This window comes from Clarias gariepinus, chromosome 25, assembly GCF_024256425.1.
Source record: "Clarias gariepinus isolate MV-2021 ecotype Netherlands chromosome 25, CGAR_prim_01v2, whole genome shotgun sequence".
Classification (NCBI taxonomy): Eukaryota; Metazoa; Chordata; class Actinopteri; order Siluriformes; family Clariidae; genus Clarias; species Clarias gariepinus.
In genome coordinates this window covers 23,519,031-23,803,323 of record NC_071124.1, presented here as the reverse complement: position 1 = coordinate 23,803,323, position 284,293 = coordinate 23,519,031, and the positions used below count along the sequence as shown (strand labels likewise).

The following is a 284,293-nucleotide window of genomic DNA, read 5'->3' as shown; positions in this document are numbered from 1 at the left end:
GTCTGACAGATACAGAAGCCATGCTTCCTTTGTCAAGACTGACAGATACAGAAGCCACGCCTCCCTTATTGACTGAAAGACAGAAGCCACGCCTCCCTTATTGACTGAAAGACAGAAGCCACGCCTCCATTATTGACTGAAAGACAGAAGCCACGCCTCCCTTATTGACTGAAAGACAGAAGCCACGCCTCCCTTATTGACTGAAAGACAGAAGCCACGCCTCCCTTATTGACTGAAAGACAGAAGCCACGCCTGCCTTATTGACTGAAAGACAGAAGCCACGCCTGCCTTATTGACTGAAAGACAGAAGCCACGCCTGCCTTATTGACTGAAAGACAGAAGCCACGCCTGCCTTATTGACTGAAAGACAGAAGCCACGCCTGCCTTATTGACTGAAAGACAGAAGCCACGCCTGCCTTATTGACTGAAAGACAGAAGCCACGCCTCCTTCACAGAGACTGAAGATCCTTTAGTAGTGACTGGAAGTTTGGATCATTTCAGTGACTCGGTTCTTTCAATCTCGTTCATCAAAACGAATAAACCTTTTTTTATTATTTAGTTAATTTCATTCTTTTGATCAGAAATTACAAAAATGTTAAATTTTCAATAAACAGACGTCAAGCAGATAAAAGTGAGCAGACAGTTAGTGATTATAAATGCATGTGTGTGTGTGATGTAGGCAATTACCGCTGGACTGCTCGTCTCCGTAGCGTTCGTGTGACGGTGCGTACAGGAACATCAGGGCGAACACATACAGGTTCCACATGCCGTATATTCCGGTGAAGAAGGCACTGTTTATCTGAACCGTGTAATCTCCCCAGTGCCAGTGTCCCTTATTCACCTACACACACACACACACACACACGTTTAGTTCTTGTTTATGAAGTGTTGTCGGTGTATAATGAGAGGATCGGCATGCATCATTATGATCCTGTCTCCGCCCACACACCTGACTGATGATGAAGAAGATGACCGTCATGGCCGCACACGCCAGCGTCACCAGCATCAGAAACTTGAAGCGGAAGATGAGACCCTGAGCGGAGCAGATAATGATAATCAAAAACTACATTTCTAGATATGTTTTACTGAACGCTTTAATCATAAACCAGAAATGACTTCACATACCGTTAAAGCTTCTGGAAGATTTTTTCGATATGCAGTGAAATGCTTATGAATAATTTCTCCAATTTTTTTCTATTTATCATTAATTTTTCTGCACAGTGGTCATAACGGTTTTAAATTATTATATTTATTTACATTTAAATAAAAATAAAGAAGTTAAAAAAAATATATAGTACAAGCCAAATGTTTAATATTAGTAGTTGGTTTTGTAATTTCTACACCTGCTGTGAGAAGATATTGTACAGGGGTTCAACAGAACAAAAGACTGACACATACTGAAGCCCCGCCTCCTTCACTGAGACTGACAGATACAAAAGTCCCTAATTTCCTATTAAGGTTGGTTGATGTGACTATATATTTAATTTTATTTATTTTTTTGGTTTAATGGATACAAAAATATTTAAATTTAATTAAATGTAATTATAGTTAATAAAATCAAATGTATATTTACAATATAAAATTTAGAAAATGGCAACATTTAATCATATTTAACAGTTTGCACCTGGTATCTGAAAAAGTCAAATAAAATAACTTTTTTTTCTTCTTTTAAATCAAAGTTCAGAGTCACATTTTCGGCACTTCCTTGTTATATTATAGTACGTGCACCGTTTGAAAGATAAATTGAAGACATTTGAATTTGTCCCGATAAGCCCAAGTTTAGCTAACAAATTTTTTTTACAAATTATTTCACAACAAATATTAATCTTCTGTTTTATCATGTTTTGCTTTAGCCATGTATGCTAGGTGGCGTTACTGAATGCTGTAGTCGAGGATACAGTGTGTGAAGCTAGCATACTTCGTAATGCAGACGCCCAGCTTTGGTCATGGCAGGCAGGGACGTTCTTTTCCCGCTGCTGTTTCTGAACACCTGGAACACCATGAAACACAGGAACAGGAAGTAGAGGCAGGCGCATATTCCAGCCACGATGATGAACGCCATCTGGAATCGGCTTTGTCAGGGAAAACCGGTAGTTTTTTTTTTTTTTTTTTTTTTTTTTAAATCATCAAGCAAAAACAAAAACTGAGATATTTGGAAAAAAGAAAAATAAAACAATTTATTGAACTTTTTTTTTTACAACCAGCTCTAGAATTATTGGCACCCTTAATCTTCTTTGTCTTTCGGCTGTTCCCTTTCAGGGGTCGCCACAGCGAATCATTAATTATTGGCACCCTTAATAATAATGAAAAAAAATATATATTAAGAATGTTTTTTGTGGTTAATCAAAGAAATCAAATTAAAGTAAATGTAATTCAAAATATAATTAAATTGGTAGTCTCGTACCAAATATTATTTTACGTGACACAGAATCGCTCCAGGTCATCCAGGGTGTCAATAAATCTGGAGTATATAACTATATAATAAAAAAGCCCTTTTATAAGACAACATAAATTCTTCCTGGTGATGAATAATAAATGTGCTGTAAATGCCTAGTAGAGGTGTATAATAAAAGGATACGGCCAGTTTGGTGCCAACATCCGAAGCCCAGATGCTGTAGAAGGGGTTGGTCAGCTGCACTCCTCTGAAAAACCAAAAAAAGAAGAGTTTTAAAATCTCCTAAAATCCCTGAATATCATCTTACATGATAACTGAGGCTCACGCTATGTTGTGCTGCTGAAGGAAAATAAAATTAACAACAGGACGGCAGGATAAAGCAGATAAATGATCATTCAGAATTTGAATACGACTCAAAATCATCATCACATCCTGGAGAGTTTTATTATACAAGAACGTTTAAATCATCTCCTGCAGAATATCTACCAGGTGAATCAGGCTTCCTCAGAGCGTTTGATGTAACAAAAAAAAAAAAGACCTGGCACGAGGTCTCACCTCTCACACATGTCGAAGATGAAGAGGCAGAAGGAGCCGAAGGCAATGGGCCCCACCTGCTTCCAGTATATGGAGATGCGGTTCCTCTCCGTCTGGTCCTCCAGCACAAATCACAGCGCAGATATTTTATTTCAGTCCAACAACACTATTATAGATCAGTAACGGTTCATCTGAGCCACCTATGGAGGATCTACTTGACCGGGAAGCTTCTCCCTTACCATGAGATGTTCTCCACAGAAGATGATCCAGAAGGAGAGCAGCATGGCGTAGAAGATTCCCTGACAGACGTCTCCGAACAGCAGCATCCAGGTCCAGTCAAACCGGGGCGAGAACCACTCCACTGGAATGTTGATGAAGGTCATGGAGATGCCGAGGGCAAAGATCACCCTGTACACAGACAACATGCATCACCTTAGTCTTCAAATAAATAATCATCATCATCATCATCATCAATAATACGATATGTTCAGCGTTTATTTATCACACACACATCACTGCACAGTGAAATTCTTTATTTTTCGCGTATCCCAGCTTTGTTAGTAATCCGGGGTCAGAGTGCAGGGTCAGCCATCACACAGCGGCCCCTGGAGCAGACAGGGTTAAGGGCCACGCTTAAGGGCCCAACAAAAGCAACAAACCGCTTGGGGCTCGAACCGCCAACCTTCCAATCAGTAATGCAGAGCTTTAACATCTACACCTGCCACCGACTCCATATTATAAATAATACGATTAATAATGTGTTATTAATCAAACAATATAAAATAATCCAATAAACAAATCATTTTAATGCCATTTTATTTAACTATTATTTTACTTATCTTAAATAACTTCTTAAATAGTTTATATTTATTGTTTTTTTTATTTAGTTAAAGTAATTAATAGTTAAAATAAAGTTATTAATTTACTGCTAAAGTTGCATTTAAAGTGTATATATTTTACCCATCATTGTTTTAAATACCAAAAAGTTTAATTTCCCTAAATATTTTACATAATCCTGTTATTATTATTATTATTATTATTATTAATTTTTTTACTACTAAAATGTTTTGCAATATATTAACTGTAATTACTGTCAAGCAAATTATTTTATATATTAAATAGATATAAATAGATACACAGAATTAACAGTAAATTAACTGCTTTTGATTGTTATGTCTATATTTTTTTAACTTCAATTTTGTAATGAACCAGTTTTAATATAATTATACGGATTATATTGTTATTGTATTGGTTTATTTTCCCGGCCTTATGAACACAGGTAAACTACAGCTGCTGAAAAGGGGTTGAAAGCAATCAAACATACACACACACACACACACCCGCAGAGGCAGGAGGTGAAGGACAGGGGGAGGGGAGGCAACATTGACTCCTAAAACATAAAACACATTCCAGTGGCTTGAACAATCCCAGCATGCTCTGCTACGGCAACAGAGAGGGACCACGCCGCACTGGTATGCTGGGAATGTTCTAGCCATGTAAGCACACACTGTGTGTGTGTGTGTGTGTGTGTGTGCAAGATAAAAAGAAGTTTATTCATATCCCCAAAACACATGGCTTTTCATAGTCCTGCCACTGAGTGCAGCGGAAAACTCTCTAAAACCCTAAAGACGTAAAAGAACCAAAAAAAAAATAAAATAATGATATTATATATTAATTATTATTTCATTCTTTCTCTACAGCACTTATCCCGTACAGGACCGCGGGAGGCCTGGAGACTTTCCCAGGCATTGGGCGGGGTACACCCTGGACAGGGTGCCAATCCATCGCAGGGCACAAGCACTCACACACATTTACACACACACACACACACACACACACACACACACACACACACACACACTTTCATTCACTACTGGCATTTAGGAACATGGAATAGCCAAATCTGCATGTGGTTGTGCTGTGGGAGAGAACTTACCCCGCAGAGGAAGAACATCCAAACTCACGGCGTTACTTACAACTATGCCACCTTATAGAAGGAAGCTTTGTCTCAGAAACGTTGATTATATGCATGGGACAGGTGCTTGGGCCCGCTCATCGGTGCTTGCAACTATATTTATTATTATTATTACAATATCAAATTGTAAACATTGGGGATGGGAATCACCAGATGCAATTCGGATTACGATTTAACAAAAACATCCTGATTTAATATACATTTTATTAATAATTTGCTTCTACCACTCAGGATGCTGTGCTGTGTGAATAGCTTAAAGCACGCCACCAGCAGGATTATAGAGGAACGGCAACATTTTACCAACTCAAATGAAAACATGAGTAAATTTTTAATCACTACTACATATATTTTTTTACATGTATGCATTTTATCTTAAACAACATTTTGGAGTCAGATGAATTTCTGCATGAAAGAATCTCAATAAAAAATGTGATTAAATTTTTTCCCCATTTGTATAAAGAATAGAGAAAGATTATTGACTTGACAGATAAATTATAATGAATTTGAAGGACTGAATGGTTAATATTGTGAAATATTTCATATCTGATTGCGCTAGTTCATGCAAAGTGAAATCTGGTTAAAATAATAAATATTTATTTATAATAATTATAGTAATATTTATTTATAGTAAAAGATAAGCCAGAGTAAAAGATCAGTGTTTTGCTTAAAATAATAAAAGTGATTATGAAAAGTTAATAAATTATTAACAATCTAAAGGGGGGGGGGGCATGTGCTGCTAGATGCTTAAATTAGGAATGAGATTACATAATCATCTATTTTTATGAAGCTTTATTAACCTCCATTCTTTCCTCCCTGATCCTTTAATTCAGTGCCACTCTCTCGTTTCTGCACTTCCTCATTCCAGAGGTTCATAAATCAATAAAGGCTCAGGATGGAAAGGCACAGCATCGTTTCCACAATAAGGAATCCAGCAGGGAGTCGACGTCACGCTTTCTCAAGCTTCTCCGTGCCTTCCATCCCCAACCCCAGAGGAAAAGCATGGAATCCTGCCTGCTCGAACTTTAACAACAACACGAAAAACCCATCTCACCATGACTGCCTGAGAGCTTCGTGTCTCCCGGGGCGGCCAAGGGCGAGTTGGAACAGCAGACGGACAGACTGATATGAAGGTGTTGGAGCGTAGCGAGGAGGACAAGTGGAGAGGAAGAAGTGCAAACATGAAAGCAAAGCGTACACCGCTCTTAGGGTTAACACCACAAAGGTGACGTGTTTTTTTCTGTTATAGAACAGCTACTGTATTTCTCACCCATTACAATGTTTATTAAATATAATATTTTTATACCAAGCAACACATTATTCTTATTATTCTTAATTATGCTGAACGTCTATGAGACAAGTTCGCTGTACCGTTTTATTTCCACCCAGATCTTCTGAGTGATCGCTGGTGTAGGTCTGTTCTTATAAATATTTCAACAAATAAGAAAAATTAACAAATAAATACAGTTAGAAAAAAATGTCAATTAAATGTCATTAAAATAATTGTTAAAAAAGAAGAATATGTATATAGGTATAGAAAGAAAAGATCCTTACATTTTGGTGCATGGAACTAAAAATAAATAAATATATATAAAAAAGCAAGCCTCAAAGCACCAGGTGCCCAATGCAGGGGTAGGGGTATTAACGATTGGGTATTGAGGATGAGGTAATGACTTAGACACACCAGGATGGGGGAACAGGGGAGAGAATGACAGAGAGAACTATACGTGAGGATAGAGTACTGAGGTAGGGGTGCTGAGTTTGGGTTACTGAAGGTGGGGTATTGAGGATGAGATGGTGAGATGGTAGGGTATTTTGATGGAGGAACTGAGGTCAGGGTGCTAAGGGGGGGTAGCAAGAGTGGTATTGAGATAGAGGTACTGCGGGTGGGTTTTTCAACAGGGGTATGGTGGGTGATATATTGTGATAGAGATACTTGGGGTGGGGTACTGAGTATTAAGTATGGGGTACTGAGTGTGGCATATTGCGAGAGAGGTACTGAGGGTTGGGGTGATGAGGGTGGCGTATTGTGATAAAGTGATTTAGGCTTGGGTACTAAGTTAGTGGTACTGAGAGTGGGTTACCGAAAATGGGGTACTAATTTGAAGGCAATCAGGGTGAGGTGTAATGGAGGTACTGAGAGTGTGGTATTGAGGATGAGGTAATGAGGTACGGAGGGTGAGGTAATGGAGATAGGGTACTGGAGATGGGGTTCTGATATAGAGATATGGAGATATGCGTCTTACTTCTCCAGGAGCACAGGCGGTCTCGTCATCAAGGTAATCCTTCTCCAGTACCAGATCATGATGATGAGGATGCTGGAAGTGAGGAAGGTCTTCATGGCAAACCAGACCTTGGTGAAGCCACCGTTCTGATGGATTCCCTTAAAGAAAAATATAGAAATAGTATAGAATTACTCCCAGTTGTTTAGAAAAGCAGATTAGATAATGCACATAAATACATATAAAAAATGATAAAGTTGATTTGATTTGCAAAATGGTGATGAAAAGATCCATGTGTATGGACACCATATGCAGTAGAAAAGTAACGTAATGCATCGTATCCTCACCACCAGACGGATGTCTTTGATTTCACCAATTCCCACGTTCACCTTCTTGCGCTCGTACACCGGCAGCCAGATGTTAACCAGGTAGTATTTGTGCGACACGGTCCCGACCTCCATGAAGGGAAAAGGGTCACATTCGTAGTGCCGACCCTCGTTCTCTATAATCTGGAGAAGAAATGATCAGGGAATGAGACTGTCCTCTCTGCTAGCGCGTGACTAAAACACGAGACGTGTTGGCTTGAGCGTGAGACTAAATCAGCTCTGTGTGTTTACTTTGGCTGTAGTGAAGTTACAGCTGAGTTTGCGTTGCTCCACAGAGTGCGCCATCTCCGTCCACTCACTCACTGTGTCGTCTCTGTAGGCCAGGCTGACGTCTATGGTGACCAAGGCTCCATCCTCTACTCACACACAAACACACTCTTCAGCAGGATTTTCAGAAATCTTTATATTTTCATTCATACTTCTGCCTAATAATTAAAATAAATATAATATATGAAAAAAAACATATATATTTGCTTGGTGGCCAGTCGCTGCTGTTTGCACAGGAAGTCCCGCCTCCAGTGTTCATCATCATCATCACCTTTTATGTCATTTTAAACAGATATTGGTTAAATTTATCCCGTGTATTGGAATAGAATTTATAAATCCTCCTTTAACTCCTCCTTTCCTTAGCAAGCATTAAATCCATAATGGAAAACATTTTTTATTATGCACATTATGTTATTCTATTTATCCGCCTATAAAGCAGACAAATGACCCCTCAATGAGGGAGTAGCCAAAAGTACAACAACAACATAAAGCAGACTATAAATAAAAAAATTATCAACTTAGGAGAAAAAAATAATAATTTTAACTTTTATTTCAAACTGTATATATAAGCTGTTAGTATTTTTTTTTTAATGTACAAGAGCACCAAAAACTTTTTCCAAGCACTTGTTTTTACTTGCGAGCTGATATATTTAGCGTGGGTAAGAAGAGCGGACGGTATCATTATTTTCCAAGTCACTAGTATTAGACGTTTAGCTTTAAAATTCTTATCATCAAAGAAAGCTACAGTACGCTGCTGTGTTTGAACATTAGCTCAAAGAGCATTCGCTTAAACTACACAGATGTACACAGATGCTCGTTCATTATTATAAAAGTTATAACTACTTTTACTGTCTACATTACTGAGAAAACACAAAGTATAAACTCAAAGCAACTAGTTTAATTCACTTTCCCCGTCTCTGAAAACCTAAAATTAAACCTCGACTTGAGATGTGGAAGTTCTGACACTGGAGACTCCTTTCATAGGCGTAAAAATAAACATCCATCATATCAACCAATGTATACATATTTGTATGTGTTGCAGTTATTTAGAACCTCATATGACAATTACACAAACTCTGAGTTCAGCTTTATCGAGTGTAAGTGTGTAACAAAAAAATATATATATCAGAAATCAAAGATAGATCAGGAAGCTGAAGCTCGACGGCCGAGTGAAAGTGGGAGAGAGCATTATTAGCAAACGGCGTATCTCTCAAACTCTTTTCCCAGTAAACATCAGCCAACACTCTCGCTTGGATACCATCAAACGCAGAAGTTTTTTCTCAGTACGCCGGAGTCATGATCGGACTACCTGTCTGATTCACGTCTGAAACGCTGGCCTCCCAGGATCTCCTTTAATGGCTTTTCCAAACATGTGGAAATGGTTTGGAACGAGGTCAGGCCTGTCCAGGGGATGTGGCAATAACTACCAGCTGAGTTCCTGTAATGTACAAGTGGTGAATGACTGTGTACAGTTCCCACAGACAGATTCGTCTCTCTTTCGATTTTCAAGGATGAGGCGTTCCACCCTCTAAACGTTCTCTGAAACACCTGCAGCGTGCTCCGAGCCACCTTGTACACGTACAGCCCTCTTTAAAACGTTTGCACCGTTCAAGTGTTTTACTGCGACTAAGAGTCTCATCACCGTACTGTACATGAAGTCTTTTGGTTTTTGTTTCATGTTATTAACTTCAAAAGAGGAAAGAATAAAGTGATGCTGGTTGAGAGAGGTGGTGTATATAGCTGATATAATGCGATAGAGAACACAAATGAACCAATTTGTTTTGTAAAAGTTCCACATTGCCGTGCCTTCTTTTAATAAATGCAGATTTGTAACCATTGGCAGATTGCAGTGGTTTAAAAGGAATAAAAGCAATATTCAGGGTGGGCACAGTAGCTCAGCTTCATCTACTCACTCCGTTGTTGAACATTCTTCTTTAACAGCAGGCCTTGAAGCGATTCCAGCCATTAGATTTAAGACATTGTGACTATATAATATTAGTTCACTTCCCCTTCGTTAGCAGAGCCAAATCAGCCCCGACACGCAGCCTAATGAGGAAAAATTCTAATGAGGCCTAAATTCTGATCTCACTACACACATTCGTCTACTAAAACCAACAACACACTAATGACCTTTTACCACGAAAAGTAAAAATATTATATATAAAAACATTTTTTTGTAATGTCCAAGAATCGGAAATATATAGTATACATTCAGAACCCCGTTTTAAAAAAAATAAAGCTTTATTAGCCGGGGGGGGGGAGAAAAACATCTTCACTAGAAACATTTTTACTGTCTAAATCAAGCAAAATAATACATTAAAAAATTAATACAAAAAGTAGAAAGAAAGAAAGAAAAAAATAAATACATAAAAGTAGAGCATTTTTTTGCCATTTATCTTTAATGAATTAATTTCCCATTTTGCCATAGTTTAAACATCTTTGACAGTAGGTATTTTTGACATTACCATAGTTAATTGTACCATACTGGGTCTATTGGTCTACCACGGTACACTATTATTCGGTACAGTTCTACCATGTACTGTAGTATGGCACTATGGAACAGTCAAAAATATGTTATAGACTTTACATTTGGGTACCATAATGGTAATATTTCTATAGTAAACCCCCAATGGTTAATACACCGTATTTCAGTGAGTACTAGGATACTTATTGGTACCACAGTAGTTGTCAAAGTTCAGCAGATGTCTAATATGATACTCCCTACACTATACCACACCAAAGGACCCCACTATGTACTATATCAGCTAATATCTACCATGATATTGTTATAAATGCCATGCCATGGTACAACACACCACCAAACTACTATGCTAAAATTTCATACAGGGTAGCTTTTTGAATTATATTGCTTTCTTCTTTTTGCTCACCATCTTTTTATAGTACATGTATTTTTAACATTTATTTTAGAGTAAAAAAAATCAAATAAAATACAAAAAAACAAAAATCACATTTTTTTAAAAAAATTTACAAATTGGCTTAAAATGGTTCCCATTTTAGATTTTGTGTTTTCTAGTAAATTTCACCAGGATAACATTCGATATGAAATTAGAAACCATTAAAAACCATTTCTAGTGGTCTTGTAACCAGTAGAAATTTTTCCTAGTAGAGGGTAAAATTTCTTACGGGTTAGCATTTAAAATAATATTGCATTTTTCTTTTTGCACACGATTTTTAATAGTGACTTTAATAGCTCATGTATTCTAAATAAAATTTCCCATTTTAAATTGGATTAAATACATTTCCAAATGAAATGCTAAATGAATAAATAAATAAATAAACTAATATGCAACTTGGGTCCCATTTTAGATTTTCTTTTTATTCTATTAAATCCCACCAGGAAAAAAATATTTGAAATCAATAACCATTAAAATTAACTTTCTAAACATTAAAAAGCCCAATCACATTACATTTTTGTAAAGGAAGTCTGGGGGGAGCATACAGCCAGCAGATTAGCATCATGCTAACCACACTTATAAATCAGAGTAATGTTGCCTCAGAAAGCTGTAGGTTGTCAGTGTCTCTGAGAGGTTTGTGCTACATGCGCACCTGATGCACAAACCACTTTATCCAAATGGTGTCACTGAGGCAAACAGTGGATATGAAAATTAATACACGTTTACTCAAAAACTAGCTATATGTTTTTATGTCTGTTTAGCTACGCTAGCCTAGTAGTAATAACTGTTTGTTTTTTTTTTTTCTGTACACTCAATCAAAAATCTGTGTGAAATGGATGTAGCATATTAATCAATATTTAGTACACTAAATAGCCGAGCTAAATCAGTTATATGAATTTTTTTGCAGACTTTAATAGCTAACCAAGTTTGGCTAGTGAAGAAAATTCAAGTGAATGAACTGAGACAAACCGAACGCCAGCTAAGTCCCGCACACGGCACACTTGTTTGCATCAGTGGAAAGCCAAGCAAAGTGAGTTTACATAATTGACTGTTTCCATATTTAGTGAAGACCTAGCACTATGGGTCCAAGCATGTTAGCAAGAAGAAAACGGAGCCGCTTTCAGTTTGGTTTTTAAAGCAGTCGGTGCCGAGAGGAATCATAAATTAAGGTTAACTGAGGTTTAATGTCTGTTTTATATTTTACTTCTTTTTCATGTCTCTTCTAAATGTTTTGATTGTGTTTATATAAAAAAAAAAAAAAAAAATATTATATATATATATATATATATATATATATATATATATATATATATATATATATATATATATACACATATATATATATATACACATATATATATATTGGTAATATCAGTAATATTTTTGGGTTAAAACTCTTCATTAATCTGCCGTATTATCCTGTTAATCCCTCCTTTCACACTCACTCGGGCTGGAGGGCTCACACAGCTCACACGGCTACAGTATCACAGTCAGTGAAATGAAACACCACCAGCATCTCAGTAGGTTTTTTTTTTAAGTAACGCTAAATTCCTTAAACTTATTGAACCGAAACAAAATTTTAACCAAAAAGACCTGATCGATCTTTTTTAACATTTAATATATGAGGATGAAAAAACAAAGACATAAAATAGCAATTTAACCAGAGGGAGGAACCACAGTATTTAGCATTGTTTGTGTAATGTGTGTGTGTGTGCCTGTGAGTGCATGTGTGTAAAGCCCTAGCAGGAAGCCCTAAGCCACCAGCACATCCCAGTCACAGAGGTTCATCCATCATTGTTAAGCCTCTCTCAGCATGTGAGAAACTCAATCTGCTTCAGGAAAATGAAAAAGGAGTCGTAGCAATTTAGGCTTCAATGAAACACCCTGAACAATTACTTTGGTCATACACAACGCGAATTAAAGTTGTCAACAAGGCAAGATCGTAAAGTCACAATATTGTTAAGTTTAAAATACCAGTTTGTTTGGGGGAGGGCTCGTAATACAGTGGTTACCTAATCGGACCATTGGTTTTACCGTCGCGGCGCTCGGCAACAGCATTTGGGGTTGTGCGTTTGCTGGCTTTTACCACTGAGTGGCGCTATATAACTACAGAGTGACCCCTCATGCCTTAGTTCATTCTCTGCAGGATTAATGAGACATGCTCCTTTAGCACGTAGTAGCGGATAAAATAAAATGAAACACTGTAGTTAAACGTATTCATAATCACAGTACTAAAATTACAGTACAAATGTAGAATTTAAATCAAATCTTATTAGGATCAAATTTAAGCAAAAAAAATGTTAACACAGTGAGCCTTTAGATTTTATTACGTGTAATTAGAAAAAAAGGGTGTAGGGTTTTGTGTCATCTTATTTCTTGTGTTCTTTAAATTTGTAGTAGATTTATTAACTGAATTAAATGACCATAAAATTATAACATTGTCTGGACATTCTACTGCGTCAGCTGTCTGTCATTCAGCCCCGCTTGTGTTTTTGCGTTATAATAAAAATGAAAAGCAGTGGGCTGTTATGATCTGTAACGGGTTCGACCCATGTTGCACGGGCGGCACAATAAAGCACGGACACGAGGCGAGGTCTTACGGGAAAAGGGTAATTTATTTAGGTTAAATGGCGAAGGAAAGGGTTGAAGGAGGGAGAATGGAAAGAATGGGATAAAAGTTGTACATGTGCAGTTCCGGGGGCTGTGCCACACTGGCATGCGGGCACACGTCTGACGATAAGTGGCGGTGGGCAGAGTGGCAGAATGGAGCACGCGGATACAGCGCTCCTGCAAACTCCCTCGTGACGGCGCTTCTGTTGATGGCTGGCGCGAGTCCTCGCTGACGTCAAAACTTAACACAAACGTCCTTGCAGCCTTTTCCTCTTCGGCAGCAGGGCTACAAGGCGGGCACGGTGCGGGGGTAAAGGTGCCGCTGGAGCTCGCGCAGCTCTTTCTCGCGCTGTCCTTAGCGCGGGCATCAAAGGGCGGAATTCCAGTGTCCTTGTTTTAAGTATCTGGGGCGCGTCATATCGCCCCACTCACATGCCGTTCTTCTATTCTAGTTTTCACTCTTGGAACTGTGTTCTGTTATTCTGCCCAATAAACAGTCCTGTTTTTATGGACGCCCCTCGTACATACTACAAAATCAAAGGATTAAAAAATTGTTAAAATCCATCTTGTAGGATTACACACAACCCATTTAACCGTCCTATAATCGAGAAATACCGGCAAGACTTCTTCCTGTATATAATCACTGGAACATTCAAAATAATTTTTTTCACTTTTGATTTATTAAAAATAAGCCCCTGGAGTTAAAAAATTAAAAACATGCAAAACCAAACTGTCTGTAATTTAAATGAAAAAAAAAAATTATTACACTTTTTAAACCACCTGCAGTCCAAAACCACAAATGAACCATGTGATTGTGAACATTTACTGTATAAACAGGGGTGCAGTTTTATATGAGAAGAAGGCTCAGAGCATGGAAATGACTTCTGCTGTAAGATATTAATTTTTTTAATCCTTATTATGCTCAATACAGCACATTCCTACTAATCTGTTGCAGTCTTCCAGGTCGTTACACATTATCATATTAAACATTAAACTCAGCGGACTTACCGATCTGGTTGTGCATTTTGAAGGCAATGTCGAACTGCAGAATAACGAGCATGAACTGGAACCAGGGACTCATCTCCTTATTGGGCAGGGGGATATGAACAGAGAACACGACGTTGTTGGCTTCAATCCTCTTGACCATGGCCTCGCTCAAGTCTCGAATCTTGTCGCACTCGTTCGGACCCCAAGGCATGAACCACTTGTGGCCCTGATGGTGCCTTCTCTGGTTGCCCACACACTTGGTAGCCAGGTAGTGGACGGCGGTGGTGGGACTGGGAGCTGGAGATTAAAGGAAAAAGATAGATAAAAGTTTAGGTAAAAGAAAAGATGCTTATTAAAGGTTAAAAAAAAAAAAAAATTTAAAAAAATTAAATGCTTGAATAAAATCCAAGTTAATCCAAATTAACTCATGTTTAAATCCACAATGTTGTATTTAGAGCCCTAAGTTTGATCAAATCTCACATGAACTAGTACTTGTTTTGGGGAAAACAGGGATTAGAACTGATCCCAAACGTATGTGGTGATTAGCATGATAAATCAGACTGGCCTTTCCTGAGGCATTCGGAAGAGTTTGAAATAGCAGCAGGAACGCTTCCTGAATTACCGACGACACCTGAGGTCTATAAAACGACAGGAAGCGGAAAATAATCGGAACCTGTTTATGTGCCGGGGCCTAAGAGGCAAAACGCCAAACTGACTCGGAGGAAACCTTCCAGAACATTCGACAGCTTCCAGAGCGGGACAAGGAGATTTCCTTCGATTTGGGTTTAATCCCAAGACAGCAGCACTCTTCTCATAAAAGACGTGTAATCTAGACAGGAACCAGTAACTGATTAAACAATATGGAGGACAATATTGGGAAGCCTGGGGGAGTCTATCCTAGGTGTACACAAACTACAGGGAATTATTCTGCATGTTTTTGGACTGTAGGTGGAAAATGGAGTACCCAGAGAAACCCCACCAAGCATGCCGAGAACAGGCAAACCCACTCATGCAGGAATGTTATTAAGAATGATCATAATTATCTTTTATCGTGATATGATATTTTGTTCATATCGCTTACACAGTGGTGTGTTTAAAAATAAACAAAAAGTCTCCCCTTTAATCCCACAAAGCCAAACATAATCACCAACAGACAGCTCCATAAAGTTGATGAGGAAAGACTCTACAAATCTCCACTCTGAAGGATCTGAGATAATGGAATGCTCTGGACCGAGTGACCTCACGCAGTGTTGAAGTTGCCCAATAACAAGAGAAGCAGCGAGCCTTTCTAGCCAATTACCCCTGCTGCCACCGGCCATCGAGCACACACAAAGGAATCCGGGCTTCATTAAATCAATCGCAGGCAAACAAGCTAATTTCTCAAGCTCTGCCTGTGCGGTGCACACTCACTCTCAGGGCCTACTTCCTCCTCATACTTGAACTACAAAGACAACAAACTTAAAAGAAAGAAGGCAAGCACGGACAATAACGCATTCCAGAAATACTTCTACTTCCATCCAGGTTCTTATATCCGAGGGGGGGTGAAAGAGAAGCAGGGTGTCTGAGTGTGGTGGAAAACAAACCGAATGACAAAAGGCAGAAGATCTGAGAGAAGGTGAGACGCCTGGAGGGCAACAGGGGAGAAGAGAAAGAGGAGTAGGAGAGGGGGGCAAGAAGAAAAAGAAAAAGAACTGTAGAAGCTTTTGTCCACCAAAGATCTCACACACACACACACTTTGAAGTTTAGGAGGTAAAATCACTGCATGTAAAGAGATGTTAAAGAGATTTGGGAATGAGGTTTCATGCATGCTGTGATTCATTAGTTGTAATGTACTGAAAAGTTGTACAAACTGTACAAAGTCTGGGTATGTGACAAGATTTTTTTATTATGAAAATGATAATGAAGGGGGGAAAAATCTGTAAGGCACAACAACAACTTTTATTATCAATTTCCAAGATCCAAGATCATTAATCGAGTTTGCAGTTTCAGATCCACTTCCTCAAAGCAGCAACAAAGTAACACTGGGACAGAGATCAATCAAAAGAGCGCTGAAGCGCGCGCGCAAAAACATAACATCAAACAAAAAGATAGTAACAGAAATTAGAGCCCGAGAGTCTGCGGAGTTTCCTGAGTACTCACCGATCAGCCCTCCGACCATGAAGGAAAAAGCCTGGAAGAGCAGCAGAACAACTCCCATGATCACCAACTTTTTGGTGCTCATGTTCTCGATGATCGCTCCGGCCATTTCTGCGGCTTCCAACGAGCTAAGAAAGAAAGTCAAGGAAGAGATCAGAGAAGTGACCGCATCCAGGTGGACTGAGATCCGCACTGAGACTCAGAGCCAGTGTTGCCAACTATTTTCAACGGAAAGTAGCTAAAGTCTGCTCGAAAAGTCGCCAAATGTCGCTAGATGACGTCATGCGTATATTTGCATATTGATGACGTAATTACGTCGTATTTGCATTTTGCGTGTTTTCCCTAATCCTTCCTTATGTGTCCAATATAATTATGAACTTAAGCTTTGTAACAGTGAGTAATATAAGTGCATCGGAAGAAAAAAATAAATAAATAAGAAAAAAAAGAAAATGGTCAAATTAAATAGTTTTATTTCAAGCAAAAGAGAAGCAGGTAAGTGATAGGTCCGTTGCAACACCGATCAGGGCAGACACAGGGAGATGAGTAACTGTACCGGGAAAGCAAGACCTCGTGCTTACAGGACAGTATTGGCGACATTTGGAAACTTGCTAAGGTTTGTCCAAAAGTTGCTAGATTTGTCACTAGGCGCTTAAAAAAAAAAAAAAAAAAGTCGTCAAGGCGGGATCACTTAACGGCGGATTTGCGCATGGGCAGTCAAGACTCGTAGGAACGAGCATCTCCTGCAGTAACTGCAGCTGGGGGCGGGGGTCTGTGAGTGCTTTGGGACGGGGGAGGGGCCGGCGGCGGCAGCTGCTGTGGCAAGTTGAGAAGAGTCAGTACAGACACATCAGAGTCTCCAAAAGTCTCCAGTAACACAAGAAAAAGTCGCCAGATTTGTCGCTAGTCGCTTTTTAAAAAAATTGTCGCTAGAGGGATTTGAAAAGTCGCTAAATATAGCGACAAAGTCGCTAAGTTGGCAACACTGCTCAGAGCAGCCGGCCTGGGTTGCCAGATCCAACTGTGATCCCTGTCTCCAAGTCTAAATCCCCCCTACCTATTTACATAATTATACTCTTTACAGCAAAATCACACACTTTGCACATGGGAGGGAACGTGTGCATTTCACACCTTTTATACACGTGAGCTCAGGTGAACAATCCCTGACTCCTCTTATACACACACACACACGCACACACATACACACACTATAAATATGAGCATAAAGTAAATTAATAAGTGTTTTTGTATTGTAAAAAAAAAACATGGGTTGTGTAAACAAAACAAAAAAATCATATGGAAAGATATGAATCGTGTAAAATGTGAAATATAAAACAAATCATCTGAAAATAAATAATGTAATAATGTTAAAAAAACTGATTTGAACGTTATCTAATCATGTGAAATGTAATTAATTGTGTGTTAAACCACAAGAGGGCAAATATTTATTCAACATTTATTCAATATTTATTCAAATATTTATTTATGGGTTTTTTTTGTTTAATGCATCTAAACAATTAAATTATTATTATTTTTTTTAAAAAGCAGAGCAGCATGCAGGATAGAACTATGAGATGTTCTGGTGCTAATACTTACTGTATTAATATTCAAATGTTCTTTCTGCATTTGAATAAAAATTCTATTCTTCAATTCTACAATAGATGTCATCCCTTGATTGGGGAAAAACTTCTGCTATAAATAAATTGTGAGATGTTTTGAGATACATGTCAGCATTTGGCCTACCTTTATATCAAGGACTCACAGAGTCTTTAAGTCTGCACTAAAAAAGAAAAAAAAAGTTGTGTTTGAGAAGGGCAAAATTACTGTATCAGGCATCAAGCAAAGGAAACAACTAACACCGTACAAGCCTGTGCAAACAGCAGTTAGACGATGATTAGGAATTAAAAGCGAGCACCAGCCTGTGAAAGTCGGAGGCTCGGCTCCTTGTTTAATGGTGGTGATGGGGATCCCACGCCGGCCGGACGGGTCCGAGTCCACATACTCTTTAGCTGAAATGTGGATAATATTTGTTGATATATGTTAAATAATAATAACAATAAAAATAATTCACAGTGTATAAAGCTAGGTATTACCGATCTTTGGAGCGTGGTCTTTTCCACTTTGCCGACCCACAGGAAGATCTACAGATAAAAGGATCACAATCAGCTCAAGGATTTAACTACATGATTTCAATTAGGAATGCTAATAAGTAATTATTAATAGATTAAATGGTATTAAGGATTTAACTGATTCAAATGTATTGTGGCGTAGGCGGGGCTTCGGCCGGCGACCATATTGCCCTGCGGAACGGGTTGCTGTGTGTGGCTGTAAATAAAGTACTCCCAGCCATTTGCATTGGGCAGGAAGCAAGCTCACTCATCTTCCTTCCTAGCAGTGAAAAACGCTACATTGGTGTCAGAAGTGGGATGGAGTCAGGGCGGCCGAAGCAGAGCGGCGAAATGGAAATCCATGCACTGGATCTCGGAACGGACTTGTCGCGAGTCCCAGCGCCGAAGTAAGCTCCGGCGTCAGAGCAAGCTACAACTCCGTGCGCTGTCAGCCAGCGAAGTGAGCTGCAGCTGCGCCTTCCCGCCTTCAACAGCGGCGTCAAGCCCTATGCCTTTTTCGCTTAAGTAGAGCTAGCCGCCGACTTCACGGGCTGGTCCCTGGCGGAAACAGCTGTCCGGGTAGCACTCTTGCTGGAGGGCGACGCGCTCCGGGCACTGGAAGACCTCCGGGCCAATCAGCGAAAGGACTAGGCAAAGCTGCGGGAGTCGCTCCACTTCCGGTTCGGCGCTGGTCCCTGTAAGGAGGCAGCATGCGAGGAGTTGGCGATCCGCAAGGGCTACCCGTAATTCGAGCACGACAAGCAGGAAGAGCTAGCTCGTCGCGTAATCCTCCGGGGACTCCGACTGCCGCGGCTCCGCAAACACGTCGGGTTAGCGGCACCAGCCTCCCTCTGAGGCGCTGCGCGAGGCCAAGCGCGCTGAGCCCATAATGGCAGAACATCACGGCGAAAGAGCTGAGCAATCTCCCGGAGCCCGGGCCTGCTCGGTAGGTAAGCCTAGCCGGGGACAGGGCTACCCATCGCAGCTAGGCATCGAACAAGCTTCCGAGGTTTCGCGACGACGCCAAGGCCAGGGGCCACAGGACTACAGCTGCATTGCTCTCAGGCCTGAGGACAGCGTACCCCAGCAGCCGTTAAACTAGTTCCAGGGGGCGCCGAGGGGAAGCCGCCTCCCACAGCCGTCTTTGTTTCCCCAACTGGTGGATTTAATTTCCGTTCGGGACGTGTAGGAAATGGCACTGGAGTCTATGTGGATTGCATTTTAGACGACGTCTTACTACGGGCGCTCGTGGAATCCGGTTCTACTGTTTCCTTTTGCGCGGTGGATTACTAAGACAAAGAGAGCTTGGTTGCACACTGCCTGACCCAGCCTTCAACATTCGCACCGTGTCTGTAAGCTATCTGAAGATACAGTCCTGTCGCACAGTGCGAATAAAAGTAGGTGAAATTACTCATTCTCATGAATTCTTTGTGAGAGACATCAAGGATGATTGTATTTTGGGGTTGGACCTGTTGGAAAAGTGAGCTGCGGTGCTGAATCTAACTGATGGGACTGATGCGTGGTAATTTCGGGGCAGCCAGGTTGCTAGTACCTAAACACACCCGGGGGGGCGGAACTTCCGGAGGTCGCGCCATATAAACATCCGGTACCAGACCAAGGGAGTACAATGGGTAAGCTTCTGCAGCGTAGCAGCACGGGGTTGAATCCAACACAGACTGATACTTTAAAGTTGTTCCTTCACGAGTTTGCGGATATCGTAAAATGCCAGCTGTTGCGACAAGAGACCGTTTTTCTGGGTCACATAATTAGTGCTCAAGGGATTGCTACCGATCCAGCCAAAATTGCTGCGCACCTTCCTCGGATTAGCCTCTTACTAAACAAAAAAGAACCAGCCGTTTCGCTGGGACATTGTGCATGCGCGTGCTTTTGCTCAGTTGCGGGAAGCTTTGATCACGTGTCGCGTTCTTGATTATCCGGATGCGTCGCACACGTTCATCCTTGACATGGACGCGAGGGATGTAGGGCTGGTTGTCGCTTATTTCAGCCGCGCATTGTCTGGGCCTGAGAGAAATTTGCTGCATCACGTGGCGCAAACTGTTAGCGGTTGCCGCGTCTTTAAAACATTTCCAGGCGTACTTATACGGACCCTTCTTGCTGCGGACTAATCACGCTTCGCTAGTTTGGCTGCTCAGTTTTAAAAAGCCCGAGGGGCAGTTAGCGCGTTGGCTTGAGCGGGTACAAGACTACAGCTTCACCATTCAGCACCGAGCCGGGAAACTACATGCTAACGCCGACGCTTTATCCCACCGGCCGTGCAGCAAAGAGCATTGTCGGTACTGCGAGCGGGTTGAAGAGCGCCTGTGCGGTTGCGACGTAGATCAACCTTCGAAACCACTGATCGGCAACATCCCCCCTGCTTAATCCTCCGGAACCCCCCCGGGGTGATCAGCCGACCGAGCCAGCCTCGTTACTGCCTCGTCTATGGCAGCGTCCACAGTTGCTTCGTCTGTGCCACAGCTGGACAGTGATCAGCTCATTGCCAAGCAGGAGAATGACCCGGTTCGAATTTTGAGGCAGCAGGTACTAGGTTGGGTTAAAGCGGCCAGAGACCGGATTATACCGCGGTCGCTCATCTGAGGCTAGAGGTAAAAGCTCTCCACTTGCAGTTTACTCTACCGCCACTGGGAATGGCTGTGCGGCGCTGACGAATGTTTTCAGCTGCTGGTACCGAGGACTTTGCGGGCATGCGTGCTGGGGATGGTGCATGGACATTCCGGTCCTGGACACTTCGGGGTGACTTAAACTCTGCGGCGGCTGCGTGCTCGGTTCTACTGGCCAGGCTGTCATACGGACAGTGAACTCTTTGTCCGCCGATGCGACCTCTGCACGGCAAAGAAGGGCCCCACTCAGCGCTCGCGGCCACCGCTGCAGGACTTTCGGCACCTATGGAGCGTATGGGCATGGACATTCTCGGCCCGTTTCCTGTTTCCGATCACGGTAACCGGTATGTGTAGTCATGGATTACTTCACAAAATGGCCGGAGGTGTTTGCTGTTCCTGATCAGAGCGCTTCTACCACAGCTCGAGTGCTGGTGGATGAGGTATTCATCCGATTCGGTGCCCCGGAGCATCTACACAGCGATTAGGGGCAAAATTTTGAAGCGGAGGTGTGTGCGAGCGCAGGTAAAAAGGACCCGCACCACGCCCCTTCATCCTCAAAGTGACGGCCTCATGGAACGGTTTAATCGGACCCTCACCACACGACTCGCTTACCAGCGATCGGCAACGGGACTAAGACTTTTGTTCCTGGAAGGATAAACTGTTCCGGGTCCGTGAGTTGGCGCGTAAACACTTGGCGGACGCTGGGGGTAAGCAGCAACGGGTCTTTGACACTCACAGCCGGGGCCGGGACTTTGCTGCTGGAGAGCAGGTATGGGTGTATTCCCCCATAAGTAAGAGGGGGCTCTGTCCTTTTGCGCTCCTCCCTTCCCCACAAAAGGACCCTGGCATTCACAACGCCAGTGCCGACCGCCTTCACGCTTTAGAGACTGAGTTCACCATGGTGACCGGGAACAGTCACAGCTTGGGTGGGGGCAGTGTGGCGTAGGCGGGGCTTCAATGCAATCATGCCTTGTGGGAGGGGTTGCTGTGTGTTCAGTGGCGAAGCCACTGCGGTTGACGCAGGAACTCGGCTGCACGCTGGCTCAGACGGCTGATCACCTGAGGCTGAGAGCCTGGAGGACTGCACAGGGAGAAAGCGTCCTCCCGGCGCTAGTTTAGCAGCTGCTGGTGTACGCTGTCCCTCCGGCTTGAAAACGTTGCAGTCCCGAGGTTCCCTCGTCGCGAAACGTCGGAGACTTGCTCGTTGCCTAGCCGCGACGGGTAGCCCTGTCCCCGGCTAGGTTCACGAACCGAGCGCCACTGAGCTGCGGGCGGTCGCTCGGCTTTTCCGCCGTAATGTACCGCCAATATGGGCTCAGCGCGCTCGGCCTCGCGCAGCGGCAGGTCGCCTTGTCGGCTAACGACGCACGGAGCTGTATCTTGCTCCGGCGCTTGCGCAGCGCCGGCCTCCGCCCCAAGATCCAGCGCTGGGATTTTCACCTCGCCGCTCCGCGTTGGTTGCCGTGGTGTGCTCGCTTTAGCGCAGTCGGGAAAGCGCTTCTTTCGGAGTAGTCGCTCCGCTACTCGGCGGCCCGCTTGGATTTTAAGAAGGTCCTCTGGAGTGCGCTCCAACCTGTTACTCTCCATCCCACTTCTGACACCAATGTAGCGTTTTTACGCCGGAAAGAATGCTGGAGAGACGAGTTAGCTTATTTGCTGCCCAATGCAATGGCTGGGAGTACTTTATTAGGCACACAGCAGGTATGGCATGAGCAGCACCTTCACTCAGGAGCTTACATCCAATTAAGCTTCAGCCTGAACCAGAGCACATTTCACACATCACACACCCAACACACACGCAACAGGGCCGAAGCCACTAACCCAAACACCTTTCCCCATCATGGTGAACACACCGACATCCCCGCAAGGCATGCTGGTCGTCAGCCGCCGCCCCACCCACGCCACAATATATATGTATATTTTTATACTGCCTATTTATAATAAAAATCGCTTCATGTAATTTTTCATCATAAACAATATTTATTTTGTGTAAACATTTTGTATTACATGACAAACCCCTGCGAAATAAATGTTCCACAAAATAAACATTATATGAGAATTTGTATTATGTGTATTAATTTTCGTGTATTAATTTGTCACATGCCTAGGGTTAATTATAATAGTAATGATATATTTGATAATAATAATAATTATTTTTTTCATTATGATGTCCTAATATATTTGATAGAGATTTTGTGGGGGGTGCAATCCGTGACAGGGGGGCATTTTAGCGCATAACACAACGTTACTGCGGTTCACCTCCATTGCTAAAATCCCCCCCTCTTGGTCGGCGAATGCGAGTGACGTCACTCCCCACACAATCCCGCCACACAGTATAGACCCGCCCCTGACGCTGATTGACAGGATATGTGAATTTATAATTTAATATGAATTTATTCAATCCGGAAACATTAAACAGTTAACAACTAATTCAGAATAAGACAAGATTCAGTTATTTGTCACATGTACATTACAGCACAGTCAAATGATTGTTTCACATACACTGTAGTTCGGAGACTGGGGTCAGAGTGCGAAGGCAGGCAGGAGACAGCGCCCCCTGGTGAAGACTGCGTTAATGATGTTGATCAAGGGCTGATTGCTCGAGACAGTGGCAGCTTGGCAGCGCTGGGGCTCGAACCACACACCTTCCGATCAGTATCCCAGAGCCTAACAAATCTGAGCCACCGCAGCCCATCATGTAACAGAGTCTTTATGCGCCACAGGTCAAACATATAGTTATAAAACAAGTAGAAAGAGGACCAGAGAACACATACGGCGTTTGGAAACACTCCATGTCTGATTTATTGTTTAATATCCTAAAACATTTTCAGACATAACTTATTGGACTTCATGAGTCACTGCCCTGTGTGTTGCAGAGGATTTGCAGGGACGGATCCTTTAATATAATAAAGAAAGTAAAGGCTTCAGAAATGCTATAAATGGCAACAACAACAAAAAAAAACACAATAAACTTCATTGTTTTTTTTTTAACGTCTTTATTTTGGCACTTGGGCCAGGATGCCAGAATGTAAGAATTATTGGAGATTTTTTGTTCCCCAACCAATAGGTTTGAAAATAAGATACACCCTGCTAAAAAGTATACACACGCACTAAAAATAGTGAAAGTTTATTAAGGGGACATGTTTTTTTAGCATCTTACACCTGAACATATTTAATGTACGTAGTTGATGTTTGATGGTGAGATTAATAATTGCCAGAATTTCTGTTTTAAAGGCAGAATTGAAACACCTTGGATTGGACATGAAGGTTCTGGAGAACTACAATCTCATCGCTAATCCTTAATATTTAATAATATTATTTCATTAATATTTTGTTAACCTGGGAACAAAATGCTGACCTGTCAGCTGACCTGTCCATCACTTTCTCTTATGCCACTTATGGAAGAGGATGTAGAATGTAAGAAATAACAGAAAAGTGCAGAGAAAAATATGCAAAAAATAGGCTGTTTGTGTATCGAGCCTGTGCAAACAGCAGTTAGAGGATGATTAGGAGTTAGAAGCGAGCACGGATTTTCTCCAGGGGATCAGAGTCCCACATCTGACAATCCCAGGCTTGGAACCAGCCTGTGAAAGTCGGAGGCTCGGCTCCTTGTTTAATGGTGGTGATGGGGATCCCACGCCGGCCGGACGGGTCCGAGTCCACATACTCTTTAGCTGAAATGTGGATAATATTTGTTGATATATGTTAAATAATAATAACAATAAACATTATTCACAGTGTATAAAACTAGGTATTACCGATCTTTGGAGCGCCGGTCTTTTCTACTTCGTTAGCGTCTTTGCCGACCCACAGGAAGATCTACAGATAAAAGGATCACAATCAGCTCAAGGATTTAACTACATGCTTTCAATTAGGGATCTTAATAAGTAATCATTAATAGATTAAATAGTATTAAGGATTTAACTGATTCAAATGTATTAATAAAAAATATTTGTTTTGCATAATATTTCTCCATAACTTAGCACAACATTTTACTACATATCCAATCAACAAGGGTGGTTAAAAATTTTGCTAGCTTTTTAATGCACCAAAAAATAATGCTTAAATAAAAAAATATATAACTTTTTATTAATCACTCCCAAACTATTAGTGATGTAAATGATAAATCCTTATTTATTCAGCAACTTTATTAATTAAAAATGAATGGAGGGATAATACTTGTTCATGTTGTTCACCACAAGAGGGCGCACTTGCATTTATGTTTTTTTAGCTGCCTTGTTTCTCTGTTTAAATTATTTGCGCTTCATTAATTTGTAATCTCACATAACTATGTGTTTGGATTTGTGCCGGTAGGAATGTTAAAAAAAAATGTCTTATCGTTAGTTATTATTATCATTAATTTTTCTTATCTGATAGTTGAACGTTTGCAGCTCTATCTTCGCTATGAAATGAAATGCCTTTATGCTTTATCCTGTACACACTGTATTTAATCTACTGCATTATTATTATAAGATTTCATGTGATTTGCTTGTTGTTGTGTCTTCACTTCCATCTTGTTATAATTTGTCTGTTACCTGTCTGTTATTTTGCCTGATTGCTTTTCAGTGGATGGACTTCACTCACCTGATCCCCAGTGTCCAGCAACATGACATCATCAGTGGCCAAATCTGACTGAGTGAAGTCACCGGGAACCTCCTCAACCTGAGCGGAGAAGAAGAAGCGTAAGATCAGCGATAAATTCATTCACACACAGCAGCACGTCTCATTCATTTGTTAATAATATCAATATCTTGTTTATTTATTGATTTATCCATCTAACCTTGAGACAGCCGCTGCTGTTGGAGCAGCCGAACAGGCGAGGGGGCTTGATCACGCTCTTCAGAGTTTTGGAAGTCTGGTATTCCTTCTTCCCTCCCAGAGCGGTCCAGAATCCGGCTACGAGGAGACATCGGGGATTAAAACCAGTTCATACTGCAGCATTTTTAAGGATCAGTTCTTCTTTAAAGGAAAGCTTTTCGAACCTTTTGCAAGCTTAATTCAAACGGATTTGGATTTTTTTTAAATATACAGTGTATATAAATAAATAATGCAGAGCTGATCCTGACCTGGCTCTTTGCCCTCGGCTACGTCAGTGGGTTTCCCTCCCAGGAAGCCGACGACGTGTTTGGCAGCCTGAGCTTCCTCCTCACTGGCTCCGGCGCCGCGCCAGACAAACAGCGAATCAGGAGACTTCAGCACGAACACGTCGTTGGAGTTGAGGTTGGATGCACACGGTTTCACCTAGTGAGAGAGAGAGAGAGAGAGAGAAAGAAATGTATGAACTAAATTTCTAACTCATTAATATTATTTGCATTTGCCTATTATAATCTTATTAATACTATAAATTGCTGAAATATGGACCCAGTTCAAACCCAAGAGACTCCGCCCACTCACCTCCACAGCGCGAGTGGCTTTAGCAGTGCTGGTGCGGATGTGGAAGAGACGCGTGCTTCCCGCCTGCGTCTGTCCCCCTGTACGAGACGTCCCTCCGCTGTGGATGATCATAGGCTTCCCTTTGAACAAGCTCATCAGGTGAGGTGGCTCCTGACCCTGAGTGACGCGCACCTGAACGGCGGGTACAGTAGACATGGCAGAAACATGAGCCGAGTCCATTTCATTTATTCTTCTTAAACAACGATAGAAAACTTTGTGATGCATAGCTACTGTTTTCGGGAAATAATTAAAGACAAGTCGGGTGTCTACCCCGAAATTGTTTACTTTCCTTTAACAGCATCAAAGAGTTTTGTTTATCTTGCAATTTGCCATATTAATTTGACATAAATCTGCTAAAATCAATATCTCAATTCATTCTAGTACTTATCCTTTCTTAGACTTGTCCAGCATTGCCCCCTGGTGTTCAGATCATTAAATGACTGTAATCTCTAGATTTAAATTAGAATGAATGAGGCACACCTGGACCGGAGCTCCGCCCATGGAGTCGTCCAGCTGCACGGTGAGGAACGCTGAGCCGGCCAGCTCGTCCTGAGTGCACTTTAACCCCTGCCTGAGGAACACAGTCACACACTCACGTCAGCAACGCCGTGCATCACACCACTCTGCTGAATGCTCGTCCTCTGATTGGTCAGGAGGTGTACATGGGCGTGGCTCGACTCACCAGGTGTAGATGATGTGCTGCTCCCGGCTGCCCTGTTTATAGGTGTACAGGATGATGTAACAGTCGCCTCCGTAGAAATGACCATGCGAAGCGGGAGCCACGGGGGCGCGAGCTCCGCCCTCCACACGCCAGATCTATATAAACACACACACACAAATCTGGCTTATTAATTCCTTTCATCACACATCAATTTTTATTTTTTTTTAAACATCAAACATTTTTCTTTCTGTCCTTCGTTGTTGTCTAATTTTCTTTTTACTGTTTTCCATACATCATCCTAATAATTTTTTTACTTTTATAACTCTCTTTTCTTTTTTCCCCTCTTTCTTTATTTCTTGTCTTCCAGCTATCCATCGTTTCTTTTTTTACTGCTCTATCCTTCAGATTTTTTTCTTTCTTCTCCCTATCCACGTTGTCTTTATTTTATGTACAACATAATCTTTCTTTCTTTCTTAATACAATGCCTCTATTCTTTATTTTTCCCTGCATTCATTCATTCATTTATTCATTCCTTTTTATATCCCTATATCCTTCCCTTCTTACATCCCTCTATTGTTTCTTTCTTTCTTTAATCTGTTATTAATTCACCCCTTTATTAATCAATTTTAATCATATTTTATCCCATTGTTAATCAATTAATGATTATAAATTAATTAATTAATCTTTCTTTCTTTTATCCCTTTTTTCATTATTATTTTTTTTCATTCTTTCTTCTTTTATCCTTACCTTCCTTCCCTTTTTTCCTTTCTGTAACCCAAATATATTTCTTAACTCCAATCAGAAGCACACTGTACCTGGGTCTTACTCCAGGTGTGAAGATTAAATTCTCTCAGGTTTCCCTGTTAAGCGTCACACAGCTCCAGTACGATATAGAAATGGAGTTAGCTCTAGCGAGTGTTTCGTACCTGGACTTTCCCGGAGCCGTCGTCCACCATCTTGTGCTGCGCAGCCATGGCGTGGTTGGAGTGCAGGGTGGAGGCATCGAAGGGGACCTGCTGCACCTTGGCGATCTTCCCGATGGTGTAGGCTTTGGTCGGGCCCGTGGTCTGGTCCTTATCCTTCCAGTTACTGAAGAACTGCTTGAAGAGAGTTGTCTCGCCCCCTGCAGGCAGCACCTGGACCTGCAGTCACACACACAAACACAACGCTAACGCTGTAATAAAGCTTTAACACAGAATAACAATCACAGTTCAGTGTTTTGTGTTGTGTAGAATGTTTTTGCTCATGAAGGCAGTGTACCTGTGTTTTATTAGAGTAGTTCTTCTCTTTAATAAATTCATCAGCCACTTTCATGGCCGACTTGCGCTCCTGCACGTTCGCGTTCGGACCTAAGAATGAAACGTGTAACAAACTATAAACAAACCAAAAGGTCAACATGCTCATTCATACAGTAAATATAAATTGTAATTTCTGTACTGGAAAAAGAATATGTGCTGTGATTGGATACTAATCATCGCTGGGCGTGGCACAGGGCCTTAACACGAGAATTCGCTGCAAAGCTCATACACACTTGCACATATTCAAGTGAAACCCAGTGCACATTTAAAACTCATTGAGCTGAACAACTTTCGCTATGCATGTCATGGGCTCGACTCAACAAGAGGTCAGTTATTTTGGGTTTTTGCAAAACGCACCCAATGGAATTTGATATACTCCTCTTAGGGAATTTATTTGATCGCCACCAAACCCGGCCCATATGATCTCAAGACAGTGGGGATGCAAAATTGTGAAGGGACTTTTGTCATCTCAACCGGTTCAGCCGTGGCGATGCCTTAAACTTGTGCCGAAATGTGTCTAACAACTTCCTGAGGGAAATCAGACATCATAGTGTGTTGATTTTATTTACAGCATCCTGGGCTTTTTAAAGATCATAACATACCTCAAAAAGCACACAGGTTGTATGGTGTTTGCCTTGTGAAAATGGCAATTTAAATAAATTTAAAATTAAATTAAATCAGTGCAAAAGTGCAGCGATAGCACAGGTGCTTGGGCCCAATCATCGCTGCTTTGCAACTTTATTTGTAATCATAACCTTTATAATATACTTATAATAAGAAATGTTATAAATCCGAGAACACTGACAACTTGAATGGGGAACCAATACATTATTCAAAACCGAAACCCCCTGAACACTCATTCTTTGCTTCCCACCTTTCCATACAAACACGTTGCCGTCTACGCCGTTGTCCAGAATGAAGCAATCGTTAGGATTAAGCATTTCCTGCTTGAACGGACTGGACGCGGCCACAACGGACGTCTTCATGGAGCCAGTGGCATCGGAGATCTGCACAGAGTAAGATTATTGACGTAGGATTATACCAGTGGAACTACTTGCATGGGATTATTCAATTTCAGCAGTATCATTATAATAAGATTGTTAGAGTTAAAATATTAAAGTGGTGTGAAGTAATATTATGACACTGGGATAAATAAATTTTTATTATTAGAGATTATTTGAATAAGATTACCTGGAATTATTCAAGTGGAACTATTCTTGTGGGATTATATGAGTGAGATTATGAGACTGAAATGATCAGAGTAGCTTCACTAAATTAAAATGACTGATGCATTTGAGTGGAGTTAAGCAGAATGATCTCTTCAAGTGAGATTATTAGAGTTTAATTGTTAGAGGGTGATTATGATATTTTAAATCCTAAAGTGAGATTATTATGTTTAAGTCATTAAAATGGAATCATTCAAGTGGGATTACGAGATTTAAAATATTGAAGTGAGATTTTTATATTAAAATTATTAGAATAGGATTATTCACCTGAGATTATGATATGTGAAATATTAAAGTGAGATTATTACATTTATATAGTTGGGATTAAATGGGATAATTAGATTAGAATGACTAATGCAAGAAAATGTGAGTGGGATTATTAGGGCAGGATTATGTAAACAGCATTATTGGAGTGGGATTATTCACTGCTTACAATCGTCAAGTTAAAACTATGGAGAGGAGTGTGTGTTGCTGGTTGGTGTGTATGGTGTGTGAAGGTTGTGTATTACCAGGTACAACGCTGCCTTTTTCTTGTTGGACGTCTCAACCGCCTCGTCATCAGGTGTGGCAGGAGCGATGGCGGTCACAGGGCCGAGAGCCTGGAGAGGAGAGTCACACACACACACACACACACACACACACACACACAGTGTGGCTATTCTGGTAGAAAAGACACTACTGTACCTATTTACTCTTCTTCTGTTAAATATTTGTGTGTGTGTGTGTGTGTGTGTGTGTGTGTGTGTGTATGCTTCTCACTTTAATCAGCTCCTCCGGTTCTATTCCTTCCTCCACTATGCTCAGCTTGGCTCTGCCATTGCGCTCGTTGTCGCGGATATCGATGGCCACCTGAGACGCCTTCACCTTCTCATAGCGGTTACACTCGCTGCCGATCCACTGGTAGATGTTCTGCACGGGAAGTCAGAGGTTAAAAACCAATGAATGAAAATAACAAGGCAGTCAAAGTTTCTTGCACATCCAGGACATCACACTGGGAGGACGTGTAGTGGAGGACGTTACCTGTCCCAGGTCCACGATGAAGCAGTCGCCCTTATTAAAGCTGGACCAGGAGAAGTTTACTTCAGTGGCTCTGATCGCTCTCCGGCCCTTCACATGCAGCACGCGCTTCGCGTCTGCCGCGTTAGTCACCACGTGATGGAAACCAGACGCAACACCACCTTTCTGTATAGACAAAAGAGACAGGGTGAGAAAGAGAGGGACAGTGAGAGGGAGAGAGAAAGACAGTAAGAGAGAGACGGTGTTTAAGAGAAAGAGAGAGTAAGACAGAGAGAGACAGAGAGCAATGGTAAGCACGAGGGAGACAAACAGAGACAGAAACAGAATGACAGTGAGACAGAGAGACAAAAACAGTATGAAAGAGAGAGAGAGAGACAATGAGACAATGAGAGAGAGACAGAAAAACATTGAGAAAGAGACAAAAAAGTGAGAGAGATAGAGACAATGAGACAGTGAGAAGAAGAGAGACAAAGTTAAAGATGTAGTGTCTCTACCTGGAAGGGGCGTGTACCTGTCCAACTCAGGGAAGGACTGACTTTTGTTTCAGTAAAAGAGGCGTGGCCTCTCTATCCTGCTATCTTAGAGAAGGAGGCTTTATATCATCTCTGAATTAGGGACGCAATTCGACAGAAGGATCACGTTTATCCTGACTGGACCGCAGGAGACGATACAAACACCTTCGGCTGCATTCGCTCAGAACAGGGGTTTACCAAAATAAAGACAATGAGAACACACACATGGGGGTGTATTAGTGAGAGCAGGAAATGAAAACCAGAACCGCGTGGTCAATACACACACACCACACACACACACACACACACACACACACACACACACACACTGCGGGAACCAAACTGGTGCGTCGTGCTGGAAAAAATGCACGACCGAAACACTAAATAGCTCAAAACTGTTGTTTCGCATGGTCTCTCCGTGTACATAAATACCACCTCACCATGGACTCACACACACACACACACACACACACCTGCTCAAACAAACAGAAACACTATATACTGCAGAAAAACACTTTCAAAAACAGCTGCAAGACTAAACCTGGAAGTCCAATTTTTTTCAAGAATAAAGAAGATGAAAAGAGATCATGGCTTTTCCATCATCCTGTGAACGCTTTATGATGATATCTACTGACCTGGTTTAACGTGGGAGATTCGGCTTGTGCGTGACAGGTTGCAGAAAAGGTTTGTGATTGGTCACCTCGCATGTCAATCAAACAGGTTATTTCTGTGAAAGTGGGCGGGGCTTTGGCTACTAATTATAATGAAATGTTCCTACAGTACAGTATGCCCTTGATGGGACAATCCGGTTTGTAAGACTTTATAATATTAATATTATTGACCATAAAAGATGGAAACGTGTATGACGAAATGTTGTGTTAATAACGCTGTGATAAAGTTGTCTAGTGAAACCCAGACGTGTTTAGAACATCGCAGCAGGACTGTTAGGGTTTAACATTCCTATCGTAGCGAATCATCGAATCAGATCAATAGGAAATTGAAAACAGCCTCGTTTACGGACGACATGTGAAAAACATCACCTGATACTTAATCCCGGATTTGAAGTATCCCATGAAGACGACCGATTCGTTATTCTGGACCTCGCGGAACTGCACCGGGCCGCCGCCGAGATGGTCGTCCAGCTGCATGGCAAAGATGGCTGCCGCGCCGCTCTCATCCTGCGAGCACTCGTTTCCTGTGAGGAGAAATCCACAGAAAGGAGAAGGAGGGTGATCAGGTGATGACTTTTACATACCGTATATAGATTAATAAAGCATCAGACTGACAATCAATGGAAGACTGTCACCAACATGATTCAACTCCTAAAGACATTTTGTTCATTACTATAATCTTACTTCTGTTTGTCCTAAAACCTTTTTCTCATTCATGAGTCGAACACACGGCTCACTGTTCACACTAACGAGCAGCTCTAGAAAAAAAAACCTGTTACAGATGCTGTTCGGCTCTGGACGTTCGGTCGACTCGCGTGTAACGCGCACCGTAACGCAGTTTATTTCAAAGATTAATTAATGAACTCGTTAGTGAGCTTCTGTCACAATGTTAATACTGGGAATCTGTTAGCGCAATATGTGGTCCGGATTGTTCCTTTAAGACCTCGAAGAGCCGAGTGGAGAGACGGTGCGAGATGCCTGGGCCGCTCCTCCGGGAGAAGAGAACTTGGCCGGATTTGTTTACTGAGTTATAAAAACCACATGGTAACCCTGAGAAAAGACAGGCACGAAGGTTAGGAAACTTTCCACTCCGGGTACTCAGGGTACACACACACACACACACACACACACACGCATGCACAGAGTCTGCACGAAAGCGGTAAAAAAAGCAGCGGAGGCAAATCAGGCCAGTAAAAGAACAAACCAGCGAAAACCAGCCCAAGAACAAAAAGGCAGTTCTGCTTTCTGCGGTGTGGGATTTATAACTGGTGAGTCACAGAAGAAGAACTCTGCTCGCTCGCGGTCATTACGATTCCCACGACACGGACGCCAAATGCTGTGGGACAAGAAGAACTGTGACAGGAACTGTGAGACGTGAACGTATCGAGGTTGAGATTTCAGTTCTGATCGGTCAGAGGGAAGGAGTCTCCAGTGTCAGAGCTATAAACAGATGTAACTCTGAACAGATAAAAGTACGAACTGTCAGTCTTAAAACAATAAAACCTCAGAATCTATGACAGCTTACTCTGGTATTAAAGGAAAAAAAACACTTTGGGATGTTTTTGGGGGAAAAAATAAATAATAGCATGTCTGTTTTGCCTGAACTGATTATTTTCCCGTAACTGCACTGAAATTTTGCAACAACTTGTGCATTCAAGACGCTCTTGTGCTTGGGCAAAGCTTCAGTCCCTGATATAGTGTGTGAAAATGTAAAACCAGATTTCATTTGCATTTAATTTACAAAAAAAAAAAAACATCATCCTTCCTAAGTGGTGCAATTTTTGGTGCAAGTTTTATTACAACGGACTGGTTTTGCAACCTTGTTGTAATCACACACAACCTCACTAAAAGCAGAGTAAACACCTCAAGGTGTGGCAGTGTGTTGTTCTACAGAGCCATCGCCCGATACAGCACCGCCTGCAACGCTTCCTGACGCGCGGATGATGCTAACCACGAAATGCATTAACATAACACCTTAAGTCAGATTCTTTTCCTACACATCTGGAGCAAAGTTGGAGACGCAGTAACAACACCCACCCAGCCACATGTGGATGTAGTAGGATGGCGCGCTTGTGGTGTACAGCAGGACGTAGGCGTCTCCGGTGAAGAAGCTTCCGTACAGGTTCTTGGGAACAGGCTTGAGGTCCATGTTCTCTATACGCCAGATCTGCAGACCAGCCGTCTTCCCGGCATTAGCGAACTCCTTGTGGGCCACCATGATGCCTGAAAAAACAGAAAAAAGAGTTAAATGGCGGACATCCGCTGGAGTCGATCCCGTCAATGTTTCTCAGCGAATCTCATGAAAACCACCTGTATTCAGATGGGGTGTGGATCGAAAGAAGAGCTCCAAGATGTGAGAGGGATGGGTTTAACTGTTAAAGTGTGAACTGGTCGATTTGCGTCCACACTGGAAATTAAATTTGTTTGGAGGAGAAGGATTTTTTTTTTTAAATGAAGGAAGAAGGAACCAAGAAGGGAAGATTTTTAGTCTTTTTTTTTATAATTTACAAAATTTCATTAAAAAAATCACTTTTTGTAAACTGTAACTTATAGAATTATAGAAAGCTTGTTTTTATGTAGTTTAAAAAGACATACAGCTGAAAAGTAACAAACTAATGAACTAATGAATAAATAATATTGTTATTCAGCTTCATTGAGCGTTTCATTAAGACGAGACAGCGGAGAGGAACGTCCCTGAGATGACCTGAATGAGAAACCCTGAGAGGAACATGTCCGCGTCTGGTAGTAAATATGAATCATTATGTCCACTATAAAAAGCTGACTGATTTAAATCATGTTGTTGTGTTGCACATTTATCTCAATAAGCAATCCGTTGCATCACGACTTCCTGTTTCGTTAACCGTAACTTCAGAACCCAAATGTCCAAAACAACTGAAATCTAGCTTTCATAACATTGTGCTGTCTCTCTCGCAATAATCACCAAAACAAACAGCCGCTCTCCAATTTCTGACTTCTACACCTACAGACTCGTCACTCTGAGCCGCCATGAGTTTTACTAACGCACTTAATGAACAACAAAAAAAGCAATGAACCTAGCTTCCAGGCTAAACAGCCCAACATGTGTTCGTTATTTTAGTTATAGAACTCAAAGCCGATTGAGAAGATGTCAGTCGGAGCTCCAGAGTAAACTTCCTCAGGCCCTTCTCATATACATCCCAAAAATAGTGTTCCTAAAAATGCTGTACTGTAATAACACTTTGCTTTAAACACGTTATTACAATGTTATAACAGACCATACTGACTCTTCTTTAAATTTGAAGTTTCTCCAGGAAAGGTTGTACAAAACTAAATGTTGTACCGGAGGAGGGTGAAAAAAAGAAGAAGAAGAAGAGGAAGACCGGGTGGTTTTCATTTTTTAAAACCATATTATTTAACCACGTTGTACTTGGAACCTTTAGTGAATGAGAATCCTTCTGCTGCAGGGTTGATCACCTGAGCATGTGATCACTGTTGGAAATCTTTCTGATGTCCAACTTTTGGACATTTCTTATCACCAGGATTTTATCAAGTATCCCAGTTCAACTGAAATTTCTATCTTTTTTTTAGATTTCATTACAATTCTAAACAAACTTAGCAAATGATTTGCTCCAACCACAAGGAACGCTGTGCTGCCTGCCAAGGTGTGAAAATCTTAGAGAGCGCCACCTGTATAACAGGAGAGGAACAGCAATATTTAACCCCCTCAAACGCAAACATGTAAACATTAAAACAAATTTAAACGAAGAGGATTTTAGAGTCAGTGCGGCGATACATTAATTGCCATACAAAATAATCGTGATACATCACTGAATAAATTTGTTTTCCCCTGTCTGTAATAACACACACATACACACTTACACATAAACCTATGTCAGTTTAGCTAATCTGCATGTCTTTGGACTGTGGGAGAAAACCAGAGCACCTGGAAGAAATCCACCAAACACAAGGAGAACATGCAAACTCCATGCACACAGACCCTGGAGGTGCAGGCGACAGTGCTAACCACGAGGCCACCATGCCAGGTATATATATATATATATATATATATATATATATATATATATATACGCACACACACTCAGAATGATGCATATTTGCAGTGTCTGCTTCTGAAGTGTATTCAGACTATAAATAAATGAAAATGTCCTTTCTAGTAAAACAGTTAATAAAATAATAAATCATGGTTTTATCATGCAGGCTATAAAGCGACAGTGTTATTGTTCCTCATTGCCTTTCTCTTAACTGTTTATTAAAACATACCTTTTTATTAAATACCCTAAACTCTCATACAGAGATTGCACAGAGACCTCCTGGAATGTGGTTTTTACATAATTTTTTATAATAATTATTATTATAGACAGTCTAAGAATAAAATATATATTTTTTTAAATAATAAATATATATTTTTTTTCATTCCTTTGGAAGGTCACTAACAGTTGTGTGAGCATTTCACTGTGCACGGTTATGTTCGTTACAAATTCGAATTTTGAATAAAGTAATCATGAAAGGCAAATCACGTGCGACTCGAATAAATAAAAGTCATACTGGAAACATTTTAGAATTTGTTTGAAGAAGCCGCGCGCGCTCTCTCTGGGTGAGACTCGGGTGTTTACGGAAACTGCACGGAAAAAGCCGAATGTGCGCCGAGAGTAACCACTAGTCCTCATTTACTCGATGATAATTTCCTAGAAAGTACAAACGCGCTACTTTCATATTATAAGAAATAAACATTAAACTGACTTCGGAAAGCAAAAAAAAAACAAAAAAAAAAAAACCGATGCACAGAAGAAAAAATATATATAATAAAAAAGATGCGCGCGTAAAAGCGCACAGAATCGCTGCAGAACTAAACAATCCGGATTCTTTCTAGACATCTTTGATGCTCCACTCTGTCTGTTCTTGCAAAAATCCGAAACACCCACGCAAGTAGTGTATCACACACACACACACACACACCAAAAAGCTGCCTGGACCCGACTAATGTCTCCAAACTCCAGGCAGCAGAAGAACAGCTGATGATTTCATGCGCTACAGCACAGCGCGGCTCTTCAGCATCTCAAAGCTCACTTTCCTTTAACTTTTACTTACCTTGATTAACTTGCAGAAAGACTGAGAGAACCTGAGCTGAGGAGCAGTTTGGGCTTCACTTCACACGGAGTTTTCCGTCCAAACTGACACACACACATACACACACCCACGAAAGCACTAACACACTCCTGACATGGAGATGGAGGCGTGGTCAAGGACTGGAAGGCGTGCTGATGAGAAAGAAGACAAAACTACAGGAGACAACATGCCTTCAGATTAAATACACTCAAGTAAATTGCATGAATATTTACTGCACATTTGCCTTCTCTTGTACCATCTCCAGGCTGTATGTGTGTGTGTGTGTGTGTGTGCATAATTTTTAATGTAATGTGTGCACTAAAAGTACAAAGCCACATCCTAAGCAAACATTTGGACATTAGGGGAAAAAGAATGACTGCCACTCACTGCACAGTAATGATAAAGCCTGCATGCCACAGAGCCTTATGTAATCTATAGCTTAATATAAATAAACTAATGTTAAGGACTAGATAGCTCATAATTAGTAGTAATAGGAGTCTAATCACACCACATTCTTTCTGTAACTACAACACAATGCTTTGGTAAGAGAGGGTTGATTAATTTTCTAGAACTGCTGCTTCATCAGGTTTACTGCATGTGATAAGATAAGATCAAACTTTATTCAACCCCGAGGGAATTATTGTGCCAGTGACTGCTCCGAAAGCAAAGTGTAATAAAACATAATAATTAATGAAATGAAACCAAGTGATAAATAAAGTAAAAATATAAATAGGCAAAGTGGCTTAGTGGTTAAAGTTTAGACTTTATTCGTCACATATACATTAATATACAGTGACAGGGTTAAGGGCCTTGCTTAAGGGCCCAACAGTGGCAAGGGTTAGGGTTAGGGGATGGATGGATGGAAAAATACAATACAATAAAAATATCCACAAAGTAAACATAAGATAAATAAAAGTAGAAAACACCCAGTCCCAATTAAGAGAGCAAAACCAGATTCTGGTGACGAGTCGTATGATACAGCTTATTGATCTTATACATGACATTGGGGGCGGTGGCTTAAGGCTGTGGGTTACTGGGTTTCTGATTGGAACGTCGGGGGTTCAAGCTCCAGCACAGCAAAGTTACCACCTTAACCCTATCTGCTCCAGGAACGCTGTATCCTGCCTGACCCTGTGCACTGACTGCAGCCTTCTAACTAAATATGTGAAAATTAGAATTTTGCTTTGGGATGAATAAAGTACTTATTATTATTATTATTCTCTCAGACACCTCCACCAGAGACTCCAGCTCCACACCAATGACCAGGCCAACTTTCCTAATGAGGTTGTTGAGTCTGTTGGCATCGTCAGTCTTTACTCTGCTGAGGAAGATGGCACTAGTTACCAACATTATTGCACTCTTTCTATCATGTCCCAGCCATCCGGGAACGTTCTCATTAAGTTTTGAAAAGGTTCTGCTGCAACGACCTTGTAGCACAATATTAAAACATAAAGAACCAAATCAAAAGGTTATGAAAATCAAAACTTGATAAGGTTCAAAACTTTCCTTTTTAAAACAGAAAATAAAAACTCACATTTTAATCATGTAGGCTATAAAGTGGTGGTATTGTTCCTCATTCCTTTTAAATAAAAAAAAAAAGTTTAGATGTTGGTGCTTTATAAATTTAAAGAGAGAGAAAGATGGAGATGCTGGTGAGATAAGAACTGTTTATAGCTGCTTTATCGTTAGTTCAAAACCAAAACTTCATGGACGTTCAGCAACACCTACAGCGCAATGCGTCCTTCTTTACTACATGAACAATCGCTGTGATTGATTTACTGTGTTTCACTCTTTAAATGATGAATGTAAAATGAACACACACACATACACACATCCAGATTTTCATTAAAATTCCACATTGTGATCCTGAGGGGGCGGAGCTACACTAAAACATTTTGAAGAAGTTTATTTCAACATAAGGCCACCACGAAAACCACAGTAAAGTTCCGCTAATGTTTAGAGGAAGTCTGACAATTTTCTTTACTTGTTAATCTAAATCCGTGTCACACCAGTCAAACATTAACCACCCGTTGTGTGTTCGTGTAACTGGAGCGTCGTGTACATTTTTCCCTTTTAATCACCAAACTGCTCCTTCAGATCGATCTCTTTGCCACACTTGAGTTGGCGTTTCGTTAAGTGCTGATTCGATGTGACTGCGCAGGAACACTTTGCATGGAAATTTGGCATGGAAATGAGCGCCAGCTCCAGCGAGACGAGAACACTAACCTGATTAGCGTGCTCATAAAGACGGCCTGAAAGCACAACTATAAAACATCTCCCACTTCACACCTGACAAGAGAATTAAAAAACCGGTTTTAACCACCGGAGGCACACCCTGAACCCGAACCTCTCGGGCCACCCGAGCGTCCTCCGCTCCGCGACCAGGAAGCCGACGCTGATTTGTTTAGATGCCTGATCATTAAACGCAGCCGTGTTCACTGGGTTTCTGCCTCCTTTGTTTCATTCCACAGTCATGTGTTTGCAATAATCCTGCTGAAACGAAAGAGGCCTTTAAGTGGCATCAGATGACGGCGGGGGGGCGGGTGGAGGGGGGCGAACACTTCTCTCAAAATTACGGCCTTCACATGCAGAGGCCGAGATCACGGGGAGCAGTGTGTGATCCAGAACTGTGTGTGTGCATGATTTTTGTTTTGTTGCCTACAGAAAAACAACAGTTTAGAACAAGAAGGTCGATCAGAACTTTTCAGCACTAATGAGACACAACAGTGGAAAAAGGAGGAAAACGGTTAAAGAGATGCACATTCTGATCTGATCTCTTGGTTTTTTGGGGGAAGAAAAAAAGGAAACAATCATCATCAAGGGAAGCAGATCATCATCATGTTGCTAAAAAGATGTCCGACTGTTTTAAGAGATCCGACCCTGGAGACTCCTGTTCCAACTTTTTAAAATTAGGTCTTATTTTTGGATTATTTCCAGCATACACTGTACAACTTCCTAGTTAAATACTTAAAAATAAATAAATATATAATACGCATCAGTGGCTTTTGAACTACTAAACAATTAGTTCTTATTTATGCGTCAGCATTCAGGGTTTTAACTGAATTAGCATTAGCATAGAGTTAAATGCTAAACTGTACGCTATAAGCTTTCCATAGCAGCTTGCAAAATTTGCATCCGAACTCAAGTGCAAAACTACACAAGCAGCGGCGGTCTGTGGCTAAATTATTTCTTTACCCTACGTCTAGACTTGGTGCTTTAAACGTAAATGCTAGAAAGTTTTATATATAGATCTGTTAGATAGTTAGCTTAGATGTTAATGTAGCTGAAACTGTTGTTTTGACCCTCAGTCAGGCCACCAGAACATAGTGCGTTACCGCAGACACAGCGTTAATAGCTCAGTGTTTGCTGAAGGTGACGAGCAAACATCTGCGTCACAGCATGCCTCAGTGCACAACCACAATCTGATGATAATTATGAAGAGCAAAATGAGAAGCTTCACTCATGCATGTTTACACTGCACCAACTGATAGTCAACACACACACACACACTGAGAGGCAGCACATCTCGCTGACCGAGCAGCCAGGAGTGAAGCTGGGATTAGCACAGTGCGCTAACGTGTGATTAAATAGCCGAGAGGATGCGCTCAGGCCGCACTGACGCGGTAAAACCACCACCTCAAAACACCTAAAGGTCGTGTAAAACTCCGCAAATAAACTGAACACAACGTTAGCTGGATCAGCAGGTTGGCACAGAGAGCTCGCTTCAGGCTTTAAAATTAAAAATGCTTCACTGTCATGAAAAAGAGAAAAGAAAAAGACTGCAACAACTGCTTCAGTGGGAAGTTCACACTTCATCGGGCGTGAAATGAATCACAAACAGCAGCTGCAGGTCTGTGGGGTGAGATCAGCACCATGAGGTCATTACTACACAGCAGGGGCGCCAAAATTAACTGAACACGGCTCTGGTCTCTCTCTCGCTCTAATCCTATTCATTCTAATTCCAATCCCAGTAAAGGAGGCGTGGCTTCTGTCTTTATCCTAGTGACTCAGTAAAGGAGGCGTGGCCTCCGTCTATATGTCCATCGGTCCTATTAAAAAAGGCGCGGCCTCCGTCTCTATTTTTGTCAATCCCAGTAAAGGAGGCGTGGCTTCCGTCTATATTCCCATCAGTCCCAGTAAAGGAGGCGTGGCCTCTGTCTATATTCCCATCAGTCCCAGTAAAGGAGGCATGGCCTCTGTCTATATTCCCATCAGTCCTAGTAAAAGAGGCGTGGCCTCTGTCTATATTCCCATTAGTCCCAGTAAAGGAGGCGTGGCCTCTGTCTATATTCCCATCAGTCCCAGTAAAGGAGGCGTGGCTTCTGTCCTTATCCTAGTGACTCAGTAAAGGAGGCGTGGCCTCCGTCTATATTTTCATCGGTCCTATTAAAAAAGGCGTGGCCTCCGTCTCTATTTTTGTCAATCCCAGTAAAGGAGGCGTGGCTTCCGTCTATATTCCCATCAGTCCCAGTAAAGGAGGCGTGGCCTCTGTCTATATTTCCATCAGTCCCAGTAAAGGAGGCATGGTAACTACATTTACATTTAGTCATTTGGCAGACGCTCTTATCCAGAGCGACTTACATTTTTATCTCATTACACATCTGAGCAGTTGAAGGTTAAGGGCCGCGCTCAAGGGCCCAACAGTGGCAACTTGATGGTTGTGGGGTTTGGACCTGGGATCTTCCGAACCGTAGCCCAATGCCTTAACCATTGAGCTACCCCTGACCCCTGACTCTGTGAATATAGACAGAGGCATGGCCTCTATCTATATTCCCATCAGTCCTAGTAAAAGAGGCGTGGCCTCTGTCTATATTCCCATTAGTCCCAGTAAAGGAGGCGTGGCCTCTGTCTATATTCCCATCAGTCCCAGTAAAGAAGGCATGGCCTCTGTCTATATTCCCATTAGTCCCAGTAAAGGAGGCGTGGCCTCTGTCTATATTTCCATCAGTCCCAGTAAAGGAAGCGTGGCCTCTGTCTACTGTTCTAGTATTTGAATAATAGGAATGTAAGTTTTGCATCTTTTCCTGGCATCTCAAAGAGGAATGGCACCTATAGTAGTGAAGGAGGTGAAGGGGCGTGGTCTTAATTTCTGATAGTTCCAGTGAAGAAGGCCTCACTCCTGTGGTCCAAAGTATCATCATATTAACCAAATCGATCGAACCCCTCCCCCCCCGTTTACAAGAATAAAAAACAAACTGACAACGTGTGTGTGATATATACATGACGACGGAGGGATGGAGCTCGGTGAACGTGTTTTTTCTCTTCCTCCGAGAGACGCTCACTATAATATAGTTTTCATGACTGCAGCACTGACCCGACATCAGGAACAAAGCGAGGGCCTGAACTACCGGCTCTGTAGATAAGAGCATCAGCTTCAATTCACACATTCACACATCAACCCAGTGTGAGAGGTGATAACATCGCCGGGGCTCATCAGCCAGTCCAGACGGCATTCACAGATAAGATTCAAGGCTAATCGGATTTGAATTGCAAAACTGCACTTTGTCACATTAGACAAAGACAACATTCAAACCCACTTTTAACCTAAAACAGGTTTACGGTAGCTCTAGATCATCAATGCACACAGTTGTGCTGCTCATGTGGATGGCGTGCCAGCTTGAGAAAGCCACTTCCTTTTAGAGCACCATCAGCACCACCACAAACCATCTGGCACACGACTGCATGCTACCTGTCACCAACGCTGTTGTGTTCATAAACACGCTCAAAATGAGCTTTAATAATAACAACACAGCCTGGAGGTGCGAGAGAGACCGTGTGACCATGAAAAAGCCTTTTCATCAGGTTAGATGGCAGTATAAACAGTATGTCTATATTTCTAACGACAGAACGGTTCCAGTGTAATTTATAATAATAATTTTAAAAAAGAGCTTAAAATTTCTCTTGAGAAACAAACTTTTGTGAGACTGTAACTCTCAGTAATCAGGACGATCTTTACTCACATCCTCTTGTCATGTTAGAAAATAGGCAACAGTAACATAAAAGCAGAAGTCTGCTACATGAGACTCTCACAAACATGTATGTGACAATCATTCAGACCTCGAGATGAGGAAACTCCTCAGTTAGACACACTAAGATAATCAACTGGTGTTCATACAGTATGTGAGATAATAACAAGCGTATCAAAAAGAAGAAATTATGAAATACCGTGCTATATTCAACTGGTGCTCTGAGGATGACAAAACTGGTATTTCATGCACAAGATCTGTTACAGTAAAATAAAATAAAACTGGAATAAAAACACTTATTTTACTTATGATATGGTATAATGCTCTTCTGATGAGGTTTATGTTTTTGTAAACAATAGAGGTAGCTCAGTGGTTAAGGCATTGGCTTACAGTTCAGAAGGTCCCAGGTTCAAACCCCCGCACCACCAGGTTGCCACTGTTGGGCCCTTGAGCGAGGCCCTTAACTACTCAGATGTATAATGAGATTAAAATGTAAGTGGCTCTGGATAAGGGCATCTGCCAAATGTCATACATACATACTGTATATTAGGGCTTGGATGTTTGGCAGACACTGTTATCCAGAGCCACTTAGATTTTCATCTCATTATTCTCGAGATAAAAAGTCATTTTAAATCCACTCTACAAAGATGCAAAGATGTTCAACTTTAACAAATACCTTACATTAACTGTTTAGGATTTTGTTCCAAAGTCCCTCCATTTGCACAGGCTCAAAAGTAATGGGACAAGCTGCTTTGGGGGACGCGTGTTAGTTTCATGTGAGATGAAAAATGGTCAGAGTAGGTAGATTCCGAGGGCCAAATTTGCATTTGTTTGTTTCATTTAAACAAATCAAATACGAAAATGCAGCTTGTTTTCAGTTTTATCTTCAGTAAATGAAAAGTAGCTCAGGGTGTGACTTGGCTGTTTAAGAACATTCCAGTTCTTTGCCTTGCATTGCTTTCACTCTTATATTTGTAATTGCGTTAACCTGTCCAGTTACTTTTGAGCCTATAAAAATGTAATAACAAAAAAAAGAAGGCTGTAATTCCTGCACGGTTAATGCAATATTTTTTTCAAACGTTTAATTTAAAGCTAAATGTCTCCACTTTATTTCAGTTGCTTTGTGGTGCTGTGCAAACACACACACAAAATAAAGTGTTTTAAATACTTATGACCTGACCGTGCCATGCTGGATGCTGATGTCATAGTGTCTCATAATCCCAGTGCACAGATGTTATAATGCATTACAGCACATGGCATGATGAATACTTATAAGCACTTATAAACAGACATCAATAATATTAACAACATAAAGATTAAAGCTGAGCATTTGAGAATGGAGCTTGGATGCTATAATGCATTATGACATGTAGTGTAAAGAGTATATTAGAACATAGTTTTTTTATAGTGTAATGTTTTATGAATGTATTATGATGCATTACATCATCTGACTTTATGACCTTATGATCGTGCATAAGGACGCGTGTACATACACTAACATTCTGAATACTTTGAGCATTTATGAAAACTTATGAAAGCTTATAAACAGACATTAATAATATAAACATGATAAAGGCCAAAACTGAGAATTGACAGTTTATTATAATTGAATAGTAAAAAACTTTATATTAAATTCTATGCTAGATCATGTTATAATGCAGAACAACACTAGTGCATGGTTTCTAGTGTATGTAAAGATATACCAGCAAATTGTTTAATGAGCATTTATACCGGCCAGATGTTTTTTTTAAATAATACATTATAACATACAGTAACTCTGCCCTTATGAACATTTTTCATTATAAAGTGGGAAATGTCTTAATAATGCATCATAATTCATGGTTTAAAACCTACACCTGATGGCGTCCCTATAAGCATATTATAATGCATTTTGTATCCTGACATAAGATTTTCTAACCCGTTATGACTCACTCTATAGGCCAGAGACTTATAGCGCACCATGTATGTTAATTACATAACACTTTACAGCATAAATCATTAATTGGTTTAAAAATAGAAGGATTTGGGATTTGAACGCCTTTCAGTGGATTAAAGATGCAAACAAAATAAAGGACAAACACACCAGACACACCTAGTGTTTAACAATGCAGAACATTCAACCAGGACCCATATACACACACACACACACACATCAAATACCCGAGTAATTAAAGTACACTCTCAGATTGCAGGAAGTCGAATGCAGGGCATACTGTATACCTGCAGGAGATTTTCTAACCCACATGATGGAGATAATATTCCAGACGTTAATATTATCTGGGTCTGTATTCTGATTTAAGACAAAGTAATCGTGGCCTACACATGAAGCTTTTTTTCTTTTTCTTTTTGGATTAAAGATGAACCCTGATCACTCCGCCCTGGTAAACACTGCAAAAACACCTGAAGCAGAAATACCAGCCTTGCCAGCAGGGTGTGAACTAGCTCAAACTGAAGCTACATCACTCCAGGTCGACATCAAGTCAGCAGTTATGATGTTAGTTGTTCTCACCGACAATGTTTTCTAACACATTTAATTGTCTCTACCTCCCAAAATATAAATAACTAGCAGTGTAATTCAAACCAATCACACCCTGACCAGGGCAACACTCAGGATTAGGGGCAATTTAAGGGGCGATGCTTCAATTTAAAAAGCAAAAGATGAAGCAGGACATAAAGCAAGGAAATGTGTAAAAGTATGTGATTGCTCAACCGCAGGAGAGGATGATGTAAAGCTAGCAAAGTGAGTAATGTAACCTTTCGCGTTCATGTCAACTTGATACACATTTTTAAAAAAAAGGTCAAATCATTGATTTTTAAAATTCAATCAAGAGCAAATAAACCACGTCAGCATGATGAATTAACTGAAGTTTGATGTGGAATACGATAAGATATTTTAATATTTTTTCTTTTTTCTTCTATTTTTAATATTTTTTATATTGTTGAGTACTTTAGATCTTAATCCAGAGAGTTTATATCACAAATAACTAAGATATCCTTCAGGACACGAGTTCAACTTCAACATCTGATCATGGGTGATAAAAACAAACACTTATTTTAATCAGGTTCTTGGAATATAACGATAATCATCAGTGGAGATTAAGGGCGAAGACATTTCTGTGTGCACTAATCTGTAATTTGATCTGTACAGCAAGAACACATCCATAAACTCCACTAAAACTGGTGCGGAAGAAAAGAAAAAGGATGTTTCGAGGCACATAGATGACCTTTGAAAGCTTTAAACAGAACGTCTGAGCGCTGTGTTCTGATGTAAAAATTCCATGTTTGTGTTTGCGCCACTGAAAGGGGCGACTATTTGAGTTTCTGTTCTTTTGTTTGCCACCTCTTACCGGCAGCGCTGATCCTCGAGCTTGTTACTGCATGAAACCGTTCCTGATGTTTAGAAGATGAAATTGTATGTTGGTTAAAAACGCGAATCAGTAAAGCTAGAGTTCACGCTAGCTCTTCAGTGTGACTTATTCAAGTACTTCTGTTCCATGTTTAAAACATTTCTCCTCATGCTAACGCAGGTCAACTCGAGTTTAAAGACAGAGCAAAGTAAACTTTATCTGGACGAAACTGAAATCATAAAGAACGAATGAGGGAAGTTTCCTGATGCCTTGCATTCCTGCACTCTTTTCCTAAATTGAACAGTGAATGAAAAAGTAAAACACCAAAAACAAACATGTAAATCCTAAAATAGATTAATTTAATGAAGACATATATAAAGACCTTAATAGAAAATACAAAAAAAAAAGCACCAAAACACAGACATACATTATTATATATTTTTTTTAAAACTGAACTTCAAGTGATCAGGATTGTTTTCAATACAAAGTTGAACAAGAGGAAACCAAATCATCAAATGGACGGGGAATAAAACCAGACTTCTGCAGAAATGTCCTGAACTCTGGAAAGATCCACGTCTTTGTTCCCTGTTATGAGACGTTCCCTTTAAAGTCGTCTTCGCCTTGGTCCTTTTAAAAGGAAAGGAAAAGTTTTAAACTTCCTAAGAAACCACTAATACCCGAGTGTCTGATTCTAAAGAACCTTGAAATCATCTGGATTTAGAAGAGATAAGTAAAGCATCAGGTTCTAGCTTGCCTTTGAGTGCGTACTTGCCTGGCTTTGTCCACGAGAGTGCTGCTCCTGCAGGGCCAGAGTCTGATTAACGAACTTCAGCATGCCTGACAGGGAGTCCATTTCTGATTCCTCAGGTTCCTCTGCATCCAGCATGTAGGTGAGTGGGTTGAAGGTCATGTCTGAACTGGAGGAGAGCTCACCGTGGTTCAGGCCCTGCCAGCCGCTGCACGAGGAACTCGGAGGCTTCAGTGCCGCAGTCACGCTGGCCTTGAGACTCTCAGAGAGCTCAAGAGACGCGTCTGAGGAGTCTTCCCTGCTAAAAGTGGAGAAGATGCTGGAGCGAGCGAGAGGGTCGTTGAGGGAAAGGTGATAATTAGGCAGCGTGTCTTTGAGAGGAGGAGAAAGGGGAGGAAACGCGCTGGACTCCTGATGGAGCGTGGAGCTGCGGAGCTCGGAGGCTCTCTCGAGGCTGGAGATCTTCGCCTGGAGACGTGCGATCTCCGAGTCCTGGAACAGAGGGGCAGGGTTTCGTAGTTAGGTAACCTTCTGGACATATTACACACAAAAAAAAACATTAATCTGGTTTGAACAAACCAGATCTGTACTTTGAAGTTTTGCTTGTCAAAATACTAAAATGCCTAATGAGAAATTATTTATTATTTTACTTCAATTTGCTGCTTAAAAAAGGTACTGTATGAAATAGTTATAAACATTGTGTTTACCTAAAAACAAATAATAAACTTTAATTTAACTTAACATAAAAATACTGTGTAACCTGGTAACTGTTAGTCGCGTCTCATCTTTATTTTTTCTTGCTAATCTTCTGATCTACACTCCAGTCCTGTAGGTGGCAGCAATGCACCAACCACATATAATAATAATTGAATAAGCAATAATCTCTTAAAACAGGAGTATATCCAAAAGAGGGGAAGCGGTACATTTTTGAGAAAGTTTTTAAAAAATTTTTTACCAGTTCTAAGGTTAGCTAAATAATAAAAAAAAAGTGTGAATCAATTCAAAATTTAAACCCATCGATTTAATTAATCAAATTACTAATTAAATTGCACAGCGACTACACCAGTGAATAAACAGGAAACATGAATCTTGCCAAACTTGATTCAATTTAATTTTATTTGTACAGTGAATTTAATGATGGTCATTACAGAGTAAAAAAAATAAATAAATTATGGCACTCCTTAGCTACCGGTGATCCCGAGCCCTTTTCTACCAACCTTGACGACGGACCAAATAGCACGGTTAGATAATTGTACAAGGCTCATCTCTGCTACTTGGTCTTGAAAAGTTACTTTATCTAAAACCTGTTTGATCGAAAATAAAAAACCATCTGAAAAACTTGCAACACCAGATGCACAAATCTGGAATGAGGAACTGATCATTAATTAGCTCACAAAAAACGAGTTCCTCCCCAGTCGGGGAACCTGCTCAAGTCCCTCACTGCAACCGCCTGAAGACTTTCGATTAGTGGCCTGCTTTCAGATTAGCGGAGATATTTAAGGGGTTTAAACTGGTGTTCAACCAAAACCTGCAACTCTTAAACTCAGGGAGGGTTCATTAATTAAAGAGGTTTTAATTATGGGGTCGTTGCTTTAGATCAGTCGGGGTTTGGCATGAATGTTTGGCAAAAAATTAAAATTTTTATTTTCTAATTTATTTTAAACCGCACACACGCTGTACTGAAAAAGAACCTTCATTCAAATAAACATATGTTAGTGCTGCACCCATGTTAGCATCTTTGCTTTTAATAGATGGATCAAAGAAACGACAAAAACTGCATCAAGACATCAAGAAAAACAGCTCCAACAAGGTCGTCAAAAAAACAGCCTTTCAGTCAGAGTGCTCCTGTACTTTAAATCTATCATGTCTTGAATTTCTGAGCTTGGTCTCTGCAACAGGGTGAGGCTCTGGGTAATCCAGCGCCAAGTCCTTGTGGTAATGAGACGTTGCTCCTCCTGAATCGAGAGGTGCAAGTAGGTACAGTTCAGGAACCTTTCAAAGATGCCTCCTGTTCTGTATCAGAAACGCATACCAGTTGGAGCAGGAAGAGATGCCACGTATTGCCAAAGAAGTGCTGCAAGTTACAGGTACAGGCATGTGTAAAAGTTAGTGCCACCTCTTCAACAAAAATTATTTAACAAAAATGAAGCCCCCCCCACCATTTCAGTTGGGATAAGGTATGGCCCTTTAACTAGTCCATTCTTAAAGAAGAACTTAAAGAATCATTGTCCTGTAGTACGACCCAATTTCTAGAAGACCAGAGTACTACGAAGAATACTCTAGAATACAGAGGAGTTCATGGGTGACTCAAATGACTGCAAGTTGCCCAGGTCCTGTCATTGCAAAAACAAGTCCAGATCATCATGCCTCCACCACCATGCTTAACCGTGGGTAAGAGGTGTTCCTGCTAAAATGTGGTTTGTTCAGATCTAGTTGTCGTGGCAATCCATCCAAGCAAACGGCACTTGTTCGGTCTTCTTCTAATTGTGCTCAATGGACTTTAACATGCTCCGTGTGGCCAGTAGGGTCTGAGATGTAGCGCTTTCCACTTATGGATAATCTTTCTCACCGCATAAAGTTGAACTGAATGGTTTTATAACCCTTTTCAGATTAATGTGCAGCAACATTTGCTTCTCTATCCTCTTGGCATTGTGTGAACACACCTGTATGCTTTTGCAAACTGCCAAAACTGCTGCTTCCACAGAGGTCTGCACATGTGCTGAGGATCAGATAATCAAGGACTGGTGATCAGCAGCACCTGCTGCAACTTACCCTCTTAAATCCAGTGGAAGCAGTGATGGGAGTTACTCGCTATTGCCCACATGCTTTCGTTTTGGATTCATTTTTGTTAAATAAACAATTGTACAATAGTAAAATTTATACAGTATTATGTTGTTCGTCTGAGGTTGTATTTATCAGATGATCTTTATTATGTTTTAACACAAAAAAAATACAGAATTGAAAAAGATGGCACTAACTTTTACACATGACATACGTATACAAAGTAAACCTCATATCTTGGTAGAAGCCAAGAAATCACTCCCTTTAAATAATGCTTTATTTGTGTCTGTGAACTTAGTATTTAAAGCCTGTGAAGAAGGGATAAAAAAAAAAAAACGTCTTGAAAAGCTCTGCATCAATCTCATCACAACACTCACCCTCACTCCTTTCGCAGCCAAGAATCATGGGCATGGCCCGACCTGAAATCAGCGGGTAGAACAAGTTCTCAGGGTGTAACCTTTGAGACAGCTGGAACAACTAGCTTTAAATATCTGCAGGTGTACAAAGTGACAGTGAGAAGAAGAGACGTGTTGACGCCTCGTGACCACACCTGGTGATTACAGGTAAACTGAACGAGGAAACTCCCCTGCTTGGAGTGTCAATATTAGAAGGGGAGGAGGGGGGGTGTTGGTTAAGGCGAGGCAATCGTCTGAGTCTTAGGTTTGGCTTCACCTGACTCTGGATTAATTTGAAGGAAAAAAAAGAAAAAGCTTGAAACAGCTACTTTCACTTATTACAGTGTTGCAAGATTGTGTTCCTTTTAATTAGGAACGTGCGTTTGTCATTAATGCAATCTGTAAGAAAAAAAACACACCATGGCATGCCATAGAACTGATTAAATCCTGCAGCAAACTAAAACTTACCTCTTTAGCTTCACATCCCTTACATTAACACAGATGGCCTAAGATCTCATGTTATCATTAGAATAAAAACAAACTCATTTCTGACTCACTTCAAAACGAGCACAATTTCTAAAGTCGGTCCAGACAGTGAAACACAGCTCAGTCATTTTGGGTGTAGAATCAGAATCTACAAGTTTTAGCATATCAGTAATGATGAACTTTAACATATTGAGGATTAACCAATATATTGTTTGGCTTAAGAACCAGTTTGTGCCATCAGGGAAGAAGAAAACCTTCCCTTCCTTCACTTTCTTACCCTGACACGCCCATCACTCTGGATTAGGCTCAATCTGGACTCATCGTTTTTATGTTTCTTAGCAAATTTGAAGTGTTTTTAAACTAAGCGTTTAAGTGATTTCCAATTATAAGCAAATTTCTTTTGCAAAGTTGAAGGTTAAAAAAAATAAATAAGTCTAATAAACTTTAAATCTTCTTAATTTTTTTTTTTTTTTTGAGCGAGAGAAATGAGTCGGCCTCACCGGTTTCAATGAATCAGTCCGAGAACACGATGATAGAAAATGTCTGTCCTGTAAAGCTGTCCTGATGGTAAAGGGCCTAATCCTGGAAAATCCTCAACGAGTTCACAGTCCAATACAGCGAAAAACAGCTCAGAGACAAAATGCCGTCCGGGATTCAATTCTTTACATTGTATATAAGGCGTATAAGACTCACTTTTTCGGACTTAAGAACAAATCGGACTTAGAAACGTGCTCCTGGAATGAAACCCGTTTGGAAGTTAGGGACTACCTCTAACTTCGGCAGAAGATTATTATTCAAAGGGCACATTTTTACAGGCATTCACAGGTATTTTGTCTCCTTCTGATCTGTTTTCTAGAAGTTACAGCAAGAGTGCAGATACTTTTTGAGGAAAAACAAATTTCAGATAAAGTTTGGCAAAAGTGGATATATAGAATGAACTCGTCTTCAGTTTGCCTCAAACACACAGTAGTTAAACTAAAAATTGCCATCTGCCTTTACTGGTCTAATGTAAAACTGTCTAAAATCAGAGAGGACTTTAATCCCACATATGACCGATATTCTAGACAAAAATCTCGTCAAAAATATGCAAATACCACTGGAACCATCTCCAGTTAATGCACTCTTTGGTGCTGCCTCAAATGGTTCTCGAATGGATAACATCCAGGCCAGTATGATCTTGTTTGTTAGTTTTTTTTTCCCCATTGCTTTTTGTGATCTGTTTCATAATTGATATCTATTGTTCTTTATTCTACTGACTGACTGGATGCTTTCTTATGGGGTGGGGGAGGGGAATGGTTGAAAAGCCTTTGTTAAGATTTTATATAAAAAAAACCTTTTTAAGGGATAAACAAGGTCACTAAACATACAGTGTCCAATAATGCACATCACCTGAGCTGCAAGTGCGCCCTCGTGTGCTGTACAAGTTATTAGATACCCATGTTTCGGAGAAACATTATGCAAACCAAGCATTATCAGTTATTAAATAATCTGAATCAGTTTTGATTCTTAAGTTCAGTTATTCGATTACTAGATAAACATCTAGCATTTTAAAAGAAGAACATTGGCACATCACAAAGCTAGGCCAAATTTTGTGTGACTCCACCCCCTGACTGACAATAATGCTTGTTTGATACTGCACATTTCTCACCCTGACCTTAATGAGCAGCGCTTCGTTAGCGTGCTGCAAGTGCTGCTGTGTGGACAGGAGCTGCGTGTGGAGTTCGGCGGCATCGGCTCGAGCTTCCTCCAGCTGCTCCTGAGAACTCCGGAGGCTGCTGGAGATCTGATCGGAGACCTTCAGGAGCTGCCCGCGTGTCTGCTGAAGAGCTGTCACCTTTACGGGTTAAAGGAAACCTCATTAACTACTTATTAAACTGATAAGAGTGTGAAAGTGTTTAAATGTGTGGACTAAAAGTTCACGGGTTAACATGTAACCATTAATGAATAAAAAGTATGCTGGAGGATGTCATGAGGTTAGCAGTCCCGCCGTCACCAATTAGTTTCCTGCCTCAGAATGACATTTTCTTTGCTACAAAATACTGCACACTCATTTTAAGCCAAGCTGTTTTTTTATTTTGGTTTCCCCCCAGAGAACTAGGTTAGGTGCACTGCTGTAGCAATGTGTGCTTGCGTGTGTGTACCTCTCGGTTATGCTCTTCTCTCTGTTGCTCCAGTTCCTGCTGCAGTTCAGTGACCGTGGTCTGTAGCTGAGCCTCGCCCTGCACCCGCCGCTTCTCGACCGCACGGAGCTGCTCCTGGAGCTGCTGTATCTCAGACGCCTACACACAAACACGCAAGCACATATACTCACACACGAAGAGTTTGGACCACTGCACGCACAGCAAGAGAGTCGTTAATATTAATCTACTGTACAACCTGATCGAGATAAGCCTTAAACAGCGGAACGTGTAAAAAGAGACAACGAAAAATCAAAGTGAGACACTAAGCATTGAGAGTGGACAAAGTAAAGAGAGACAAAGTGAAAGTGTACCAGGGCATGAAGAGAAAGTGTGGAGAGTAAAAGAGAAAGTGTAAAGAAAGGCAAACAGAAAGTATAGAAAAGAAAAAGAGAAAGTGTAAAGGGTGAAAGAGAAAGTATGGCAAAAGACAAAGAGAAAGTGTAAAGAGAGAAAGAGAAAATGTAAAAAGAGGCAAAATATATAGAGAAAAAGTGAAAGTGTAAAGAATGACATTGAAAAAGCAAAGCTAAGACAGAAAGAGAAAGCGTAAAAGCAAGAGGCAAAGAGAAAGCGTAAAGCGAGTCGAAATAAAGACAAAAACAAGTTTAAAAAGAGATTTAGAACTGCAGTAAGGCAATGCCAGTGTGTCAAAAATTTACAAAGTGGCAAAGACAAGGTAAAGTGAGACAAAAAGAAAGCGTGAACCAAGGTAAAGACAAAACGTAAAGCGAGACCAAGAGAAAGTATACAACGAGAGGCAAAGACAAAGCGAAAACGAGGCACAAAGAGAAGGCTTAAAACAAGATGCAAAGAGAAAGCGTAAAGTGGAAAGAAGTGCAAAAGAGGCAAAGAGAACGCGTAAAACGAGACGCAAAGAGAACGCGTAAAACGAGAGGCAAAGAGAACGCGTAAAACGAGAGGCAAAGAGAAAGCATAAATCGAGAGGCAAAGGGAAAGCATAAAATGAGACAAAGTGTAACAAGACAATGCGTAAAAAAGCGAGAAGCAAAGAGAAAGCGTAAGGCAAGAAGTAAAAAGAAATGATAAAACGAAACAGAAAAAGCGTAAAGAGACACAAAGATAAATCAAAAAGTGAGACAAAGCGTAGAATGACACAATGTGATAGCATAAAAATGAGATGCAAAGAGAAAGTGTAAAATGAGATCTAATGACAAAGCGGAAAGCAAGAAAGACAAAGAGCAAAGCAAGAGGCAAAGAGAAAGCATAAAACGAGACAAAGCGAAAAAAAGCGAAAGGCAAAGAGAAAGCGTGAAAAGCTGAATGAAATCATAAAACAAGACACAAAGAGAAGGCCTAAAAAAGAGAGAGGCAAAGAGAAAGCGTGAAAAAGTGAGAGGCAAAGAGAAAGCGTGAAAAAGTGAGAGGCAAAGAGAAAGCGTAAAAAAGCGAAAGGCAAAGAGAAAGCGTGAAAAGCTAAATGAAATCATAAAACAAGACACAAAGAGAAGGCCTAAAAAAGAGAGAGGCAAAGAGAAAGCGTGAAAAAGTGAGAGGCAAATAGAAAGCGTAAAAAAGCGAAAGGCAAAGAGAAAGCGTAAAAAAGCGAAAGGCAAAGAGAAAGCATGAAAAAGTGAGAGACAAAGAGAAAGCATGAAGGGAGCAGCAAAGAAAAAGAGTAAAGTGAGAAAGTTTAAAGCGAGACAAAGAACAATCATAAAAAGCAAAGGAAAAGCATAAAATGAGAAAGCAAAATAGCGAGAGGCAAAGACAAAGTGTAAAAAAAACAAGACAAAGCGAAAAAAGCGAGACGTGAAGACAAAACATAAAGCCAGAAAAAACTAAAGTGTATTAAGGCAAAGCCAGTGGGTCAACAAATAAAGAGAGGCAAAGAAAAGATGTACAGAGAGAGAAGATGAGAGAGTGCGAGAGCTGTAAAGCCACAGAGAAAGCGTGCAAAAACAACAGATGCTGCATTTACACCACGTAAAAAACTTTCGCAGAACCTCTTAAAACAGTTTTGACTGGTGGAGGAACCAACGGTGATCAGAAACTACAGTTCCAGGAACACTTTTAGGTCCTTCTTTGAAGGTTTGTGAAGGGCACCGAGAGCTTTACACACGGGGTGGGGGGAGGGTAGGATGAGAGAGAGCTGTGGGCCTCATTACATGTCAGTCAGCTTTAATGTTTGTGGTTTATCACACTCACACACAGTTAGTCATTAAACACGACGCCGGCCAAAGGTCTAGATCGAGGTGTGTGAAGGACACACCCATACCCGCACGTACAGAGTTGTTATGGTGTAGGGGTAATATGATTAGACATGTTTATCATCAATTTGTATTATATTTTGAATCAAGTTGCATCAAGTTTTTTTTTTTTAAAACTACAGTATCATTATTAAACTGGTCAACACTGGGAAGGGGGTGTGGTCTCTGTATCCATTAGTCTTACAGAAGGGGGCGTGGTCTCTCACTCTCTTGACCACTTTCAGTATATAAACGTGTTATAGTTCCCACGTCTGTACCTTCTGTCTCTCCTGCTGTGTGACGTCTTCCAGCTGCCGACTCAGCGCGTCACAGCGAGTGTGTGCGTCCTGCAGATCCTGGGCGCTCCTCTGGAGCTGCTCGCGACACACACGCAGCTGCTGTCCGAGCTCCAATACACTCTGATACACACATACACACACAGGAGTTAGAGGTGTAATCTTTAACACAATTCAAGTAATAAAATGTGAAAGTTTTATGGCGTATACGATAACACCACTACAATGACTGCTAAATCTCACACTGACGGAAGTGTTAGTGTTTAAAAAAAAAAAAGATAACACGTATATTAATAAACCTCTTGTGGTTTAAAGCGTCACTACTATCTGAGCTGTTATAGAAAACTAATGTTCCACCCCTGCACACACGCAGCTCCACTGCCACTCTCCATCCTCTGATCCGACACGACAGCTGTGTGACGGGTTTTTTATTCCTCATGATGCTGGTCCTCACCTTTTCCACATCCTCTGTCCCATGGAGCTGCGATTTGACCACGTCCAGCCTCTCGGTCAGAAACGCCACCTAGAGGTGATGCAGAGAGTCAGAGACGATGCCGTTATCCTCAATTCACTCTGTTTTTCAACTTATTTAAAGTGTGTAACGAGCTCGAGACCTGTTTATCTCTCTCTCGAAGTTTTCTCTCGGTCTTCTCCAGGACGCCCTGCAGATGTTCCACCTTCCTGTCCATCTCCAGTTTATGCTCCTTGATGACCACATCCAGCTGTCCGAGCTACGGGTGAAACACACAGGAAAATGGTTTCACTGATTTTATTCAGACGTCAATATATACACACAGTAAATATGAAGGACTGAAATCAGATTTCTTTTAGTGGATGTTTTACCCTGGACACTGAGGAGAAAACGGTCAAACTTTAACTGTAATTTAGGAAATAAAGAAAGACTCACAGTGGTTTTATTGTGATATCTTCTCAGTTGAATAAATCAGTGTTTAAGCCTAATTATTTATATATTTTTTGTTGCTTTTGCACACTGTTTAAACATTCATGCCAGTTTTAATTCTCTCCTATGAAAGTTTGGGAATTTTAAAGCCCCCCCCTGGTAGAACTACGTTACTGCATTACCAATTAAATCTTAAATGTACTTAAATGCTGTCTTAATCTGAGAAATTCAATCACATGATTTAATTAAGCTTTTATGAGCCTGTGAATAATCGTGTGACAGTTTAAGATAAAATAATCACATCAGAAACGTATGTTAATATACAACCCAGAGGTCTGGCGTGAGGTCTGAGCACCAAATTCGGCCCTTACTTTATATTTTTGTCTTGAGTAGCTTTCTATTTAAAAAAAAAAAAAAGTTACTTATTGCAGCTTTAATGCGGAGGAAGAACGACTTCAGTAAAGTCAGTGTGTGCTGCATGTGTTACCAGCTCTGCTCTTTGCTGCAGCTCCCCCTGTCTCTCCTTCAGTGCAGTGTCCATGTCCAACACTTCATGATTCCTCTCCTCCAGCTCACGCTGGCTCTCTCTGTCAACACACACACACACACATTTGCTTGTGGCGCACCACATTTAATTTCAATTTATGCCAGCTACGGAACCATCAGACCTCTTAACACACACACACACACACACACACACACACACACACACACACACACACAAAACTCTCTATGATAGTTTACACTCTTTTCTCTTACTCCTTCTTCTGTACAGCTTTTGGGTCACATGAGATTAGATAAACAAGCAAAGATCTCATACTGGATAGAACTGGATAGAAGTGCGTGTTTAGCTCCATGAACACACAATGTGCAAAAGGCGTGGTGTTAAGCGCACAGTGTATGTGTGTGCAAGCAAAAAAAAATAGAAAAAATATACATTATTTTTTAAATAAGATTTATGGTAAATATCCTAAACCTGTTTAAAGTACTCATGAGTTCTGTGTGTATTTGGGTGATATCCTTATTTATGAGAACCCTAAGCGCTGCACAGATGGTTTCCTGACAGTTTCCTGAATTTATCTTTGTGACAAGACAACACATGGTGTAACGATATATCTATTCTCTCTCCCTTGCAGCCTTTAAAGTAAATAAATTTCATTTCTGACAGCATAGACCCGAAACTGTTCATACGCGGGCCAAAAGTAATAACAGCAGCAATAAAGGGGACGGTTTCCTAGAAAAAAGATGAGTAAGAATTATAATGAAGATTTGACTTTAGAGGGGGTGGGGGGACTCTGTAAAAGGTGTGAAAATATACTCATGAATTAAAACAAGTCCATGATGTAGAGTAAGGTCTCGAGTCACGTACCGTGTGTGTAAAGAGTGTGTGTAAACTGTCAGAAGGAGCAACGCTACAAAACACCCTCGTTCAGGTCTACTAAGGAAGTCTACTGTACTGTGGTGGTGATGAGATTACGAGGTTCAAAAGGGATGCTCCAGAAAGCTGAAGCTGGAATTTATCATCATTTATTTTCATCCGTATGGAGCATGTGTTTGAGACCACGACATGGCTGAGGTTTTTGGGTTTGGCTCAATTCAATACTTTAATGAGGAGTGGGTTCGGGTCAGTTTGGTGCTTTACAGCGTGCTTTACTTGCAGCAACGCTAATCGAGCGACACTAGCTCCCCCTTGTGGAGAATGTTCAGCTTGTTAAACACGTGTGAGTGGATAACAAGGACAAGAAGGGTCCATGATGTGTTCCACATGAAAAAACAATTCTAAAAACATTTTTATTCTTCTATATATATTAGGCAAATACAATTTGCACAATGTACAATTCTAGTTCCTTGTATTTCTGTCACTTTATCCATAAGGTATCTAGAGGTAATTTTTTAAATCTTCTAAAATCTTTAAAATCTACCTTGATTTTGATTACAATCTGCTAATTTATTTCAGGTACGCTGACCTGCGTTAGTCTTAAATATGTTCCATGAAGGTGTAATTGAATCATAAAAATAACTCTGAACCAATAAGGTTACAATATGCAAATACAGGTCTTGCAAACATATTTCCCTCATAAATGGGCGGGGCATGTTGTGTCAGGGACAGGTTTTGAGACCAAGGATGAAAGTATGTTTCATCAGTATGTTGGATCAATTTTTCCCTGAATAAGGTCCTTTTTTTTTTATTATTATTTACAGTAAATAGAGTGGTAACGTGCTTGCAGTAACGTAGTTGTACCAGAGGGGGCTCCAAAACGCACAAATGTTCACAGAACTGCATTAAAACTGGCTTGAGTTTAAAGAGAAAAAAACAGCATGGATTTTTAAACAGTTTTGGTATGTTTTCATGTATAAAATGACTTTATAAGGTCATTTATTATTCAGGAAAAAAAATCATTCAGAAATATTTGACTAAAAAATATTTACAATAAATAAAAATAAAACTTTACAATCAGACAATCAATCAATCTTAAAGGAGACGTGATGCGTGACCCAGTTCGAGCTGGAGTTCTAGAAGACCCTCCCTTCCTCCCCCTAACAAAAAACACACTGGTCGTGTTTGTGTTAACGAGGTTGCACCAGACGAGCCTGGAACCGGCGGCTGGAGGGCGGAGCCTCACCTGAGCTCTGCGGTGAGCTGGTGGATGGTGGCCTTCTGCTGGTCGGCGGTGAGCTGAGTCTTCTGCAGGACGTCCCTCAGCTCCTCCAGGTGGCCGAGCGTATCGGTCAGCTCGCCGCGCACCGTGTTTAACTGCTCCTCCAGCAGATGGGCGCGCTGCAGAGAGTTCCGCCTGTCCATCTCGCTCCGGTGGAGCTGCTCCTCCAGGTCGACCACTAAACACACACACACACATTCAAGACTCTACGGCTCTGTCTGACATCTTAGCGTCTACATTACTAACATTAAGGTAGCGTACCCTTTTCACTCTTCTTATCCAGCATGCCCTTGGTCTCCTGCAGCGTCTCCTCCATCTGACTGAGCTGCGTGGCTTGGGCGCTGCTGTCCCTCCTCAGCTGCAGGAGCTCCTTCTCCATGTCTGTGAGCTCCTCTCTGCATGCGTCCATCTCGGAGCGCAGCTTCCTGTCAGACGCACAGTTAACAAAATGAAACATGATTACAGAGTCAGCAGTCTAATATAATCCTTGTTCCCCTGCCTTTGGCTCGATCTTGGCTTTGGCTGCAAACTGCTGAAGAAACAAAAAGAAGCGCTCGATATTTATAGGGACGCCATGTGAGCGAGTCCTGACTCGGTCATAAGACTCTGGGACACACTGAGTACGGGACACACCGCCGGAGGCTGTACGGTGGCCTGAAAATTAAATATCAGCTACACAGAGATGTTCTTGAGGGGAACATCGTGGTGGTAAAATTTTTTTTTTTTTAAATCACAAGATGTTGGTGAGGAACATTTTGTTTTATGGAGCAATAAGGAACTTTTAATTTCCACACATCTAAACGCATGTGCGTTATTTTTAAGCAAATAAACAGCCGGCTTATACATGACACGTTTTTAAAAAAAGTAATAATTGCCCTTTTTCGGTATAAATTATTTTATAGTACAAAATTTCCAAACTAACTTAAAAAAAAAACATTTGTAATACTTTTGGCCCTACAGTGAATCATATACAAGTGACATGATCTTGTCTTCTGTTGTGTCATCCATCTGACGGAGCTCTCGTGAGACCTATAAATGAAACGACTCCCACGTGAGACTCACGTTATGGAAGCGGAGAGCTCAGCAGCCTGCTTCTCCTTCTTCTGCGCCTCCTGCCTGGCCTCCTCGATCTCCTCCTGCTTTCTCCTGAGCTGGTATAACGAGGTGGTGCGCTCCTTCTCCAGCTCCTGCTCCAGCTGAGAGACCTGCGGTGCGGAAATTAAGTGAAGTGAAATCTGGTGCGGAAAAACTTTGTTTCAGCTTTACGGCTGACTGAGACACTCGAAAATTGCTACTAAAAGTAGTCGCACTTCTCGAAAATTAACTCAAAACCTTCTAAGCAAATTCTAAAATCCAAATTTTAGTTTGAAATATCATACAATCATAACATGATCACTAATAGAGTCGCTGTATTGTAATTTAGTACAGTGAATATACTGAATGCTGCAGATTTCGAGGTGAGCGTTTACAAGAAATACCAAATGAACTGCCTGACCCAAAGGCATCACAACCTTGGAACAATCAGCATTTGATATCAGCGCATCACACAGTGACCTACTTTAGTGTTTTAAACCTACACAGTTAAATTTTCTCAAAAGTAAAAACATTTTTAATCCTTTACACTGCTGTTGTGTACTCAGTAAAAAAGAAAATCCCTTGAGGAACAACCTTCATCAAACTCGGTCACTAAATACCTGAAGTACAACAATGAACGCACTGAGAGATGTTTGTTAGTGTTCGTTTTCCTTAGGTAAGGAAATCTATGTTCTGTCTTAAAAGTATATTCTGACTTAATTTTGTTTAGTATAAATATTCTTCCAAAACTTTCAGTGAAGAGATATTCCCTTGGTGATCCGCCTTTTACCCAACCAGACCAGGGATCAGGGATGAAGCATGTAGATGTCAATCAATACATGAACAAGTGGATTCACAGTCCGATACAGTGGAAAACAGCTCTGTGTGGCATGTCTTTAATAAGCTCCCACAAACAACTTTAGATCTGTCTGAATAAGAATTTCCAAACCAAACTGATTTTGGTCATTTTGAGCATAATTTTTCACATTATCTTCACACTCGAGCTTGTTTTCACTGATTAAAATAACCTCCCAGGTGCAAACTTGAGACAGAGGCTAGACTTAAAGCAAACCCTTCATGACGTGCACGTGATCTCACAGCTTCGAGCTGTTTCCTAACCAAAACACTGCCTTCACTAAAGCCGTCTATGTTTTCACACTAATATAAACTATTATTAGCAGTATAGCTGTCAGGCACAGAAAAAGTATAATGGACACTTCATTTATTTAATTTATTTATTAGGGTCTCTGGTAAGTGCTTTGCTTTAGGAGCTGAGTGTACTCGTATGTACAAACACACAGTCGAATTCGCTTTGTTTTACACTCAGAGAGAGACAGGAGGTCAGGTTAGGGCAAGTGACAGAACTTAACAATGTACGGCTTGTTATCATGGCCCTGCTCTCGGTCATGTCAGGATCTGAAAGCCTTCTCTGTGCACATGATGGCTTTAGACAAAAAGAGAAGGATGCTCCGGTGTGAGTTGGGGTGTGTACCTGGCTCTGCAGGTGACTCTGGCTGTCCTCGAGCTGCGCAATGCGACCGGTGCTGTCCTGCAGCATGGTGTGTTGTCTCTGCATGGAGCGCTGCAGCTGCAGGTTCTCCTCAGTGGAGCTCTCGCACGCCAGCGCTCTGCTCCTCAGCGCCTCCTGAAGAACTGACAACTAACACACACATACCTGGTTAAACCCACACAGCATTACAAATATACAATAGGACCACAAACATACAGACAACACGAGGGGAGGTTCCTTTTATGGAAACTTTTGTATTATATAATAAGAGATCTATTACAGTACTGCGTATTCCAGAAGTTATTTTTATAAATGTTATATAATATTAAGTACAAAAACTTTACATATTTTCTTAACTTTGAATCCTTATCATGTACCGCATTATTCAATTTTTTTAAATATATTTACACACACTTACACACACACGCACACAAATAGTCCCCGACTTACGAACATTCATTCAAGTTACAAGTTTTTCTTAGATATAAACGGACCACGGTTCTATGCACATTCATACTGTAGATGCGAACAAGAAGCAGACGTAGCTCACGTGTATTGTATATTAAAAATAAATAATACACACTGCAGTGCACCAGATACCAATATTTAAAATTATACACAATATTTTCAGAATGAAGGTAAATGTATAAAATGGGATTCCCCTCGTGATTTAAACATGCAGTGACAACACTGTTACATTTGTGCGAGATTTAATTTCCTTAGGCGCGGTTATGGTTTTTAGCCACATGATGGCAGTGTGGGGAAAGGGGACAGATTTGGTCAAGTGGATTGGTATGCTTTACGTTGTATATTCATGTCAAAGGCGTGCAAGACTCACTTCGTCAGACTTAAAAACAAATCCGACTTACGAACGTGCCCCCGATACGGAACTTGTTTGTAAGTCGGGGACTACCCGTACACACACAAACATTTTGTATTGTTAGTTTATATTAGATATTTATTCCATAATAATATGTAACCTCTGAGTTCTTCAGCTCCAGCTGCTTATCGTAATGCTGCTTGACCTTCTCGACCTGCTGCAGGACATCGCTCAGCTCCTCTCTACAGCATGCCAGCTCAGACTCCATGAACTTCACCTGCACAGGAAAATATTTCATGTTTATTTCTGATCCCTGCATCTTTAGGCCTTGCTCTTTAACATAACATTATAAAATGTACAAGGGAGTGTCAGAAAATTAAGAGAATAGCACCAGTTGCACAGCTCCCAATGTACACAGGACAATGTCTTTTGGCACACTGACTTCTGAAGTGCTCCCTGTGACTGTGCTGCCATCTAGTGGCGTGTCTCGAAACTTTTTGATATCACCTCATACTAAACACTACAGTGTCTTGTTTTTAGTTATATTTAGTCACACGCGCACGTACACGCGCACGTACACGCGCACGTACACGCGCATGTACACGCGCACGTACACGCGCACGTACACGCGCACGTACACACACACACCTTGGAAGCAGACTCCAAGGCTTGCTTTTCAAAACAACGTGCTGCTTCTTCACTCCGCTTGTCCTTCTTCTCCATTTCCTGTAAACAAACCCCATGTTTACATTTTTACACTGCACATGATTAGCTGCGAATGCTGATCGTTTCAGGAAGCCGACCTGTGTAAGCTGATCCACAGACGCCTGCAGTAACCCGGCCTGAAGTTCTGTTTCCTGTTTCTCTGACTCGAGCTTAGACGCGGTGCGCTTTAACTCGGCTACTTCGGCCTGACTCTGAGCCAGAGACAACTGCAGCTGCACAAACACACACAAACATTCATCATCATTAGTAAAAGACACATATTACACACTTTTCTCACACACCTCTCACACACACACACTTAAAAACACACTTACCACCTCCATGCTGTCCTCCAGTTCTCTGCATCTGTGCGTTTCTGACATCCTGGAGGTCTCCAGAGCCTGCTGATACTCTCTCTGCTTCTTCTTTAGGAGAGACTGGTAGTGATGGATGCTGCTCTCCTTTTCCTACAGAGAACAAACCATATGATAAAAATCTATTACATAAATATATATACTGTATATATATATATATATATATATATATATATATATATATCTTTTTATGTATAGATATTTAATTTTTTCTATGATGCATATATTAAAATAAATATACATATGTTTAAATATAAATATGTTTACTGTATTATTACTTATAATGATAAATTTATTTTATACTTTAGAACTCCTTTATGTTATGGTTATGCGAGAGAAAACAAACTATTCGCAATAAACAATTACTCAAAAAAAAAAAGGTATAAGCATTACAAAAATAACATTTAATGTTAAAATGTATAATCTTGTGCTGCTTTTATTCCTCTTAATTCAACTTAAAATATCTTTGACACATTTTTTTTGCTTGACATAATAAGAAAATACATCCTGATAATATCACAAACTGAAAAAAAAGTGCGTATGAGTGTGTGTGTGTGTGTGTTTTACCATTATCTCCTGCTCCAGCTGGCTGGTTTTAACAGCAGCCTGTGAATACGCCGCACTTTTCTCCTGAAGCTGTTTCTCCACTACAACCAGACGCGAGCTCTTCTTCTTCAACTGCACAAAAGCAAAGAACACAAGAACACAAATAAGAACACAAGTTTGTTTCACACTTAACACACACACAACTTCATCTAATCGCATGTCATATTATTGTGATAAATCTGGTAAAAAAAAATCTGTATCCTTTTTCTGCTGATCTTCTGCTCCACACTCCAGTCCAGCAGGTGGGGGTATTCGACCAAGCGCCCACAAATGCAGAAAGAAGAAAACAATAATTTTGCTCTGGTATCTGGTATCTTAGCAGAAGATTCAAGCCGTATGTATTTTCTGCATAAGCTGTGGTCTATCTTTGAAGATTGTATTAACTCTAAACTATTTAATGCTCGTTACTTTACCATGATATTTTTTTTTGGATTAGGGTGTATTGCCATATCAGCTTCACAGGCCATTTCATGGCAGATACATATTAAACATTGAACCAATATAATATAAAGTTATAAATATAATGTTAGGAATTTAAAAGATTAAGAAGAACAAGATTTTATACAATGTTCTTTAGATGCACTTTTGCTAGAAATTGTAGCAGTTTTTCTGGTTTCGTCTTGCGAAATAAGTTCTTTAAAGTTTGTTCTGGTAAAAATCATTTTCTCATGGAATTAATCCTAGGGCAAATTAAAAGTATATACTTTACTATGAAATGTGTGAACCGATTTTGTATCGAAAAGCCTAACCATCAATTCAATAAATAGAATCCAAAAGCACTAATTACACAGCTCTATTCTAAAAACAAGAGTTACGGAGATCTGCTGTCCCTTGTAGACTCCTTACTTACAGTACATAATAAATAGACGTCTCCTTACAGATAAACTTCATCCTATTAATAATTATGCATTGTTCTGTTTTTTTTTTTTTATCATAAATAATTGAAGGTACAGTTAATAAAGGGGAACCGTGTGTCTGCTTTCTGCACCTCTCGCTCCAGCGTCGTGGCCTGAGCAGCTCTATCCAGCATTTGGTTGTGAAGCTGTTGGAAGTGTGAAGCTCTCTGAGTGATGGAGGTCTGCAGGGACGAGATCTCCTCCTGCGCTCGGCTCAGTCTCTCCTGCAGGCTCTGTGCGGCGCTTGCCTGCCTGGCCTTCTCCCTCTCCACGCTCTGCAGCGCTGCTAGAAGCTTCCGATAGCGCTCGTCTAGCGCGTTTGTGCAACAGGAACACCGGTTAGATTTTAATGCTCTCTCAGCGGTGTAAATGCACGTTATTAGACAAGGTCGATAATTTCACACTTCACATTTTTCTTTAAGGTTTAGTTCTTTTGGCTTTTTTTATTCACCCAGGAAACATGTAAAGTAACAAAAACACTTGCATGACACCAAGCTTTAGTGTTTAATTCAGCATTTAGCACTTTTATTAAAAGGTAAGAGACAGAAATACGTTTTTTTTAAGACTAAACATCAGTCTATTTCCCAAAATAATATATATGATCTATTACACTGTGTTATCACTCACCTGACTTGTGCTGGAAATTTTCTGTGACTGCAGTCAAAGTCAGTGGGGGTAACAGACAGGGGTTCACACACAGAGCTCCGTGTTGATTCTGAAAAAAAACAACACCAATAAGTCTTTAAACACAAACTCACTCACATTACACTTTTCTGTAATGATGTGTGGATTCCTTTACATACAGAGATAACATCACTGACTAAAGGGTTATAATGTTGTATTCTGTGTGAAGGAGGCGGGGCTTTTGGGTCAGGCTGTGTAAGGAAGATGTGACTTGTGTGTCCGTGTGCGTGACACAGCGTTCATGACCTGTACAATCATGAACACTTCTCACACAGACCTCTCTGAGATGCAGGAGGTCCAGAACGTTCTCCAGACTGCCAAGCTCTGCCCTGGCCTGCTCCAGATCCCTGTGGGTCTGACTGAGCCTCTGTTCCTGACAGGCGGTGAGGAGACGCAGGTCCTCCCTGTCCCTCCTGAGTCCCTCCAGCTCCACCAGCTGCACCTCCTTCTGCTCCAGCTCCCTCTGCAGGCGACTCGCCTGCTCCAATGCCTGCTGGACTCGGCCCTGCAGCTCCTGACGCTCAGTGGAGAGAGCGTCGGCATGGACCCGCGCCTCCTTCAGGTCCTTACTGAGAAAGCGTGGAGCGTGAGTTAGAGCGAGGAATTTAAACAACAGTTTATATGCTTCAGATGGACGTTAGATGTCTCTGACCTCAGGCTGTGACTCGTCTTCTCCTTCTCTCTCTCCAGCTGTGTACACCTTTTCTCCAGCTCCTCTCGTTCTCGGTCGTACTCGATTAGACTCGCCTTCAGCCTGCCCTCGTTCTCCATCACCTGCGTCCCAGTGAGATCAGAGTAGAGATCAATATCGAGACTGATATTATCCCCTAAAAAATTTTTTTAATCCCGCAGTATGCGCGCTACCTTCTTTAATTTTTCAGCCACGTCTTCTCTGTGGTCTTTGAAAGCCACGGTAAGTCTCTCAGCGTTTTGCAGAGCCTGGTTCCTCTGCTGCTCCATCCTTAAATAATAATAATTAAAAAAAAACAAAAAAAAAAACATACAGGTTACCTTAGATGAGCATAAAGTAATGGCACCCGGACACGGTCATAAGTGCATCCCCTACCGCTTCCACTGCCGTGTTTTCTCGCACAGCTCGGACTTCACCGTGTTCAGTTCTTCCTTGAGCTTCGCCACCACTCTGGTGCACTGCAGTGCCGTCTGTTCACTCGCCGCGCGCTTTAGGTCCGCGTCCCTACAAAACACAGTCACAGACACAAACTACGTCCAGTTTATTCTAGACTTTTAGCTGCTTAAAGCAGATTTATCTAGGAAAGAACAGTAACGTTACCGTAACGCTGTGGCTTGAGCTTCCAGCTGTGCCTCCAAGTCCAGGATTCGATCTTTCATGATGGACGCGTTGGACGTCTTCGCTCCTATGGTGGAACCTAGAAGACGCATCTGTGGGGATAAAACGATGAATATTTTATCTTCGTGCAAAACGACAGTGTATTATAACGGCGCTCCGATCGAAATTGGATGATAATATTTACAGATCGGTTGTCGTTCAACTGGCCAATTTACCCAAATCCATACTATTGTGATGACACAAAATACATATGTCAACCTGCTGTCACCAGTCTGGAAATGTTACCAAGTCTTCCTTTAAAAAAAAGGTCTAGTTTGCAATATGGAAAGTTAAGAACAACACAGCGTGAATAATTTGAGTATGAGGAGTTATTTGCAGCTAAATCCATTACGTCAAGATTTCCCTCAATTAAGCCACAAAAGCACTTAAATGGTTATTTTTATAGTTATAAATAGTAAATAACAAACAATACAACACAATAAATAGAACAACTTAAACACATACACACACACACACCTGTGATCAGCAATCGATATAAGTGGATTCTGATTTCTGATTTTTTTTTAGGATCTAAAACAGGGTGGATCTTAAAAAAGGGTGTGTTTTTTTAAACATCTAATAAATGGTGTTTCAACACCCTTTCGAATTCAAATAAGATGTGGAAAAATAAGTTTGGAGAGATTCATTCTCTTCATTCTTATCTATGTAAAATGCTTGTACAGGTTTTCTGTACAGCAGAAATTAATTATCCTGAAAGAGAGAAATTTGCTCTTTTTTTTTCGTTTACATCTTTATTTAACCATCTAACCAAATTATTTCTACTAGCACTTAAAATTTAAATTCTAACTTCCCGTTTAATCTGATCACACCTCTGGAGACACCTCAGGGGAGTTTAACTAGAGTCAGTGTGTGTGTGTATGCGTGTGTGCTACCTTAGACCTGGAGCTGGCGATCTCGAGCTGTGCAGCCTCCAGGTCGCTCATCAGCTGCCTGTTCTCCAGCACCAGAGACGAGTTCTCCTCCCTCACCGAGCCGAGCGTCCTCCTGAGCTGAGCCGCCTCGTCCTCCATGTCCGCTCTACTGGGGTTAGAGCCGCGAGCTCTCGCGCAGGCTTTCCTCTCCACTGGTTTCGGGGTGCTGGACCCAGGATACGACGATGGTCTCACAGAACCGGGATCGGGACGATCGTCGAATGTGCTGTGACCTGGGAGTCCGTCTGATCCATTGATGTTCGTCTGTTCGAGGCTGCTGACGAAGGTGTCATGTTCCGACTGGCTGAGATTGAAGAAAAATCAACTGTTAATGTCATGCGCTAATCCGTCATCGCAAGTCAGCTCATATCATGTAGCTGCACTGCATTCTGGGCCTCTGAGGTTATCTTATTCCTTAAAAGGCTTCTATAATGCCAAAATCATTTTTATGTCATGTTTAAACAAAAAAGGAGGAAAAATCCATGTTTAATATTTTTAAATTGACTTAAACAAGCCAATTAGATTTCCTAATGTGACCTCATAAGAATAGCTCCTCCCCTGGGGTTGGTACTCAGTTCTGCTTATCTATCTAGGGGCGTGGCTCTGTACATGCTCATTTACATAGACACAGAAACGGTGCATTTGGAGAAGGAGCGTAATTAAGTAAGCTTAAGGTATGAAAAAAATTATTATCTGACCTTTGATACGTTTCAGCGTGGTTAGCTTTGGTCTAGGAGACGGATATGGTTCTTTACATAAAGAGATTCTTGTGAATTAGTAAATCTGACTCTTTGATTGTTCTAAGCAATTGTAACTGGACTGGTAGTGTTAAGATGTTCAGGTTAGACTTGGACCAAATTCCTGAAATGTCAGCGGTAAGGCAAGAGCTCAGCTGATGAGAAGGTGAGAACTAAATCCTTTTTTCTTTTAAACCATCTTGTCTAATAAATAGCAGATGGACTCTTGTCAAAACGAACAATGAACATCTACTGTAGCTTCCATCTGTTCTTACCTTAACCGCTCTCCCAGAGCCTGCAGGTTCCTCTCGGTTCTCCTCAACTGAGTCCTCAACAACAGCACATCGTCAACCAGGTCTCGGTCTGAGTTACACATCAGGAACTCTCATAGCGGAGCAGAATAAACCGCCTCGCTCGCGTTCACATTACAACTGAATATCCGGATTATTTAATCCGGTTTCTGATCCTGCGCACCTTTTAATTTAATACTGCAACAATAACAACACACATTACAAATAAACATTACAGATTTTTCACTATAATTATTTTTTTTACAACAAATTGTACTATTGTAGGTTTTAAATAGAAAGATAAACACGTTTATATGAATTTTTATCACTTTAAACACACTTTGTAACTTAACTTTAAACAATCAACAGGTTGTCACTTGTTAGCTAGTTATCTAACCTCAAGTTCCGTTGCTACTTTTTTTCTAATAATTTCCTGCAGTAAAAACTACTTCCATAAACACTTCATGTTACATCTTTATACTAAATATAAAATAACCAGAATAAGAATATTAAAGCTGTTACCATTAACGTCGCCATGTTGCTTCCTTTCACGGCAGAAGAATACAAACAAAACGCCTCCCACTATCGCGGCCTCTGATTGGATGATGGAAAAATGCTGAACGCTGATTCGTCCGTACAGTCGCGCGAACGTTGGCGGGTCGATTATAAAAGTCGCCACGGCGACGTGAATGACAGATGAGTTGGCCAATCACAGGCGAGGCTGCGCTGGCGGGGATTCTGGATGCTAGCCAATCAGGACAGACAAGGCGGTACTGAAAAATGTGCATATATGGTTTCGAGTAGGATAATTAATCAGATTTAAATAACTATTGTTGATTAGATATATGCCTGTAAGGTAAACTTATATATGGTATAAGTATATATATATTGTGTGTGTGTGTGTGTGTATATATATATATATATATATATATATATAAATGAAGTATGTTAACTAAGGAGTTTTGCACCTGAATCTTGTATGTTATGCTTGTTATTCATAAATAAATGGGAAAAAATATTTAACTAGCTTTAACTAATAGGTAAAATCTTAACAAGTACAATTATAAGTAGCAAAAAAAAAAAAAAAAAAACACACACATTTGAAAATAATACATAAAATTAACCACATTTATGGGTTAATGGGCACATGGGTCTTATTTTTATTACAGTGTTTTAATGAATAAATTAATATTAATTATTTTTTATCATTAATAAAATTATTTATATTTTATATGTGTTATGAATTAAAATTCATCTTTATTTTTAATAAATGTAAGATTTTTTTATTTATAATAGATTAATATATTTACAATAAAATATATTTAATATGAATATAAATTTATTATTAACTAAATATATATTTATTTTATATTTTATTAGTATTTTTTAAAAGACACGTTAGATTTAAAAGCATTAATTATAGGCAATATTAAATGTATGACAAAATATATAATATGAATGCATATTATATATATCACATACAGCTTATTAATTTTACAGTAATTAAATATTTAACTAAATCAAATTTTAATAAAAAATTTTTACAATGTTAAAAAACTTATTACAATCAGTTAAAAAATTAATTAATACACTAAATATTTTAAAAAATTCTTAATTTTTTTAAACTCATTTTATGAGGACACACTTGGTAGTTCATGTTATATTGACTCGGAGCAACTACAAACACATTTTAATTTGATGAGTTTATTCTTTGGCTACAGAAGCCTGCTCAAAGCCAGTAAAAAAAAAAAAAAAAAAAAAAATCAAAGCGAAGCTGCATGGATGTAGTACTGGTACACCAAGTAAGAAACATTTCATACACATCATATACTGAAATTAAAGAGGTATCAGTGTTGAGATTGAGAAAAACAATAATTAAAAACCTTGCCTTAGACCAAAAACCTGCGGCGGTACAGTCAGCGCTCAGAGACTAGTGGCTCAATAACACTTTATAAAAAAAAAAAATTTAAGTAAAAAAAAAAAAACCAAAAAAAACGCAGGGCATTCATGATCGAAACAAAATTACAGTCCAAACTGAACAGAACAAGGTCTCAGAATTTTAGCCATTAATGCTTAACGAAAAACAAACCAGGGGCCCCCAGGGGGTCCTCAAAATAACCAAGGACTCCTACTGGGCGTGGCACATTTAATAAAGAAAAACTCCACGTTGATGTTTAAACTGTAATATTTATAATGAGTTTAGTGATGATTGCTGCTGATTGGTTGGTGTGTGTTCGTTAGCAGAGGCTGTGTGTGGCACTGATGTCACTGTGTTTTTATTGCTAGCGCAGGTACAGTGATGTTTAAAGAAGAAAAGAGTACGCACTTCTTACGTCACTCGAGTGAGCGACGTTGCTAATGGTGTAGGAGCGGAGGCGGCGGTGCAAACGCAGGAATCAAACGAATTTCCACAATTTATTAGCAAAAATTTGAAAGCGGATCTGTTCGAACAGAGAGTGAAGACGAGGAGGTGAGTGTGTGCACGCGGGTGAAAAACTGCACCTGCACAGCACACGAATGTGGGGAATGGAGAAAAGATAAAGTCTTATTATGACACAAAGCTCACGTGTTAACTTTAAAGATTGACATGTGGGTCGATCGGGGTGGAGTTTTCCTTTAACACATCTTACAGGGTTTTTATTATATTCCATCTGCCCCCCACCCCCACCCCAAAAGATGCAATAATACACAGCACAAGACCTTAAAACTACAAAAAGGAAATAATAATAATAAAAAAAAGCCTGAGAGTTGTAAAAAAAATATTGCGCTTTTGTTTCCTGAAGTGGACAAACAGATAAAAAAAAAGAAAGAAATATTTTAAAACATCAAGTTGCATAGGACGAAAACAAAATGGCACGAGAAACTAGGAAAAAACAATATTTTTTTACTTGTCAGTGTGCATACTTTACATGGAACGGAAATTCTCTAAAGTTAGGTTTAACTTAGCATCCCGGAAATAAACGACTCTGTATGCAACATGAAGGAAGATTAGTCTGAGGCTGACGTGTAAAACTAAAAAAAAAAAAAAATCTCTGATCGCAGTAACCAAGGCTTTTCCCCGCCATCCCCTCCCCGCCACAAAAAATACAAATAAAAAGATTTAATGCTAATAATGTCAACATCTCAACTTTAACCTGTCCAAACGCAACCTGGACGATAAACGGACGTGCAATCGAAGTTTAGTTTAGAAAAAAAAATAATTTTATTCATGTTTTAAGAAAGAAAGAAGAAACAAGTGCCCTACTGAAGTAAAAAAAAAAAGAAAAACAAAATAATTTTCTTAAAAACGTATAAAAGCTCAAAAAAATACCTCAAATCTGCAGCAGCATACAGCATTGGATTATTTTTGTTTTGTTTTTTTGTTTGATTGATTGTTTTTTTTTTAGGTGACGCCAGCACATCAGGAGCCGAGATGTCTATGGAGACATTTTGGCACTAAAGAACATGTTTAAAGTTTACACACACCCTCCTCGATTTCCGCTACTTTCTCATGCGTTGTTTTCGAAAAATACTTGTTTGTAAAAATTCAGAAAGTCTCCTCAGATCGGTCATGTCTGATTCTAATGTGTTTTTCATTCCTGTTCATCATCTATACTACATTTTCCTGTATGGGGTTGTGGGGGGGCCTGGAGTCTAACCCAGGAGACTTGGAGAACGAGGCAGCGTACACTCTGGAGAGGGTTGCCAATCAATCGCAAGGCACAAAAACACTCACTACGGGCAAGTTGGGAACGCCGATTAGTCCATTCTGCGCGTCTTTGGAATGTGGGAGGAAACCGTGTGGGAATCTAACCCTTGACCCTGGAAGATGCGAGGTCACAGTGTTACCCACATGGCCACCGTGCCACCACAAGTTTTTTTTTTTTTTTTTTCTTTCTTTCCACCCCGTCTCTAAATTTTAACGTAAAAATCCGTTCCTCTTTACTAAGTGGAAGAACTTCGTTTGTTGTATCCGACCTCGTGTTTTTTTTTTAATCCCGTATAGATCACTAAGAAAATGAAACGCTTGAAAGGAAGAAGTAGAGCAGATCCCCGAGGGCGTAGAACAACATACCGCCAGTCCGATTTGTTAAAGCTACCCGAAGTCGAAGCTCATATGAGGCCGAGGCCATTATGCGTAAACTTAAGGTTTATGTGTAACTGTAACTGTTCCTCGAGTTAAACAGGCCACGCCCCCGCGCGAGACGAACACGCGCTATGTGGAACAGTGTCGGAATACTGCACTGATTCTGGGGGAATCTGAAGTGTGATGTGCGCCCCCTGTGTGTGACATCAAACATTTACAAGGCAGGTTTTTTTTTTCTTTCTTTTTCTTCTTTCATATTTTAAAGAAATGTAAAGTTAAAGAGGCACAGTTTAATCATTCTCTCTATCTGTTTTTCTTTCAATCCAACCACCAGAGCGACTAGCAAAAAGAGCTGAAGAGTGTGAAACTGAATGGCACATTATGTGTGTGTGTGTGTGTGTGTGTGTGTGTGTGTTCAGTGAGCTCTGGAGATTATCACACCCTCCCTCTGGACTTACATTCTGCACATAACTAACACTTCTCATCTCTCCATACCAAACAGCACAGTGCTGACATATGTGTGTGTGTGTGTGTGTGTGTGTGTGTGTGTGTGTGTGTGTGTGCGCGCGTGTTTTTCTATTTGTGTGGAAGTTCAGGAGGCGGTGACGCCCTCCCACTCCACCAGGTACTGCACTTTGCCGTCTTCGGTTACGCGACGCGCCAGGACGCGGTACTTCTCACCGCACGCCATACGCCCGGCGGCGCCGAAGTAGCTGCTGATGGAGCTCCTGAGGAGGCTGAGCTGAGCGCTCGAGTCCAGGCCCTGCGTGATGGAGGCGGGAGGGAAGCGGGAGAGCGGCGTCGGAGACGGCATGAGCGCGGCAACCGGAGCGGGCGTAAGCTCGGCCTGCAGCGGGGGAAGAGGGAGAGGAGGAATCTCGGGGTTGGGCGGCTGCAGCGCTCGTCTCGGACGTCCACGCCCTCTTTTCACCGGGGGCGGAGGCACCGCTGTCCTGCTGGAGCTGCTGAGACTGAAAGGGGGAAAAAAAATAATTAAAATGTACAACTAGAATCAGAAACTTTCAGACTGCAAACGCTGCCTAACGAGGGCGTGATTACTTTTAGACAGTGTGCTGATCACACTGTCGTTCGGATCTTCACCCGGAGATGAGAGGGGCGTTACCTGGATACGCTGGTTGAGGTAGTTTCGCTCATAGTGGTGGCACTGACAGAGTCGGCGTCTGAGGTACTCGATGACGGCGCTGACTTTTCGGATTTGATGCTGCTCGGGAAACAAGCGCGACATGACGTGCGTTACGGTGACATCGGAGTTAGAGTTACATCATCTCCAAGATAGAAATACGTTTTTTTGTTTTTTTTTAACTACCTCTTAGACGCTGTCACGCCCAGGGAGTTGTTCTCTGCAGTCGGGAACTTCAGGTGATTCTACGAGAGAGAAAAGGAAAAAAGGTGTGTGTAATGAAATGCCGAAGAAACATCATTTATACTTTTTCAAACTGCATTTCATTTGGACAGAAAAGCAATAAACATTTAGGTAAAATTTTTTTATAATTAATAGATTAATGATAATTACACACACACAAAAAAAAACGTACCTGTTAAGAATGGACATTGTCGCAGAGAATCTTTACAGAATTAAAATAGAATATGGAGAAAAATTTGAATGTACGGTATTGTGTATAAATAAGTTAAATAAAATTTTATTTGTCATATACAGTTACACACAGTACGATGCAACGAAATGCTTATACGACCGCTGATGACCTAAAAAATAAGAAAACTTTCAATATGAATATAAAGTATGAAATTTTACAAATGTAGAAAAAATAACTAAATAAAACAAAAACATTTAGCTGCTTAAAAAAAATCCATTATGTACAAATAATAAAAAAAATTAATTGCAATGAAATTAGGATAGAGAAACCATGTAGTCATGAGCGAGACGATGTGCAAGTTCACAGTTCAAAAGTTCCATGGTGTGCAAAATGTGCGCTAATACGAGTGTGTGATGTGCTTCGTAATGAGCGACGAGATTGTTTTGTGTGAGAAAGCAGTATAGAGTCCTATGTGGCGATCATGTCCTATGATGTCATCGATCATTAGAATCACCACCATCAACGTTCTCAGTTTGTCCCTGATGAGCAAGTCGAGGGCGATAGGTAGGAACCTCCAGGGGAAACCAGACTCTACAGGGGAACACACCCTGGTTTGGGTGATATAGTCAATCTATTGGAGAAATGCAGCCTAGTGAAGGCTTGGGGAAAATAAAAACTGTCGATACGTCATTATCGATACTTACTGCAAGTGGCGATTCAATCCGCATTGAAAAATGTCAGATTTTGTTAAACAAACTTAGCAAATACAGGGGAAACACGGCATACAAATTCAATCCTTGAAGTCCTTGAAGTAACAAAAAAAAAATTATATAAAAAAATCAATCATATTGCAATAAGAAGTTTACCTTAAGGAATTAGGTAAGATGCAGATAATCCGTTCTAGCCACCAAAAAAAAAGAAAAATCACATTGAACGCATGCTGAAGGCAACACTGGTTGTGGGTTTAAAAAAAAAAAAAAAAAAAGCTTTCTCTGACTAAAAAGAAAAAGACATATGCGCAATTTACTCTAAAAATGAGATACAGTATAAATAAAGAATTAACAAAACAAACCCATATCACAATTTCTTCTGCCTCATTTAATTAAAAACTTCCAATAACTCAAATTACAAGCTGGAAACTTCACTCTGATTCGCTGCGGACCAAAAAAAATAAAATGTGGAAAAATGTGTTCTCAACATGAGCAACACGAGCGTGTGTGTGTGTGTGTGTGTGTGTGTGTACACCTGTAGAAATCTGCAGTATATTTCCTGACGAGTCGTTAAATCTCACCTGTGCCAGAAGCTCCTCTGATCGTCTCAGCTTGGCCAGCGTCTCTAACGAGTATGAGCGATGCTTCCTCTTCCCCTTCTTCGCCACTCCGTTGGTGACCGCACTAAACAAAACAAAAAGAGGGTCCTCCTGTTACAGGACACTGTCTTGCTCTAGAGTGGACAGAATATTTTTACAATTCCCCACTGCCGTTAAAACCATTTGACTCTAATGTCTCAAACAAATTTAGATCACCGGCGACGATAGGTTAGGGGGCGTCTAGACATCCGTGTACGATTCCACAAAGATTAAAATCGTCAAAGGGTACTGCAGTGTTAAAGTACAGCACGGACACAATATTTATCTACTCATTATAGCACTTACACTAATAAACAATGTAAAATTATCCAAGATAATTTGTTCTAAGATAATGATAAATCTAATCGGTGTCATCAGAAAGTTGTCTAGTTACTTTCTAGGAATGAAACATTAAATGTCTTTAGTGACTCCGGTGATTTCTAGTGAGCTCACTAAGACGATTATGTTTTGTGTTGAACAGGCCACGCCCACAAAAGACAAACGGTCATATCTGCTAGTATGGAGGCGTGCTGATGAGGACGTGTGCTTACCTGTGGAGATAAGGCGGCTTCATGGACTTCCTGCCTTTAATCTTAATTTCGTGCGAGGCTTGTTCCTGCTCCCAGTCCGACGGCAGCTCAGAGTTCTGGGGGCCCGGAGGGAAGCGGATCCGTAACCCGAACAGGTGTTTCTTCTTCTTGATCTCCTTCCCAGACATGAACCTGAAACCCAAAACCTCAATGTCAACCTGTACATACTACACACACACACACACACACACACACACACAGTACTGTATAAAAAAATCATATATAACATCCGGAAGGGGACTCACATGGTCGGGTTGCTATTAAGTGCTTCCAGGATTCGTTCATACCGCTCTGATCTGGGGGTGTCCGCGAGCTGCAAGGAGGGGGGGGAGATACGAAAAGGGATGCTCAATAGCTTTCATTGGGACAGAGCGTACGTTAGACAAAATGAGATGAGATGAGATGAGACGAGACGAACCTCCCCGAGCTGAAGCCTGTCCCAGTTCTCGTTAATAAAAGCCATAAGCTCGAGTTCGGAGTCAAAATATTTTTTTTTGTGAATAACGCTCAGATTGTAGAGGCTGAGGTGTGCAACGTCTACCCTATAGATACACATGTAATAATAACATTTAAAAAACAAACAAACAGTCATTTATTCATTTATAGCCAGTTTATTTCATTTGTATAATATTAAAGCAAAGTTTACCATCTTAAAGGCAGGCGTTTGAGGTACTCTGGTCCACTACTGCAAACTGAACAAATAAACTGATAAAACCTGCAGAAAAAAAAAAATATATATATTTTTTTTTAATGCATGGTTTAGCGGCTTAAGATTTGCTTGTACAACTAAATAATTAAATAGCAATAAAATAAATAAAAGAATGAATATAAATAAAAGAATAAATATAAAACATAAAAAACATCTTTATTACTGCCAGGTTGATTTTAATTATTTAATTATTGTATTTATTTTATTATACCTTTTGTGATATTTCCTATCTTCCTATACCTTTTGTTTGTTCATTTCATTTTAATTTTCAATTTAACTTTTAATAATTTTTTATTACTACATAAAGCAATTAAGTTTTTGCTTTAATTTCATTAAAATTCAATAATTATACAAATTATATAAGAATATATTTCCTTGATATAATTTAATATAACATTATTTAATTAAATATACTTCATTTTACCAAATGATATTTTTATTAATACAGCGTAACCTTGTATTCCAAAACACTCGTACACCAAAGCAAATCTTCCCATAAGAAATGATGGAAACTCAAATTATTAGTTCCACAGGCCATAAAAATAAATACATAAAAATACAAAATATACAGTACAAATAAAACAAATTAACCTGCACTTTACCTTTAAATAAACTAAAAATAAATCCAGACAAATCAGTGTTTCCGTTTATGCGTGCAGGCACCGTGTGTGTTTGGGACTGTCGTTACCTGTGTGTGTCGTTACCTGTATCACATGCATGATACTCGGTACCCGTAAACCAAGAGTAGCTTATTTTTACAGTCAAAATTTATTAAAAATCTTTGATCGTCTTGCTGAACACTCACAAACCACGTTACTCGCAATCCGAGGTTTCACTGTAAATATAAATATTTTTAAATTAAATGATTAAGCTATTTTGGTAGGTTTAGGTTATTTTTTTTTACATTTATTTTATTTAGCTATTTGGTTTTTTTTATTAAATTAGATAGAATTTTTATAAAATTTAGTTTTTACACAATCTAAAGAATAATTTTAATATTAAAATATTGTATTTTTATGATCATCACCTAATATTTGTTTCTTACTTACTTTTAGTTCACAGTGTACATAAAAGTGCCGAATGTTATCATTAGGATTTTTTTAATGTATTTTTTCATTTATTGCTTTATATTTTTATATGTGAAACGTTATATGCTTTAAAATTTGTGCATCATTTTCCCCTATTATTATATATTTTTACTTTAATAAACAACTTATTTTCAACATTTTAGGTGCATGGAATTTATAAACAAAATGTATTAAATGTATTTGTATTAATTATATTAATTAAATTATTATTATTATTAATAATAATAATAATAATAATAATAAAGAAGAAGGCAGATGTGGTATGAAAATCTTGTCCATTTATGTCTCAGTTATACCTGTCTCCGTTGAGCATGGGCCGCTGTAAGCACTGGATGCATGCTTCATGAAACCACTGCCTACACCGGTTACACTGCAGCATTTTCAGATACCACCTGAGGAAGAGAACACACAGTGATTAGCCAGAACAAAAGAGAGTAATCTCTTTACTCAGACGCAGCTACAGGATCCATATTTTTCAGTAACAGGAGAAGAACTGCATGAAGGTGTGATGGTCAGGTGCGCACATACTTTTGATCATGTACACATATACAGGGTGTCCTAAAGGTCTTTATACATAGGAATAAAAAGGGGATCATCTGGTTAATACATTAATATTAGAATCTCATCATTTTCTCCTGTCATGGTAAACCTATTTTCTCTGCACGTTTGCCCCACATGGGAGTAACATCATAACATTGGGGAAGGAAATTTTGCCCCTGTTCCTGTTCATGAGAACAAACACCGGTCTTGAAACTGTCTTTTATTGTTTTTTTCACCCACCGGATGAGAAAGGAGCTCTGATTGGATCACATTTCACATGCAGTTAAGCAACCAACCAATCATAAGACGACTGAATTCTTGTAACCAATCATAATGCAGAAGGCGGGATTTATAAGGAAAGATAGAAAAACCTGACTTTTAAATAAAAAATAAAAAAAAAGAAGAAGAAGAAGAAGAATACAGGTTTTTAGAACTGGGCATCACAGAGACCAGTTCTCCAGACCTTGTGCGCGTGCGTGCATGTTTGTGTGTGTACAGTGCACTCACTCTCCAGGCCCTCCGCAGTAACAGTAGCACTGCTGGATGTTGGTTTTATGGCCTTGGTCCCACAGCAGCTCCTCCAGGGAATACGGCAGCGACTGCTTCATCTCCTGCAGCGCTTTGGCGTTCGGCCCTTTTTTCAGCGCGCCACCTCTCTAAAATTACAAAACAACAAAATAAACAAAACCATCGCCAGCATAAGACGAACGAAAAGTAGTGCATTGTGTGCAAAAAAAAATTATAAACGGCAAACCTTTGTGGTTGTGGCAAAAACACACTCTCGGCAGAGCCATTTATCGTCAGACGCGATGACGCTCGCGTCGATGACGGGCGCGTGGCACAGCTGGTGGTATCCTGCACGAGGGTTTGTGAACAAAGACAAAATGGTTAAATAAATGTGACTATCACAGCGCTGTTAAATTCTCCACTCTGACTGTCCAACTAATTTTCTAGAACGGTGGCTGTGACGGTAGCATCGCTTCCAAGCGCAGGTTTTATATCATTGGTTCTATGGTAACCGATCATTCGTAGGTGAGCCTTTTTGATGATCCTTCTTAATTGATATTGATTATAGATGAATAAAACTTAGTGGAGAGAGAGAGAGAGAGGGACTGAGAATGACCGTTTATAACTGCCAAAATTTTGAATTTAACATTTTAATTTTAATTTAATTACAACAAATTATAAACACACCCGAATACATCAAGGATATAAAGAGTTGACCGCTTGTGTGTGTGTGTGTGTGTGATAAAGACAGACTTTCCATGTGTGTGTGTGTTTGTTCGTACCTTGTCCACACTTGTCACAGATGACTATTTCGTTGGGCGGTTCTGAGCTTTCATTCTGGCATATGGTGCAGAGCATCTCCTCTCCACTGTCTCCTGGAAAACACACACACACACACATACCCCCAACATCATCATCATCTCCTCCTACCTATGCCTCAGTGAACATTGTTTTTCCAGCATGTACTCAGAATCAGAAATGAGATCAGAATGTGTAACGTGCGTCTTTGGGAAACATGGGGAGGGGGCTGGTTTCCTTAAAATAACTGAACATTTTAAAACAGGAAGACATAAAAAGGAGGGGTGAGTGTGTGTGTGTGTGTGTGTGTGTGTGTGTGTGTGTGTGTGTGTGTGTATGCGTGTGTAAGACCCTGCTGCAGGTGTGTCACGCACTGAGATCATAATCAGGGGTTTGGCATTTTAATTTGGGTTCAATTCCATGTTATTAAAACATAAAATATTATAGAAGAAAATTATATGGAGATAACAGTTCATCTCTGATTTGTTTTGTTTTTTTGCCATCATGGTAAAAGAATGGTTTTTAGATCCTAATTAAGATATAGCGCACTCCAAGTTATTGTCCCAGACTTACGATGGGATTACGTCCTGATAGACAGATCATACATTTTGATAACAGTCGACCCCTGAAATTTGCAGGGTTATGTTTTTAGAGGACCCACGAATTGTGTCCTCAAAAAAAAAAAAAAAAAAAAGGGAATTTTTAAATGTGGTAAATAGAAAGACTATAAATACACATTTCTATAATTTAAACTTTAATTATGCTTCCCAATTTCATTTCAAACTCAGATAAATACAGAAACCCTGCAACAAAAAAAACAATATAAAAGGTAAACCTTTATACTGCACAGTACAGTACTGCTGCGTCTCCCACAGTGCTAGAATGTAAAATACCCCTGTACTGTATGTACTGTAACGCATGTCTGCACATTTTCTTTGGTATCAGTACTTTAGGTTAAATACGGTAATAATTTACCAGCCCAAGCCGCATTCTTTTCCTCTACGGTCGCTTTGTTCTCTCTACAGCGCTGAAAACTACATAACTTTAGTTAATATGGAAGTTAACTAAACTTATGTTAATATTTAGGTTACAAAATTTGTAAATTATATATTTTTATATAATATATATTTTATATTAATATATTTTCCTGTATGAAAACTGAAAAATTACTAAAAACTGGAAAAAAAAAAAAAAAAAGACAAAAAAGTTTGCTGGATATTTCCACGAAATTGCGGGAGGTTCTCAGCGAATAATTATTAGTTCGGTTCTGAGGAAAAATCTGCAAACGACTGAGGCCGCGAACCTTGAAACACGACTTTGCGGGGATCAACTGTAGTCTTGAAAATTTTATTTAATCCTGCAGACCTAAAATACGGACGATCATTGCTTAGCTTAACCGAGTTTAAACCTGCTCAGAACACTTACATTAGGCTAGACTTGGGTGCGACACTGATCAACAATACGCGCTGTAGAATATCAATCATACTTTCTCTCACAGGTGAAAAAAAACAAACAAAAAAAACATCACTATGCGCTATATACAATCCAAACGTCCCTGATATGATCACCGGTTTCACCCATGACCCCCATGTCTTTACCCCTTGACCCTCACGTAAATGTAATAACCCCCAGGACAGGGCTTAAGCAACTCTGTGCAGTCTCACCTGTCTGAATGTCCTTCCAAAGAACCCAAGATTTCGACTGGTCTTCAAAAACCACAAAACAGCAATGCTTCTGTTTGTTTATCTGCACAAACAAATATCATCCATAAAAGTCAGAACATTTAACAACATTAAGCAGACTTCCAGTTAACGTGACAACATTGATTCCTGTTTTTTTTTTTTTTTTGCTCCCATACCAAAGCAAACGTTTATTAAGTAATTGTGTCTTTGCTTGTCCCTCCCCCCAAAATACTTTTACTTTTTAAGCATCACCTTCGTGATTGTCCCCAGGTAAAACAAGCCATCGGACCAGCGAGCTAGAACATCCTGGCCCTCCTCAAACTTATTTGCGAGCTTCTCCGTGTCGCCCTGCCCATTTCTGAGCGAGAGTTTGGACAAGGACACGGGAGACTCGTCTTGGCGATGGGACGGAGACTTGCGATGGGAGATCGGACTGGTTACGACCGTTGAGTCTCTGTAAGGAAAAAGTAAATGAATAAAGATTTTTAAATTGTAAATTATTTATAACATAATTCATTACTTAAATACTCGGGCTGTTAGATCAGGATAAGCGGTGTGACGAAGCGGTGTGACGAAGCGGTGTGACGAGACGCACAGGGTCTAAGACCTCAACAGCAAAAACAGGTTGGTCACATGTTTTAATGAAAAGCATTGTTTATATATATATTTTTTTTTTTTTTTTTTTTTTTTAATATATATATATATATATATATATATATATATATATATAGTTTATAAAAAACTGAACTGAACATAAAAGCTATATAGTTTAAACATTTAGCTTAAAAAACGCAAAAACAAAAATGGCATGTTTATCAAAGCACCTTTTTAACTATTGAGGTGCATACGAAGAAAAACAACGACGACCCGATGCAAGATATTAGTTGACCACCATAAATACAGAAGATGTTCGAGTCAAACCGAGACTTTTGATAACAGTACACAGTTCTGAATGTAAAACCTTACTTTATTTTTCTATATAATCCACTGCTACACTAACGCACTTATCCCAGTGTTTCACTAGTGCTTGGACCCTGTCAAAGGCAGAAAGTCCTCTTAGTACGCTGGAGCCATGATCGTCAGAAACTCCAGCCTCCCAGGAACTCATTTAATGGTGTTTCCAAACACAGCTTCGGGGACGAGATCCTTTAACGTGCGAGTGGTGCCAATGAACAAGTGTGTGCACAGTTCTCACAGACAGATGTGCAGAACAAAAAGTGACATCATCGACACAGTTGTCTGTCTATTTTCAAGGATCAGGCGCTGAACATTTTGGATGTACGACATCCCTTTAAAACATTTTAAATGTTTTTAGCCGCGTCATCGCCGGACTGTGCTTGACGTCTTCTGTAAACAGTTTAACACCTTCAGCCAAGTCTCGGATTGACTTGAACACTCGCGGCGAGTGATTTTTGCACAACTATGTCGCCTATACAACTGTTATACATGCCTTTTATAAAAGGATACTAAACTATATGCATGTACACATATTTTTTTTATTTAATTGATCGAATAGAAAATTACAGGAATTAATTGTCATGCACGCACTTCAAATGTATATTATTATATTTAAAGCATTATGTATGGATCGGATATTTATGAATTAAACAGAAAATTATAGTTTTTTTTTGTCCAGATAGATAAGTGTGTCTAAGTTCAATCATAAAAATGAATAATAATAATAATAATAATAAATAATAATAATAATAGTGTGTTTTAGACTAAATAAACACTGAGGGAAAGAATAGCTTAAATATACACCAATTTTATTGATTTTTATTGTTTAATAAGATGGTTCAAGGCTAAATTTAATATATCATACATTTAATGTGTAGCTGTAACTTATTGTTTGTGAGAAATAATTAAAAACATTATTTATTTTCATTTATATGTAATTATGATGATTTTCCTGATGATGAGGAGTGTAAAGTCACATTTTCTGCTTAATTTTTTAAATAAAGGAAATACCTCTCTCTCTCTCACACACACACACACACTCTCTCTCTATCTCTCTCTCTTACACACACACACACACACACACTCCCCCATTCAAATCCACTCTTACCTCATTCGGCCACTTCCAGCGCTTAAAATGCCTCATATACAGTAAAAGCCCGCGCTAGCCCGGCCGGGTGTACCCGCTGCTCCGCTGCTCCGCTCCCGCAGGCTCTCTCTCAGCTCCGCGCCGCGCCAAACGATTTTCAAAATACCCCAAACGAGTGTTTTTCTCTCTTCAGCCTCGCCATTTTGGTTTCCCGCTGAGACGCGATGCATTCTGGGAAAGCACGAACCCGTCCGTGGCGTTTTTTCTTGACACCACCCGTTTTAAAAAATAAACCCGCCCTTTGTTGCACCGCCCCTTGATTCAATTCACGCGCTGCAATTGGTCAGTGTCCAACGCTCGCGAAAACATTCCTCTCCGCGATTGGTCAGCCTAGGAAGGCTCGCGCAGGAATTCCGCTATATACTAAACACACACGCACACACACACATACATAACACACACACACACACACACACATATATATATATATATATATATATATATATATATCCATATCCAGTAGAGATGGAAAGTTCGAATCATTTTAGTGAATCGGTTCTTTTTTTCAAAATGAACGAATCCTTTTTTTGAGTCATTTAGTTCATTTTGTTCTTTTCATAGGAAATAAAATAAAATGTTGCATTTTCAATAGATAGCCCTTCAATACGTCTACATACACAAAGTTTGGCTATAGTTCCAGTAATGTATTACAATGCAGCTAAAGACATATTATAATGAACCGAATGAGTAGCTCACCTCTTATATCTTCTAATCCGAGTCGTTCGTTCTTTTAAATCAATTGCTTTTAAATCATAGCATCTATGGGAGTCACGTGACAAAAGAACGAACGACTCGAGTTGAAGACTTATTGAGAAAGAATCGCTCAATTCTTTTTTCTGTACATAACCTACTGGGGTTTCGCGATGATTTGCGAATGAATGAATGAATCACTCTCCAAGATACTCGTTCTTCTAAGTCAAAAATGAAGAAAAGAACAAATCGTTCATGAATGACCCATCACTAATATCCAGAAGTATTCTCTTTGCTTGCCTTTCTTTCACATGCATATGAACTTGAGTAACATTCAATTCTTAATCCCTAACATACTTAATCCGTCATTTTTAATTCTTAATATTATATCCATAGTGTTTCATATAACGTTGGCCCCCAACGTTATATTGGTGTTCATGGGAATTTGTGACCATACTTCCAAAAGCGCATTTGTGAGGTCAGACACTGATGTTGGACGTAAAGGCCTGGCTCACAGTCTCTGCTTTAATTCTTCCCAAAGGTTTGCAGTCATGTTGAAACTGGTGTGGGGTTGTGTTTCAGGAATGAGCTCGGCCGCTTAATTCCAGTGAAAGGACCTCTTAATGCGTCATCATACCCAGACATTTTAGAAAAATTTCATGCTCCCAACTTTGAGGGAACAGTTTGGGGAACGGCCGCCTCCTGTTCAAACATGAATAGCACCGTTGCACGGTTCATAAAGACATGGATGAGTGAGTTTGGTGTGGAAGAACTTGCCTGGCCTGCACATGAGTCCTGACCTCAACCCGATAGAACACCTTTGGGATGAATTAGAGCAGAGACTGCGAGCCAGGTCTTCTCGTCCAACATCAGTGTCTGACCTCACAAATAACCGTTGTGGGCCTACAGAGAGGAAGTGCGGAAGCTAACGGACTAATGTAAAGACAACAAACTGTCTCTGAATGTCGAGAAGACAAAGGAGATAGTTGTTGACTTTAGGAGGACACGGAGAGACCATTCTCCGCTGAGCATCAACGGCTCCTCTTTGGAGATCGTAGACAGCACCAAATTCCGGTGCTCACATCCAGACTGTGTAACAGATTTTTTCCACAAGCCAACTGTCTCCCCAATAAAAAGGGACTGGACTGATAAACACACACACACACACACACACACACACATTATCACTCAGATTAATTTAACTACCTCAAAACATTGCGACTGGACTGATAAATCAACACCCGCGCAAACACACTGATCAACACTATCCAACTATTGTACACACCAACCTGTAAATGCTCTTTTTCACAATATTCATCAATTGCTAATTTGCACAAATTATTTTTACCTTTGCTGCTACTTACAAGGAACTGTTTCTCCTTCCACTACTTTAACTCATCATCTCTTTACCACAAGTGTTGTCACTTTGTCGCTCTTGTTTGCACATTTTCACGTGCACTTTATGTTGTCTCTTTTGTACAAACGTAGATAGATCTCTGTTAACTTAAAATGTCAGTCTGTCTTTTCCCTGCTAGCCGGCTAATTAAGTCTTTAAGTTAGCTAGTTAGTTTCTGTTAATTTATGTTGTATGTAATATAAAAAATAGCGATGCAATGCTAACATTTTTTATTTGCATTTCCCAAAGTGCAAAGTTTCTGTAAATTTAATTAGCAATGGTAGCAAATAGCTAGTTTAACTACCGAAGTAATGAAACATGCTAACAATGCTGCTCGCTGTTCACATTATTAAAGTCAAATCGAGTCGCTCTTAAAAAGTTATGGCATCACATCCAGAGCCTCCTTTCCATTAGCTTCAGTAGCTTAATAATCTCTCAGTTACCATTTTATCATCTGCTTTTCTTTTGAAAAATACAAAGAACATTCATCTGGGTGAATTTTTTTTTATTAATATTTTTTATGCTCATTCACTTCCTGGACACAGCGGTAAAATCTTCTCATCCACTTCCTAGAGTACAAAAAAAGCACATGATATAAATGTCACCTGAAACGGCTTTGTTTTTAACAAACAGTGCTTGGACAAAAAAAAAAAAAAAAAAAAAAACCTTTTATATATGGACAATACCTGTTTAAATAAATCACGCAGGGATCTTTTTAAGTCTCCGTCTACGGCTCCTGCGCTGAGGCTGACTGTTTCGTTGGAGTTTGGGAAACTGCTTCTCTTTTTTCTTTTCCTTTTGAACACAATCAATTTTCTCATTTTCCTTAGCCGCATCCGCTCGTACTCGCCCTGCCCTCCTGCGCCGAGTTCGCTGTCGCACTGGAGTCTAAGAAAGAGCAAACACAAATCATCAAAAAATTATCATTATAATAATAAAATGGCTGGAATCAAATTAGCTAGGGATAAAAGTCACTGTAGCTATATTTAAAGCAGCACCGTACACGTTTCTTAACAATTTGTTGCAAGCTTTGGGTTTAGTTTTTACGAAATATTTGTGGAATCCCAAACACCTTAGACCATTTAAAGATAAAGAAAGTCCATTGTGTGTGCAGTGTGTACCGTGTCGATCTCCGGCTTGCAGTCTCCCCGTTCCTCGAAGCCACGCTTTTTCTGGGAGGAAATGAAACACAGATTCATTCTAACGTTTCTAAATTATAATAAATTAACAGGAAAAGCAACAGCAATAAAACAACAGCAACGAAATTAGAGTCATTTTAGAAAATGTTCAGTCATAATGCACTGTGTATTGTTTTTGCACTGAATCACTGGTGGGAACACATTAAACACACAACACACACACAGTGTGTTTCTCCAAGCAATACAATAAACAACGCATTAGAGGCTTCACCTCCAGCTCCAGGGTGGGTGTGGTTTCTGGAGATAACGAGGCTTCAATCAAGTCACTCCATTTAAGATTTGCAGGAAGCAGAGGTGCAGACAGTGGTCCATCGGCGGCGCCTCTATGGCTCCTTTCCTGAGAATGAGTATAGAAGAGAACAAACACAGGTTTAGTATAAGAAATCTAGTCCTGGACGCTATAAAACAATCGCCTGATTGGAACACTGTTGTTTGGAAAGACTAGTTAACTTAATCAGTCACATTAAGTGGAAATCCTGTAAAAACAAAGTCAACAGGTGATTTAGTTGAGATAAATTCTGAACTCAAACAATATGTGTGTGAATTTGAGAACGCTTGAAATCCCAAAAATGACATATTTCCTCCTCTGGACTACACAGATATGTCTTTTACACTCAGCAGCAGTTGTGTTGTAATAAAAAGAAAAGCTCACCCTAACGTCCTCGTCCTGAGACAAGGCGCTGTGATCCTCCTGCTTCTCTATCTCTTTCTCCTAAACGACAACCAGGGATCAGAAAAGGTTTAACTTAAATGTGAAATGCTCACTTCTGCAAAAGGCCAGTTCACTTTTATTAAAAACCTAGTTGTTAATGAATGCTGTGATATCATTGAAACTATCGTGTTCGGTGGTATGGTTATCCTGGCATCGATTATCCTGATTCAAGAGAGGAAGTAGCAGCCAAGTTGATGATGCAGCCTTGATCACTCGATCACCAGCAGGTGTGCAGACCTCTATAAAATCAGAGGTTTTAGCAATTTGCTGGTGTGGAACATTCAGGTGTGTTTTAACACAATGCCAATAATCTGGAAAAAAATCACATCATTCTGGAAAGGGTTATTAAACCATTTTCCCCCAAAATTTCCCCCTAATTAAGTTTTATACAATCTATCCGTGACATCACGAGCGGTGGGCGGAGTTATAGGGAGTTTGTTTTGTGAAGCGCCCTCTTTACCCGGGAATCAAACTCGCAATCTCCGGCTGATAGGACGAGCGCTTTACCACTGCACCACTGGGAGGCCATTAAACCATTTTCAAACAATTTGGAGTTCAACATGAGAAAGATTACTCACATGTAAAAAGCATTGAAGGTCAAGTCCAGTCTTCCGAGGGGTGGGCGCCCCAGCACATTCAGCCCAAAGTCAGACCATGCAATGCTCAGAAAATGAGAAAAGCTACATCTCAGACTCTACAGGCCTCACTTAGCATGTTAAATGGTAAAGTCAGAAAAAAAGCCTCTTCTGTCTAAAAGAACATGGGAGCACAACTGAGGTTCTCAAAACTACATCGAAGCAAACCACAAGACTTCTGGAACAATGTCCTGTGGACAAATAAGACTAAAATGAAGTTCTCTGGCCAGTGACATGTTTGCTAAAAACCAAACATAATTTCATTAGAAACACCTCTTAACCAGTCATACAGGAAAGAATTACTTAAAGGTGTGCTCTACAAGTTACCTGAATGCTTTTTTTTTTTTTTGGCCTAATTTTATGTGTTAAATAAATAATAGCATATATAAAATTATATATTGATGTTCGTGTCTGAGGTTGTATTTAGCTAATACTGAGACCCAGAATGATGAGATGATTTTAATTGTGCTTCAAACGTGGAATTAAAAGAAGGTGTACTAACTTTTATACACCTAAATGTTTTCTTTCTCCTTTGCTGCGAGGCCACTTTTACCATTTAGAGCCTGGAAAAATATGAAGTGAGAACAAATAGGCTTTCTACAGGATTGTTTCTTCTCAGGTAACCGTCATCCTTTCCTGGAGTTGCCTGTAATGGATTCCTGGTTTCATTTTCAATCTGATTCAGTAGATGAGTCAGTAGATTGGCCAGATCATCCAAGGGTTAGGGTTAGAGTTTCGTATTTTGTCTGTAATTTGGGATCTTGTTTTGTTCAAACATCATCCATCTGCTCCACCTTACATCACTCTATTCATGTTTACATTACGGGAGATTAAAAGCAAGGTTTTATTCACTCACCTTCCCAACTTTATTAGACCTGCTGTGGATGGTTAGCCGTTGTCTCTGCAACTTCTCCATGACGCCTTGCAGACTTTCCATTTGCTGCATCAGGTTGGCGTTCTTGAGCTTGAGCTGAGTGTTGGACTCCAGAGCATTCTGAGCATTCTCCTCAGCTTTAGCCAAGGCAACCTGGACCTGCAGGGACCAAAGGGTACTCGCTTTAATGGGTAGAGATGGAAATAAAGAAAGGAAGACATTGCTAAAGTGTAACAGGTGAGGTCCAAGCTGATAGAAGATACAATTCGTAACACTGTTGCATTCATTTCTAAGAAAAAATTGGCAGAGAAGTTCACAGTGCAATGTGATGCAAAATGAAATGTCAAATCAGCAATTAGCAGTGAGTAAGCACCTGGATAGAAAACATGCTGGACAGAAAAAGAATGCATTAATGTAAAAGTACCTTTTGTAACTCATCCCTCATCTCATTGTACTTCATTTCATCATGCTTCTCCTTCATCTTATGTTTATTCTTCATCTCATCATACTTCTGCTTTATCTTATCACATTTCTGCTTCATCTCATTATGATCATGCTTCTCTTTTATTTTATCATGCTTTTCCTTCACCTCATCATGCTTCCGCTTCATCTCATCATACTCCTCTTTTATCCCATCATGGTTTTTCTTCATCTCTTCATATTTCTCCTTTATCTCATTATGGTTTTTCTTCATCTCATCATGATTCTTCTCCATTTCATCTTGTTTTTTCTTCATTTTATCATGCTTCTGCTTCATCTCATCATGCTTTTTCTTCATCTCACCATGGTTTTTCTTAATCTCATCATTCTTCTGGTCCATAGCATTATATCTCTCCTTCATCTCATCATGTGTTTTCTTCATCTGTTTATATTTCTCCTTCATCTCATCATATTTCTCCTTCATTTCAACATGGTTTTTCTCATTATTCTTTTTTATCATCATCTCAGCATGGTATTTCTTCATCTGATTATTCTTTTGATTTATTACATCGTGGTTCTTCTTCATTTCATCATGCTCCTCCTTCATCTCATCATATTTCTTCTTTATCTCAGCATACTTCAGTTTTAGGATGCTGTGAGCCTGTCGTTCTTGCTCACATCCCTAAAATGTGGAAGAAAATATCTTAATGAGACCCAGTCCATTCATTCAGCCAACCATCCATCCAACCATTTAGGAACATTTGTAGTCCAACTAGGGACTGTGGAGGCCATTGTATTTATTCCCATTTTTACTACAATGTTAGGACCTCCGGTCAAAATTCAAACATTCAAACCGGTCTGTAATCTAGTACAAACTCTAACGCCGACTAACTGCTAGCTGATAAGTGCAAGTGATTGAGGTTTGATAAGTACCTCAGGGCTGAGGCTGTCCATCTGCATGTCCTGTTTTCTATCAGAAGATTGTGGAAAACCTAAAGAGCCTTCCTGTACTGGGTTTAAATGCAAAAGCAAAAACATCATGTAAGAATGCATGAGTCAGAGGAATTTCACACAAATCTCATCCAAGGCAATCTGTGGCATGTAACGCTGAAACAATCTGCAATATTGTTTTATTATTAGTATTACTATTTACAGCACAGCACTGCTGCTTCTCCTGAATCAGACAGTAATTTTCAGAAGGATTACATTAATGTCGGCTACCTGCTAGCTGATAAGTGAACTACTTTTAAGTGAAATACTTCTGATACTTCTAACTCATGCAGTAGGTGAGGTCCTCCATCTTTTCATCGTTCTCATTCATCCCATAATTTTTCTGCTCCATCTCATAAAGCATCTGCTTCATCTTATGGCACTCTATGGCTTATGGCTCTATGCTTAGTACTAACACTGTGTCTTAAAAATCAAGAGGAATCAAGGGGATTAGCCAGGCCCGCATGAAAAAAATACTACCTTTATGATCAGATTGCTCATCAGACGACAGGGTTACCAGCTCATCGTGTCCACGCTGACGGGCGTAAAGTCCAGCTGCCAGAGCTACAGCCCCGGCCACACACACCACCAACTTACTCATCATCAGCTTTTACAGAATGTACAAATAAACACATATATTTATACACATACATCTATATCTATATCTTTATCCACATAGAGAGAGTTTACTTTTACAGTAACATGAATAATACACAAGTTATTTTAGACTGAGTGAGAGGTAAAACTTGGTATGATGCTTTTTTTTCTTTTTTTTTTTTTTTTTTTACACATTTGGGGATAGCACGTAATAATCAAGCCAGATAATCAAACGTCACAAAAAAAAACTTCAAAAAGAAAAGAATTCCATTTTTAAAAGAAACATACCCTGGGAGGGTACATTTTACAATATACAATTTTTTTTACCATCCTGGATCTCTTTTTAACCTAAATAAGCTGTAATGTCAGTCTAAACTTCTAAAATTCTAGCCATTAACTTGGTCTGTCACTGGGTTGTGCGCAAACACCTTTAAAAAAAAAACATCAAAGGCCATCGCTGTAACATTGAATCTCTTTTGATCTCACAAGCTGACTCGGAGATTCGGGTATTCACTTGGAACTATCTTCACCGCTCGCGCGATTGCGCGCACTCTCATGACGCGTGTCCGTATCCAGACGGACCTGCTCCTCCGTATAGACAATAAACTCCTGTACTGATGCAACGCCGCGCTTTCCGTGATGTGTTGCGCGTCCTTGGAGACGCAGCTGTCAATCAAACACAGCCTAGGGCACCCGGCTAAACTTCACCTCCATCATCCGGACTGAGCACACACTGTCTTCTCAGATTGACGTGGACAGATTAGCTTCTCATGCATGGCGAGTGAGAGCTGGTCGTGCCAAGTAATTATCTTTGTTCAGCTGGTCCGATTTATGATAAAGAAGTTGAGTACAATCTGTTTTTATTCACAATTATATTTATTGGTTTTACATTATTTTATTTTATCAAACACAAGAGATAATCCAGGTGTTTATACAGTCATCATGAATTGCATAAAGGGTGTCCAGAACTCCTCGATTGTCTCCTTTTTTTACGTTAGTTTAAGAAAAAGGTTATCAAGTAAATTTCCCAGATCATTTGTGGTCCTTAAACGTCATGAGGCGGGGTACACCCTGGACAATCCATCGCAGGCCACACACAATACACACACTCACACACTACAGGCAAATTGGGAACGCTAATTAGCCTAATCTGCATGTCTTTGGACTGTGGAAGGAAACCAGGGTACCCAGAGGAAACCCATCAAGCACGGGGAGAACATGCAAACTCCATGCACAAAGGACGGGAATCAAACCCGGACCCTGGAGGTGCAAGGCGACAGTGCTAAACACTACACCACCGTGCCTACTAGTTTCCAATTAATTAAGAGATTTTAATTATGTAATACCATCATTTCCTGGTGACTTGTTCTTTTCCAAGCCATGTATTGTTTAAAGAACCTCTTTAAAGTTTATATAAAAATCACAATGCTCTGACGTGATCAGTAAGAATTTTCCATTGTTTAATAGAACTCCATGAAGACAAAACAGATTCATCAGGACAACTGAACCGAACAAGTTCCTCACTCATCGATGATCTTATCATCAGTTCTTAATTTGGCAATTTAGGAATTTTCCCCCATCCATTCTTCTTTGGCACTGTTTATCCTCTGTAGGTTTTCCGTGGTCCTAGAGCCCATGGAACTCTGGGCAGAAGGTCGGGGACACAATCATCATAGTGCCAACTCATGCCAGGGCACAACACATGCGGTATAGAATTAAGTGGTATAGATGATGAGTGAGTGAGTGTTTTTATGTGTTTATTAGTAGTAGGTGAAGTACCTTTGCTTTTTGCATTGCTTCTTGTTTTAGCAGTTTTCATCACAAGTGTCAGTTTATTTTTGGCAATAAACACACACACAAACACATACACACACACAGTATCAGTCAAAAGTTTGGACATAAGTTTTTTTTAATATAATATATGTACACTATTTTTTTCTAACCGTACCCCTCTACCCACCCCACAAAAAACAACAACAAACAAACAAACAAACAAACTAAACTAAACTAAAAAAAAAAGCCAATCAGCAGAAAAAGAAAAAAAGGAAAATAAATAAATAAATAAATTACATCAAACAGAAAAGGAAGCGAAGGAAGTATTGGAAACAAAGACTAAAAAAGTAACCTTATATTACAGATCTAATTGATCTGCATCTATATTCTCAAAAGTCCAACCCTTTATGGAATAACGAATCTTTTCTAGATGAAAAAAAATACAAGACCTCTTTAATCCAGTGAGTACCCACTGGTGGCGACGACTCCGTCCACTTAAACAGGATCAGTTCAAAGCTGTGTCTTTAAGGTTATCCCCAGGTGTTGTAGAGAGTGTATAATCCTGATATGGCTAATCCAATAACGCCTCCCCTGGCAGCACTTTTTAGTCCACCTGTGGATTTAACCATCATCCCTGTTAACGTTCCAGCAGCTACTGTGTTAACGGCATCTTCTGCTCCTCTGGCTTTTTCTATAGCGACACCAAACAGGCTGTACATCAGAGCTATCGATCCTAACGCGTTACCCCATGACGCCCCCTGCTGTTTGATCATGTTTACAATTTGTACATTTCTGGGTTTTCTCCATGTCATATCTCTGGTCTCCTTCAGGCCCTGACGAAGCCCGCTCAGCGATCCAAAGGCAGCTCCAGTCATGTAGGATCCTCCAATGGTGAAGAAGCTTAGCACTAAGCGTCCACGCGTTTCGTTTGCTCCAGTGAGTGATATGAATTCATCTGTATCCTGAAGAAGGTAGCGAGGGTCAATGTTGAGGTAGGGTGAGATCGGGTTCAATCCAGTCAGCGGTACTCCAGAATACGTAGCGGATCCACCACCGAAAATGCCACCGTTATAAACGCCTGATCCCGGATTGTTGTTGTCCATGGTCGCCACGATGATGGGACAAAGCAAACTAACCTGATGCTAGCTAAACCAACACGCTGTGCTGGGGGGGAACACTAAAAGACATTACGTGATGTAAATTTACTAAGATGCTCGTTAGACACTTCTTCGACAGTGTCGCTTTGCAGCACTTTCCAAAGACTTCAGCTTGCAAATGTGTCTGGTAAAGTCTACTGCATACTTTATCTTTTAAAAATAATAATATAAAATGAAATATTTTCTATTTCATGTGAGATTCGGTTAAAGACTGACGGTTAGCACGCACTGTGCTGCATTACTATGATGTCATTTTCAGTACTCAGTACTATTACATCACAACCAAGTGTCACAAAGTGCGCACGCGCATATGTGCCCTCAAAACCCTCTGCGTGCACAAACGCCTAAACTATATACTGACCCCTAGTGGTGAAAAGTAACAGCAGGCAGTATGTATATAGTAAAGCTACTTACTTTACAGGAAACAAATGATCAAATTTTATTTATTGGGTAATTAACAGTAAATTATAAGTTTTATTCATGAAATAAGTTTGGTTTGTGTGCTATTTGTATACATGCTCTAGATTTGTCCAAAATTATAGTGTTTCACAAAGCACCAAAATTCTAGCAGTGCCCCAAAGTATATTATGTATAATAATAAAAAAAGGTTAAAATAAATAAATAAATAAGAACTGTACATGGGTAGGACCCCAACCACTAGAACCCTGCTAATTCCTGTCCCTAACACTTCACATATCAAACCAACCCCCCTTGTTGACTGAGATGTGCCATGACTACATTTACAATAAAGCATAAAGTCCTACCCTAATTATGGAAGATATTATAGCATAACTTAAACATTTTAACTTATTATGGTTATACACTTACCCTCCACTTAATAAGGAACACCTCATTCATGCAGATACAAAAGAAGAGGTTCAGTTATTCTTTTCATCAATCATCAGAACAGGAAAAAGTCATATGCACATTGATGGTGAGTGTATTTATACACAAACTTGAAATAAATCATAAGTTTGTACTTTGGCGACACTTTATATAATATATGTTTGGAATCCGGGAAGGACTTTATGCTCATTCTGTACTTGATGAGCAAATAACGACAGTTCTAAATGCCACATAACTTGTAACTTTACAGAAATGAAATTTCCAAAATATATTTAAATAATTTATATATTTAGAAAAAGAAGAAGCCAGAGGCGATGGTGGTAAGGAACAAACTCCCCGAGATGACATGAGGAAGAAACCTTGAGATGAGCCAGACTTAAAAAGGAACCATCCTTATTTGGGTGATATCAGATTTTTAGGCAATTTCAGTCCTAAAACTGTAAATTCAGTACAATCCTAAAATCTGTAATTAAATAAAGGTATTATTTTGTAATAACTTATGCCAGTTTTTATCCTAATTAAATGCAATTTAAAGGTGCTGTATTGAGTTTTTAAATAATTATATGTCAGTTACAAAAACACTTGGTTATTAAACAAGTAATAAACAATGTTTTCAAAAAAATAAATATGATTTAAATATAGATTTTAATGTCCGATGGTGTTGACAAAAATCCTGTCATGGTTTTTATTTGTACAAAAATACTGATCATCAATATACAGTACAATATATTAAAGATTTTAGAAATAATGGATTTTTTAAATTTTGTCCCAGTTCTTCAGAATGACTGACTTATGAAATATACTGTATATACTTTCATATATGCCTTTTAAATGCCTTTTTTTTAAAGTATTTTTGCAGAAACATGTTAAATGGTTTAATGAAAAAAGTAACAAACATCAAAAGGTTTTGCTGTGTTGGTGTAAAACATTTAATGATGTAATGATTCATTTCATTTTCATTTCACGATTCATGCATTTAAAACTTATGTCCTGAAGTAGGTGGGTCATCTCTTTGTGATGTAAAACAGTTTAGGACAGGAAACTCATCGACATTGTGGTGCTAACGGTAACTCTGCTTATTACACCACCCTGTCTGTAATTACCTTTCTACAACAGATGGGTGGTTTTTCAGTTCCTTAAAATTTTTTCTCATGAAGAGACGGGGTCACAAAGATGAAAGCTGGGTATTTGAATTCACTTACTCATTGTCTATAACTCTTTATCATGTACTAGCATCAGTACACATCATTGACAGGTAAGGAATTTTTAGAAGAAGTTAAATCGTAAAATAATCTGATGAAACAGACAGACAAGCGTTTTTCTGAGACTGGTTTCTGGTCCTTCGATGTATGAAACGTAAAGTTATCATTGAAAGAGCAAGCTCTGACCAATGTACAGACAAAACCTCGCTTTATTTATATAAATGGGTGTTTTTTAGTTCCTTACATTTTTACTCATGAGTAGACGGTGGTCACCGAGCTTTCGATTTAAAAATTATCAGAATTTTTTTCCTATTTAAATTTTTTTTTTTATACTTTTTTTTGACAGGAACATGAAACATGAAAGATGAAACATGACATGCAAACCTGAGGGGATTTTTTTTTGGTGGTAAACTGAATTAATGCAGAAATGAGGGGAATTTCTAAAAACACATTTTCGTTAAAAGGCCACCCTGGAATCTGCATTACTTAATTAATCCTTAGTTTTCCAAAAAGAAAGTGATTAAAAAAAAACATTCCATGCTGCAACACAGGATCATCTTTCTTGTTCTCTTGCTGTGAAAAACAGACTTGTTTTTTGCCGACTTCAAGCGCAAAATGTCGTAAAGATCGTCTATAACGCTAAAACGTTTTTTTTTTCCCTATTACGCTTTTTTGGTGCATATAATTATTATTATTGTATATTAATATAACACAACAATGTTTGTCTTCATATTCCTGCTGTTAATTGTCACATATTTGTATAGTTTTGCCTCACAAATCGTAGCTTGTTTGCAGCCGGTTTCAAGCGCGATATGTCGTAAAACCCCATTGCACCATCCCAACCCGGAAGTGAGGAGTTGAACCTGGGGCAGTTGAATGTACCAGAGGGTGATCATGAAGCCTGGGGGGTTTTCATAAGAGTTGAACGAGATCCAGGTCACTACTGAGGCTTTAGGACACGACTTGCAACAATAAAACAGAAACGTTACGAGTCTTAGCCAGAGTAACACTGTGAGCAGTGAGGTGTGACTGAGTGGGATTCATGTTCTACTGTTTGTTTTGCAGGTCGATCAGAGGTTTGAAATGATCTGTTTCTGCTATGGCGAGAGGTCTGTTTGCACGGGCCTGGATCACCAAGTCCTACCTCTTTCATGTGAGTATTTTCTTTCCTTTGATCCCCTTTCAGTGATTTTAAACAAAACTGCATGTATATGGATTTAAGTGTTGTTTTTAATGCATACATAAGGATTTTAATGTTGTTTTTAATGCATGCATAAGGATTTTAATGTTGTTTTCAATGCATACATAAGGATTTGAGTGTTGTTTTTAATTAAATGCGTAAGGATTTAAGTGTTGTTTTTTTAATGCATACATAAGGATTTTAATGTTGTTTTCAATGCATGCATAAGGATTTAAGTGTTGTTTTCAATGCATACATAAGGATTTTAATGTTGTTTTCAATGCATGCATAAGGATTTAAGTGTTGTTTTTAATGAATGCATAAGGATTTTAATGTTGTTTTTAATGCATGCATAAGGATTTAAGTGTTGTTTTTAATGAATGCATAAGGATTTTAATGTTGTTTTTAATGCATGCATAAGGATTTTAATGTTGTTTTTAATGCATATATAAGGATTTTAATGTTGTTTTCAATGCATGCATAAGGATTTTAATGTTGTTTTTAATGCATGCATAAGGATTTAAGTGTTGTTTTCAATGCATACATAAGGATTTTAATGTTGTTTTCAATGCATGCATAGGATTTTAATGTTTTTTCAATGCATGCATAAGGATTTAAGTGTTGTTTTTAATGAATGCATAAGGATTTAATTGTTGTTTTTAATGCATATATAAGAATTTTATTGTTGTTTTCAATGCATGCATAGGATTTTAATGTTGTTTTCAATGCATGCATAAGGATTTAAGTGTTGTTTTTAATGAATGCATAAGGATTTTAATGTTGTTTTTAATGCATGCATAAGGATTTAATTGTTGTTTTTAATGCATATATAAGGATTTTAATGTTGTTTTCAATGCATGCATAAGGATTTTAATGTTGTTTTTAATGCATGCATAAGGATTTTAATGTTGTTTTTAATGCATGCATAAGGATTTAAGTGTTGTTTTCAATGCATACATAAGGATTTTAATGTTGTTTTCAATGCATGCATAGGATTTTAATGTTTTTTAATGCATGCATAAGGATTTAAGTGTTGTTTTTAATGAATGCATAAGGATTTAAGTGTTGTTTTTAATGCATATATAAGGATTTTAATGTTGTTTTCAATGCATGCATAAGGATTTTAATGTTGTTTTTAATGCATGCATAAGGATTTGAGTGTTTTCAATGCATGCATAAGGATTTGAGTGTTGTTTTCAATGCATGCATAAGAATTTAAGTGTTGTTTTTAATGAATGCACAAGGATTTTAACATTGTTTTCAATGCATGCATAAGGATTTTAATGTTTTTAATGCATGCATAAGGATTTGAGTGTTGTTTTCAATGCATGCATAAGGATTTCAGTGTTGTTTTCAATGCGTGCATAAGGATTTTAATGTTGCTTTTTATCATTCTTGCATCCATTTTAACTCGTGCACAAATCTGGAAAAGATTGCAGTTCAAATGCATGCCGTTCCAGATTTGCAGAACTATATATTACTTTTAAGGTTAGATTTTAAGGTTGTCAAATAAAACTAGACTCTAAATGACACAACATATGTATATTAAGTTATATAATTACATCTACTACTAATGATTATAGTGACATGATAATTATATCAACATATAATAATATGATAATAATAAGAACAACAATACTAATGCTGATGTATATACTATACATTTTATTTTGAGTCTAAAATTTAAAGGGCGTTTAATAAAATTTATTAAATCACTGCACAGTGCACAATTATCTGCAAAAGTATATTTTAATCCACTTTAACTCCAGCTCTGGAGGAATCATACTGTAAATATTCTGAAACCGTTTTTTTTTTTTTTATGTACAGACATTACGGTCTTATATAAATTAGGAATGGAATTCACCAGTCATCTCCTCATCCAATATTTCAATGATGCCTCTGTGTGGAAAGTTTTTTTTATAGTTCCTTATAACATTAAAACCCAAGCGCAGCATTTAAACAATACAAACAAACTTCAAATAAAAGAGTTTAACATTTAATTTCAAATTAAATTAAACACAATGCTACATTTAGTGAGCAGTGCGTATCTCTTTGTTATTTGCCAGAATAATTTTTTCTAAACAAGCTTTATATAGAGCAAATAATTCCCTCCTCACCCCCGGGGATGCCAGTGTGGGAATAGTTTAGAGAGCACCACCTGTAAGATTAAAAAGAAAAAGCAATTGTTTAACGCCTCAAACGCCTCCAAAGTCTCAAAACTCAACTTGGCAGTGAGCGCGCGGGTTGAGTGGCAGCAGCTGATTAGCGCCACGGTGTTGTGAGACTGGCATAAGTGTGTGTAATGATGGATTTGAAACTAATTTGCTCACAGAGTTTGGGAAAAAAGGCAGATTGGAGATGTTTAAAACGCACAACTCTCGCGCCACTCGGAAGTTTCTGCGCTCTTTGGGCGTGGCCTATAGTATGAAGGCAGAGTTTTATGTTAGATCAGAATTCTGTTAGTTTTTTTTTTTTTTATGTTTTAAGCCCAAAAATTTTGTAAAACACGAGTATGTGTAGCTTTACACCATGCAGGTTGCAAAGTCCTAAACCGGGGAGTGTAAACGTCCCGTATATGTTAGCAACACTAACAAGTGGAAAATATGAAGCAGCAAAGCACGTTCAGACGCCGGACGTTTCTCAGCTGTAGTCTAGTGCCTTTCTGTGACGCACAGATGTCGCGTGTTGGACGTCCGTCTGGGGTTTTACGAGGTAGATGGACACGGGGACAATCATAAGCACCGGCCAATCAGATCCCAAAGGCGAACATATAAAAGAGTTATTTCTTTTAAAGTTTTAATTGTAATTGAAAAATAAATAGAATTAGGCTGGAATCAGATTATGATTTTGGGTATAATTTACAAATATATGTTTTTTTATTAATAATAATAATAATAATAATAATGATGATGATGACATTGTTGCTGTTATAAAAGTTAACAAAAGTTGGGTGGGTTAGTTTGAACATTTATAGGTGTGTTAACTTGGAAAGTAACATTAGAACGTGAATAAATAAATAAATAAATAAAACAAGACAGACATTAATAAATGAGTGAATAAATGAATCAATAAATTATGCTTTTAAAATGTAATGATTCATTCATATCACGATCCTCCTGGTTATTTTACTCAATACTGGTTTCCACCCTCACCAGTGGACACGTCTAGACTCTTATATAAACCAAATAAAGAGAAAACAAAAGCTGTGTGTGTGTGTGTGTGTCTCCCGCGCAGGTTGGTCTGTCGCACGTGCGGGTGAAGTACCTGTTCCTCACCTGGCTGGCGGTGTTTGTGGGGAGCTGGGTGGTGTACGTGCAGTACTCGTCCTACACAGAGCTTTGCAGAGCGCACGAGTGCTACACCACCATCGTGAGTCTGCGCTTCTGTTTAACACCACACTCGCACACCACACTCACACTCGCACAGCGAACACTGCTGCTCTACTGAAATAGTTAGCACTAGTTACACTTTATTTTACTCAGTCATTAAAAATAAGCAGCTGATTGGCCGGAAGCCGATGAAAGGCCATGACAGGAGCTCCGCTAACATTTTCACGACATTTATGGAAGGAGTCTCCAGTGTCGGGGCGGGACGAGGAAGCTGTAGAGCTGCTGTAACCTCAGGGAGAACTCGGCGTGTTTCATCATTAAAGAATGACGTGTGATGTCTTTTAATGAACAGACGTTTGAAATCCATGGCGATGTGTTGTCGCTAACCCGCGTCGTTCTTCCCCTCAGTGTGATAAGTACCGCGCGGGAGTGATCGAGGGCGCGGCCTGCAGCAGGCTGTGTGAGAAAGCCTCGCTGTACTTCAGGAGGTGTCTCTCCAGCAAACCCAACACTCAGGTGAGCGCTCGGGAACCTCGCTCTGACTCGGGGAGGAACATGCGTAGTACTATAGGGTGCATTCTTTTTGGCATCTGTGTAGAAATGGGTCGTGTGTGTGTGTGTGTGTTAGAATCTCCGATGCCTGTTCATTGTTTTTCAATCAGAACTGCATGAATATTACACAAATCAAGTCATACTTGGTAGTGGCCTGCTCAAAAGTTTGTATCCCCATCGGTAAATATAATGTAATTTGATTTGAGAGGTTTACTATAATCTTAAAAGTGTACGTTTATTATACGTTCAGATATATGATGTCATTTTGATAGATTTTTTTTTACTGATAAATAAGTAATCTGCTGGAAATAGTTTTGAATGAAATGAGATAAAATGTTTTTTTTGCTGGGTGTTAGTAAGGAGGGTGTACAAACTTTTGCACCCACCTCTTAAAAACAAGCCGCTCTAATCGGAAGTCGATTTTATTATTTTATTTATTTTTTGTCCTACAGAACCAGAACGTTTTTTAAAATGTTTCATGTATTAAATGTAAATAAGAGAGATGATATGTAAAATAAGAGAAGTGACGCAAAGTGACCTGAAGTTCCTCCCCACGCGTCAGGTATACACGGCGAGCTGGGGCGACGTGGACGCGGTGATCAAGTGCCACCCGGGCGACGTGATGCACTACGAGCTGGGAGAAGAGGTGGAGCCGAGGAAGGAGGTGGCGCTTTTCGACAAACCCACCAGAGGAACGTCCGTGGAGAAGTTCAGAGAGATGGTGCACGGTCACGTCAAGGTACGGCTGCCAACAGGACCGCCGCGCCAATGTCGGGTCGAGGGAATTTTATTTTTTGGAAAGTCGTTTAGCAGGAGGGGCCAGACACGATGTCAGAGCTGTGAGAACGAGGAAGAGAAGAGGGCAAAGGCAAAGTGTTGTAGGACGGAGAGTCACTGATCATGGGAGGAAGGAAGCATTGACGACTCGACTGGATAGTCAGCTTTAAAGGACCGGGGAGGTGAGGGAGAGTGAGATCTATAGGTGGCGCTCATGCAGCTTAGTGAGCTTCAGCCAAAGGCACAGAGCGGTACTAAGAGGGACGATGTAGAGAAGATACCCAACTTGAATTCTAACAATTAGGAAGAAGAAGAAGAAATGAGAAGTAGATGAAGCAACTTCCTTCTGTTTATTAGATTTTTTAACGACTATTATAAAGTGTTGGGCTGAAACTGAAAAACAACTTAACATCCACATAAGTGTGTTTATAAAACCCTGAACGAGAAATTGATTTAACTCTGAATCGACTCGACTGGAGGAAGTGAATCGAACCTCACCTGCGTTTAGACTCGTGAATGGTTGGTTTAACGTTTTGGCCTTTTTTTTTTCCTTTTTATAAGGATGCTTTTTACATGCCAACACTAGAGATGCAGGATTTAGATATGTTTGCCATCCTTTTGTGTGACAAATTTATATCCACTATATCCCCAAAATTGTTTTTTGATGAGGAAGATCTAAAGTTAGGTGAAAGTGGTGAAGCACGGTGGCGGGTGCGTAACAATCACTCATGTTCATTTTGTTGTTCTGGTCCCTAGGCGAAGGTTGGCGAGCAGGCGGATCTCACCAGCTTGGTCTCGCTGGTCCTGTCGTTCGCGGACGCTAATAACGACGGCCGCGTGTCTCTCCCGGAGGCCCGGTCAGCGTGGGCTCTCCTGCAGCTGGACGAGGTTTTACTCAGCGTGGTTCTGCAGGGACGCAGTCACACTCCCAAGCTGCTGGGTTTCTGCGGCGACCTGTACGTGGTGGAGCGAGTCGCGTACACGCCGCTGTACGGCCTCAACCTGTCTCCTGCACTCGAGCCCTGGATCACGGCAGTGCTCGGGCGCGGCCTGGATCACCTTTTTTCCACGTCATGGCCACGCAAGGCTAAGATCTCCATCGGGCTGCTGGAGCTAGTGGAGGACGTTTTCCACGGGATGTTCGGCTCCTTCCTGCTGTGCGACATGAAGCCGGGAAGCTTCGGGTACACTGAGCGCTACGAACTGCGTCTTTTAGACGGGCGACACGTCGTGCCCGAGGAGGCCTTCAGACGCGGCATGCGAGCTCGTCCGTGTCAGGAAGACTCCGACTGCGTGTACAGCGGCGACTGCGGGGCAGCGTGTCACAGGGACGAGCGACGCTGCGGCGCCGAGCCGAGCCGGACCAACCTGGCGCGGGCCTGCAGCGCGCTGGAGGACTTTCTGCTGCAGGGGGCGCCGGCGAGCCTGCGGAACGAGCTGGAGCGACAGCTGAACGTCTGCAAGGAGCTCGCGGGATCTGGAGAACAGATGCAGATAGAGCACTCGCTGATCCTCAGCAACCTGAAGATGCTGCTGTGGAAACAGATCTCACACACCAACGACTCGTAACACCACACACACACGCACTGAGCTCGCTATGGTACTGCTGTGTGTGTGTGGTCATGTTTTACATCCCACATGCTGATGTAATGATTTCATGTCTCTCTTTGAACTCTCCTTCTTTGAACTACACAAAAGGTGCCATTTGTAACATTTTCTTAAATTTACATTTCTAACAAAGATACGACTTTAATTCATTACGCAAGCCACATTGCTTATGTTTTTTGCATTTCATTTAACGTTTCATATTCACTACTATTCCGGCCTGGAGATTAACTCCGCCCCTTATTTAAAACGGTTCTTCTCAGCTCCGCCCATTCTGACTCCTCAAATCAAGACACATCACTGCATCCAAGACGTTTTTTTTTTTTTTAAATGACACCGCAAGTTCATAGGGTACAAATGTTTTCTCAGCAGCAGTCCAGCGGTTCTGATCAGACATTTGGATACACTAAGGACAAAGTAGACACGTGTGTTTACAAGACGGCGTACAGAAGAGAAAGAGGTTATGGGAAAGACGCCGCACGACAACACACCCGCATTAAATTATAATGAATAATAATAACAATGTAATGAAATTTTAATCACTGTATCGCTTTACTTTTTTAATGGTGTCCCAGGATTGTAACAGCGCCCTCTTGTGAGCATCCTCCACACACTTGCTCAAGTTATTTTAATACACAAGTGTTATAGAGCTATAGGGGGAGATAAGCATCACCCCCAGCAAAAAACTGTGATCATCCCTTTAAAGGCACAATTTTTTCTTTCTTTTTTTTTTAAAACACACTCAGTGTGGAGATCCTGGTTCCGGTACCACACACTACGTTAGACTCGATGTCTGATGTTGCACCCGAGAGGAGAAATACAGCTCTGATCTTCTGTGTTTTTCAGCCCCGTGTTCCTCCTCTCATCCTGCTGGAGTAAAGATACATACACACACTCGGTCCGATCTCATTCAGGTTTTAGAACCGGACTTGATTAGACACTTTTTGTTTTTCTCCTGTCCTGTGCCATGATGTGACACGGATCTGTTGCTGAACATCACACCACTGCTGGCTATGAATGAAAAACTAAACAAGAGTTCTATTTTAAAAAGAAAATATAACTGCATGACTTTGCACATTAAAGTATTTTTTTGGTCGCATCTGGTGTTTTGAATGAATGTTTAACTGTCTCTGATCTCTTTTAAAAAATTGGATTTTAAGTAAATAAGTCAATCCTTTTAAATTTTTTAATTCGCTGTGGCGACCCCTGAAAGGGAACAGCCGAAAGACAAAAAAGTCAATCCTTTTAAATATTTCTATAAATTGCTAATTTAAGATCTCTCTAGAAATTAAAATACAAATGTTTTGAAAAATACCTTTCAGCACAAATATTAATTCTAAAAAAAAATTCATAGTATAAATATAATGTATAATAAAAATATTCTAACCATAAAATAAAATCCCCCTTTGCGCACTGACTTAAAAAAAAAATATCTGATTTATTTAAATTTGAAAAAAAAAAAAAAAAGAAAAGGAATGCTTTGTCCCGGTTCGACTTGAACATTATACACAAGTATATAAATTTTTTAGCACTTTTCACTTTTTTAGCAGTTTATTCTGGCTAATTATTCCCCAATTTTTATTGCGGAAGCTTCCACCGTGTTATCTAAGTGAACCCCTTACTTAGACGTAAAACCCTGGACGTAAACTGTGTGAAAATTTAAACAGGACACAGTGAGACTTTTCCCAAATTCTTTATTTGGAGAAAGGTGCACATGATTTCTTTGGAGCAGTGTGAGAAGGTCAGCGCATTTAATCTTCGTCCTCTGCGGCGGCCGCCTGAGCGCGCAGGAAGCTGGCCTTCTTCTGAGCGACGCGGTCCTTCCTCTGGTTCAGAGTCAGTTTTGCACGGTTCCACCTGAGACACAGAACATTCCAATATTATCTCACTGTCCATCACTATTAACTTGTCTTAGTTACTTTAAACAGCCTAAGAAGCTCCACAACTCACCTCTTCTTCTTCACTTCCTTCTTGGGCTTCTTCTCATGAACCGGATTTTCACGAATAGCAGCATGAGCCTTCTTGTACATCTCCTCCACCTGCAACAAACACACACACCGTTACTGGAACACAACACACTCTTCTGCATGCCTCTTAAAGTCAATTGTAATTAACAAGAACAATATAATGTTTGAGGATGTGTTTTGTTTTATTAGATCCTTATTCTAAATAAAACGTTCAATGTTAATTAACTGTTAAAAATTTGTTAATTAGGAAAGATTCGACATTAGTATTTGGACACAAAAAAAAGGTAACGGTTATATTTTAACGCCGTTCAGATTTAGCTTCATTTAGATTCAGCAATTTTAATCAAACAAAAAGTAAGGGAGAAAAAAAAAACCATTTCCCTCCACATTTTTTTTTTATTTTTTTCTCATGGAACGCCAGAACATTTACACACATGATCGTTCAGCCCCAACACAGAGCAAAGTTACGGATTTGTTTAACGTTACTTTAATACAAATGCTTAATAAAACACTTAATAAACATCAGCTATAAAAAAGTAAAGTGGTACAGTGGAGAATGTACATGTTTATAATTCTAATAATAAATATAAACACTATCTCAAGCAATCTGCATAACGTGACAAATCCCACAAAATACGTAAATGTGGCAAAATTAAATAAATAAATAAATTAACAAATGCAAATTTTCCAAAACATTTCTGAAAGACTGTCCTCAGTCACGTGACTAGGGCTCGTTAAAATATTTCATATTAGACCATGTTTACTTTCACAGGTTGTCACAGATTAGATATATCTGATACGTGGTCATGTGACCTCAATGAAAACGAGCAGTTCAAACTTGAGTTTTTGCCTTACTGACGGCGTCAGTCAGTGCGGAGATTCCATAGCAGCGTTAACAACAGCCGATTAAACGCCTAAATAAAGCAAGGCAAAAAGTCTTTAAAGAACTCTTAAAGAAGAAACAACGCTTTAACAATTTTAAGAAACAATATTTTGATTTTAAAAATAACACTGGCTTTAAAAATCTTTAATAACTTTAATAAATAAAGTGACATTGTTCTTAGGAATGTGTGTGTGAATGGCTTCTTTCAGTCCCGTCTTGAAATCGCTGCATTACAGAACGAAGGATCAACTCCATCTGCTCAGTGCAGTGAGGATCATCATCAAGAAGCCGTGTGTGTGTGTGTGTGTGTGTGTGTTTAAACTCTTCTTACCGATTCAGGTGTGACGCCGTTCTTGATGAAGCGGGAGAACTGTTTCTTGTACGCCTCCTCGTCCTCCTCCAACAGGCTGCTCATGTACTCGGAAATGTTCAGGCCCAGGATGTGTCTCCTGTGAACCTCAGCGTTGAACTCTTTGCTCTCCGTGTCGTAGCCCGGAAACCGCTTAGTGCTGAAAACCAGAGAGGGGCGGAGTGAGCGACACAGACAAACACTTTTCATCTTCTGTCGTGTAAAAAACACTGGTATGTAACACTTAGGCTAGCCTTTCTGCTTTTGCTCACCGCATCACGTTTTGCTCTCCAGGTCAAACTTCAATTTGATAAATTTTTTAGTATGCGTTTGTTGGTCACATGACTATATTTAACTCTCAGTTGCAAGTCCAAGTTATGGTTTTGTTTGCACATTTAGTTCACTTAGTGAGACTTTCATTCACACATTAAGTTAATTTTGACTTTCTAGTTTGGGCTACACTGGCCAAGTCAGCTTTCGCACTTTAACCCTAGGCCAGCTCGGGGTCAGTTCTTGGCTGTACCATCACTCACATGGTCGGCGTTTGTGCATTAGGTAAACTCTTACTTAAGTAAGCTTTGACCTCTTGGTCAGCTTTCACCAAATATATGTCAGCTTTCGCCCCAATAGGTAGCTTTCGCTCTTGAGACCAGCTTTCACCAAATGAGACAGCTTTTGCCCAGTGCCTCAGCTTTCACCCTCTAGGCCAGCTTTCGCTCTCCAAGTCATCTTTCATCTCTGCCCCAGTTTGATGTAATTTTACCGTGACCTACTAACTATTTGGAAAAACCCATAACCTTAATATGTTACGATCCTTGTGTCCTGACCTGTGTGGGATGGACAGTCCTCCATCCACTGCTCCTTTCAGCGCTCCAAATACTTTATTCCCGGTGGTGGTTCTGGTCAGACCGGCATCCAGGTAGCAGGTAAATGCTCCTGGCTGGCCATCGATGCTCTCCACGTTAAACTCCTCACCAGTCACCTCCACCTGGCCGTCATACACCTTATCCAGACCAAACTTATTCAGTAGCTACAGAGAAACAAAAACAGTGTTTGGTTAGGGGCAGCTTTTAAATGCCTTTCACAAAATAAGCAAGATACGTGTTCTTCTAACAATAAGAAGATGCTGTGATCTCAATTAAAAGTATCATTAACAATAACTGAAACAAGCAGGAACAAGAGAAAAGGAGGATTCTATATAAAAGCAATAGAACACTTCAGGAAGTGCTGTGGAGCAGTAACTGGACAATGTCCAGTGGACATTCCGTCCTTAGTGAACAGAAACAGCTCTTACCCGACGTGCCAGCAGCAGCCCTGTGCAGTAGGCAGCGGCGTAGTTGGTCAGCCCCACAGTAACGCCATATCTCGGCAACTCGTGAGAGTAAGCAGCGCAGACGATCGCGTCGCCTTCAATTTTGGCGTATGCGATCTGCAAAAACAGACATGCGGTATTAATGAATGCTGTTATATCAACATTATTTGACATTAAATGCTCCAAATGCTTAAACTGTGTAAAATGCGTGTTAAATAAAATCACCTGGCAAACAATATCCCTGTTAGAGAATCTAACGATCATCCGGTACTTAGGTGTGTTGTACTTGTTCTTATCCTGGATGACGAGGCGTTTCCGGGCAAAATAGTCCGTCTTCCCCTCTGTGTAAAAAAAATTAATAATAATTTGTTAAATGTTACTACACATCATTCTGTAACTACTGTTAATTAATATACATAGAAAACATTTTTTTTAAATATATCATTTAAATTCATGAAGAAACAGCTTTACCTCTCCTCCTTCGGTACTTCACCTGGTACCTCTTGAAATACGCCTTGTTCTTCACCACCTTAACAAACCCCTAAAAACAAGAAAATATCAATTAATAAACAAGTTCTTCCAAGTTCGCATCTTCTGTAACGCGCATGCGCCAGCTGACGTCACTGACAACCCGGAAACGAGCCTGGTTTGGTTTAAAGCGAATACGCACGTGCGCATACTACCAACTTTTATTTAATTCACTTTTGGAAACGCGAGGGGAACAAACTAACATGTAAAGTGTGTTAAGTATACATTGATGTATCATCAAGCATGCTGTTAAAACACTGAATTCAAACAGCAACTCAGGCGAGTGACATTAAAATTAAATCCGACATCATCCGACTGAAATTAATCTCTCATCCGCGCTCGAGCTTCACCCTAACGCACACGGGGTGTCAGTGAGGCTTTTGGAGAAAATATTTTGTGCCTTCGCTTTGTTTACTGACCATTTTTAATCGTTATTTTCTCCTTTGATCAGGAGATGAAGTCTTCAGACTCCGATACTGCTCCCGCTGCACTGAGGAAAAGGAAGAGGCGGGATAGCGTGCAACCGGAAGTAGGTTGAAAAAAATATCAGAGCGGAAACAATGAACAGCGACATCCTGCGTGTGGAGGGGAAACTACAACAATGTTTTTTTTTATTTTTTTATACAAAGTCTGCTATTTTTTGGATCTTTTCGTTTGATGTTACTCTGGTATACTGAAGTGTGATTACAAGTATTTCATAATTGTCAAAGACCTTTATTGACAATTGCATTAAGTTCATCTAAAGAGTCAATATTTACTGTGTTGGTTCTTCTTTTTTTTAAGACTGGTTATTAGGGACGGTTCCACTTTACCATGAAGACGGTCCTGTCCTCCAACTGGACTCCATATGAACTTCTCCACATCTCCTGTTATACTGAACTTACAGCCAGTATGAGTGCAGATCAATCCCTGCTATCAGTTATCACCCAGATGAGGATGGGTTCCCTGTTGAGTCTGGTTCCTCTCAAGGTTTCTTTTTATTACCATCTGAGGGAGTTTTTCCCTCAGCACCGTCGCCTCGGCTCGCTCATCCAGGACGATCTGATCGTTTTGATTCATACACGTTCACATTTCATGCACATTTCCATAATTTTCTTTTGACTGTAAAACTGCTTTGCGATAATGACCATTGTTAAAAGCACTATACAAATAAAATTTAGTTAAATTAAACTGAATTTTGGGTCCATGGCCAGGAAACTCCTCAAACCTTAACACATGACTTGTGGTTAATCCTCAAGGGGCGGATGGACAAACAAAAACCCCAAAATTTTGACAAAATCCCAGCATTAATGATGTAGGAATCAGTCAGGATGTGGCCCAGAAGTTGATTGACAGCAGGTCAGGGTGAATTGCAAGGTAAATGTAAATGTCTTAAAAAAGAAGGATCAACACTGCAAATATTGACTCTTTGCATAATCGTAATAGAATTGTCAATAAAAGCCTTTGTTGCTTATAAAGCTTGTAATTATACTTCAGTACACCAAAGTAACATCTGACACAAAGACCTAGGAACACTGAAGCAGCAGACTTTGAAAATTAATATTTGTGTCATTCTCAAAACCTTTGGCCCCAGCTGTATACATACAACAAGTAACAAGGTTAAGAGCAATATTAATAAGTATGTCTACATAAGTTACAACCACACTGCACCCAGCTGTACTTTCATTTTCTCCTAATGTGTCCGAATCTCCTTCCCTAACACATTCATAGTGATTTGTGATCCACTGTATGAGGACACCCAGCTTAAATCATGCAGACGTTTTCTCCTGTTTGTGTGATAAAATGGTCTGTAGCATGACAGCATTCTATGACAGAAAACGATGGGCCATTATACCCCACATGTTACTGTAATAATTTGCATTATATCTAAGAATATAAGCAGTGGTGAAGAGTTAACGTAATAAGGACAGGGGAATTTATAAGGCAGTTCATGTTCACTTATATAAGTTTATCCAAAGAATTGCATACTGCGGCATTAAGCAAATTATTATATTTTAGTTTGTAATCATTTATAACTCAAATTTTATAATGTATATAAAAAAGAATGAGCAGAAGAAAAAAATAAGCCTCTTTCATCTAGATATAAAACAGGCGATGTTACATAGACATAGAAAAATTGGGTTTGTGTGTGTGTGTGTGTGTGTGTATATGTGTCTATGTGTCGTCCCTTTAACAAGCAGTAAAACATGAATTCTTTGTTCAGGAGCGTCAGAAGGGACGTGGTGATGTGAGAGACGTGCCGGAGGAGCCAAAGGATAAAATGTTTTTTCCAGTTAATAATGTGCTGCAGCTTGAAACACAGACATATCGGATTCTCAATCGGTTTTACAGTATTTTCACGTCCTAACATGTCCAGTAAACTCATAAGCGCTATTCACGACCTCACAGAGTAATTTAGTGTTCTCTTAATACACATCATAACAATAATGGACATATCCAGTAGGTGGCGTGCTTGTACTTTTTGTCCTTTGTTAATCATTTCATACCGGATATCTGTTGGACTTGTCCACAGGCCTGAGCTTGTGCTTAAGTGATATAGGTTGTTATTTCTCTGCCTTTTATGCTGCACTTTCAGAAATAATGGAACCAAACTGTACTATCCATCCCAGATGCAGGCATCTTGTCTACGTTTACTGTGTCAGCTTTTATACACTTCAAAATAATTCGAGGTACGTGATCAAATCCTATGCAGCACCGATATTTCTGTTAATTTATTAAGTGTCCTTGAATTAAATTAAACCAAAATCTGATTTGGTGTGCAGAATAGGATTCTCATTCATAGGCTAAATATTTTACAGAGTATCCAGTTGAGCTGGTTATCAATAAAGGCATTCTTATAATAAAATAGAAAGATTGACGAGAACAACGTATAGTTACATCGTTGGAAGTTTGTGACAATGCTGTATTTCAGCGCACATTGACTTGGGTTTACCTTACAAGCACATAAAAGTTGCTTATTGCCGCTTTAATGTATAATTGGCTATAATATCGCCGTCGATTATATAGTTTTCCTTTAAACTTTTGGAGATACAGGGAGCAATTTTTAACCTTAAAAATGATTGTTGCTTAAATAAATACCTCTTAAATGACATCCAAACTAATAAGCAAAAAGTATGTGCCCCTTAGTTAGCAATACAGTTTTAACTAGAAGGCCAACCCCTCATGTCCAGAAAACACATGTGCAGGAAGTGACTGAAGAACCCGAGTCTGCACTGTTCCCTGTCCTGTCGCTCAGCGAACGGTAACGCCACAGCCCGGAGTGACCTCATTCCCTGTTTTAAACCAGAAGAGGTGGTTAATTACACAGTTCATCCTCCTCCAAAACTGTTCCTCAGGGCTAAATCGGGGTTGTGTACGTGTCTGATTAAACCCAGACGTGGGTGTCTCGGGCCTGTTGGGTGAAACACCAGGAAATGGTGATCATATCTCAGCGTGTTAGCTACTGATAGTCATATACTGGTGACATAGCTCTTACTTATTTAAGTCACTTTTGAGCACTTGACATCACTCTGAAGTTATTCAGAAGTCAATAACGACACAAGGAAATGGATTGGTTATTTATTTATTCTTTTTAGTCGAGTGCCAAAGAATTGCCAGATTCAGAACTGTTTCAAATTTATTTAATATAGAAACCAGATTAACAGCATTTTCCCCAATTTTTTTTTCTGAATACATTTAAAAAAAATTTCTTAAACTTGAAATCGCACGACTCACTTCTATTCCGACTCTCATTTTCCGATTCACTAAATCGATCTCTTACAACAGCGTCCAGAAATACTGCAGAAATCACAAACCTGTGGGTTTACATCCTACATACTTCTCTAAACATTTTTATTCTTTTGGTGTTGCTGTATTTTTTAACCTTTGGGCTTTTCATCGAACTTCTACACCATTTTACCCAAACCAGGTGTTTTTGTAAAGGACACTTCGCATCTCACCGGACATTATGAGCCTGTCCGAACTGACTCAGCCTGAAGCATGGTAGTTTTCCTAAAAATTGTCTCAGCTAGGTCACAGACGCCCCCGATTGGCTGTAGAGTCGTGATTAATGTGGGAGCACAAAGTACCTCTCATCCCTCCCCAGTGAGAGAGCTCGGGCCAATCAGCTCTCTCTAGACCTCCGGCTGTGAGAGGTAACAGCATCACCCAGGGATTGAACTAGCGATCTCCGGATGAAAGGGCGAACACTTTACCACTGCGCCACTCGAAGGCCCGCCATTTTAGTTTTCATAATACTTAATGCTTCTTATTTCCCAATCCATGCTTTATTTTTTTGTAAATATGCTAAATACAATTTCAAGTTATTTTATGTTTTAGTGTCCGTAACTTCTTTGAAGTCAAATCTTTTAATGATCTTAATAGTCATTTGGATGAAACTTTATGAATTTAGATTTCACATGAACAGACATAAACCTGAAAAAGTGTATTATTCTAAAATGCAAAACTGTGGTTGATATTGCAACATGAATTAGACATGGTTACGGACACTACAGATTTTTTTTTGCTTTTTAAGCTTTCACCAAAAAACTGTTTCAGCAGCAATTTTTCCAGGGTCATGTGCTTCTAGAAGCTTACACCAATTTTTGTATCAATACTCATAAAGAAATATGAATAATTTGCACTTTAAATGATTATTGTTTGAAACAAGAGAGTATAACGCTGAACAAAGGAAATTTCTGCGGCACAAATAAAATCATCTCTCCAAAATGGCTGAAGTCAGCAACTTGGATTTTTTTAGGGAAGCAAGATTGGTCACTTCCATGTTACATATATTCAGAATTATCTTCTTTGATACTTACATTTTTTGTTACAAGGCCAAAGATTCAACATATATATAATACACAATATGTAAAAAAAAATATATATATATATATATATATATATATATATATATATATATATATATATATATATATTTATTTTATGAGATCGATTTTTTTTTTATAAATCCCGTTGCAAACTAAACAGATGAGCGGCCCTGTCAGGAAAGTGATGAGCACAGCCAGCCAACACTTCTAACTTCACAATTTGCCTCAGCTGTGACCAAGGCGAGAGAAATCATGATCTTTGATCTTATCTACACTGAGACACTGTGGGTGTGTAACTGTATTAGACACAGCGGTGGAAGAATACTAGCAATGATAGAGCAAATTAATAGAAACCATGCCTAATTTTTGAGTAGAAACTCCATGGATGGGATGAGCGTCTGGACGAGTGATGGATTTGCCCAACATGTGGAAATTAGAGGCTCCTGCCCAACTTGGGGGCGTGGTCTGTAGAGCACCAGCTGGATTCCAGCAGCTTTATTGCCTGACTTGTTATATTCTCGTTCAGTATAAACATGATTTAAGTTCTAATTTATGAATCAGTTTACATATCTTTATTTGTACGTTACTGCCGTCCTTCATCATTACTGTTACGCTTCTTCTACCGCCGCTTCTAATACAGTTACACAACCACAGTGTTGGTGTTGTAGATAAGATCACAAGATCGGTGTTGTAGATAAGATAGATTTCTCTCACTTACGTCACAGCCAAAGCAGAATGTAGAAGTTAGACGTGCTTGTCGGTTGCGTTTGCCGATATTCCGAGCAAATGAGCCAACAATAACTGGCACAATTACTTCGCCCATCCAGAAGCTCACCTGGATGGTCATGGTCCTTTTTTCTTTTATGGTACTTAACTTTGAACCAGAAGCTCCTACACACCAATAGGAATTTTTGCCCATCATGATACTTGGGGTTATTGGCTATCCAGGGGCTTTTGCTTGAAATGGGACATTTCTCAAACTGGGTGCAGGTGCTTGTGCTAAGAATTCAGAACGACTCCATTCAGAAATTATTGTCTAACATAGGGCTTTTTTTTTTTTTTAAAAAAAGGAGGTTTTTTGCTCAGTTAGGTTCTTCTTTGCTACATTGACCTTGGAATCTGAAGGTCTGTCCATCAATGAAACTTTGCCTCATGCTATTTTTAAAGCTCCATGCTACGACTGCCCTGCCATGAGACTTTGCCCATCTAGAAAGTCAAGTCTATTCATTGGGCCTCTACTCAATATTTACATTTAGACATTAAACAGACGCTCTCATCTCATTAAACATTTGAGCAGTTGAGGGTTAAGGGCCTTGCTCAAGGCTCCAACAGTGGCAACTTGGTGGTTGTGGGGTTTAAACCTGGGATCTTCAAACCCATAGTCCAATGCCTTAACCACTGAGCTACCCCTACATTTAGACATTCGGCAGACGCTCTTATCTCATTACACATCTGAGCAGTTGAGGGTTAGGGGCCTTGAGCAACAGTGGCAACTTTGTGGTTGTGGGGTTTGAACCTGGGATCTTCAAAACCGTATTCCAATGCCTTAACCACTGAGATACCCCTGGCCCCAGATCCAGGACCAATATCACGGTCCTTATCCTAGGTAGATGATACTGCTTGACCAGAAGCTTATTGCCTCATGCTGGGCTTCTGCCCACTTAGGGACTTGCCATCACGGGGATTTCCAAAACCTGTAGCTTCTGTCTGTCTTGAGACTTTGCTCATCTTCTAGAGCTTTTAGGTGTTAACTTGTGGCTTCTGTTCTTTCAAGGGCTTCCGTCTAACACGAGGTTCGGCCTGCAGGGCAGCAGCTGAAACCCACTCGGTCACGCAGTTTTATCATCATGCTTCTTTTATTAGGATTAAGTCTGCTTGTGGTTTTTAACATAAATGAACAAATAAACACCAAATCTAACAAGTATTCATTTATCATTCACTTGTGAATCAGTTCATCTAAATCAGTTCCCCATAAAAAGAAATCAATTTTTTTATTTCCTCAGTCACTGTTGCTGTTCTTCTACCACTGCTATTAGACAGTTCCCCACCCGCAGTGCCTCGGTGCGTTAGATAAAATCATGATTTGTCTCGCTTTAGTCATTGCTGGGGCAGAATATAAATTTAGACATGCTTGGTGTTGTGCTTGACCACATGTCTCTCACTTCTCTTTCACACTCTTCATGCGCTACACTTTCCTGTTACAGGGCCAAAGATTTAGTTTTCATGATTATATCTGTTATTTCTGTTTCTGAACGCTGTAGACGACTGTGTCAGAGTGCAGCGGGTCTCCTGTTTCCAGTTCTGCTAAAACACCAAGGCTGCCACAGAGTGAGCACCGCGGACGTGACAGGGCGAGCGAATCAACTGCACGGAGAGACGTCGAGGTACTCGAGATGAGCTCCAACACCAGGTTTTATTACATTTAATGGGGCAGTTAAGTCCAGTTAAATGAGCTCGGTTAAATTTGTTTCAAGTTGCAAATCAGACTTGTTCTAAAGGTTTTTTTTAATTATATTATTTGAAAACTTTAGCATATTTATTACATATTGCACCTTTAAATCGTTAATGCACAGTCTTTAAACTTGCATAAGGTTGTTAAAGTAAGGAAGGAAACACACTGCGTGTTGTGCTGTGGGAGGAAAATAATCAGCGACAAAGTGGTGTGATGATAAAGGGGAGTTAGACTTAACCCCTGGAAGTTGATTACTTTTTGATAGACTTATGCAGCTCAGCAAGACAGAGAGAGAGAGAGAGAGAGAGAGAGAGAGATCATTGTCTCCAAGCCGCACAATGGCCTTTCAACACGTCCTCCTGCATGGGATAATTTGTGGCTCTGAGCTGTTTGTTAGATTTACAGCCAGAAGCCCTTGTTCAAAGGAGCACGATCAGTCGAGCTGATTGTGAGGGGGGGACAAAACCCCCATCGTCACCCCCCCAGACCCCCAGACCCCTCCTTTACTGCTGCTTCATGCACTGCTGCCTTCCAGAAGTTGAACATGAACTGCGTGATTTATTACTACACACATAAACAAGCTCGGGTTTTGAAATATAGAGCCAGATTAGGTGTGTGTGTGTGTGTGTGTGTGTGTGTTTTTTAGGATAAATATCTATTTAAATGTAATTTTATAAATATAATTTTCCCCCCAAACAAATATTTATTTAATCATTTTTATTATGTTTTTTTTGTTTTTTAAATACACTGTACGGTATGATACAAATGAAATCGACCAGAGCCAGAAATAAATATTTAGATCATAAAATACTTACAGTACAATAGGTTTAAACATTAGGTTTGTGATTTAAAATTCGCTTGTTATTTAATCTTTTTTTTTTTTTTATTTTAATGTGACTTCATCAGTTAGACAATATTTATTACAATTATTATTATAATTATTATTAGTATTAATAAAGTGTCAAAATTCACTCACAGGTTGTTAAATTCATTCGCCTAAGTGATTAAATATGTCCATTTAAATATACAGTCAAATGCCAAAGTTTGTAAAAGCCATTTGTAATTGACAGTGATGTAACGTGTTCAGAGGTTCAGAGTAAAAAAAAATATTTGAAAAGTATAAAGGGAACAAAGATTTTTTTTTTTTAATTATCAATTTAAAAATATTTTTGCTCTGAACCTCTCAACACATTACATCAGTGTCAAGTACAAATAGCTCATTTCGGCAAGGGGGGGGGTGGGGTGGGGGGATCGTTCTTTTTCTTCTTGTTGTTTTAATGATTATTATGATTATTGTTAGTAGTGGTAGTAGTAATAATGGTAGCAAAGGCTTTCACTCATTCTTCACAGTAGCTTCTTGCTAAATCATCCAATAATTTAGCTCGACGCGGCCTGTTTTCCTTTAACCCAGTGATTTACTGGCGTGTGTTGTTTTGCACTGTGCAGACAGCGAGAGTGAGAGAGAGAGAGAGAGAGAGAGAAAGAGAACGGTCCTGCGGTTTTAGATTCCTGGGCCGTAAATCGTTCCCTATCTCGCCTGAGCACTGGGGTTCCCTCAGATACGCTGACCTCAGACTCCAACGTTCTGGAGCTGATAAACTCACAGCAAGCTCCGACTGTTCCCATCCGAACGCTTCCCCCAATATCACTACTGAGAAATAAGCTGGAGTTACAGTGTGGACCAGGTGATTATGAGGGTCAAATATTAAATATTATTATTATGCTAAACGATACATTTAAAATAAAAAAGTTTCAATTTATCCCTTTGAAGGAATCCATTATGTCAAATCCTAGAACAGAAAGAAAGAAAGAAAAAGAAGAGATCCAGGTGAACCTCTTGACTACATTGTAAATCCTGGATCAACCACAGGACTAAAATATGTTTATCATTTAATTCGAATTATTCGTCGTTATTTTAGTCGTAATATCTAGAACCTGTCACGCGACTTTAACGTTAATGGAAGGCGTCTCCGGTGTTCTGCTTTGCCAGAGTAAAGCTGTAGCTTTCTTTTTGTTCCGACATCTTTAGGACAAAATGAGTTTATGCTCTGTGGTTTCCCCAGAATTATTATTATTTTTTTTTTTTATTGTTTTTTTGGCTCTAATTGACTTCAAGAGACAGAGAGAGAAAGAAAAAAGTGAAGCTGGGGAGTGAACGGCTGTTTATAGCTGCTATAATGTAAGTGAGAACAGGAACTAGTTGCACGGATGTTCCACAACATTAATTCTTACACCTCAACAATTTTCTTTATGCAGTAAAAGAACGGTACATCCTGCTTTTTTATCTTTCTGAGGTGCTGTTGTAGTAAGATAATCAGCTCTGAGGTGGTAACACTGACTCTGCGTCATCACTCCGCCCCATCGGTGATTAGTTGCCGATAACTGCACAACAACACCGAGTGTTTTATTTCATACTGATGATAGGAATAATAACCAGTCTCTCTCTCTCTCACACACACACACACACACACACATATGTTTTTAGGGTTAATACACCGCTGTTCGATTCACACCTATGTGGTGTTCAACTTGACTCTAAACCCCACTGCGTTTTCTTTTTCTTTTTTTTCCGAGCTCCAGGCCGAGCTGCAGAAATACCGCGTAGACTCTCTGCACCTTTCTCACGGTGTCAGTCCATCCGTCAGAGTCGAGTGCACACAAACCTCAAGGCTTTATCACAGCCACTCTGTGCTGCTATTTCAATCACGTATTCTCTAAAGCGGTGACGAGTTACCATAAAGTGTTTGTGTGTATGTGTGTGTGTGTGTGTGTGCGTGTGGGGAGGATAGAGAGAGAGAGAGAGAGAGAGAGAGATGGTGTGTACGCTCAACCTCTTGCTGCAGTGATAGCGTCTATTCACTGTCAGCTTTGGTTTCCTGTTCTTACTGATGTGAGCGTTTAATCAGCACGTTTACATTCTCTGCACCGTGCTTGTTATCTAACTTATCCATGCACTGTACAGCTCACGGATGCTTCACCCGCCGGGGCATCGACGCAGAGATTAGCTGAAGAAGAAAGGGGTGGTCTCATTCGAACATTTCACGAGGGAGGAAAACGCTAAGCACCGTCCATCCACTTCACGTCTTGAACACGATTATTAATACAAGGAGACACAAAAACTATCCGACGTGCGCATGTTTTTTTTATTCCTTTTCCTGTAAGAAATGACAAAAGCCAGCAGCATAATGAGAAAAAGCAAATGATCAATTATGTCCTGCTCATACAGTAGCTGCTTTTAATATTTATTAAAACACATAAAAAATGTAATTAAAATTCAAGAGGTACAGCATAGGTTAATAAATTGATCATAACTTTTATAACGTGTAAATTTTTACCGCTCCTGGAATACGGGAATGATGTCACAAAAAATGTAGAACTCCCAAAATAAGCATATTATTATTATTATTATTAATTAATTAATTTATTTATTTATTTTTGCTTAATCACAGAAACAACCGAAAACAACAATGAAAATGTTTATTTGAATGAAACCTGAAAACAAATGATAGATAAAATGCTCTGAGCCCTAAAATCTTTAACGATTTAAAGTGTGTGTGATGAGGGACGGTTACTTTAGCAACCCAGAAGTGACTCATTTGTTTTCTGTAACATCGCATCGCTAAGTGTTTTATTAATGATTATTATTATACCTCTTACACCACATGATCTCGCCTACGTTTTTCGCTTTATAGTTACATTTAATGTTGTGGAACATTTTGCAAAACCAGTTATTTCCTGTTCTCACCTGCGTTATAGCAGCTATAAACACTCGCTCCCTCCACCAGCATGTCTTTATTCCTTCTCTTAAAGATAAGAAGACGACAGAAGCGCAGGTTATCATGTTTTTATATCGAGGAGCCACGATGTGGAAAAAAACTCCTGTCCTGGAGGTTTATCTCTGACGCTGGAGACTCCTTCTTACAGTGCTTCTCCATGTTGTCTACACTATATTACTATAGAAACAGTGTGAACCTGTTAGAGATGAGAGAAGAAGTCGGTTCGAATGCGTATCACCGTACTTTTTGCGTAGCATCGCAACGGTAACTCCAAAATAAATTGGCTGTTTAATTTGTATATGCGGCACATTGGTATAGTGGTTATCGCTGTCGCCTCGCACCACCAGGTTCCGGGTTCGATTCCCACCTCGGGGTCTGTGTGCATGGAGTTTGCATGTTCTCCCCGTGCCTGGTGGGTTTCCTCCAAGTCCTCTGGTTTCCTCCTACCATCCAAAGACATGCAGCTAATGATAAGTGAGTGAGCTATAAATTTATGTATGTGTGCATTTGAGGTGCTGCAGTTCCTCTATAACCCTACAGGTGGTGCACTATAAACTATTCACTCATTGGCAGAATGCACAGCATCCTGTGCGTTAGGAGAGAATTATTTGCTAAGTTTGTTTAGAATTGTAACAAAACCTGAAAACAATGATATTGTATCAGGATATTTATAAAATAATTATGCTTAGAAAATTGCCATATACTGTAGATCAAATCGGTACCAAGGTATCGTGATATTGTATATCGGGTGATCTCTAGTGTTTTCTGTTCATATAACCTGTTCTAGCAAATTAAGCAACACCTGCACATCTGACCAATCAGTCGTTATATATACACGTATGTAATATCTACAGCTTCCTATTTTATTTACTTCCTTCTTGGGGTAACGAGGCTTTCCCTCTTACCCTCTCCCTATTACCATGTTTCACCTCTCCCTATTACCATGTTTCACCTCTCCCTATTACCATGCTTGCTTTAGGTTCCTCAGTCATCACCATATATGTTCCTGTCTTGTCTCTTTGCTGTCCGCTTGGTGGAGGGTTTTACACCAGCATCTTCGCAACACATTTGTGCATTTCTTACACACCCACAACTTTGTTGTCCTTCTTTTTCCATCATATCATATCATATCATATTATATCATATCATATTATATCATATCATATTATATCATATCAAAGCCTGGTTTCGCCTTTCATGATCTGTGATCTTTAGACAACAACTAAAGATTGTTTAACTTCAAAGGCTGATAAACTTACTTTGAACTAATGAGAGACACAATTCTTACCCCTCTCATCCCTTTTTAACAGAACCGTTACCTGTTCACTCAAAAGGGACATGAACATTTTAGGGCCCCTAGATTTAACCTGGACTTTTTCTGAATCAGGGTCTTACACCAAACACTGTATATATATATTTTTTTACATTTTAACTGATCCTAGTTTATTAAAGGTGTTCCATGTGGACCCATCACTCCCTCCTTCCTTTTTTTAAAAAGGAAATGTTCTTTTAGTACTCTGTGTAAAACCATAAAGGGTTCCTATATGGCTGCTAAATGAAACCTTATTGTATATCGGCGCTTCTTTGCTCAGTCAAGTAGACAGAGTGGTAGGTTTGTTTCCTAAAAGTCTTCCATGCCAATCCTCTTTAAAAGTGAACCCCTAATTTGTAGGGCTCTTACACGGGTTCCTTTAGGGTGCTAGATGAAATATTGTTTCCCAAAAGTGTACAGAGATTCAAAATAATCGCTGAAGCACCAGATTGTGTCTGTAGAACCCAAGAAATACAGAAACACAGGGCAAATCTTGAGCAAAACCGTTCTGTAGCATCATCTTGCATGATTAATTCCTTTGTTACAGATTATAAACGTTAGTGTGTCTCCTCCAGGTCCATCCACATCCCCACTTGCTGACACTGAGAGTAGACGGCTCTAACTAACACCCTTGTCTCTTCTAGTGTCTGGTGTTTATTGAGATTATAGAAGTATGTTTTTATTATTGACGCGTGTCACATAAACTTATAAAAAAACAAATTGATTGTTTTGTATCCCAGTGTCTTGTTGTCGTTGGTTTGAAATCCTGCTTTTACATGCACGGGTCCAGTTCGACTTTTTCTGATCAATCACATCTACTCAAGAACTTAAATACTCTCCATGAATTCCAGAGCACAAGTCCTATTTTCATTTATCATTACCACTACTGCATGCTGCTCCTGGAAAATAATCAACCACAGACTGCAAAGGCAAAAGAAAAAGACGAGAAGTATTAAACACACTATAGGTGGAACGTTTCTTTCATCAGGTACCTGTACTAGATACAGAATCTACAGGTAAAACATGTAAAGGCTCTAGCTTTCTAAACATGTTCAATGTGGAAACTTTTATTTTCCAGAAGTGTGGATTATTCTCAGGGTTCCAGCTTTAATTGGACCTTTTAAAGCAACAAGCCAGAAGTCTATAACTAGCCTAACTATTCAGGGTGCTTAATGGAACCTGTGTTTTAGTACTGTAATGTAAAAACAATATAATGGTTCTCTAATTATCTAAAGCAGTTCTTGTAAACTATATATCTATATGGAGTTCTCACTTTCTCACTCATCGTCTCATGGGGCCTGGAGCCTATCCCAGGAGGCTTAGGGCACAAGGAGGGGTACACACTCGACAGGTGCCAATACATCGCAGGGCACACACACTATAGGCAATTTGGGAACGCCTAATCTGCAGGTCCTTGGACTGTGGGAGGGAACCAGAGTACCCGGAGGAAACCCACCAAGCACAGGGAGAACATGCAAACTCCATGCACACAGAGACAGGAATCGAGCCTGGCCAGGAATCGTACCCGGACTCTGGAGGTGCAAGACGAAAGTGCTAACCACTACACCACCGTGCCGCCTATCTACTGTATCAATCTATCTGTCTATCTACTGTGTATATACATTAGTATACAGACGCTTTATGGGTTCGAGCTTCTGAAGAGAAATGTACAGCTTTCTCATCGACACATAAAAAGTGTCTGTAATAATAATTTTTAAAAAAGCAAGAATTCTAGCTTTCTGAAAATGTTCTACATAGAAAAAAAAAATCTAAAGCACAAGCGTTCCTAAAGTGTGCTAGATTATTTTTCAAATCCTGGAAAAATTATTGTGAGCAAATGTTACACTTTTTGAAACCTCTGCTAAATAGAAAACCAAATCTTCACAGAGGTATAAAGTCTTTGCTGTGCACTTTGTGGAACTTTTCGTGTCCATATGGTAAAGTTCTAGCTTATTGAAAACCACATAGAACCTGTTAAAGGTTCTATAATTGCAATCCCAAACAGATTAAGTAAGTAAGTAATGATTTGTTGCACTAAATAGAACTTTTATTTGGTGCAGAAATTACGCCTCTTAATAACTTTCCCATGGTTTTCTAGATGTATTGCTCTATATAGAACTAGTAATGTTTCCCAGATGGTGCTACAGTAGGTATATATATATATTGTATAATGGCAAAACATTTTATATGAAAAACTTCTAGCTTTCCAAAGACATCTTACTGGACCTTAAACCATTTAGGGCACTGGATAGATCCCAGAAATGTGAATAACTAGCGTACAGTATCCGTTAGTACCTGTAAAAAGAGTTTTTAGAAATAGTTACAAGTTCAAACTTAAAAATAATCTGCTGATCTTTAATGTAATCAGTGATATTATTATTATTATTATTATTATGATTATTATTTGAGGTTGAAGCCCACGTCCATGTCTGTGTGTCTCTCTGTACAGCAGAACTCTCTGTCTAACTTATTAATACAAAGAAATCCCATTCTGTAAGGTTGAGTATCTTACGCCTTGTTTACACTAAGTTGTCCTTCTTTGGTGCTCAGACAAATACACTCCCTGTTCGGTAATCGGAGAGTGAATCACAGATGAGAAATGGAAAAAGTAGATCAAAGGATAAAGATGAAGTTTTGTCTTAAAACCACTCCAGCATGTTAAAATTCACTTATACCACTTCAGCGCTGTTATTTCAGCCGAAGTGAAAATATGAACTAATCCCAGTAAAAATATTCACTTTATCTTTTCTAATTAATATCTATTGGTGCAGGTGTTTGTTTACATTAAGACAGTAGCGCATTAGTAGATTATTTTACAGTAGATTATTAAATCTGAAACATAACTGTTCATAACATCACTTTTACTCTACATTCAGATTTGCAGGTTAAACTTCAGGCAGATATCTAAGTACTGTAAAAGTTTCCTTAAATTCTGTTTAGACAGTTTTGCGTGATGCTGTGATAAAATCTGTCTGGACAGACATACAGACAGACAGAACATTTTCTGAGACTGGTTTCTGGTCCTCTGATGTTTAAAACCTAAAGATATAATTGAAAAAGCCAGTTCTGATCAATGATACAGATAAAAACCTTTCTATTATTTACGTAGATTGTATCTTTGTATATCGTATATTGTAAGGAAAACCATCTAGAATCATTAAAAGTTCCCATAGATGGCAGATGGAACCCTATTTCATCCAGGACCTTCACCAAACCAAAACCCAAGAACATTTTCTTTTTGGTTGGAACTTTTCAGATGAAAAAATCTACATGATTTCCTCTTCCCCCCCCCCCCCTAAAAAGTGTCGTAGGGCTCTAACACAGGGTTCTGGATGAAACATTGCTTCCTAAAAGTGTACAGGGATTAAAAATAATCCCTGAAGGCACCAGATTGTGGGCTGCAGAACCCAGGAGGAACTCATTTACTCCATGCATATGTACAGTCCTTTTTTTTTATTTTATTCCTGCTAAAATAATTGCATGTAATCCTACAAGGGCCAAATATGAGAATCTTCCTGTGCACGAGGTTTAATATATATCATGATGTGATTGAGGATGATTATAGCACGAGGCGTCTCCATATAATCACATGCATCTATAACGGGACAGCAGTTTATAGCATGCAGATCCTCACCCACTGGACCACGCGCGCGCGCGCGCGTGTGTGTTGTGTGTGTGTACCTGCAGATCTGCAGCTTTGGGGCTTTTAAACCTCCTCCAGGAAGTTGAGCCGCGGGTATTTAAAGCGCGCGCGGGGAGCAGCACGAGCAGCAGCAGTAACAGCGCACTCGGAGCAGGAGCACCACGCGCGCGCGCAGAGGCAACAGGTGGGAGCACGCACACGTACACACACTTTTACATACGTACACACACTTATACTCACTTATTCACACCCACATGCACTTTATAAGTACAAATGCACACACACCAGAGCAAATGCACATTTATAAAGTCTACTTTATTCATGCATTAACGCAGAGATCAAACTTCTAGTATGGTTGCATGTATTTTTTTTAGTTATTACTAACATTATTAATATTAATTAGCATTATTTATTAACTGCACGAGATTCATTTTGTCATGATGTATATGACCAGTTCTAATAATTGCATGATCATCTGTCCATCACAGCAAACAAGAGTGCAAATAACTTGTCAAAGTGTCCAGTCAACTCTCTCATACAGTACTGTTGTATTTGAAAGAGTTATGATCATACTGTACATTTGCATAAACACTAAGAGGTAGGTTGCAGTTCAAGTTGGTAATTCCATTATTATTTAAGTTGCAGTGTAATACAATAAGTATTTATTTATTTATTATCTGTCTATCATCTGTTTCTGCTTCTTGTTCTTATTATTACTATTCCCATATTGAAGAGGAATCCAGGAAGTAACTTTACTTTGCTTCAGTGCACATACAGTAGGAGATGTTGGATGTAGTAACAGTTAGAACACAGATGCATAAAACACAAAGTTTTCAGAAAAACAAACAAACAGACAAAAAGCACAGAAAGCTATTTCACTATACATGCAGGTTAAAAAAAATTGAAAAAAGGGAAATTTTCCCTCTGTCCAGTCATAGCTGTTCTGAGATTCCTGGTCTTGGCTGACACAAGTGGAACCTGCTGTCACCTCCTGTATAGGCCCTCTGTAGCCCTTAAAACTCTATTGTTTTTGCTGTTTAGTTTTTTTTTTTTTTTAATAAACATATATACTGTAGGGATCAGGATTGTTCAGTATAGAGTGACAGATCCTTTTTTTTAGCACAACTTAGGCAATGATGACCTGAATTTTAGTTCATTTTATCCAACAACGCAAACTGAGTGACTAAGCAAAAAAAAAAAGGGTACATAAGCAAAGAAACACTGATATATACACAAGATCAGGTGTTTTTATTGTTGTTTTTGGTTGTTTCTATTTTTTTTGTAAAAAAAAGCTCATTTTGAGAGTTCAGGTAGTGGTACAATTAACATGTCATAAAAGTAATGATCAATTCCCGGCCAGGCCTGATTCCCGTCTCTTTGTGCATGGAGTTTGCATGTTCTCCCCATGCTTGGTGGGTTTCCTCTGGGTACTTCGGGTCCTCCCACAATCCAGAGATGTGCAGGTTATGCTAACTGGCGTTCCCAAATAAACAGTAGTGTGTGAATGAGTGTGTGAGTGTATGTGTGTGTGCCCTGCGATGAATTTGCACCCTGTCCAGGGTGTACCCTGCCTCGTGCAATAAGCCTCCTGGGATAGTCTCCAGGCCCTGCGACCCTAAATATAGGATGAGTGATTGAGTGAGTTTGTGAGTGAGTGAGTGACCTGTGCTGTGCTGCCGGCACGCACCTGTGCCGCTTGTGTTTTAAGAGTTTTATGGTTCTACATGATTTGAGATGCTTTTCTGTGGTTTGTAACAAGTGGTTGAACCCTGATGTGGTGGCAGAGCTAATGCTCTGTAGACGTTTATTTGTTTTGGTGAATAAAACTTGCAAATTATTGTATGGCTTGTGTGTGAAGATCACATGAGATCAGGCAACTTTAATTTTACAAAGATCACAGATTTCCAACTGAAGATCTTGATCTGTATGCACATGATTTCTTAGAGCTTCTCTTAGAGAAAATTGCACACAAACTTCATGTATATGTTTTTTGGCACTTGTAGATTGTGTTTTTATTTATTAATTTTTTGTAAAATAATTTTGTTAAATCAAAAGATTTTTTAAAACTCCTTTCCTTAAGTAATGCATGCATTTTTACATATTTTTGACATGGGTTTTTATTTCCACACATTTATATATTTGTCTCATTTTTTAAATCATGCACATGTTTTTTTCACGTGATTTTACCCTCCATGCAAATTTTCAAATCTTTTTATTTTTACATGATTTATTTTATTTCATTTTTATTTTTTATTTTATTCCTACACACTATTCAATTGCATGATGAATTGTCACACCTAGTGGGTCTTGCATTTTTTTAAGGCATGCGTAAGATACATGTGATTTTTTTCCCAGACAGCTCACGTGATGTCTTGTGTTTACGTGCAAATCTATGTCCTATAACATGTTGAAATGCATTTTCACCTTCATATCTGATCAAGTGTGAAGTGTGTGTGATTTGTCAGAATAGTAAAGTATTCACCCAGAAGTGAAAAAAACAGTAGTGCTGAAATAAGAAGTGTTGTGTAAATGTGTTTATTGTTAAATTATACTTATTTTATAATTATTTACTGTGTGTTTGTGATAAAAAGAGAGCGAGAGAGAGAGTGTGTGTGTGTGTGTTTGTATACGTACACTTTCCCACATCCCAGCTGCTACATCAAACTTTTTTCTCACATTTATTGAAATCCTCTCTATCTTCCTGTTAGACCTTGAGCTCAAGGTAAAACGAGCAATGATTTTATTGAGGCCAATTTGCCCCAAACCGAACATCTGACAATCAAGCACTGTCTGTTTATTTTGGATGAGATATTGCAAATTTATTTAATGGTAGACTCGTGTGTGTGTGTGTGTGGGTGTGGGTGTGTGGGGTTCAAAACATTTGCAGTTGTAAATAATATGTGACTTAACCAAGATGTGACGTAGTTGATGTACTGTATGTTACACAGATCTGGGTCTCTAAAGAGTTCTTAGACCTTTTGAATAAAATAAGACAATCAGAATTTAATTTCATTAAACTTCTCACATCATGTTTTTATAAAAGCTTCAATAAAAACCCCAAAACAGTCAGAATATTTGAGTTAAAACATGAACAAATATGGTTCTCTTCATTTTAATCTTTAGTAAAATTGGACTTATAATCAGAGCTGGAATTATTTCTACATGATTTCGAAAAATTTACAGCCAATTGGGTTTACATTTTGTGTTTAATTTTGAAAAAAGGTTTAGTTTTTTTTTAATTTTAGTTGTATTATGTATGTATGTATTACATCATGCATAGCTTTTATATTTAATTTTTTATATTTAATTCTGCTGAACATTTTACCTACATCATACTAAAATAAGTAGATTTATTCATTATCTGTTTCAGCCAGGTTGTGTCAAGTTTATGCACGCTACTACGCTAAGGTCTTGGGAACCAGGTGTTTTTTTTTTTAGTACAGTACAAACTTTCTCATGAATTTTTTATTTCGTTTTACTTCAGAACTTTATTTCTGCGAAAAAACAATTCTGATTTCCGATCCTTAGTATTCCAACACAAAATTAAAATTATAAAAAAAAATACTTGCGCACCGAAGAGGAAAAAAAGACAAAAAACAAAACAAAACGGAAGCTGCCGGGTTTTGCAAGCCAAAAAGAAGCAGGTGCGACAGTCCAAGTCCTCAGAGGAACTGTTGGTGGTTCTGCAGAGTGCTCAGTAAAACTTGGTAGCTAATTTCCTTAAAAAATATTGTATAAGAGACTAAAGAATCCTTAACGTGTTGTCGCACCAAATACTGACTTTGTTTCGGACTTTATAGTTTTGTTTTTGTCATATAGGTTTATAGCAGGTTTACAAGTTTTTCACTCAGATCTGTTCTATTTTAAATGCATGTAGGTTTGTGTACTTTTATGAAAGTTTTTCTTATGAACAGAATGAAGTATTAAATATTAAGTATTATGTCGGTTTATGTATGTTAATGTCAGGATAAGGTTCATATAAGCTGTTTGTGTCAGTTTATTTCAGGTTCATGTAGGTTCACGTACATCTTATGAAGGTTTTCCTTATGAACACTAGCCTCTAATTAAGTATTAACTATTAATGAGACTATTATACCGAGAGTGTAATGGAGTACCTGCGGCATCGTTAGCAGTCTGTTGTGTGTCCTGTCGCTGGTGTGCGTCTGCATCATTGATGCGCAGGTGATAAAGTTTCACCTGAAGCTCGGACAGATACAGAGACCCACAAGGTTTCAACTCAGAGATTATAAATCTAAATGTTCTGCAACAACAACAACTATTAAAGTGCTTGGACCAAAGATTATTGATTATTGTTTTTTACTCTTTTTAAAGATCTCTCTAGACCCTGAGTGCGAACATGCCGAGATCATTTTTAGTCAAGAGCAAACGTGCTCACAGCTACCACCAACCTCGCAGCCTTGAGGACGACTACATCCGACTGGACGCTTTACTGACACACACCTTCACAGGTATGATTGTTAAAAGTTTAGCCACCAAGTTTCACTTCTTTCACAAAAATCATTCGAGACATGATTGTGTGTGAATCTTCACAAGATGATAATATATGTTTAGATGTTTATCGAAGTCTGAAAGCTTATAGTTACAGCTCACAACGCACTGAAACTGGAGACTCCTTCCATAAATGTCAAATTAATCTTCTATTAGAAAACCATATCTCCGTGTCAGAAATTGGCCACATTTAGTTTCAAGTCTAGTTAAAAGTGTCAGATGTCACGTCAGCGGGACCGTGATGAGGTAAATGTACAGCTGTAACAATGCTAAACTTGTAGCTAAAAGCATTCTTTAGCTCAGTTAGCAACAAAACTTTATAGGCAAACTACTGTAGCAACATCACAAGTATACTTTATTCATGACTAAAGTTGGGAGCTCATGCTTTAACCAGTAGTGAAAAAGTACAATATAATTTTGTATGGTAAAAGTTGTATGAAAGCAGAAACCCTGAGAGAAAACACTTTAAAAACACTTAAACATGTTCAAAAGTTTGTATCTGACAAAGAGCACAGTTTCATCATGCATACTCCATTTAGGACAAGCTAGTTATACCAGTAAATTTTATGCTAGCTCAAACTTAGACAAACATAGAATTCAACTTAGCCAGTTAGCTATGGCTTAAAAAAACATTCTTAAAACAATGCTAAATCACTACATTTAAAACAAAACAATGCTAGCTAGCATAATAACCGAGCTAATTTTCCAAAATGTAGCTAGCTCATTTGCTAAGGTCACTTGAAAAACAAAACTAGCAAGCTAGCAAAGTTAGCCAATTTACAAAACATGGCTGGGTAACTCATGTAACAAGCTAATTTGGGAAACTACTAATGTAACAAGCTAAGTTACAAGATAATTTGGCTAATTTACCAAACTTAGCAAATTTTAAGCCAATTAAAATCTCATCTAAAAAGAAACAACCCAAACAATGTTTTTTTCTATTTCATGATGCAGAACAATGAGATAAGTTCCAGAATGTAGACCGTGTGCAAAAACATAAATAAATAAATAAATAACAGTTTTATGACTTTTCAACCTTTTTATTGCACACTTGTAAATGCGCAGAGATCCAGGCCGAGTCTGACTGCGGTGAGGAGGTGAATAAAAGTGCAGGTCGATGCTCACCTGAAGGCAGCGCGGTGTGTACGGCTGAACATAAATCTCAACACTCTCCTCTCAGCTGTGAGGGAAGTGTGTGTGATCCGCCCGCGGAGTACGAGGACTCTGTGTGGAGACCCAGATCTGCATCTTCTTCTCCAGGTACACAAACCCGACTCGTACACAACGAGATCCACCACAAACCTGCTCAGTGTGAACGTCCGTCTAATCCGAGTTAGCGCTCAGTCTCTTAAATGTATAAGCTCATAGTGAGAAGGAATTCAGCAGAAAATCTGACTTCCTGTAGAAATAATAAAATAATATAAATGATTTAAAAATAAAATACATTTAAATATGTTATAGCAGCTATGAACAGCTTCTGACAATCACACTGGAGACTCTTTCCATATATGTTAAATAAATCCTTCGTACTCACCATTTAAATGAATACACATGCTTTTAAATCCATTTAAGTGGAGGATCTACCATCTACCATACACTGACATGACACCAAGTCATTCATCACTTCATTAACTGATATTATACAACGGTTAGTTGTATACCGAACAATCTGATTGGACGAGAGGTGTTCCCCAAATAGTGATAATAGACGGTAACATTTAACTATATGTATCACTCGGCATGAAACCTCTGATAACGTAGTGGCATCTTAAACACACCTCACCTTTTGACTACATAGTACCAGTAAGAGTTTTAAACTATTTCCACCCGTAAATTACACTTAATGTCGGTCTCCAGCTCCGTCAGGTTCCGTCAGGATATGTCTTGGCGCAGCAAAGTAACTAATTAATGAAGAACCAAATCATAATCTTTTGACAATAAATGGTTGGTGAAACTTATGTATAAAAGCAATATCACACTCGGGGTCGTGGTGTTGTGCTGAATATCAGCACGGCTGAGGCAGTGCCGATAATAAGTGCAACAGTACTTCTCCAGTGTGATATTTCTTAAAACACTATTATTACAGTATTAACATTCTAATAACATGCTGTCTGTACAGATGTGGATGGATATCCCTTATCATCACCGGATGATATCCAACCTTTCGACCTGACCTTTCGCCCCTGCGCCTGGACTCACCCCCGCTCGGAGCTCAGGCGCCTCGTTAGACCGTTTCAGCGGAGCCACGTGACACGTGAGACGCCTTCCGTCGGCGTTTACGGCTCCACGCAGAGGATCGCCAACGCCTTCTTCTCCAGTCAGTCCGCGTTCAGAAGCTTTTCTCAGGAGGAGTACAGTTCCCTGGCTAAGGACCTGCTGAAGAGCCATACACGAGGATATTACTCCGAGTTCAAGACCATCCAAGAGAACGCCGAGATCAAATCTCATTCGGACGTCTTGTGCACACGGCTGCAGATCAGCGGCTCTTACAAGTGTGTCAAGTGCACTAAGGTAATCAGGTTTTCCAAACAGAAGTTTCGGTTATTGTTTGCGTTTTTCCATTTCAGCAGCAAATCTGATGTTTGTCTTAAATCTGATCCAGGTGTTTTCCACGCCTCATGGCTTAGAGGTCCACGCCCGGCGCTCACACAGCGGCACGAGGCCTTTCGCGTGTGAGCTGTGCGGGAAAACGTTCGGTCACGCCGTCAGTCTGGAACAGCACAAAGTCGTCCACTCACAAGTATGTGTATATGTATATATTATGGTATACACAGCATTACTGTGTATTGCTCAACATTTTTTTTTTTTTTTTTTCACCAAATTGGGAAGATTGACGTAGTGTGGTATATCCAATACACTAATCCAAAAAAACAAAAAAAAAAACAATAGCAAAAACAATACATATTTATTTAAAAAAGCTAGCTTGGTATGTGTCATGTGATTCAGCAGAAAAGTGTGGGCGCTTGATCTTTCAAATAATGCTAAAGATGACCTGAAAACATAAGTTATTTAAATCTTTATACAGTTGCTTTGGAAATTTTTAATAGCAGCAATTTTTTGTTTTATTTATTTATTTGTAAAATTGAAGTCCATATTAATTTAGGCATTTACATTTTAATGTTACATTTCATTCTCATTTACGGTCATCCTGATTTCTGCCATAATTTTACCAACAATTATTGGGAGGCGGAGCCTACAGAGAAGAACATTAAGTCTGCTACCATGGTAGAATTTTACATTTACGTAAATGGTGCAGTCTGAATAACAACATTAGCCTGGCCTAGCTAGTACAGGCTGACCAGCTTTGTTTAAATCCTACAGTACGTAATGATGAGGAAGGGGAGGCTTGTTCGAAATTTAGCATTGAAGATGAGTTCTTCATCAGATGACTATGGATGTTCCAAAAATAAACAAATAAATCCAAATTCAAAATCAAGTCCAAAGTTTATATGTCTCGTACACAACCATACACAGTATAATACGCAGTAAAATTCTTAAATGTCTGCGACCTGAATTGAATAGATAGAATAGAAAGCTTTTACTACAATAAAAGGAAAATTGCACTAAAACAATGCAAAGTAAATAATTTTTGAATATTTTTTTTTTTATTATTATTTGGGATGTAATTTACATATTTAGAAAAGTTAAATAGAAATATATAAAAATATATAAATTACACAGAATGTGCAAAATGTAATTGTTACCTGAGAAATATAAATAAATGTAAAGATATATCATATAATATATAACTATATATTAATATATAATATACAATATCTCTATACTTTAACAATACAATACTGATAGTGAAATACCTTATATTATATATCTTCTATTTGCTCACTAAATCAACAGTTTTTTGAGACAATGTTGGATTTCCTTGGTTATCTAAGCTGCAACCTGATTGGCTGGAATGTTTTCATGTTACGTGGTGCTTTTCCATAAAATCTCAAGAAGCAAACACTAAACACCAAACACAAATGTCTTGGAGGAAAGGATGGAACTATGTACATTAAAGTATCCCTTTAATTAAAGATCCCCTTATGATGATGGTGTGTGTTAATAGGAGTAGGATCATTGAGTTTTGGGTTCATAACCCTTTAAATTTGAGCAAGGTATTGATCGATTTAAATGCTAAAAACGTTCACCTAAAACCATGGAGTAATATCTGTATGTATTGACAGGAGAGGATTTTCAGCTGTAAAATCTGCGGGAAAAGCTTCAAGCGGTCGTCCACCCTGTCCACACACCTGTTGATCCACTCGGACACGCGGCCGTACCCCTGCCAGTACTGCGGCAAGAGATTCCACCAGAAATCCGACATGAAGAAACACACCTTCATCCACACAGGTAACATTATCAATCATTTCAATTACTGAATCATGGGAAATAAACTAGTAACAGATAGACCCGAGTGTACTACTAATGATACTAATGATTCGTTTATTCATAAAAATTGGCATATTGCTCTGGTGTGAAAGGAATAAATATGCTGCTATAGAAAAATCAGTTGTAGAGTTATGGACCAGTCTGATGTTGATTATTTTCCTATAGCAGCACAATGTCCATCCATCCAACTAGGGTCCATGGATATTCAAAACATTCAAATTGGGAACGCCAGTTAGTCTTACCTAAATGTTTTTGGACTGTGGGAGGAAACTGGATTATGAAGAAAACATGGGAACTCCATGCACAGACCGAACGCGGGAATCGAACCCTGGCAACAGTGCTAACCACGAAGACACTGTGTCACCAACAGCGCATGACGTGTTTTATTCCATGTATTGTGACTATATTAAATGCTTGATTAGAGTATTAACCAGCACGGTGGCTTATTGGTTAGCTTTGTCATCTCACACCTCGAGGTTTGGGGGGGTCCATGAGTGTCTCATAGTGTATGGTCGTTGGCAGAAAGTACCCTGCATCATGCGCCAAGTCAAACCCCCCACCCTTAACCATACATAAGCGGTCTAGAGAAAGGATGGAGGAATGCATTATTGTATTATACATATATAAAATGTACCACGTTTAATTCGTATCGATCACATTTTCAGGAGAAAAGCCGCACAAATGTCAAGTGTGTGGAAAAGCCTTCAGTCAGAGCTCCAACCTCATCACACACAGCCGCAAACACACCGGCTTCAAACCGTTCGGCTGCGACTCGTGCGGCAAAGGCTTCCAGCGCAAGGTGGACCTGAGGAGACACCGAGAAACGCAGCACGGCCTGAAATAAGAGACATTTAAAAATCCAATATAATTTATATTCTTTTTATGAAAACACTATCGAACATTAGTTAAGCTGTTAATACTAAAAAATCATTATTGACTTATTATTTTTCATTAAAACTAAACTTTACACGACTTGAAGGTTATTTATAAAATCTTGTGTTTGAACTTTTAGGTCCATGCAGACATTTTTTTCTATTGAGTTTGTGTATAAATAAAAGTTCTTCCTGAATTTCTGCCTTTTTTTTCACTTGTTAAACATTAAAAAAAGTGTTTAAGTGTTAAGCGGGGAAGAGTTAAAAAAAAAAGGGTGTTTATGAAACCCTGGTCTAGCTTTATGTATTTATTACCGGTGAGGTAAGAGGAACCTCGACCTTTCACAGCTGCGTATAAAGCAAACTTTCACACTCGACTGGTTATCTGTGAACAGCGAGATCACGGGTCTGGTTAACAATCCTGCAGAACAGATTTAGTCTTTTCCTACACACCTTTTTAAAATTTTTTTTAACCTTTTTTCCTTTTTACCTTCTATTTCTTGTTTGTTTAATTAAAAATCACAGATGTTTTTTTTCTGAAAAATGCACTTTTTCATTTCCTTTAAATTTTTCCTTTTGGATTTTGCCTGGTAGGTTCAGTAGGATACTGCTATGCCTTTAAAAAAATTACAACAAAAATGCAGATCTCACAGATATTCAAATGACAATCCTTCAATCTTTCACGCTCCGCCTATGGCGTCAGATTTATGTCAAAAGTCATGAGCGCGTAAGACATGCTCACGAGCACATTATGTTATTTCACACGCGCAAAAATGAACCTTCAGCTAGACGCCATATCCGCCCCTTTCTATTGTGAATTAGTGTTGCTTTGACAGTGTTTCATTTGCATATTCAAATCTGATTGGCTGTTATATTCTATGATGTAAAAAGGCACATCTCAGATTCCTTCCATCACTTTGATCAGTTTCTTTTTCACACAGTATGTACGCATCAATGAAATTTGTGAATTTTTTTAAATCATAAAAACTAGATGTAATGACAAAGTATTTAAGGTTTGGCCAAAAAAATAGAATTTGGAATAAGGACTGGATTTGACTTCTATAAATTCGACAAAAGTGTTTTGGGGAAAAAAAGGTTCAGATAGAAATTGTTTCGAACGGTGGACCTGTCCAGAGTTTTTCTTTTTTTCTTAAAAGTTTAATGCCTTAAACCATTAATTTAAACATAATTTCTAGAGCCCACAGTGATGAATTTAATGAGAGAAAACCAAGCCCGAACTTTTAGGGAATTTCTTACTTTTACATGAAAAACTTTTCTATTCAATTACTGGGTGGGGCTAATCTCAAAAGAAACCAAAAGGTGCTAACAGAGCTAGCAAAATCTAGCAAGTTAGAGCTAAATTAGCAAGTGAAATCTGATCAAGCAAAGTACAGCTAACCTAGCAAGTGGCAGCTGCATCACTGAAGGGAAAAAATTGTCTAAAAGACAAAAGCTAATGTGGAAGTTACAGCTATGTTAGCAAGAAAAAGCTAAGCACACCAATTAAAGCTACACCTTGGGTAAAAAACAAACAAACTAGAAAGTAAAAGTTAACTTAGCGAGTAGAAGCTAATATAAAACAGAAGCTGAAGTAGGAACTGTAAGTTACAGTTGGATTATTAGAAAAAAAAAACATATAAAATTAACCACTTTGTTAAAAGAAGCACAAAAAAGTGAGTTAGAAAACAGTGAGTAAAAGCTAATATAGCAAATTAAACCTGCAGTAGCCAGAACGAGCTAATCTAGCTAGCAAAGTGTAGTCAGTGTGAAACTGTATTCGAATGGTTTAATATGATTTATGATCAGATTGAATCATGACACTGCTGACTAGTGGGTGTTGCTGTCAATCAAAAGTGCTCAGTTAAATAATAGACCACGCCCACTTTATGTTCATGTACAAATTAGGTTAATCAGTGTATTCTTATGACGTTTGAGTATTTTATCGCTGTCAGAGGATGAATAAATCCACCGTACATCATGTTACATACAATCCAGACATTTTAATAATCATCACCGTTACAAACGGTTTAATAACTTCACAGCCGTCAAAACAAACATAGAAAAATCAGACTGAAACGTCTAACCTATAACCAAATTGACACTTTCTTTAGGATTACTGTTTGATAATTAAGTAAAGCTGTTTATGAATCTTGTTTTCTAGTTCACGCCTTTGCATTTATGCATTTCATATTAATAAACAAAAAAAAAAAAAACAGATTGTACAGATTGCATTGTTATTTATTGCGGTTCTGCTGTACAGCGTGCGCTTTTCTCTCAGGCTTGAAGAGCTTCACGAGGCTCTGTAGATCTTCATCTTTCAGTCTGAGCTCCTTCATGAGCAAGCTGATGTACTCAACTGAACCCGTCCTCGTCATCGACTCCCTCAGCGACGGAGACACTTCGGTTAACCTGCGATACACGCAATCAAAGCTTAATCAGAGATCAATGTAAAATCTAGGAAGTGGTCTAAACACATTGAGATATAATAGTTTTTTGTTTTTTTTAAACAGCTCTATTAAGAATTTTTTTTTTATGTAGAGGTGTATGATGCAATTATCAGACAAATCATGGTGTGAAAAAAAAAAACATATATAGACAATATACACTATCTGTATGTATATAATCTCATCCAAATAAACAACCTGGCAAATATTAAGTTTAATGTCCTACAGAACCCGATGCTTTGCATATTTTTCTTTCTGAAATCAAAACAGATTTTTTTATGCAAAATACTAGAAAATAAAGCTAGTATTTTAAAAGAGGTTTCATGGAACTCCTAACACTGCTGAACATCCATTATGGTCATGTGTCCTACTCACGATCGAGCTCAACCTGTCATCACAAAAATAAAGCTGGACAGTTTTCAGTTTGTTATGAGGTGTGATGGCGCAAAAGTAACTATGAACTGACAAAAAAAGTGTGACAAGCCAAATTAAAAAGTTTCCACTATTGTCTGTTTCCTTTGGATCACTTCGGGATGTGCTATTATACAAGAAGCTAACTTTAGCGCTGAGCAGGCTAATTATTCTCCCCATCAGAGCATGCTCTTTATTCGGACAGTTTTAAACCTGCTTTTAGCATGAAACATAGATCTTACAGAACATCATTTGTATGGCCACGCCCCTTGTTACAAATACAAAAACAATCAGTTTGTGTTCTAGAGTAGAATGCAAGGAATATTTAGACGTCCGAACAGTACGCAGTTCCTAATGCCACACTCGTGTTTGAGATAAAAAAGAAAATAAATAAAATCTGGAAAACTAATCCCTGTCAATAAAGTGCGGCTACAGCATCCATCCCTCTCTCTCTCTCTCTTTCTTTTTCTATCTGTCCGTATCAGAGCAGCTCGGTTCCCACCTGCTCTCACGTTTCAGCATCTTTATGCATTATTCAGTCGCTCTGAACAAAGCCGCACAAGCCGACTGCGAGTGTGACATAAGGTTAAGAGTGATCCGTGTCTGAATTATTCATCAACGGAAAAAATAACAAAAGAACAGAACACGTCCCGATCAAATTCGCACCGCTGTCTAATTTTCTTTCTATGATTAAATGACTACAAGCTAAACTTCTACATGAATCATACACACTTATTTATTTGGCTGCTTGTTTTGTGTTTAATCCAAAGCAGTTTTTGTTTGTGAGACGGGCTGAAGGTCGAGGAAGGGCATTTGGTTTGTTTATTTATTTAAATAATAATAATTTTTTTTATTAGTAAGTGGGATTTAAACTTTATTGCATTGATAGAATGCTGCTTACTGTCTAATATCTAGTTACTGTACTGTCCTAGGTTTATAATATAACCATGTTGGATTCTGGATTTTGATTGGTCAGAAGGTATCGATTTATCTTTCATAAACTTCTATCTTTCCAAGTTTCTATAGTAACAAAAGATCTTTAAAAAGTGGTCATCACTGATAAGAGGTGGGAGGTTACTAAGTACACGTACTTCGTTTCTGTTCTTAAATACATATTTCCAGCACCTCTACTAGTTTTATTAGTGGATACTTTTTTACTTTTACTCTGCTTAAAAGCAAATCTCTGTACCTTTATTTAACTTCATTTCTGCATGATGTTGCATTACACCGCAAGGTAATGTGCACGTGCAAGATTTAAGGAAGGAATTTCACCACCTGCCGCCTATAATGCATAATTGTGTGACTTGCCTTTTTGTCGAGACACGCCTAATAACGTTAACAAGTAAATGTAATCAGAAGCCGAGCTGTTTGTAGACAGCGAGAAAAACAGTACATTCACGATAAGGAAGCAGAAAAAGAGAGATTTTTTTTTTACTATGAAAAAGGTTAATGTAAGTCAGGTACTTTTTTAATTTTTTTTTTTACAAATTTAGTCCTGTTCAATTCTTTTCCCCCGATTTTCTCTCCAATTTAGTCGTGGCCAATTCCTCCCCGTCACTAGGGGGCTCCCACATTAAGGCTACTACCACCACTCAGTCGGGAGGGCGAAAGCTATCCTGTGTTTCCTCCGAACCACGTGACGCGAGCCGACCGCACCGTTAGGGGCGAAGTAACACACTCGGAGGAAAGCGCTAGCCGGTCCTTTCGCGTGCGCGAGCTCACAGACGGCCCTGATTGGCTGTAGAGCCGTGATTAATGTGGGAGCACTGAGTACCTCTCACCCCTTCCCCCTGAGAGAGCTCGGGCCAATCAGCTCTCTCTGTGCCTCCGGCTGTGAGAGGAAAACAGCATCACCCGGGGTTCGAACCAGCGCTACCCAGATGATAAGGGTAAGTCATGTACTTTTGATACTTAAGTAAATTTGAAGGTGAATATAGATGGAAAGTGCTTATAAGAAGCTGAACATGGAAGTTCTCTGGTTAGGAAAATGCACTTTCATTTAAACCTACAGACACTGAAACAGCGTGACTGGAAAAGGAGTGAAACATCAAGAAAATGAAGCAGCCAGAACGCAGGATATGAGGTGGATTTCAGCTGGAACATGGACATACACATTTTGAAAACCGCTAAGGCTTGTTTAAAAAGCAGTACAATACTTGAGGGTTAATAAATTAAAGTCATCGCTGCGCTATAAGAGGATATAAGATGACGTTATTATGATGTTTATTTTCTTTAAACAAATTAGTGGTGGAAAGTGTAACCTCACTGATGATTAATTTCCTGTACCAGTGATTTAGTCCTTCTTGTTAATCAATATGATCACTGAACTTTGTGCTACTTGGTTCTTTACAGACAAAAATGAAGCATAAAATAATCTCAAATAGTCAACAGGGAGCGATTTCAAACACGAGCGAGTTCTCTAATCAGAAAGGCCGGGACATTGGTTAACCAGCTGAACTCCGAACGTCTCCGAAAGGTCTGTTCCAGAATTCAGAGAAAGAAATCTTACACAGAGAACTTATCTCGTGTTAAAAGCTGAACGCTCTGTTTAAAGCGTCTGTAAATGAGAAATCAGAGTCATGTTCTTCGGGTTTGGGAGGTGGGAGGAGGGTGTTAGCGTGGCTCAGGTGGAACGTTTCCCATGCTGCCCTGCTGCTGCTCTATCACGGATTCGCTGTAATCGTGGCGAGATAAAAAAGCAGGCGTCTCTGTTGACTCTGACGGGAGCAGCACGGAACTCTGGGCCTCGGTCGGGCCTTCATAAAACCCGGGGAAGCCGTACACACCATCTGTCGCTGTGCAAACAGCTTCCTGGAGCCCGTACTGACCCTGACGCGCACACACACACACACACACAAACAGCAGCATGCCAACACTATGCCTTTATACATCGAACACAATCCTGTGTATATACAGAAATGTAACATTACGATGCCTCTCTCATACAGGGAGTAACACACTCTGTGTCCTGCAGTTATAGAGAGTTAATTAACGATGTGGTGATTATATTAGTCACCATCTTAATCACTTCAACTGGGCACAAAGTAAGATTATTTTCTGCATTTCATTACTTATTTAATACCAAAACAATTATATTTTCTATTAATAATAATAATAATAATAATAATAATCATAATAATAATAATAAACACACCATACTTCATATGTGTTCATATTTACATTTAAAGTTGGACTTCATTAATATTCTGCATGATTTTTGTTCTAAAACCAAATGAAACCGGCATGCAAGTTGGCTGCTGAGTTTGTGTAAATTTGATGTACGAGACTTAACTGATCGTCTGCAAGACACTGTTTTGTCATTTCTGCTCTGTGTAAGCTTTCCCGTATTTGTAAGTTAGTTAATTAGTGGGTGGAGCCAAATATTAATTAGCTACTGTATTGATGCACTTGCACGAATATGAAGACAATCAAGATAAATGTTTTAGTTCGTTTGGCCCAAGGAAACATATAGTTTAACGTCTTTCCTCTGACGGAGAGATCGGCTCACCGTGAGATCGGATGAGAAATTCCAATAAAGCTCGAATCATAAAACAGGATTGTAAAGCTTCATTCATAATGCTCTGTGTGCTTGTGTACATAGCTTTATCTTTGTGATTAAAATCAAGATGGGTATCCTGTACTCTCTCTCTCTCACACACACACACACACACACACACACACACACACACACACACACACATAAACACACATTCAGGTGTAATGGCTTTACTGAGTGGGTGTTCCTGCAGAGAAAACAATGCTCCCTGATTTCCCCAGTCCTGCACTCCAGCTGTTGTTCAAGCCATCTCACACACACACACACACACACACACACACACACACACACACACACACACACACACACACACACACTCACTGGCCATAAACACAGATTACCCATTAAAGCACATCATCAGATAAAGAAAAAACCCAAACGTCAAGCCTGACTCCATAATCATTGAGGACACGGCAGCCGAGAAACAAGTTCCAGTGAGACTTTAAATGTCCCTGATGAACCGGAGGAAATTTTAAAGAGCTTGAAGAAATTATGGATCCAAACTTGCAACTAGGAGTAAAAGGGCAATAATATAGAATTCACCAGACTAAATTAAAATAAATATGTGAAATTAGATCAAAAAAGTAAGTAACATAAAAAAAATATTAAAGGTATGTATACAAATATAGAATATGGTTATTACAAAGAGGGGCGTTCAAGTCAAACTGGGACTATAAGAGCAGTACGGTGATGACCAGCTGTAGAACATTTAAACAGTGGAAAGATTAAAAAAAATCCCTGATTTTTGACGCCTAATCCTCGAAAATCGACAGATAACTTGTCGCCTACTTGCGGATGATCAAGAGACGCATCTGTCTGTAGGAACTGCACGCACGACCATTCATCAACACCACTTGCACATGAACTCGGCTGCGAGTCGTCACACAACCCCCGTACAGTCCTGACCTCGCTTCAAGCCATTTCCATATGTTTTTAAAAATGCAATTAAAGGCCAACGTTTTAGAAGTGAATGAAGCAGCCAGTCCGATCGTGGCTCTGGAGTACTGAGAGAACTTTCTACCTTGATGGTGTCCAAGCACTAGTGAAACACTGGGGTAAGTGCATTAGTGTAGCAGGGGATTATATAGAGACATAAAGGGAGTTTTATAGAGAGTTTTTACTCTCGGAACTGGGTTCTGTTATTCTGCTTAAATGTTCCGCTTTGACTTGAACATCAATCGCATATATTAAATAGAATAATAGTAATAATATATATTTTTTTTTTTATGAAAAACTTACTGCAAAAACAAAAATCAGATTACCATTAAGATTTATTTTATGCAAGTAATTTATATACATATTTTTTTTGTCTAAGTCATATTTCTCTCTAATTTTTGTTTTTGGGATAAAGAGCTCTGGAAATGGTCTTCATTTGCATACCGGACCCTGATTGGCTGGTAAACCTAATGATGTAACAACCTTCCTGGCACACTTTCAATAAAAACCCTAAGCATTCAAGCTCAGATAAACAACTCGGAAATGATTTTAAATGAAACATATGAATCAAATGAAGCATGTTTGTAAACAAATGAAACCATGTGACTTACGCAGAAAGCAAAATGACAGCAATTAATGTCCATTCAGGAGGCTTGTGGATGATGTTAAGGTTTGTAAATCTGGAAAAGATGATATAACGGTTTATTCATCATCATCATCATCATCATCAGACATCCTGTTGACTAACATCCTGTTAACCGCTAGTTTACTTCTCATGTTTAACAGACAGCTTTAGAGTTAGAGACTCTTTAAAAAGCGACCCGTGAACAGGTCCAACATGTCCAAAGTGAAATGTTGTTAAATAGTTATGAAACAAAATAAAATAAATAACACTTTTAAAAAGGCCATTTCCAAATTAATGCATATTATTAATTATCATATTTGAATACGGTAAAAAATATTAAATATAACGTAAAAATGTATAATTAATCTAGCTAATGATAAAAACATTTTTAATTTTGATAAAAAGTTGAATGATAAAATGTAAAAAAAAACGTATAAACTATATTTGAAGTTTGATATTAAAAACATATCATGATTTCAACATAATTGCAAACACAAATGATTAATGTTATGAATTTTGATTTTTTTAATTATTAAAAGATAGTAATTTAAAATATGAACGAAAATGAATATATTTTAATTTTTTTTAACAAATATAAAAGTGGAAAAACAAATTCAGGTGTAATTTTATTTTAATCAATCAAGTTACTGTTTGATTACAGACTATATGTTACAGTTGACTGCAAAAGTTTGTACACCCAGGGCAAACTAAATCATATATAAAACGAACGTATTAAGTAATTCACAGCCACGAGTCTTGTGATAAGTGTGTATGTGATTTAATCGATGTTATATTATTACAGGACAAAAGAAAATTCGTGGAAAGTGCTGAACGATATCAGTGCTGAAAACTGTAATAAATATTCACGGGGGGGGGGGGGGGGGGGGTGTTTAAAAACTTTTTGTACTTGACTTTATACTTGTCTTTTTTTTCCTTCTATTTTATAACTTTAGGACGGGGCTCGTTCCAGTGTGAAGTCGCTGAACCGCTCCGTTTCAACACCTCTGATTGCTGTTAAACCTTTGTGTGCACGGCTCAGATTTAGTGGCCCTTCACAGGAGGAGCAGAATTCCTGGAAACACCTTGGTGAAGTGGCCTTTCAGAGTCGCCGTAAATCAGCTCCTGAGAGCGAGACAGCGCTTCCTGTTGCCAACCTGACCGTGAGCGACAGCGGCTCAGACGTCTCACAAAAAACGCTACATAAGGAATACGTGAAGAATAAAACACTCTGCGTCATGCTGTCGTGGGAAAATCGTCAAGGGGTGATGTGATGAAGCAGAATCACTGTTACTACTGTGAACTGATTAATGTTCTGTAAGAGCGTTTTCTGTAAGTGCGTAAAGTATTTTATGCAGGAATTTGAAAATGCTGTACTTGTAATAAACCAAATGAGACGATTTGACATTTTGTGATTATTTTTTTTCTGGTGGCTCAGCGAAAATTATGACTTTTAATTTTCCATAATTGTAATTTTTACACCACTGGTGAAAAGACTGATCTGAAACGAATTCTTCAAATCACACAATACAAATCTGGAGAGTCTTCCGGGCCCTGAATCACTGACGCTGAGTTTTATTGTGGTGCCGTGACCCCAATTGCTCTCGGGTGTTATACTATATTTTACGAATGAAGAGCTGGCTCTAGCAGCCAGGCTTGTTATTGTGTAACCTCACCATGACCTATGAAGACCTAGAACCAGAGAGTTCAGGAGAAAGAACCCTGACATTAACTTTAAACCTAGGACATTAGAAAAAGCTAAATGAGGCACAGAATGAGCGAACCGGAGCAAGTTTGAATTTAAGAACTAAGTAAAGGATTTCCCGTAGACAGAGCATGGGCTTTTATTTTCCCAGACTTTCATTATATTTATCCATACGCCTGATTTGATACATGAGAGCGGTGGTGGTTCAAACGATTAAGGCACGGAGATACTGATTGGAAGGTCAGGGGTTCGAGCCCTAGCGGCTCCAGGGGGCGCTATATCTTGGCTGCCCCCAGTTTCCTAACTGGGATATGGAAAATAATCATTTCACTGTGCTGTAAAGGAAATGTGATGAATAACTGAATCTTAATATCCCTAGAACTCACCTGAAGGTCCGGACTATGGCGTTAACATCGTTGATGATCTCGCTCATGGTCACACCCAGCGGCCCGGCGACGTCTTGTAAACTGAAACCCAGCACAGAACACTCAGGGTCGAATACTACAGGAACGATTTAGACATATATAATTAAACAGCGCTGAAGAACTGAAATGCCTCGTTGCTTTAGCGTGTGCACTAAAATGACATGTGCGCTGAACTCTGACCTCCTGCAGAGCTTCTCCACAACAATGCGCCTCTGGATCGCTCGCTGAGCCTTGGAGTCGACGAGCGGCAGCGGCGGGGCGTCCTCCCTCTCCTGGACACACACACACACACACACACAACAAAAATCTGTTTATGATCCCATTTCAATAAGCATCTTACTGTATATAAAAAAAACAACTAATTATCAAAAAAAAAAAATCTTTTTGTTAAAGAATTGCATCAAATTCTCAAGAGTTTTCGCCCAGGTATCCAACCTGGCATTTTTGCTGGTATCGTATGCCATCTCTGTTAAAGACCACACAGGTATGTACTGAAAATTTTAGTAAAAACCAGTACTGTGCAAAAGTCTTGACCCGCTCATTAATTCATATTAAATTTAATTAAATGATGCAGATTGAATGAAAGAAATTGGAACAAGAGTTTTACTGCCACAGGCTGCAAAGTGCTTAAAGATACAGTTTAAAAACTGGTTATTTACAGATCAACCTCAGCAGCGACCTCATTTCCCCTCTCGTCTGTTCCAACCACTCATCATTCAGCATCAGCAGTAAACTAATCACCGGCCTGATCGTCTGTTATCATCTGCACCTGTTTCTCACTGGGTCAGGACTTAAGTCGCTTTTTTTTAATGCTTGAATGATTCATAGGTTACTTAAACCAAAACAACAACAACAAACAAACAAACAGGTCCGGTAGAAGGACTAGACTGAAAACGAGAGACAAAAAAACCTCATTCAGGAGGCCTGGGGAACTATTTCGCAAAACTAAAATAAAAATATAAGAAACTCTGGAGATTTGTAAGGAAACTATGGAGAAATGATGGGGGGGGGGGGGGGCAAAACTTTTGCACAAGACTGTAAGTCTTTTAATTATTACTGAAAAACAATCAACATGGCTCCTGTTGGACGTGACGGGTTTGTGTGTACTGTACTGGAAGCTGTGACTGTGTGACCTACAGTAACCTCACACTCCGCTTTCTTTCCAAAAGTATTAAGGTGCAGGAACTCCTCAAACTCTTGGACATAGCGCCCTCTGTGGTGAGTACTGGCACATTTCTATTCTCTAAACCAGGCAGATAAATCTCATGGGACAATTCCCATCACAATCCTGCTGTGTTTCTGTGTGTGTGCTGACCTCGACGTGTGTTTTCTCCTCCACGGCCTGGGTTTGCGTCTCCTCAGGCAGGACAAGCGCTCCTCTGTAAAACTCGTGCACTCGGACCTCCAGCAACGCCGCTTCTCTCCTCAGAGCCTCATAATCAGGTGCTGGTGCAGAGGGTCGAGCCTGAGCTCCTCCTCCTCCTCCTCCTCCTCCTCCTGAAGGTCGTCCTGAACGCTGCACCTTCTCTACATCCTCTAGGTCATCTTCATCCAGTTCCTCTTCCTCCTCCTCCTCCTCCTCCTCCTCCTCATCATCAACGCTCTGCAGCTCAGCTTCGGTGTGTGAGGTGTAATCTGCTCCATACAGGAACCTTATATAAAGGTATATAGAGTTATATAGAGTTTATACCCTTATACCCATTATAGAGTATATAGAGTTCTTAAAATGCTTAATGCGAATTAAAAAAAAAAAAAAAAAAAACTAAGTATAAAACTTTTCTAACAAAAGTATGTAAATAATTTTAAATGAGGGCAAGGCAATGTAAGACAAATATTATATCATGATATTTAAAGACATTTCTATGATACATAACCTGACATAAAAAAATGTAAAAAAATGTAAAAAAAAAAATTAGATAATTTTTTTAAATTACCTGCTTCGTATATGAAGTTAAATTTTTTCGAAAAACATGAATAAATAAAGAATTAATGAACAATAAATAATGATCAATTGTTTAAATAAAAAATAAATATGGATAAAAATTTATTCTTAAAAAGAGTTTTGAACAAAAAAAAGCGCTCTGGAACCAAAGCTAAATTGTCTGTGATAGAATCATTATAAAAAAAAAAGAAAAGCAATAAAAAATTTTAAATAACAAATAGCAGTTAATTAATGTAAAATAATTTAGTAATATTTTACGTATATAAAAAAGTAAACATTATAAAATACACAAACGATAAAAAAAAATTATTTATTTCCAAAATAATAAATTTAAATTATATATCCGGGAAATCACAGAAAATGTATTGTGATGGAAATTATCACGATATTATCATCATTATATTAACGTGTTTTATTATTAAACTGTTCAGCTCTATTAAGGATTTAAGAAAAAAAATCTTAATCAAAATCAGGTAATAAGATGGAATTGTCGCCACATGTGGTCCTGGTTTACCTCATGGTCTCCTCGGTCCTCCACTCCATCAGGGTGTGTGTGAGAGACTCCAGCAGGCCGAGTGTGACCGTCGGAGCTTCAGCACCCGCATTCCCGCGGCTCTTTAGCAGGTTTCTGAGTCCGGCGGCGGTCTTCCTGCTCATCCCCACTTGGGAGATGATGAGATTCGTGTTTAGAGAGTGTTCAGGTGAAGCAGGAGCGTCAGACAGAGTGACCTGCTGTAGAAGCTCGCTGGTTTCATCCACCGACCCGGAGTCCCTGACTTTAACGTCATCACCGTGCTTGTCTCGCTCTCGTCTCACACGTCTCACTTCGGCGTCACCGTCGTGCGTTTGCTTTTCCCCGTCATGTCGTGTGGGCAGATCCCCCCACCGAACACGCCTCTGCTGCTGCGGCTGCTCTCGGGCCACCACGCTGGACACGAAGCCCTGCTCTTCATCGCTGTCCTCGTTCCCGCTGGAGCCTCCCAGCGACCCGGGCGCTTCCGAGATCGGATTCTCGACGTCCGATATGCTTAAGGGTCTGTCTGATAGCTTTATCTCCAGACCCGACGTCCCTCTGAGGGGAAGGAGAACGCAGGACAGAGCAGCGTCAGTACTGCACACTGTACATGTACGGGATACACTCTTCTCATTAGAACTAGTTTATAAAAAGATAAAAATAAAAGCGAGACATACCCGTCTCCCTTCTTCAAGAGCTTCACCTCAGGAGGTCTGTACGGAAAAAAGAAAGAAAGAGGGAGCTTTTATTTAAGGATGAGCTTTATATTGATATGAACACGCCTGTAATATTTCTGTCATTGTTATAAACGTTTCAGTTTATAACGTAAAAAAAACATTCACATAAAATCACAGATCTTTAAGAGAATTCGGACCAATCCTGTCCACTCTGAATGACGTTCCGACCAATCCCGTCCACTCTCAGTGGAATTCTGACCGATCCTGTCCACTCGTAAAGGAATTATGACCAACACCATTCACCCGCAAAGGAATTTTGTCCAACCTTGTCCACTCCTACTGGAATTCTGACCGATCTCATTCACTCTTAAAAGAATTCTGACCAATCATGTCAATTCTTAATGGAATTCTGACCAATCCTGTCCATTCCCAGAGGAATTTCCAACCAACCTTGTCCACTCTCAATGGATTTTGGACAAATCCTGTCCTCTTGAGAAGGAATTCTGACAATAAAGTCCACTCGCAAAGGAATTGTAACAATCCCGCCCACTTTCAATGGCATTCCGACCAATCCCGTTGACTCTCAGGCTAAATTCCGACCAATCCTGTCCTCTCTCTCAGAGGAATTCTGATTAATCCCATTCACTCTTAAAGGAATTCTGTCCAGTATCTATCTGCTCTTGATGGAAATATGGGCGTTCCTACCAACTTTCAAAGAAATTTTTAACCGATTCCATCCATTCTTAAAGGAACTCAGAATATTCCCACCCACTTGAGAAGGAATGACCAATCCTGTCTTTTTCTCCAGAACGTTTGCCCTCTCGAACCTTCCCCAGCCACAGGTTTCGGAAGCGCGCCTTTACGTCACGATGATTATGAACCATGTGCATGTGAATGAATAAAAGTCACACTACCTCTCCTCCTTCCTCAGCCACAGCGGCGTTTTGGATATCTGGGCCTCGAGATATTTGGAAGCTTTGAAGCAGAAATTACTACAGAAGCACTGAGAGAAACAAGAGTCGCATTTAATCAGGTGTAGTTAAAGTTAAAAACACACAAACAAAAGATTTTTTTTTTTTTAAATCAGTGTTTTATAGCAGACTGGTCTCTCAGTGTGTACTCCACCTTACGCTCGGTGATGTCATACACCTTATTGGTCTTGGTGGAAATTTTATACTGTTGAGTTGGAACCTGGAAAATATACAGAAATGTAAAAACCAGAGCAAATATTCGGATTTACAAAAATGAAATCCTTTACACGTCTTCATTCTTACTTTAGTGAGTTTGTTGGAACAGACGGGATAGCCACACATTCTGGCGATGAAGCGTTCCTCCACGGCATCACTGTAGTTTGCTGGTGCGATCAGTCGAGCCTGGAGCATGCGCGCGCACACACACACACACACACACACACACACACACACACACACACCATTACAACCATCATCATCATCAAGCCAGAATCAGACACCTTCAGTACATCACACACACTCGGGCTACTTACACAGTCTATGAGGAAATCCTCTTGCACGTTGTCGTCCAGGAGCCGGTCCACCACCTGGAGAGCTCTCCGCTCCAACTCGAGCTTCTCCCTCAGCGTCTCCTTCAAAACCTCCTTCCTGAGAGGAATAAATAGGAAACTCAGTAACTTAAATCCAAAACCTTTCCATCATTCTTCCCGTACTCTTCCTGTATGAGGGTCAGGAGTCAAAAATGATCCGCACTCTGGCTGTAGAATTAATTTTAATTAAATACATTATTTTTCAACATAATCCTCTTGCTCTTCACTACACTTTGACCATCCATCATTAAGCTTTCATATTCCCTCATAAAAAATGTTTTAGTTTTAGGCTACGCTGTGGGTCATGAATGCACGGCTGTCTTAACTTCTTCATCAGAAGTGAATGTTCGTCCTTGTAAAGCTGCTTTCAGGGGGCCGTGGGCCCGAAGTGTGCGGACGAGCATCGCCATGCAAGAGTACGGTAGTCTTTCGTGCGCAGTTTAGTCCTCAGCTCTTCAAAAAGCGTCTCACTGCAGCAAGCACTTTTAAGTGTTGAACCTTTTAACTGATAATGTTCCAATACTGGAAGAGTTACCCCCACTGAGGCATTAGAATACAGTTTGGAAGGTCCCAAGTTTAAATCCCATGACCACCAAGTTGCCACTGTCGGGCCCTAAAGCGAGGCCCTTAACCCTAAACTGCTCAGATGTATAATGAGATAAAAATGTACGTCGCTCTGGATAAGGGCGTCTGCCAAATGCCTAAATGTAAAGTAAATGTAAATTGAGAATCCGAAAAAAACTGTAGGCATTGATGAACTTTTTCTCGGTCGGCGATTGAGGATGTTTCCATTCCATACTCTGCTAATTAGATGAATCCGTGTCTCGTCACCAGTAATGATTCTTTTTAAGAAGCTTTCACCTTAGGAGTATCGATCCCTGTTTTGTTTGCATATCTCCAAATGCTTCTGTTTATAAGTTGTTTCGAAATCCGAATAATTGCACACTGCTCTTCTTTGATGCGTCCATTTTTGCTCATACATACATGTAAGAAATTAAGCCCATTGAAAACTTGTGGACAAACAAAACCCTTAACATTCTGTCAAACTCTGAGCATTGCTAATTCAATTCAAGTCAATTCTATTTATACAGCGCTTTTAACAATGGCCATTGTCTCAAAGCAGCTTTTTAAAATTTAAAGAAAATTGATGGAAGTGTGTACGAGTGAGAAAAGATGTGCAAGAATGGGCTGCAATGAGTCAGGAGGAGGTACAGGAGATGATGAGGTCTTAAAACAGATGGATCAACACTGTTAATATTGACTCTTTGCAGGAATTTAATGTAAATGCCAATAAAAGCCTTTGACTCTTATAAAATGCTTGTAATTATACTTCAGTATAACAGGGGAACATCTGAGGCAAAGATGAAAAACTCATATTTTTGTCATTCTTAAAACTTTTGGCCCCCAACTGTCTATAAAAGCTATAAAGTAGAGGAGATTGAGGAATAATAACTTGCTTACCTCTTGGCTTCCTCTTCAGCTGTCCTGATCTGAGCTGCTTGTCCACCTGCAACCATCATAAACCTGATGTTGTTTCAATCCCAATCAACACTTCAACACTTCTTCATTTTTAACTATACAGTTTAATTCTTCGCATTAGGGATAACCTTGACGTCTAGGAATAATAATAGGTTCTTTAAAAAGCGTGTTATTATAAAAATAAAAATAAAAACTTTACCTTTCTTAGTTTTAGAAGCGCGAGCTCGTTTCTTTCCCCCGGCGTCCATGCTTCTTTCCATGACAACGAAACCTATCAGTTACTTCCGCTTTCGTCATCAGACCGCTACAGCAAGCGGGAAGGGACAAACCGAGCCCGCTGCGTCACCGTGTAGAGAGGTGTGTAGCTCGCGCTCAGGACACTCTTTAGGTTTTTACACGAGTTCTGGGTTAAAGTAAGTTCTTATTGTTTGTAATATTTTTATATTTATTGTATATTTATTGGTTTTGGTTAAACAGTTCAAGGATATATTTATCGCTTTCCTGTGTACAGTACAGTAATCAGGAACGCTTGTTTGCTAACAGGCTAATCATGAGGAGGCTGAAATCTCTCCCTCAGATCTGCTCAGCTCTCTTTAAAACCCCTTTATTTAGTTTTATAACCTTTATAAAAGCACAAAATAAACAAAAAACAGAGTGCAGAAAAGCTTTAGAGTTTTATCTTCTTGTGTTTTTGTTAATATCTTTTTCTAGTTCTGTAATTTCTGTGGTTTTATCCGGCACTATGAGATTTCAGTGTGGAGTAAAAAAAAAAAGCATCACAAAGCACACAGGAAAATAAAATAATTAACATATTAAATACATAAAAAAGATAACATTAACTTATTTTATTAATATTATTATTTAATACATTTTAATAATATTCCAGTAAAAAAACGACAATGTTATGACTTGTTATTAATAATAATATTTAATATTAATAACAATAAAATTTATAACAATAATAGTTTGTTTTTAGCTTAAAAAATGTTTGGAAATTTTACTATATGCTTTTATGAAATGTGAAGTTTTTAAAACTTTTTTACTTTTGTGATATTTATGTAATATTTAATTATAATAAAAAAAACAATGATTAAATAATTAACCATAATAATAATTTAAATGAAACAATATAGTATATAATAGTAATAATATATTATTATTGTATTATCATTTAACATTTAATGGTTATGTAATAGCTTAATATCAAATCAAATTCAAATTTTATTTGTCACATACACAGTCATACACAGTACGAAATGTAGTAAAATGCTTACACGACCGCCAGTGACCTTAAAAAGAGAACCAAAGCTTATAATAAGTAACAAATATGAATAAAAGAAATACGATAGAAAATTAAAAAATAAAATAAAATTTAACTAGGAAAAATAGAACTAAAAATAGAAACTGAAAATAGAAATGTACTGTACAAATAGAAATACAATGGTGTGCAAATATGCATAGAAAAAGTGACTTTGTGCAAAGGTTATTAAAGTGTTTTTGTGCAATGGTCCAGAATGTAAACGTAAACATGTAGTGTAGATGTGATGTGCGTGGAGTTGTCCATAGTGTCCATGGATGTATAAAGATTGATTGATTGATTGTGAAAATATTGTGTTAATTCTGCATAATATTATGTTATACTGTACATTTTTGTTTATTAGATTAAATATTTTTGAATATTTAATAACTATTTGATTTAATTATCATTATACAAGGTTTTTTATTTTAAAAAGTAAAGGAAAAAGTATATAACTGTGAATAAAAAATAGTTTATGATAATACTATTTTTAAAAAATAAGGGAAAAAAAGAAAGGTAAATAATTTTTTTGAAAGACTTAGTTATTTTAGTTCTCCTCTTCAATAAATGTTAAATATTAAATATATTATGTCAGTGAAACAGCAACCAACAACAAAACAGAAAACTAATTCTTTATATTTGTATATTGTCTTAGTGTTTAGTATAAATACATTAAAAAAGACAAATATGATACATTTTTTTATATTTTTCTAGTGCTGTTATAATTTGGATAAGAATATAAAATTATTTAATACTATTATTAGAATTTATTATTATTATTATTATTATATTTTATATAATTATTATTATAATATTTTATATAATTATTATATAATAATTTATGTTTATTATTTAGTTTTACAATTATAAGACGGCAGAAAAGCTCATCAGCGCTCCCTGTACAAACTGACAAAAATCACATTTACTCATTGAGTATAAAAATTATTTTAAATTGTATTGTATAATTATTATTTTTTTTAAGTAAAAATAATTATATACGTGTGTGTGTGTGTGTGTGTATGTGTGCAGTTTCAGTATGATGTGAACCCCAGGTGATGTGTCTGAAGAACAGTGTGTTTGTGATTCAGCTAGAATGTTTTTCTTGATCCTGCGAGTAACAGACACACAGTTGTTTCTGATTATGGTTGTAGATCGGACAGAGCCCGTGATGCTCTGAGCAGAACGCCGCTCCTCAGAGACGCTGCAGTAACTCCGACTCAGAGACCACGGGAATGCAGTAAGATGTCGCTTGAGCAGTTCAGCGATGTCGTCCAGAGATGCGTAAGATCACGCTGAGATTATTTATTCGCTCTGGCTGTTTTTTGCTTTCTCTTGTTTTTCTGGTTCTGATCCGCTCATTCTTTTTGTAGCGACACGTCGAGGATGAGAACTACACTCCGGCCGACTTCGAGGTGTTCCGCTCGGCTGGGGCGAGCTGCATCGAGCGGGGTCACGGTGCTCACGTCTTGAGCGTCATCATCGACGAGAGAAATCAAGTGAGACACAGCACAGAACCGTCACATGTATACACACACACACACACACACACACACACACACACAGGATATTACTGTTTCAACATTACACGCAAGGAATGCCACCGTTCCTGTTTATTTACTGATGAGTGTCATTGATGTTGCTTAAGGCATCTTGAGAAGGACCTGCTCCAGCTAGATTCTGCTTTATGATGGCTGGAGCTACACATCCTGCTCCTGTGCTTCCAGTAATCTGACCCCATCTGCCCTCTGCACCTACTACTGAACTGAATCTACACAACTTCTGATATATTGAACTTTCACCTGCACAACACACTTGATGTTATTTCTATCTGTTATCACCCAGATGAGGATGGGTTCCCTGTTGAGTCTGGTTCCTCTCAAGGTTTCTTCCTATTGCCATCTCAGGGAGTTTTTCCTTGCCACTGTCGCCGTCACCCTTGGCTTGCTCATCAGAGACATTTCATTCATCATTCATTCATTTAATTATTATCTAGACACATTTTTCTCACACATACACACTTCCAAATATTTTCTTTTCTTAAAAAAAAAAAAAAAAATCTTTAATTTTTTTTTGTGAAGCTGCTTTGGGACAATGACCATTGTTAAAAGCGCTATATAAATAAAATTGAATTGAATTGAATTGAATGTTGCAGAATATCGTGCGCTGTATGGGCTGGAACCTTCTGGAACCTTTGGTCAGGGTTCTGCTGAAGAAGGAAGAGAAGAACCTGCATCACTGTCAGGCCATCTTCTCTCACCTACTGCAGGTAGGACACATACTCACCTCCAGTCAACTCATACATCTGACGTGACCTTGACCTGAGGTAATGGTCATGTGACGTGAGGTGTCCGTCTGTATGCCTTTAGGTGTGCAGTCCTAAAGAGCTGGTGCTTGGTCTGCTGGAGCAGGTGGAGGAAGCTGATCCTGATGCTGTGGCTGAAACCATCACGCTACTGCTCACACCTTTACAGACAGGTGAGGAACACACACACACCATTGAACTGCTCCCCAAGTCTCATCTATCTATCTATCTATCTATGTTCTGCCTTTTTAATCTTGGCTCTGTGTTTTTCCCCCTTGATTTTAGTTTAAATTTTTTTTACTCTTGCTTTTTTATTTTGGGGCTGTCCAATTTTTGTTTCTTTCTTTTCTGTTATTTTCATACTGACCTTTTGTTTCCTTTTTCTCTTTTTTATTTTGCTGCTGTCTAGTTTCTTTCTACCTTTTTCTTTTTGATTTTGCACTTTGTTTATTCTTTCCTCTATTTGGTCTGCCAAATCTTTCTTGCTGTCTTTCTTCCTTTCTTTTTTGTCTGTTTGGCCATTTTTTAAAAATATATTTATTCTTTTAGTTATTTATGTTTTTCTTTTTTTCTTATTTTGGGTTTGTATCTGTCTATTCTTTCCATTTTTTCCCCTCTTTTTTATTTTTGAGTCTGTCTGTCTTTATTTCTTTTTCTTTCTTCTGTCTTTTCATTTTTTTATTAAGTTTTTTTTTTTTCTTTCTTTTTGGCCAGTCTAATTTTTCTTTGTTTCTTATTGTTTGTTCGGACTATTTTATTTCCCTTTTATTTGACCGGCTTTCTGTCTTGCTTTTTCATCTCCTAAAAAATCCTTGTTGTCCTCCACCTGTATAAGCCCCACCCACAGCGCGTTTCCTCATCACACCACATGTGCAGCCGATTGTATCTCTACATCCTCTTGTGGAGGAAAGTGCCGTCCTTCTTCTTTAGCATAATTGAGTCCAGGTGAATGCTTCTCTGTTGCACCACTCTGAAAGCTTCTCTCTTTCTCTCTCTCTCTTTCTCTCTGTCTCTCCACAGTGTTGCTAAAGCTGGGGAAGAGGAAGGCCTCGTCTCTGGGCATGGCCCTCTCCACTGTGCTCACCCAGGTGACCAAACTTCCCGTTCCTCAGAGCCGCGAGCAGGAGGAGGACGATGTGTTCGGGTTGTGTCGCTGCTGCACGGCTCTTTCGCTCTTCACCCGGCCCTTCGTGGAGGAGATCAAGGAGAACAACAGAGACCGCCGTACCATCTCCAGGGACGACGAGCTTCGGGTGGAGATCCTGAAATTGTACGTGTCTACCGCTGAGCTGTGTCTCGAATGCTGGGGGCGGGGCTTATTTCAGGGCCAGAAAATATGAGAAAGTTCATAAAGAAATTGCAGCTTACAGTCTTTCTGAGGATTTTTGAACTTGTGATGTGATGGTCTAAAATAATTATCAACCACAGTTTGGGCGGGGCTTATTTCAGGTTAACTTGGCCTGACATGAGAGAACTAAACTAACCTGCGCTGGGGCGGGGCTTATTTTAGGGCCGGAAAAATGTATTCATAATCCTAAAATAAAACTCATGAGCACTACCACTGCAGAGAAAATGATTTGGATGTACGATGTAATGTTTTGTACAGCACTTTTAAAATAATGTGAAAATAAGAAGCCAAAACATTCTGAAACGTCACATATGGCACCTTTAATCCCCCCCCCCCACGTTATCAAACGGGTAAGTTAGAAACGATCGAGCACTGAGTGAATCTTTTGTTCCTAATCACACTTTAATATTGAAAAAAAACATGATTTCGGAAGAGCAGCTTTGTGCTAAGCTAACAGGCTAACAGTGAGCTCTTGCTGTCATTGCAGCTGTATGAAGAGTTTGAGCGAGCCTCTACTGGACGTCCAGCTGAAGGACGTGGACACGTTACAGATGTCTCCTCTCAGAGACTTTGCCACCAACATCCTGGTGAGAAATCTGACTTCTGAGTCCTGAATTCTGTACTCTAATCTCATAACTTAATGAACAAAATGTAAAAAAAGACAAAATAATTCTACTTGACCCTTATAGATTTTCATTAAAAAAAATTTTTTTGTTGTTTTAGTTTATGCAATTCAATATTCCAAAAAACAAAAAGCCACATAAATTATTTTTTGTCTCTCTTTCTCTCTCTGTGGTGTTTTTTTGTCTATCTGTCTCTTTTTGTCTCTCCTTTCTATTTTCTTCCTTTCCCTCAATTTCTGTCTGTGTTTTGTCTGTGTCTCTCCCTCTGACACCCACTCTCTTTCTGTCTCTTTTGTTTTCTTTTTGTCTCCCCCTTTCTCTGTCTCTCCTTCTCCTCTCTCTCTTTCTCTCTCTCTCTTTATCTCACTGTGTCTCTGTCTCCCTCTTTCTCTCTCAGACCACTCTGTGCAGTATCGGCGAGTCGCTTCTGGACTTGTTGTCCCACAATCTCTTGCGTAAGCGTGATGTCCCCGGGTTCCTGGAGGAGGACGTCCGATATCCCAAGGAGTCTCTTGCCAGCTTGGCACATTTACTGTTTGTGCACCACATCGCGGTGGACCTGTTCCCTGCCGTGCTCAGGTACTCCTCATCCTCCTCTTCCTCATCATCATCACTACAGGTTGTTATAAGTTTTTCTTCACCAGTGTCTTTATGGTTTTATTTCTTCAGCCCTGTCTTTGTGCTGCAGTGCAACATGGAATTTGTAGAGCTCTTACTTAGCAGGTAAGCGTCTCTTTAGGTACTTGTTTGTTTTTATTAGTTTGTTTTCCTTTATTTTCCTCCTCGTCCTGACGCTTCACTGTGTTTCCTGTAACAGGACTGAAGAATCCCGGTTGCAGAAGGGACTGGTACGAACTCGGCTCAAATCCACATGCTGTCAGTCACCTGACGAGAACAGCACCTCCTCTGTCTAGTGATGCAATTACCCATAATCCTTCACATTGTCATTATTTTCAAATACAAAATCTACAATTTCATTACTTGTCTTGAATACCATGTGAGTGGTGCTTAAAATAATAATAATAATAGTAATAATAATAGTTATAATAAAAACAACACCAAATTCAATAAGATATAAAAAAATGCAGATAAAATAAAAAAAGATAAAACATTTAAAAATGACACAAGGATAAACAAATTACAGTATAAGGAAGATGCAAAAAGACATAAAATGGAGGAATAAACTAAGAATAAGAAAATATGAGATTTAAAACAAGAAAATATAGGAAGTTTTTTTTTTAAAGTTTTTAATTTTTTTTACGCGATGAAGGAGGATAATCTTTTCTCCCCATTTTTTTGTTGATTACTTTTATTTGTGTAAAATTATTAGTTTTCTATTATTTATATACTATATTTAATTTACAAAAATGTAATCTGTTCATTTTTACACTGTATTTTATCCCATTTGCAGTTATTTAATAATTCTAGTAGTGCTAGTTTTGTGTTGTGCCCTGTTCTGTTTTTAAATTATTATTATTATTATTATTATTATTTAAAAATGTTATAATATTTGCGTTTATATACATTATGCAGTATACAGTATATACAGTGAGAGAGACACACTGCTGGTGGTCTTGAACCCTGACGTTCTGAGTGAACTCTCTCTCTCTCTCTCTCTCTCTGTCTCTCTCTCTGGGCGTGGTTACAGGAGTTGTACGAGAAGACGCTGGTGCGAGTGGAGGACAGCAGCCTGACGCCCGACCTTCTGGATTTAAAATCCTTTCTAAATGTTCCAAAGGTACAGACCAGACCAGAATTAATTTATCTTTATTGTCATTTTAATTAAGATTAATAGTCCGAGCAGGCTGAGATTCAAACTCCCTACCTCCTGGTCAGTATTGCTCCCCTTACATACTCCATACGTTTGTTTCCCCCCAGGTGATGGTTCGGGTGATGACGCTCTGTCCGGTTCAGAATGTGGTAAGTCGAACACTTTCTTTTTTATTTATTTATTAAGGAATACAACCCTCTGTGTGTCATGCTGGTGCAGGAAAATAACACCACATCCTGTATAAGCGCTTTATTCCTCTTACACGTCACCGCGTGTACATAAAGCCGGATTATTAATAATGAATTTACGACAGGTTGTGTGTTAGGAATAAAATGTGTCCTTGTTTCTGGAGACCTATAAACATTCATAGAGCTGGCGTTTACAGCCCATAGGGGTATGTTTCCATGGAAACGAAATTTAAAGGATGAGGCTGATCTTTCTATCAAGAGAAAAAAAAAACATCTCAGTTAAAATCTTACTGGTAATAAAATTTGTTATAATTCATGTAAATTTGCTTGGCATATAAGTGTGTGTGTGTGTTAACAGAGGACTAAAGGACTCTCAGTTTTCCAGCTGAGCATCGACAAGTTTGGCACAGAGGCCAAATACAAGTTTTTCAGGTGAATCTTTTGTCCCAAGATAACTGTATTTATATATAAAAAAAGAATAAATATTCTACTGTTCTGTTTGATGTTTGTGTGATGATGGAGGAAAAATTATAAAGTTTAAGAATAAGTGTGTGTCGTTGTGTGCTTTAGGTGCATGCTGAAAACTAGCGATCATGCCGGAGTAGAGGGCTTCATCATCAAGAACATCAAGAACCAGATCGACCTCGCACTGAAGGTACAGCGGTAAAGACGCAGATCCGCCCTGAGCGAACGTTATACAGATTACATGTGTCCTGCCCACAGCCACGCCTTCTTACACTGCCACTCTCTTTGTCACGCCCCCTCACACCTTCACACCGCCTCACAGTGCCACGCCCTTACACAGTCTACACCTACTGTTATCAAATATCCAGCAAAGTATGAATTAATTAAACTCATTAAAGGAGTGTTACACCCACTACATGTTTTTATCTCATATAAACTGTTTATTTATTTATTTATTTATTTATTTTACTCTGTAGATATAAAGTGATAAAATATATAACTGTCTGTCCAGCCTTTTGTTTAATTGAGATTTTTAAAAAAGCACTCGCTTGCCACTTGCACTTGAATTAATTATAAATCTGCAGATGAGTGGCTGAAATGATTAATAAATTTGAATGAGATTCGATGCGAAGGAGAAATGAGCACTAATGGACGAGCTGATTCACGCTGTATCTCTTCCACGTAGCCGGGTCATGAAAACGACTGGTTTCTGGGGAAACACCTCCTGCCCTTACTGCGGCAAGTCCTAAGTCTCCCTCAGGGACCAGAGACCGACCTGCTCCACAACCTCGACAGGTAACATCTCACTCACAGGATCGAATCCCACGATTTAGGGCACGCTATCTCTTAGTTTATCTCAGAAACATGTTGTAGGACTGATTTTATAAATTTCTAAAATTTTAAAACACTAACAAATGAAGGGAAATAAGATACTGTTATAAAAGATCCAATATCAGAATGGATTATATTCAGTTCAACTGATCCATCCAAGTCTCCATTTATCTATCACTGTCTGTCTGGCTATTTATCTATGTACAGGTAGTCCCCGAATTTACACAGATACGAACGGACCGCGGTTCTACGAACATTTGTAAACGAATTTATCATGTGTGTTATGGAAAAAAATAGACACTGCAGTGTACCAGATACCAATATTTACAATTGTATATAATAGTCGGCCTCTGCCTTAAATGAATCAGTCCCGAAGTACGATGATAGAAAATGTCTGTCCTGTAAAGCTGTCCTGATGGTAAATAAAGCTAATTTCAGAAACAAAATTCTCAGAGTTCACAGTCCAATACAGTGGAAAACAGCTCTAAGACAAAATGCCGTCTGAGAATCTGGATACTGTTACATTTGTATGAGATTAAATTCCTTAGACGCAGTTATAGTTTTTGTGTGGGGAAAGGGGACGGATTTAATTAAAGTGGATTGGTATGCTTTACATTGTATGATCGTGTCAAATACGTGTAAGAGCGGCTCCCAAAACGAAACTTGTTTGTAAGTTGGGGAATATCTGTAACTGTCTGTTTAATTATTTCTGTCTTTCTGTTTATTTATTTGTCTATTTATTCATGTATTTTGTCTATTTATCTGTCTGTCTGTGTTTATTGAACTGTGTAATTATCCATCTGTCTGTCTTTCTGCCTATTTGTCTGTCAGTTGATACTTAAAGTTTTGATATCGGAAACTAATCGAGTGTGTGTGTGTGTGTGAATGCAGGATTATGGAGTCTTTGAACCTGCTGCGTTATCTGCTGATCAGAGATAAAGAATGTCAGAATGAGGTAGGAGAAAAACAAAACCTCTCTTCTGCAGACGTCTGTTTGTTTTCCAGCATGCTTATTCTATATATATGTGTATGTGTGTGTGTGCGCGCGTGTGTGTGTGTGATGATTCTCAGACGGGAATATGGAGTGAACTGTGTATGATCGAGGAGAATTACCTGAAGCCGTTGCGAACGGGTTTGAACATGTCCCGAGCACATTACGAGGCCGAGCTGAGGAGCACGAAGGAGAAGAGGAAGAACAGTGCGGCAGGTCAGAGACACGCGGCTGTGAACCTGCTGATGTTTTAGCGTGTTCACGGCTGGTCTTCTCCTGGAGCAGTTATGCCATTCTTACACCCAGTGTGATTGAGTTAATGAATTTTCTGCGACCGAATCTTCACCACCTTCATAAAAAAAATTAAAATAAAGCTGTATTACAACATTAAAAACAGTTAATGAACTCGTACGAAGCAGACGTGTGTGTGACATCACTGACCGAAACTGAAGGAACATTCAGGGTGGTGTGATGCGTTCTAAGGCCCGAGTGCCATCTTTTACACACTCGGAGTCATTCCCAACTTTAGAGTCAAACTGAAAAAAAGATTACCTGAACTACTTTAGTGCTGCGCCATCAGATTCGTATTTATTGAAATCTCCCAAATATTTAGAAATATTATCGCACACAATCCGGGTTTGATATTTCTAATATTAATTTATAAGCTGAATTTATTAAACAAAAGAGGAAATGTGAGTTTCTCACATGACCTGATTTGTAAATCAACTGATCCTTGGATTGGTCAAAAAAACCCTCCGTAAACCAGAAATATGCAGCAAAAAAAGAAAAACAATATGGCTTTTTTTTTTTTCCTCAAGCACATCTAATTGTAAATATATTATTTTCTCCAATTATTATAATAGTTCAGTTGTAGAAAAAAATTCTTTACTTTTTACTTTTTTTTTTTTATGTTTTTCTGTAGAGTCTAAAGCCCCGGCCTGCACGGTTACCGTCGGCAACGACACGTTACCCAACATGACTCCGGAAATGCAGCTCCAGGTCCTGAATTTCTTTACAGTCTCCTTTTTTTTTTTTTTTGGTTTTTAACTCTGCAACCTCGTGCAGGATACAGTATGTTAGCAAGAAAAGTGCATCAGCAGCTTCTGGCATATTTATTATTTTTGTTATACTAGCTATCAGAACACTTATGATGTCATTAGCTAATGAGTTTATTTTATTTATACATATTCAGTATATTTTGTCCACAGCTTGGCTAACAGAGTGTGTGTCCTCTCTCCAGGTGCTGCAGTCTGCGCTCTTCATGTTCGATCTGATCGAGAGCGTCTTGGTCCGGATCGAGGAGATCGCAGAGGCCAAAGGACAGACATAGGACAGACGTAGAGCTTTAAACCAAACATCAGTCACAAACTGAACCAGTGTAGTGAAAGAACACACACACACACTCACTCACACTCATCCACATACACAGATCAGGATGCAGCCCTATATCTCTGACACACGCTCTCGTCGAGTCGTAGCTCTACGATATGTTTTTATAAAAACACACGACACTGTGAATGTGGAAATCATGACATCAAACAAATCACCACGTCATTTCCGTTTCCCCGATCGTGAGCAGAGACTCCGAGTTAAAAGGAATACGGAGGTGACATTTTATATTAATTACATACAGAAAGGAGACACATGACTGAAGCGACACACTTCTGAATGAACAATGCAGGGCGAATTTTTTTTTTGTGCTGTGAATGAGCCGGATATATTTTAAAGAGAACTATTTACGCAGAAAGTTCGTCTGTAAATATCTAAGTGGACTTTTCCAGATAATAATAATAATAATAATAATAATAAAGCTCCTTTTTTTGTACAGTGTCGTTTCATTAATTCAATAAACAATAAAAAAAGGCACATTGAAGCGATTTTTGAATCGTTTTCTAGTGAATCATGGGAAATTATTCAGCTAAAATACACCATAATGAATCGAATTGAGATTCTGAATCATCGTGTGTTGAATCATAAGGAATGACTACACCAATACAGAATCACTCTAGGATGATTCATTTTCTATTTAATCATAAGAAATGGTTCAGTCAATACCTTACAACATACTGAATCACAATGAGACGATTCGGAATCATTTTATATTGAGTCATGAGAAATTATTCAGTTAATGTTACTGTAACATACTGAATCACATTAAGACAATTCTGAATCAGTTTGTATTGAATCACTCACTCTCTTATCATCTACTGTATACCAGGTTTCGGGAGGCCTGGAGCCTGTTACAGAAGACGGGGTGGGGTACACCCCATATGGCGTGCCAATCCATCACAGGGTGCACACACATTCACACACTACCAGCAATTTGGTAACACCAATTAGCCTAATCTGTGGGACTGTGGGAGAAAACCGGAGCACCCGGAGGAAACCCACCAAGCACGGGGAGATCATGCAGACAGATTCCCGAGCGTTAATCGAACCTGGACCCTGGAGGTGAAAGGCAATGGTCTTGAATCATGGAAAATAATTCAGTCTTGTAAAATTCTTTCACCATACTGAATCCTATTGAAACTATTCTGAATCATGAGAACTGATTGAGTCAAAACATTAAAATGATTTTAAATCCTACTGAATAGTTACAAAATTACAAATGTTTAAAAAAAACAAAAGGTGAAACATACTTGTACCAAGTTGTCTTTTCTGGAATTGTTACAAAATTTCATTAAGTTTATATTCTTTTAAAGCATTATTCCTGGAGGACCACCAGCTCTGGTGTTTTCCAGCTCTACCACACCCACTTCAATTAAGAAAAGGCTGTTTATTAGTTAGTTAGTTAAATCAGGTGTGTTGAGAGCTGAGAAAGCACTAGTTGAACACTACTAATTTTAGTGAGTTCGGTAAAATGATTCTGAAGATGAATCAGGGGTCACTTAGTTGTTGGGAAAAACAAAAATCACTAATACACTACAGTATGTTCTAGTTAACTTATTAAATCATAAGGCATTTTTTGAGGGGAAAAAACCTGCTGTGCTAATGGAGTCAGATCCAAACCAAATCATTAATCAGTTATATGTACTTGTACTGAATAATCTCAAAACGATTCTGAATCATTTGGAAAAGCTGCAAAGTTGGTAGCAAATCACCTAAGAAAGGATATCATCGTGAAAAAAAACAGAATCTATCATTTATTAGGAATCCTTTTAAGTGATTGTAAATCTCAGTGTATTAAAATGTTACTGAATCGGATGTAAATGATTCAGAATCATATTGTGTTAATGAGTCTCTATCATTAATCACCTTCTATTTAGTATTTAAAAATATCAAAACACATTAACAGAGAGGTTTTTAAAACATTTATTAAAAATGTTATCGTAATGTAACGCACCTACTGGAACCGAAATGTTCATGAAATGTCTAACAAATAAATACACACCAAATACATTTATATTTATTGTACACTATAATACAAAACTATGGCACCTCATATTTATATAACAGTTGTCACACAAACAGAACTCGAGCATAAACAAAACATTGATTAATCCCTGATATCTTTAAACACAGGGTGCTGCAGCGCTGCTGCCGCGGTGATTCTCGTCTCTGGGTTCAGATCTAACAGTTTGTCCAGCAGGTCATAAACCTCATCAGGAACTCGGTCCCATCCCATCACGTGCAATTCCGTGGCGTCCCGTGTATCCGCGCTACTCAGTTTCTCCGCTCGGCCACTAGGAGGCGCTTTTTTACCGTCAGCAGGATGACGTGAGGATCGGAACTCCAGTGGGAGCGAATCGTCCCCGCAGGGCCGCACTCCTCTCAGCGTCTCGCACAGGATCCTCAGATCGAGTCGGGGAAGCTCACGGCTACACACCACTGCCTTGCCTGAATCAAGAGATCACGGTTTCAGCTAAAAAAATAAATAAACTTAAAACTGTGGGTTAAACTAAAGCTGGAACACGTACCAAATTTCTTAGCTGCCTGAATGGTTTCTCTCGAGCCGCGGATAGTCATGATCTGAGTCAAGGCCATCAGGTCGTCGTTGGCCTTGAAAAACGGATACCTGCCGCTCAGGAGGGAGAGAAGGATGACGCCGGCCGACCACATGTCGATAGCTATGGAAAAATAAAGTAAAAAAAAAAAAAAAAAAAAAAAGGGGTCTGGGTGAAAAATAAAAACTTAAAATTCGGATCTTTGAGTCATATGAACGTATTAACAACCAATTTAAAAAGCTGTGAATATAACGTGGACTTTTGGTTAAATTTTATTGCGTTTATATTATTCAATAACACTCACCTCTCAAATAGTTTTCAATATTTTTTTACTGTTTGTACGACACTTTTATAACAACGTACAATGCCACAAAGTGACTTTTGGCTCAGCCCACTAGTGTCTTTACCTTCATAAAAGTCTGAAGGTGTTTAGAGTTTGGACAGACAGGCTTTTTCAAAGGCCAAATTTATTTTTCTATAAATAAATAAAGGAAAGGTTTTGGCTGGACACAGGTCAGAACTCGCTTTTTTAATGATATCTTTACATTTCATACACTTACACTGGAGGATCCGAAAACCAGCCTCGGAAAAATGTCTGTCTAGCCTATTTTGTCCCTCCGTCATGCAACACTGTCTGGACAGAATTTGCCAGTCCTTCGGTATTTGCCTAACCAAAATCTTGAGCCAATCAACGTGATAACACAGAAATGACTAAAGCCCTTACAAAGCGCCCAAATCCTCACCAAACAGTAACGAACGCACCATAAAGGTCTGTAACTTTTAAAAAATTTATCTTCAAAAATGTATGGACAGATAATTGTATGTTTATTCTTCCTGCTGAAACTTTAAAACCAGTTTGTCTCATATGTTGCGAAACTGTACTGAGGGTAATTAAAGCCGTAATGTGAAGCGCCTATGTGGGATTAAACACGGTTTTAAACTGTACAAAACTAAAAACAATGACGGGTACTGAGGCTTGTGCAATATATTAAATAAAATATTGAGGTTGCTCTCCAATCCTAGAGATGGTGCACTTTAAACTTTTTCACACATCAGCAGGCAGCACAGCATCCTGTGTGTTAGGAGAAAAATATTTGCCAAGGTTGTTCAGAACAAGCTAGCTAGCTCCTGTCCTGTTTTAGCTGTAATAGCTAGATGAAAAAAAATCCTGTAGTTGCAATGTTGGAATTTGTTTCATGGCAGTAATCACTAGTGAAATCACACACACACACACACAAACATGAACAATTCCTCACCAGTTCCCTGATCAGGACACTTGGTCAGAACTTCAGGGGCCCTGAATCCTGGCGTTCCTGCTCGCGGTGCCACCTGCTGCTTCCTGTAGAGCAGAAAGTTCATCAAGATCAGCAAAAAAACTGAAAATTATTCAAATTATGTTCCAGCGGCCCCTACAGACAGCCAACTGTCCTTTAAGTGTTCATAAACGATCACAAATTGTTTAATTCATTTAAAATCAATAGCTTGAAAGTGGGCGTGGCTTAAACGTCCATCACTGGTGTGGGCCTTACCTGGACAGACAGATGTTGCAGACGCGGTCGGTCATGTAGCAGTTACAGGTGAGAGACGGGTTAAATGCCACAGGTTTTGTCTTTTGGCTTGTTGGCCCCAGTGCCCGTGCAGGAAGAGGGCGCCGTTTCGTGGAGACAAACTTGCGTGCAATGATGTCGTCCGTCTTTGTAGGTTTGATCCCATGTCCCTGAAACAAACATACAGTGATAACATATCGCCCTTTAAATCTTTGCATTTAAATAACGAGCGAAATCAAAAGGACGGATCCTCACTTGGGTTTGATCTGTCTGAGGGGTTATACTGTTGAGGTTTCGCTCTCCGAACACGGAACGGGGCGTTTTACAAAGTCCCATCAGCTCCTGAAGAGGGAATTAAAAAAAATAAAACAAACAGAAGTGAGACGATGGCTCTGATTGATCACGATCAGAACAGTGTAATAACAGGGGGGGTCAGGTTGATTAATTGTCCCTAACAGAAGCTTTAATTTCAAATTTTAGTTTTTTTTTTTTTTTTATTAGAACTTCCAATGAGAAATCATTTCTGTTTTACGATCTGTGGGAGGAGTCTCCAGTGTTAGCACTCTTCAATGGTCAGAGCCAAATCTCTAACTTCATTATTTCCCCCCTGAGATACTTACACAACAACTTAAAAATGTAAAAACAGAAATCTGCTTGTCTTTCAGTCGAACTACTAAGTCGAGTGAAAAATTATATGCACTCTGGTTGTAGGATTGATTTTCAGACAAATACATCATCTGTCGACGAGCGTTCGTATTCCCTTATTCAAAAAATCTTTACAACACATTTGACACTCCAATCTTTAATTTTTGTTTTCTTCAATAAGTGCTCACTGTAACGAGCACAGTTGATTGTTTTCCCTAATAATGTTCCAATACTTCTGGCCCTTAAGATGAGAATCCCATAAAACTGTAAGCGTTAATAAATTTTCCAGCTGATGGTCGACCTTTGAACTTTTTCCTCGGTCGGTAATTGATGTTTCTGTTCCAGATTCTGTCACTTATGAGTAAATTACAAGCGCAACGTCCACTTTTAAACTGAAGTAACATGAGACAGGAGTCTAATATAACCGGAGTGCAGAGAATTTCTGACTCACACTCATATAACCAAAAAAAAAAAAAAAAAGGTACAACATCTAGTTGTTTATGGAATTTTAAAAGCAATTGTTGTTAAATATCTACTATAATGCTGTCAATAAAGGGATTAAACTCTTTGAAGCTGCTGTTAATCAACCAGTTTGTCGTTAATTATAACGGCACACCCCAGAATGGTGAAAATGATTATACAGGTGATGTGACTTAAAATATTAATCCTTATGTAGCAGTGACGAAGAAGAGCCAATGTGTGTGTGACACAGAACAGAAAGACCCCAGTGCCCCCAGACAAACAAAGACAGACACCTTGGTGTGTTTAGTGCGCGATTGTGGAGACGGTCTCTTCACCGCCGCTTTAGTGGACGAGTGCGGTGTGCAGCTCCTGGTGTTCGGGGGTAAAGGAACCAGCGCCTGTTTCCCGTGTGAGTCTTTCTGAGCTTTCTGAGATTTCACCACCTTTAGCAGCTCAATGTGTGTGTCTGGTGTTCCCTGAGCCAGGCCGAAATCTACCAGCGCGTACCTAAAACACACACAAGGTACAAAAATTATTATTATTATTATTATAATAAGGTTTTGTAGCAGGACGCTGTTAAATTCTGGATTCTGATTGGTCAGAGGATGAGGAGGACGTGTGCTTATTCATCACGCCTTAAACACCTATTGCTTCAGAGTTTTATTTCTGACATTATGGCTAAATATGAAAGGGGGGGAGGGGGCATATACTTTTTCTCCCGACGGTTGTACAGGAAGTTAGTGGGCTTGATGTCGCGGTGGATGATCCCGAACTCGTGGATGTGCTTCAAGGCTTTGAGTAAATGATACATGTACTGACGCGCCTCCTCGAAACTCAGTGTCTCTACGATGTCCTACATCCAAAACACACACACACACACACACACTTAATCTGATGCTTCGTCACACTTAGACAGCCAGAGCATGCGAGCGCCACAAGATTAATTTCCTTTACCACAAAAGCCTGATGCTCCACGTAGGGCATGACGATCACCACATGGTGGTCCTTCCTGAAGCAGTACGTCACTCCCATCACGTTCTCTTTACCACTGTTACACACTCACACATTAGTGTTTTCTAATTAAAACCACAGAAACACAGTTTTTTTTTCCGTAAAGGTTTCTCACCCAGCGACGGTGAGACACTGGAGCTCAGCAGCGATGCGCACCGGGTGACTCGTGGGGATCAGGTGCTTCAGAGCAAACTTCTCCCTTGTACCGTCGCTCTTCTGGGCTTCACCGAGATACACTGAGCTGAAGGTACCTGTCACACACACACGTTCAGCATTATTAAACATATTTAAATGTTCCTTTATCATTATTAATTATCCTGCAATGTTATGATAATGTTAAATGCTATTCATTTACTTAAATATAACTGAACAAACAAAGTAGTGTGTTGGTTAATCATTGAACACTTGCAAATAAAATGAAAAGAAAAAAATTCTACAGCTAAGTTATGTATTTACCAGAAATTAAAGATGGCAGTTTGAAATTCTTTCCCCCCAAAATACCAAGCACTTTTTAAATAAAATAAAGGGAAACTCCTTTCATAAATAAATAACATAGATGAACTGTCATTTAACAACTTTTACATTATTTTTATACTTCAATATATTTTTATATCTAATGATTGCTTATTAGTTTTTTTTTAAGATTCTTCTGTTCTTCTGATGAAGCAGTTTTATTTTCTCTTTTTATATTGGTTACTGTTTATTGCTGAGCTATTATTATTATTATTATTATTAAATTGTTATTAAATTGTAAAATGTTATTATTGTTAAGTTATGTTATGTATTTAATTGTATAGTGCATTTACCAATGGTCATTGTCGGAAAGCAGCTTTACCGGGAAAAATAAATAAATTTACATTTAGGCATTTTGGCAGACGCTCTTATCCAGAGCGACTTACATTTTTATGTCATTACACATCTGAGCAGTTGAGGGTTAAGGGCCTTGCTCAAGAGCCCAACAGTGACAACCTAGTGGTTGTGGGGTTTAAACCTGCGATCGTCTGAACCGTAGTCCAATGCCTTAACCACTGAGCTATATTTACAATGTATTTATTTATTGTAAATAAATTAATACAATCATTGTTAAAAGCACTATACAAAGTTAAAATGTCATTATTATTTTCTTCCATTCCCTTTTAAAAATACTTTGTGTATTTTTACATTGCATATCATTTGTATATTATTTTTTTTATTTCCAACACTGAATTAAATCATTTTAATTTTAATAAGTAAATTTATTTTATTTGTATAGCTTTTCTAACAATGATTATTGGCACAGAAGAAATTTACAGAAGAAAAAAAAAAAAGACCATTGTTAAAAGCGCTATACAAATAAATTAATTTAATTATTGTATTATTATTATTACTACTATCATCATCCATTTCTTTTTTATTCTTTCTAAAAATAAAAAATTTCTGAATTTTCACACTCTAAAGCAAATTGCTATGTATTTTTTAATTAATAAAATGAATTATATATGTTATTGTTTTATATCTTATTTATACATATTGTTGGGTTTGTTTCAGCCCTACAGTTTTTCTCAAGGTTTCTCTTCAAACCAGTTTGTACACTGCGAACTGTAGAAATTGTTTTGATTATTGTGATGAACAAACAAAAGTCTGGAACCTTCTCCAATTTTATCAGTAATTCGGAAAACTCTGGAGAGCTGTGGGACAACTTCATACAGGTATTCAATATCCATCTCAACATCTCCTGAAACACACACACACACACACACAAAGTAAGTGTACTCAAGCAACACCACCTTTACTGTAAAAAAAATAATAAAATCTAAACACTGAGCACTTACTGGGAATTTTTCTTTTATTTGTCTCTTTTTCAGAGTGTTTTACATCCTCAGCACTGTGTGTGCTGCTCGCTGCAACACTCTCCACCGTCGCCATGACGATAAAAACCTCTAAATATAAAGAAGAAAATGAAATTAATCAAATATATCCTGTGAAAGAAAAAAAAAAAAGTTAATACAACTCCAGCCTGGATCAGCGCTCGTTGTCTCAGGCTGTGGTCCAAATGCCTCTTTATTCTACCCACAGTTCCCTAGGTAGTGTACAGTAGATGTCAACTTGTTTCCTATCTGGTGCGCGTTCAAAGGGAGTCTCGCGCCGATTCGGACAAGGCCCAGACACAGCTAACAGCTAGCCCAGTTCTAAGTTTTGAAAGTCAATGAAATACAATTTATAACACAGAAATCACTCCCAACCCACAACAAGTCTTCATTAACTTGCATAAAAAAGTGTCTTCAATGTAAAACAAGACTCGAAAAACTTACAGCTCTGAAGAAAAAAGGAGCGCGGCTTGCTAACCGGCTAATCCGTCTAAAAACTCGCGCGAAAACTGGCGTGATCACGTGACTTTCTAGAGCCCATCAAATATTTTTAAATTAAAAGTCTCATTACACAGTATACTATATTAAACCGGCAGCGTTTGTGTACTTGTTTTTTTTTATTGTTTAGTTTATTGATGTTTATTAATATGCTGCGAATATAATAGCGTGTTATATTTTAGAGTATTAAACGTAACAACTTTTATTTTGAAATTTGCTTCTGGTTAGAATAGTAATGGCGCCTAGCCGAGCAAGTAGCTATCGCTAGCTAGCAAGCTGTGCTTGTTTTTCTTTTACTGTTATGTAGAATTAGTTTAAATTACACAGTAAAACTCTGGAAACTGTATGTTTTTTTTAAAATAATAGTTAAAAATGTTAATAAATTCACAGAAATTATGAAGAAAATCGGTAAACTGATGTACTTCCGGTTTGTTAGCGTTGAACAATTAAAGAGCCCTCAGTAGAGATATAAGGTTGAACATTACAAGCCTTTTTAAAAAATGGATAAATTTGTGGTCCGTATTTCAAAAGATGATCAGGCAAGAAAAGGACAAAAACAAGAAGAGAAAGTGTACAAACAGGCAACGCTTGAGTCTTTGAAGGTAAACAGACAATAATCATATTTATAGTTTAATTGGTTTTCACAATAAAATAGAAATCATATGAGTAACTAGAGATAAGAAAAATCGATTTAAGTATGAATGGGAATTTCTTTTTGTGTCGTGATTCAGGTATTAAATCTATCATTATTATTATAATTTTTAAATTATTTTAATGATTATAATAGAGATCAACCGATCGATCAGACAGTGACCAGTATTGTCTGGTTTTCAGTTTGATTGGTCGTGACCGGTGATGGACCCGATCAGCCTTAGATATAAACGACTCTGTACCGAGCACAGGAACTTCCAAGTGGTGCAATTAGTCTTAAACTCACTCATTACACACACTTACACCAGTCTCAAAACACAGCGAGCACCAACAAGTCAAAAATCACATACATTAGAAGCTGTGCGCTCACTGTTTTGAGTTTTGAGACTTTGGAGGTGTCTGAGGAGGTAAAACATCGCTGTTTCTTTATAATTCTACAGGTGACGCACTCTGAACTATTTACACATTTTCATCCCATGTTTGGTCGGAGTGAATTATTTACTAAGTTTGTTTAGGAGTAATAATTATGGCGGATGACTGAGATACGCACTGCTCAGTTAAATGTTAAACTCTTGTATTTGAAGTTAGTTTGTATTGTTTACATGCTACGTTTTTTTAGGTGAGAAGACTAATGTTATAAGCAACAGGCTGTATTTAATTAATAATTTAAAGTTTTAAATTGTAGCAAAATCTGGAAAAATGTGATATAGAATCAGAATGTTTATAAAATCATGATACTTATATAATAGCAATTTCAATCGAATCGGCAACAAGGTATCGTGATGGTATCGCATCAGGAGGTGACTGATGATTCCTATCCTTGAGTTACTGTATATGTTTACTTTTTATATGAAAAAATTCTTTAATTCATCATTTTAAAATAACCGAACATGTATTCTTAGTGTTAGATTATCTGAAACTTACTTATTTAGATTTATAATAAACATTTATAAATGTTGGGTTTTAAATCTTTCAATCTAATTCACATATGATCAGATCACAAATTATACAGTTGATTAATGTTTCTAAAAAAATTTATAAATATGGTTAACCTCTAATTCAAATGTTTATCATCTTAATCCCAATTATGTTTAAATAATGTGTGTTTTGTGTACGAACAGAGGGTGGTGGTGATCGAGGACATCGAAAGGTTCAAGTCCATCCTCGAGTTGCCCGGTCAGACCAAAGAAAACATGTTAAATGCTCTGACGGAGCTGGACAAGAAAGTGCCTTCTAAAGAAGTGCTCAAGTCCACTAGGATCGGTGAGAAGTCCTCGTCATCTTCATCTTATTCGAATCTATAACACGGGCACGGAGTTAATAGAGCTGTATTGATCACACCTTATGGAAATTTACACAATATTTATTTAATAAATCACATCAAGTAGATTTTTTGATTGATGCCACATTGATGTAAATCCACATTAGTGTAGAGAATCGGTGTCAAGGCTTTGAGATGAGTGTATGCGAGATGCCTTCTCTCTTCTTTTCTGTGTACAGTAGATATAAACTTCGCCATCAACGTCATTTAAAACTAGAAATGTCTTCATCGTCTTCATTTTGTTAATGAACTCCATCCAAAACTGTCCACAAATGTTTCTTTTTTAAAACCTACATCAGCTCATTTGTAACTGCGGTGCGATTCTGTAAAAAGGTTCAACAGTCAACAGTGTTCGTTACAATGAGACGTTTATCGAAGAGCTGAATATTTTTGCCTTGGGTTCTCTCTTAGAAAATATAATATCTAAATAAAACTAAGATCTTTATCCTGTATGTTACATGAATAATATATATATACAGAATTTCAGAGAAATATCATGTATATCGCGTATACTGTATATAATACAGATGAAGTAATTACAGTATGTGCATGCTTGTCTCCCCCTGCAGGTCACACAGTGAACACGCTGCGTAAGAGTCACCCGGACGCTGAGGTGAAGTTCATGGCTCGTCAGGTCTACACACACTGGAGGACCTTCATCGAGGAGAACGCCAACAAGCCGTCTATTGAGGTCCGCTGTGACAAACAGACCGAGGAGCTCAGGAGTAACGCCAGGAAACTCCTCGCTGACAGTATGGGCTTAGAGGTGACTCCTCCGCTCTCCTTACACACCCAAAATCAGCTCTTTTATTAAATAAAATATACAATAAATATGATAATATAATAATAAATGTGAAATGCTCCCAGGCTGACTCTGCACTGGTGGATAACGTGGAGAGGGAGGTGTTTCATCAGTGCTCGCGGCTGATCAGCGGAGCGTACAGGAGGAGCGTGAGGGCGCTGGTGTTCGCTCTCAGACACAAACCGGACGTCCGAGAGCAGGTGAAGGATGGGAGGGTCGGCGTGAACGTGTTCGTCAGAGACCACAAGAAGAAACAGTGACGCTGATGATGAAACATCTTCAAAAGACTCTATTTAGTATTTTTAAATGTTTTAATTTTTTTGTAAACAGTAAATATCTTTAATGTAGAAATGTATTATTCGAAATTGAAATGAATTCTCTGTATGTACCTGTAGTATGATTTTATATTTATAGTTTTATCAGCTTCTCAGCTTTTAATGTGTTTTTTTTTAAGCAAGCAATCTCTGTGTATTTAAAAATTTTTTTTTAAAGAGCCGTTCAAGTCAAACCGAGACTTGATGTGATGGTAAAATTTCTGGCGGGGACCAGGCGATTGACGTTTACTAAAGACTTCTAGCACAGTACGGTGATGAGACTCTTAGCCACTGTAAAACATTTGAATGATGTGGATGTTTTAAAGAACTTGGAGCAATAAGAGTCTTTCTGTCTGTGTGACCTGTTTGCCATTTCCAAATGTTTGTAAACAACATTAAAGAGGTTCCTGGGAAGCCGGCGTTTCAGACATGAATGAAGCAGGCAGTCTGATCTTTGATCCTCGATCCCCTCATGGTATCGAAACGCTGTGATAAGTGCATGAGCATAGCAGGAGATTATATAGAGAAATAAGTAAGTTTATTCTTTCAATATGTTATCAAAAGTCCCGGTTTGACTCGAACGGTCCTGTAACCTCACGTGACACAAACTGACCATGAGGACCAAATGGAATGGATTTTATTTTATTATGACCTTTTTTTTTAAATAAACATCAAAGTGCAATTTTTTCATGTGATGATTTTCTCTCTCCTGAAGCCAATGATGCAGAAACACAGTAACTCCTGAGGTCTCTGATACTGGAGACTCCTTCTGTTAAACTCCCCAGTTTGGTGTTTATGTACGTTTCTAATTTGTTTATGCCAAACACCCGCAATACCATCCCATGTGAAAGAGCTGTTGCTATGGAAACAATAAAACGAGAGCATTATTATACTCCTGCACTACCGTCAGCGCTGATGGTGCAGATAACACATCAACAACCCCCTCTCCTGTGGTTCTCTGAGTGTCAGATTTACGAACGTTGAAACCAGAAGGCATCTGTTCGAGTCTCTAGAGGAGCACGAGCCACACGATGGCGATGAGCATGAGGATGACAGCCAGCACGCAGACGCTGATGAAGACGATGTCGCTGGTCTCGTGAGCTTCAGGCTCGGCTCTCTGCGCGCTCTCCTGGCTCTTGGACTCCTCGGCGAGTCGGGCCAGTTCGTTCATCCGGATCCGATCCTCGGCCGAGATGATGCTGATCTGCGCCACCTTCCTCTGTGCGTCACACCGCACCTCGTACTCCTGAACGCTCTGCTGCTTTCCGTCCGAGAAGTCGATATAGAGCGTGTTCACCAGCACCGTGATGTTGTGACGTTTCTGTAAAAAAACTGTGTCATGCTGTTACAGGAAATTAATCAACGACTAGCAACCTTACTCCTTGCATACATGTTAAACAAACCTGATGATGACCAGAAATAAAACCTGAAGTGAATTAGCACCTGGAGCAAAGACCTCGGAGTTTTACCTGACTCGCAGTTCCACAGTTGACGAAGCGAGCCAGGATCTTGTAGTTCGACGCCGTCATCTGGGCCGAACATGACGGGTTCCCCAGGTACACGCTGTCACGGTCCAGCTGGGGCAAAGCCTGCTGGGAGATCTGGATCTGAAACTCGGTTCTGGTGCAGCTCACGTTTACTGGAACCACTGACACGCAAAGAGAAAAACATGAAAGCAGTCACATAATCGTGGGTGTAAACAACTGATACACTACAGCGTGTCATTCCCAAACTTAACAAGGTGACGACTCAGTTTGAAAGTCTTCTGCGTCTCACTTAAACCTTTAATCACAACTCTGATCAACACACAATATGAGATAATGATATATACAGTTATTTAAATGTTGTCATAATGTTGTTTAAATCCAGTGGCTTTGTTATGTGGTTTGAATGTAAATACAAAATCAGAAATATTTAAAATCTTAGTTCAAAAAAATTTATTAATGAAAACTTAAATGACCTCACATGCCCACCTGCAGTACCCCTACTGTCCACTAGGAGGGCAGTAAAGTGCGTAATGTTCTTTTCTAAAGTAGAATGATTTTCTAATGTCAAATGATTTTGCTTAACTGTGGGCTAATGTAACTGTTCCAAGCATGTTTAAGCTAGGCTAGGCTAAGTGGTGATATTCTGTAAGTACACTACCCGTCAAAAGTTTGTACGCCCCTTCTAACTCCATGGACGTTCCTGATGTTTATTTCCGGCTACACTGAAGCCGTTTATCTAAAAAATACACAATAATCTCCTTTGAACAGTTGATATTGAGATGTATATCTGCTACTTCTGCTCTGTGAAGCTTTATAACGGCTCTAATCTGAGGTGCTGGTTGTTAATTGGTATCTAAATGAACTTCTCCTCTGCAGCAGAGCTCAGTTTTGGTCTTGTTTTCCTGGGAAGGTCTTCATGAGAGACAGTTTCATCATGGAGCTTGATGGGTTTTACAAACACAATACAGTTCTTGCGAGAACTGTTCCAGAACAGCCGCCCTTTATGTCTTAAAATAAGATCTGACTATTGTTATTATGTTACTTAATTACATAATGCCTTTTGTGTTATTTTACAGTTTTGAAATCTCCAGTATTGCTCTAGAATGTAGAAAATAAATCACTAAACATTGAACATTAGAAGGTCTTTCCAAACCTTTGACTGGTACACGGTAGTAAGTGCACGGTATTAAGTGTTTGTTCAACTTCACCTCCCATGTAGGAAGCCGAGAAACCGCTGAACGCAATGTTCCGGTCCGTGTTGAGGACCACCAGCAGTTTGTTTGCCCTGGAGGTCACGGGTGGAGGCCGTTCAGCGCCACACCAGCGTCCCAGCAGGACATCGCTCTCGCTCTCGCCATCGTACGCGGCGACGGAGTCAAAATCGCAGGCGTCGGTCAGGCTGTTCTGATCCTCCAGATCCATGACCGGGAAGAAGAGTTTGACCCTGTAGCCCGGGGGCAAAACCACGCGCCAGTGGCACTTCATGTTGTTGGGGTAGATGTTGGGGTAACTGGGGCTGCTGAAGTTCCCGCTGATGGCTTTCAGCACCTGCTGGCACTCACCTGATAAGACACGAAACAGGGTTTAGTTCATTCTACTTCTTTCTTTTAAGATGGAGGTAAACTTTCTATGACAAATAAATCAAGTTTGGATGTGTATTTTGTGAAATAATATTCGCAAAATTACTATTATACTACTGTTATCCTACTTATAAAGCTATATTTCCAGAGATATTCGCTCGCCTGCCTTCACATGCATATGAACTTGAGTAACGTCCTTAATTCTTAATCTATAGGGTTTAATATGATGTTATGATGTGGCCCCGCCCTCTTTGCAGCTATAACAGCTTCAGCTCTTCTGTGAAGGCTTTCCGCAAGGTTTAGGTGTGTGGGTTTATGGGAATTTTTTTGACCTTTCTCCCAGAAGGGCATCTGTGAGGTCGGACACAGATGTTGGACGAGAAGGCGTGGCTCGCAGTCTCCGCTCTAATTCATCCCAAACGTAATCTATTTGGTTGAGGTCAGGACTCTGGTCAGGCCAGTCAAGTTCTTCCACACCAAACTCACTCATCCATGTCTTAATGGACCTTGCTTTACGCACTCGTGCACAGTCATGTTGGAACAGGCAGGGGCCGTCCCCAAACTGTTCCCACAGTGTTGGGAGCATGAATTTGTCTAAAATGTCTTGGTATGATGATGCATCAAGAGTTCCTTTCACTGGAACTAAGGGGTCGATCCCAACTCCTGAAAAACAACCCCACATCATAATCCCTCCCCCTTCACCAAACTTTACACTTGGCACAATGCAGTTAGACAAGTACCGTTCTCCTGGCAACTTCCAGACCCAGACTCGTCCATCGGATTGTCAGACAGAGAAATGTGATTCCTCATTCCAGAGAACACGTCTTCACTGCTCTAGAGTCTGGTTACCCCACTGCATCGAATGCTTTGCATCGTACTTGGTGATGTAAGGCTTGGATGCAGCTGCTCGGCCATGGAAACCTGCTCCATGAAGCTCTCTATGCTCTGTTTTTGAGCTAATCTGAAGGCCACATAAAGTTTGGAGGCCTGTAGGTTGAAAGTAACCAACCTACTGTATGTGCACCATGTGTCTCAGCACTGACCCGCATTGTGATTTTATTGCCCACCAGTTCGTATCTTTATATACCTATAAACTAAGTGAGTTCTTACCCGAGTAATAATGAGCCTTAAATCCTCTTCCTCCAATATTAAAGTCTGACTTAAACACGATCAGCAGCTGATTGGACGTGGAGACGGTGTTTGGCGGCCGCTCGTTCCCGCAGTAGTTCCCGATATGACGGTGTTGCACTGTCGGACCGTCGAACAGTGCGATGTAGTCAAAGTTACAGCCTTCGTTATTCTCCAGCTGGAAGTCGAGGAAGACCAGAGTGACGGTGCTGCGGTTGGACACGTGAATCGTCCACGAGCACTCGGCATTATTACTGTACTCGTGAGGATACCCTGGGCTGGAAATCTCACCCGAGAGTCCCGTCAACACGCCGCCACACGTATCTGCACAACATGGAGACTTGAGAATCATTACATGTACGATGTTAGTGCCAAACTGTCATGATTCTTGAGGTTCCATTTACCTTTCCTGTATCCCACCAGGAAGCCCGAATGAGCCACGTGCCGGTCAGAGTGGAAGATAATCGACATGATGTTCCACGAGGAGCTGAACTGAGGAGGCGAGGCGTCTCCGCAGAACTTTCCCAGGAGGTTCCCCTCATCCTCCGAGACGCCATTGTAGATTTTGATGTAGTCGTAGGCGCAGTCAGCGTGGTACTCCAGCTCGAAGTGGTGGAACGTCAGGAGCACGGAAGAACCCTCGGACACCACGATCAGCCAGGAGCAGTCGACGCTGTACGGGTAAAGACCTGGGAAATTCGGGCTGGAGATGTTGCCGCTGGAGGTAGGGGCGAGGATTCCTCCGCATTTTACACCTGCGTAGAAACAGATGATAAACCCACATTACTCCTTCTTTTTTTTTTTTATAAAGTGTGGGATCATCAATTAGTGTCATTACGGTAGGTCTGCTCGTCCAGAACTTACGGTAATGTTGTGTGTTTGAAAGAAAAATAAGAGGCTTCTTCGCTAAGATTTATAGTTTTAAAAGAGTGTCTGTAAAATTCTAAGAAACGTTTATGATTAAATAATTCTGCGGCGTTATGCTTTTGCCTGGACAAAATATAAGCTTAAAACATAATTAAGCTAAAAAACAAATATTTTTATCAATATTACTGTAAATATACGGTATATCCTCCGTTGTTATTATCCTTGACACCTTGAGATGTAACACATCTGACTCCTTCCTAAAGCAGAATCACTTTTTCTAACGATGTGTCGAATCAGCTCTTTGAGTCGACTCTTTTATCAAAGTTTTTTTTTTTCATTTTTAATTATAAATTATTATAATCATTAGTTTCTTTTATTCTTTGTGCCATTACTCTGTCTACTTCGGTCTGTTCACCCTGACACCTCTCACCTCCCCAACCATTATTATGAATCACTTAAATACGATTCATATGATTCATTATCGAGATGATTCTTTTTAATTTTTGGTGTTACAGGCTCATTAATGTTGATCTATTTGTATTTACAAATAAAAGACACAAAAAAGACACAACATGCTCTTCGGTAATGCTAATCGATTCACCTAAGACAAATGAAGGAAAGAGTGGACTCATTATAATCGACACATGACGAACTCGTGCTCAGTTTTAAGCGCAAATTGTTCAAATCCAGGTAAATAAAACAGAAATCCATTCACGGGCCACAGTGTGTTCCAGATCTGCTCATAATACAGTAAATATGGTAAATCCTACCTTTTCTGGAAGCAGCTTTGCTGATTATGAACAGCAGATGAAGATAAAGAGTGATCCTCAAACCCATGCTGTATCGCTCCTGATGATTTTGCGATACTTTACACACTTAAGACGAAGAAGAAACACAGACGGCGGAGTGTGTGAAGTCTCGATGTGGAACGTGATCGGTTCAGGGGTTCACACTGCCCGCTAAATTTTAATGAGCGATATCAGATACGCGCAGGCGACGGCTCATGGCACTGTTTGGAGAGATGGCATTAAATGTTAATGTGTCGGGCACAAAACACTCGTTAGGACTCCGGGCTCCAGGGATGATGTTTAGCCACAGGTAGAGTCTCAGACTGAGCTGTTAAGGTGCTTCCTGTGTCTGTATCACGCGCTGTTATATACACACATAAACAAACGGAGATCAAAGCGGTCAGAGCTCCAAATTTAGAATGAATCAACCAAATTTTTGATTGGGTCTTTGAGTCAGGACTTTAAGTTGGCGTTTTAAATCAACTCTTAGATTCAATTCTTTTAGTTGACTCTTTGCGTCAGCACTCTGAGTCAGCTCTTTGAGTCAGTACCTTGAGTCAGTTCTACATTTACATTCATGGCATTTGGAACACGCCCGATTTTGAAATTACTTACATAAGAGCTTTGACGTATCTCTCTCTTTAAAAAGATCATTATACAATACTGGTTCAGTGAGTTACTGATCATCAGGTCCATCAGTCTAAAACACTGCTGGAAGAGTTTTTTTTCCTGCCCATTCATCTTCGAAGGTTCAGTTTTCATAGTGCACTTGCCTTTTTTTGGGGAAAGCCATGCTGTGTCGAGCTTTCGTTTGTATTTTGTGAGGATTTGGGCGGTTTGTCGGTGCATCACTGTCGTTTCTGTGACTAACTCACACTCTGTGTATTTTTACGGTAAACTATTGCGTTGATTTGATTGGGTGAGTTAAGTGATGTGCATAGCCACGCCCACTTTGAGAAAAATAGGAATATGTTCATTCAATGCTATGATGTAATCTAGTACATACAGTAACTGCTCATACCGACACTTCTACTCAACATTTTGATTTCACTTATGGCTCAGATTTAACGTGTCATTAAATTCTATCCAGTCAGTTTTGCGTGATGCTGTGACAAAATCGACTTGACAGACAGACAGACATCCGATTGATGTTACATTGTAACCAGGTTTAAAACACTTGCCTACAAACCAAAGTTTCTGCAGTAAAATAAAGAATTTACTTTTGCCCTATTTAATTAAAAACCCACCCTTACATTAGTTTTCATGTTTGTATTGTACTAAAATTCACAAAAGTGTTATATAGATAATTTAACAATAATTAATTTGCTTATTTGTAAAAAAAAAAAAAAAAGGCACTAAGAAATGAAATTGGTGGTTATATCGTATTTGTCCAGCAGGTGGCGGTCATAACGCAGCGCACACACAGTACGCAACATAAAACAAAAAAAGAAGAAAATCGAGACACGTGACTTGGTAACATGGCAGCCTCCTGAAGGAAAGCGAGACAAAATGTCAAACCCGGCTGTGGGCTGTTTATAAACTGTGTTTCTGTGGATTATCATCATCATCATCATCATCATTATTGTTATTAGGAATTATATTATTATCAGTGTGTGTGTGTGTATAAAACATGAGTGTAAGAGCGATGTTGAGCCGCTCGTGCCGGAGGATGAAGCCTGAAGGTGAGCTGTTGCACCGCTGTCTGTCTCTCAGCTCGGGCGCGCGCGGTAAAGCTCTGCCCCGCAGGAGGCCTCGCGAGGTTCCGGAGATTCTCGGGCTCGAGCGCGTCACGTACGCCGGGAGGCAGCACTTCGTCCCCGGTCTGAGCAAACCGGCGATACCGGACTGGACCCGGGACTGGCACGACCCGCACCGATACACAGCTCCTGCAGCACACAGCATGGATCTGTACACACACACACCGTGTTACATCTACACTCAGAGGACCAACCCGCTGGAGGGTGTGTGTGTGTGTGTGTGTGTGAGAGAGAGAGAGAGAGAGAGCAAGAAAGAGTGTGTGAGAGAGAGAGGGGGCAAGAAAGAGTGTGTGTGTGAGGGCGCAAGTGTGTATGTGTCTGCGTGTGTGAGGGCGAGTGTGTGTTTGTGTGTGAGGGCGAGTGTGTGTGTGAGGGCGAGAGAGTGTGTGTGTGAGGGCGAGAGTGTGTGTGTGTGAGGGCGAGAGAGAGAGTGTGTGTGTGAGGGCGAGTGTGTGTGTGTGTGTGAGGGCGAGTGTGTGTGTGTGTGTGAGGGCGAGAGAGAGAGTGTGTGTGTGTGGGCGAGAGAGAGAGTGTGTGTGTGAGGGCGAGAGAGAGAGTGTGTGTGTGAGGGCGAGAGAGAGAGTGTGTGTGTGTGAGGGCGAGTGTGTGTGTGTGTGTGAGGGCGAGAGAGAGAGTGTGTGTGTGAGGGCGAGAGAGAGAGTGTGTGTGTGTGTGTGAGGGCGAGAGAGAGAGTGTGTGTGTGAGGGCGAGAGAGAGAGTGTGTGTGTGAGGGCGAGAGAGAGTGTGTGTGTGAGGGCGAGAGAGAGAGTGTGTGTGTGAGGGCGAGAGAGAGAGTGTGTGTGTGTGAGGGAGAGAGAGAGAGTGTGTGTGTGAGGGCGAGAGAGAGAGTGTGTGTGTGAGGGCGAGAGAGAGAGTGTGTGTGTGAGGGCGAGAGAGAGAGTGTGTGTGTGTGAGGGCGAGAGAGAGAGTGTGTGTGTGAGGGCGAGAGAGAGAGAGTGTGTGTGTGAGGGCGAGAGAGAGAGTGTGTGTGTGAGGGCGAGAGAGAGTGTGTGTGTGTGAGGGCGAGAGAGAGTGTGTGTGTGTGAGGGCGAGAGAGAGTGTGTGTGTGTGAGGGCGAGAGAGAGTGTGTGTGTGTGAGGGCGAGAGAGAGAGTGTGTGTGTGTGAGGGCGAGAGAGAGAGTGTGTGTGTGTGAGGGCGAGAGAGAGTGTGTGTGTGTGAGGGCGAGAGAGAGATGTGTGTGTGTGAGGGCGAGAGAGAGAGTGTGTGTGTGTGAGGGCGAGAGAGAGTGTGAGGGCGAGTGTGTGTGTGAGGGCGAGTGTGTATGTGTGTTTGGGCGAGAGAGAGTGTGTGTGTTTGGGCGAGAGAGAGTGTGTGTGGGAGGGCGAGTGTGTGTGTGAGGGCGAGTGTGTGTGTGTGTGTGAGGGCGAGAGAGAGAGTGTGCGTGAGGGCGAGAGAGAGAGTGTGTGCGTGAGGGCGAGAGAGAGAGAGTGTGTGTGTGGGGGCGAGAGAGAGTGTGTGTGTGAGGGCGAGTGTGTGTGTGTGTGTGAGGGCGAGAGAGAGAGTGTGTGTGTGTGCGTGAGTGCGAGAGAGAGAGTGTGAGGGCGAGTGTGTGTGTGAGGGTGAGTGTGTGTGTGTGTTTGGGCGAGAGAGAGTGTGTGTGTTTGGGCGAGAGAGAGTGTGTGTGGGAGGGCGAGTATGTGTGGGAGGGCGAGTGTGTGTGTGAGGGCGAGTGTGTGTGTGAGGGCGAGAGAGAGAGTGTGTGTGCGTGAGGGCGAGAGAGAGAGTGTGTGTGCGTGAGGGCGAGAGAGAGAGTGTGTGCGTGAGGGCGAGAGAGAGAGAGTGTGTGTGTGGGGGCGAGAGAGAGAGTGTGTGTGAGGGCGAGAGAGAGAGTGTGTGTGAGGGCGAGTGTGTGTGTGTGTGTGAGGGCGAGAGAGAGAGTGTGTGTGTGTGAGGGCGAGAGAGAGAGTGTGTGCGTGAGTGAACGCGATAAGAGTGCAAATGTGTGTGTGTGTGTGTTTGTGAGAGAGTACAATTAATTTCAGTGCATTTACTTATATGTAGTTGTACTTGTATATTACTTATAAGTAACTGCTACTCGTCTCTCTCTCTCTCTGTTGTTCCCAATTTTCTGTCTGTCTCTCTGTTCGTCTCTTTCCCTCTGTCTCTTTCTCTCTGTCACTTTCTCTCACACTCTTTCGTCTATTTGTCTCTATATTTCTGTCTTTGTCCCTCCCACTCTTTCTTTGCCCGTTTGTTTTTTTCATTCTGTCATGCTCTCCTTTTTTTGTCTTTCTTTTCCTACTGATGTCTCTTTTCAATGTTTGTCTTTCTCTCTTTTTTATGTATTCTTTTTGTTTTTTTGTCTGTTTGTCTCTCTCCCTCTGTCTCTATCTTGCTTTGATCATCCTTCTCACTTTCTTTTTTTATGTCGCTCTTCCTGTGTTTGTCTTCTCTCTCTCTCTCTCTCTCTCGTCTCTGTGCAGGTGTGAGACAGGCGTTGTGGCTGACTAAGACTAAGCTCATCCCGGGTTTTCCCGCTCAGCTCCTGGCGTTAGCTGAGAATCCGTCCAATCAGCTGCAGGATCAGGACGATCGCGTGCAGGACGCCATCAGACACGCCCGCTTCTGGGACACCAACCAATCCCGTCCTCCTAAAGAGCGATACTGGTGAGAGACCGAGCTCGATCTGGTCACGGTTTCGGCGCTGTCTGTCCTGGCGTACGGCCGGAGTGTAGAGTTCAGCTCAGGCTGATTAGTTTCTTTTAGCTTAACATCCCGAAGTGTGTTCCCCTGCAGCGTGGCAGGAGGGGACGGACCAGAAAAGGGTTGACCCTGGAGGGAAGTGTTTGTGTGTGTGTGTGAGTGCTTTAAGATAAACCCGCGTCAGCAGAGCACCGTCTGATCCATCAGAATCCACTATTTAACAGTTAACTTTAGTTTAACTGTTGGGTAAAAAAAAACCAACAACAGTTAATTGTTTTATTTGTATAAAAATGTGAAAGCAGACCCATCTGTTCTGAGTAAGAGTGATGTAACTCCGGGCATATTTTAAACCCCGTGAATGACGTAGACGATCTTGGCGTGGTTCCTCTCCGCGTCAGCGCCATAATGTCCCTCTCCGGCCTCTGTCCCCCTGCCCGGCTCTCGATAATTGGCTCGTGGCATTTGGCTCGGCGCTGCCCCTGACGGCGTGGTGAATTTAATGACGGGGCATTAAAGGCAGCGCGGCGTGCCAGACAGGCGGGGGGGCGACGTGTTAAGCCTTTATTAATGAAACGTGGCTGCAGGGAGCCGGCTGTTCAGCGCCGCATGTTCAGCAGGGCTTTGATAGACATCGTCCCCCTCCCTGACACTGCCCTTTGGAGACTGTTTCATCTGCCCTATGGTCCGGCGACGCTCAAATACAGAAAGGCCACGACTTAATCTAACATTTTACACACAAACATACACACACACACACACGATAATGCAGGGACTCTGGAAGAAAGTTTACTTGTGGATCCTATACAGAGCGTAATACATTGGAATGTTACGTTATTGTCTGTGCATCCCATAATTTCGTTCACTAGGTAACATCTATCAGAGTGATATCTGATCTTTAGTAAAATGATAAAATGTTGAATGGTTACTTTGACATCAGGAGTGTACAATTGCCAACATTTACACCTCACGCACAGCATTAGCATATTTTGGCTGTTGCCATGGCGATTAAAATACATCAAAACACTCAACACTCCGGCTTTTCCCAGCTAAAGGCAATGGAGACAAAACAAAATACTGTTTAAATAAGTGAAAAGAATGCAGGATGCAAGCGACGTATTCGCAATTACTTTTCACGTGAACTTTGACCTCTGGATTCATGTATTTTAGAAGTTTTGTGATTGCAGGATTTTTGCAAAAGCTTTGGTGGTTTTAAACATTTAAATAATGAAAGTAAAGGTACAATTTGCCGTAGGGGATCATTTAATATTTTCTTATTATATTGTTCTTCATTTTAAAGACTAGAAACTTTTTAGTTTCTGTTTAGTTGTTTATTTTGGAATTTTTATTGATGTATATTGGTTGATTTGGACTTTATTTTATTTAATTTTCTTATTATTGTCTGTTTCTGTTTGTAGCTATTTAAGGATTGTACAGCACTTTGGTCAGTGTGTTAAATGTGCTTGACTTGACTTCTATAAAGTATTACTTTGATGATGTCGTGTTGAGTATTTTGTATCTTTTTTTTGGTTCGTTTGATGTTTTCCTTTCATGTCAGTAATACAAGATTAAATAAAAGACTTGTATTTTTATTCATGTATCACTTTGTATATTATAACAGTTACTTGACATGCAGAGCAGCATGCGTTTATAATCATTTCGTAGAAATTGTGTAGTAGATGAATGAATGGATATACAGTTTATAGATGTTTTGTTTACCCCGTCTGCTGTTGTTTATCTTTTCTCTTTTCAGTAATAATGACAACATGTACTTGTATTCCTTTCTGTCTTTGTCCATTTGCTAACCCCTTTTTTTTTTTTGGCTCGTCCGCAGTCCGTCCCTGTTACACAACCTGCTCCACCTGTGCCGAGGACTGCAGGTCTCTCATCCGGCGCTCGCTCACAGGATGCTGGCTGAGAACTACGTCCTGTCGGCCAGCTGGACCAGAGGTGAGGACGCGACCGGAAATGATTCATCTGCATCGCTGATGCGCTTCTGTTCCGTACATTAATTACAGACCGTTACACGATTCATTCTCAGGGTTCTCATCGTCACAAAGCTGTCTTCTGTTGTGCATGAATTCGAGCTCACACGTGACAAACATGTAATTATTCATAGAATTCTGGGAGTATTATGTCAGATAATACATCACATTAAATCGTAGACTTCAACATGATAATTATTTTCCATCACCCTGAGACATATATCGAATTAGATTATAAATCATGTCGCACATCCGAGTCATTTACACCTCACGCACAGCACTTGCACTCAATTTTTTCCAAATCATGTCATACATCTGAGTCAAATCGAACCCCGAATCATGTCGCACCCTGCGCCGTGCCGTACACCCGAGTCATGTCCTATGTTGAATCATGTAGCACTGAATCACACTGCGCTGAATCATATATTGAATCATATTATATATCTGTATGATCTCACATCGACTTATATCACGTTAAATCATATTGAATTGTATCATACGGAGTTGTATTATGTTAAATCATTACACACCGCAGTGGTAAAGTGCTCGCCCTATCATCCCGAAATCGCTTGTTTAGAGAGAGCTGATTGGCCGAGCTCTCTCAGAGGGGAGGGATGAGAGGTACTTCGTGCTCCCACATTAATGACGACTCTACAGCCAATCCGAGGCGTCTATGAGCTCACGCACGCGGAAGGAGCGGATAGCGCTGTCATCTGAGTGTGTTACTCCGCCCCTAACGGAACGTGAGCGAGCAGTTCGAAAAGATGGTCGGTGACATCATATGGTTCGGAGAAAACGCAGGATAGTCCTCGCCCTCCCGACTGAGTGGTAGTAGTAGCCTTAATGTGGGGCCCCCTAGTGACGGGGAAGAATTGGACACGACTAAATTAGGGAGATTGTCTTGGAACCCCCCCCCCCCCCCCCCCCCCCAAAAAAAAAAAAAAAAAAATGGTTTGAATACATCTCAGCTCGTTAATCAGATGACGAGTCACACATTTGTTAAAGCAGTGACACGTCTCTAACGCCCCCCACAGGCCATGGTTCTCTCACACACTTCGACCCAAAATCCAGAAGTGAAGTAACCCCTCCGTGTGTGTGTGTGCCGTGTCTCAGGTGAGGATCAGTTTCAGGTGCGAGGGCAGAACGGCTCCCTGTTGAGCAGCACGACTCCGCTTCCTGCTTTGGCCGGAGACGAGGAGATCCGAGCCACGTCCAATAACGTCCTGGAGACCTTCTACCCCATCTCTCCCACCATCGACCTGCAGTGCACCAACGTCTACCAGCTTCTAAACCACACGGGTGAGAGTTACCCTGAAACCCTCTACTGCCCCCTTCATCACACTCTGTCTGTTTAAGATTCCCTTAAACCTGAACTCATCTGTCTGTCATCCTGTCTGTCTACCAGGCTTTGTCAGACTGGCAGACAGTCATAATGTCTGTCTGTTGTTCTATCTGTCTACCTCTCTACCTTCCCTTTTCTACCAGACAGAAAACCAACCTGTCTGTCTTCCAATCTGTTATTCTGTCTGTCTCTACACCAGCCTGCCTATCATTCGATCAGTGTATGTGTGTCTGCCATGCTTTCTGTCTACCAGTCTTTGTCTCTCTGTCCGTCTATCAGCCTATTTGTCATTCTGCCTATCTGTCTGTTGTTCTAGACAGACAGACAGACACCATTCGGTTGACCTTTGTGCTTTCGTTTTTTTGTCTGCCATTCTGTCTGTCTCTCCATCTCTCCCAGTCAGTGTTTGCGTCTGTCTGTCTGTAACTATTTGCCTACTACTGTTATTTTGTCGGGTGACTATCTGTCTGTCTACCAATATGTCTGTCTGTCTCTCTCTTTTTTTTTTTTTTTTTTTTTTTACTATTTTGTCTGTCTTACCGTCTGACATTCTGTCTATTATCGTGACTAATAATACAAGAATTCATCAGCAGCTTTTGTTCTCACATGCATGTTAAAGTATCTGAAACTTTTGTGTGTGTGTGTTCGTTCAGGTTTCAGAGAGGATTACCCGTACCCTCATGCTCACACACTCTTCATAACGGAAGCTGGAGACACGCCCAAACTCCAGCCCGAGCAGCTGAGAGCTAAACTGCTCATGTTTGCGTTCGGGAACGCCCTGGCTCGCGCCCGCGCCCTGTATGGGGTGAGAGCTTTCTCAGTCACACCGGCTGTGCAGAAATAAGTGCACCCTCAAATGGGGCCTGGAGCAGGAATAACAAACTGTGTGCTTATATGTTTACAGAGTTGATAGCTACAGATATGATCTGATGTTTAATAGCTAATTAGGGAGCACTTTAGCTAGTACTTAGCTTTCATGCTGTTTTAGCTTATTAGCAGATAACAGAGCTCGCTCGTATCTCCCTGCAGGACGAGTCCCGGGTTCTGGAGAAGCCCATCGTCGTGCAGAGCGTCGGCACCAACGGCCGTATCTTCCATTTCGTGGTTTTCCAGCTGAACACCACGGAGCTGACGTCAGACAGCGGCGTGAAGAACCTGGCCTGGATCGACGGCGATCAGCCGCTCTACGACTTCGCCAAGGTCCGGCCTTTCATCAAGAAGAAGGTGGTGAGGGTACGTGAGCGCTTCAGGAGGGTTCTCTCAATTCCCTTCGCTTTTCATTTTCACATCGTCACTTTAACTGTTCCTTGAGACTAGATTTAAAATCCAAGAAAGTCTGGAGCTTTGGAAGCAAAATATAAAATAAATGAGGCATTTCAAGTTGATTGACCGAGCGCTCTCAGAGGGGACGGGAGGCACTCTGGCGCGCTCGCATAAACCGGAAGGAGCGAATACCACATGCAGCGGTCGGTCGTCCGGCCTCACGTAATTCAGAGGAAACTCGATAGTCTTTGGTCCTCTCTCGATTGGTAGTTGTAGTCTTGATGTGGGAGTTGAGTACGACGAAATTATAGAGAGAAAATTTCCAGAAAAAACAAAAAAACAGGCTATTAATGCTTAAAAAAGGTTTTAGTCTGGCTGAATTAAAACAATTCTGCAACGAAGAGCGGGCCAAAATTTCTCATCACAAATGCATGATTGCAGTTGTTTCTGTCAAGGGTGGCACAAGCAGGTTATAGGTTAAGGGAGCAAATACTTTTTCACATAGGGCCAGGCAGGTTTGGACAGTTTTTATTTCCTTTAATAAATGAAATCATCATTTAAAAATAGTTTTTTTGTATTTAATCGGGTTATTTTTGTGTAAAATAAAAAGTAGTTTGATGATATAAATCATAAGTACAAATATTTTTTTTTTATGTAAATCTATCCATCTACTTAGGATTTTTTTCATGGTTATGGAAAATACTTGTGCCTGATTGGCTGGTGGATAAAAATAAAAAAAAATGTAGAAATGATTATTAGCTTTTAAGAATTCTTAAGGCTAATTTTAGGTAGGTTTTTATATGTGACATTATTTGATACACACAATGATCTCCATTGGTGTAGAATCATATTACTCATCTATCTTCACACCTGTACTCTCTCTCTCTCTCTCTCTCTCTGCTCAGGTTCCTGCTGGTTTGTCCGGATATCAGCCTGAAACCTTCAAGAAATTCCTGGCGCTCTACCTGCACGGAGCCGCAACCTGAAACCGAGCGCCTGCTGTTTGTGTTTTCTCCTGTAGGTTTAATATTTCACTGTAATGTACAATAACAAGAACAGAATAAAAGAATAAACCAAAGTCGTAAAGTCCTGTGTGATGATCAGATAAAGGTCAGTGTTGAAGTTTCATGTCACTACTATAATCAAATTAAAAAATTTTTTATTAAAAATCTTTCTCTGGTATAAGTGATGATGTACAGAAACACCTTGCAGTTTTAGCTGAATGACCTTCAAGTCGATTGGTTATGCCTGACTCCACCTCCCCTCAACACTGATTCGTTCCCTCTAACAGTGCAACATACTTCAATGAGTGTGTTTTATCCTTCACCTGGGAGCTGACCAGAGAGCACATGCCTCGATCTGTTTATACACGTTTATTTAGAGAAGAGACAGAAAGAAGAAGGTTTGCATTCGTCATCAGTTCCATGGACAGTAAAATAATTTAATCACTCATCATTTCTGTATAGATTTACTCTCTGAGGAACCATGTAAACAAACATTAGAGCAGAAAAATATTATACAGCGAAACGTGTGTGTGTGTGTGTGTGTGTGAGTCCAGAGCAGAGACAAATGTTTTTCAGGAAAAAAAAAAAAAGCTATGAAAATAGATTTAAAAGGGTTGTGTCCTGGTGTGGAGAAAGTGGTGTAGAAAGTGAAAGTAAAAAAAAAAAAAGAAAGATCTTAAACCCCATTCCTGCACAAGTGAAACGTCGCGATTTATGATCCATCATTTTATCAGAATCCCAGGATCTACTACTGTATTACCGTTACCATAGCAACAACTTTCTGACTGCTGGAGTAGGAGCTTATTTAACATTTCCAGAAGGAGTCTCCAGTGTGAGAGATAAAACTCTTACTTTTTTAGGTTTTCAGACATGATTTCATTACGATTACAGTTAAACAATTTACGCCTTCTCTGTAGCTGTGTTAAATTAAAAAATTACATTCTTTAGCTTCCAGAGTGAGGACCCGACGGGCTGGTGACGGAGCGGCTGTTGGTGTAGCTCACAATCGGAAGATGTGAAAACGCATAAAAAAAAGTATTGTCTCTCAATTTATTTAACAAATAAACGGTTACGCCTGCGGTAGAAGAAGAATATAACACTTCAAGAACTCAGGGTGGTTCAGGCCGCTCTGTCTTTTTTGATTATTTTCCTAAATCAGCACAACCCGGGAGTTCTGTTCCTGACTTAAAAACAAAACAAAACATGTATTATTACTTGTGTAAATATAGCGAGCTTCTAGTTACGGATATTAAACGAAGCTCGACGCATGCACACGTAATTTTTTTATATTTTTTTGGACGTGAACGAGGAATTGAGGATTTAAAAAAAGATATATACATATACAGATTTATTAACAAGTCATTTGGAATGTGCTGAGGAGAATTTTTACGATTTGGATTAAATTAATCAAAAAAAAAAAAAAACAACAACACGACACTAAGTGGAGAAACATCTAAATAAATATGCACCAAATTATCTAATATTGCTCATTGTGCAATTATTATAAAACAAATACATTCCTATTATTAGACATAATTAGTTATTGTTTTTTTAAGTTTTACTAGCAAATTATTTTGTACTTTAAAAAAAATATTTAATGCTTAAAATAAGACAAGACTGAAGTGGGTACAAATGTCTAGAAACAGCTTTAATAATAATAATTAAAATTTCTTCTAAAAATATAAATAAAAATATATCTAATTAAAAATTAGACTGTATAACAGAAATAATGAGTTATGGCAAGTCATTTAATTTAACATTTAATAAGGCTAAAATAAAAAAATTACCAGAAAAAAACTAATCTATAAAGTAGAATATTTAAATATTTATTTATTTAAATAAAACAAAATTGAATTTTAATTTATTTGGAAATTTAGTTTTCTTTTTTAATAATAGAAAATCTTATTATTGATAAACAACTGTATTCTGTAAATTACACACAAATATTAGTATTAGCCGTTATTATCTATAATTATTTGTACTAGATTCCTAGATGAAAGTTCATTATGATAAAATTTTTTTGGAATTTCAAATTCTTACTAATCAATAAGTAATTATGACGGCATGTTAAGATCTTCTGCACTTCAGCGTGTCGTCGCCGTCATTGTAACCAGACGTCTGACGTGCTGTAATTTGTAGTTTGAGTTTTCCTGGGTTTTGTTAATGGACTGGCAGGAAAAGGGTTAAAGTGGAAAAGAGTTAACAGTCTGCCTGTAAGAACACGACTCACATCTACAGAGTAAACACAGACAGGAAAAAGCATGTGTGTGTTCGCAACTCGGCGTCCTAATGACGGCCACACCCAGCTTTGTGCTCGGGTTGCCCAATCACAGCAAGGGGGGATTCAGATTACATCCTAAAGAGAAACAGAGAAAGAGGGAAAAAAACCCGAGACGAGACCTGATGAAGGATGGGGAGATGGTGATGGTTATAGTCAGACCAAAATGCTCGTTAGAGAACTCGTTAGCAAGCATCAGAAAAAAAAGATGAAGTACAAATAAATAAAAATCTTTTTTTTTTATAATCTGTACGTGGTGACGCTCAGAGATTGTCTGTAAAATAAATAGTCGAGGTGATTGTACAACCAATAGGATGGTCTATAAAATTTAAAAAAAAAGAATCGCTATAAAAATCTACAACGCAAAAAAACGACTGAAGGGAGTGTAAGTGTGTGTGTGTGTGAGTCAAAAACTAGTCAAAAACAATCCAAAGGAAGCATTTAGCGATGAGCTGTGTCTAAATAATCTGGTTTATTTTAATAAGAAGTAGAAAAGAGCCGACGCGGCTGTGTGTGTGTGTGTGTGTGTGTGTGTGTGTGTGTGTGTGTGTGTGTGTGTGTGAGAGAGACAAGGCCGTCTGTGAAGCTGAAAACGGTCTGCAGGAATGTTGTACGATAAATCTCTACTCAGTTCTTTCGTTTCAGTTTTTTTCGGGTCCAGTGCGCTGGTCCTAAAGCGGTGTCCAGGGAGATCCGGCACCGCGACGAACCCATCTTCTGACTTTTCAATTAAAGACGGTGGAAATAATAATAATAATAATAATCAAAAATAAAAATAATGATTTAAAAAAAAACCTAAAGGCAAGAACATGACTGTAGAAAAGAGAAGCGCTCCAGCCGAGATGCGCGACAGGGGGGAAGGGGCTTAAAGATGGTGTCGGACACGTCGCGTTGGACATCCGGGACAGGGTTTCTGATGGACATCTTACGTCTGGGTGCGAGACTGAAGTCACTCTCTGGTTGTGTGCGGATTATATTTTTTATTTCTGGGTTGTCTTTGAGCCGCCGTGAGTGACGCAGATCAGACACTCATCGTCATCGTCGGGGAGTACTGAGGATAAAAAAAAGAAAAAAAGGAGATATAAATATCAAAATAATTACACTTTTTGAGACACCAGAAATAAGGAAATACATCAGTCGCGTCATATAAAGTATATCACATGACATTAAACGTGATCACTGCAGGACATAACCTTATACACACACACACACACACACACACACACACACACACACACATGTAACATGTAACTTGAATACCCAATTATATTATAATTATTTAAAAAAATAATAATTAAAAAAGATCAATAACAAATCAGTAAAGCGAAATTGTTACAATTGTTAAATTGTTAGCTTTTAATTGTTACATAATTTAGAAAGAAATATACTTCTGATTTAATACCCTCTATTTCACTTTGATTTCATGAATTTTAAAGAAAAAAAAAAATTATAGACTCATGTGAAACAGCTAATTAGCAACAAATACACAAAGATTAGCCAAAGAAAAAGGAAAAACTGGGGGGGCCAATAATTCTAGAAGCTGACTCTGTACAGTGCATCTGGTCTTATTTTTCTATATTTGTCATATTTTTCTTATATTTTATATTCTGTATAGCTGCCTCATATTTTTTCTATTATTGTATATTTGTTCTGTACAGTTATGTTATTTTATTTTATTTTAATTTTATATTTTATTTCATTCTTCTTAGTTACATTTCCCTTCTTCTTTCATTTTTTATATTTATTTTCTATTCTTTAGTCTTTTATTTTAAGGTCACCAGCAGTTGTCAACGCATTTCACTGCATATCGTACTGTGTATGACTGTGTATGTGACAAATAAAATTTAAAAGTATTCACAGCATCACTTTTTCCACATTTTGTTACGTCATAGCCTTATTCTAAAATAGATTAAATTCATTTTTTCCTCAGAATTCTACAGACAACACCCCATGACGACAACATGAAAAAAGTTTACTTAAGATTTTTGCTAATTTATTAAAAATAAAACATTGAGAAAGCACAGCCTTCGCAAAATTGAGCTCAGACGCATCCTGTTCCCCCTGATCATCCTGTTCCCCCTGATCACCCTAGAGATGTTTCTGTAGCTTAACTGGAGTCCACTTCTCCACTTCTCCAATCCTAAGACAATCCTGTCTCGGAGGTCTACAGACAATTCCTTGGACTTCATGCTTGGTTCGTGCTCTGACATGAACATGAACTGTTGTCTGTGGGATAGACAGGTGTGTTATATAGACAGGTGTGTGTCTTTCCAAATCATGTCCAATCAACTGAATTAACCACAGGTGAACTCCAATTAAGCTGCAGAAACATCTCAAGGATGATCAGGGGGAACAGGACGATCAGGGGAAACAGGATGTGTCTGAGCTCAATTTTGAGCTTCATGACAAAGGGTGTAAATACTTATGTACATGTGCTTTCTCAAAATTATTATTATTTTTTTTTACTAAATTTGCAAAAATCTCAAAAATGTTGTCATTATGGGGTGTTGTGTGTAAACTTCTAAGAAAGAAATGAATTTAATCTATTTTAGAATAAGGCTGTGACGTAACATAAAATGTGGGAAAAGTGATGTGCTGTGAATACTTTCCGGATGCACTACACATGAAGCCGGCACATCGAGCCTTATGCATGTACTTACAGGAAAAGTTCCAGTGAAATGAGACTTGAATCCGTTATCTACTTTATCTTTACTTATTACAATTTCCCTTGGTGATTAATAAAACACTCTGTCTGTCCGTCTATCCATCCACGTTCTCTGCGGTACTCACATTCTCATTTTGGAAAGTGTGCAAGAAGTTCCCTCCTAAATCTCCGTCGTCCCTTGGCGTGCCTGGTGGGTTACTCAGGCTGCTCAGGTTATTCGGAGAATTCTACAGGTGAGGAAGAACTCATTCAGTCTCAGCAGGTGAAGGAATAAATGAAGTCAGTTTGCTGTGTTATAAGAAGAATAAACCACTTCCTGGCATGCCATCATAGGAAAATAATCAACAGTTTTTTTCCTATAAGAGCACGACACGGCTTTATATTTACCTTAGGAAGGCCGTCCATGTCACCTGAGCCTGCAGAAAAACACGAAAAAAATCATCACACACTTTGTTTTGTCGCAGACATTTAAAGTATTAATAGGTTAATGAATTCAATTCAATTCAATTCAATTTTATTTGTATAGCGCTTTTAACGATTTACATCATCACAAAGCAGCTTTACACAATCAAAAGAACTAAGTTTGTATGAAATGTGAATGTGTATGAATCAAAATGATATGATTGTCCCTGATTGTCCCTGAATGACTTTACCTAACGAGCCGTTCATGTGGTGAGGCTCCATCCCTCCCATCGGGCCGTCTGGACCTAACGGGAACTAAAGACAGAACAAAAACATGGTGAATAAAGAAGACGAGCAGTCAAAAGGTGAAGCGGAACCTTTTAATAAATTTTTTAAAGAGGATCAGGGGTATAGAACATGACTTACGCTGGACCTGTTTCCTCCTTGTGGCACGGAGTTTATCATGGTGTACAGATTCTCTCCAGAATTGGTCGAATCTGAATGATGAGAGATAAAGAGATTATAATAAAGCTTGTTGAGAAGTGTATGAGTTTAAATGTCAATTTCATTTTAGCTAATGAACCACATCGAACATTTGGGTCAATGCTGAAAAAGTTGTGATTGCATAAGTATTCACCCTCGTTGCTATGAAACATACAGAAACAAACGTTACAGAAAAGTAATCTATAGATATAATAAGACTGTAAAGTGGGCGTGTCTGTACATTGAAGATATTTTCCGAAAAGATAAATTTGGGAAAGCATAAGATGAGCAAGAGAACACATCAAGATGGGTTTTTTTTTTTAGAATTTTTGTCTGTTTGTTTGTGCACGCATCACATAAAAACTACTGAATTCATTTTAATGGGGTTTTCACAGCTCGAGCTTGAGGTAACATATTTGTGTTTCATCACAATCGACCCACAGGAAGAGAAGATATGCTACTTTGAAATTCGAATGGAAAACGACTTATATCATTAAAAACAGACCTTGAAAATTCAACAAATTTTTTTTTGTTCATTCCAAAGTTCAACGGATGACATTGGACATTTTTTAATATGTGCTTACGAGTGTGTGATTAAATACCTTACGAACGAGGCCACAGGCACATCCAGTACTACATAAATAAGCAAGTACACCAATAAGTACTTGTTCTAGTTTGCTCTTTATTGCCCCCAAGTGGTACTTTAAATATTTCAATCCACTTTCAGTACAGAAAACTATTTCTGTTTAAATACCACAGACTTTAAATTGATGCTGTGAGACATATTAGAGACTTCATTAAGCTGGATCCAGACTCCAGACACACCTGCTCTACAGCATGATAACATAATATAATGGAATTAACTAAAGCACAAATCTCAAGATAAATTCTTGTTAAAAACAAACAGAACGCCAGTTAACTTAGGCTTTCTACTCCAGATCTTAGGAACATCTCCTAAACCCCAAGTGATGGCATCATCAGTAAACGACTTGGCACTTTTAAATGAGTTATGAGTTCCTGCATTGTCTCATATTAGCTTGTTAAATCGATAACACGGATTCTGTGTTCATTATATTTACAGTAAACGCAGAGTGAAACAGTTTTACCTGCTGGACTTGGCATGATTGGCGTTCCTGGTGGACAGCCTCCTCCCGCGCCTCCTGGCGGACCCTGAGCCAAAACACATGTTTACATATGTAGCTTTGAATCAGAGGTAGACTGTAGACGTAATAAAATATTTTTTGGGCATCATGATTTCCGATTCAATTCAGATCGATAATGCTAATGTTTATTCTCCGGCTTATTTCAAGCAGCTATTATATTTCATATACGTTTTGTATAAAACACTAAAAACTATTAGGAGTATCTAATAAACAATTAAATCCTGTTAAATTTGCGTTTTTTGTTTTTTTTTGCCAGTCTTCTGCTCCACACTCCAGTCCAGTAGGTGGTGGTATTGCACCAACTGCCCACTAATGCAAAAGAATTTAAATGTGGAAGATGGAAGTGGTTTCTATTTTCTAAAGCTCTGGTATATTTTTAAGGACTTTATAAAAAGGTTAAATGGTTTAAAATTGACATTTTCACCGTAGTAACTTCAAAAGCGTGAATCGATTCTGAATCAAAAACTGACAGCTTCCATCAACTGAATCGACCAAAAAAAAAAAAGATTAAACTGCATAATCGATTAAATCTTACAGCTCTATCCGACAAAGAACAAAAACTGATGGAGGACAAGCAGGCCAATCTGATTTCCTCTCGGACTCTCATTGGCTGTTGCTCATGTCTAGACGATCGTTTCCTGCAGCTCAGAGCCGAGCGCTTTTAATACATCATTCATCACCAAATGTGCTTAAAAATATCTTCTCAGATACGGACTAAGCTTCATTGCCACGCACGAGAGTACAACCTGATCTGTTGTTCAGCTGATCCCTTAAATTAGTCAGTGACTGGAAATCAAGGCTAAAACCATGTAGCGTGCTTAATAAAATGATCCTATAGCTAACAAATTAGCATATAAGACTAGCTCGAGCGTCTCTGTAAAAAGACATCGCACAGCATGCGTCTACAAACTGACCTAAAGCTGAAGGAACTGTTGAACTTTATAACTTTAAACTTCAGAGGTTCGGGTGCGAAACCCAATTCGCATTTACGACCCACTCCTCTCGCATTCCTTTGATCTTCCTTTGTTGTTCCCTTTCATCTTTTATCTGATTCTGTCCATTCTTTCTCAGAATTCTTCCCTCCCCTGAAGTGAACTAAATGCTTCTCTTCCTGTCCGTTTCCCTTTGCTGCTTTGCCAAGACGTCTTTTATTATGTTTCAGAAGAGAGACAGAACATCTTACCACGTATGTGCCCGGAGATGACGACGAATACGGGATCTGCAAAGACATCATCAAACCCCTTTTATGACCCAGGCATCAAAGTGTGTGTCTGAGATATTTATCTGGGAAACTTTAGCCATGAATAAATAATGTCTAGTTTATACCGTGTTGGTGTTATTAGGATTAGGCCATGGTCTACCGGTTCCTGGTCCCCTGAAAGACAAAATATCAACAAATGAAACTTGAAGCATGGACTCAAGATTTGGCCAGAAGATTTGATTCATTTCCTACAAAAGCTCATAAACTCATTAAATGTGGTTTATAAGGCGGACATAACGTTAGTAATAAACAGTTTTATGTAAGGATAAGGAAAATGGAAGAAGCCTCCAGTGTCAGTCAGAAATTTGTAACGATCATAATTTTTTTTTATCTCCAAAAGTTTGTTCTTGGTAACTTATTTTTGAGATACAACGCACAATATAAAATCATACATATTTGCTCATCTAGGCAAATGGCGACTATCACTTCTATAGCTAATGAATAATTAAGGAGTAAATTTAAATATTAAATCTTTTGAACAAACAAATGCTTTCTGAAGGCCCTGGTGTATAAAAGCTTACATGTTAACTCCGGGCATGTTGGGGCCCATGGAGTTGGGAGGTCTCATCCCACCACCATAGTTCTGCAACGATAACCATGGATCGGACTAGAGAGAGAGAGAGAGAGAGAGAGAGGGAGAAGTATGTTAGTTCACAATCTATTGCCCGATCGAGATTTACATCTGCACAGTGTGAATGTTAACGATGAGATCCAGAGATCCTTTAGGAAGGAAAAAAAAGCATGACTGGTTTAAAAGGGATTAGGTAAATTGTTGTTCCTCAGGGACAGACCTGTGGTCCAGGTCCCATGGGTGCCATCCCTCGGGGCATGTTCATTCTCTGCATGGGTCCCAGGTTTGGATGTCCTGAACAACAACAACAACAACACAATCACCATAAGGTTATACATGGATATTTTTCACATTTTACATGATATGATGCACATGTTTTATATAATCAGAAGGCAAATCAGAGTATAGTAACCTAGAGCACAGAGCAGGCTGTGATGATTCTGTAAAACCCAGTGTTTCTTTAAGACACAATGCACATTACAATAGCGAGGGGAGGAAACGGCTATGGTGATGTGAATCTAACTGCACAACTTGAAGTTTAAATATTTATTAAATTTTTATAATCTATTTTAAATATGATTATGTATTTGTAATATACTATAAAAATAAACATGGAGTCCTTGTAAAAAATGGTCTTCATTTAGTGTTTAAATAAAAGAAGATTTATTTTATATATGTATATTACAATTTTATATTATTTGTAATATACATATATAAAATAAATATTCTTTTATTTAAACACTAAATGAAGACCATTTTTACAAGGACTCCATGTTTATTTTTATAGTTTTCATACCTAGAGATATGGTTTGACTGTTTATGGGGGAAAAAATGACAATGGAAAGTTTACATTTAGAAAACTGGGAGAAAAAAACAATAAAAAAAACAACAACCACTGCCTAGTGTAACATGTGTGTGTGTGTAAGTGTAAAATAAAAATGTAAAAAAACAAAAAACAAAACATTTACCATGTTTTTTCCTGTAACTATATTTGCCAAGATTTTTTTTAAACCACAATGTAGCATTAAATCAGAAATTTAGCATTTAAGGAAAAAAAAGACATTTCCTTTTTTTTTTTTTTTTTTTAACACCAAAGAGAAGTACCAAAATTACATTTTCCATATTTATTTATTAAGAATGACCATTTTAAATTTAACATACTGTATTTTAACCAAAAATGTGCATTACCAAGTTTTTTTTTCCTAAAACAGAACTTGTACCATGCTTTTATCCAAAATTACATTAGCTATTTTTCCCCTTTTAATAGTTTTTTTTTTTTTTTACCAAAATTACAGTATTTTTTTTAAAAAATCATAAGTTTCAGAAAAAAAAAAAAAGCAATTGCTCTGTAGTTTACCATCTTATTAAGAATTGTAATTTTAATGGCTCTATACAGAAAGCCGGATCTTTCGGTACCTGGAGGCCGTGTGGGGTCGATAACATTCGGAGGTAAAGGCTGTCCTCCTGGAGGCTGGCAGGGAGATGAAGAGAGACATGAGCTGGAACATCAGTACTTTTTCACTCTCCATAATACATTCTGAATCAGATGAAGAAATAGAGAAATAAATGAAGAAATGAATAAATAAATCTCCGGAAGCCCCGGCCTGACCTGGTTACTCATCCTGATGGGCGGCCGAGGTCCTCCTGCGTAACGCGGGGACATAAACGGCTGCAGGGCAAAAAGACGAGGAGAATTATTTCACTGTTCGTCACAGTAATTATTATAAATTCAATCATGGGCTCAAATGCAGCTGAGTGATGCGTAGTAGATTAAGATACAGCAGGAACAATATCAATAAGCTAAGAAAAAAAATAACAATAACTGAATAATTAATAAAGTACTTATTTAAAGTACGAATTAAGCTAAAAAAAAAAAAAGGCAAAAGCCTGAATGAGCAAAAGAGGATGCATGAGGTCCTGCAGGGTGCGTGCTGAAATAATCTGAAATGTGTGTGTGTGTGTGTGTGTGTGTGTGTGTGTGTGTGTGTGTGTGTGTGTTTACCTGTCCGTGAGCTCCCATCATGTTAGCGTTAGGTGGCGGCTGTGAGTGAGGAGAGGCCTGTGAGCCAGTCGGACCCTGCAGCGCCAGAAAAGCAAGAAGAAGTAAAAGAAGAAGTGGAATAGAAGCAGGAAGTTACAGCACAAACCATGTTAGCGGCGATGCGAAGCTAAAACATATAAGCACCGCGGGCCTGAGTGATGAGCAGCATGTTACGAGGTTTTCACAGCGATAAGCCGCACAGTATTTCATCACTAATATGAGTCGTTCTGGTTTGTCCGCATGTACACTGAAGCAGAACATGATATGTAGATACTGGGGTGCATAAACATTTCCGCAACCTGGAACGGAAACGTGCTTAATTGAGCTTCAACTTTATATATGAATCCGCACAAACAAAAGGTGTGACTGCGTAAGTATTTACCCCCTGTTGCTCACTTTAACTAACGGTCATTCATTGTATTTCACGGATCATATCAGTTTCACAGTGAGATGGACAGAGAGATTTTTTGGTTTAAACTATTTGAATTTCCCTCTACATGTTCCAGGTTCAAGGGGGTGAATACTTATGCAAAGCCTAAGTATTTGTTTGCACTCAATGCTGACATGATTCGTTCCATCACTTTATAAAGGGATCTAAAAATCATCAAGCGAGAGCCTTAGCCGTCTGAGCCTCCACTCACACGTCTTACGGTTAATATATTCTTGTAAAAATAGTTTCCTCTTGAAAGCAGCTCGAGCACATGACTTTGGTTTTATCCAAACTTTTATCTGTCTAGAAACTTTTTATAAAGAAACTTCGGGACACCTGGTGATGTTCCTGTGCCGTTATCACACACAAAGGGAAACCATGCTGCGATTATGGGAAGCCAATAGGGTCACATTTGGACATATGATTAATTTGTGCTAAAAAAAAATAAAATAAAAAATAAAACAAAGGCCTTAACATACAGTAAATATAAAATACGATGTTAGACTTTACACTATAATATCAGTGATGGGTTAAAAATGATCCTAAACACTACTTGTCTATAAAATCTTTTATGAACATTTTAAAATAGTTAAGATTATTATATTTTTATTAAAAGATAACCAATAAACATTTCTAAACAGTCGCGCTGAGATTTGAACAAGTCTTATGAGACATGGCGGATATTATCCCACGTAAATCTGTTTAGCTGACTAAAGCAGGATTTATGCAAATCTATGCAAACCTTTCCTGATTAATACTTTATCCTAAAAAGAAAGAAAAAAAGAAGGAAAAAAAAAAAAACGATGTAGCAGTGAAGGATGTGAGCACTAGAGGGCAGTAGCGGTGTTTAACTGGGCTCTTTAACTGGCCTTGTTTCACGTTTCACAGCGTGTCCACTGATGCATGGCTCCACACTGGGATAATGGGCCTTGCTTGGGTGGAACATACGGTGTAGGCTACTTCTGTGTGTGTGTGTGTGTGTGTGTGTGTGTGTGTGTGTGTGTGTGTGTGTAAAAGAGAGAGCGAGAGAGAGAGAGATATTCTATAATCAGGCTATGATGCCATCTCTTTCTTTATAGCGAAGATCTTTATAACCGGCCCTCCGTTACACATGAAATCCACCCAGGACTATTGTGATGATGCGCTGCTCTGCCTCGTTCGACACCCAATCACGTCTGCAGAGCAGGAAACAGGAAGTGATATGATGCTGCAGAGGCTTGGCAGTTGACACAAACACATTTGCGCGATCGCTGTGCGACTCCGCTCGCCTCTTACGGGCAGCACGGTAATAGTAACCCTACTTTGCGAGGCGAGAGTGCTCCGACGGTGGCTGCCATTAGCGCCTAATGGTCGTAATCAAACTGACTCCCGGAGGACGCCGGGGGCTTGGCGGATAACCAGAGGCGGAGGCATAATGGCCCCTCTGTGTGTGTGTGTGTGTGTGTGTGTCGGCTCAAAAAGGATGGCACGTGTGCTTGCATGTGTGTTTAGGAGTAAAGAGAAGGGAGAGGAGGTATAAGCGATAGCCTGCTGTCTGACTCTCTGAGGCTGATGGACACCAGTTATTAAAGGTACAGGATGAAGGCTTACCTGGAAGAATCCGGGGGGCAGAGGCCCACCTGGCATGCCATCTCCGGGTGGCAGGTTGCCCAGAACAGGGCTCGGAGCTGCTGCTGCACTCTGGGGGAAACACAGCAGACATGGAATCATGTTGGAATGCATAAAAAAAAAAACAAGGCGGTTATAAAAAATAATGTAAAAAAAAAAAAAAAAAAAAAAAAAATATATATATATATATATATATATATATATATATATATATATAAGTCATCCTATTAATTTTAACATCAATATTATTTTTAGATACATTTATATCCTCCAGCTTAGAATTTCAGACTGCTTGACTAAATTATACGTGGAATCTATTTAATCTAGTTCAATTAAACCGAATCATTTGAAAAAGTCTTATTCTGAATCATTATTCTTATTCTGAATCATTATTCTGAATCATTCGATTCAAAATTTGACCTCATTTTCTCAGTCTCGTGTTTAGTTTTACATTCGACAGAAAGTCTTCCTGTGACATAAACAGACTAATGTTAATTAAAATCTTAATGAAAAAATACTAATTAAACCAATTTGTTTCCTAAACTACCTGCATCGTTTACAAATTTACTTAAAAACTGATTCAATTGATTCATTCGATTCATTTCAATCATCGATTCACATCTCTGGTTTATTATATACAGTAACACGTAAAGTAATGCAAACTTTTTATGTGATAAAATATAAATAAAAAATATTTTCTGGGCTGAATATTAAGCTACACCACACTACCCTTAACTTAAACACTTAACACCTTAAACACTTCTATTTCAGTTCTATTTTATTAGCAGCCTTGTACTTGCTGTACATTTTTCAGCTCAAAGTTTTCAGCAAAATTTTCTTTTATTTCAAATTTTTTCTCTCTATTTGAATTCTCCATTGTTTTTTTTTTCTTTTTATTTATTAATTGTACTCGTTAATGCACTTCATTCACACAGAGAAAGCCTTCTTTTTAGGTCACAGGTGGTCGTATAAGTGTTTCATAATAAAGCCATACACAGGAAAGGACTGTAATGCATTAAGGTGATAAAACAAGCACCGCTCTGACTCATCCCTCTCGAGCTCTACGTTTCTGAATGCTGCGATGACGCGCCCCGGTGCTGGTGTGTTTTCCAAACCGTCCATCCACCCGTCTAAAAATTCTGCACGCAGTAAAAGTGGAAGCGTCAGCAAAATCGATAGCGGAAATGCACGCTCACGGGCTCATCGGAGAGCTCTCGTCTTCTTAACGAGCGGCCTGTGTTTTTTCTTCTTTTTTCCCCCCTCTCTCTCCCTCACAAGTCAAGCCTCTAATCAATCAAAGTCAATTATAGTGAACGTCGCTTAGGATTATGGGCGGCTTTTCTGACAGCGCTGGATGTTTTTCGTGCAAGGCCAGCGTTTCAGACGCTGATCATCGCTCCGTGATTCTATTAATGCGTCTCCTGCGGCGAAGAAGTGAACGCTGGGTCGGAGCTCGCGCTGCAACCGGTCCTGTACTGTACTTACGAATCAGACAAGAGATTCAGAAACAACACAAACACACACGTATTCAACAGAAACGAGCCGATCAAAAGCACAGGAAAGACCACGAATACAGTAGAGCCGTGCGTGCAGAGAGGCATACACAGCTGCTCGGGGTTCCTTTTCTTATCGTCTCTGTGGATCAAAACTGAAACCGCAGCGTGCACGCGCTTCCGAGTGTACTTTAACATCAGCGCTGAAGCCTCTCGGCGCTCTGATTGCGTCAGTGTGCGTGTGAGAATGTGTGTATGCTGCTTGTGTTGGTCTGTGTGGTGGATGTTCAGTCTGAGGAATGAAGACGAAAAGCTCCTTCGTGTACTTGAAGCGGTGCTGGTGGCGCTGTTATGATGCTGAACTGGTAGATACAAGTGTAGCTCAAGTTTAACTAAAGAAAATAATCTTTATTATTATTATTATTATTTATTTTATTTAAATTTGTATTAAGTCCTGAGACCTGGGCTCATTTATCTCAGGAAAAAAGAGTTCGTAAATTGTTCGCACTAAATACCAGAATTGCGACGTTCAACAGACAGAAGAAGAAAAAAATATATATATATAAATAAATAAATAAAAATAGCTCATATTCCCAAATTCATATAAATTCACTGACCGACGGCTCGTTTCCGCAAGATTACGTAAATTTTATACACAAACACTGAGTTTAGAGTTTTAATCGCATGTTTCTTACAATTTCACTATTTTTTTTTAAATTCATAGTTATTACAACACCTTATAAGAATGCATGAATGAAGATTAAAAATTTTTTAAAAAAAAGACTAGCTCACCAATTTGTAGAAAAGTAATGGCACCCCACAAGAGAAGGAGGACACCGCCACTTGTCGTGTAACTGATGGCTCCCCACACCCGCCACACTTTCATCGTTTAGTCGTCATTTTGTGTTGTTTTTTGTTTTTTTTACTTTTAAAGCAGTCAGTGGGCGTGGCTGATTGCAAAACTGCTGTAATTTATGGTTGATTTGTGTTCGAAAAATAAATAAATAATAACAACAACAATAATAATACCACCACAGGACAAGTGACCTGTAGTGTCCGATTCTTGCATCGAGTCTGTGTGTGAAGTTTGCATGTTCTTGAGCTTGGTGGGTTTCCTTCGGGGTTACTCCGGTTTCCTTCACCATGCATATTAGTTTAACTGGCGTTCCCAAATTGTGTGCGCGCACTGCGATGGATCGACACCTCGTCCAGGGTGTACCCCGCCTCGTACTCTAAGTCTCCTGGGATAGGGTCAAGGCCCCCCGCGACCCTGTACACAGGATAACCGGTATAGAGGATGGATAGACACTTAACATCCTCCTCCCCTCTTGCTTTTATTCCTCATTTTAACATGTGCCTCGGTTTTGATACTACGATCAGGTTCTGTTTTATAAAGACAAGTAAAAAAAAAAAAAAAGGCATCGCTCAGGTCTCAGGAGGTTATGTGCTGCATCGGAGAGTTTAATCTCCCGTGCTGGCTCGAGTTCGAGCTCAATCCTACACCCCGGGTATAAAACCTGATTAGAACAAAGGTCAGGATTTAAGGGACTTATAGCAGGTAGAGCAGCATCTTAAACTCAAATCCTCCTAAGAGCTTCATCTCGTTAGAGCCGCCTCTTAGGCAGAACGTGATACGCGGCGGAGGGAAAAAAAACCCCCAAAAAACTATGAAGCGAACAAGTAAAGGAAGCACGCTGGCTTCTGGTCCGGCTCAGGATTAGATTCAGATTCAGGTAGGAGGCGTGGCTTCATGTTTGAAGATGGATTATTATGGATCGGTGGAAAATAGTATTGTGAGCTTTTTTTCTGGCAGGAAAAAAAAAACAACAAAATGTTTTGTTGTATTTTCCTTTTAATCTGAGAGGCTGCGAAAGGCAAGTAATACACGTTTAACGAGAATTCGGGGCTGGGTGCCAAACCACAATCTGTGCACTAAATAGGACAACAGTGTAAACACAATCTGTGTATTGTCGCACTAATTAGTAAGCGAGCATGTGGTTCAGGATGCAGATGTACGATAAGATAACATTTTCATGTCAGTTTAAACCCAAGAGCTCTGACGTCCAGATATCCCCGGGTGAGATTTGTATTTGATTGGCAGGTCTGAACAAATTTGAGTAATTCAATTCAGTTTTATTTATAATGCACTTTTAAGAAAAAAATGAATTAATGTTTTCCCTGATAATTATAATTAATACACATTTCTTAAACAAATACTTATTTTATATTTTTTAATTTTTGGGATTGCATAAAGCTGCTTTCTGACAATCAGTCCGTGCTTTAGGGATTAAAATTGACAATAAAACATCATCTAATCAACTATCTACATCTCAGACCACAATACTAGCTCATTAATTAGTCCAACAACACAGATTGTCTACTAGTATTCATTTTAAATTAATTCTGATTAAATTCTAATAAAAAGTACGATCACTCAAGCAATTGCTGTAACACGGCGAGCTCAGGCGGTAAAACTGACCTCACAAAGTATTAGCAAACAGTTTGGTTTAAGGAGAATAGATGTAGAACACACACTAGTAAGCAGTTGTCCAAACACTTAGTGGAGTTTAATCCTCTCACGGTGTTGAACGAGGCCAGAGGGACATATTTTCGAGGCCAGCGTAATCCTCTTTGTGTCTGTGCGGGCGTAAACAAGAGAATACGATTGAGATTAGGTCGGTCTGAAAGAGCGGCGGGACAAAAAGTCAACAGTCAGTCGGATAAATCCTTTAATGCTGCGGCGGAACAGGACACGGATTCGCACCGGACTGGTTTTGACCCGGAGTGTTTCTGTACGGCAAGACCATGACTTTGATTCCCGGGCAGGATCGGGAGGTTCAGGTCTCTGAGAGACGCTAATGAATGACCTGCTGGGGGGGACTGAGGGGAGATGGGGGGCAGTTAAGAGCAGAAGGAGGAATGAATGGGCATTTTCATAAGAAAAGGAGATCTCATGAAAGCTGGATTGCAGGCCCGAGGCTGACTACTGCAAAATCCATATGTGGGTAAAACATCTTTCTAAATAAGGAGGAGGAACATCTGCCTAACAATCAGAACATCTCAGCACCCTTCTGTTAGGATGTTTAAAAAAATAAATAAACGAATAAATAAGACACACGGAATCAAAAAGACACAAGAAATTTAATTTAAATGATTTGCAATACAGTGTTTATCCGAATGTGCTTCTTTTTTTTTCCCCACCTTAATGCATCTACATGTTTTCTGCCCCTTTTTATAAAGACCAGGTTTAAGTTTTTCCTCTTTGTCCATTTGATGCATTCACGCAGGGAATAAAACCCTCTGTGGTGCCTGTGCAGGAGCGACAGAATGGTGTGATGATGGAGTGAGAGCTTGACGATGATTACTTTCCATTTGCAGCATGTCCCGCGGTGTTTTATTAATCTCACACAACAGCACTTTACAATATGTATTTTTTTTATTTTTTTTTAAGAATGGCCGTCAAAAGACTTTTTCCTTTTTACCGGGATTTCTTCTCGTACACAAAATGATTAATGCACAACTTATCATTTTAATACAATTTAAAAGTTACAGCACTAACTCTGACACTACAAACTACTTCCATGAAGGTTAAGGAAAATTAAAGTTAATAACCATTATCCATGCATCTATCTAGGAACCTCTGTAGTCCAACTAGAGACGGTGGAGGCCAATGGTGATCACCGTCGTATTTATACGACCATGGTAGGACCTCCTGTCAACATTCACACACTACTGGCAATTTGGGAACACCGATTATCCTAATCTGCATGTCTTTGGACTGTGGGAGGAAACTCAAGCACAGGGAGAACATAAAAACATGCACACAGACCCTAAGGTGGGAATCGAACAATAACCAATAACCATTGTGCCTGTTTCTAATCCATCAAAATATAGGGTAAAAATTAAGGAGCTTAGCCCGGCAACGCCATTTATACCACTTGCATGGAAAAAAAAAAAACTTCTTATCTGATTTCCTGCTCAAGACTCCAAATAATTTTCATCACATCTACAAGAAAAACCCCACACACACACTTTATTTCAACAAAAGAAACACCGAGGGAGATGAAAAAGCGGTGCATCTGCATGAGAATAGACGAGAATACAGAGCAGATCCTTGCAATAAACCCCCTGGAGAACCTCCGCCTCACAAAACAGAAGTCTCATGTTATCAGCTTGTAAAGTCTCCCAAAGAACAGCAGGAGTAAAAAGCCTCCATCCTTCTTGGGGGGAAAAAACACGACTCTCTCCCTCTCTCTCGCTTCCTGAATCAATCACTCTTATCAGACCATCACAAACCCCTATGGAGTGAGGAAGAGCGAGCTCATGGCCCAGGGCCACTCGGCACCACCAGAAGCAGTCTAAACAAGCCAGGCAGCCTCCATTTCCTGCTCGGGCCATGCCCACGCTCTGTGGTTTACCAGCTCGGAGAGAAACGTCTCTCTACTGCTGCCAGCAGAAAGGGGGAAAAGCGCGAGCTGGTATCTATCTGGCTGGCTTTGTCGAGTTAGTGATGGTCTCCTTTGTGTATATACGTATATAAAACTATGTTCACCTTTGACCTTATAGAATGAAGCAAGGAATAATAAAAAAAAAATGTTGAAACTGTCTTGGGGTCAGGAAATGGAAATGGGGCAGCAAGTAGGCAGTGAGGACAGACGAGACAAAAAAAAAAAAAAAAAAAAGAGAAGGAAATGAAGAATGCCAGAGCTACACAAAGCGATAGCACCCGCGCGCGAGAGAGAGATTTCTGCAAGTGCCGTTTATCCAGACGTTCCATATCCGCGTCCATCGCTCATCTGACGAGATCCAGCTGAACGCCATCGAGACGCTGAGAGAGAAGCACGGGTCACCTTACATCACACGGAAATAAGAATCGCGTGCACCTGGTGTGAGGGAAATAATATTTATATCCCTCCACGGCTAATAGCGTCTCAGCAGGCGTGCTAGTTTAAAAAAGAGAACTATTTAAGAGAGAGAAATCAATGAAGGAGGTGTGGCCTTAGGGTCCGTCAATCGTAATGAAGGGGTGGGGTCTTTACACCTGTTCCAGTAAAACTGTAACCCGTAAAGTCACAGAAAAGGAGGCGTGGCCTTTCTGTCCATCTGTTACAGTAAAGCAGGCGTGGCCTCTGCGTCCAGTAAAGGAAGCAATCGTTCTTAACGAAGGAAAGATGTGTGGCTTTTTTGCCTGTCAGTCACACTAAAGGAGGTGTGGCCTGTCTATTGAATATCTGTCTATCTATTCCAGAAAAAGAGGCGTGGCCTCTGTGTCTACCATTCTTAAAAAAAAAGACGTGTGGCTTTATTACCTGTCCGTCATACTAAAGGAAATGTAGTGTCTTTGTCCATCAGTCATAATAAAGTAGGCGTGGCCTCTCTGTCCATCTGTTACAGTAAAGGAGGCGTGGCGTTTGTGTCTATCATTCCTAAAAAGGACGTGTGGCTTTATCACCTGCCTGTCATTCAAAAGGAAGTGTAGTCTCTTTATTCATCAGTCACAATAAAAAAGAGGTGTGGCCTCTCTGTCCATATGTTACAGTAGAGGAGGCGTGGCCTCTGTGCTCATCAGTGACAAAAAAAGAAAGAAAGAAAATAAAAAGACATCCAACCAATGAAATTTTAGTGAATCCACACAAACATTTATATCATTTACGTAAAATACGTTTACAACAAACCAAATATTAAATTATTAGGCTAATTTTTTGACAAATGTTACTAAATATGCAAGTGAAAAAAATGTCTGGTTCTAATAGCAGACAATTTTTCTTCTTTCAAAAAAAGTTAATTCCTAAATAAAAGCAAAATATCTGCCATTTGACAAGAAATAAGCATAATTATATCCGCCTTGCTGTAAACCTACTTTAGAAAACTATATATAGGTTTGGCTAAATTCAAAAACATTTAACTTGCTAAGATCTCTTTTTGTTGTTGTTGCAGTGACAGTAACGGAAGCAGTGCGTCTGAATCAGTCGCTCTTAAGAAGGAAGCGTGGCTTCTTAGCCTGTCAGTTACATTATGGAAGGTGTGGCCTTTTGATCTATGTGCCGTAGTAAAAGAGGCGTGGCCTCTGTGCACATCAGTCTATTGAAGTAGGTGTGGCTTTTTGGTCCATGTGCCGCAGTAAAGAATGTCTGGCCTCTGGTTCCACACTTATTAAAGAAGGAAGTGTGACTTCTTTGCCGTTAGTCTCAGTAAAGGAGGCGTGGCCTCTGGGTCGATCATTCTTAAGCAGGAAGTATGGCTTCTTTGCCTGTCAGTTATATTAAAGGAGGTGTGGCCTCTGCGTCCATCAGTCTATTGGAGAAGACAAAGCCTTTCTATTTATCCGTCACAGTATGTGCACATGTCTGTGTCACGGTAAAGGAAGTGTGGACGCTGCGTCCATCAGTCTATTGAAGAAGACAAAGCCTTTCTATCTATGTGCCACAGTAAAGGAGGCGCGGCCTCTGGCTCCACACTTCTTCATAAAGCGAGTGTGGCTTCGTTGCCCTTAGACACAGTAAAGGAGGCGTGGCCTCTTGTTCGTTAAAGTTGACCTTTAAAAAAAAAAAAATTTACAGTCTTTTTTACAGTCTGCACAATATTAAATCATACGGTATCACGAAGAATCAGCTGTAAAGTGATTTTTATTATGTTTAATCACTGCTCCCATGTTTTCTGTACGCGGCCGTGATATAACAGACTGGTGCAAGTATTACAGAGCGATGTTTAAAAAGACTGCTCAGACGCGGTCTCTATTGAAGCAGGTCACGGGAAATGTGAAAATAAACTGCACCCTGTTGTGTCATTAAACCGTTCGATATCATTTCTGGTTATGACTCGGTGAGCCGGCTGTACTGAGCGAGCGCTCATTTAGCAGCCAAAATAGGCCTGCTGTGTCTCCACCGTCTCTCCCTCGGGGGACAGGTGTTATTGGTTTGCTTATTTACACGTTTACTTTGCACGTGGTAAAGGAGGGAGGAGGAGGAGAGCGTGTGTGTGTGTGTGTGTGTGTGTGCAAAAGTGGAGTGAGGGATCACACTCGTCCATCTCCATAGAGCTAGCAGATGAGTGCCATCTGCCTGGTAACAAAGTCCTTCTCCTGACGCCATCTCGATGTGTGACATCAGGCGGGAAGAGAATCCGGGGGGTTAAAGGATGAGCGAATAATGGACACGGAGTGAGTGTGTGTGTGTGTGTGTGTGTGTGTGTGTGTAAGAGAGAGGATGAGGGGGTGTGTGAGACAGTGGACAGAGAGATAATAAGGTGAGAATGTGAGTGAGAGAGAGAGAGAGAGAGAGAGAAAATAGAAAGATGAGTCTGTGTGTGTGTGTGTGTGTGTGTGTGTGTGTGTGTGTGTGTGTGTTTAGCCAATACAAATATGCTGCTGTTTGTCAAGCCAATAAAGTAGCTTGAATACAGTTGATAAAGAGAGGAATATAGTGTGTGTGTGTGTGTGTGTGTGTGTGTGTGAAAGAGAGAGATGGTGAGAGTCTGAGACATTAAAATCAAAAGTTAAAATAAGCTTAAACGTTATAAGTTATTAGGACGTGTGCGTGTTTGCGTGTGTGTGTTGTATAAAAGACAAGGTCTCCGGGTGGTCTCTCCTCCATCCAGCTGTTAAGGACGAAGCTGCCGGTTTCCATGGTGCATCGTTAATGATTGACAGAGGTGAAATCAAGAGTCATATAAAAAGAGAGGGTCGTGAAAGTCAGAGGTCAGGGGTCAGGACCTTACAAGGCTACTCTTAAGAACAGAAAGACCTATGCATCATTAAAATCAGCGACTAATAATGATAAAGGTCAATGGTGAGTGCGATGCTGCTAGTCCAGTGAAGACGTCGGACCAGTACAGGAGGATTAACACTTTACACTTTGGTGTAACTTCACACACACACACACTTGCGCGCGCGCACTCACTCACACATCCGCCACACGAATCATGGAACAGATTGGCGAACAAGACCCGAAAAGCATTAGTGTCAACAGTTCGATTATTCCATTGTTTTGCTGTAAAGTGATACGCTGTAAGTGTAATGGCTCCTGACAGCTGGTCCTGAGAGACGAAGGAGGAGCAGAGAGAGAGAGAGAGAGAACGAAAAAAAAAAACTTCAAACAAGAAGCTTTCTCTCCATCTGCTGCCTTCTCCGCCGGCTTCCCCTGCTATTTCCTCAGCACTCTGTCTCATCCCTTTTTCAATCTCGTCATCCATCTCTCCATCCTTCCAGCTGAAAGGGACGTCTGACATCTCGGCTTTCGCTTCTTCAGAACTGTGACTCATCTCACACCGGCGCTCAGTGTGGAATCATGAGAAACGTACACTTTTCTAACTTATTTAAAGCAGGAAAAACATTAAATCAACCCGTTTGAAAAATATCTATAAATCAATCGTCCATTAATGAACTTAATCGGTTTTGTGGCTGTTTTTTCCAAAAAAAAAAAAATCAACCATTTTAGTCATTAAATCCTGTAACGCAGCATTGATAATACTTAAAAAAAAAAAAAAAATTATATATAAAAAAAAAAAAAACACGTCCATCTGTGTACACTCTGGAAATATTTTCTAACCGAACACAAAAAAAAAAAAAAAAAAAATCAGCTTGTTTCTATGGAGGAAAAAAAAGGGCTAATATTGAACATGGGCAGATGTTTGTGTTGATAAAGCGCGTACACATGTTTCTCTTTCCCCATAAACGATTCAAGCGGAAACGGTCTGACGTGCAGGACGTACATCTGTACTGAGCGCTCGTTTTTCTATTTTCAGAAACTCTTGTGTATGAAGAGACTCTTAAGGGCTCGCGGACGGCCCGAGCAATTAGCTTGTGGAGAGCGCGGAGGCTGCGCGCGTGCTCGGCTGCCCTTGTTCAATTGACCTTCCCAATAAGAGCACCATTAGTGGCAATTAAACCACAAAATGCAAAACAAGGGTCCTTGAACTGAGTGGCTGAGACGGAGAGGTCGCGCGCCGACTAATAGTCTACGATTGTGTGACTGCCGTGACGTGAATGAGAGACGGAGTTGCTTCGGAGAGGAGGTGGAGCTTGTATAACTTTTACTGATTTGACTTTAAGAACAGCTTTATCTATCACATTCCTTGGATCTAACCTCACTTATAATCTCATAAACTCAGGGAGAACGTCAGGGCTCTAGTGCGATGCTCAACACAGAGAACCGTGCTGAAATATTTATTAGAATTGTTTTCACGTTGCTATGAAGAACCTGCACCGGAGTGGATCTCTCGCTGATGGTCGTTACTGGAGTTGCTGATGTCGGCTGATTATTTTTATTAGATTTTTTTTAACCCTAGCCTGGCTCATGGTCTGTGTTTTTCTCCCCGGTTCCTACCGTATACAATATGCTGTCTGTCGTCAGAGTAAAGCAACAAAGCAGCATTCTTATCCGCACAGCTTGTTAAACAGATTGCCTGCTCTAGTCTTCCATGCGCAGAACATTTTCTCTTACTGAAGTATTACTGTGGATGGGTTTGAAGTTTGGTGATATAAAACTTGTTTAGAACAGACGAGTCGAACTCTGCCATGCAGCAGTGCATTACTGGAGACACAAACGAAATCAAACCTAACGAAACTTTTCAGATAAACTTTATTTAGTTCTTTAAGATTTTTTTATGACTGGTTAACTAACATTGGCATGTGGTGGGATGCTATTTTTTACACAACTCCAGTCCAGACCAGTAATCAGCCTAGACCAAATCAGTCCAGTTGGGGCTTTTCCAGAAACCAGTCTAGTGTATACTGGTACCAGTCCAATGCAGAAACTAATCTAGTTTAGAAAACAATCCAGACTAGAAACCAGTTCCTATAAGACCAACCCAAACCGGACTAGACCATTTGGGTCTATTCCAGAAACCTGTCTAGTCTATACTGGGACTAGTCCAGCTTAGAAACCAGTCCATCCAGTACAATCCTAAAATAAGTCAATTTAAAACCAGACTAGTTGGGTCTATGGCAGTAACCAGTCCAGTCTAGTACAGAAACCAGTCCAGCTCAAAAACTATTCCAGTATAGAACACAATTCAGACCAGAAACCAATCTAAAATAGTCTAATCCCAGAATCTGTCCATTTAAGACCAGACTAGACCAGTTGGGTCTATTGTAGAAACCAGAAGCTCTTCCTAAAGTCAGTAAAGTCTATATCGGAATCCGTCCATTTTAGAAACTGTTTCAAACCATAAACCAGTCTGAAACGCCCCATCCATTACAGTCCTAAAAAAAGTCCATTTAACACCACACAAGCTGGACCCATTCCAGAATCCAGTCCAGTCTAGTTCATAAACCAGTTCAGTTCAGAAAGTAAACCAGTCTGACCAGTCCAGTCTAATTCAATCCAGAAACCAGTTTAGCCTAGTTCATAAACCGGTACAGTCCGGAATCCAGTCTAACCAATCGAGCACAATCCAGTCCAGAAACCAGTCGAGTTGAGAATCCAGTCCAGGCTGGTTGATAAACCAGTCTAGACCAGTCCTGTCCAGTATAGTGATTAAACTGAGCGTGCACTCGCACTTGCAGCACTCACTTCCAACACAGACCAGTCAGAGCACATCCCAGAATTACAGCGTTACCACGGCAACCATATCACACACAGGTGAGACAAAGGGGGATGAAATTCTCTTGTGCTCGGCTCACGCTGTACGACGTGACCTGCAGTCAGCAGCCAGCGATCACATCCGCACACGTCGGTTAGAACAGGCTCATCAATTAAAAACCCCCAGAGCTCCGGGTTCCTGATAAATCTCGAACCTCAGCACCGAAACGCTGCACGGGGGCGGAGCCAAGAAAATGACAAATCTTTAGAGCACAATCCCTGGGACCATGACACCAATTATTGAATAAATTACAGCTACGTCTGTAATGTAACTTTTATTTAGTTAGTTATTTTTATGCAAATGTATAAGACGAAGGATTTAGTGAAACGGTTCTCCAGGGACTTTTTGGAGATTAGATTGTGGAATGTAAACCAAACGAATCTATTGTGAAGAAGCATGAGAGGAACAGAACATCTGAGCGAAGGTCGAGACGTTTCCCCCTGAAGCTCCACAATATCATGAGGAATTTGGGCAAATCGTTGGCTCTCTAATCCTCCGCCTGGCCTTCGAGAGCGCAGCGCAGCATTCCAACCCCCTACAGACTCGAGCGCTCTCTCTCTCTCTCTCTCCAAGCCCCCCTTCTTCCCTCCTCCGCTCACGTACACACACCCTCCACCTCTACCTCCACCTCTATCTCGGCTTGGAAAACAACAGCAGAGCTGTTCATTTAAGAAAAAGAGAGAGCGAGAGAGAGAGAGAAAGAAAGAAGAGTGAAGGAAATTCCTGGAATAGTTAAGAGTTAAGACATAGACGACTGAATGCGCAGTCACACAATTGGCATGTTGAGCCAAGAGTGCCCTTATCAGTGAGTGAGATAATTAACCCAACCCTAAACACACACAACCCCAAACATGTACACACACACTTCCCTGATCATGCACTACAGTACGGCTCTTTAAAAAAAAAACTAAAAAAAAAAAAAAACCACATCATAGCTGCACATCACATTGCATATTGTTTTGTTTATGCGCAGCATGCACAGACAAAAAAAAAAAAAAGACGAAAGAAAGAAAAAAGAGAAAAGTGCTCATCTGAGCAACCCTTCCCCCATCGTCCTTTCTCCTGCTCTCTGCCCTCCAGTAACACTCTCTCTCTCTCTCTCTCTCTCACACTCTCTCACTCTCTCTCGCCTCACTTCCTTCCTCTTCTCTCCATTCCCTCACTAATCCCCAGGCTCTGCTGGCAGAGCAGAGCAGAGTGAACCTGCGCACAACCTACAGTACAACATCAACACTGTCTTTCTGAAAGCGTCCTGTTTACGCCGTGGATCAGAGCTGGACGTCAGCGCGCCGCCTCGCCACGCGTTATCGGACCGACCGTATTCAGTATCCTGTATTTATATTTTAGCTTCGCGCTGAAGTTGCAAAGCAAAATGTAGCTGTAGTTTATCACTCGCATCTCGAAATCTTTTAGACTCGCCATGACTTCTGGGAAGCCGGTCCATCACAGAGGTCAGGCAGGCGCACACACACACACACACACACACACACACACGCATATTCACACATTCACTCACACCTAGGGGCAAATTTAGACTCGCCAAACTACCTACTGACTTGTTTTACAGAGGATGGAGGAGACCTGAGAACCAAATTAAACCCACATACTGCACACACACACACACACACACACACAGACACACACACACAGTCTGTAAAAAGAGTGTGATCTGATTCTTTCTGTACTGCAACAAAAAAAAATTGTTTCTCAGAAATTTCTCAGAACAACAACAACAAAAAAAAGGTCGATACACTATTACACACAACATTGGAAACAACTGATACACACTTACAAACAACAGAAACAACAGCAACGAAAACAGTCAATACACACCAACAAAAAACAACAGGGAGATTCACACCCACAAACAACAACAACAAAAACAACAAACAGTCGATACACACCCACAAATAACAACACAAACAGTTGAAACACACCCAGAAACGACAACAAACGCAAACAGTCGACACACACCCACACACAACAAAAACAAAAAGGCAGATTCACACCCACACACAACAACAGAAAATACAATTGATCCGCACCATAAACCAACGCAAACAGCCGATACCCTTCATAAATTACTGTCGAAACACACCCGCAGACGACAACAAGAAACAGTCGACACCCACCCGCAGACGACAACAAGAAACAGTCGACACCCACCCGCAGACGACAACAAGAAACAGTCGACACCCACCCGCAGACGACAACAAGAAACAGTCGACACCCACCCGCAGACGACAACAAGAAACAGTCGACACACACCCACGCACGACAACAAGAAACAGTCGACACACACCCACGCACGACAACAAGAAACAGTCGACACACACCCACGCACAACAACAAGAAACAGTCGACACACACCCACGCACAACAACAAGAAACAGTCGACACACACCCACGCACAACAACAAGAAACAGTCGACACACACCCACGCACAACAACAAGAAACAGTCGACACACACCCACGCACAACAACAAGAAACAGTCGACACACACCCACGCACAACAACAAGAAACAGTCGACACACACCCACGCACAACAACAAGAAACAGTCGACACACACCCACGCACAACAACAAGAAACAGTCGACACACACCCACGCACAACAACAAGAAACAGTCGACACACACCCACGCACAACAACAAGAAACAGTCGACACACACCCACGCACAACAACAAGAAACAGTCGACACACACCCACGCACAACAACAAGAAACAGTCGACACACACCCACGCACAACAACAAGAAACAGTCGACACACACCCACGCACAACAACAAGAAACAGTCGACACACACCCACGCACAACAACAAGAAACAGTCGACACACACCCACACACAACAACAAGAAACAGTTGATACACACCTACACACAAGAACAGAAAAGACAGTTGATACACACCCACAATAAGAAAAAACTGTTAATACACACCCAAAAACAACATCGGAAACAGTCGATACACACCCACAAACAAACCAAACAATTTACAAAAGTTACCATGGCAACAGTGATCAAATGGGATCATGTGACTGACAGTCTGGTGTTTAGCCATCTTTAAATCAAACTGAATTTCAGGGGCTGAAAAAGTCTTATTGTGCCCTGGTGTCCCTACTACTACCACACACACACACACACACACACACACACACACACACACACTGAGCGTGTCTTTATCAGCACCATCCCCCTGATCAAATGAAGCATTTTGTCTCAGAGAAAGACACACACACACACACACACACAGACTCAGCAGGACAGACAAACACACCCCCCAAAAAACACACACAGAAGCTCCGTAAGGGTTAAGCCTTTCACAGCCGTGGCGTATCTCTGATGTCACCGCACAAACACAGATAAAAATAGAGTGATGAATCTCTTGAGACCCCACACACGGACTTCCTGTGTGTCATCTTGCTCAGAACTTTGATTGATCGGGGCCATTAAATCGTGTGTTTACACAGATCGTTCCTGAACACACACACACACGTATATATATACACACACACACAGACACACATACCGGGCCTCGCGTTACCCGAGTGCCGAGACGAAAATCGATCGCTGTACAATAGCTGATGGTGTGGAAAGTCTAAAAGACTAAAAAACGCTCAGACGTCCGGCGGAAACACGACACGACAAACACCGGCTCTTTACGTTAGCATTAAATGGCATAGACGTGCAGCGCAAAAAAAAAAAAAAAAAAAAACGTAAACGCCGCGCGGTTCGAGGATGTAATGTATCGCTCTGGAATGTGTTAAATGTCTGAGCGGGTCAGGTTTAGTTATTAACGCATGATTAACACTCTGTCGACTTTTCTTTTAGCGGCTTTAACATGAACAACTCGTCTGCGTGTGGAACGAGAGCGCTGTTCTTTTTTTTATGCTTTCTTCGTTCCTTTTTCTAAAAAAAGGAAAACAAAAAACACTATTATTCTGGTAACAAGAGGAAGACTTTTCAAGATTTCAACATTCCTAGCTGCGCGTCTTCGAGACGACTTGTTCTCAGACTTGACCGACACTCCAGCTCTCTCAAACAATCAGACGTCTATTCTACTTCAATCTAATCTACGGAGGAAACAAACACTAGTCATAATTACAGCAACACATCTTGGTGTGTACATTTGCTCATGAATCCAAAAGTGTCTGTTTACTTCCTGGATGTCTGTGTGTGTGTGTGTGTGTGTGTGTGTGTGTGTAAACGATGTATATTAACTAATTAAATAATGATTAACTCCTTCTCTGCTAAACGCCTGATCCCTGCACCCGGTTAATGCTCTAAATGAGAGAGGAGGTTGTACATGGGGTCTCGATGCCCCTCCCTTCCTGCTTCGCCAGGGTTAAAAAGCTAAAGCGCTCGAGCTAACCTCGACATTATCAGGCCTCGCGGCTCCCCTCCCCCACGCGACTCCCCATCCAACACTCCAACAGCTATTTCTGGCTTAAAGGGCCACGGCTGCCTGAGGAAGAAAAAAAAATGGAAAAATAAATTCGCAGAGTTTATTAAATAATGCTACAGAGACGCCGAGGTGCATGCATCGCCTCTTCCGTTCCGGGAAAGATCCTCTGTCACTTCTGGATGCTGATTGGCCACCAGAAGGTGTGGGTTTGTTTTCCGACAGCAGCCAGATGCGCTCGTTTAAATGTTTAAGGATACTTTATCGAACGGGTTTTATTCATATACCTGACGCCAAAGTTTTTAATAAGCATCAAGCATTTAAAAATATAATAATAATAATGTTAATCTTGGTTATTGGCATTTTATACTTTTATAAAATGCATTATGACACTGTTTATCTAAATCTTGATTAGCGTGAACATGTCTTGTCTAGGATAGTAATAATGATGAGGGTTTATACAAGCCTTGAAAAATTTTTGGTTAATCAAGCATGACCAGACTAGACTAAAAGAAAGAAATTAAGCAAACAAATAACCTAGAAATAAAACGCACACAAGCCTAAAAAAAATAAAATAAAAAATCCAAAAACGCCAATTTTCGCTTCACACCACATGGCTGCACATCTCCTATTTTTATATCAAAACCTCTTTTTAAATTATTTTTTTAAAAGATAATACATTTTACAATCCCACAACCGCTCCCGCTAACGTCCTCCTGTATCTGCAGCTTTGAAGCCACACCCTGTTTTGTCGTTATTTTCATGAACGCCTTGTTCCTCGCTCTCGTGGTGTGAACGCCGCCGCGGTGTTAGACGTGAAGAAATACGATGCAGCTATAATTTCCACACAGACAGATGTCTGTATCCGCAGGCTCGGCTGCGCTGCCTTAAAGCGAGACGAGCTTAAATTCTGTACAGAACGTTTTTACGCGCAGTTTAAACCCTGATATATAAACTCGGCCGGGGCTTATCTGGGAAACCTCTGGGGCTCTCTGCTGTACCGTGATATGAACCTCGGGTCCTTCGAGCCAGAAATGCGAGAATAAACCGTTTTCTCTGAAGTTCTGCTCTGCTTCACCTTTCGGTGCTTACTGGGGAATTATGAATTTGTAATTAAAATTGACTGTTGCATCCTTCAGGTTGAGAAATAATTGTAATTTGTAATTTAATACGCTTATACATTTAATAATAACCAGGTCTATTTAAGCTGCATTTCACATACAATAACATTTCCATTTCCTACTTTTCAACATTTTTCTTTTACACATTTAGTTATTTATTAGCCCAGCAATACAGTACATTCATGTTATTGTGACAGTTAAGCGTTTCCTTTGACTCATCAGCCTTCCTCGTTTAAAAATCTGCAAACCGCATATGTTCTGGAGGAAAAACCTCTACAACCACAGGACGTACAGTTTCGGCTTTTTAGACGTCATTTAACGAGAGCGAAACTGAAAATATATAACTTTCTCTTCCACGTTTCTTAGAATAGTCCGGCATCACCCGTCGCAAACGGTGAACGCTGGGTCGTTTCGTTCCGATCATGTTTAAAACTGTAAAGGCCGTGCAGTTAAATCATTTAAGGTGGTCGTATTGAAACCGCATCGAACCCGGATCGAAGCCGGATCACAGTGCTGGAAGTCACATGTAAATCGACTGTGTGTTTGTATTCCTTCTTGTTTTCAGTTGTCGTATGCAAAAGACGGTTGCACAGATTTTGCATGCTGTTTTTAATTTCCTGTGATGCTGCAAACTTCGGAGTTTGTGTGTGTATGTGTGTGTGTGTGTGTTTGAGACATCACAATATGTTTTGGTTGTCAAATGCGGTTTGGAGGCGGATGTATCCACATTTGGGATAGAATGCGTCTCAGACTTTGTAAACAGGTGTAAGCGCAGATGAAATGTAAATCTCCTGTGTGAGCCCGACACTAAACTCGCACAACTGCTACTTTTATTACCTCATTGTGTTTTAACTGCTCTTACATGTTTAAACCTCTTATGACTTCACCTATAGTAAAATAGTTAGATGGAATCCGTTCTTAGACTGCACCGACGAGCCCGAGTTACTGTTGTTTACTCATAAATGACCTGGATAAATACTCGTATGATAACCAAAAAAAAAAAAAAAAAAGACATTTATTCACACACAAACTTATAAGTGAAGTCACGCTGCAATGAAGCTCGCTAATGTATTGCGAATATATAACATAACGAGTTGTTGCGCCTGTTTGTTACTTGTGGGTGTGGCCCAGGCATTCTCTGATAATGTTCGTTTATGCATTTCTTCATTAATTAGTTGCTTTGAGAGATATTTTAAGTAAAAAAAGAAAAGAGTGTTATGCTGTCGTCGTGAAAAAATAAATAAATACAAATTACTGACAAGTTGTTGTGATGAAGGTGAGTTACAAAGTTGATTGTTTTGCTAGAACAGCATGTCCCAAAGTGATTACCTCCTTTTATACCACAATAAAACTGACAACCATTTAAAAAAAAAAAAAAAAAAAGACATTATGTTTATGCACTTATTTACATTTAACGTTTTGGAATTTCTGTTATGAAAGTATTAATTATTTTCTCTCTCTCTTGAAATTAATAAGAGACAAAAAAAAAAAAAAAAAAATGCAGCAATATGCAACTATAATGGGAAAACCACAAACAAACAAACAAACAAACAAAAATGTCAACTGGACACCCTTAATGCAAACTTGACATTTTTTAAACATGGGTTGCCGTACATTAAAAACAAAAAATGTTTTTCCATGTTTGTATTGTCTAGGGTTTAAACAAGCCTATTAGACTTGTCAACTTATGTGACCTCATAAAATACGAGCCCCTGCACTCTGTCACTCAGCTGTGCTGCTCTCTGGAGGGGCGTGGCTCAGCAGCATCTCATTTACATAGATACCGAAACAAGTCGTTTGAAAAAGGAGTGAAACAGAGGGAATGCGTTTTCTAAGATGTGTTTCGGCTGGGTCATTAATGCACACAAACACATACACACACATATACTTTGAAAGAGCTCTAAGGTCAAATATAGGACAGTGGAGACTAACTCGTCTTGGTAAAGAAAACTTCCCCATACCAACGATCACACATGTTTTAAATAGACACTACAGTCAGCGTTCCAACCGATTAGAATCGAGACTTAAGCAAGCCTTCGACCGCATGTTTTTTTCCGAACACTGCTTAAGAAGTTCAAGGTGGATGAATGGAAAGTTGCAAAGCACTCACGTAGTCATGGAAAGCCTTGGCTTCACTCGAGTGTTCGCAGTTGTCCCTTCTCTCCGGCGCTGCACAATAGAGATCCCAGAACACACTAAAAACACAAAAAAATTAGCCATTATCTTCTTTTACAGCTATGTCGTGCCATCTTCTTACACCGATATATCAGAAATATATCACAATAGATCATCATACAGACAAATCACATCATTACACCTGTACTTGCTAACAAATGAAGATGAACTGTGCGTCCCATTGGGCTGCTTTTAGCTGAATGATGCTGATTCAGCTCCATCGCCTGGTTTTATTTGTGTACTCGGAAAAACTGTTCCTGGATTTTTCAGGAATACCATAACGGAAGAGATCTAATGTACGCTGAATTAGCTTTATGCAAGATAAAATAAAATAATGAGAGTGAGAAGTGGTAATGTTGTCTAACAAGAGAAATGGACGTACCACCACCAGGAGTGGAGAAAGCCTGGAGGTTCACCAAGCGTTATGTTCTTTTCCCATCTGATCTGAAAAATAAAAAATAATAAAAAGAAAAGACAATGGAGTGAACTTTCCTGCAAGATATAGTGTCGTATACAGGATATTTGACATGGACAATACAATAACAAGAAGAAGAGTGGATTTATTATTTATAAATATTTGTTTATATTTAATTTTTTTTAAAGTCTTCTACAGTCTAGTTCAGAAGTATGCCACTCAAGTAGTATGTCCTACCTTTTACTAAATTATAAAATAACACACACACTCACAAATTAAAAGTGTCCTACATACAGAGACATCATCACACAAGTGTTTGATTAAAGTCTGGGTCAAAACTGTCGCTTTGACCGAGAAATAACTTCTTGAATCTGATCAAACTTTTCTTCATTTAACTTTTTTTTAAGCCTGTGTTGGTGTCATCCTTTCCATCCCCCCTCTTATCACACGAGCTGGACATCTTGACGTAATCACAGGCGGGTCGACCACAGAAAGTATACGTGCACGCCCAGAGAACAGCTAAAGAGTAAAGATCAGGACTAACAAGTTGTACATTTTCACAAAAAAAAAAAAAAAAAAAAAAAAAAAAGAGGCTCAGGGAATAATAAAGACACACGTGGTACTCTTATCCATTTTGGCTCCATCCATGATGCTATTGTGTAATTAGAGTGAGTAATTACTTAAAGCAAACAATACACAACATCATCATGCACTAAAAATATAGCCTACGTAAATATTTATCATATTTTATTAAAGAAATATTACCATAATATAACAGTAATAATTGGAACATGATGTCTTACTTTAATGAAATTGATAAGAGTGAAACTGATAACATGGAAGGAAAGATGCACAAAAATTAAGGGTTTTTTTTTGGAGTCAGAGCAAACCGATTATCAATCAATTAAATACGTCCCACCCCCTGTGACTAAAATGACGACATCCCATGACTTCATTGAGATACGCTGGTAAAAGGCTTAAAGGATCATTAGAATAGACATGACGTACAGACAAACTGTATATTTCACAAAACGTTTAGACGTTTGGAAAAAACAGCAAGGTGAAACTTTACCTCTGATAAGAAGGTCTGTGCTGATTTCTGAGCTCCAATGTGTAACAGGTACTCATAGACATATAACGCCAACCTGTAAAGGAGTTTAAAATATCACTTTAAATTTTTCAAATGGGTCTGAAAACATATTTCTAGATCATGCACAAAAAAATGCATACAATCGGTTTAACATCAACATTCATTTTAGTGCACTTTTCAATTGGGTGTAAAATCAAAAGAATTAAACAAAGGATCCACAATCATGAACAATACAAATAGAGTGAAAGTATGTATATAAGGTCTTTCTTTAATTTTGTACAATTATATCTATGAAGTAAATGCTGGAATTAAACATTGATCTTTTGCAATTAATAAAATTTTCCAATTAATATGCTATATAATTAATAATAAGTCACATGTTTGTATCAACCATAGGTTTGCTTAATATGCTTAAAATCATTAAAAGAGTTTATACTCATATTGTACAAGAATTCAATTAAATAATTTAAAATAATCCTGAAATAAACAGAAAAAAACTCATTTCTAAGCATGTGTATATCTAAAGCTCGATAACCGCACTACACTAACCTACTAAGCAGTATGATTAAAGCAGACCTTACCTACGCATGCGCACTACTCTCCCCACACTATTTAGTACGATAGTGCGCAGTAGCCCAGGTAGAGCTGAGACTACCCAAACACACTGCCATACTCGCGCTTTAATTCACTTTCCAGCACTATTACGCTTTAACCAGCCGGACACAATGAACCACCAGAACCGCAGCAACATATTTCCCTGACCCTTAAATGAATAATATAAAAAGAAAGAGTTTTATCGCTTACTTTTCCCGAGCCTGGCCGTCCGACGGCACCGCCGCGCTTTTCCCTTTAGGGAACATGACTGCGCTCTCACGCGCTCCTAGGCAACGGCTGCGAGTCAGAGCGCGAGCGGTGGGAGGAGCTCGGGCAGATACCACGTGACAGACAAAGGGCTCGACCAATTAGGACGCGAGTTGCAAACTGAATGAATCTGTTATGCAAAAAAGGATAGAAGATTCTCATTGTGCACGAGAACGGAAATATAATACTGTATATAAAGTATTAAATATAAAGATTTGATTTTAGTTGATAAAACTAATGTGTAAATGCATAATAATTTACATTTTTACATTTACAATATTTTTATTTTATATGTAATAATTAGGCATAAAAATGCTGCATTGCAAAAATGTCCAAAAAAACAGACACGTAGACAGTTTTTATAACAAAATATTAAAATTAAAATGTTTTTGATTGTAAATGTGCAATATAAACTGTATGTAGCACATTTATTATTCTCTCTCTCTCTCTCTCTCTCTCTCCCTCTCTCTCTGTGTGTGTGTGTGTGTGTGTGTGTGTGTGTGTGTGAGAGAGAAACATTTCCTGCCCCACAATGCCACCTGCTGTCAAATCTAAGCTAAGCTCACCACATCACCTTGTGAATACATACTGATAAACCACTTTATAGACAAAAGTATTTGTTCAAACTTTTAAATTATTGAATTCAGGTGTTTTAATTAATCTGGCCCCTTTTCCACACTGAAGAACAATCTTAATGCTTCAGCATTCCAAGACATCTTGGACAATGCTATCCTTTACTAAACTTTGTGGCAACAGTTTGTTAAGGGCCCTTTTCTACTCCACCATGACTGAGCCTCAGTGCACAAAGCAAGGACTATAAAGACATGGTTTGATTAGTTCGGTGTGGAAGAACTTGACCGGCCCGAACACAGAGCCCTGACCTCAACCCCATCGAGCACCTTTGAGATAAACTGGAACGGAGATCGTGAGCCAGGCCTTCTCGTCCAAACATCAGTGCCTGACCTTATAAACACTCTACAGAATGAATGGACACGAATTTAAACAGAAACACTCCCACATCATGTGGTCGGCCTTCCAAGAAGAGTGGAAGCTGTTAGAGCTGTAAAACCAACTGGAGGACCGACTCCATATTAAAGTGTATTTATTTGGATAGAATGTCATTGCAGGTTCGGCCAAATACTTTTGTTCATATAGTGTGTGTGTGTGTGTGTGTGTGTGAGATCTGATTCTGATAGAATATCTGATTCTAATGGTTTCTATAGTAACAGCTCATTCACATCAAATATTTAAAAAATATTCAGAATAATACATATTCTTATGTATAAAATTAGTTCAAGATTTGTTTTTTAAGTAATAACTTCACATATTGCACACTTTAATGTGTTCGCAGAAGTAGAAACATCCAAACGTTGTTTTTTGTTGTTGTTATTAACGTGGAGGAAAATTTGGAGAGGTGGAGGTATGCTCTGGAAAGCAGAGGAATGAAGGTTAGCCGCAGCAAGACGGAATACATGTGTGTAAATGAGAGGGACCCAGGAGGATCAGTGAGGCTACAGGGAGCAGAGGTAAAGAAGGTGCAGGATTTTAAATACTTGGGGTCAACGGTCCAGAGCAATGGTGAGTGTGGAAAGGAGGTGAAGAGGCGGGTACAGGCAGGTTGGAATGGGTGGAGAAAAGTGTCAGGTGTGTTGTGCGATAAAAGAGTATCAGCGAGAATGAAAGGAAAGGTGTACAGGACAGTGGTGAGACCAGCGATGCTCTACAGCTTAGAGACAGTGGCGCTGAAGAAAAGACAGGAGGCAGAGTTGGAGGTAGCAGAGCTGAAGATGTTGAGGTTCTCTTTGGGAGTGACAAGGATGGATAGGATTAAGAATGAGTTTATCAGAGGGACAACCCACGTTAGATGTTTTGGAGATAAAGTCAGAGAGGCCAGATTGAGGTGGTTTGGACATGTTCAGAGGAGATATTGTGAATATATTGGTAGAAGGATGCTGAGGTTGGAACTGCCAGGCAGGAGGTCTAGAGGAAGACCAAAGAGGAGATTTATGGATGCAGTGAGAGAGGACATGAAGTTAGTTGGTGTGAGAGAAGAGGATGCAGAGGATAGGGTTAGATGGAGGTAGATGATTCGCTGTGGCGACCCCTGAAAGGGAACAGCCGAAAGACAAAGAAGAAGAAGAAGAAGATTAACGTTGCAAGATTTTCATGACAAAAACTGATTCAAATGAATAATGAACAGAAATAATTCGCATTACAGTAATTTATTATATTGATTTTAAAAGTTAAAAAACAGCTTTTGTATAATACATTATAAAAAAAAACGGTCATCAAAAGTACATGTGTAAGAGATAGTTATATTATTAGAGATTTCAGACAGGTTTGCATGAGCTCATGATTTTTACTTTGCTTGTTTTGGCTTTTTTTTAATTATTATTATTATTGTTATTATTATTTTTGGCTACAAAAACCTGGCAACCCTGATAATGTTGCGTTTTCCAATGTGACTGAACGAATGTGTGTGTGTGTGTGTGTGTGTATTTAAAACCCATCTAATACAAATACTGCACACAAAATCAAGACTGAAAAAATCACCCTGATGTATATAAAACGGACCTGGCAACACCGCTGCAATCGAGCGCAACGACTTACATCCGGGGCTTTTTTCATACATTTGGACCGCTTACCAAAAAGTCCACCAATACCATCCAGAAGGCGGGGCTAACATACTTCAAAGCACAATGGGCGTGGCTTTGCGCTTTCTAACATACAGAGTTCCATTGAGCTCGTGCGGTTCTTAGAAAAGACGTTTTATTTATCCTTGTATTTTTTCTCGCTCAAAATTTGAATCAAATCTCGCGAGAATTTATGATAACAACAACAACAATAATAATATAACCTGACTCAAGGGTGAAGAGGTGCTTTGAAAGGTAAGTTTAAAAAGCCGCAGTACTTTAAGACGTGAGTGACGTCATTGATCTGTTTACATTAAGGTTTCTTTAGAGTTTGTGATGTTATGGTTTAAGTGTGCATTGTTGTTGTTGTTATTATTATTATTAGTGGGAATAGTTTTTTCAATGCATGCGTGGCACTATGCTTCCAAAACATGTCAGAGGTAGTGTGTGTGTGTGTGTGTGTGTGTGTGAGAGAGAGAGAGAGAGAGAACAAGAACAGCAACACATGCTCACACATGCACCAATGAGAAAATGAATTTCCAACCCTCCTTTCCATCTGGGTTCAATCCCAATCCCATGTGCGCATTCCCAAACTAAATAACACTTTGGACCTGTAATAAAATCCTCCCACATTGTAAAATTAACCCACACACGAGCATGCATGACAGACAACGCATGAACCCCCAGCTGATTCACTCACCCACCATGTTCTTCCACACTCAGATCTCCAGGATGGCCGAGCTGGACGAGCCGGACCTGGTCAAGGAGGACGGACGAGTGTATCGCAACCCCACGGAGATGAAGATGAGCCAGATCATACTTCCCTGCCATGCCAACCATTGCAAGGAGCTGAACGTGGGGCAGCTTCTCAAATGGATGGACTCCACTGCCTGCCTCTCTGGTGGGTGTGAAACCTAATTCATAACATCGGTGTGATTTAATAACTCTTTGGTCCAGTACCACTGATATGTTTTAAAATGTTCCTGATGAGTGTGTGTGTTTTTTTAAGAGAATTGCATAGTATATAAGTAATAAATAAAACAAAATTAGTGAGATGCTATTACTGTATAGGAAAATTTCTTTATGCATTTAAAGTTATGATTTATAGTATTCTCGTTTTCACTCACCTAACAGCAGCTCTCCTGTCAGAAAACATCATTATTTTAAAGATTACATATTTACATATTAAATGTATTTTTGTACAATTAAATATTAATAATTACGTTCCTGCGTACGACCGTTCATATGGAAACAATAACGAATTACAAGAAGCACACCGAGACAACTCACACATTGCTTTTAATCTGCACTAGAAAATTAATATCAGTTGAATATCTAACAGTCATGTGTAAGAGTAGAAACTTTACGTTGTTTATGAGCAGTACAGCGGTCTTGGCACTCGAGCAGGCAAGATTAGCTCGCTTGGAAAGAACAGGTCATTCAGGTTTGGATGCCGGAGGGAGCTGTGACATTCTGGATCTCCGCTTGACTAAATATAAACATCCCTCCCAGTAATTCCACTTAGCGCTGGATGTGTGAGAAGCCGTTGCACGAACATAACAGAAATTTTGCACTTCAGATTTATTCTGAATCTTATCGGTTCTGAGTTCTGTATCTAAATGCTTTTCGATATGCAGCTCTGTGCTTCGGTTTTAAGCAGAGGAAGTGTAGCTCAGCTGTGAGGTGTAAGTCCAGAGAGGACTGTGATGCAGTTTGTCAATTATTGTGGTTCTGTCTCGCTGTTATTCCTGCTGCTTCCAGGTTGTCCTGCAATTCTTTTCAAGTGACTGCAGGGTCCTCTCTTAGTTTGTCATCATTAGTCTAAGAATGCATTATAAAATTGTGTATGGCTCATCTTTCTGGGGGTTATTACTTATAGTAGTTTGATGATTTCATCTAACTAGTTGTACATACAATACCAGCTGGACACACCTTTTAATTCAGTGTTATTTTGTTTTACAACGTATTTTCTGCATCCTAGAACAATACTCTAGATTTCAAAACTATGAAATAACACATATTAGGTTACAAGTATTTTAAGACATGAAGGTCAGTTGTTCTGGAACAGTTCTTGCAAGAACAGTATTGTGTCGAGTGCATTTGTAAAACCCATCGAGCTCCATGATGAAACTGTCTCTCATGAAGACCTTCCAGTGACCAGCCTCAGAAATCACCAATTAACAACCAGCATAAGCCAATATAAAGGATTTACAGAGCAGAAGTAGCAGACACACCTCAATATCAACTGTTCAAATGAGATTATTGTGTATTTTGGATAAACGCCCTCAGTATTGTATGGAATTAGAAGGGGTGTCCAAACTTTAGACTGGTAGTGTATGTGTTGTGTAGAACGTTTAGGAGGCCATACAATTTACCAAAAATTTCTATTAGTTGGAAAACATTATAATACTTTTTTACACTATGTACAGTATACCCTGTTTATATTCTTCTTTTCCCCGAGGTTCCAATTTAACCCTCGTCCCTGGAGGTGTTAGGCTTAACTGAGTGAAAATGGTAAATTATTTTGGTCAAATTTGTGGTTTTGAAGGCTTGTCAGACAAGCAGACACGCAGGCTCAACTTTTCTTGGATACAGGCAGTGCTCCCAGTAAAAAAGGGTTGGGAAGCCCTGCTGTACAGAGAGTGAGTGAGAAAGTGAATGACGCATCAGGCTTATCTTATTAAATTTAAAATCTAATCAAATAAAATTAATAAATTGCTTTCTTGTAAACGTAGAAAATAAATATGATGCAGACGTAGACAAGTCAAATTTTAGCTTAAAAATATGCATAACTGAAAGTATTTTTGAAGACGACATTATGCAAATATATTCGACTCGCACAAAGGCCATCTTTCAAACCGCTCTCCTGTGTGAACTCGATGCTGATTAAAAAGTGTTCGCTGCCACTTTACGTCTCTTGTTTGCAGAATCTCTTTCTTTTCAGCTCTGTGTTTCTAATTCAAATGTAATAATGTGCCCTTTCAGAAAGGTTTGGGAAATATTTGCATGTTAAAAACGACTTCCAGTTTAGTTTTTTTGTTTTTTTTAAACATGTGTTTTGTGGGGATTTTTCATGTTATACAAATTGTTTATCTAAATGGATATTTTCTTTCTCATTTAAACAATCAGCAATCAAATGATTGTATAAATATTGTGATTTTCTATAAAAAAAAAATTTAAGCCAATTGTAAATGTAACCAATTTTATTTATGAAATTGTTAATTCGGTTTAAACTCCGTCAGAGAATGAGCTATCCCGTGATAACACGAGCTATAAAAAAATGCATCGTGATATTGTCTCACCTTTGTTTTTTGTTTTTGTTTTTTTACATTTTTTACATTGTTTTTACATTTCAGTAGTCATTTTTAATTCAGTTCGTTGATAATACCACAAAGGTTTAAGCTATTTATATGATTATGAATATTCAGTAGTGGCTGAATAGGATTCAGTCTAAACATTCTACACATATGAGTACTGTGCATTGCATGTGCAGAGTACAGTACCTGGGTATTATTAAAATAAATTGGGTCTTGACGGAAGCGATTTACTGTATGCTCCAATGCCATTTTTGACCTTTTAGTAAATGCACCATAACGCTTTGTGTTCCTCTGGTTCCAGCTGAAAGACACGCAGGATGTTCGTGTGTCACAGCCTCCGTGGATGACATTCACTTCGAGCACACCATCAGGTAAGGAAAAAGAATAAAGAAAAATATAAATCTGTTTATAACACTCAAGGTTGTGCCAGCTGGGATGCTGATATTCAGTACAACAGCATGACCTCGGGTGTAATATTACTTTTATATGACGCACCATTAATTATGAACAGATTAACCAGTTAACCAACACTTCCTTCCCCGCCTGTCAGAACTAACTAACTCCCGATTGGCGGAGCTGACGACTGACAGTTAGTGAGCGACAGTTAGTGTAATTAACAAGGTAGTTAATTACCATATGAGATTTATGATAAACTTATGAGATTTACTTTATATTTCCATTTATTCCGCTTTAGAGTATCAGCGCTGTTAACTTTTGGGTTCCGGGGTCGAATGTCAAATAGTGTTAAATGGAATGCTAGTGCGCTCTGTAGGGTGTCCAATCCCTTGTTCCACACACCAAGTAGTGCCCTTGATCAGGAGTTAGAGAGGGATTCGGGACTTAGCCTTGTCTTGACATAAGTTTATCAGATGTGTGTTCTTGCTGAAAGTGCATTTCTCACAATTAAATTTTATTCCATAGTCCCTCTTTCTCTGTTTAAAAGTAATTCTTTTTAAACCCCAAATGTGTAAATGTATGCTAGGTAAACACTTTATTGTATTTGTATCTCTTTTACAAATCATAAATGCAGATATAAATATATTATAAATGTATTATTTTTTATATTAGTGTTGGACAAGTGGTTAACATCAAGGCTAAAGTCAACAGAGCTTTCAACACAAGCATGGAGGTAAAAAAAAATACACATTTCACCCTGCCAGACTCATCGCTAAGCTTAAATTATTTACTACAGATATATTAATATTAGGCAGCACGGTGGCTTAGTGGTTAGCACTGTCGCCTTGCACCTCCTGGGTCCGGGTTCGAGTCCTGAGTGAGTTTCTTCTGGGTACTTCGGGTACCTCCTACAATCCAAACACATGTAGATTAAGCTAATCGGGTTTCCCCAAATTGCCCGTAGTGTGTATATGTGTATATGTCCTGCGATACGATGGATTTGCACCACGTCCAGGGTGTACCCTGCCTTGTGCCCCAAGTCTTCTAGGATAGGCTCCAGGCCTCCCGCAACCCTGTATACAGGATAAAGCGGTGCAAATGATGACTGATCTAAATACAATGAACTATTAAGAATAATATTATGGTTGTGGTAATGTAAGGCTCTAAACTTCTCTGCAGTTTGCTCTACAGATGCATATACAAACTGTTCAGTTGTTGTGTAATTCTTGATAAATGTACTTGCACAATGAAAAAAGCAAATCAAACACCGGTGTAAAACCCGACCCTCAGATAAGCATACAAAAGGTTGTTAGTTCATGACTCAAATGTGTTGTACAGCCTAATCATGCCTGTGCCAAATATTCTGTGTGTGTGTGTGTAAGGTGGGGATAGTGGTGAGCTGTGAGGACCTGTACAGTAACTGCCACTGGAAAGTCTGCCAGGCGTTTGCCACCTTTGTGGCTCGGAGGACAGGTAATGACAAGGTGAGGCGCCGTTATCATCCTGGAATTATCCAAATATATTTGCTAATGCAAATGCTTTGCGTTAATCCATCATCAATATTTTGTTCCCATTTGAATAAATAAATAAATATGGGAGTTCACTGTCTGTTGCTTAGCAACTAAGAAACATGGACCATTTCCTGGATAATCAGTGAGAGGGAAAAGAAATCTACCTTAAAACATACTGCAAAGGTCCAGCGTTCCCGGAAATGAGATGAACTTATAGGGAATATCAACTTTTTCCTCAGATATGTTAGAAAATTGCTAGCAAAAAGCTTGGAACTACCAAAATCCCCCCCATTAGCATCGATCGCTAACTGAGCGTTCATGTTTGAGACTGGAGAAAACAAATAACCAGAAAACAAACCGAAAGCAAAACAATTTAATAAAACGTTGCTTGTTGTTTACAGCTAAAATCATTTTAACAAGCTAACATTACCATTAATTGACTTTATTGTATTTTATGTTAGCAGCTTTTAAATCCTGCAAAGTAAAATCTATGTGAAATATCAATGTACTGTAGATTGTGGTGGTTTTTTTGTGTGTAATATTTAAAAATCTCACGTTTTTTGTGATAAATGATGGGAAAGTGAACTCGTTGAGCTACCTTTAAAAACTCAGTAGCTGTTCTAGTGCAAATTAGCTTTATCCTAGCCTTATCATGTCTAAACAGCTAATGTTGTTATGTATTGTAACATAGGGGAGGAGATGAAAGTTTTGAAATTGCCGAGTCATTTCTAAGCAAACTTCCAACATTTCAGAGGAAAATGTTGATGTTCTTCATCTCATTTCCAGGGGATTTGGACCTTTAGGTTGAATAGTCAGTCCGATTTTTAGACCCAGGATAGTATCCAGGAAAGTTCTGACTTTTACACCAGGTCATACACACTACAAGTGTGAACATGTGTGTTTTTATTACGTTGTTTATAAACCTGATTGATAAGAAGTTGTTAATCAATGTTGTGTGTGTTCAGGTTCATCTGAAGCAACTGGTCCCTTACACACACCGTGAGAAGTTGGAGTACAGCGTTGCAGCGGAGAGGAGGAGGATGAGGCTGCTGCACGTCGAGATCATGAAAGATCTGCTGAATGACGCCGCTTTCCAGGCGAGCAAAAGCGAGGGAGTGTGTGGTAAGAGGTAGTTTTAATTCCTTGAAAAACATGCACAAAAGGACATTCAGTCATTTTCATTTTCCTGTCCCATGTCACGGAAATTGGCATGAGTGTGTGTGAGTGAGTGTGTGTTTTGTCTAGTTAGTGTTGCTGTAATTTATGTTAAATAATTACACAAAAATGTGCAAAATTATTGGCACCCCTTTCTCCTGTCACACGACAAGTCATAAAAAAGAAAATTTGACTATATCTTTATAGATACGTCTGCATTTTTTTTTTTTTTTTTTTACACTTTTCTCTCCCAAACTCACTCCTTTTCTGAATGCCCCATTTCAGTGTCTATGTAAATGACCTACTGCTGAGCAACAAGCCGGGGGAGGGGCTCTTCTTATATGAGGTCACAGTACGGGTGGATCTAATTGGCTTGATTAAACCTCAGCCAATACAAACAGGGAATTTGCTTGTTTAAACTGACTGGAGACCCAACATGTCTAAAAATAACATATAAAAATAACTTCGCGTAATAATTGCATTTGCATAAATATCTGTTATTTATTATAATGTGTGTTTTTTGCGAAGGCCAGGACAAGGAGGAAGAAATACCGACTGAGAAAACAAGAGTAGAGAGCGTAGAGCTGGTACTGCCTACACACGCCAACCACCAGGTGAACACTTTCGGAGGCCAGATCATGGCGTGGATGGAAAACGTAGCCACCATTGCTGCCAGGTAACATCACGCCAAAGGTGTTTATAATACCATGCTATTATATCACGCTGTACCAAGCACGTTTGTTGTAAAGGGTTGGCACTGTCGCCTCATACCTCCAGGGTTGCGGGTTTGATTTCTGCCTTGGGTCTGTGTGTGTGTAGTTTACATGTTCTCCCTGTGCTAACCCTAGGTTTTCCTCCGGGTTTCAAAAAGTTCCGAACAATATCAAATATTAAAGCAAAAGATTGACTCTGGAGACATCTTCCATTAATGTTAAATAAACGCGTTCATACAGAAGACAACATTAATGATTATACGCGTTATTGTTGTTTTTAAACTTTTCATACAAAAACATCACCAAAGTGAAAAAAAAATAGAAATCCATGTGTTGGCCTTGTGACATTGTGATTTCTGGAGAGGGAACAGCACATAAAGGTCAGCGTGTTTTTATTGGTTTGACCGATAATGAAGAATTTATACCAGGAATTTATCAGAGTTCAGCTTCTATTGTAGAGCATTTTCGAATCTGTGGTTAATAATTTACTCACATTTGTAGTGACTCGCTGGTCAACAGTTCAAGGTTTGTACTTTAATAGTGAAGAACAAAACACAGAGATGACACCTTATGCAATCGCTCGCTTACATTATAAAACAGTATATATAGTATATTACGCATTATAAAATAGAAACGAATTATATTATGAATAATAAATGATATTACGACGTTGTGCGTGTCAAGATTACAGAGATTGTCCTGTTTAATCTGATTTCTGATTGTGGATCTCACATGCACAGTCACGTCCCTTTAGTATTTAGACAGCACAACGATTTGTCTTTTATTTTATTTCTTTTTTTTACATTTGAAATAAAGCAGTCAAAATCTGCTGACTTTGACTTTCATCTTTAATTTAAGGCGTTTAACCATAATATTGCATTAACAATTAAGGAATTACCACCAGTTTTTTTTCCTTTCTACCCAGGCTCAAAAGTAACTGAACGAACTAGCAAAAAAATTGAATATTAGAATTAATTTTAATATTTGGGTGTAAATCCTTTGCATTCAGTGACTGCCTGATATGTTCGTAACCCATGGACGTCAGCACATGCTGAGTTTCCTCCTTGAGCTCAGTTGATTCATGTTTGTGGGTCTTTCCGCCTGCATTTATGTCTTCAGTAAGCGAAAAGCAGCTGAGGTCATGTGACTGACTCAGCCCTTTAAAGAACAATCCATTACTTTGCCTTGGGTTGCTTTTGCACATGTTTTGAGTCATCATTCTTCTGTACTGCGAATCATCAGTTTCGCAGCACTTGACTGAATCTAAGCAGAACGTAGAGCTCTAGACACTTCATCCTGCTTCTTCTATTAGCAGCCACATCATCAATAAACCCCAGTGAGTTTCCTCCGCTGGCAGCCATACACACGCATGACAAACACTGCCTCCATGTTGTTTAATAATGATGTAGTACGCTTAGAAACACAAGCACGTTCTTCCTTCTCCATACTCTTCTCCTCTAGTCATCCTGGTAAACAATAATCTTCTATCAGATCTAGGTCCCGAGTGTCCTTTTGAATAAAATTGCATAATATTCTTCAATAATAAATTGAAATTGTAAACATTTGCAAATAGAGGAGTAAAGCACCACTTTTTAATGAAAACACTCTATTAGAGTGGTCACAGTAGCTCTGCTTCATCGCAGCACTTTTGTGTCTTCTCAGCCGGTTAAGCCATGCCCACCCGACCCTGAGAACCATAGACATGTTTCACTTCAGAGGACCGTCTCAAGTTGGAGACCGCGTCATCCTCAAAGCCATCGTCAACAACACCTTTGAGAACAGGTGAGTTTTTTTTTTTTTTGTAGACAGGAAGTGACATCATCAAGTGATACAGCTGTTTTGAGCGTGTTCTTTTTGTTTTTATCAGTATGGAGGTGGGCGTATGTGCAGAGGCGTATCACGGGGAGGAGCCTCTGAGACACATTAACAGTGCCTTTATGACTTATGAGGTGCTGGATAACGAAGGCAGGCCACGCCCGCTACCCCGAATACGACCTGAACCGCTGGTGAGGCCAAGATTGGGACTGTTCAGACTTTCGGTGTATTGTTAATATCAATTAGCTGGATTTCTAAAAATGTCATTTGATTCTAATAATTCACAGGATGGGAAAAGGAGATACCAAGAGGCGATTGCCCGAAAGAAGATTCGACTCGACAGGTACTGAGCTGAAAACAAAAAAAATCTGCAAAAAAAATAAATATCTGGTCAAATCAAGATGAAATAATGCAACTTACATGATGGGTTTTGCTGTGAGGCATCTGTTTATTCGAAATTATTTTAGCCTCTGACCAATCAGAAGACAGAGTTTAACAGTATTTAACACCAAAAGCAATTCATAGGCTTAGCGGTCTTGCCATGGTTTGCTCTTATACTGTATAATGTCCTGTTTTGCAAAGATTATTTATTTTTTCTCCATCCAGAAAATACATAATCTCCTGTAAACACACTGAAGTGCCCTTGTCTGTCCCCTGGGACCCCAGTAACCAGGTATCCACTCCCTTATTATAAACCCAGATAAAACAATAAAAGATAAAAAAAAGAGATAACACTCAGGTAAAAGTTATATAGCCTTGCACAACACCGACTTATCAGTTTTGATTGATGATCTGTCCGCAAAATGATAATGATTTCAAAAATATCACTGCACTGCCGACAGGTGTATCTGAGCTACAACAACGTGTTTGCGCTGAAGACGTTGGCGTCCAGAAACACCTGGGTTCTGAGTTCTCAGAAGAAAAACGTGAGTATGCTTCTCTTCTTCAGATCTTACTGTGTCAAGCGCTAATGTTGTGCTTGTGATGAGCGTTGTCTGGGTTCCTAGGTGCGGCTGTACACTCTGGAGGAGAATCAGAGCCTCTGCGTCAGGCTTGAAACGGAGGTGAACGTCCCAGCAGCGAGAGCTTTCCTCCTGCTCTCCGATCTCAGCCGCAGGCCCGAATGGGACACGCACTACAAGTACGGAGGGGTAACTGGTTTTACACCACTGAAAACAGAAAAGAGGAACTTGGTGTTTAGTTGGTTAGAAATACAGAAGTGGGCAAAGCAAAAAAAAAAAAAGAAGCACGAAATCAACAACGAAATTAATTTAAATACAATTGGAGTGGCAAAAAAGAACCTATCTAAGAGTTGATTTTAGAGCCATCGATATTTACATACATCGAGAATTTACTTGTATTCAGAGTCGGATTCTGCATTTTGCAAATTCTGCATATTTGAGTAGATTTTCATGGCTTTGTATTCAGATTATTTAAATTCCTTGCATGAGTAGAAGCACCTTGGACAGGGTTTAAACCTGAAAATAGATCCGGGCTAGAAAATACTGGCTGAAGAAAAAGCTTGAGTTAAATGAAACTTAAAAAAGATGAAGGAAAATAAACGGAGATTCATCAAGTCTAATAAATCTCTAAAGTAAATAAGTAAAATAAATAAGTTTAAAGACTTTTCGCCTTAAGAATAAAAACTTTGCAAGAAATTTGCTCCGGCATACGAAACATTTTTGGCATATGAGCATATATATATATATATATATATATTTTTCTACTTTTTTTTTTTTTGCATTTTGTGCATGATCTTGTAAAGACATAGCACCATGGGTCCCAAGAATGTTAGCAAGTACAGTAGCAAGAAGAAAAGGGAGCCACTTTCATTCAGTTCTTTAAAGCAGCCGGTTCCAAGAGGAATCATGAATTAAGATGTGATTTCTTGCTGCGAATCCTTCCGCTTTTTAAATGTTGATTTTGGTTGGCAGCTCGACGACCGGTAGTTAGTGTAATATATTATCGTTAGAACATATCATTAGAATATGCATGTTAATAAAAAAAATAATCCTGGTTTTACGCATACATTATACAGCTGATAAAATAGCACTTGATCCAGCACGCACTCTTATTAAGATTGTTGCATCATAGACTTACTGTAACATGCATCACTGAGCATCTCCTACATCTGTCATGTACAGGCAGTGCAAGCCCATCCTCCAGGTAGACGACGATGATCTGATCTACCACGTTCTTACTCCATCTGCGAGCGAAGTAGGAAAAGGCCAGGATTTCATCCTGCTCGCCTCCAGGAGGCCGCCGTGTGACACCGGGTGAGCAAGATGCTAAAGGAAACTAATAATCAACACCTTCTGACCAAACAATCCAGTATCTGCAGTTTAGTCGCACTGTATCTGAGTATAAGGGTTATTTAGGTTTGTATTCATCATCTGTCATTATTCTGACTGAAATCTTTGTATTTGGCGTATTTAGGGATCCTTATGTTATCGCTTTACGCTCGGTCACTCTGCCCACCCACCCTCCAACAGAGGACATGAACAGAGGGGAGATGCTTTGTGCAGGATTCACCATTTACGCCATGTCCGAAAACGTATCAAAGGTAAGTGTTATTTTTAAAGGACAGGTGTGAATCGAGTTTAGTAATCGCAGTCATCCGGTTACTCGCTTTGGCTAAAGAAATGCGTTTTGTTATTAGCGCAGGGATTTTAAAAAATATTGTCCCTGCTGCTTTTTAACCCATGATGCATGTTTACTGGAATTTTTTCATATTTTCATTTTCAGATCTCATATTACAACCAGACCAATCCGGGCGTGTTGCCGTTCTTCGCCATGGACATCGCCGGACTTTCGTCCAGTTTTTGTTCCATCTTCTTTTCCTGCAATGAGTACCTGATGAACAACAGAGTCGGACCTTCTCTCATCTCAACCACTTCTCTGTAGACCTCGTTACTGACGCCGTACTGTTCAGTTTTTATAAACCGGTCTGTACTTTTTACAAACGGAACACTAGACTTTGTTGTTTTATGGCCAGGCCAATTTGAGGGAATATGTGGAAATAGATTTATTTATGTATATTAAAAGTTTATAACATTGTACAGGATCATTTTAACTTGTGCTATCTCTGATGTTAGGTGTTGAGCATGGCATTCTATTAATAATTATATTTAAAATGAGAAATGAAACACACTTCTATAAACAGCCAATTTTTGGCGAGTTTTATACAATCACAATAAAGATACGATAAATCAAAATATGATATCTGATTGTCTTGTCCATCTTGTATTTAACTAGCTTAAAGGATACCTATTATAAAAAATCCACTTTTTTTCAGATTTAGATGTTCAGATGCGTCTTCAATATGTGTGTGTGTGTGTGTGTGTGTGTGTGTGTGTACACAAGTAAAAAATGTTGGGGAAAAAAATATTTATTTTTTTCCATTTTTGTTTTGGCTGAATATGGGACCTTTAATTGTGTATATACTGTAATATACTAAGCTGTTAAGTTCTTATGTGTAGTTGTGGTATGTATAAGTGAAATAACATCTGAACGTATCCTGATAACAGAAGATAAAGAAAAAAATATCTGTCTGTCGTTATTTCCTGAACCATCTCTATTTTACATGGTGGTATTTATTTTCCTGGGAATCTTGGAGATAAAGCCTTTCAATGTATTCGGAACATTGTAAAAGGTCCGCTGTCTGGTCCCACTACGAACAAACATGAAACTCTCCATCCCAAGTCCTCCGTTCCTTGTCCTGTGCTCCACCGTGAGAGAAAACCGTGCCTGGCTTTGTTGAAGAATCTTAATTCCAGCCTGCGATCTCTCCAGATAGACAGCCAACAGCTGCAATGAGACGTCCTGCCAAACCTCTTGGAAGGGTTCCATCATGTTCTCAACCAGCCGAGGTGTGTAACCCTTATCCAGAACCTCCTGAGGCCAGCTGGGAGCTATGGTGACGTAAGGGAAAATCTGGTTAATGGTTCTAACAAACTCCAGACCTGTGATGTGGCCTTCAACGTTGAAGGCTTTATGGGTGATGTCCATGTTGATCCAGATTGGATGATAGAGTAGGTCTCTAGCGTATGCCTTTTGAAGCAGATGTAGCGAAGTAGCTAGCTGTGTTTTGGACTTCACCCTGAGGTAGATGCCCCATGGATTCTTTGAAGCAAGAATTAGATCTAGACAATCCTGAAGAGGCAGCTCTGGCACTGAACCTTCAATCACTGGAGTCCTCACATCATCTGTCGCAGATGTTACTGGAATCACGAGCATCCCACCGGGGCTGTCTAAAAACACAATAAAACATGGAAGTATTGTTATGTTACTCACATTAACCCTAGCCAAAAGTTTGTGGACACCTAACCATCACAGCCATGCGATCTGTTGAACTTGGCGCTCCTAAAGTATTCCCCGTCCGCAGTTATAATAAGCTCTAGTCTTCTGGGAAATCTTTCCACTAGATGTTGGAGCATAGCTGTGTGGATTTGTGTTTATTTAGAAGAGCTACGAGAGCATTACTGAGCTCAGGTGTCGGAATGTCGAGGACTCTCCAGTTCTGGTTCATCCCAATGGTGATGGTTCAGTGGGGTTGAGTTCAGTCATGGTTCAGTTCAGGATACTTGAGCTCTTCCAGTCCAATCTGGAGCTCGCTTTGTGGATCTCACAGATGGATTGTCATGCTGAAACATGCTGAAAATGTAATGCTATGCTAAGCCATTCTGCAGTTTGTGTGTGCTTTCAGCTTTGTTGAATACTTTGAGGATGGACCATATATGGGTGTGACGGTCAGGGGTGCGCATACTTTTGGCTATATACTGTAGATTATCATCTCATCTCATTTTACCATGTTTTTTTTTGTCTATCTGTTTTTTAAACATTTTGTTAATATTATGAACGTGTTTACTGTTTATACGTTATACTGTATGTTGAGAGTGTCTATGGTAGAAGTCTCTGTGAATGTGCTGTTACTATAGAAACGATAAGGTTGGAACCAATGCATTGAGACAAGTCATTAGACATAGTCGCAGATCCATGTTATTCTCAAATATTTAGCTTTTCAATTTCTGATTAGCTGTACCTTTGAGAGTAGATAGAAGAGAAGCTCGGTCATACACCTCCTCCCACAGGATGTTAAGTCCATCATTGTTTTCAGGTCTAAAATAGTCCACTATGTTCCCACCCGTGTAGAACCTTCTTGGTCTATCTTTCTGCTCTACAAATACACAAAGATAAATAAATACAAAATATTGATATACAGTATATAAAGGTTCGAAGGTGGTGGATAAACCTCAATGAGACCCACTTGCTGCTTCTTTAAACTGGGAAAGCACTGGCTCGTAGATGTCGTAGTAGATGCGCTGAGGGTTGCTGTTGTCTCTAATGAAGAGCATGTCATTGACTGTGGGGTTCTCCTGTCCTTGCCACAAGGTCAAACTGAACCTGGATATAAAGGAAGCATGAACATGTACTACAAGAAGCATTGGATAAAATGAGCTGCTGATGAGCTCCTGATACAGATTCTACAAGAAGTGATGTTGAGCCAGAAGTCCAGGGGTGGAGCTGGGTCTGATCTCCAACCCACACAATACTGAACAAAACTTTAAAAACACTGTGTTGTCTAGACTTTCTGGATTTCTGGCTTGGCTCTGATCAAATAAGAGGATCCAGATTTATTTGTTCGGTGGAGTTTTTGTTCTGCAGCCCAGGGTATTTGGGTGAAATACCTGGAGGACTGGCTGAGAAGCCAGCTCAGGTGAGGCCATCCATTCTTCGCCATAACCGCCAGAACAGGAAACGTGATTTTTTGTGGGAGGTGTTTGACGGTGTCGTACATCTCCATCACCATGGACTTGGTGTATGTCACATTGGGAAAGGGTGACAGATAAAGAACCTTCCATCCTGGTGAGATGGTTACATCTGGAAACTTCGTCTGGATAAGCTTAAAGAATCTGATAATCGCAAAGATAAGGCGAGATGTTAAAACAGAGATATTCCACAAGCTGTAGAAAGTTTATGGTGTATCACCAGACACTACAAGTTTGGAGTAAGTAGTAAGGTTGCCACACTGCAATTTTTACAATTGAATGTCATGTTCTCACTGAGTGCTGTTGACCACGGGCCAGAAACCAGGAACGTTCGGGCCAGGAAGGATATCGGCGTTCAACCATACGGGACGGTTGATTCCCGTTTGATTCTTGAGCTTGAGAAGATCGAGTGAAGGCTCCACTGCTTGAAGACTTTTAAAATCCAGTTTTATTCCTATTCATAGACAAAATAACAATTTTCAGGAAATAAGTGAGATGCAAAATGCTTTATTTGCTAATTGTTATTCTTTACCTTTCTTAGATTTGATAACCACATCAAGCCACTCTTCCAAAGTGTTATCACTGTAGACATCTGGCGGATGGGCCATGATTGGAATGTTGGTTTCGTTGACAGTATTATGCCCTTCTACATTGACATCAGCCTCCAGAATCATAATGTCACCTGAGGAATGGGTGGGTTATTGTTTCTGTATCATGCAATAAAAAATTAGGTTGTCACAGTTCTTGAGATCTTATACAGAATAACCATCAATCTACTGTAGACTCTTTGCTAGCTATACTGTATAACAGTGTTACCATGGCGGCAAAGAGAAAAAATAGTTTGGCAAAGTTTTCATATTTACTTTCCAGGGCTTTTTTAGTTTCGGCTTTGCTATTGGCAGAGTGATACCATGTGGCATAGAGTCCGTCTTTCTCTTGGATCTCCCCATTTTGAAGAAGAAATTCCAGCATGTCTCCATCTGTAGGGGATGAGACCAAGGCCTCTGATGTTTCTAAAAGAAGAAAGTTTAATGCAATAATATCTGTAGAGCTACACTAATATCTTATTGTATGCATTTGGCATGATATCACATCAGTGACTGGCAGTAGGTCTTTTTTTTTTTCAATTTAAAAATGATAACAGCAGAAAATTTTGAAAAGCAGCTACACCTCCTTTTCCCAAGTCGAATAACCAATTCAATATTATTTTCAATAATAAAAAATGTAATAACTGTAAAAACCTTTAATAAGTCTGTTTTCTTAAGCTAAAAGCAAAAATATATTCTTTGTATGACATCTTTTTAGCTTGTACTGTAGTTTAGTTAGCTACTATAAAATGATAGTTTGGTGGTAGATATAATATAACGTAAGTACTGTAACTTATAGCTAAACAAATGACAACTTAAACATGGAAGTAGATTTCCATGTTTCAGTCAAAAAGCAGCTTAACAGCAATCTGGATGTAGACTTAAGGTACTGTACAAAAGTCTTATTCATAATATCATGTTCATTTAATAATTTTGTTATATTCGTTTATCATGCCTGCATTATTATCTGCAAAACCATTCAATATAATATCCAACAAAAACAAAATTGAACGTCGGCTCCTGGGTTTTGCATGAAAATAGAAAGGAACAAGTGCGACAAAGTTACCAGAAAAACCCTGGCATGTTCTCCAGCACACTCAGTAAAACCTAACAGCTGTTTTACTTATAAAATTAGGCACAAATCTGTATCTAACACCACTGGTTATTTTTAAACAATAAGCTTTCTAACCAAATGTTGACTGTGTTTCTTACTTTTTATTGCTCTTTATAAAAGTGTTTTTTATGTAAGGAAAAATCTTTTCAAAGGCGTCTTTGCTTATGGCATTTTTTTGAAAAAAAAAAAGAGCTTTTAGGTTTTACTGAGCGTGCTGGAGAATACAAATTCTTCTGGTAACTTTGCTTAGGAGCAATAGTAATTAAGTCAAGTAAGCTTTTTATTGTCACTTCAACCATATACAACTTAGTACACGGTGTAATGAAACAATGTTCCTCCAGGACCAAGGTGCTACATACAACATAAAATAACAACATAAATGAACAATAAACTAACTAGCTAACTTAGAAACCTAATTAGCTGGCTAGCTGAGACAAGACAGATTGACATTTTAAGTTAACAGAAAAACTATCCAAGTTTTTATATACAAAAGAGACAACATAAAGTGTCTGTGCAAATGTGCAAACAAGAGCAACAATATGACCACGCGACAACATTTCAATACTTCTTGGCAATGAGTTGAGGTAGTGGGAGGAGAAACAGTTAACAGTTCCTGTTCGATTTTGTGTTTCCATCTGTCATGTAATAACTGTATGTTGCTTTCTTTACAGGCATGCAAATATTCTTCTGTAATCTTATTTATTTATTTACTATTTGAAAATAGCGGATGGTTTTGTTCACAATAATACAGACATGATAAACATACATAACAACATTGATACTAAAAGATGATATGGTGCATAAGGCATTCGATTTCAGGTAGACGAACCAAAGAATACATTACTAAATTAACTAAGTTTGAAAAAAGCCTATGTTACGGTAATTTTAACTGAATTTATTCTTGATAATTTTCACAAGTAAACAAGTCGTCCACTATGGAAATGTAGTCCAGCAACAGTAGGAAACATGTTGTGGAAAACATATGTTATAGTCAACCAAAATTCTGAACAATCTAACATGCAGAATTCGGAACATTTTAAATTTACATAAGCTTGTCTACATACCAGAGTTGTAATGAACCGAACATAACGAAAGTAATGAGAAGTTTACCTGAACCTGACTTCATGGTAAGAACCACGGAGGTGACCGTTAAGATGAGCAGCAGCACAAGCAGCCCAAGAGCCACACACAACATAGTGAACTGCTGTCTGGTAAAAAACCCCAGTATAGTCTTTGGCTCCTTTTCTTCATCTTCTTTCACATCCTGTTGTCTTTCATTACTTTTCTTCTTTAGTTCATCCATTCTTGCTTAGTTTTCTGTGAATGAATCTCAGATCTGTTGCATGACTTGTAGCAGCAAAGGTGTTCAAGGTCTAGCTATCTTATCAATAGATCGCAAAGAAAAAAAATTATCCTGGAGAAACAGCACTTTGTGCAGCTGTTATCTAAAATAAAAAAAAGTCTCTTGGCCCTCGAACTGAACAGAAACTAATCTGGAATACAATTCGGTCATGAACACCATGGCACTCTGGAGAGATCTTACAGGACATTTAGGACATCTATCTGATTTTCTTCTCCAGCGCAGTCTGAGGTCTGCTGGAGGGTTTCTCAGGTACGATCAGTCGAATCTTTCTTTTCGGTGAGCCATCACCTGATGACAGGTACTCCTGGACAACAGAGACAGTTGTTGACACTGTGGTCAAGGGATCATTTGGAGGATCTTCTCCATCTTGTGGTGGTTTCTGCAGATCCCTGGAATCTTCTGGGGTCATCAGGGCCAGGGTCAAGTCCAAGGTTGGGACTTGAGGGTCTGTAGTTTTTGCTGTACCAAGTGGCTCTATGTTTTCAGCTAATAGATTTGAAGGCTCTATTAATGACTCTGATTCCTTGGGATTGTTTCCAAAACTTTGAGCTTCACCTGGATTGGTTGAACTTTTATCAACTTGCAACTTCTCTGTGATCTTGCCTTTTTTGGATTTTTCCTTACTCTCTTGTTGTTCATTGTTTTTTTTCACCTTACTCTTTTGAGACTTGTCTTTTTTTATCTTTTTGGATGTTTTCTTCACATCCTTGTCCTCCTGATTAGAACCGGATTTGGGTTGAACCTGACTTTTTCTAAGGGGGTTCAGATTCAACTTGACCTTTAGTTTGCTTTTTCGTGGAGATCCCTGTTCATGGATTTTCAAATGCCTTTTCTTGTCTCCTTTGGCAGACACCTTACCCTGACCTGGTTTGCTGCTCCGTTCTAATGTTTTAGACCATTTTGTCTTGCTGATTTTGTATGGACCTTCTTTACTAGATACAAACAGAGCACGCTCCATGGACAGATCAAATGTTACGCTCCTCTGCACTCTGGCTTGATTTCCACCCTGCTGATCCATGTTGGACTGGTTGTAATTTAAAATATCTCTGTACACAATGACTTTAGAGCTTCTTGGAAGTATACTCTCTTCTTGATTTCTAGATATACTGTCCTGAATGTCTTGCGCATAAATTTGATGATAGTGCCGAGAATATGGTAGACCATATTCTCTATGTTGATGCTTTAGGAATGAATGATGCTCCTGAGCTGCACCTGTGGGGTTTAGTTGATCTTCTGGGGTAAATGTTTGTTTTTGGGCAATTGATATGTGTCTTCTGAGAGCTACTTGTTGCGTTCTCATGGTGGACATGTCTTGTCTTGACCCACTGAGACCTTGGATATCATGTCTTCCATCTGTAACTGTAACAAGAATATGGTAAAATGTTTAAAATGATCTCAAGCAAGTAAAATACCCCCCCCCCCCCAATAATAAACAAAACATATTTTCATACCTTCATCTTTAAAGATTGAAGGGTCACTGTTTAAATAGGTTGACCATTTTTCATCCATAATAGGCTGGTGATTCGTTCTGTTATGGAAAGTCTTTCTCCTGAAGCTCGAGCTGCAATTTTGGCATATGAAATCATTTGCTATTGTGTCTGGTCTGCTCTCAGATGAAGTCCCCTTTTTGTCCCAGGGTGGACGATTACGGTAGTTGCTGTTATGGAGAGCGTAAGACCTCGAGAGACCTTCCTTGTCATCAGAGAAATCCCATGTTTGACTGGACTGTTCCTCAGCTCCTTTTACCTCCTGCATCGGTTTTAACCTTTTACCCAACTTCCTGTATAGAACAGCAAGTATTGCAAGTGTAATTGCAACACCACCTGAAACACAATGGAGAAGTTCAAAGAAGTTCATGTCTATACTGTATTTCTTCATTTTGAAAAAAAAAACAAAAAAAAACATTTGGTTTGAATTCAGAAGGTTAAAACTATCAATGGTTCTACAATGGATGTCTGATAGACCTGAGATGAGATTGTTGTACTGATTAATACTGAAGGGTTTTTGTCATTATAATGTATTAGAAGTTACCAATCCAGTGCTTTCAGACCAGACGGTTGTGAAGTCCAGTTTCTAATTTGTGTCTACTACATTACATTTTACACTCACCCAGGCAAGAACAGACAACAGCGATAACAACATCTCTGATGTAGCGCTGAGATGTGATGGAACTCTTAGCACTAACGTCTGCTGTAATGTTTCTTGTAGCTGGCATACAGTTAACCGCGTTTAGCTCCAGCACTGTCAGAACTCTGGGGTTGTCTGAACTGGTGCACGCCATCCTATTCCCATTGTACAGCACTTTTCCTGGAGACAGAACGTAGCCGTTGAGGAAATGCGCTAGCTCTCCCAGGTCACAGTTACAGTTCCAGCGGTTAAAGTCCAGGTTTAGCATCGAGAGCCGTGAGAGATAGGAGAAAGCATCAGGCGCATTCTGCAGCCTGTTTCGAGAGAGATCCAGACTACTGAGACGTGGCAGGTTGCGGAAACTGTCTCTGCCCACGTAGGTGATGAGGTTGTCTGACAAATCCAAAGTCTCCAAGTTTCTCAGATCAGAAGAAGCGAAAGTACTCGAGTTGAGGCTGGTGAGAAGGTTCCCTTCCAGCAGCAGAGTTTTCAGAGAATTGGTATTCAGAAACCAGGATCCATTAATCTCCTTTAAAGCATTATGGCCCAGATGAAGGGTCTCTAGTTTATGAAGCCAGGAGAATGTCATTTTATCCAGTGAGGGGCTTGAGATAAGGTTATGGTCCAGAGATAGCGTTCTAAGAACAGTCAGGTTCCGAAAAGCATTCTCTGTGATAGTAGAGATGATGTTGTTGCTGAGCACCAAAACACTCATGTTGGATAAATCAGAGAACACAATGTGATCTACGGTGTCTATGAGTCCATCAGTCAGCATCAGGGCTTTGGTTGAGTCTGGAGCCTCTGGAGAAAACACAAGAGGTCCATGACAGAAAATGATTAACTAAAAATATGTTAGTTTTTGCCTCAGATCAGATCTGTTTATCTTGACATTCATAACCTCAACTGATTCATATCTGTCTTTAACAAGAATCCACCAGTTCCCTGAAACATCAACCTCAATTTCTTTATAATTTGTTTTATTTTAGTTCCGCAAATATCAGATCAATCATTCATTTCCTCACCAATCTATTGAGTATAGTCACTGCCCTACCTAAATGCCATAAGATATTATTTATTTAGTTTATTTACTTCACCAATCTTAAAAAAAAAAAACATTATGATTTAATGGGTACTGAACAATACTTGTTTAGAATTGTAACAAATTCAGAAAAAAACAATTTAATATCGAATCGAGATATTTATAAAATCGTGGTATTTACAGAATTGCAATACAAATCAAAATGGCACCTAGGTATCATGATAATATCGTATCTAGAGGTCCCTGTGTTTGGATTTAACAATGATTCATTCATTATAACAGAATGATTGTGTGAAAAAAAAACTGAAGAAAAATGTACAATTAAATGTAAAGAAACGTATTGAGGTGAGATTTTTATGTTTGGTAGCTAGCTCCTCCTAGCCAGTTTAGTTTTTTCATTGCTAATAAACACTGATGTCGACTTTGTAAACAAACAGAACCAAATTTTAGGTTTGTCTGAAATTGTGGGTTCCAGTTAATTAACATTTTACTATTTTTCCAATTAATCAAATTTATCGTTGCTATTTCTAATTTCTAATTCTAATAATTTTACCTTTATTTAATTACAACCTTGACGCAGTACCAGTACTTTCCCATTAGAACCATTTCTTTGTAATTTTTTACCTGGGATGAACTCATGTTCTCTAATATCTGATACGAATCTGATCTATAACCACACAACTAAGTGACTTGTAAATCAAACGTAGACTCTCGATTTCATTTTCAGGCGTTGCGATTTTCGATTTTTTACAATTCTAAAGTTTACTGTTTACTGATTTGTCTCAAAGCAGCTGTATTTTATACTTTCAGGTTTTAAAGTATTGAAAACTACTAAAAGAATCCAACATACATTAGAATGATTTTAAAAAAATGTCACGTCTTGAACAAAGCGATAATCTTTTTTTTGTGAATAATATAACGCGGCAAACTCCAGTCCAGTAGGTGGCAGTAGAGTAGTTTCACCAACAATCCATAAATTGAGAAGTAGATTAAGAAGTGATAACATTTTTAAAATTCCATTTTAGACACTTTAACTTATCAAGAGTTCAACAGGCAGGAATTGATTCTGAATCAAAAACGGATCGATTGAATCAAATTCACTGAATCATCTAGCAAAAGATTAATTAAATTAAAAAAAATCTAATCAATGTGTGTGTCCAAACTTAAGGAAGCATCAATGTCAAATATAGTCACATAGCAATTATTTTCTTTCTAAATAAATAAATAAATAATAATATATATAATGAGGTACAGAAGCTTCATCACCCATGATCATGGAGAGTTTGCTGCAGATGATGGCATCGGTGGAGCACACAGCGCAGGAATCTGGGCAGAACAACATAAGCTGAACTTGTGCTACTGACACCATCAGCAGCAGGAGGACACCTGAGGAGCGTCAACATTATCATCCGTTGGCATGGACTTATTACAGTTTAACATAGACAATCTTTTACACGCGTTTAAATTATGTTCAGATGTCAGGAGTGCCTACAGTACAGTGCGTCAATCATACTCACTTCTCATGGCTTTTCAGTGAATTGGTCACATGATGTTCCTCTCATGACTCATTGTGGGACTTCTGATAAAAATCAACCAGAAAACTGAACACATTTATTTAGCTTCGTAACCAGTGTTGTGTGTTTGCAGCGTCTTCCTCCCGTCTCTGTGCTCCTGTTACGATGTGATAAAACATGCATGATGCTCCATCTGTTCTCCTCGGTAACAAATCCAAGGGTGTGGTTCGAGGTCATGGGCAGTCCGCTGACTAATACTTGTGGCTTGAATGGAAGAAGAATGGGATCTGGTTTCTTTATAGAAACTAACTTGTTTATATTTTGTTCTGTATGTACAACTTGATTATTATTAGTGTATTTTCTTTATTTGCATTTTGTTTATTTATTTGCCTGGTTTTTTAATAGACACTGTTTTTTTTTTTAAATACAAGAGGCGTTCAAGTCAGTGCAGATCTTTTGATTGTGCTGAGAGTATAAACTCCCTTTATCTCTCTCTATAATCTCCTGATACACTAATGCACTTATTCCAGTGTTTCACTAGCTTGGACACCGTCAAGGTATTAAAGGGGACATGATCAGACTGCCTGCTTCTCCCAGGAACCTTTAAAGTTGTTTCCAAACATGTGGAAATGCTTCGGAGCAATACCTCCCAGGCGAATTCCTGTAACGTGCAAGTGGTGTTGATGAATGATCGTGTGTACAGTTCACACACATAGACGCGTCTCGTTCTATTGCAGGTTGGCAACAAGTTTTTCAAGGACCAGGCGTTCCACTGACTGAACGTTGACAGGAACGACTGTTGTGGGCTCTGAGTCACCTCAGGCGGGATCGCCATTCACAGACGCACTTCTTTAAAATGTTCAAATGTTTCTACTGCGGCTAAAAGTCGTCTCATCACCGCACTGCGCTTGAAGTCTTCTGTAAATGTCTATCACTTTTACACCTTCACTCAGCCAAAATTTCATCAAAAGTCCCAGTTTGACTCGAACACCACATGTAATTTCTAGCACAAAAGTAGAACTTTTTCCTTTTCTGTTAAGTAATATCATTTCAATCATTTTCTTCTCCAACCTTTAGCATAGTTTTTAAGTAAACTGTATATACTGTAGAATTGCCGTACTGTTCAATTCTACTTCCTCATGCAAATCATAATCTCCTTATCATCAATTAACTGATAGATGTTCCAGTCTGCTTACCTTTAAACACATCACAAATCCACACAGTTTCCACTTTAGTGGATCATCCGTCCGTTCCAGTGAAACTGAAGGTGTGCAGGTGTAACGGGTAACACTCAGCTCTCAGCCTGGATGGCGGCCTGGCAGTGTACTGTTACTGCTCTTTACCCGAGTGATGCCACATGATCTTACAGCTGAGAGCCGGGACGCCAGATCACGTTACCTTCAGCTTCAAAAAATAAAGAAAACCTCGACATCCATACAGTCAACTCTTTATTGATAATAAAGAGCAGTGACAACTCATTTTATTTCTAGTGCAGAATTTATAACACACGTTTGTGGAAGGATGATTCTTCTGAACATATAAGTGAATTTACTGTATGGTTGTATTTTTGACAACATTGTGTAGAAATTATTTAGGAGTTTTTATCAACAAAAAACATTTTGAAACATATTTATGGATAGTTAGAATTTTTGTAAAAGCAAATGTAAATGAAATGAAATAAAAGTTTTTTTTACTTTTATTTTTAATGTTCTTCAACATTTTTAGAAGAACATATGCACTTCTGAAATGCTTCGTTAGCTTAAATTGCAGATAAGTACTTTTCATTTAGACTATTAAATCTATTAAATAAATGTAATATAATAAAATATTATATTAAATCAATCATATAATCATTTTATGAGGATAAATGAACATTTCTTCATTCTAGAAAAAATTAACTTTTTTAAAAATTATATGCTAAAATGATTTCTCAAATTCATAAAAACATCAATGAAGCTTAAATATGGTGTAACGCTGGCTAGTGAGTTACAGGAACATACGCTCCCTATTAGCCGCAATTAATGACCTCAGCTAGCTATAATTAACCAAATAGCGAATCCGCTTGACCGAAAAACAAAAACACAGACAAGCGACAGGGTTTTATTATTATGTTTCATATAATCAGGATCATTTTCCCAGAAGCCCCAGGGCTGTGAATGATGTCCTCATGGGCTTGAGCAACTTTGTCGAGTGAGTACTCCGGACCGATCACGGGTCTGAGCCACCCGGCCTCCATTCCTGCGAACAGCGCCGCGGATGCTTCCGCCACCTCCTTCTTCACACACACACACACACACACACACACACACACACGCACAAGGAAGAAATGGTAAAATGATATAGCAAGTGTCAGCAAGTTGAAAATTTCCAAATTACCCAAATATTAATAACTGTAAAATATTTAAAAATAAATTTATATGAAGGAGGCGTGGCTTCTGTATCTGTCTGTTTTAGGAAAGAAGGCGTGGCTTCAGTATCTCAGTTTTAGGGAAGGAGGCGTGGCTTCGGTATCTGTCAGTCACAGTAAAGAAGGTGTGGCTTCGTTATCCGTCAGTTTTAGGAAAGGAGGTGTGGATTCTGTATCTGTCAGGTTGAGAAAAGGAGGTGTGGCTTCTATGTCTGTCAGTCTCAGGAAAGAAGGCGTGTCTTCTGCATTGACAGTCTCAGGGAAGGAGGTGTGCCTTCTTTATCTGTTAGTCCTAAAAACTATGGGCTTTGTATCTGTAAGTCTTAGTGAAGGAGGAAACCAAAACTCCTCAAGGCCAATACTGCATGTGGTTCGATTGTAAAGTCCTGCAATACCACTTTAATAACTGGTCACAGGCTAAGCTAAGGTAAAACCGCGCATGATTAGATTACTGTACATGTAGCTAAGGCTTTCAGTCGTCTTCTTGATGAAGTAGACCTTAAGCTTTTTAAGTGAGACGGACAAACAGCTCCACTTTACCTTTGTGGCAGAGAACAAAGACACACCGACGATAACCGACTCCTTCAACATCATGTCTCTGGGGTTAATCTCGATGGAACCTCTGCATCCTACAACCTGATCATCAGAATAACAGCAGGAAGTTAGAAAGGAAGTGCAGAACACGAATGTATAAAGGGAAATCCGAGTTCTTTACCGTCACTCTGCCGTCGTGCGCCAGCAGCTTCAGGTCGCTGCTCAGGTTCACGTTCGACAGCATCTCCACGATCACGTCGACGCCGCGGCCTTCGGTCACTTCCTAAAACGCACAGGTGCTGGTGTGTTCTAATCCCTCTGCTACACACATCACAGTTACAGCAGAAGTGGAACAAACCTGGACTTTCTCCATGTAGTCCTGTTCTCTGTGGTTAAAGGCCATGTGGGCTCCGTTACTGAGCGCCAGCTTCATGCCCTCTGGGGTGCCAGCCGTACCCAGAACCTTCAGCCCGAATGCTCGGGCCAGCTGACACGCTGCGACTCCGACCTCACATCACAAACACACAAACTTGCTAACACCAAAAAAGATCAAAAGAATGCAAGCAACCTACACACACACACATTACACACTCATTAGAGGACAGACAAACACCAACACTGGTGTGAGCGTATAAGAGTGTAACACACCTCAACTAATGTTCAGCCACACACTGATGGTTCGCTTTTATTTTTATTTTAGTCTAGTCTAATCTAATCTTATTTTATTTAATTCTGCAAAAGTGTTGAGAAATTGTTGTCAAAATACTAAATTTTCAAATTTTGTAAACTTATATATATAAAAATTCCGCATTTTGACATCAATTTAATATATAAAATTGTTCTAAAAATGCAGAATCTTTATATATATATATATTTTTTTTCTATATATATTCTATTATATTATATTATATAAGTTTATAAATTTATATATATATATATATATATATATATATATATATATATATATATATATAAAATTTATGTCTTGGATATATGACTGACCATATTCAATGTCTAATAATTATTATAATAAGAATTCTAATAATTAATTATAAATAAAATATTTATTTATACATTACATTTAAATATTTTTTGTTAATTTATATTTAAGCATAATTTCATTTGTATTTTGTTAATACATATACTGTACATTTATTAACATTAATATTGTGTTTATTTATTTATTTATATGAATCCTAATATGCTGTATGTGATAAATTACATAACTATTTACATTTTATAAGAATATTTTTACATTTAAAAACAATGGCCTTAATGTATATAAGAAACATAATAGTTGAATTAGTTGCTTTCTCACTTTTTTAAAATACAGTATAATAATAATAATAATAATAATAATAATAGCACTTTCTAAACAGCTTTTAGCTTGTTATTAATATTATTAAATATAGTTGCAAGCAACCCTGCGCCATCCTTAATGTCTTTAGATCACATCGGCCTGTTTTGGTGACGATCGTATAAAGTCCCTAGAAGGAGGATATCAAAATCCATCGGGTGCGTTTTTGTGACCCAAAATGGCTGACTTCCTGTTGAGTTGAGCCCAGGACATGCAGTGCGAAAGTTGTTCGGCTCAATAAGCTCTAAATGTGCACCGAGTTTCTGTGCCTACGTGCAAGTGTGTATGAGCTACAGTATGCAGCAAAATCTTTTGTGATGCCTGGGGCCCCTGAGGGCCACGCGACTCTCAGGCATCCTGATGGCAACCTATTTTCCTCTAGGAAAACAAGAGGGTCCTGCGCACCCTATAGAACTTGGGCCCTAATAAATAATAATAATAATTATTATAATAAAATTAAAACAAAATGCTTGTTTAGTCCTAGAACTATTCTCAGACGCTGATACGTGCGTTCCTCTGGGTAACACTGCCACGCGGTAACTCTGACTTCTTGTTCTTACCCCTCCACTCGCTCCATGGACCAGGACGGTCTCTCCTGCTTTAGCATGTGCCCTTTAAGAGACAAAGCATACACACTGACTTTCGAAGACAGACACAGACGCATGCAGAGGGGACAGAAATGTCCAGAGGACGCTCTTACTTGTGAAACAAAGCCCTGAACGCGGTGAAGTACGGGACTCCCACAGCAGCTCCCTGCTTGTAACTCAACGACTCGGGCAGTTTGTGAACAGACTCCTCTGAAGCCACGGCGTATTCGGCGTATCCTCCTGTCTCGGTGCTGACGGTAAACACGCGGTCACCTGCCTGGAAGGAGACGCCAGTTCAGATAAGGGTAGAGAGTACACTCAATACAACCGCCTACACACCCCGGAGATCTTATCATTTGCATTCCCTGACTCTAGGAGTTGTGTATTTTTCCGCATCACATAATTGTTGCCTTCCGTTACCTGGGCCTTCCGCATGGTATGCGAAAAAACTTCTACTGAGCCAACAGTATAGTCAAAAGTATGTGCACCCCTCACCATCACCCTCACACCTGTGTCCTTGTTGTGTATCTCGCCCCATACTGATTCCCCTTTCCTGCTATAATGAGCTCCACTCTTCTTTTCTGCGAAAGGCTTTCCACTAACAGTTGCAGTGTGTCTGTATGATGTTGTGTTCATTCAGCCTTAGGCACTGGTTTGAAACCAGTGTATCAAAAATCACAGGTTTACTTCACATACACCTAACATGTAATAACACGCTTCTTCTCATGCAATGTGTGTAAACCATTTATGTAATTACTAAAAAAATAAAAAGAGTTGTCACCTTAAGAAAGCGAACTCCATCTCCTACAGCCTCCACCACACCACCTACATCAGATCCAGGAGTGTAGGGGAGGCTGGGTTTACGGGCGTAGGCACCGGAACGGATGTACGTCTCCACTGGGTTCACGCCACACGCGTGCACCCGAATGAGCACCTGTAACTCAAACGAGGAAACTGTAAATACACTCAGCCTGCGGCATGTTCAACAAAACCGAATGTAACCATACGATTAGTTTTACCTGTTTGGGTCCTGGAGCAGGGACCGGTAAGTCGGAGCAGAACTTCAGAACAGAAGGAGCTCCAAACTCGGAGACTCGTATGGCTTTCATTACTTTTAATGTTGCCATTTTGATTGTTTCAGACCTGCCACAGGATCATACGTCAGCACTTTTATCTTTTTATATTTACAGAACTTTTTTGAGAGGTACGGTTTCGAATGTGAATCCAGAATTTTCTGTGACATGCTCAAGTACTTGTGTTTATTACAGTACCCATAAGAGCAGGACAGGCTCTCTGGAGGGTGTGCAATACAGACAAGTAGCATGAAACATGCATTTTGGCACAACAACTTGGTTTAATTCAAACCTGTGCCAAGGTTGTTGAAATGATTCAAACAACTTGGCACAGGTTTGTGCTCTTCCTGACGCAACCCTCCCATTTTATCCAGGCTTGGGATCGGCACTGCCTCCAGTGGCAGGGGTTTGGGGTTTGGGCATTGGGTGGGAGCACGAACCCGGGCCTTCTGGATGGCAGGCTAGAAACTTACCACCGGGTCATCGATGCCCCATGCATTTTATTAATAATTTACCTTATTTCATGTTAAAATGCTCCTCATAACAGAACATACCAGAACCAGAGGGTTCATGTAAGAAAGGTGGTAGTAGGGGTCCCAATACTTTATCTCATTGAACTGCAATGCAATTAAGATATTAATATATAACTAAATCATATTTTGTCCCATTGCATGTTATTGTATGTTAAAAGAGTGCTTAGATCTTATTACACTTATATAACCAGCTTTCATACCTACAGATGATCTAATAATAGAGACATGCTTTAAAATTACACAAGCATGTTAGATACTGTATAATGCATCAGACTATAAGCTTAAAACTTGGATCTGAACTAAATACTTGCTGTATCGAGAAACTCACCAAGATGCAAACACACAAAATTTATTTTAGACTTTGAACCATGCTTTTCGCGATTCGGCAAATACTTCCGCATCTGCCGTATGACACTCTTCGGCTACCATACCGTACCTTGTTTCCACAAAAACTCCCGCCTTTCTGCGCTACGATTGGTTAAGAGATTCAAACTCGCGATCTGATTGGCCATAAGGACCGTCAGCCAGGCTGTGTCGAAGTCGAGTCTGATTCTGAATCGTATTACAGGAGTGCGGATTCGACACTTTGAACGAATCCATTCATACATTAAGAGTCGATTCGCATCTGCACATCATAGTTTTTGTCGCTTCTATCGTCGAAAATACACGACAGGACTGAAAATAAGATAATAGTAATATCCTTGAAGTGTAGAATACACTGCTAATGCCATAATGTGTATTATTGCTTCGAATCTTAGAAACGACCCACTGATTCAAAGAGCCAATTCTGAGAGTTTAATTTAATACAATTCCTAACCCTAAACAAAACATGAAATATTGTGTGAAGAACAAGACGACATTCTATTTATAAATAGGAGAAAATATTTATTTTGAGTCATTTAAGGAGGTGAGGGCATTATAACAACCCTAATCTCAGTAAAGTGTAAGAGTCACGATGAATCATTTGTACATTTAACCGGAACGAGTCCTGTACCGAATCTGTGACGAATCGAATCATTTTTGTATTTAACTCTGAATCGGATCGCAGGAGTTGTGATTCACCGGAAGTGTTTTTTTTCTGTCAACTCATTTAAAGCTAGCATGCAAACACAATGAAGTAATCATTATATATATCACATAGAAATGGCTGAATAGAATAAAAAAGTTTATGACAATAATTATTATTATTACTCGGTGCTTTTTAGCTAACTATACATTATGGACGAAGAAAACACGTTTAAACAGTGGAAGAAGCAGTGTCTGAACAAGCTGGACTTGAGTAAAAAAGGCAGTATAGATGAGCACATTAGCTCTGTGGTCTGTTTGCTAAACAATTCCGACAGTTATTTCACCACAAGTTCATGTTCTGGAAGAATCATCCTGATTGACGGGGTAAAGTCTGATGATACACTGCAAAAAAAACAGCTAGATTCATTCTCACATGCTTTAATTGGTTATTTAAGGAATCAATCAGTCAGTCAATTAAGAGATGAAGTGTGTGTTGTTGTGTTTGTGGTGTGTTGTGACAGCTGGCAGATTGTGCTGATGTGCAAAAGCAGAACTGTTCCTGGCTCTTCGTCACTCATAACAAGTGTACAAAGGATGATGTGGTAAGATTCTTTTTTGTTAGTTTTATGATATTATATTACTGTCAGGCCCAAAAAAAAGTGATGATTTCAGAAGGGTCAAATTATTGGGCTTCGCCAAGTAAAGAGAACTACTAAGGAGATCTAAAGTTCCTGGAACTGGGTTAGGAACTCAACATATTATCAAAAAGTTGAAGGATGGTGCTGAACTGTCAATTTTGTGGAAAACACACACACACACACACACACACACACAGTGTGATGAGAACTCGCAGGATCAAAGACGTTACTTAAAAATGCATTTTTTCATCTCCTCAGACGGCTGGTTTGCTGAAATCTTCTGGGGACGCCGTCTTTAAGTTTGAGCCCTGCGTTCTTCACGTGCAATGCAAACGGCTAGAGGACGCACAACTCCTGGTAACAGTATAGGAAAAAAATCAATAACAAGCTTGAAGATCTAGTATTAATATAATTAAAACATTTAAGTACAATAAATTATTTTTAAGTTGTATTTTTTTTTTCTCTTCTTAGCATTCTGTGGCTATAAATTCAGGGTTCAGGAACTCGGGAGTGACTGTGGGAAAGAAAGGCAAAATCATTATGGTGAACCTTTTCAACTTTTATAACTACATGCTTAATATTATTTTATATCAGCTATTTAGGCGTTTTGGTTTCTTGGGTTTACACTCAGATCTTTATATCATTTACGTGACTTAATTCCACATTTAAACTGTAAGGGGCGGGGCTTAGGTGGACAGAAAAATGGACACACAGAGGAAATAAAGTTGTTCAAGATGATCTCCTCTATACCTTAAAAGTTTTGCTTATGTTTACACAGTAGATGCGAATTAAACATTTCATTAATGCCTAATTATGGTACAGTGGAAATGTTTTGAAATATTTCTTCACCAGTTATCTGCTAAATTAAACGCAGGCTGTGCGCAGCACCCACTGTCTTGAAGTTCCTCTCAGCCACGAGGGGAAAGTTCTCGTCTCCGAAGAGTATATTGCTTTTCTTGTCGGAGTCGCAAATAATAAAATGGACGAAAACCTAAAGAGGATCGAAAGGTATTACACTATTACACTGTTGTTGCTTTTGCACTCTATGCAGTTTCCTGACATCACCTCCGATCAGAATTCTGCAACACTGATGCACTGTATAACAGGCTTTTGTTTAGAAACTATAGCCTACTGTTAGATATAATGATGTCATGGACATAACATCACATTATAATGAAAAATACTGCAAATGTGAATAAATATGCTTAAGAAAGGTAAAAAAATACTTGAAACACATAACTCTTCATTTGTAAAATGATATTTGTTTGATTAGATTTAGATTAGATGATGGTCTTGTCTGCCTCAGGTTCTATGACTGTCTGAGATCTGCTTTGGAACCCGAGGTGGATAAAAGGTGCATCGAGGACGCAGAGTCTGAAGAGAAAGCTGTGTACAGACGGAGGAGGAAGAGAAGAGAAGAGCGGGATGAAGCAGTATCAGACTTTAGTGTCAGACAGCAGAGCGAAACTGAGCACAGCGACGAGCTGGAGTGTGGACTGAGTTTATTCTTTTAGAGCCGTCACGCTGTGTGGCTGGAATGAGACTCTTCAACCTGAACTGCCTGATTATTATTTTTATAAAAAAAAAGTGAATGTCAGTGTTTTGTACAAAAATGTACAAATAAAAACTATTCTCATAGTATTACTCACCGAAGTGTTTATATACAGTATTAGTACAGCGGTATCTCAGTATACGGATTTAATCCATTCAGGAGGGAAGTTTTTATGATGAAACTTGGTATGGGAAAATGCATTTTGTTATAGGAAATAATGTTAATGCAGCCAGCCCAAAATTTTACCAATATTACCAATTTCCAACACTATAATCATATTTTTGCTCAGAACATTTAGAAAAAACATTTAGTGAAAATATGAAATAAATAGATATTAAACTTTTCTTAGGCTTTATTTCTGATTTCTCTTGGCACTGGCTGCTTCAAAAACCAAATTGAAAGTGGCTCCGTTCTATGAAGCTGACGTGCTTCATAACATTCTTGGGACCCATGGTGCTGTGTCTTCATTAAATGAAAATGCATCCTAATGGCTGCAGGTTCCAACCTGTCAATTTTTCATGAAATTTTGAGCATGATAAGACCTCCACAAAGCCCAAAATGTTAGGAAACAAATTTAAAATCTTTAGGAAAACAAAAGGGTCCTGCGCACCCTATAGTGCTTGGGCCCTAATAAATAATAATAATAATAATAATAATAATAAAACAAAAAACTATTTAAAACTATTTTAAGACGCTGATTTATATAGAACATAAACATAATTTTTCTGTGCGTTCCTCTGGGTAACACTGTCACGGTGACTCTGTAACTATAACCGTTTAAAGTTTACATCTCCTTTCATAAAACATTTGTGCTGAAGAAAAATGACTTCTTGTTCTTACTCCTCCACTCACTCCATGGACCAGGACGGTCTCGCCTTGTACGCGGTGAAGTAAAGGATTCCCACAGCAGCTCCCTGCTTGTAACTCAGAGCAGAAAATTCATACATCAAATCCATACATGACACTATTTACATTCTGGCCCTTTTTATTTATTTATTTATTTATTTATTTATTTATTGATTCCCAACTCCAGTAGATTAAACATGAACTTAAACTGTTTTGGTTTAAACCATTGGTTCCACCTTCAAGGCAAATCATAGCCTTATATTTAATATTGTAATTTATTTTCTGTAAGGAAACATTTATTAAACAATTATGGAGGGAGTCTCCAGTGTTAGAGATAAACCTGAAACGAGGTAAAAGAATGACTGTTTAAAGCTGCTAATGACTTTTTGCCGACACGTGACTATTATGACGTCAGTCACATCCAGTGTTGTGTGATGTTAATTTTAAAGTAACTAATTACATTACAAAATTACTGTCATTAAAAAGTAATCAGTTACATTACAGCATTACCTTCTGATAAAAGTAACTAGTTCGAGTACTTTTTCATTGCAGAAAATAAAAACTCCTTTATAATTCCTCATGCAGGTTGTTTTAGTCAAGACCTTTATAATTACCATCATCACTCAGCGAAGTTTGGCCCATAATCTGTTAACTACTAACAGCAGAAATAACGGGGAGGGGGTGGGGGGAGCAGATTACCTGATGATTCCCTGATTATATTAATTTATAATCTATATTAATGTATACCTACTGTAGCAGATTACCTGATGTTTGTCACACAGATAAAAGAGTAACCGAGCATCCGATAGCTTCTGTTCTGCTGATTATTTTCACATGCAGTATGTCATGGTGGACTTCGTTACTTATTCAAAAGAGAATCAAGTCTGTTAAAATGAATGACGGAGATAAAGATATTAATTTGCATTAGATATTGAAATTTGATTTGTTATTATAACGTGATTACATCAGATGCTGTACGAATATGTGACTTCTCCTGGATTTGGTTGCATTTATTGGCGTGAGCTCATTTAGTGCTTCTGCTGCAAAGACGTGAGATGATGTGGAATATGCTGTGCTTTACGTTTAATGAAATGATGTGGAGGTAATGTTAACTAATACTGACATTTAAAGCTTTCTCATTAATAGCTAACTAACTGTTCCAGGGTTGAATCCCAAATAGCGTAAATGAAAAAGCTATTGTGCTATGTAGGGTGTAGGATTCCTGATCAAGGGCACTACTTGGTGTGTTTTAACCTTGTGTTAGAAGCTTGTTAGCCACGAATAACAACTTGGACGGTTAAGAGACGATTTGAATTGTGAGTTCGGCACTGGCATCCGGTAAGTAACGTTCCTTTTGCCGTACAGAAGTGGGCGGGGCCATGGTGGACAGATGTTGTGACGTCAGACGTAAAAAGGTTTATAAGGTAAGTGAGAACTTTAAATGTACCCATAAATGGATAAAAAGTATGATGGGTTGTTTTTTTTAATAAATAAAAAGGCAAATTACAAAAATTAAACACTTGTCTCCATTTCATCACACCGCACTGTTGTTGATTGTTTTCCTTCAACTGTGTGACACTGAGTGGTTTATTTCCTACGTCCTGTTTTTACGATCCTATAAAAAGCTGCATCTTGAATTACATGTGTTTTATTTTCATAACCATTAATTTAAATAAATGCAGCATTACCATCTTTCTTTTATCTGGAGTGTTCATTCGTTACTGATAACGAGGGTTGCCTGATCTTTAATTAAGCACACACACGTTTTTTTTAAAAATCCGCTTTAATCTCCCATGCGTACACTGCAGCCTGTATCCGTTTCAAATTAAGATGGTGTTTCTTCTAAAGTGAACATGACTGTTTAGAGGGAAGATGCAGGCCACGTTGTCGGTCTCTGCCGCGCGCTCGCTCCTGATGCTGGACTGCGGTTTGGAATCCCATTTCCTCAGGATTGGAGATCATTACTCTTACAGCGTCAGGCCAGCGCTGGCTCATTTGGAGGATGTGGCTCATTAGCAAGTCCATGTGAGGTTAGTGATGAATTGTGTCCCAGAAGTGTACACAGGTTAGGTTTGTGGATTCGATCACGCACAGCTGGCGATGTCTGTGTGCTGTGGTGAAACAGGATTAGCTTGACCATATGTGTGAAATTCAGTCGAAACATGTTTATGTTTTAAAAGCTGGTGCAGAGATGAAGGTTAGGGTTAACTGGAACAACTGGGCTGTACTGGGATTCGAATGCGTAAATAAAAAAATCTAAAGATCAGGATACATAAGCGCAAAAAGAAAAATAACTGTACTAAACTAAACCTGTGCTTTGTATTGGATCCATGGTACACATTTTGTCCATACCACATGACAGATAAATGTGAGCACGTGCTTCACACACTTAAGGGAAAGCGCTATCTGCCCTCTTTCACATACATGAGCTCAAAAATGGCTAGTGTCACTGTAATTGACAGAGCATAGCTGCTGGTTTTATTTTTTTCTTCTGACGTTTATGCAACGAAGTGACCGATCTAAAAGGCATTGGACTAGTAATCGGAAGATCCCACGTTTAAATCTCACCACCACGCACCAGGTTGGGCCCTTGAGCAAGGCACTTAACCCTCAATTGCTCAGATGTATAAAGAGATAGAAATGTAAGTCGCTCTTTATAAAGATGTCTTCCTTAATGTCTTCCCTAATGGCCATTTTTCAGCGTTATACCGTCTCGCTTCAAACAATAATCATTTAAAATGCAATATCAATAATCATCAATAATGAAAATTGGTCTACTAAAATTGGTGTTAGCTTCTAGAAGTTCATCACCTGTAAAAATAGTTTTTTGGTAAAAGCTTAAAAAGCAAAAAATCTGTGTAGGTAACCATGTCGAATTCATGTTGCAATATCTTAACAATTTTGCATTTTGAAATGATACACTTTTTCAGGCATCTATTGATAGATATGCATATATATCTTTCATACTGTATATTTATACCTTGGCCGGAAGGTTCACAGGGCATCTGATTGAAACAGAAGCGGCACATTGGGACCTGGGATCCCATGGGATGCAGGTGAGAGAGTATTACTGTGAACAAAGACCATTAAGATATTAAATTCCACTAATGTGGATTAAAGTAAACAAATGATAGATTCAGTGTTATTTGTTAAAAAACACATGCAGGAACAATAACCACAAAAAAAAAAAAAATCAGTTGAGGTTAAAAACCAGTTTAGTTCCACTACTGCAGTGTGTCTGTATTCCCAAGTGGAAGATGAGTATTAAATACACAAAAATAAAGCAAAGATAAAGCTACCACTTCAGTGACAAAGTTCCAGTTTAGTACACATGAAAGTTTATCTATTAATAGTGAAGGTGCTCGTCCAGATGTAAAACCAGCCATGGCTCCTCTCACTTTTCCTCATCCTTCTACACTTGTGCATGTTGACGGTTTCTCGTGGATATGCGAAAGAGTTAGTTTAAAGGGTAAGTTAGTAAAAAAAAATTTTTTTCCTGCTTTTTGTCCCTTCTCTATTTTTTTTGTATTGGCCAGGCTGATTAGATTTCCCTCCAGTATGACCTCATAAAAGGGAAACCCTCAGCCAGTTTGATGCTCAGCTCTGCTGTTCTCCGGAGGGGCGTGGCTCAGTAGTAGCTCATTTACATAGACACTGAAACAGCATGTTCAAATGAGGAGTTTCAGAAATGAAAAAGTGCAACATCTGAGGGATATTTAGCTGGAGAATGAAGACACACACTTTAAGGGAGCTATGAGATCTGTGTTAACTTGGTAAAGATATAATAATACATTAAACCTTTAAGTCTCACCCTTGTTTGCTCATTAGTTATCTAAATCTACATCCAGCCGCTTTGTGACGATGTCTAATATTAAAGGTGCAACATAAATGAAGTAAAACTCATACGAGTTGACGTTTGAGTTGTAATGTGTTCAGTAATTCACCAGTAGAGGGGGTTAATGCACTTTCACTCAGAACAAATCTCCAAGGCTTTAAGGGTTTTAAAGGGGGAATTTGAGAATAAGTTAAATAAACAATTTCTCAAAGCGTGTTAATGTTAATGATGATGAAATTATCTGCAGGTGATTTTGTCAAAAGCTGGAGCTCTGGTTGTTTTTTTTTTTTTTTTGTCTTAGGAGGACGTGACTTACCTGGGGTATGATCAGGATGAACTAAAACACTGATGATGTTAAACAATGAATATTTTATATGCAACTTCAAATGTATTACTGAATACAAGTTTTGGGCTCATCATTGTTTTGTAGGAAGCAGCACAAATGTCCACAACATTAATCTCTACATCAAACACCTGCCACAAGTTTTGACTTGTGGTTTGTACAATGCTAAACCTGTAGCTATAAGGGTTCTCATAACATTCTTCTTTGATTTCTTAGGATCAAGAATAAAAGTTTAACTTTTATTCCTCAATAAATAGGTGTTGAAAAAATTTTAACATGCTGAAAAATCGAAACATTGGGTTTTATTCCAAAAATTCTTTCTTTACAAACCAGTGATAACAGCTGTGAATTAAAGCAGCATTTTGATTTATGACTGTCGTTCATCTGATCTCCCTCATGAATCATATTTGAAAAATGTGCATTTTATGTTAAACCCTGCAAAAAAAATTATGTGTAAAGAATACACAAGACTGTGTTGTGAATAATGAAAAAATGTAAAAATAACCGAATCATTTAAATAATGCCTGTAAATATAAACAAAATATGATAAATGCAATTTAGTTTAAAAACTGTCTGATAATTTAACAAGGAAAGGATTAATTCTTTAAAAATGATTTAAATAACAACTTAACTAGAAAAAAAATTCTGAAAAATTAGTCAACTGATAAAATAAACAAATGAACGATAAATCGATAAAAATTAATCAAGACTAACAAATTAACACGAAAAATTATAAAAAATAAAATAATTGTTATTATTAAGTGAAAATAAATAATGAATCAGGTGATAAATGAATAAGTGAAGAATTACTTTAGAAAAATTCATCGTGATAAAATGAACAAGTGAAAGAGGAATCAATAGAAAATGAAACAAGTGAAAATTAATCAAATGATAAATAAATTAACAAATAAAAATTAATCATGTTTTGTAAAAACTAATTATAATCATAATAAACATAATGAAGAAAATGTAAAGAATCACATAAAAAACTAATTGTGTCAGAATCTTCTAAGTGGAAATTATTGATTTGTGTCAAAAGTCAAATAAAAAAAGGCTAGTGTAAATAATTACAGAAGAAAGTAAATTTATTAGGTAAAAATAAAATTGTGTACATAAAAAATATGAAACTGATGACAATGTGCCACATATAAAAAGCTGACTTTGTTTAAAAAAAAGTGCAAAACATTACACGTCACGTCTACATGTCTAAATGTGAAGTTCATGTGATTTGATTTGTTTATCGTCTAATATTTAATGTCATGTTCAGAAACTTCAGTTGGACTTTGATGAAAGTGAAAGAAAATCAGGTCCTCTGAGCGCTGAGTGTGTGTTCGTAGCTCACCTTTAGAGGATTTGGAGGAGAAAAAAAACAAGAACCGTACAAAAAAAAAAAACTCACCCTGGCTCTGATGATCGTCTTAAAACAACAGCAATTAGCCACCTGATGGACTGAGGAGTGATTAGAAAGGTGGTTGAGTTATTATTGCGTATTAAGGAGCTGAAGAGGGAGCGGAGGGCTGGTGATTGGCAGGCTGAAGGAGCTGAAGGAGCTTTAATAGGAGTGAGGAGATGGAGGAGGAGGAGGAGGAGGAGGAGGGGAGTCGCTGCAATCAGCACTGAATTGGGAGCTTTTTTTTGTGTGGTGTGTGTGATTGTCAAGTGGGCCATTTCTGCGCTCTGATTAGGAGCCTTTTCCCCCCACTGGAAGCTGATTTTTTGCGGCCTCTCCGTCCTCCGTGCTCAATGCAATCAGCTGCCCTCTTACTGTCACTCCATCCCGGCTGATTTCTGTCCCCTCCCCTGCTCCAAAAGAAATACTAAATCCCTTTCTCTGACTCATTAAAAAAAAAAAAAACTCCTGAAGAAGGTCACCTTGTGGCTGATGAGCATCTGGAGTAGCTCTTGTTTTATTTCTATTAACGCAATATTGACCACCAGACTTAATGGGACACCGTTTAGGAAAACTCACAATACTGATGTTTAGTTTTTATCCAGTTGCAGAGACCAAATCAGTGATAAAAATATATATTTTCTCCTATTTTCCAAGGATAAGGTTTCAGTACTAGTTTGAATAGTGATAAATGTCATTTAAAGTGCATGCTACAGTTGGGGGCGGAGCTACAGGCTATGCCCGGGGTGGCGAAGTGTTTCCTTTGGGCATAATATAGAAACGAGTAAGCAAAAACTTGTCAAACTTTTATACTTACATTAACATTTACAATTATGAGGTAGTTCATTAGCTACCATTTAATGTATATTTAACGTTTTTCTAGCTATGGCTTTTTTGTAGGTTGCTAGCTGTGTGTTGTTTTATATCTGACAAAGATCTTTCTGAAATGCTCAGATCCTATACTGGTACTGTTGGAGGTGGAACACTATATTAAGTCTACGCACTAGAATAAATTAGTAATTTTGTGCCACCCCAGATGGCCACCCCAACAGTTATTGGGTTTAACTTGGCCACCCCACGCTACTTTAAGCACTCAATATTTTTTTTATGACTACAATATTTGATTTAAGCAAGTTAGAGACATCCTTATTTATCGTTTGAACAATATGTGAAAACTTGCAATGCATATAGTGAGGCTTATTGCTTATGTGTATCAGAATATACAAAACACACACACACACACACACACACACACACACACACACACACACAGCGAAAATAGAATGAAATAAATACAATAAAAATGCAACCCGTCATTATAGCAGGTGCTCCCTAATACGTTGCTCGGGCGATATTTGTAAAAACGTAACAGCCTCAGGACCTGTTGAATGCCTCATTACCACGAATGTTAACAAACACATGCAACAAGATTGCTGGTTTAAAAAAGAGACCACACTCAGGCATGCGGCTGGGAGACGCAGTTAAACTAATAGCTTTAATTGCTAGCCGGAGCGACGCAGCCGCTCGACATTGTCGGTTAATAATGGACGACTAAAAGGTTAGCCGAAAGGTCAAAGGGGTCAATCTGAAATCAGTTCAGCTGATTTAGGAGACGTGCAGGTTGTTAGACACGGTGTCACATCCGATTCTTTGGTGCAGCATTAATTCCCAGATAATGGAACTTAGTAAAGGGATTTTTGTCACAGGACTACGATAATGACCGAGGCAAGGAATAAATGATTATTATAGGATCAACAACTGGGTGGCGTGATGAGTCCTGATTCTTTTCCTGTTATATTCTTCTTAAACCACAGTGATATTGCTTACAAATATTTATTTTTTAAAGATCAATAATTTTTATCCATTTGGAACTACAAGTAATGTTATGGAATGTCTGAGAATTAATTTGTAGCACTTTGAGATTTGCTTCAAATATAAAGTGCATTATAAATAAAATGTATTATTATTATTATTATTATTATGAGAAACAAATTTACCTCCTGTTATCACTTAAGTTATAAACGCATGATGCATGACAAAGCATCTTGTCATGTCGTGTTCCCTGGAAAATCGTTCCTCTATAATTAAAAGATCTTCTGATATTTGATTCATGGTACAACTCATTTTTTTTGCTTATTTTAAGGCTGTCAATATTAATGCGTTTACACGTGTGATTAATCTAGAAAATGTATCTAGAAATCTATTTTTTAACACAAATTAATCATATGACCCAGTTTGACCCTAAGGGCCTCCCATAATCGAAGCGCAGTTACCCGGCTGTATGGGATAACAGCACGTTTAACGCGGATAATAAGATGACTGAGGAAAAATCACGAGTTTCATTTGAAAAAGCTTCTAGATTGAAGTTTGAATAAAACAGGTGAATCCAGGAGGATCCAGGTTCGAGCCCCGCTGTTGGTGGCTTGCCGGTCGTTTGGAAGATTTTAAGAATTAGAATTATAAAACTGCCTAATTTTTCCTCTAAGCAGTTTGTCATGCATTTTGTTATGGCAATATTGCATGTTTATAATACAAGTAAATCTGAATATTTTAAAATTCGTGAGTAATCGTGATTAAACACAACTGTGATTAACTAGATAAAAAATTCAAAAAAATTGAAAGCACTGGTTATTTTACAAGTGAATTTTACCTTATTTTATTTTTATTATTATAATTTTTTTGGATTAGTGTCAGATTAGATAACAAGCCTGCCTACAATGAACTTAACTTCTAGGATCATACTAACTAATCAAAAGCATTAATTCATAAATTAAAGGGAAGAAATGCATGGGGACACATTCATAAGAAGGAGGGGCGCACAAACTTTTGTATTTGCTCAGACAAATTAAGGTGGCCAGATTTTATTCAAGCTAGGCAACCTCCACTCTGTGCCACCCCTTTGGCCACGCCCCTCAGCCTCAACACTACCACCAACTGCATTCCTGAAATCTCCATCATGCTGAATCTCTGACACTATAACGTTGAGATTCAGCAGATCTGATCCGATCTCACCGCTGGTGGCTTTTATTCATTCACTCGCCGGCTCTTTTTAACTTCCACCCTCTGTGCAGGAGGCACTGTGTCATGTCTCAAGCAGGATGTGTATGTCTCATTCCTACCTGATGGCTGTGACGTTCAGAAATGGCCTACATAAGTGGTCACTGGTGGTCTGTTCCAGGTCTGGATGTACAGTATGTCGGGCGCACAGCAGTTTACAATTAGCGGCGTGTGGAGGGGACGAAACAGAAAGATTAATTTGACTTCCTTTCCGAGGCGCTCGATTACTTGTTCAAAGAGCCTCTGCTTGCGCAAGATCCCTGACTGTACTTGGACCGAAAGCAAAAATAAACAGTTGGCATTCTGGGTACTGTATCATTATCACAACAAAGGTTTGGGGCGGGAGCTCCTGAAACGCGAAGCCTGGAACATCTGGAGCTTGTTAATCAAGCCGGCCAATGATGGATGCGGTTTATTAGGTTCAGCGACAGATACACTTCAGGGCCTGAAGCTAGCATGGATGCAGGTTTAAAAACGTTTCAATAAAACGTCTTATCAAGGAACTCTCGGACAGCTGATTATTTACACTTAAGATGAGCCAATAGTTTAAAGACGATGTGTCTCGTCGCTACACGTGACGCTGAACATCTGGCTCTGGGGTTTAGTTCATGTTATTAGGCTCAGAGATACACAATATTATCACACACATAGTAACTTTACATTCACAGTATATTCGTAATTGTTGATTTTAGTAAGTTGTTTATTTAACGAGTGGAAGGAGTCTCCAGTGTCAGTGCTTTGTAACAGTCAGAGGCAAAGCTGTAACTTTGTATACATATTTTTGAACATGTTGTTTTAACAAATTTTAAAAAGTTCTAATAATTGGTATACAAGGTCCTTCTCAAAAAATACTAGCATACTGTGATAAAGTTCATTATTTTCTGTAATGTACTGATAAACATTAGACTTTCATATATTTCTTTCATGAATTCATTACACACAACTGAAGTAGTTCAAGCCTTTTAATTATTTTAATATTGATGATTTTGGCATACAGCTCATGAAAACCCAAAATTCTCATCTCAAAAAATTAGCATATCATGAAAAGGTTCTCTAAACGAGCTATTAACCTAATCATCTGAATCAACTAATTAACTCTAAACACCTGCAAAAGATTCCTGAGGCTTTTAAAAACTCCCAGCCTGGTTCATTACTCAAAACCGCAATCATGGGTAAGACTGCCGACCTGACTGCTGTCCAGAAGGCCACCATTGACACCCTCAAGCAAGAGGGTAAGACACAGAAAGACATTTCTGAACGAATAGGCTGTTCCCAGAGTGCTGTATCAAGGCACCTCAGTGGAAAGTCTGTGGGAAGGAAAAAGTGTGGCAGAAAACGCTGCACAACGAGAAGAGGTGACCGGACCCTGAGGAAGATTGTGGAGAAGGACCGATTCCAGACCTTGGGGGACCTGCGGAAGCAGTGGACTGAGTCTGGAGTAGAAACATCCAGAGCCACTGTGTACAGGCGTGTGCAGGAAATGGGCTACAGGTGCTGCATTCAACAGGTCAAGCCACTTTTGAACCAGAAACAGCGGCAGAAGCGCCTGACCTGGGCTACAGAGAAGCAGCACTGGACTGTTGCTCAGTGGTCCAAAGTACTTTTTTCGGGTGAAAGCAAATTTTGCATGTCATTCGGAAATCAAGGTGCCAGAGTCTGGAGGAAGACTGGGGAGAGGGAAATACCAAAATGCCTAAAGTCCAGTGTCAGGTACCCACAGTCAGTAATGGTCTGCGGTGCCATGTCAGCTGCTGGTGTTGGTCCACTGTGTTTTATCAAGGGCAGGGTCAATGCAGCTAGCTATCAGGATATTTTGGAGCACTTCATGCTTCCATCTGCTGAAAAGCTTTATGGAGATGAAGATTTCATTTTTCAGCACGACCTGGCACCTGCTCACAGTGCCAAAACCACTGGTAAATGGTTTACTGACCATGGTATTACTGTGCTTAATTGGCCTGCCAACTCTCCTGACCTGAACCCCATAGAGAATCTGTGGGATATTGTGAAGAGAAAGTTAAGAGACGCAAGACCCAACACTTTGGATGAGCTTAAGGCCGCTATCGAAGCATCCTGGGCCTCCATAACACCTCAGCAGTGCCACAGGCTGATTGCCTCCATGCCACGTCGCATTGAAGCAGTCATTTCTGCAAAAGGATTCCCGACCAAGTATTGAGTGCATAACTGAACATAATTATTTGAAGGTTGACTTTTTTTGTATTAAAAACACTTTTATTGGTCGGATGAAATATGCTAATTTTTTGAGATAGGAATTTTGGGTTTTCATGAGATGTATTCCAAAATCATCAATATTAAAACAATTAAAAGGCTTGAACTACTTCAGTTGTGTGTAATGAATCTGAAATATATGAAAGTCTAATGTTTATCAGTACATTTCAGAAAATAATGACCTTTATCACAATATGCTAATTTCTTGAGAAGGACCTTCTGTCACTGAAAAATAATCAAGCAACTTTACTGTTTACATCATCCCTTTGTACATTCTTTTTCTATAGCAGCACAGATACAGTGTGTCTTATGTTCACAATGCTATGTTGGACTTTCAATTTAAATACAGGTTGAAAAATCATAGCGTGCAAAAGTTTTAAGATTAAATTAAAGGAATTAGCCTAATTTTATTTACAGTGTTTGGTTTCACAAATAAATAATAAAATAATGTAAATTTTAAACAATGACGTGTGTTGCATCGGGAAAACGTTTCATTATAACTTATTAGTATATCCACACTAAAGTCATCTTGTGCTTGTTACACTTAACCTTTCACGTCCATGATAAGATTAGAATTTTTCCTTCTCACACTATTGACTTGTTTTTTTCCGATTTCAGATCAGTCGATCTCGATGTAAGCGATCCTCCCTTCTCACTCAGACAGTAAACCCTTCCCTCGCCCTGACTCTGTTTTATTTTGTGCCCTATACCTGCGGGGTCACCCGGGGTCACGCCCTGCTCGGCCCCGCTGACGGCTGGCACGTTGCTCTAATTTGCCCGATCCCCTATAATTTCCTTCTGCCCTCTGAAGTGGTTGAGGGGTTGAAGGAGGGAGCGAGAGGCTGAATGACCCTTCCCTGTTTGCCCTCACTCGACTTCATGCACCGCCCACCCAAACCCCCCCCCCCCATCCCCCCTCCCGCCCAGAAAGGAAATAATTACGTAGGAAGTAAAGAGGGCAAAATGAAACGAAAAAAAGTGGTAGGGTGGACGGGAGGCGGGGGTCTCTTCTGACCCGACCTGACTGACATCGGCGAGAGGGATTACGGAAAAGCATCCTGAAGAGGTCAGGAGCAAAGACGGACATCTGTTGATCATTAGTGAACTTATACATCTGTATATACGGTATATGATCCGTGTTGTGACATCGCAAGGTAAACTGATTTTCCTGCGGACTCATTAAAGTATAAACGTTGTGTACAAGGTGTATAATTTTCACATCATTGTGTTTACATATTTAGTAAAAAAACACACAAAGTGGGATCAAATCAGAGCGTCTGATATTTAAGCAAATATAATTTCAATATTTCTAAGTCGCTGTAGTGTAGGAAAATAATTAGAAAATAATCATTTTCTAGTGGCACAATTAACTCTCCTGAATCAAACCATCCTGTGACTGATTATTTTCCTTTACTGGCATGACACAAAGTGTTTTACATCAAATACCCTAACTGTTTTTTCGAAGAATTATAGTATATCATTTTAAGTCACAAATCTGTTTTTAAGAAAGATCAGATTTAAGCATCACCTGAAGGATGATAAGTAAAAGTAAAGTAAATTTATTTGAACAATTCCCTGCTTTATAAGCAAGTCTAGAAAATATTACTCAATCTATAAGACAAACATTGTATTACGGTTGTTTTCTTAATACTGTATGTCTTTTTTTTGTTTCAATGCAAAAAATTACATCACAGCAAGTTTCTTGAATCCAGCCAAACCTATCTATAATTTCTTTAAAAAAGACATCGTAATAATATTGGACTAGAAATAAGTTTAATTTATAGTTTTTTTTTGTTTTTGGCTGGATTCAAGAACATTTCAACTGTTGAATTGCAATTTTTATCTTCAATTTATTATTTTATTAAAAGATTTCATTCAACCAAATAAAAGATTATTGAGCCTATTTCTAGACAAAGCTAGAAAGCTAGAAGCTTTTTAAGCTTACTGCTTTAAATTTCTGCCTATTCTGCCTATAATTTTGAAAAAAAAAAAGCAGCCAGAAATAGTATTTATAATTCCATATTCAGTATATTTAATCTTGTAATCTAGATACAGTTGAATAGATTCAAGATATGTTAACTTAGTAAGATATCACTTTTCTGTTGTAAGCTAAGCAAAAAATTTTTAAAACTCACCATTTTCTTGTTTCTTGTTAAAAATCCTTTTTTGCAGCAGGCACACGTGACGGCGTTCTGTGAAACAAAAGCATCATGAACCAATCAAGTGCAATTAGAACAGAGCCCGAGACTTGCCAGGGTGCCGTACTGTATGCACAAACAACCACCGCCTTCCACAGCTCATAAATTGCTAATGTACTTTTAATGTATTCATCGTAAGGGCTCTGATTTCGTTGTGTGTTGTAAAAAAAAAACTCTGATTAGTTGAGGTCTGATCTGTCTATCAAAGAGAAATATGAGGAGAAAAAAAGGTTTTAAAATATGCTGATTAGTTCCCCTTTGGAATCATTTAACCTCTAAAATATCACAATTTGCTTCTGGCATGAATTATATAAAATTAACTTCTTTGATTTTATGAAACCTTTTTTCTTTTCCCTTTACAACTTTATTGGATAACTGCTGATTCTTAAAAATCATGCTTCGAGAACTATTGGTTAACTATTGCGAGAGCATGCTTCACTATTATGAAAATGTTATTTTTAAATGATTTTATATCTATGATTATTTATTTGTAATATATTTTAGTATGTTACACTTTATGAACTGTATGTGACATTATATCATATGTATGAGTTATTGTCATAACTAATTTTAATTTGCATGCTAACGAAAAAACAGTATATGACGGTGGTATATATGGTTATATATCAAATCGAGCAAGTGAATGTCTCCTATACTCAAAAAAACAGCTTGTGAGTTTTGAGATGCTTTTCTGCTTACCATGGTTAAAAAGAGGGCTCATTTGAGTCACTGTAGCACCGTAGTGGACAGTCAGTCTGCCTGTTCTCCTTTGACCTCCCACATCAACAAGGTGTTTCCATCTCTCGCTGGACTTTTATGCTTTTCGGTATTTTTTTTTAGTTGATAAAAACAAACCTGGAATAGGTTCATGAATGTTGTTCTAATAGTTTAATGCATTTGGCTAAATCTTTACCACTGTGGCTATCAATGTCCGTCAATCAAGCAAAAGAAAAAGGAAACAGACAAACAAAAATCGTACTCATGCATTTTGGAGCGTGCTACAGAGATATGTATACAGTTTCTCATCTTTGAAAGTAATACTACGGTCAAGTCAAACTGGAACTTGTGATGGAATTTCTGGTGAACGTAGGTGTAAAAGTGTTCGACAGAAGACATCAAGCACAATACAGTGATAAGACTCATGGCTGCAGCAAAACATGCAAACGAATGTGTACGAATACGAACATTCACCAACACTTGCATATTACAGGAGTTCCTGGGAGGCCAGTGTTTTAGCAAGCAGTCCGATCATGAGAAAACTTTCATGAGGCTACTGAGAAAACTTTCTACCTTGATGGTATCCAAGCACTAGTGAAACTAGTGTAGCAGGGGATTGTATAGAGAAAGTAAGGTGTGGGGGAGGGGGGAGTTTAAGGGGAAATTTATATATATATATATATATATATATATATATATATATATATATATATATACACACACACACACATAGTAAATATATACACAGTGAAGTAGCTAATAAAGTGCTAGACTGCCGTAAGTGGAAACAGACAGTGTTTTGTTACCATATTAGCTAATGCTAATGTTTGCTATGTATGTTTAAATTAGATATTCTTAAAAAAATAAAGAAAAAAAAGAAACAAAGATGAATATAAAGACTGACCCTTGATGTATGATATCAGAAATGGAACAAGTCTCCTTTCTTCGCAGATGTTTTTATTTAAATTGATGTACTGTTAATCATTGGAACAATGATAAAAAAATTGAATTAGTGTTTGTCTTATTACCAAATTTTAGCATTTTATTAATATTTCTGAGGGAAACTGAGGGAGGTGTGTGCACATTGTAATCTCATTTATGGTCATTATGTCTTAAGGTTTTCTGTGTGAGACTTGCTAGCAAGCTAAACAGCTAAATAGCTAACCATGTTTAGTCATCGCCTGTGTGCCAAGCTAACTTTGAGTCAGTCTGGATGTGTCAGGCGTATCTCAGGTAAGCGTGACTGTACTGTACTGTACATAGCTTACTACAACAAGTAACTGTTAAGCTTATGGAGATCTTGTAATAATCTGCTTGTGGGAAAACAAAAGGCTAGCATGAATTCACGCTTAAAAATATTAGCATGCTCGACTCCAGGGTAAAGGTTGTCAATGCTGGCAGTAAACTGATATTCAAAAATGAGTAATTCAGACAGGGAGATAAAAAGCTAAAATGCCAACACTATTGTGCCTTTTAGGAGGCTAAGAATCTTTCACTATCCTACCCTTTTCTATGTACTGTTATGTCAGTCCTCAATTTGTAAAGATCTAATCTGAGAAAAATTAGACATCTTAGATGGAGCATTTTTTAAAAGGTGTAGCAACTGTTCTCTTGATGCTATTAAAACTTTTAAATAATGAATGTGTCTCAGCACAAACACACTTTTCATTTAAATGTACCGCGCAGTCTCTTTAAAAGGTATTAGTGGTACTTCTAGATTTTTTACCTCTGGCTGCTGTGGGTCTGCTCCTACCAGCACGCCTGCCCCTATACATATAAAGCGAAAACATTGTTACAGTGGCCATGTTGTTGCACCGTGGGCCAGTTCCTTGTTGTTGGACATTTTGGTGGCACTGCAACACAGGAGCTGCATCAAAGGTCCCGGCGCGTAGTGCCATGTTTTCAGATGGGGCTGTCGATAAACGCCATTCATGTTCATTGGGTGGAACGAGCCTCGGCGAGATCTAGGCACGCTAGGCCCCTTTTAGACGGCAGCGAGACTAAACGCTGAGGAAAAATCCTTCATGTTGCTGCAGGCCTTTCAAAAACAGCCCACAGCTCGCACATTACACCACCCTTCTCCACTGGGGTGGTGGTGCGTGTGCCAGCAGTGTGCTCGTGTACAAGGTTGAGCTGTGACTGTGGGTTTGGGCTGAAATGTATGAAGTTAAGAGTAATGCTTGAGAAGGACATATGTTATATTAGAATATGACTATCCTTATATTTCCTTAAATTCTTAGTGCTAAATGTGCAATTTTTTAGCTTTCCACTTTTCCTTAAACTACGCCAATGTATCCTATTGAACCATGGATCTCAGACATGTTGACTTTAGGAAATTTCACAATATCTGAAAGATTCTTTTCTCAAGTACGTGTGCATATTTCATAAAAAAAAATTCACAATGATTTGACTTTATGTTAAAGACACGGCATTATGGTGTGAAACTTCACATTTGTATTATTTTATTGCTTTTTTCTTTTAGCATCTAAATTTAAACTAAATCAAAGAGGGCCGGAAAATGATAGGAAATAAAAACATTAGATCTGAACATTAAAGGTGCAGTAGGTGATTAAAAAAAAAATCCCATAAATGTAAGAAAAATCTAGGAAATCTTTAGAAAATGGTAAAAAAAAAAAAAAAAAACCTGAAGTAATGAGATTGGGAAAAGTGTATTATTTAGCTTAGAAAACCCATAAAAATTGTGTTTGTTATGTCCTGTCCATCTTTTTTTCTGCAAGACATGTCCTTATTATTATGTCCACATTACTATGTGTCAATCTCAAATGATCCAGAAAAGAAATATTAAACATCCAGACAATTCATAACGCCTTGTCAAAAAAAAAAAAAGGACCAAGGAAAACAATTATTTCACCAATGAATTAAAATTACTGTGAAATGTGTTCAGTCTTGGAAAGAATTAGCGCATGTAAACATAATCTGTTTGAATGACCGGCAGTGCATAACCAATTACTTACACACTCATGTAAACCACCTTTGCAGAAATGTGTATAATGTTAGCTAACCGTTAGCTAACAAAGTGATGCCTTGGCTATTAGTTACCATTTAGCAGTAAAAGTCAGCTGAAAAACTCATGAGAACTCATTACACAGACAGCGAAGGCACTGTACACAATAATAATCAAAGTAACAGAAACAAGTGACTGAATGAAACTATTTTTCTACTGGAAGGTAGTAAAAAGATGACCCCCCCCCCCCCCCCTTATTTCTTCATATTCAATTAAAGATACAATTTAATAATTAGCTGTTTATGTAACAGCCTCAGGAGCGACCTCATTTCCCCTCTCTCTCTGTCTGTTCCAAACACTCAGCATTCAGCATCACCAGTATTCTAATCACCAGCCTGATCATCTGTCATCATCTGCACCTGTTTCTTACTGGTTCATGCCTTAAGTGTGATGTTTTTTTATGATCGAATGATTCACAGGTCACAGTGTGGCTTACCAACAAAAACATTCCTCTGAGACTGCTCAGGTACAGGGACTGGACTGAAAATGAGAGCCAAAAAAAAGTCCTTCAGGAAGGCTGGAGACCTGTTCCTTAAAACACAATGAAGTCTGGCTCGTTGGAAGCAAAATATGAAGAAATAAGGGGGGCCCAGGACTTTTGCACAGTACTGTATATGCACATAGCTTTTAAAACTATATACAGTACAGTACGTATACAACTTATCAGAATTTTCCATTGTGAAAGCTTTCCAGAGAATGAAACACACATACAGAATCTGCTCATTGTAATAGCATGTTACGTACAGCGCTGTAAAAAATTTTGTATTTTTCTGTATTTCCAGATTTTCTTATAATATCTTTAATTTATTTTTTATTTTTTATAAAACACTGCATTGTTACTACTATTTTTAAGGACCTGAACATATAATTATGGTGGCTGTTTTTTTTTTTTTTTTTTACACAATATGTAAAAAGTCTATTAATATTCCACAGATCTAAGTGCCAAAAACAGTAGCATCCATGTAAAAAAAAGAAGAAAAAAAACACAGTGCCAACGACTTAAAAGAAAACTCTTGTCTCATCTTTCATACCCGGGTCTGTCCTCGCTGGTGTGGCTACGGACGAGTGTTGATGGGTTCAAAATTTCAAAGGCAGTTGTGTTATTTCAGGACAGGAGAGACAAAGACAGACAAACACATTAAAACTGAAGAAAAGTGCTTTGCGATATCCGTCACTGTCTTCACCTCAATCTGGGGTTTGTTTCCAATACAGTAGCGTGACTGTAAATGTTTTTCCTTCCAGTTTGAGACACCGAGAGCAACTCGGAGGCTTTGAAGTAAAGATCATGACCTCAGACTGCACTTTAACGCCTTTTAGGTCTTCCAGTTGTTTCTTCAGAAAAAAGAAATGTTTTCATGTTTTTCTTTTTATCCTGTTTTACATTATGCCCGGTTTGTGCTGCGCTACAGTCACGCCTCGAGGCACGCAATAGGCGGAAACAGGTCAAAAACAGGTGCAGAGTGATGGACTATTTTTAGGATGCTAAATGGCCTAAACAAACCTAAATAATAGAGCTAGCTTCCCGGGTTCCTCACACATTTCGCTCCGGCCTCTGTGGACACAAAAGACAAAAGGGACGGCTAATGGAAGGTGGGGGGAAGAAGGACAATGTCAAAGACTCAGAAGTGTTTGTGTTGGTCAGCCTTCTTCTGTCAGAGTGAAACCCTGAATCTGTGATTAATGCTGCAGACTTTATAATCAATGTTCATAATAATAATAATAATAATAATAATAATAATATAGCGTTAAAGGGTATGGTGAAGTTATGCTGTAAGGAGATCTGACGGAAGGAGTCTCCGGTAACAGTGAATGCTTGGTAACAGTCACACACCTTCCAGATAGGGGAGTTTCAAAGTCTTTGTTGTTTATTTGTAGAGAAGAAAGATGCCTGTGAAGGAATGATGTTTAAAGCTGCTATAATGTAAGTAAGAAAAGGAACAAACAGATAAAACTTTAGCTCAGGCTCTGATACATGTAAAGCTATAACCTTTCAGGACAGAAGAGATTACGCTTTGTCTGTTTCTTGGTATTTTATCTTATCAACTATTAAGAAAGGGAATAAAGAGAGTTTGGTAAGAAACTTATTCATAAATGTAGACATATGTTAATTAAGCAATGTCACATGAGAGGGAGGGAGTGCTGTACTGCCGGATATACAGTAGCATGCGACAATGCAGTCAAAAGCAAGAGGGTGCAACCCAAACACTAAAGATATCACAGCCGTGCTGATATCCAGCACAACAGCATGACCCCGAGTGTGATTATTTTGAGATGCATTTACATTTAGGCATTTTGGCAGACGCTCTTATCCAGAGCGACTTACTTTTTTTTATCTCATTATACACCTGAGCAGTTGAGGGTTAAGGGGCTTGCTCAAGGGCCCAACAGTGGCAACTTGGTGGTTGTGGGGTTTGAACCTGGAATCTTCCGAACCGTAGTCCAGTGCCTTAACCACTGAGCTACCCCTGATCCCATTTATATATATATATATAACAGTTCCACAAACACTGTTTATTATCAATAGATTATAATTCATTTTTAACTAACTAATCGTGGCTGGCAGAGGTAGTGAGCGAGAGCTAGTGTAATTAACAGGGGTGAAAGTAGTTTTAAATTCTTACCTGTGCTATGTTGCCAAAAGGTGAGGAGAATAAACCATGGAGGAGATTTACTTCATATTTCCACTTTAGAATGTCAGTTCTGAATCCCATGTAAGTAAGAACAGGAGTAAACTGATAAACTTTTAGCTAAAAAAAATGTAAGTATTCTCTTTTAAAGAATAAAAAACTTTGAGATGTACAATAATTGTAACCCCCTGGCAGTGAAACATCACTTTGAGATTGTCCAGATAGGCAAGGAATTGACCCCAAGTATGTAAAAAATTCTAATTTTTTTTCTTCTCACGTGTACCTTAATTTTTCCATCTGGATCATAGACACCATTTCCAAAATCCACCTTAGAAAAAAAACATGGAGGAGAGTGAGAATTCCAATGTGTTAAAATTAGTGTCTCGGCGGAGTTCATATCGTAAGGCTTTAGGTAGATGCAGCTTGGATTCTAAACAGCCAAAGATTAATAAAAAAATAAAAAAAAATGTCTAACCAATATCCTGCTAGTGTATGATGATGCCAGAAAGTGTGAGACAAGGCACCTTCTTGACATTTTTCATTCATCACATTGCACATTTAAACTGAATCAAATGGTGTTTACTATTAATAGAACAAGAGCGTAGTTTATACAGATTTTAGATACATTAGATTACAAAAGGTCACACTGAAAAACTGAGACATTCTGATTTTGTGCAGAAATGGTGCTTTATCACTTAGCTCTTAATAAAGTTTATTATGTAAAGGTTTGGGTACCCTGCTGTCATTCATTTTATTGCATATCATCGGTTTGCACATCCTCACGTGCCAAGTTCAAAGTGTCCAAGCCAAAATTAGACACGAGTTGTAAGGAGCAATCAATTGATTCTGTATGCAGCAAAAAGAAGAAAAGAAAGAACAAAAAAAAAAGCGGGTGGTTACAGTTCATTTGTTGCTGTTGTGTTGATTTTCCTTTTCCTTTTTGTTTTTATTGCTTGATCAAAATACAGTTTAATCAGCCAGACCAGAGATATAAGGATTTCCTTAGAAGAAGAAAAAAAAACAGCCATGCCATCAAAGCAAACTGTAATCACAGAAAATCATTCTTCCAGTCTGGTAAAGTTTCAACGTAAAAAATGGAAAAAGTATAAAAATAAATAAATAAATAAATAAATAAAAAGATGTGATGTGAAAGAAAGTCATGTGTGTTTTTTATGGGTGTCAGAATGTGAGCGTAATAGAGGATCGATGTGAGCAGCGAGCCCCTCTCTCCCCTCTCTAATCACCTGCACTGATTGTCAATTTAAAGCTATTATTTGTTTGATGAGGCCCCCTGACATGACTCTTCGTTCCAGGACAATCAGACGGCCGGATGGCAGGGCCACCCCGGTGAAGGAGCTCGTGTCTGATTGGGTCGGCTGGGAGACTAACGGACCCCATGCTGAGTGAGGCGCGGCCGGACCTGTTCGCCGGATTCCGAGATGACAACAAGAGCAAATCAGAGCCACAAAACTCCTGAATCTCTCTCTCTCTCTCTCTCTCTCTCTTTCTCTCTCTCTCGCGGCCGCGCAGGTCATGCTGTGATTGTGAAGGTTAACCTGCTCTGTGCTCTCTGCTCTCTCAGGTGATGATTATACAGTGTAACGCTCAGCCCACAGGATATACAATAAGCCTGCTACTGTAGGAAATGCTAGGCTATTATGTGATTTAGCATGCTAATATTAAACGGTGGTATTATCCTTTTTTTTTTCTAGTAGCATAACAGGTGAGCTTGCATGTAATTGAGCTGTGAAGGACACTCTGAGTGTACTCTTAACCCGCATAAATTACTGGAATGTGATGTCGAGTGGAACCGATTACAGGCATTTTGCAGGACGTTTCAGTGCAAAGTGGCATTTTTGTTAAAAAAAAAAAAAAGTACATGAAATCTCAATGGTGCACGGACACCACGCGCAATCTCTTTGTGTTTTTAATAATATGCATTTTTATTATTTTAAATTATAATATGTAGCCAAAAGGTGAGGAGAATAATCCATGGAGGTGCTGACAGTACTGAACCTAAGTTTCCGCTTCATGTTTCCACTTATTCTACTTTAGAACATCAGCTTCGTTGACTTCTGGGTCCCAAAATTGAAGTATTAGCAAATAGCATTAATGGAAATCTAGTGTGCTACTGTATGTAGGGTGGACAATTCATTGTTACGCACACCAAGTAGTGCCCTTGATTATGGATTAGAGAGGGATTTGGGATTCGGCTTTGTGTTAGGTTTGTGCAGCTGTAAATAAAAGAATGACTTAAAAAGCAAGTATTAAATGTAGACAGTGTTGTTTAAGACGCCATAACGTTATCAGATGTGTTGATGTTCTTACTGAAAGTGCTTCTGTGACTGGGTCAGACAGCTGCTCTCTCCTCAGTACTGCGGACCGTACAGACCTACTCTCACCCACGCTGAGACACACAGGTAGTGTCATTAACCATTGGACAACACCTGGGACACGCCCACTCATACATATACTGTAGTTAAAGCTGCTGTACTGTAGCTGCTGTACTGTAGTCTCAGTGCTGTTACTGTCTATTATCGTCACTCATGGAATGCATCTCGTTCAATCAGCTTACTCATCAGAACTAACTGTTGTATAATAAATATTATATTATGCTGTTTGTTTATTTATTTACTACAGGACGCTGTAGTGTAAGAGGAATAAAACTATTGGGATCAGGCTATTATAGGAAAATAATCATCCTAATATCACACCATCCTGTCACTGGTTAATTTTCTTCTCCAGAGTGTTTAATTTCCTACCAAAAACATTTAAAAACTGTCACTGTTTAAAGATTTTAATACTAGAAATTGATTGATTGTTAATTTGGCCTCTCGTGGAACTTTCTGTGTGTGTGTGTGTGTGTGTGTAAAAGAGAGAGAGAGAGAGAGAGAGAGAGAGAGAGAGAGAGCAAAAGAAAAGGAGAGAGAGAGAGAGAGAGAGACTGATGCGGGGCTGATGGGAAATCTTAATGTATACACACACACACACACACACACACACATCCACTCATCACTTCGCTGACTCTACTGGTGTGTGTAAAGTCATGTGATGTCATGGAACAGTGAAAGACTTTCTGTATATTTGGTATCTCCCGAGTGTGTGTGTGTGTGTTTATCTTGTCTTCACCAGTACACTTGGCTTCATCTGTAAGCCTCTTAAGCACACACACACACACACACACACACACACACACACACACACACACTCTCTGTCTAACATGCCTATACGGCACACTGTCTTTTGCACAGCATCTCTGGTGTCCTGAAAATCATTTCAGCAGAACGGTTGAAATGTCAAGCCTGGTTAAAACTCTTTATACCAAAACGCTGCTGAATTCTCACTTCCGATTGGTCAGGAGGCGTTGATTAATTTTAATTCCATAACAGCACCTATAGTTTCCATAGTAACAATGTGTTATAGTTGATATGGTGCAGCTTACCTAAAGTAAGGAGATGTTTATTCAGTAGTTATGGAAGGAGTCTCCAGTGTCAGCGTTTTGTAACAGTCCAAAGAGAAGGTGGAACTTCAAATAACCATAACAAGGTGTGATTTTTTTTTTGGCTTGGTAAATAACCTTTAAAGAAGAGAGAAATAAATCCTAAATATAGTTCTAATCTCTATAAAACATCATCACGTTAAATGTACAACTGAGCCGAACATGATCTTTTCCGACACATAGCGATTTAGATACACTGAGCATACAGCTATAAGCATCCCTTACGTGTCAGCAAAATGCTTAGTCATGTGACGCATCACTGAATTTAAAATTATAACAAAAAAAAGATGTGATTTGTATGTTTTCTTTAGGTTTATCATTTCTAAAGTTAGTTCGTTTAAAATGATTTGAAACGCCTATTGACGGCAGAGATCCAGCGCGCGGAGGTCAGCTGAGCGTAAAAAAGGCGACATTTTAATCTGACAATGTTGCAACTTTAAAAGCGCTGGACGCGAGCAGAAGAAATGCGCCGTTATCTGCGTATCTGTCAGCACGAGCGGCGGTATATGCAGGCGCAGACAGAAGACAAACCCCTGACTCAGCAGCTCTATCTGTGTGCCGTCTGTAAACATGGGTTATGTGTGTGTGTATGTGTGTGTAATCTAAAATCTGCCCCGAATAAAGAATATTTTTATCTTGTTGTGGCTGCTCGCGAGCTCTGGTGCTGGAGAAGCTTTAGGAGGTCGAATACGGTGCGACTGAGACATGCATGACAGTTAAATGTGAATTCTTAAACAATCCCAAGCTTGTCAGTGATTTCTGTTCAAACATATGTGGGGGAGGGGCGGTGGCAGTTATTATTGTTATGATGATAATGATCATTTTTAAAAATATATATATATATATCTGTAAAGTTGTATTGGAAAGGTTTGCTTTCTATACAGAATTTCTGTGCTTCTGTGTGCTTAGTGTTTCTCTGGAGTGAAGGAGAAAGTGATCGAACGACAGAGCGAGAGATGACTACTTTCTGACACACAAACGCTCAGGATCAAGAGCTGCAGCTCGCGGCT

The 284,293-nt window shown here is 39.3% G+C and overlaps 20 protein-coding genes and 1 long non-coding RNA gene across 29 annotated transcripts in view; 7 read left to right on the top strand and 14 right to left on the bottom strand.

The window, feature by feature from the left end:
- Positions 1-17,397, bottom strand: part of LOC128513034 (protein wntless homolog) — a 25,615-nt gene extending 8,218 nt beyond the window's left edge. The window contains exons 1-11 of the mRNA XM_053486639.1: positions 16,429-17,397; positions 14,310-14,585; positions 7,741-7,865; positions 7,471-7,632; positions 7,148-7,284; positions 3,169-3,337; positions 2,951-3,048; positions 2,579-2,642; positions 1,919-2,062; positions 950-1,033; positions 688-841 (exon numbers count right to left, since the gene is read on the bottom strand). Of these exons, the coding sequence (XP_053342614.1) occupies positions 688-841; positions 950-1,033; positions 1,919-2,062; positions 2,579-2,642; positions 2,951-3,048; positions 3,169-3,337; positions 7,148-7,284; positions 7,471-7,632; positions 7,741-7,865; positions 14,310-14,585; positions 16,429-16,534 (1,519 nt within the window). The 5' untranslated portion in view covers positions 16,535-17,397. The remainder of the gene's footprint in view (positions 1-687; positions 842-949; positions 1,034-1,918; positions 2,063-2,578; positions 2,643-2,950; positions 3,049-3,168; positions 3,338-7,147; positions 7,285-7,470; positions 7,633-7,740; positions 7,866-14,309; positions 14,586-16,428) is intronic.
- A 6,730-nt stretch (positions 17,398-24,127) lies between these two features.
- Positions 24,128-37,220, bottom strand: scinlb (scinderin like b). The gene is made up of 17 exons (XM_053486640.1): positions 37,058-37,220; positions 34,007-34,192; positions 32,339-32,493; positions 30,790-30,951; positions 30,529-30,678; positions 30,279-30,368; positions 29,418-29,550; positions 28,506-28,594; positions 28,172-28,387; positions 27,267-27,400; positions 27,065-27,155; positions 26,546-26,716; positions 26,218-26,392; positions 25,932-26,047; positions 25,736-25,813; positions 24,910-24,970; positions 24,128-24,825 (listed from the first exon to the last, which is right to left on the bottom strand). Exons 2-17 carry the CDS (start codon positions 34,185-34,187, stop codon positions 24,665-24,667), a joined length of 2,163 nt encoding a protein of 720 aa, XP_053342615.1. The 5' UTR covers positions 34,188-34,192; positions 37,058-37,220; the 3' UTR covers positions 24,128-24,664.
- An 8,953-nt stretch (positions 37,221-46,173) lies between these two features.
- ccdc18 (coiled-coil domain containing 18) lies at positions 46,174-69,575 on the bottom strand. Of its 2 annotated transcripts, none has more exons than XM_053486934.1 (27): positions 69,541-69,575; positions 69,004-69,216; positions 67,953-68,295; positions 67,003-67,112; positions 66,778-66,906; positions 66,576-66,672; positions 66,364-66,485; positions 65,989-66,280; positions 65,655-65,742; positions 65,120-65,337; positions 64,093-64,203; positions 63,487-63,618; positions 63,250-63,384; positions 63,095-63,172; positions 62,607-62,723; positions 61,609-61,776; positions 60,105-60,247; positions 59,304-59,467; positions 59,007-59,220; positions 56,870-56,969; positions 56,096-56,212; positions 55,936-56,004; positions 55,464-55,604; positions 52,940-53,077; positions 52,453-52,632; positions 47,143-47,628; positions 46,174-47,015 (listed from the first exon to the last, which is right to left on the bottom strand). In XM_053486934.1, exons 2-27 carry the CDS (start codon positions 69,102-69,104, stop codon positions 46,977-46,979), a joined length of 4,032 nt encoding a protein of 1,343 aa, XP_053342909.1. In that variant the 5' UTR covers positions 69,105-69,216; positions 69,541-69,575; the 3' UTR covers positions 46,174-46,976. The 2 variants fall into 2 exon arrangements, with proteins under 2 accessions (XP_053342909.1, XP_053342910.1); XM_053486935.1 differs by having other exon boundaries at positions 46,178-47,015; positions 47,161-47,628.
- A 1,149-nt stretch (positions 69,576-70,724) lies between these two features.
- mtf2 (metal response element binding transcription factor 2) lies at positions 70,725-84,147 on the bottom strand. The gene is made up of 15 exons (XM_053486145.1): positions 83,968-84,147; positions 82,155-82,356; positions 81,885-81,966; positions 80,205-80,297; positions 79,670-79,770; positions 79,423-79,571; positions 78,672-78,767; positions 77,225-77,293; positions 76,997-77,120; positions 76,824-76,891; positions 76,540-76,710; positions 75,932-76,034; positions 74,412-74,470; positions 74,208-74,306; positions 70,725-74,055 (listed from the first exon to the last, which is right to left on the bottom strand). Exons 1-15 carry the CDS (start codon positions 83,970-83,972, stop codon positions 73,677-73,679), a joined length of 1,800 nt encoding a protein of 599 aa, XP_053342120.1. The 5' UTR covers positions 83,973-84,147; the 3' UTR covers positions 70,725-73,676.
- Positions 84,148-86,498: 2,351 nt separating this feature from the next.
- LOC128512732 (uncharacterized) lies at positions 86,499-88,193 on the bottom strand. The gene is made up of 5 exons (XR_008356320.1): positions 87,944-88,193; positions 87,503-87,628; positions 87,214-87,264; positions 86,779-86,980; positions 86,499-86,661 (listed from the first exon to the last, which is right to left on the bottom strand). It is a non-coding gene; the product is annotated as an uncharacterized LOC128512732 (long non-coding RNA).
- A 19-nt stretch (positions 88,194-88,212) lies between these two features.
- On the bottom strand, positions 88,213-91,461 carry LOC128512886 (repetitive organellar protein-like). Its single transcript, XM_053486373.1, has 5 exons — positions 91,403-91,461; positions 90,866-90,942; positions 89,937-90,614; positions 89,495-89,671; positions 88,213-88,242 (listed from the first exon to the last, which is right to left on the bottom strand). The coding sequence occupies exons 2-5, from the start codon at positions 90,890-90,892 to the stop codon at positions 88,213-88,215; spliced, it is 912 nt and encodes a 303-aa protein (XP_053342348.1). The 5' UTR covers positions 90,893-90,942; positions 91,403-91,461.
- Positions 91,462-93,703: 2,242 nt separating this feature from the next.
- LOC128513320 (mitochondrial import inner membrane translocase subunit Tim23-like) lies at positions 93,704-94,507 on the bottom strand. Its single transcript, XM_053487056.1, has one exon. It carries the CDS (start codon positions 94,393-94,395, stop codon positions 93,823-93,825), a length of 573 nt encoding a protein of 190 aa, XP_053343031.1. The 5' UTR covers positions 94,396-94,507; the 3' UTR covers positions 93,704-93,822.
- A 1,835-nt stretch (positions 94,508-96,342) lies between these two features.
- On the top strand, positions 96,343-105,039 carry dipk1aa (divergent protein kinase domain 1Aa). 4 transcript variants are annotated; one of them, XM_053487152.1, is made up of 6 exons: positions 96,343-96,479; positions 97,563-97,650; positions 100,912-101,046; positions 101,415-101,522; positions 102,121-102,297; positions 103,092-105,039. In XM_053487152.1, exons 2-6 carry the CDS (start codon positions 97,597-97,599, stop codon positions 103,902-103,904), a joined length of 1,287 nt encoding a protein of 428 aa, XP_053343127.1. In that variant the 5' UTR covers positions 96,343-96,479; positions 97,563-97,596; the 3' UTR covers positions 103,905-105,039. The 4 variants fall into 4 exon arrangements, with proteins under 4 accessions (XP_053343127.1, XP_053343129.1, XP_053343126.1 ...); XM_053487154.1 differs by having other exon boundaries at positions 96,437-96,550; XM_053487151.1 differs by lacking the exon at positions 96,343-96,479 and adding an exon at positions 97,126-97,433.
- Positions 105,040-105,617: 578 nt separating this feature from the next.
- Positions 105,618-109,497, bottom strand: rpl5a (ribosomal protein L5a). The gene is made up of 8 exons (XM_053487116.1): positions 109,399-109,497; positions 108,923-108,992; positions 108,677-108,792; positions 108,434-108,568; positions 107,967-108,169; positions 107,122-107,299; positions 105,891-105,979; positions 105,618-105,797 (listed from the first exon to the last, which is right to left on the bottom strand). The coding sequence occupies exons 1-8, from the start codon at positions 109,399-109,401 to the stop codon at positions 105,692-105,694; spliced, it is 900 nt and encodes a 299-aa protein (XP_053343091.1). The 5' UTR covers positions 109,402-109,497; the 3' UTR covers positions 105,618-105,691.
- A 15,607-nt stretch (positions 109,498-125,104) lies between these two features.
- Positions 125,105-134,874, top strand: gfi1aa (growth factor independent 1A transcription repressor a). Its single transcript, XM_053486890.1, has 7 exons — positions 125,105-125,154; positions 129,303-129,439; positions 130,545-130,739; positions 131,599-131,990; positions 132,082-132,219; positions 133,664-133,829; positions 134,534-134,874. Exons 2-7 carry the CDS (start codon positions 129,328-129,330, stop codon positions 134,710-134,712), a joined length of 1,182 nt encoding a protein of 393 aa, XP_053342865.1. The 5' UTR covers positions 125,105-125,154; positions 129,303-129,327; the 3' UTR covers positions 134,713-134,874.
- Positions 134,875-136,720: 1,846 nt separating this feature from the next.
- rpap2 (RNA polymerase II associated protein 2) lies at positions 136,721-151,272 on the bottom strand. The gene is made up of 13 exons (XM_053486217.1): positions 151,212-151,272; positions 150,995-151,040; positions 149,477-149,591; positions 149,247-149,345; positions 149,098-149,163; positions 148,887-148,975; positions 147,973-148,008; positions 147,296-147,853; positions 146,155-146,491; positions 145,020-145,111; positions 144,801-144,881; positions 142,699-142,767; positions 136,721-137,149 (listed from the first exon to the last, which is right to left on the bottom strand). Exons 1-13 carry the CDS (start codon positions 151,270-151,272, stop codon positions 136,975-136,977), a joined length of 1,824 nt encoding a protein of 607 aa, XP_053342192.1. The 3' UTR covers positions 136,721-136,974.
- A 56-nt stretch (positions 151,273-151,328) lies between these two features.
- On the top strand, positions 151,329-162,644 carry glmna (glomulin, FKBP associated protein a). Of its 2 annotated transcripts, none has more exons than XM_053487022.1 (19): positions 151,329-151,425; positions 153,461-153,590; positions 153,680-153,805; positions 154,462-154,575; positions 154,676-154,784; positions 155,632-155,881; positions 156,447-156,546; positions 156,980-157,161; positions 157,252-157,305; positions 157,400-157,430; positions 158,231-158,320; positions 158,461-158,502; positions 158,900-158,973; positions 159,112-159,196; positions 159,692-159,801; positions 160,729-160,792; positions 160,909-161,044; positions 161,751-161,827; positions 162,069-162,644. In XM_053487022.1, the coding sequence occupies exons 2-19, from the start codon at positions 153,552-153,554 to the stop codon at positions 162,156-162,158; spliced, it is 1,773 nt and encodes a 590-aa protein (XP_053342997.1). In that variant the 5' UTR covers positions 151,329-151,425; positions 153,461-153,551; the 3' UTR covers positions 162,159-162,644. The 2 variants fall into 2 exon arrangements, with proteins under 2 accessions (XP_053342997.1, XP_053342998.1); XM_053487023.1 differs by having other exon boundaries at positions 151,342-151,425; positions 153,439-153,590.
- A 1,579-nt stretch (positions 162,645-164,223) lies between these two features.
- On the bottom strand, positions 164,224-170,786 carry cdc7 (cell division cycle 7 homolog (S. cerevisiae)). 2 transcript variants are annotated; one of them, XM_053487024.1, is made up of 12 exons: positions 170,729-170,786; positions 170,249-170,356; positions 170,065-170,151; positions 168,553-168,688; positions 168,381-168,474; positions 168,137-168,279; positions 167,720-167,933; positions 166,575-166,661; positions 166,302-166,489; positions 166,029-166,111; positions 164,746-164,895; positions 164,224-164,665 (listed from the first exon to the last, which is right to left on the bottom strand). In XM_053487024.1, exons 2-12 carry the CDS (start codon positions 170,340-170,342, stop codon positions 164,325-164,327), a joined length of 1,617 nt encoding a protein of 538 aa, XP_053342999.1. In that variant the 5' UTR covers positions 170,343-170,356; positions 170,729-170,786; the 3' UTR covers positions 164,224-164,324. The 2 variants fall into 2 exon arrangements, with proteins under 2 accessions (XP_053342999.1, XP_053343000.1); XM_053487025.1 differs by having other exon boundaries at positions 167,870-167,933.
- A 239-nt stretch (positions 170,787-171,025) lies between these two features.
- tceanc2 (transcription elongation factor A (SII) N-terminal and central domain containing 2) lies at positions 171,026-174,541 on the top strand. Its single transcript, XM_053487296.1, has 4 exons — positions 171,026-171,384; positions 172,555-172,696; positions 173,324-173,520; positions 173,622-174,541. Exons 1-4 carry the CDS (start codon positions 171,283-171,285, stop codon positions 173,814-173,816), a joined length of 636 nt encoding a protein of 211 aa, XP_053343271.1. The 5' UTR covers positions 171,026-171,282; the 3' UTR covers positions 173,817-174,541.
- Positions 174,542-174,819: 278 nt separating this feature from the next.
- Positions 174,820-179,769, bottom strand: cdcp2 (CUB domain containing protein 2). Its single transcript, XM_053487294.1, has 6 exons — positions 179,703-179,769; positions 178,470-178,820; positions 178,048-178,389; positions 176,566-176,919; positions 175,340-175,518; positions 174,820-175,191 (listed from the first exon to the last, which is right to left on the bottom strand). The coding sequence occupies exons 1-6, from the start codon at positions 179,767-179,769 to the stop codon at positions 174,880-174,882; spliced, it is 1,605 nt and encodes a 534-aa protein (XP_053343269.1). The 3' UTR covers positions 174,820-174,879.
- A 1,422-nt stretch (positions 179,770-181,191) lies between these two features.
- Positions 181,192-189,807, top strand: mrpl37 (mitochondrial ribosomal protein L37). Its single transcript, XM_053487295.1, has 7 exons — positions 181,192-181,681; positions 183,923-184,106; positions 185,974-186,089; positions 187,238-187,423; positions 188,120-188,271; positions 188,496-188,699; positions 189,635-189,807. The coding sequence occupies exons 1-7, from the start codon at positions 181,351-181,353 to the stop codon at positions 189,713-189,715; spliced, it is 1,254 nt and encodes a 417-aa protein (XP_053343270.1). The 5' UTR covers positions 181,192-181,350; the 3' UTR covers positions 189,716-189,807.
- Positions 189,808-191,669: 1,862 nt separating this feature from the next.
- On the bottom strand, positions 191,670-224,801 carry ssbp3a (single stranded DNA binding protein 3a). 2 transcript variants are annotated; one of them, XM_053486692.1, is made up of 18 exons: positions 224,723-224,801; positions 223,901-223,973; positions 222,796-222,857; positions 222,349-222,433; positions 202,618-202,707; positions 200,559-200,633; positions 200,166-200,225; positions 199,973-200,027; positions 198,777-198,850; positions 198,507-198,592; positions 198,051-198,099; positions 197,908-197,943; positions 196,668-196,731; positions 195,505-195,575; positions 195,330-195,393; positions 195,064-195,092; positions 194,802-194,903; positions 191,670-193,062 (listed from the first exon to the last, which is right to left on the bottom strand). In XM_053486692.1, the coding sequence occupies exons 1-18, from the start codon at positions 224,776-224,778 to the stop codon at positions 193,033-193,035; spliced, it is 1,161 nt and encodes a 386-aa protein (XP_053342667.1). In that variant the 5' UTR covers positions 224,779-224,801; the 3' UTR covers positions 191,670-193,032. The 2 variants fall into 2 exon arrangements, with proteins under 2 accessions (XP_053342667.1, XP_053342668.1); XM_053486693.1 differs by lacking the exon at positions 200,559-200,633.
- Positions 224,802-227,499: 2,698 nt separating this feature from the next.
- acot11a (acyl-CoA thioesterase 11a) lies at positions 227,500-239,539 on the top strand. 2 transcript variants are annotated; one of them, XM_053487098.1, is made up of 16 exons: positions 227,500-227,667; positions 228,136-228,313; positions 231,031-231,100; positions 231,798-231,858; positions 232,508-232,609; positions 233,602-233,758; positions 234,320-234,467; positions 236,167-236,286; positions 236,372-236,510; positions 236,607-236,662; positions 236,926-236,992; positions 237,162-237,245; positions 237,327-237,460; positions 238,464-238,595; positions 238,756-238,882; positions 239,065-239,539. In XM_053487098.1, the coding sequence occupies exons 2-16, from the start codon at positions 228,145-228,147 to the stop codon at positions 239,221-239,223; spliced, it is 1,725 nt and encodes a 574-aa protein (XP_053343073.1). In that variant the 5' UTR covers positions 227,500-227,667; positions 228,136-228,144; the 3' UTR covers positions 239,224-239,539. The 2 variants fall into 2 exon arrangements, with proteins under 2 accessions (XP_053343073.1, XP_053343072.1); XM_053487097.1 differs by lacking the exon at positions 227,500-227,667 and having other exon boundaries at positions 228,062-228,313.
- A 153-nt stretch (positions 239,540-239,692) lies between these two features.
- Positions 239,693-247,478, bottom strand: fam151a (family with sequence similarity 151 member A). Its single transcript, XM_053487096.1, has 10 exons — positions 247,261-247,478; positions 246,603-246,974; positions 244,899-246,510; positions 242,951-243,100; positions 242,620-242,769; positions 242,382-242,541; positions 242,007-242,231; positions 241,586-241,722; positions 241,361-241,495; positions 239,693-240,569 (listed from the first exon to the last, which is right to left on the bottom strand). Exons 3-10 carry the CDS (start codon positions 245,089-245,091, stop codon positions 239,899-239,901), a joined length of 1,821 nt encoding a protein of 606 aa, XP_053343071.1. The 5' UTR covers positions 245,092-246,510; positions 246,603-246,974; positions 247,261-247,478; the 3' UTR covers positions 239,693-239,898.
- Positions 247,479-251,266: 3,788 nt separating this feature from the next.
- Positions 251,267-256,743, bottom strand: cryz (crystallin, zeta (quinone reductase)). The gene is made up of 9 exons (XM_053486214.1): positions 256,651-256,743; positions 255,736-255,859; positions 255,498-255,650; positions 254,830-254,993; positions 254,690-254,741; positions 253,131-253,280; positions 252,954-253,055; positions 252,779-252,874; positions 251,267-252,106 (listed from the first exon to the last, which is right to left on the bottom strand). The coding sequence occupies exons 2-9, from the start codon at positions 255,841-255,843 to the stop codon at positions 251,945-251,947; spliced, it is 987 nt and encodes a 328-aa protein (XP_053342189.1). The 5' UTR covers positions 255,844-255,859; positions 256,651-256,743; the 3' UTR covers positions 251,267-251,944.
- Positions 256,744-257,374: 631 nt separating this feature from the next.
- On the top strand, positions 257,375-259,609 carry tyw3 (tRNA-yW synthesizing protein 3 homolog (S. cerevisiae)). Its single transcript, XM_053486856.1, has 6 exons — positions 257,375-257,714; positions 257,852-257,932; positions 258,227-258,325; positions 258,440-258,511; positions 258,843-258,976; positions 259,275-259,609. Exons 1-6 carry the CDS (start codon positions 257,541-257,543, stop codon positions 259,480-259,482), a joined length of 768 nt encoding a protein of 255 aa, XP_053342831.1. The 5' UTR covers positions 257,375-257,540; the 3' UTR covers positions 259,483-259,609.
- Positions 259,610-284,293: the final 24,684 nt, after the last annotated feature.

Excerpts from the sequence above, each read along its gene's own strand:
- dipk1aa (XM_053487152.1), top strand. The coding sequence starts at position 97,597 with ATGGCGAGAGGTCTGTTTGCACGGGCCTGGATCACCAAGTCCTACCTC. Across the intron at positions 101,523-102,120 it reads CCAGCAAACCCAACACTCAG|GTATACACGGCGAGCTGGGG; the intron begins GTGAGCGCTCGG and ends CCCACGCGTCAG. Across the intron at positions 102,298-103,091 it reads TGGTGCACGGTCACGTCAAG|GCGAAGGTTGGCGAGCAGGC; the intron begins GTACGGCTGCCA and ends TCTGGTCCCTAG.
- cdc7 (XM_053487024.1), bottom strand. The coding sequence starts at position 170,342 with ATGGCGACGGTGGAGAGTGTTGCAGCGAGCAGCACACACAGTGCTGAG. Across the intron at positions 168,689-170,064 it reads TACTGATAAAATTGGAGAAG|GTACCTTCAGCTCAGTGTAT; the intron begins GTTCCAGACTTT and ends TGTGTGTGACAG. Across the intron at positions 168,280-168,380 it reads TGGAGCATCAGGCTTTTGTG|GACATCGTAGAGACACTGAG; the intron begins GTAAAGGAAATT and ends TTTTGGATGTAG.
- glmna (XM_053487022.1), top strand. The coding sequence starts at position 153,552 with ATGTCGCTTGAGCAGTTCAGCGATGTCGTCCAGAGATGC. Across the intron at positions 156,547-156,979 it reads ACTTTGCCACCAACATCCTG|ACCACTCTGTGCAGTATCGG; the intron begins GTGAGAAATCTG and ends TTTCTCTCTCAG. Across the intron at positions 157,162-157,251 it reads CTGTTCCCTGCCGTGCTCAG|CCCTGTCTTTGTGCTGCAGT; the intron begins GTACTCCTCATC and ends TTATTTCTTCAG.
- ssbp3a (XM_053486692.1), bottom strand. The coding sequence starts at position 224,778 with ATGTTCCCTAAAGGGAAAAGCGCGGCGGTGCCGTCGGACGGCCAGGCT. Across the intron at positions 198,593-198,776 it reads CCATGGGACCTGGACCACAG|TCCGATCCATGGTTATCGTT; the intron begins GTCTGTCCCTGA and ends CTCTCTCTCTAG. Across the intron at positions 195,394-195,504 it reads AAGGAGGAAACAGGTCCAGC|TTCCCGTTAGGTCCAGACGG; the intron begins GTAAGTCATGTT and ends TTCTGTCTTTAG.
- scinlb (XM_053486640.1), bottom strand. The coding sequence starts at position 34,187 with ATGGTGGCCCACAAGGAGTTCGCTAATGCCGGGAAGACGGCTGGTCTG. Across the intron at positions 30,952-32,338 it reads AATCCGGGATTAAGTATCAG|AAAGGTGGTGTTGCGTCTGG; the intron begins GTGATGTTTTTC and ends TTGTCTATACAG. Across the intron at positions 28,595-29,417 it reads CAACGTGTTTGTATGGAAAG|GTCCGAACGCGAACGTGCAG; the intron begins GTGGGAAGCAAA and ends TTTCATTCTTAG.
- ccdc18 (XM_053486934.1), bottom strand. The coding sequence starts at position 69,104 with ATGTGTAACTCAGACCGAGACCTGGTTGACGATGTGCTGTTGTTGAGG. Across the intron at positions 66,486-66,575 it reads TGGCTGAAAAATTAAAGAAG|GTGATGGAGAACGAGGGCAG; the intron begins GTAGCGCGCATA and ends ACTGGGACGCAG. Across the intron at positions 59,221-59,303 it reads GGATAAGAAGAGTGAAAAGG|TGGTCGACCTGGAGGAGCAG; the intron begins GTACGCTACCTT and ends GTGTGTGTTTAG.
- tceanc2 (XM_053487296.1), top strand. The coding sequence starts at position 171,283 with ATGGATAAATTTGTGGTCCGTATTTCAAAAGATGATCAGGCAAGAAAA. Across the intron at positions 172,697-173,323 it reads GCTCAAGTCCACTAGGATCG|GTCACACAGTGAACACGCTG; the intron begins GTGAGAAGTCCT and ends CTCCCCCTGCAG. Across the intron at positions 173,521-173,621 it reads CTGACAGTATGGGCTTAGAG|GCTGACTCTGCACTGGTGGA; the intron begins GTGACTCCTCCG and ends AAATGCTCCCAG.
- tyw3 (XM_053486856.1), top strand. The coding sequence starts at position 257,541 with ATGGACGAAGAAAACACGTTTAAACAGTGGAAGAAGCAGTGTCTGAAC. Across the intron at positions 257,715-257,851 it reads GAATCATCCTGATTGACGGG|CTGGCAGATTGTGCTGATGT; the intron begins GTAAAGTCTGAT and ends GTGTTGTGACAG. Across the intron at positions 258,512-258,842 it reads AGAAAGGCAAAATCATTATG|GCTGTGCGCAGCACCCACTG; the intron begins GTGAACCTTTTC and ends AATTAAACGCAG.
- LOC128513320 (XM_053487056.1), bottom strand. The coding sequence starts at position 94,395 with ATGGACAACAACAATCCGGGATCAGGCGTTTATAACGGTGGCATTTTC.
- mrpl37 (XM_053487295.1), top strand. The coding sequence starts at position 181,351 with ATGAGTGTAAGAGCGATGTTGAGCCGCTCGTGCCGGAGGATGAAGCCT. Across the intron at positions 181,682-183,922 it reads GAGGACCAACCCGCTGGAGG|GTGTGAGACAGGCGTTGTGG; the intron begins GTGTGTGTGTGT and ends GTCTCTGTGCAG. Across the intron at positions 188,700-189,634 it reads TCAAGAAGAAGGTGGTGAGG|GTTCCTGCTGGTTTGTCCGG; the intron begins GTACGTGAGCGC and ends CTCTCTGCTCAG.
- rpl5a (XM_053487116.1), bottom strand. Across the intron at positions 108,793-108,922 it reads GAAGTACCGAAGGAGGAGAG|AGGGGAAGACGGACTATTTT; the intron begins GTAAAGCTGTTT and ends TTTTTTACACAG. Across the intron at positions 108,170-108,433 it reads GGCTGCTGCTGGCACGTCGG|CTACTGAATAAGTTTGGTCT; the intron begins GTAAGAGCTGTT and ends GTTTCTCTGTAG.
- rpap2 (XM_053486217.1), bottom strand. The coding sequence starts at position 151,272 with ATGGAAAGAAGCATGGACGCCGGGGGAAAGAAACGAGCTCGCGCTTCT. Across the intron at positions 147,854-147,972 it reads CTCTTGAAGAAGGGAGACGG|AGGGACGTCGGGTCTGGAGA; the intron begins GTATGTCTCGCT and ends CCTTCCCCTCAG. Across the intron at positions 145,112-146,154 it reads AGGAGAAAACACACGTCGAG|GAGAGGGAGGACGCCCCGCC; the intron begins GTCAGCACACAC and ends GTGTGTGTCCAG.
- LOC128512886 (XM_053486373.1), bottom strand. The coding sequence starts at position 90,892 with ATGCAGATGGACAGCCTCAGCCCTGAG. Across the intron at positions 89,672-89,936 it reads TGAGGGATGAGTTACAAAAG|GTCCAGGTTGCCTTGGCTAA; the intron begins GTACTTTTACAT and ends TGGTCCCTGCAG. Across the intron at positions 88,243-89,494 it reads GGTCTAATAAAGTTGGGAAG|AGGTCTGCACACCTGCTGGT; the intron begins GTGAGTGAATAA and ends CTGATTTTATAG.
- gfi1aa (XM_053486890.1), top strand. The coding sequence starts at position 129,328 with ATGCCGAGATCATTTTTAGTCAAGAGCAAACGTGCTCACAGCTACCAC. Across the intron at positions 130,740-131,598 it reads ATCTGCATCTTCTTCTCCAG|ATGTGGATGGATATCCCTTA; the intron begins GTACACAAACCC and ends CTGTCTGTACAG. Across the intron at positions 133,830-134,533 it reads ACACACCTTCATCCACACAG|GAGAAAAGCCGCACAAATGT; the intron begins GTAACATTATCA and ends TCACATTTTCAG.
- acot11a (XM_053487097.1), top strand. The coding sequence starts at position 228,070 with ATGCATGACAGACAACGCATGAACCCCCAGCTGATTCACTCACCCACC. Across the intron at positions 236,511-236,606 it reads GAATACGACCTGAACCGCTG|GATGGGAAAAGGAGATACCA; the intron begins GTGAGGCCAAGA and ends AATAATTCACAG. Across the intron at positions 238,596-238,755 it reads AGGCCGCCGTGTGACACCGG|GGATCCTTATGTTATCGCTT; the intron begins GTGAGCAAGATG and ends TGGCGTATTTAG.
- fam151a (XM_053487096.1), bottom strand. The coding sequence starts at position 245,091 with ATGGATGAACTAAAGAAGAAAAGTAATGAAAGACAACAGGATGTGAAA. Across the intron at positions 242,770-242,950 it reads AACTAAAAAAGCCCTGGAAA|GTGACATTATGATTCTGGAG; the intron begins GTAAATATGAAA and ends CCCATTCCTCAG. Across the intron at positions 241,496-241,585 it reads CCAGTTTAAAGAAGCAGCAA|AGCAGAAAGATAGACCAAGA; the intron begins GTGGGTCTCATT and ends GTGTATTTGTAG.
- mtf2 (XM_053486145.1), bottom strand. Across the intron at positions 78,768-79,422 it reads TACTGCGGAGGGCCTGGAGA|GTGGTATCTGAAAATGCTGC; the intron begins GTGAGTGCACTG and ends TCTCTTCCTCAG. Across the intron at positions 74,471-75,931 it reads CAGAGGAGCTTCTGGCACAG|AATCACCTGAAGTTCCCGAC; the intron begins GTGAGATTTAAC and ends TCTCTCTCGTAG.
- cdcp2 (XM_053487294.1), bottom strand. The coding sequence starts at position 179,769 with ATGGGTTTGAGGATCACTCTTTATCTTCATCTGCTGTTCATAATCAGC. Across the intron at positions 178,821-179,702 it reads CAAAGCTGCTTCCAGAAAAG|GTGTAAAATGCGGAGGAATC; the intron begins GTAGGATTTACC and ends GTTTCTACGCAG. Across the intron at positions 175,192-175,339 it reads ACTGTGGAACTGCGAGTCAG|AAACGTCACAACATCACGGT; the intron begins GTAAAACTCCGA and ends GTTTTTTTACAG.
- cryz (XM_053486214.1), bottom strand. The coding sequence starts at position 255,843 with ATGGCAACATTAAAAGTAATGAAAGCCATACGAGTCTCCGAGTTTGGA. Across the intron at positions 254,742-254,829 it reads TTCAGGGCTTTGTTTCACAA|GGCACATGCTAAAGCAGGAG; the intron begins GTAAGAGCGTCC and ends TGTCTCTTAAAG. Across the intron at positions 253,056-253,130 it reads ACTACATGGAGAAAGTCCAG|GAAGTGACCGAAGGCCGCGG; the intron begins GTTTGTTCCACT and ends TGTGCGTTTTAG.